Consider the following 288,358-nt stretch of genomic DNA (forward strand, 5'->3'; position numbering starts at 1 on the left):
GAACGTTGGGAGGCCAAGGCAGGCAGATCATTTGAGCTCACAAGTTCAAGAACAGCCTGCTCAACAAGGCGAAACCCCATCTCTACTAAAAATACAAAAATTAGCTGAGCATGGTGGCACATGATGGTAATCTCAGCTACTCAGGATATAAACACACTAAAATCAATCACATTTCTATACACTGATGATGAACAATCAGAAAAGAAAATTAAGAAACAATTCAATTTACAATAACATCTGTCTTAGTCTATTCCTGCTGCTATAACAAAATACCTGAGACTGGGTAATTTATAAAGAACATACATTCATTTTCTCATATTTCTGGAGCCTGAGAAGTCCTAGATCACACCAGAAAATTCAATGTCTAGTGAGGGCAGTTCTCTACTTCCAGGATGGTGCCTTTTGCTACATCTTCACATGGCAGAAGGGGCAAACAGCTCCATCACACCTCTTTTATAAGAGTGCTAAGTCATGAGGATGGCACTCATGACTTAATCATCTCCTAAGGACCCCACTCTTAATACTATCACATTGGCAAGTAAGTTTCAACATTAATATGTGTGTATGGGGGAGACACATTCAGACCACAGCAGCATTATAAATAATAAAATACTTGGGAATTAACCAATGAGATGAAAGATTTGTACAGTGAAAACTCTTTTTAAAAATTCTGAAATAAAGAAGACAAAAATAAATGGAAAGACATATTTTGTTCATGGACTGGAAGGCTTAGTATTGTTAAGATCTCAATGCTATGCAAAGCAATCTACATATTTAATTCAATCACTATCAAAATCCCAATGATCTTTTTTACAGAAATAAGAAAACCCGCCCTAAAACTCATATCTATATGAGTTAGTATCTCAAAGGACCCCAAATAGCCAAAACACTCCAGGAAAAGAAGAACAAAGCTAGAGGAATCATACCTCCTCATTTCAAAATTTATGACAATGCTACAGCAATCAAAGCAGTGTAGACCTGGCATAAAGACAGACATAGACTATTGGAATACAATACAGAGTCTAGATAACAAACCTTTACATGTATAGTCAAATTATTTTCAACAGAAATGTCAAGACCACTTAATGGAGAAAAGTCCATTTTTTCAACAAATGGTGTTGGCTAAACTAGATATCCTCATGCCAAAAAATGAAGTTGGACTCTTACCTAACACCATATAAAAAAAAAACTAAAAATGCATCCATGACTATATTAGCCTGTTCCCACATTACTATAAGGAAATACCTGAGACTGGGTAATTTATAACAAAAAGAGGTTTAATTGACCCACAGTTCTGCATGGCTGGGAAGGCCTCAGGAAACTTACAAACATGGCAGAAGGCACCTCTTCACAAGGTGGCAGGAGAGAAAATGAGTGGAGCAGGGGAAATGCCAGGTGCTTATAAAACCATGAGATCTCATGAGAACTCACTATCACCAGAGCAGCATGGGGGAAACTGCCCACATGATTCAATTTCATCTCACCAGTTTCCTCTCGCGACACATAGAGGTTATGGGGATTACAATTCAAGATGAGATTTGGGTGGGGACACAGCCAAACCATATCAATGATCTAAATGTGAGAACTAAAACTCTTAGAACAAAACATAGGGCAAATGCTTCATGACATTGAATTTGACAATTATTTCTTAGATATGACACCAAAGGCACAGGTTAGAAAAGAAAAAAAAAATGGGCATCATAAATTTAAAAATGTTTGTACACCAAAAGACATTATCAATAAAATAGAGTGTCAACCTACACAATGGGAGAAAATATTTGCAAGAAGACATTTGCAAATTGCATATCTTTTAAGGGATTAGTATCCAGAATACATAGAGAATTTCTTAAATTTAACAACAGAAAACTATCTGATTCAAAAATGGGCACAGGACTTCAATAGACATTTCTCCAAAGAAGATATACAAATAGCCAATAAGCACATGAAAAGATGCTCAATATCACTAGGAAAATTCAAATCAAAACTACAATAAGATATTACCTCACACCCATTAGTATGGATACTAACAGGAAAAAAAATAAGTGTTGGTAAAGATGTGGAGAAATTGGAACACTTGTGTACTGTTAGTGGGAACATAAACTAGTACAGCCACTGTGGGAAACAGTACAGCAATTTCTCAAAAAGTTAAAAATAGATTTACCATATGATCCAGCAATTCCAGTTCTGAATATGTACTTAAAATAACTGAAAACAAGGTTTCAAAGAGGTATTTGTATATCCATGTATATAGCGTTATTCACAATAGCTAAAATATGGTGTTAAAGCAAACTAAATATGGCCTGAGAAGGACTTTGTACTTCTATATTTGAGTCCTTGTGGACAAACTGCAACCTAACTTAGTGGGTAGACAAGATTGAAACCCTGACTTAGGAGTATGCACCCATAACAGTGGTTGAGTCTTGGCCAATCCTAACAGCCATACTTCAACCAGTAATACACTGCTGAGTGTTCAAACTGTGTTCAAATGAGGTAAATGGCAATCTGTAACCGATCCAGCTGTTTCTGTACCTCACCTCTGATTTCTGTACATCACTTCTCTTTTTTTGTCTATAAATTTGTTCTGACCACAAGGCATCCCTGGGGTCTCTCTGAATCTGCTGTGATTCTGGGGGCTGCCCAATTTGTGAATCGTTCATTGCTCAGTTAAACTTCTTTAAATTTAATTCAGCTGAAGTTTTTCTTTTAACAATGGAAGCAACCCAAGTATAATACACACACACATTATACACACACACGAATATTTCAACCTTAAAAAGGAAGGAAATTCTGGCATATGCTACAATGTGGATGAACCTTGAGGACATTATGCTAAATAAAATATGCCAGTTACTAAAACACAAATATTATATGATTCTACTTATCTGATGTATTTTGAATAGTCAAAATCATAAAAAAAAAACAGAAAGTAGAATGGTCGTTTCCAGGGCCTTGGAGTAAGAGGAAAACAAGAGTTATTGTTTAATGGGTACGTAATTTCAGTTTTGCAAGTTAAAAAGAGTTCTGGAGATAGATGCTGGTGATGACTGCACAACAATATGAACATACTTAATACTACTGCCCTGTATACTTAAAATGGTTAAGATGGTAAATTTTATGTTATGTGTATTTTATCACAATAAGCAAAATTGGGAGAAAAAGGAAGTTATGGAGAGGTTGATTTGAGATCAATAATACTTTCTAATACTTAAAGGTGATGTAAAGGAATGGATGACCTTTTAAGGTGGAATGATGAGATCTCACAAACTGAAAATATTATAGCAAAAACTGGAAAGCCATTTATTGAGGATTTTATGGTAGAGAGTAATCTTTTATTATTTAGAATATTGTATTAGATTACTTTTAACTTCTTGGATGTAAGAAGACATGATTTTCGATAACCATAGAGGTGAGCCAGAGTTCAACATACTTGGAGATAAAATAAATTAGATGCACTCTTATCCCACTGAGTAAATAATGCAACAAATATACTTTCACTATTAAGAGTTATAGTAGCAGCATGATTTATAGTCCTTTGGGTATATACCCAGTAATGGGATGGCTGGGTCAAATGGAATTTCTAGTTCTAGATCCCTGAGGAATCACCACACTGACTTCCACAATGATTGAACTAGTTTACAGTCCCACCAACAGTGTAAAAGTGTTCCTATTTCTCCACATCCTCTCCAGCACCTGTTGTTTCCTGACTTTTGAATGATTGCCATTCTAACTGGTGTGAGATGGTATCTCATTGTGGTTTTGATTTGCATTTCTCTGATGGCCAGTGATAGTGAGCATTTTTTCATGTGTTTTTTGGCTGCATAAATGTCTTCTTTTGAGAAGTGTCTGTTCATGTCCTTCGCCCACTTTTTGATGGGGTTGTTTGTTTTTTTCTTGTAAATTTGTTGGAGTTCATTGTAGATTCTGGATATTAGACCTTTGTCAGATGAGTAGGTTGTGAAAATTTTCTCCCATTTTGTAGGTTGCCTGTTCACTCTGATGGTAGTTGCTTTTGCTGTGCAGAAGCTCTTTAGTTTAATTAGATCCCATTTGTCAATTTTGGCTTTTGTTGCCATTGCTTTTGGTGTTTAAGACACCAAAAGTCCTTGCCCATGCCTATGTCCTGAATGGTAATGCCTAGGTTTTCTTCTAGGGTTCTTATGGTTTTAGGTCTAATGTTTAAGTCTTTAATCCATCTTGAATTGATTTTTGTATAAGGTGTAAGGAAGGGATCCAGTTTCAGCTTTCTACATATGGCTAGCCAGTTTTCCCAGCACCATTTATGAAATAGGGAATCCTTTCCCCATTGCTTGTTTTTCTCAGGTTTGTCAAAGATCAGATAGTTGTAGATATGCGGCGTTATTTCTGAGGGACATGCACACGTATGTTTATTGTGGCATTATTCACAATAGCAAAGACTTGGAACCAACCCAAATGTCCAACAATCATAGACAGGATTAAGAAAATGTGGCACATATACACCATGGAATACTATGCAGCCATAAAAAATGATGAGTTCATGTCCTTTGTAGGGATATGGATGAAATTGGAAACATCATTCTCAGTAAACTATCGCAAGAACAAAAAACCAAACATCGCATATTCTCACTCATAGGTGGGAATTGAACAATGAGAACACATGGACACAGGAAGGGGATCATAACACTCTGGGGACTGTTGTGGGGTGGGGGGAGGGGGGAGGGATAGCATTGGGAGATATACCTAATGCTAGAAGATGAGTTAGTGGGTGCAGCACACCAGCATGGCTCATGTATACATATGTAACTAACCTGCACATTGCGCACATGTACCCTAAAACCTAAAGTATAATAATAATAATAATGAATAAATAAATAAATAAACAAAAGAGTTATAGTAAGAGTCACATTGTTTAGATCATTAAGCCTTTATTTCACCAAAAAATATTACTTCTCCATTTAATATGAAGAGATTTTCCGATACCTTGAAGTACAAACCTTTTGATTTAGTTTTTACAGTATCACCTGAAAAAACTGCTATGCACAGCAATAATATTGTGGGCTCATGAAACCAAATTATAGGTAAAAACAACTTTAAAGAAGGGATCGGGTCTGTGTGATACTATTTTTCAGAGGCTCTGGAGGCCCCAGAATAGATTTTTCCAAGATTTTCATCATGAATAACAAAATATATATAAATACCTCTAATGTGAAAGAGACAGGGCTAGAATATCTGAGAAACTGGAAATGGACTGAGGGAGGATCTATGTAGACATGGGTGATTATTCTTTAACATTCCTGCTGTATCATTCATGTTCCTGGAAGGAAACAGAAGCCACACCCAAAAGGGCTTAGAGAAAGAAACTTAAATGAACGTCCTATTTATAGAGGTGTGAGTAGTGTGATTATTATATCTCCACGCTATTATCACCCTTAGTCCTGAAGCAGCAAAGAAGATGTGCCATCTGCCAGGAGCTGTGGCTGTCAAGTAATGCAGGACTGCCACACTATGCTTTAGTCATGGAGGGAGAGAGAGGAGAAAAGATCTCAACCTCTTTTTCCTTCCACCCTCTGATTACCAGCCAATGCTTGCAGAATCCAACTGGAAGCCATAGGACAGAGAACCCAGGTAATGGTCTATAGACATCAGCCTTCCAGGGTACAGAACCCAACACAGAACACAGAAACATTTCAGAGAATAAATTCAGGAGAGTGTGGTGGCAAATGGAGAAGAACCAAAACACTGGGACCTCAGAGAAGAATCCAGTAGCTGGAACAGGGAGGTTCATCCACATTGTAGCATATGCCTGTACTGACACATTAAGTAGGCACTATGCTTTGGCACTCATACACTCAGTTGTGAGTTACCCTTTCATACCTTTTTTCTCACATCCAGTTGTATTTACTTCATAGCATATCATTATATGAAATTACCATACTTTTTTGTTTGTTTAATGTTTATTACCTGTCATCTCTTCACTAAAGAGTATGCTCCATGAGACAAGAACTTTATTGGACACACTACTTTGTCTCTAGCACTCAAAACAATTGGCACATAGGAAATATTTAGTAGACACTTCTTTAAAGATCTTTTGCCTAAGTAGAAGTTTGAATGGCTGTCATTTTCTATCTGAACTTCTTGGAACAGGGAGGCTCCAAAACACTTTCCTATATGGAAAATTATTTAACAGCTAAATAAAGATTTATAAAGTAATAGCTAATGAGAACGACATTTAAACTGGATTAGAACAAAACACATAAAGGACCAAAATTCCTGGGCAAACGTTTGCTTAGAAATAGGCCTGGGGTTAAGCCAAAGAAAATCACTGGAATAATTCTTGATAAAAAGATTTGACCCATACCAGAACCACACAGTAAATCTCCCGAATAGATTTTCGTTCCAAACTAGTACAAGAAGCCAGAAAGCCTCAATACGAATAAACTTCCAAACAGCCCTTTGATGTGAGGCTTGCCAAAGAGCAGCAGTGAGGAATGAAGTCCAACAGCTCTTCAGATAGAATCTTCTTTGGCCAACTAAATTAATGTCAAACAAAATAAAAACCTAGGCAGGCATTTATATAACCCAGAGAGGAATACAGAACACTTTTCTTGCTTTATTTGGAAGTATCTACAAATTAAGACACTTATAAATTATATAGTTTTCATTTATTCAACATAAAAGTGACCCAAATGAAAAGTTCATTATTGTATTTAGCATAAGTGGTATTTATTTATCAAGTACATGCTGTTATAGTAACTGTGTCACCAAGCAGATGAAAATAAGTAAAGTATAATCCCAGCCTTCTTGAGGATTACAATCCATGGCAGAAAAGATAATAATCTTTTTATTATCTTTTCTTTTATTATCTTTTTTATTATCTTTCTTTTATTATCTTTTCAGAAAGCTAATAATCAGTTTCATGACAAAGGCTATAAGAAAGGTATAAACAAAGCATGATGAAAATACAGGAAAGGGAGGAGTAGGCACTGCCCAGAGATAAGGGCTTCGCAGAGGGAATGACATTTAAATTGAGTATTAAAGGGTATGTAGAAATATTTTTAGTTTAACAAGAGGATTTGGGAAGATATAACAAGCACACCATAACACTGCCAGTATTTGCAACTGTGCTTATTTGCAATTGTGCTCACAATTGTTGCTGCTAGCAGCTATTATAATTGTGATGAAATAAGGAGAAAAAAACAGGTAAATTTAATTCATAACAGATACAGTCATGCCACATGAAAAACAGATAAATACAGCTTGAGCCATATGTTTTACAAGAGTTCAAACAGAGAAAAGTAATAGGACAATAAAGTCATCACATGACAAAATGGGCATTTAAATCTCTAAGCTGCACTGAAGTCAGAACCGCGCTCAGGTTGCAAGTGATAAGAACTTCTGCCACATTGAATTGATGTTCTTAATCTGACCTCATCCAGTTTCATGACTCTAAGTACCATTTATAGGGTGTGTTGCCAAACATTGTATCACTGCCCTAGTTTTCTCCTCTGATCTCCTCTTTGGTATATGTGCAACAAGCATCTCAAACTAAACATTTCCAAATAATAACTCTTGTTCTCTCTACCTTCACTCTTCCAACCTGCCCTTCCCACAGACTTCTCCATCTCAGTAAATGACTTCAGCTATTACATTGCTCAGCTACTCAGTTACCCTTGAGTCCTCTCTTTTATACCCCTCATTCAATCCATCAGCAGATCTTCTATCTTCAAAATTTACCCAGAACTGGACCATATCTCACTACTTCCATTTTACCATGCTGGTCGAAGTCATTGTTACTCCTTGCCTCCTAATATGTCTCTCTGCTCGTCCCTTGCCACATCTATAGTTTATTATTCATGCACTCTTCAGAGTGATCAATGTAAAATGCATTGCCACATCTCCCCTCTATTCAAAACTCTCCAATAGTTTCCAGTCTGATTCAGATATATTTGTTTCAATGTGTCTGTGTGTTTGCCCCTGTCTCTGTGACTCTGTACATATGCCTCTGTATTTGTGTGTCCCTATTCTCTGTGTATCTCTGTGTGTGTGTGTGTCTCTGTCTGTGTCTGTGCCTATGACTGTACATATGTATCTGTGTGTGACTGTCTCTATTCTCTGAATTTGTCTCTGTGTCTCTGTTTATTATGTGTGTCTTTGTGTGACTCTGCATGTATGTGTGTGTCTCTGTGTATCTCTGTGTCTGTGTATACATACATATATGTATGTGTATATGTATGTACGCATGTATACCTATGTATAAAATTGCCCATCTGGCCCTGTGTGCTCTGCCCCCTCCTGTCCACACTCAGCTTTCTGGCCTATACCCTACTCTCCCTCTCAGTCACTCTGCTGCAGTGCGGCAGCCACACGGCCTCCTTGATGTTTCTCAAACATTCCAACAGGCTGTTGCCTCAGTGTTTGCTGTTCTCTTTGCCACTTCCTTCATGTGCTTTATATCTCAGGGAGGTCTTCCCTGGCCTTATCTAAAATTTAAATACCCCTTCCCCACTCCATATCTCCATTCCAAGCTATATTGCTTGTGTAATCTTGGATTTACCTTTTCCTGTTATGTATGTCTTGTATGTCTCCTCCTGACTGTTCAATGAGGGCACAGATTTTTGTCTGTTTCACTTACCGCTGTATCTGCAGTGCCTCGTATTTCTTCCACACAGGAACTTCTCAATAAATGGTACTTAATTTTCTAAATGCAGCTTTTCATTACACACTAGCATCTGGAAAGGCATGCAATTCTATTTCCAAAATTCATTAAACAAACGTGGTAAACATTCAGGCCAGAAGGCGGCAGCAAAGCTTCATCAGCCCAGCAACCGGCCATCATGCTGGGTCAGCAATTCAGAGGCACAACTAATGGAAAATTAGGCAGAACAGCTTTCACCAGGGTCTGAGCTGAAGGAGGTGAGGCCAGAGAACTGAGCTGGTTAGGACTGCGCCCTGGCCAAAGAGCAGGGAGACAGATAGGAAGAGAGAGAAAGGCAAGGCTTGTCCAGGAGAATGAGACCCACATTAGGGGTTCACAGAATGAACATTCAGGTTGTCAGGGAACTTAATCAGGTGCCAGAAAATTTGGCATATTATCTCAGCAAAGTCAGGTAAACCTTTTGGCAATGTCCACAGGGAGGTTCCCTTTCAGATAACAAGTCTATTTATCACTGTAGCTAGAATCTGGGAGCCAAAATACACCTACCCCTATTAAGACAGGAGAATTATGCCAGTCCCAACAAGTGTGTCACCAAGCCGACAAAAATAAGTAAAGTACAATCCCTATCCTCTTGAGGATTACAATCCATGGCAGAAAAGATATGAAAGCTAATAATTAGCTTTCCCTGAGGGCCCTGTTTCTTTTCATAACTGCAGTGCCACATCTCACACTTTGTTAAATAAAAATAAAGATGGCAAGTGCTTAGGTCTAGGTTGCTGCAGAAGAAAACCAGATGTAGGAGGAACTGTGACTCTGCCTACCATGCAGGCCTGAATCTGGAGTGTGGTCCTCCTGTGGAGTTGCACTTACCCTGGATTTTTCCAGAAAGACTGCCTATAGGTGCCTGCATGCTCTGTTCCTGTAAGGGAAGCCCCAGCTGTGTCTGGGTGGACCCCTTCTCTAAGCCCTTTCACCATCACAGAAGCTGCCTGCTTGTTGGGGTAGAGATGTAGACTTTCCCTACTACACCCGGCAACTGCAATTGTGTCTCTGCTGTCAGAAACTAACCACTAGTGGAAAGATCTGGAACTTGAGGCCTAATTTTCAGATTCTTTGTTTCCATGGGGTGATCCTTGACGTGCTGCTCTTCCCCTTCCCCTAGGGATGGGGCTTCCTGAGAGCTAGACTGCTGTGATCGTTATTGCTCTTCTGGGTCTAACCACTCAGTAGGGCCACCAGACTCCAGGCTGGTGCTAAGGAATGGCTGCAAAAAGTCCTGTGATGTGGTCTGTCTTTAGGTCTCCCAGCTGTGAATACCGGCACCTGCTCTGGTGGAGGTGGCAGGGCAGGAGAGTGAAGTAGATTCTGTGAGAGTCTTTGGTTGCAGATAGGCTTAGTGTGCTGGCTTTCTTGAATGCTGATTATGCTGGTGGTGAAGTTGTCATGTGGACATACTCAGGGCCTCTGGTTAGTCAGGATACTGCAGGTGGTGGTATTAACTGTTGTTTTCTCCTTCCTGGGAGCAGGGTCATTCTGTCATGAGTTGCTGTAAAGGCCTGAGTTGGTTGGCCTTCAGCCAGGAGGTGGTGCTTTCAGGAGAGCACCAGCTGTGATATTAGCAGTGGGATATAAGCCTCCCCTAAGTTGGCCAGAGGAGGTATTCTGGTTACTCAGGCAATGGATGGGACCATAAAGCTCCCATGAGTGTATGTCTTTTGTGTTCACCTACCAGGATGGGTAGAGAAATACCATCAGATGGGGACAGGGTTAGTAGGGTCTGCTCAGACTCTCCTTTGGTGGGCTTGCCATGCCACTGTGGGGATTGGGAGGGTGGTTCTCAGGCCAATGAGGTTATGTTCCAGAGAGGACTATGGCTGCCTCTGCTTAGCAGTATTTTTCGCCAGGTAAGTGGGGAATAGCTAGTAGCAAAAGGTCTCACCCACCTCCCACACAGTTGGCAAAGCTGGTCTCACTCCCACAGTGTCCTACTGAGAGATGACGGCGTGCTGGCAGCCCTCACAGCCCTCGCTCACTCTAGGTGCCTCCTCAGCCTCAGCACCCATTCTGGCCGCACTTGAGGAGCCCTTCAGCCTGCCGCCACACCGTGGGAGCCCTTCTCTGGGCTAGCCAAGGCCGGAGCCGGCTCCCTCGGCTTGCGGGGAGGTGTGGAGGGAGAGGCACGGGGTGGGAACCGGGGCTGCACGTGGTGCTTGTGGGCCAGCTAGAGTGCCGGGTGGGCGTGGGCTTGGCAGCCCCACACTCGGAGCAGCCAGCCAGCCCTGCCGGCCCCAGGCAATGAGGGGCTTAGCACCCAAGCCAGTAGCTGCAGAGGGTGTGCTGGGTCCCCCAGCAGTGCTGGCCCACCGGCGCTGTGCTCAATTTCTTGCCGGGCCTTAGCTGCCTCCCCACAGGGCAGGGCTCAGGACCTGCAGCCGCCCCCCACCCCCCGCCCCCCTGCCATGGGCTCCTGTGCGGCCTGAGCCTCCCCAACGAGCAACGCCCCCTGCTCCATGGCACCCAGACCCATCCACTGCCCAAGGGCTGAGGAGTGTGGGCACATGGAGGGGACTGGCAGGCAGCTCCACCTGCAGTCCCTGTGTGAGATCCACTGGGTGAGGCCAGCTGAGCTCCTGAGTCTAGTGGGGACTTGGAGAAACTTTGTGTCTAGCTAAGGGATTGTGAGTGCACCAATCAGCACTCTGTGTCTAGCTCAAGGTTTGTGAACACACCAATCAGCACCCTGTGACTAGTTCAGAGTTTGTGGATGCACCAATCAGCACTCTGTATGTAGCTAATCTGGTGGGGACTTGGAGAATCTCTATGTCTAGCTAAGGGATTGTGAATACACCAATCAGCACTCTGTATCTAGCTCAAGGTTTGTAAACACACCAATCAGCACTCTGTGTCTAGCTCAGGGTTTGTAAATACACCAATGGACACTCTGTATCTAGCTAATCTAGTGGGGAGGTGGAGAATTTTTGTATCTAGCTCAGGGATTGTAAATGCACCAATCAGCACCCTGTCAGAACGGACCAATCAGCTCTCTGTAAAACAGACCAATTTGCTCTCTGTAAAATGGACCAATCAGCAGGATGTGGGTGGGGCCATGGGTGGGGCCAGATAAGAGAATAAAAGCAGGCTGCCTGAGCCAGCAGTGGCAACCCGCTCAGGTCCCCTTCCACACTGTGGAAGCTTTGTTTTTTCACTCTTTGCAATAAATCTTGCTGCTGCTCACTCTTTAGGTCCACACTGCCTTTATGAGCTGTAACACTCACTGCAAAGGTCTACAGCTTCACTCCTGAAGCTAGTGAGACCATGAACCCACCAGAAGGAAGAAACTCCGAACACATCCATACATCAGATGGAACAAACACTGGACACGCCACCTTTAGGAACTGTAACACTCACTGTGAGGGTCTGAGGCTTCATTCTTGAAATCAGTGAGACAAAGAACCCACCAATTCTGGACACACTACTAACAGTGCCAAGTTTAGATCCAGGCAGCTTGCTCTCCTAAAACTCAGACCTTGCCTCAGGCCATAAACTACCCCACTTAGCAAGCAAGCACTGCTTTCAGGCCTTGCCCCTCCCCATCTGCCAACAAAGTTGGCTATGACTCCAGCTCTTGTATCTGCAGCAGTTCCCATTCACCCCCAGATCCTGTCAAAAAAGTTAGTGCCCAGTTAAAATTATTGCAAAATTCAGTTGGAAGTTTCTTATACCCTGTGACCCTTCCCTAATTCTGCTGAGTGCCTTCCCTCAGGGCTCCTATGAAATACAATCAGAAATGGCTTCCCTGTGTACAAGGTGAAGAATGGGAGTGCCTACAAGTCTCCTCCCACTGTTGCTTTTACTTTTATATTTTGCACAGCTCCCTAAATCCATTCCAGCTCTAGATAAGGTTAAATCCTTCTCTGGTGATCTGTATTTTCAGATTCCTCAGTGGGAATACGTGTTTGAAGGCAGGTTTTCCCCCTTTCAGACTATGGAAACTCATAGTTGTTCGTCTGTCTCATGGAATCTGCAGTGACTTGTGCTTCTTTCAAAGATCTGTGAATTCTTTAGGTTTTCCTGGTATGGTCCTGCAGCGGTTCTTGGAGCAAAAGTTCATGGTATGAATCTTCACATGCCATACTGTCCATCCAAGTAGGAGGTACATGTTAGCACAATCTCCTATCCAGTATCTTCCCCCTGTGAAGGGAAATTAAATTTTGACACCCCAAACTCATTTAGCCAAAGGGAAAAGTCAAGCTGGGAACTGGGTCATGCAAACCCGTCTCCACCTTTTGATTCCTAAATAAAATGGCTACAAGATGAAAAGCTACCCACTTTTCCCATGTTTTGCCAACAAGGAAATTCCTGGTGAGCTGTTACAACTTCACCATGGCAATGCTAATTGATAGCTTATCTTGACAGGTGCAGTCACCCAGCCTGCCAGACACAAATCCATATCAGATTGTCCCTCTACCCCATTTTGTCTGTATTATCTTATGTAAGATGCAGATTCCCCACATTTTTCCTTTCCCCCTTTTGTTTAAGTGAAAACTGTGTGCTTCTCAATATCCCACCCTTTCCCCTTTAAATTTGGAGCCCTCAAAATCATCTTCAGAGAAACGCATAGACCTGTCTCCTGTGAGCATCCTTAACTTTGGTGAATAAATCTCCAAAAATGATGGAGACTTTTCTCATCATTTTCTTTGACTGACACCCTCATCATGACTTTTCTACTGCAGGAACATCCAAATATGCAGGGATTACTTTTTCAATGTTTCTGTGGCCTTATTGCATCCCTGCCAGATCTGAGGCCCATGGATTGCCATTTCAGGTCTTCTTTCATGACACCTTTATTCCTTTTGCTCTTTGTCCTGTGACCATGCTCACTGTTCCAATCCTGAACTTCATGTAAATCACATCAATTTACTGTTTTTGTTCCTCCTCTTGGGCGGCTGATCATTTGGAAGAAAATCTCAAAACCTACATACACATTTCTGCCATCATTCAAGCCTCAGATGGCTCCCTCTGACATTTCATAATCTTTTATTTTGTTCTCAATTAACTACAAATTCACCACTTATACTGAACATTTTTTATTTTTGCCTGTGAAATGTCCATTTCCATTTGTTTTGATAACAGCACCCCAATATTCATTTGGGTAACTATGCCTATCTCACTTTCAACCTTTGTGGTCTGAGTAGGGGACTGATTCCCTTCTACCCATACATACAGTTTTATGGGTGAGCAAATGATACGCAAAGGACCAACTTGCTAGTTCTTTCTCTCTGTGGGAATGAGCATGTGGTCCAAGTCTCTACTGGAAGCTCAGTTCCAGAATTTTGCTGGAATTAAAGAGGCATTATTTTTGCATTGTGGTTGCTAAACTGGCTGCATTTAAGCCTGGAGCTACTAGTGGCCAATCTTGCCACTACATAAACTGATTCTGCCTAAAAAGGAAGCCAGCACAGAGAAATAGAGGGAAAACGGTGAAAATAAATTGCTGATGGCATCATATTTTGTGTTAAAAAGAAATAGCTCCTCTTCAAAGGGTTTCAATTCCTGGTTCTTTGTTCTATTCTAAAAGGTAATCTTACCCATTCATCTATCAGCCCTCCCTATCTCTGCCATGCCCAAACACCCCATGATGTACCATACCTGTCCTTCCCATCAAATGCCCACCCTTGCGTCCTTTGATGATGTCAACAGTAGCCTAGATTACCCTAGATTGAAATTAGCCTAGATTGTGTGGTCCGATCCCAGCCCACAGGGGGAGGACACAGGAACAGGGTCTGCATTACAGATAAAAATCTCCTACTCTCCTTTGTTTTGTGTGCTCTCCCTTGCCTCTGCCTTGCATGCAAGAGGCGCCCTTCTATAGAAGTAAATTGCCTTGCTGAGAAAACTTTTCCCTGAGTGCTAGTTTCACTTTGTGGCACCAAATATTTGTTTCTAACAATTTGGGGGCCTACCCAGGATTCCCATTTTCCTCTGGGGAAGGGGTCTCTGGTCATCTCCCAGGGGGAGATGCATCCCACTGCCTTGCTGCAGTGGTCTCAGGGGCTAAAGATCCAGCCACCACCCGCTGTGATGAATAAACCCAAACTCTCAGCAATGTGGGAAGGAAAGGCTTGCCTACAAATACCACAGTGACCAGGTAACTTCGTGCACAGACCAAGGTAAGAAAAGCCGCAGAGAGGGCAGCAAAGTATTTCCTTGGTTGTTGGGATATCTTGGAGGCTGAAAGTGTGTGTGAATGATCACTGCTTGTGGTGCTGCTTGTGTGAATGGTGATAAGCACTACTGCTGTGTGGGGTGAGTGGGTCCTATCTGCGGTTCCGTGGTCACCTCATACGGCTTAGGGCGGATCCTGCCATGGGGCTTATACCAGCACGCCAATACTAAGAGGGACCTAATTTCCCACAAGGGAAGTGGCCAGATAGGACGAAGTGAATGGAAAGGAGTGCAAGAAACCTCCAGTAAAGGGGGTGAGCCTCTAGAGAAAAGGGAAGGCAAGAGATCTCTAGTAAGAGAGGTTGGACCACACACACACTCAAGGGAGCATCCAAAACCTCCAAGATGGGAATCACTCCTAATACAACAGGGAAAGATAAGGATGGGGATAGTCAGATCGCCTCCAACAGTCCTTTAGGTCTCATGCTAAAATATTGGGAGGAGAAGGAGAGGACTAGGCACAAGAAAAAGCAACAGATGATAAAATATTGTTGTTTCATCTGGGCCAAGGAACCCATCCTCAAACCTGCCATCTTCTGGCCAAAATATGGATCAGATGAGGCTTGGGTCTGTCAACTTTTAATTCAGTATGTGAATGACAAAATTCCAGTCTCACAGGAAGAAACAGACTATGCTCTCTGCTGGAGAAAAGAACCTCTTCTCCTCTTTCCCCTAAAGAATGCAGGGGAAGGATCAGATTTCACACTCCCCCAAGTAGGCATAGTAAAACCAACCCCTAGGCGGAGGACTCCCAGTGCCTGGGACCCTCTTAAACCACCTTCCCCTGTTTCATTCCCCACCTCTTGACCTGCCCCCTTCCCAGGCAGCTGCTGCCGCCCCAGACCCAGTCCCAGATCCTTCTCCTACTCCTATTATTCCTCCCCCTTATAAATCTGACTCTTTGGAATTACCACCACCCCATGTGTCTGCTCCTTGTCAGCCTAAGTATCCTTCCCTAAAGGGACTACAATGTGAAGTAGAGCAATGTAAAAAAGATATTCAAAATCTTCCTTTCCCCTCTACCTCTAAGGAATCAGCTCCAACTATCTTCCCTTTGAGAGAGGTACCCCAGGGAGGAGGAGCTATTGGCTTTGTAAATGCTCCTTTGACTAGTTCAGAGGTTCGAGGTTTAAGGAAAGAACTTAAGCCACTGCTAGATGACCCATATGGGGTAGCAGACCAAATTGGTCAATTCCTAGGCCCCCAGTTATATATGTGGGCTGAATTAATGTCCATCCTGGGTATCTTCTTCTCAGGGAAAGAAAGGGCAATGATTCACAGGGCTGTTACAACAGCTTGAGAACGTGAACACCCTCCCAGCCCAAATGTTCCTGCAGCAGACCAGAAATTCCTGGCCCAAGATCCTCAATGGGAAAATAAAAAAGCAGTACACTGGGAAAACATGAAAGATCTCAGGTAAATGATAATTAAAGGAATTCAAGAGTCAGTGCCCCTCACTCTGAATCTTTCCTGACATACAACAAGAAAAAGATGAAGGCCCCATGAAATTTCTACAAAGACTAAGGGAACAAATAAGGAAATATGCAGATTTAGATCCAGAAGACCCTCTCAGGCAAGGAATGTTAAAGCTACATTTTGCCATAAATAGCTGGTCAGACATAGCAAAGAAGTTGCAGAAACTAGAAAACTGGAAAAACCAGTCCATAGAGAAACTCCTAGGAGAAGCCCAAAAAGTGTGTGAGGAGAGATGAAGAAAAGCAAAAACAAAAAATGAAACTTATGCTATCCACCTTCCAACAGACGGCTTCAAGCCCGTATGTTTTTAAACAGAGACTCCAGGTGGGGTGGGAATTATAAAGGGTCCAAATCCATGTTTGGAGGACCCAAGCCTCCAACTAGGGGACCTGGACCCTCAGTTACCAGGCCCTCTAAAGAGTATGGAGGAGCAAAGTCAAAGAATCCCAGAACTGACGGAGAGGAAAAATAGAATAGGTGCTTCCAATGTGGAAGAGCAGGCCACTTCAAAAGAGAATGCCCCCAGTGGGAAAAAGAAAAAGAAATTGTTCTGCTTATGGCATTCAAGGAGGAATAAGGAGGTCAGGGGTCTGTCTTTTCTATCTCAAGTCCCACCAAGAGCTCTTGATAAATTTAGAGGTGGGACCCAAACATGAGCTTATCACCTTTTTAATAGATGCAGGGGCTGCTGGTTCCTCTGTTTGCTATCGGCCCTCTAATATAAACTGCTCATTAGAAGAACTTCTTGTCTCAGGGGTGAAAGGGGAAGGATCTAAAGCCAAAGTTTTAGAAGAAACCAAAGTTAAATACAAAAATCAATCAGCTGGTATTAAATTCCTGCTAATCCCTGAAGCAGGAACAAACCTGTTAGGAAGAGACCTGATGTTAAAACTAGGCATAGGCCTGCATGCCTGCCCTGAAGGATTTTTCACTTCATTGAACCTTCTCACCACCATAGAAAAAAAAGTTACATTCATCCCAATGTGTGGTCAAAAGAAGGGAACCGAGGGAAACTAAGAATCTCCCCCAGTTCATATAAAGTTTAAAACCCCTGGGGAAATAGTAAGGGGAAGGCAATATCCAATTCCTCTAGAAGGCAGGCTAGGCCTGAAAACTGTGATTGAAGGTCTTATTCAGGATAAGTTACTTGAACCCTGTATGTCTCCATATAATACCCCTATATTATCTGTAAAGAAATCAGATGGGTCATATCAACTAGTAAAAGACCTCTGGACCATGAACCAAATAGTCCAAACCACTCACCCTATTGTCCCCAATCCATATACTATCCTCAGCAAGATTCCATATGACCATCAGTGGTTTACAGTAATAGATTTGAAGGATGCCTTTTGGGCATGTCCCTTAGCTGAAGACAGCCAAGACATATTTGCTTTTGAATGTGAAGATCCTCATTCAGGGCGGAAGCAACAGTACTGCTGGACGGTCCTACTCCAAGGATTTACAGACTCTCCTAACCTGTTTGGCTAAATTCTTGAACAAATTTTAGGGAAGATATCTGTCCCAGAGTCTGTATACATACTCCAATATGTAGATGACATACTTGTATCTGGGGAAACTCATAGAACAAGTATCTGATTTCTGCATCAGTCTTCTCAATCACCTGGAAGGGGAGGAATTACAGGTACTAAAGGGGAAGATCCAATTCGTATAGCCTGAAGTATTTAGGGCACTTGATAAGTGCAGGCAAGTGAAGAATAGGACCCGAAAGAGTTGAAGGAATTGTGTCCTTACCCCTGCCTAGTACAAAACAAGAGCTTAGAAAATGTTTAGGGCTAGTTGGATATTGCCACTTGTGGATTGATTCATATGCTCTAAAAGTCAAGTCTCTGTACTCCAAGCTTACCAAGAAAAACCCCACCCCCTCCTTGGGGCCCCAGAGGAAGTCAATGATTTTAAAGAATTGAAACATTTACCCATAACTGCCCCTGTTTTAGCTCTGCCTTCCCTCAAACAACCATTTCACCTGTTTGTCAATGTAAATAAGGGAGTAGCTTTAGGGGTGCTTACCCAAGAACATGGGGGCCACTGGCAGCCCGTGGCCTTTTTGTCAAAAATTCTAGACCCAGTAACCTGTGGATGGCCCAAATGTATTCAATCTATAGTGGCCACTGCTTTGTTGATTGAGGAAAGTAGAAAGCTAACCTTTGGGGGAAAATTAATTGTTAGCACACCTCATCAAGTTAGAACAATATTAAACCCAAAGGCAGGTAAATGGCTTACAGACTCAAGAATTTTAAAATAAGAAGCCATTCTATTAGAAAAAGATGACCTCACTCTCACCACTAACAGTGCCCTTAACCCTGCTGCTTTCCTAACTGGGAATCCAAACTCCAAAGATCCTGAACATGATTGTTTAGATCTCATTGACTACCATACTAAGGTTAGACCTGATTTAAGAGAAACCCCTTTTGAAACAGGACGTCATCTTTTTATAGATGGCTCCTCCTGGGTGGTTGAAGGAAAAAGACACAATGGATATTTTGTCATAGATGGAGTTCTTGCTGAAATAGAATCTGGAAGATTGCCAAATAATTGGTCTGCTCAAACTTGCAAATTGTTTGTGTTAAATCAGGCTCTAAAATATTTACAAAAGCAAGAAGGTACCATCTATACCTACTCCAAGTACGCCTTTGGGGGTAGTGCACACCTTCGGAAAAATTTGGACTGAGCAGGGTCTAATTAACAGCAAAGGGCAGGACCTTGTCCACAAAGGATTAATCACTCAAGTTTTAAAAAGCTTACAATTACCAGAAGAAATAGCTGTTGTGCATGTCCCAAGGCACCAGAAAAATTCTACCTTTGAAAGCTGAGGGAATAACCTTGCTGATCTAATTGCAAAACAAGCTGCCCTCTCTCAAAAAGCACCTATCTTCTACCTGACTCCCTGTCTCTCTCCCCTAATTGCAGTCCCTATCTTCTCTCCTGCTGAAAAGAAAAAGTTAGAGAAACTAGTAGCTAAAGAAAACTCAGAAGGGAAGTGGGTGTTACCAGACCAAAGGGAAATGCTTTCCAAACCACTTATGGGAGAAATCCTGTCCCAACTACATCAAGGGACTCACTGGAGACCTCAAGCTATGTGTGATGCAGTTCTCAGAGTCTGTGGATGTATAGGAATTTATACCTTAGTAAACCAAGTTGTGGACAGCTGCCTAATATGTAAGAAAACTAATAAACAGGCCCTAAGGAAACAACCTTTTGGGGGCAGAAGCCCCAGATTAAGGCCATTTCAAAGTATTCAAGTTGACTATGCTGAAATGCCCCCACTAAGTCACCTTAAATACCTAATAGTAATAGTAGACCACCTCACTCATTGGGTGGAAGCCATTCCCCTCCCCATTGCAACAGCTAATAATGTGGTTTAAGTATTACTAGAGAACACAATACCTTGGTTCAGGCTACCAGAAAATATTGACTCAGACAATGTGACTCATTTCACTGCAAATATCATTAAAGGGCTTACTCAAGCTTTAGGAATCAAATGGGAGTATCATACCCCCTGGCATCCATCCTTGTCAGGAAGAACAGACAGGATGAATCAGACTTTTAAGAATCATCTAACTAAGTTAATTTTAGAAACTCTATTACCCTGGACTAAGTGTCTCCCCATCGCTCTAATCAGGATTGGAACTGCCCCTCGAAAAGATGTTGGCCTATCCCCTTAGGAAATGCTCTATGGGTTACCATACTTAAGCTCCACTAGTGATATTCCCACTTTTGAGACCAAAGATCAAGTCCTTAGGAACTATACACTTGGTCTATCTTCTACTTTATCTTCCTTTAGGACTAAAGGTCTCTTAGCGCAAACCCCACCTCTTGAGTTTCCAGTCCATCAGCACTGGCCCGGAGACTACGTCCTCATTAAGAGCTGGAGAGAACAGAAACTTGAACCGTCTTGGGAGAGACCATATCTAGTGCTCCTAACAACTGAAACTGCAGTCTGAACCACTGAGAAAGGATGGACCCATCACACCTGAGTCAAGAAAGTGACCCCCCCCCCCCCATCCAGGGTCATGGGCTATAGTCCCAGGAGAAAATCCTACCAAACTAAAGCTAAGGAAAGTTTAACTCTCTTTCGTTTATTCTATTACTCCTTCTTTCCTTGTTCTGTTGCTAGCCACCTCATTATTAATGTAACTAGATCAGACTCACCCCAAACCATTACCTTTGATGCTTGTTTAGTTATTTCTTGTGGGGATCTCCAAAGCCAGAGACAGCTTGCAGCAGCAGAGAAATATCTCTGCCCCATCCACAGCAGATGCTTCTAAATTGTTTAAGTACCTGTTTTGTCATACTTGGGAATATGTCATTTGGACCACTCAATGTCAAGACTGGGTCCCCTCAGAGGATTTCCCACTAGCAGTTCTAAAGCCCTATAACCATTTTACTAGAGGAAGTGCCCCTCCCAATTGTCAACATAACCAATGTAACCCGGTGCAAATTTCCATCACCACCCCAATTCTCCAAGATTCCTCCCCTACCCTAAACTGTTTTTATGGTATGGGAGCAGATGTAACAGGAAAAGACCCTATAGGTTTCTTCAAGTTGCACCTCATTACATCCTCATCCCTCACATTTCCACCTCTATCCTCTTCTAAACCTGCTGACCAGACCACTGTCTCTTCTCCACCTAATGACAAAACCAACGTAGCTATTGTAGAGGTTAAAAATTTAAAACAAACACTGACAATTGAAAAAGGATACCACGATGCAAATGCCTGGATGGAATGGATTGAATATTCTGTTTGCACTCTAAATAAAAGCGACTGTTACGCTTGTGCGCATGGTAGCCAGAGGCCCAAGTTATCCCCTTTCCACTTGGATGGTTTTCTGACTAGCCGGGCATGAGCTGTAAGGTGGCATTTTTCCAAGACCCCACAGCCTGGGGTAATGAATTCTGTCGAATTCTCTCTCTGCTATTCCCTGAAGTTCAACATCCTGCAGGTCAGCTCCTGAGGGCCATCCAGCCTCCATCTCCAGACACCAATTTTACTTCATGTCTCTCACTACAGGGACAACATTTGGCATTTCTTGGAGACTTGAAGGGATGCAGTGAGTTTAAATCTTTCCAATAGTTTACAAATTAGTCCGCCCTTGTTCATCCCCATGCTGATGTATGGTGATATTTTGGTGGACCTCTACTGGACACTCTGCCAAGTAACCGGAGAGGCACTTGGGCTCTAACTCAATTGGCCATCCATTTCACCCTGGCATTTCATCAACCAGAAAAAGGGAAACCACACCACCATAAAACGAGAGAGGCCCCTCATGGATCTTTCAACTGTCATGTTTATATAGATGCAATTGGAGTCCCACAGCAGGTACCTGATAGATTCAAAGCCCAAGACCAAATAGCTGCAGGATTTGACTCATTATTTCCATGGCTATTAATAAAAATGTAGATTGGATAAATTACATCTATTATAACCAGCAGCGACTAATTAATTACACTAGGGATGCTGTCAAAGAATTAGCCAAACAATTAGGGCCTACTAGCCAGATGGCTTGAGAAAACAGAATGGGCCCTAGATATGATATTAACAGAAAAAGGTGGAGTTTGTGTTATAATAGGAACCCAATGCTGCACCTACATTTCCAACAATACAGTCCCTGATGGAAAAATTACCAAAGCTTTATAAGGTCTTACCTCCTTATCAAATGAATTAGCCACAAATTCTGGGATAAACAACCCTTTCACAGGATGGTTAGGGAAATGGTTTGGTAAATGGAAAGGATTCATGGCCTCTATTGTAACTTCTCTTACAATCGCAATAGCTGTGTTTATTCCTGTTGGATGCTGCATCATACCCTGCATTCGTGGACTAGTCCAAAGACTTATAGAAACAGCTGTTACCAGTAGCTTCCTTAGTTCTTCCCGATCTTATACTAATAGATTATTTCTCCTGGAAGAACAACAAAGCTGAGTCATGTTAGGTAAGTTTGAATAACAAAATGTGTAAATTCAAGACGGGGAAATTGCTGTTAAGAACAAACAGTTCCTCTTCAAAGGGTTTCAGTTCCTGGTTCTGTGTTCTATTCTAAAAGGTAATCGTAACCATTCATCTATCAGCCCTCCCTATCTCTGCTATGCCCAAACACCCCAAGATGTACCATACCTGTCCTTCCTGTCAAACACCCCTTGCCTCCTTTGATGATGTCAACAGTAGCCAATCGGAATTAGCCTAGATTGTGTGGTCTGACCCCAGTCCACAGCAGGAGAACACAGGAACAGGGCTTGCGTTAGGGATAAAAAAACTCCTGCTCTCCTTTGTTTTGTGTGCTCTTCCTTTCCTCTGCCTTGTATGCAAGAGGTGCCCTTCTATAGAAGTAAATTTCCTTGCTGAGAAAACTTTTGCCTGAGTGCTAGTTTCACTTTGTGGCACTGAATATTTGTTTCTAACAATAAGAACACTTAGATCCACACATGCCTGAAGCTATGATAGGCTTATCCATACAAACTAGTGAATATTTGCCTTGGGCCAACTTGAGTTAGGTTTCTGTCATTTCACTGAAATGAGTCCTAACTAATGCACTTCCGGATGGAATGGACTGAGCAGTGCGTTAGGCACTGATCTCCAGAAACTGTTTCTTAAAGATCATTAATACTAACAACAATAGCTGATATTTATTGAGTGCTTACTATATACCAGGTATCATTTTAAGCACTTTGCTTGGATAAAATCATTAAAACCTCACAATAACTCTACGATATTACTATTATTATCTCCTGTTTACAGATGAAAAAACTGAGGCACAGAGAGATTAAGAAACTTGTCCTCAGGTTATACACTTGTAAGTGGAAGATTTGAGACTCAAGCCGGGGAAGAGTTCCACACCTGTACTATTCTACACTGCCTCAAGAGTCAGCATATCCAGTGGCCTTTTCTCATTCTCTTTAGCCTCTTTGCCCAGTTCGACTATGCATTTGCTCTTCAAACTTGCATAGAAAGCTTTAGGTTTCCAGTCCTTCTATTAGGAACTTCTTTAGGTTTTCTTCTGCTCTGCCTCCTAAATCTAAGGTTTTCCTAATAATTCTCTGCTCTTTTCTTGGTAATTTCACATACCTTTGTGCATTAACTCAAACCTCTAATTTTGAACTTCCTGCTGTCTCCAAATCACCCAATGTCCTGCTAGGGCCTCAAATGGCATGAATTGCATCAATGTTGGGTTTGTAGGAAGAAATTAATTTTTTTTATTATTTCAGTCTTGTTGGAAATTATAATTTATGCTAGAGGTTATAAAATTCAACCGTTAGGTAATGAGATTATTGACACAGGTGCTTTGGGAGGACTAAGGATTCAGCTAGCCATTATATCCGGTGTGATGAGAGATAATGTTAGTTAATATTTAGATACTAATTACCTAGCAGTTAAAATAAATCTGTACTTATTTTGTATCTTATAATCATAAAGCTGAGTTTTTGTCCGTCTTTTTACTAAAATGTAAATGATCTTCCTGAAATATTGAAAATCATACTCTTCGTTTGTACCTTTGAGATGATGAATATTTGTTAAGATGTTTATTAAAGGAAAAAGTGTTTCTTCACTTCTGGTTGTAAAATGACTGGAGAGGTTGTTTTTAGTTTATCACACCTGTGCAAATTAATTCCTCTCTAGAGTCATGGGTTCTCATACTTGACTTTTCTTTAGAATCATCTGATATCCCACATCAAGAAATTCTGATTGAATTGTACCAGAGTAAGAACAGGGCATTGGTATTTTCACAAGCACTCCAGGTTATTCCAATGTGCTTCCAAGGTTGAGAATCATTGCTCAGAAGTTACACTTTTTAAGGTTGCTCAATAAATATGGGACACCCAGTTAAATTTTAATTTTTAGTAACCAAATATTTTTAGTGTGTTTTATACTAAGAATTAATTCACTGTTTATCCAAAATTCAATTTTAACTGGGCATCCTGTGTTTTTATTTGCCAAACTTGTCAACCTTATCATCTCTGAGTTCATCCTTGTGATTTCATCAGAAATAAGAGATTATATCACATTATTGAATCAGAAAGCATCAAGACTTTCATCTTGTCTTTCTTCTTTCAGTCCTGTTTGTAACAAATCTTATACCTCCAAAAGTTTATTTCTTTAAAAAGGAAGCACTGCAAATTCAGCCAGGAGGCCAATCTTTTCCTCTAGAAGTTGCCCACATTCTCCCTCTTGTGTGTTTCCAGGGTGGTTCCCTCCCAGAAAGGAAGGTCAAGTCTCTCTCAGGCTTCAAAGCTCTCTGACATTTCTTGCCATCTCATCTTTCTGATTCTAGCTGGGGAAAGTTTTCTGCTTTTAAAGGTTCATGTGATTAGGCTGGGCCTGCATAGGTAATCCGAAATAGTCTCCCTATTTGGGTCAGTCACTTTTATTACATCAGTAAAATCCCTTTTCTATATACTGTAACATCTTTACAGGATCCAGAGATTAGAATGTGGACATTTTGGGGGAGCCATTCTGCCTACCACAGTTGTTGTGGGTGTCACCTTCACTTCTCTCTTCTATCAGATTCTCTGTCTAACCACTTTGTTATAGAATACATCCTCCAATTGCTTCCTGAGAAAGAATGCATGAAAATAATATTTAAACCTTTGTATATTTGAAAATGTCTTTTTAAACCTCATACTTCATCAATTTCAAAATTGGAAATCATTTTTTTCTCATAATTTATCTTTTATTTATGCTTCTGTCGAGAATCCAATGCCATTCTGATTTCTAAATCTTCGTAAATCACCTCCTATTTTTTCCTCCATGAAAGTTAAGATCTCTCTGACTCATGTGGTTTGAAATTTCACAACTTTGTTATAGATAATTTTTATCCATTAAACTGAGAGCTCATGTGCTTCTGTCCTTTAGCTCTGAGAACTGTTGTCCTGGTTTTCTTTGGTAATTATCTTTCTTCTCTTTGCTCTACTAGCAGTTAGATATTCCACCTTTCCTTGCCTAACTGCCCTGGCTAGTGCCTCCACTATAATGTTGAATAGAAGTAGCAACAATTGACATCCTTGTCTTATTCCTGATCTTAGGTGAAAATGCTCATTCTTTCAAGATTAAGTATGATGTTAACTATGGATTTTTCATAGAGGCGCTTTATTAGGTTGAAGAAGTTTCCTTTTATTCCTAGTTGAAGTGTTTATATCAAGAAAGGGTGTTAGATTTTGTCAATTGCTTTTCCTTCATCTTTTGAGATGATCATGTGGTTTTTGTCATTTAGTCTATTAAAGTAGTGTGTCACATTAATTTTTTATGTCACACCAAACTTGCATTCCTGAGATAAATCCTACTTGGTCATGTTGTATAATTTTTTTTAATGTTGCTGGGTTTGGCTTGCTAGTATTTTGTTGAGGATTTTTATGTTACTGTGCATAAGGTATATTGGTCTGTAGTTTTTTCGTGATGTCTTTCATTTTGTTCTTTATTTCCTTGTATTTCCAGATGGGAAGTCACTGCATACAGCCCTAATCTTAGGACAAGTTTCCAAATAAGCCACTTCAGGCAAATAAAAATTTCTGTATGTAGCAGAGAAACAAAGCTGTATATTTTTTTTGAGGTTCCCTCCTAGCTTCCTTCCCTCTCCTCAAGCCAACTAATAAAACTTGCTTTTTATATTCCAAATCTTATTTATAGTCGTTTGATCATCTATGAGGCACCTTCAAGTCAACATTTACTGCAAGCGGCCCCCTCACTCCCTAAATAAGCACTTTTGATTTACCGCCAGTCATCAACTCACCTCCCAATTGCAATTTGTCAAGAGTAGTGTCAGGTGCACTTTAGTGGTTAATCTCCTTGCACATCGGTGGAACTTTAGGCACAAGAAGGTAAGCAACGAAGATAGTGATATACGAAGGGAAAACTAAACCCAGGTAGCGCTGCCAGCTTTAAAGTCCTACGCATGGGGATGGGTGGATGGGACGCCGGCCTAAGATTTTAGCAGGGAACAGACCCAGCAGTTGGCTTGGATCTCTGAACTCCAGAAAAGGCCGAGTGAGGACAAGGGAGACCACAAGGATAATTTCTGTGGCTCTGGTAAGGGGATGACAAGGGAGAAAAACTTTCCCACGGTTCTGTTTGGCCCGCGGCGCTTGTCCGCCTGCGCGAGGTCAAAGCCCGGCGCCGCCCACGCGCGGCTCGGGTGGGAACCCGCAGACGTGGGTGAGCAGGGCCGCTGGCTGCGGCGGGCGAGCGCCGGGGCGCCACGTCCGAGGCCGCGGGGTCGGGGCTGCAGGCACAGCTCGAGCGCTTTCCGCGGGGTTTGGCTCCTGTCGCTTCCCGTCTCGCCGAACCGGCATCGCCGCCGCCGGAGCCGTAGCGAGTCCTCAGAGCCTGCCTGCTGGCGGCCGGGAGCGCCGGGACGGGGCGCGAAGCCGGAGGCTCCCAGACGTGGACACAGGTAAAGGCCGGCGGGTCGGAGTCGGGCGGGGCGCGGCGGCGGCGCCTCTCGGAGGTACCCGGCCTCGGCCGGGCCCTGCCCAGCCCGCGGTGGCCCGGGCCCCCACATTGGCCCAGGCGGGGACGTGCCAAGGGGCTGGGCTAGGGCTGCCGCTGGCCTGGCCGCCTCTCGCCTGGGCTTCAGGTGACGCGGCGGCGGCTTAACTTTCGCACCTGAGGCTCTCGGAGCGGCCTCGGGGCGCGCCCGCCTGGAGGTTGGAATTACACAGGGTCGAAAAAGCTGAGCCCTGGAAGCGAGGCGCTGGAAGTGTGGCGGAGGAGGCCGGGGAAGGTGGGGTGGGTGCCAGGGGTCCAGTACTGAACACTCTCCAGGGCTGAGGTGGGGAACTGCGTCTTGTTTAATTTCGGAGCTTGTGGGGACCACACAACCCCTTCCACGGCCGGTTTCCTCTGCACGGTTCCACTTTCCTTTGTCTAGTCCATTTCAGTATCGGCGTCGCAGTCGCTTTTGTTGCAGCCTTGGGTCCAGAGTGTACGACTTTCTGCTAGGCAGAGGTCATAAGCTCTGAAATCCATCGGGGCGGAGGTGGGGAGATGGTCCTTTGGTGGGAAATTACTAGTGCTGTTATGAGCACTAACACATATATTCTACCTTGTTTTTTTTCCGAGATAGTGCTCATTATTTTCGTAGCATCTAACAGTTGTAAATGCACCTGTGAGAGCATTCATTAGTTAACTTCAAAGAAGCATTATGCGGACGGGTTACTATTATCCCATTTTATAGACCAGACAGCTGAGGCACCCAAGAGGAAAAGTGATTATATCAAAACTAAGCAGTCAATCCTTGTGGAATCTGTGAGTAGAACTTGTTTGACTAGAGTTGTCCTTGGTCCAGTTGATCTCTTAGCCTCAAACAAAATTTAGCTCTCAAAGATGGACGGTCTGATGCTCATTGTATTTTTAGTTACTCATTAATTGTTAAAACCTTTCTTAAAAAATAGAGTCTATTCCTTTCAGACTCCTGTTACAGTACCCCTAAAAGTGATACTTGAAAGATCATAAACACTTCAGTTTCAAATGAGTGGTATCATTTGAGTCGTAGAAAGAAGTAAAATTCCGTTGTCTTTTATCTGTCAAACTTTCATCTCTTGTATAAATGTAGTGCCACTGGCAGCCCGAAGATACTTGGTGACAATGGCAGAAACTCTAAATATTTATTTAATAAGTAGAATCGAGGAGGCGAGCTGTTAGGTTTCCCGGAATATTTGAGCAAGTTTTTTCTCATAAAGAATCAAAAATTTAGGAGAATAGTCATTTTAATTATTGTAATGAAAATTATCTCGTAATTGTGTGCGTGTTATGTTGTACTTTATCTCTCTGGAACCATCAACAATTTACCAGTTTCCCTAGGGTTTGCTCTTCGTTTTGTCAACAGTATTTTGTTACCCCATTTTTCTTCCTCTCTTTCATTTTTTGTGTGTTTGGTTTTTCAAAGTGAAGATTTTTTTCTTCGAAAATTCTAAAAATATTCAAAAAATCAACAAGATTTCTTTCGCGATAAAATAGACTTAATTAGCACTTTTTTGAGTGTGTCTGAGGACCGACACCAGCCTCTTTAATAAACACCTCATACATGAAGCAGGAATTCTTCCAGGCAAGAATGCAATAAATTAATCATTTTAATATATTTCTGTAATATTTTATGACATAGCTACCTGAATAATAATGCTTTTTACTCTTACAATGTCTTTTCATTAAGGAGCATAAAGATTAAAAATTTCGCTTCAATTTTGCTAACTACATAGTACAAGGGGACAGTGTGCTTAGACTTAATTGTTGCTTTTATGGAATAAAACGCAGTTCTCTCTCCCTTATACCACCTCCATTTGGCCATCTGAAAAAAGAATGGTGATCTGTCCTTTCCTTCATAGGGATATTTGGGGAATTAATGAAGTAATATCTCGAAGGTAGTTTGAACTCCACGGAAGAAAGCAACTTTGTAACTTTGAAATGTGATTGCAGAGTCTTGAAACATTTTCCCTCCTTAAACGTGCTGTCGTTTATATTTTTAGAGAGTGGTCATTGCAAGTAGTCACCTCAGGAGGCTAAAAACTTATTCCAGTAGTGCTGCTGCCATTCATAATTATTTTGTATTTTTTGAAATTTTCTAGTCAATTTATAAGCAAAATAAAAACATTTCATGATAACGTTCATAAACACTTGTTTTTGTTTCTATTTTTTAATCAAAAAACTAATTCAGCTTGAGTACCTATTTTCTTTGCTAAATTTGGCAGAATGATTTCTACATGGTTGTAAAACTCAGTTCTACCTTCAAGATTTTACCACTATTAAGGATATTTAAAGGATTGTCCTGATGGCTACGAAGGCAGTTTCAAAAGGGCAGTTTAAAAATAGTTTAAAATAATGACAGACATTATTAGAATAAATTTGCAACCTTCCCAGCAGTCTACTACAAAGGGGACAATGCTTACTTGTAGGCTGAAGTTCTGTGCGTATGTGCACATTTGCATGTAATCCCTGTTGTAACCTATCAATTATCTCTTTTCATCACATTGATTTCTTAGAAATTAGATATTTTACTTACATATTAAATAGAGTACATTAAGTAGGTCACATCATACTGGAACAGTGTTAGATTGGAAGTGTATTTCATAGAGAAGTTTGAATGTCACATAAATTTAAATTTAAATCTTCGTAACAATTTTGAATAATAAAATGTGGCTCCATATTGTATGTTTTGAGTGTAATACAGCCGAGGCAATGTAGCCTTAAAATATAAAATTGCTATTTCCAAAAAAAAAGTTATTAACAAGTTGTGTGTGCAGCAGACTTTCCTGACCACACCAATGTCGAAAGAAAAAATTTCGACAAATTTAGTTTAAATATCAAATTGGCTTTTATTAGCAATTCTGAAATTGGGTAGCATCTCATTCCATAAAATAGAATGCCATGCTCTAGGCATGGCAGAATAGTTGGTTTTTGTAAGGTGGGAACAAGGAAACAGAGTGTTTTTAAAAGTCTGTTGGTTAACATCAGATTACTTAAGGTTACTTTTAAGTGTTAAAGCAGAAGGGGCTACTTATGCCAGCTTAGGTTTACCAAGCCCTTTCTTGTTGCAGTGAATCTCCTGTTTTCAGGAAAAACTAGTTTGGTCTTTGAACTAGTTCCTTTCAGTTTCAGATTGATTATGTGGCACTGAGCATGAGTGACTCCCTTTTGGTTTGATCTGTTGGGGCCTAGTGGAGGAGCTCCGTCTAAAACAACGTCCTGTTGTAAATTTTATTTAACAATTCTGTCCTTTCAGTAAGCTTTCACCTAAGTGAGAGTGTGACCAAAACTTAGGGCACTAACGCTACTCTGAGTTACTATCATTCTGGGTTTTCAGTCTCAACATGTCATTAATAGGTTAGGTGTCCTCATTATCATAGGTTTCTTTGAGTTTTCATCATATCAGCTGGAGAGAGATCATTGACATTCAGCAGATTGCTGCGTGCAGTCATTTAAAACTTTTGAGCGAATGCAGCACACTAGGGAGACCACTATTATGACTATCAGAAAGATAATACCAAGAGTTTGGAATGTGCTTCTTAATCAAAGTTCCCATGAACCAAACCCACTGAAATTGAACAGATCAAAGAATGAGCTGGACAAAGAATCCACTCATTTTAACCAAGTAGCCTGTTCTTTAATTTTTTTTGCAACTGAGTCTCTATAATACCGGAATTTATGCATGTGCAACAATAAGTGTTACCAACTGCAAAGACTCCTCCCTCTTTGACCAGTAGAAATCTAGAGCAATTCTGTTAATATCTAGTATAACTTTAACAAGAGAATTCAAAGAAGTCTTGTGTAGCTATTGCATTGCAGTAGAATCTTCTATAGAGGCTATTGTGAGGGATAAATTCTAATCATTACTTCATTTGTATTACTCCAAGCCATAGGAAAAGGGACCTAACAAAGCCGATCCAAAAGGGTTAATGCCTCTTGGCAGTGTTCTCTTTAATCTATGACTTAGGTAAGGAGGAGTGAGCCAGTATTCCACTTCTGGATTATGGAGTGACAACTTACCATTTAGATTTTTAGCCCACATTGGCCCTTCATCCTCTACCTGTCAAGGCGTGAGGTTGCCTGTGTATAAGGTTGGCCACAGAATTATCCACAAATAATGATATACCCTGTGGGTGCACATAAGGACTGCTTTCCAGTTCTGTTGTTCATGGATATATTGCTTGGAATGGTGGATTTAGCAGTTTCTAGTCAAGAATCTGAAGCAGAGTTTACAGGTTAAAAAACTGTAATATGTTTGCACATAAGTCAGTTTGAAATAAACTCTATTCAGGCTTTTGGTACAATCCTGTCTTATGATACACTCATTTGGACTTGGTTCTTGTATCCCATGACTGGATTAAATTAAAACAGGGAGAGAGAACAAGTGGGTCTAGAAATCTGACTCTATAAAAGGGACCAGTAGTACAATTTGAACAAGCAGTTGTGTTCAGGGTGTTTTTAAGTTAGCCACTGAGTGGACTAAAAGATCTTTTAAGTTATGTAAAGATTTGGGTTTGGCAGGACAGATCCAACACTCTGTGAATTTACCTACAGAAGCAACTGGTTATGACAGTATTATCCTGCCAAGCGGAAAAGGCATAAAAAAGGAAAAATTAAGAGGGATAAGAGTCTTATTATGATGGAGGATCTTTTTCTGATGTCTTGGGAAAAGCCATCCACAGTGTGAAGTCATCAACTTCTTATCCTGGTTAAACTGATTTTTTAAGGTCTGTGGCTTAAGAACAGAAGCAGGTGGCATCAGGAGGTGGTCTTTTGTGAGGGAGATGTGAATCCAGGGGTCAGCATCTTTGAGTTTAGCTGCAATGCCTGTAGTCAGGAGCACTTGGTAGGGTCCTTTCCAGTGGGATTCAAGAGCAGTCTTTCTTTGATGACATTTCGAGAACACCCAATCACCAGGTTCCAACAAGCCTTTTTGGATCTGTGTCTTGAAAGTCTTCCTTTACCTGTTGGTGATAACTTTTGGCATAGTGCATTAAGAATGTACAGTATTGGGTCATTTCAACATGGGTCAATTAGGGATCTACATTTGGTGTAATAGCCAAAGATATAGAGTAACAAACAATAATTTCATAAGAAGTTAACTTGTGTTTTCCAGCACTGTTGCTCTGAAGAGTCATAAGAGCCAGAGACAGAATTTTAGGCCAAAGAAGGCTAGCGGTTTCAGAAAAGTTGGAAATTCTGAGGTTAAGTATCCCATTCGTTTTATCAACCTTACCAGAGGACTGAGGGGGATAACGACAATGATAATGCTAGACTGTTTGTAAAAATTTAAGTAGAGCATGAATTAACTGTCCAGTAAAATGAGTGGCTCAGTTACTTGAAATGGTATTCAGTATATACCCCAGGTGTGAAGTACTAATTTTGGCAGTTTTGTTTTACAGTAAGGGCATTGTCAACCTTTTGACATGGGAAGGCCTGAGCCTATCCAGAGAACATATAGACTTTAACAGGCACATACAGACTATTGCAAGTACATGCTTGGTGGGAGTGGATGAAGTCTCCTTGTACATGTTCAAGTGGGCCTAATGGTTGGAGTGAGGGGTGGTCATTCCAGGGGAACATAAAGAGACTTTCTTGGATTATGAGTTTGCCAGGTTAAATATTGATTTTAAATAGCTTTTATAACTTTATAACAATTTTCCCACCACAACTTTTTGATCATTTGATCTATCTTGTCAGTACCATTATGGATAAGGGAATGTAAGAAGCATAACAAATATCCCTTAAGTGACCTTTGGAGTACCAAGTGGCTGTCTTGGCCTTCCCAGAACTTGGAAAGGAAATTACAAGAACATCCTTCTCATTCCTAAAATTCGTTTTAATTTTTAGAGGCCTTCTCCACCCCCCTGCCCAATAACTAACAGCATCTGGGTATAAGGAGGCAAAATTAAGTAGCAGGGAGCATGTCTTACTGTTTCCAGCTGTTGGATTTAGGTAAAAGACTTCACAGAGTTGGGTAACATTTTTGACACGAAAATCAGTTGGAGTACTTACCTGATATTCAGCCTCAGTTCTCTTTGTTTGAGCCTCTTTTTTTAATAACAGTAATGTCTTTGGGCATCAGTATCCAGCAAGGAGCTTATCAACTTGTGGGCCACTTTTTATTGGTATGCCTGAAAAAGTGAGGAAACCTCTTTGCTTCCAAAGTGTTTCAAAATCACAAACCACTTCAAATGCATAGTGACTGTTAGTGTAAATGCTGACAGACTGATTGTTAGATAAAATGCAGGCACAGGTATGTGTGCGAGTATTCCCCAGTGCCTGCTTTAATGTACAAAAAGATTACAGGTTTTGAATCATTGGGCAATTCTAAAGCAGGGGGCTGGGGGTTGTTGTACTACCCTTTTTCATTCTACAAAAGCTGCCTCATGTCTCCCCCTACCCCCCACAAGGAATGGGTTTAGGAACTGAATTTTTAGTGAGTTCAATAAGTCGGAATGCTAAGAGTAAAGATTTAGGAACCTGTAGATGGCAATATCCAACTAACTCTACTAACATATTAAGTTGTCTCTTAGTTCTGGGCCTGGGAAAATCTTGGATAAGCCTAAGTTTATTAGGAGACTTGGATACTTGCAGCACTTAGATCATGTCTTAAACAGTAAATAGTATCTGATGATAAATGTAATTTTTCTATGGAGACCTTATGTCCTTTCTCTGTTAACTGTTAATATGTAGATGAAATACTCTTAGGATGCCTCCTCAGTGCACGAACAAAGAGGTCCTCCATGTATTGCAGGAGAGTTGACCCTTGATACTGGAGGGTGTGCTCAAGTCTTGATGGAGCACTTGAGAGAAGTAGGAGGGGGCTTCAGTGAACCCCTGAGGCATGACTGTCCAGGTACATTGTTGATTATTCTAGGTGAAAGCAAATAGATATTGACTATCATGGTCAGTGGGAATGCTAAAAAAGGCTGAACACAGTTCTACCACTGTCAACTGTTTAGAATTCAGGGGACCTGGGACAAAAGAGTATTTGGGTTTGGAACCACTGGGAAATGTTAAATAATTATCCTGGTAATGACTCTTAGATCCAGACAAATTGCCATCCTTGCCTGTTAGGTTTTTGTCCCTAGTATACAACAAACTGTACAAAAAATAGAATCATATTAACCAAAACCAAATATCCTTGATACAGTATATATTAACCATTTAATTAAGGTTTTTATTTTCTTTTACAGAGACAAATTTTAATTACTTGAATTCCCAGCCGAAGTAGAAACCACCCAATAACATTTAAATGAGAATCATTTTACATATTTCTTGAATGTATATACAATTTTTGTTGTCATATTTTTGTAAATAGCCATTTAATTTCGCTGTACTTTTATTTATAATTGACACATTTTTAACATATATTGTACATGTTTGGGGGTACAGTGTGATGTTCTGATACATGTGTATGTTGTATGATGATTAAATCAAGGTATTTATTACCTCAAAGATTTGTCATTTATGGTGAGAACATTCAAAATTCTCTCTTGGTATTTTGAAATATATACAATATAGTGTTGTTAACTATAGTCATCTTGCTATGCAGTAGATCACCAAAACTCATTCCTTGTGCGTAACTGCAAGTTTGTACCTATTGTACTCTCTCCCTCCTCCTTTCCCTTTCCCCTTTCCCTTTTCCCTCTCTCCCCTTTTCTACTTCCCAGATTCTGGTGACTGCTGTTCTCCTCTCTACTTCTATGACATCAACTTTTTTTTTTTTTTTGAGATGGAGTCTCATTCTGTCACCCAGGCTTGAGTGCAATGGCATGATCTTGGCTCACTGCAACCTCTGCCTCCCGGGTTCAAGAGATTCTCCTGCCTCAGCCTCCTGGAGTAGCTGGGATTATAGGCATGCACCACCATGCCCAGCTAATGTTTGTATTTTTAGTAGAGACAGGGTTTCACCATGTTGGTCAGGCTGTTCTCAAACACCTGACCTCATGATCCACCTGCCTTGGCCTCCCAAATTGCTGGGATTACAGGTGTGAACCACCACACCTGGCCTGACATCAACTGTTTTAGGTTGCACGTGAGTGAGATTTTGCAGATTTTGCCTTTCTGTGCTTGGTTTATTTCACTTAATATAATGCCTTCCAGACTCATCCATGTTGCCACAGATGACAGGACTTCATCCCTTTTTTTGGCTGAATAGTGTTCCATTGTGTATATATACCACATTTTCTTTATCCATTCATTCTTTGATGGACACTTAGATTGATTCCATATCTTGAGTATTGTGAATAGTACTGTGATAAACATGGGAGTGCTGATGTCTCTTCAGCATACTGATTTCTTTTCCTTTGGATATATACCCAGTAGTGGGATTGCTGGATCATGTTGAAGTTCATTATTAATTTTTTGAGGAACCTCCATACTGTCTTCAATAATGGCTGGACAAATTTACATTCCCACCAACAGTATGTAAGAATTCCTCGTCCCTCACATACATTCCAGCGTTTGTTATTTTTTTTGTCTTTTTGATAACAGCCATTCTAATTGGGGTGAGATTATATCTCATTGTGGTTTTAATTTACATTTATATTTCCCAAACGGTTAGTGATCGTTGAGCATTTTATCATATACCCGTTGGCCATTTATATGTCTTCTTTTGACGTCTGTTCAGGTCTTTTGCCCATTTTTGATCAGATTATTATTATTTTACTATTGAGTTAAGTTCCTTATATCTTCTGGATATTAACTCAGATGCATAGTTTGCAAATATTTTTACCATTCTATAGGTTCTGTTTATCGATTGTGTCCTTTGGTGTGCAGAAACTTTTTAGTTAAATATAATCCTGCTTGTCTGTTTTTGTTTCTGTTGCCTGTGTTTTTGAGATCTTATCCAAAAAATCATTGCTCAGACCAAGGTCATAAAGCATTTCCCTCATGTTTTCTTCTGGTAGTTTTATAGGTTCAGGTTTTACATTTAAGTCTTTAATCCAGTTCCTTTTTTTTTTGGATGGAGTTTCACTCTTGTTGCCCAGGTTGGAGTGCAGTGGCACAATCTCGGCTCATTGCAACTTCCATCTCCTGGGTTCAAGTGATTCTCCTGCCTCAGCCTCCCAAATAGCTGGGATTACAGGCATGTGCTACCACGCCCGGCTAATTTTGTATTTTTAGTAAAGACAGGGTTTCTCCATGTTGGTCAGGCTGGTCTTGAACTCCCAACCTCAGGTGATCTGCCTGCCTCAGACTCCCAAAGAGCTGGGATTACAGGCATGAGCCACTGTGCCTGGCCAATCCGTTTCTATTTTGAGGTGACTTTTTTTCATATGGTAGAAGACGGGGGTTTAGTTCGTTCTTCTACATGTGGATATTCAGTTTTTCCAGTATCATTTATTTAAGAGACAGTGCTTTTCCTAACATGTGCTTGTTATACCTTTATCAAAAATCAGTTGGTTGTAAGTGTGTGGATTTATTTCTGTGTTCTCAATTCTCTTCCATTGGCTTTTCTATTTTTATAGCAGTACCATACCATTTTGATTACTATAGTTTTGTAGTATATTTTGAAGCCAGATAATATGATCTCCAGCTTTATTCTTTTTGCTCAAGATTACTTTGGCTATTTGGGGTCTTTCGTGGTTCTGTATGAATTTTAGGATTTTTTTTTTCATTGCTTTGAAAAATGTCATTGGTATTTTTATAGGGATTGCATTAAATCTTTAGATTGCCTTGAGTAGTATGGACATTTTAACAATCTAATCTATGAACACAGAATATCTTTGTATATATTTGCATCCTGTTCAATATCTTTTATCGGTACTTTATAATTTTTACAATAGAGATCTTTCACATGCTTGGTTAAATCTAAGTTTTTGTAGTTATTGCAAATGAGATTGCATTCTTGGTTTCTTTTTCAGATAATTCTCTATTGGCACATAGAAATGCTACTGAATTTATATATTGATTTTGTATCTTGCAACTTTACTGAATTTGGTAATTAGTTCTAACAGTTTGGTGGAGTCTTTAGGATTTTATAAATCCTGGAAGATTTTGAGAAGAACTGGTATTAGTCTTGAAATGTTTGATAGAATTCAGCAGTGAAGCCAACAAATCCTGGGCCTTTACTTTGAAGTGAGACTTTTTATTACTGAGTCAGTCTCCTCATTTATTATTGGTCTTAATGTAAAGGTTTTCTATTTCTTCATAGTTCAATCTTGGTAGGTTGTATGTATCTAGGAATTTGTCAGTTTGTTTTCAGTTTTCCAATTTGTTGGCATATAGTTTTCATAATATTTTCCTTTGTGTTTCTGTAGTATCATTTGTAATATCCCCTTTTTCATTTCTAATTTTATTTGAGTCTCCTATCTTCTTTTTCTTAAAGTTCTGTCAATTTTGTTTATCTTTCCAGAAAACCAGCTCTGTTGTGCTGATCTTTTGTATTGTTCTTTTTAGTCTCTTCTCGAAAAAGTCCCTTTTTGTGGGGAATGCCAGGTACTTCTAGTCAGCCATCTTGGTGACATCACTATTAACAAGGTGTTTTCTTGCTTTCGTAGATTTTAGAAAATTTTTGAGAAATGATGGCTGAGTTTCATTAAAAAGCTGGCTGAGGAAATTGGAACTCCTGGGTTTTTTAATCTTGATAAATTTTTCCATAGCAAGCAGAAATACTGGAGAATATTCTGTTAGTAACTGAATTGTCCTTATGTTTTATAATCTCTTTACCTGATTAGTTCACTGATGGATTGATATCTGGAAAACCTTAGAAACAACCACAGCTGTTTAAAAGCAGCTTTAAAACATCCTTGGTAAAATTGCTGAAATAAACAGTGAGGCTTGTTCTGAATGAGAATGGCTTAGCCTATTCAGAAACCTGTTGAAAAAATGTATCCTAGAGGCCAAAATTGATGTATGGACACATATTTTGGGCAGCAAGGAATGAAGAGAATAGACGTGTGGGCCAATGGTATTATAGGTAAATTGGGGGCTGTCTACTCAAAGTTTGTTTAATAGAGTTAGAAGTTAACTGTATAAGGAGAACTTCTATCTTTCTGGCCAAATTTTGCTCAGATCTCTGGTTTCAAAGTGGAGTTTGTTATTTCTCAGACTGTTTTCTGATGATACGTGAAGTGTATAGTAGATATTTGTATAGCTACACGTGTCTGACTTAGAACTACTAAGGCTGTAGAGTCAGAAATAAAGCTTTCTCTGCTCAAGTCAAACATTACACTTACTGCTAGCCGAACAACCCTACACTTTTCCAACTTAGTGTTTTGGCTTATTTATTTTCTTTGTTTTAGATGTCCATACTCTTCATTCTACTTGACTAATGCTATTTAAATCCCCTCTGTACTTTAAGACCCAACTGGAAGACTACTGTCTTCACAAAGCTTTCCCTGACTCCCTAATTCTTGTTTCTTGCCCTTAGTTTATCTAATACTACTTAATTGCTAGTTATTTTCTGTGCTCTCAATTATTTTACTTATTTTGGCCATGAACTTGTTCTCTATCTAGATTTTTTTCAAAGGCATAAATTATGCCATATATATATATATATATATATATACACACACACATATATATGTATTTTTTTCTTTCCTGAATCATACATAATACCTAGAACAGTGGTTAATAGCGGTATATGTCAGCTTATAAGGTTAGATCTACAGAATAAATTTATTACTCTGATACTCTGGTTAAAGCATAACTTAGTAATGTAAGTCAGTGTTCTGGTAGAAAATAGATGACATACTCAAATGAGGTAACTGAGATGAGTTTAATTTAAATAGGTGTCTCTAAGTTAAAATAAACCAGCAATGGATGGTGAAGCACCCCAAGACTAGCAATAATGAGAGTCATTATCATCCCTAGCCCTGAAGAGGCAAGAGAAGGACCATTACTGAAACCCACATGGAAACTATGTAGAAAAGGCTGCCTGGGGCCGGACTTGGTGGCTCACGCCTGTAATCCCAGCACTTTGGGAGGCCAAGGTGGGCGGATAATGAGGTCAGGATATCGAGACCACCCTGACTGACATAGTGAAACCCCGTCTCTACTAAAAATACAAAAATTAGCTGGGCGTGGTGGTGTGTGCCTGTAATCCCAGGTACTCAGGAGGCTGAGGCAGGAGAATTGCTTGAACCAGGGAGTCGGAGGTTGCAGTGAGCTGAGATGGCGCCAGTGCACTCCAGCCTGGTGACAGAGCTAGACTCCGTCTCAAAAAAAAAAAAAGGCTGCCTGACAAGAACTCTAGCCTTTGAATATCTGACAGGGGAGCACCAGAGGGAATACATACCCCAGCCTCACGCTTTTCCAGTCCTTTGATCTCCACCTGATGCTTTCCACACTGGCAGACAATATTGGAAGCCAAAAGGCAAGAGAGCCTTGTTGTAGCAGTCCAAAAGTCAGCCTCCTAGGAATTAGAGCAAAGTTAAGAAGATAAAGAGTAGACTCTGGAATGTGGAGCAAAGAATATCCAGCACTGTAATCATACCAAGAGAGTGTTTCAGTTACAGTTAATGTTTTATGCCTTTTTGTGCTGTTTTTATTTCTTGAAAGGCACCTATGTTTTTCTAGTCTAATTCAGTTACTAACATCCAAGAACATTGTATGATTGATGCATTGCATATGAAATGCAGCTACTGTCCCCTTTTCTTGTGGTATTAACTTGTGTAGTATTGTTAAATGTGTCTTCTTAATTTATTTTTTTATATTTTTCTATTGCTTGTACAGTGCATAGGTAGAATACATGGAACTGTCCACATAGCCATTAGGAAAACTGTACCTTCACCATTCCAATTACGTGTTTTTTTCTAAATCAATCAGGGTTGCTCATTTTTCTTTTTGTGTCATTTTCATAGACAAGTGGTTTTCGGTCTTGTTGTGTATATGGTCCTCAATGCAGACATTTTGATTCAAGCAGGTTTAAGATGAGGCCTGAGCGTCTATTCTTTTAAAAAAAACCTTTCAGATATTTCAGATGCATAATAAATGAGAACTACTTGCACAGGTAATCATTTTGACCCAAGTGTTGTTGCTGCTCCTTCCCCACTCCCCAGTATATATCATACTTTTTAGTAACTAAGGCTTAAATGGAAATTGAATGCTACTTTATGTGCTCTTCAAAGCAAAATAAATGTTTTATATTTTTCATATTCACAGATACTTATGGGATAGAAAATATGTGGTTTGCAGATTCCTAATAAAACAAATTTAAATTTTTTTAAATAAAATATTTCAAATTTACAATATAGAGAATAATATACTGAACATCTGTGTTCTCACCACTTAGCATTAGAAAATATTAACATTTTACTATTTTTCGTTTTTTGTTTTAAAAATAAAAATGCAGGTAAAATTTAAGCCCCCTTTGGTTTCTTCCTAGAGGTTACTATTCTAAATTTGGTGTCTGTCATTCTTATGCATGTTCTTATGCTTTTGCTACACGTGCATGTATCAATAAACAAAATATTACTTTGTTTTACATGCTTTAAAACTTTTTATAAATCTTACTATGCTGTGTTATTCTTTAATGTGTATATTTCTGCAGCCTTTTTACCTAAAATAACTTTGATTTTTTTTCTAGATACATATAGCTTTATTACTTTTTATTGCTATATAGTATTCCATTGTATGAATGAACAAATATTTATCAAATCAATTGATGCACATTTGGGTTGTTTCCAGTTTTTTTATATTATTGCAAAGTGTTGCTAAAATGAACATTCCCATATGATATGTTTCCTTATTCATATACAAACCTAGAAGTAGAACTGCACATCCATGGATAGACATATTTTATTTTACCAGACCTTATCAAATTGCTTTCCAAAATGGTTGTGCCTAGTTATACCTCCCCGTAGCAGTTTTTGAGATTCTTCTTGTTGCTCCAGATCATTTTTATAGTTGGTATTGTAAGACTTTTTAATTTTTCCCAGTGTGATGGGTGTGAACGGGAATCTTGTTTTATTTTTCATTTTCCTGATTTCTGGTGAGGTTGAACACTTTTTATATAATTGTTGGCCATTTGGCTTTCCTCCTCTAGGAACTGCACTTCCATACTCTTTGTTCATTTTTCTGCTGGATAATTTTCTTTTAAAAAATTTGTTTTGTACAATTAATTGTAGCTATTAACCATTTGCTTATATTTGCAGATTTCTTCTTCCAGTCTGGGTTGTCATTAATTTTGTCTTTTCTTACATTGAAGTTAAAATTCTATCAATGTTTCACTTTGCCACTTTATTCTACTATGTTTTTTGAAACATGACCCAGCCTATAGTCACGAGTTTGAGCTCAAGGTTTGCAGCTTTCTATAATATCTTACTTTCAAAAATTGTTTGTAGATAAGGCAGGGCATAAATAAATAAATGAAGTAAACATGCCATACAGTTGCTCATTAAAATTTGTGTAAAATTATGAATTTTTTAAAAATTATGTGAAGGAGTCTACTGGTTCAGAAATGGCAGCTAGCAGCCTCCAGTGTACCATTTTCTCATTTTTCATTAAGTTCCTATGAAGATGTAGAATAAAATCAAAATTTACCACAAAACCAAACTTAAAAACTTCAAAAACACAGAAAGCAGGAGGAAGTACCTTAATTAAGAAGCATATGGTCTTAGGTTGAGAGGAATTTCTCTACTGTAGCGCCTGCATACCCCACCCTTGCCTCAAGATATAAGCAACCTGATAAATACAGGCTAAGAGGCATTATTCTTCCCCTGTAGTCAATTCCTTCATAGAACTTCTACCAACGGCAAAATGGAAAGACATCCCTTTTCGCCTCTCAGATTCTCAGATACTACTCTGTGAGGCAGAAACTGCTGTATTTCTTTCATTTCCTGTGTTCCCAGCAAATTCCAGGAAGCTACTAGGCAGAAGGGGAATTTGTCATGGTGTATTAGGGTTCTCTAGATGGGCAGAACTAACCAGTCTGGATCCCAAAACCTCAAAAGTAGGGAAGCCAACAATGCAGCCTTCAGTCTGTCGCTGAAGGCTTGAGAGCCCATGGCAAACCACTGGTATAGGTCCAAGAGTCCAAAAGCTGAAGAACTTGGAGTCTGATGTTTGAGGGTAGGAAGTACCCAGCACGCAAGAAAGATGAAGGCTGGATGACTCGGCAAGCCTGCTCCTTCCATGTTCTTCTGCCTGCTTTGTTCTAGCCTCGCTAGCAGCTGATTAGATGGTGCCACCCAAATTAAGGGTGAGTCTGTCTGTCTTTCCCAGTCTACTGACTCAAATGTTAATCTCCTTTGGTAACGCCCTCACAGACACACCCAGGAACAATACTTTGCATCCTACAATCCAATCAAGCTGACACTCAGTATTAACCATCACACGTGAGTACCACAAAGCATTTGCAGATCTGACACAAAAAGAACCCTGTTGATTATGTGTGGTAGCAGTGGCAATTACAGTTCTTTAAATGGGTTTCCTCTCCCAGAAAAACAGGTAGGCAATAAAGGGTACTGAAAAATGCCCTCTCTGGAGAATACTGAGCTAAAAATCAGGTGGTAAAGGCCTATTAAGGATAGGTGAACAGGACTGAGTGCTTTGTATGTCAGCAACCTTTGCCTAGATAGGAGCAGATGAGCAGAAAAGTGATCATAGGTAGTTTCCCTCAACTTGTCTGACACCAAAGTCTGGGCAGATCTCTCTGTAATCTCGCTGTGTGTATGAAGAAAAATAAAGCAGCCTGAAATGAAACCTCTGAAATACTATGGAACAAGGGAAGATTTATTATTGAAAATAATTGTAATAAAACATTAATTTCAATAATTTGATTGATAGTGGTTTATGAACACCATGTTTTATATCAGTAGTGCTCAATCTGTATTTCAGGGATTCTGCAAATAGTGAAATATTTAACCCCTTAATTGCTTTGGTCAGGTTAACATTTTGGGGTTCCTTATAAGATTTTGTATGAGGGAAAAGTGCAACTGCTACTTTCTTTTTTTTTTTTTTTTTTTGAGACAGAGTCTTGCTCTGTCTCCCAGGCTGGAGTACAGTGGCACATCTTAGCTCACTGCAAGCCCCGCCTTCCAGGTTCACACCATTCTCCTGCCTCAGCCTCCCGAGTAGCTGGGACTACAGGCACCTGCCACCACGCCTGGCTAATTTTTTTGTATTTTTAATAGAGACGGGGTTTTACTGTGTTAGCCAGGATGGTCTTGATCTCCTGACCTCATGATCCGCCTGCCTTGGCCTCCCAAAGTGCTGGGATTACAGCTACTTTCTTAAATAATGTGATTCACAAAAAATTTATTTTAAAGAAATTTCACAAAATGAATCAATCCAATTGCATTAGAGGATCTTCACTAATCACCATTAAATATTTTATTGTGAAACTAGGGGTGTTGAATTTACTAAGAGTCATGAGTAACTTCAGAATGTAGGAAACATTAGTGTCTGGAAACATTTAAAGAAAACAAGCTAAATTGCATACTTCAGGAGCCTCCAAGGGCCTCAGTGAATGAGAAGACAGAAGAGATAACTGGGACAGCTTGGCTGTTTTAGTATTATAAGCAAAATCTTTATCTTAGCGTAAGATCTAAGAGTATTACTGAATTTCAGGGAGATTCATGCTGAAGGACTATATAGAACAGCTGTCTCCAGAGGCATTTACTCCTAGATAGTAGTAAGTTTGTACGAGAATAAGTGATAGGAAATTGGGTGTGTCTTGATGCAGATTCCATACTCCTGAAGAAAGGGAGAAAAGTACACAAAAGCAAAGAAAAAGTTTAAAGTAAAGAAGGCCAGCAATATTCATATGGTAAGATAGTAATGTGTGCAGTTTTTGCAGACCCTGTCAATGTATTGGACCCTGTTTTATTTTTAGAATGGCTAAACGAGAGTACTTCCGATGTCACCTAAAAGGTGATCAAGACTGAATGTAGATCTTGACATTCTATCTCAGAGCTAGTTGCTGCTTCCATTCCTTACCTTCTGCTGCTGTAGCCAGCTAAGATGCCAGCAGGTTGGGGAGGACAACCAATGATGTTTGTTGCATCCTCCATTCCAGTATGTGACCATCAGCTTAGAATTCTCTGTCAAAACTTCAATGCATCTCACTCTTCTCATCCTTAGAAATCTCAAGACTAGAAAATAAGAACGTCTTCCTCACAAAGTGATGGGAATAATTTGAGAAGTCACTTAACTTCTAGGACTCAGTTTCCTCATCTATAAAATAGAATTAACAGTCCCTACCTCATAGGAATGTCTTGATGATTAAGGGAACTAATGCCACTTAATAAGTACTACACTAAAAAATTATAGCTAGTTTTAAAAATAATATTAATGCTTTGATTTCATGTTTTATATGTGGAAATTTTAGTTTCAAATATATGAAGGATATACCACTTTCTGGCCTATTGCCTATTAAAAAGGGAGAAAGTATACTTTTTTTTTTTTTTTTTGACACAGTCTCTCTCTATTGCCTAAGCTGGAGTGTTGTGGTGCTATCTTGTCTCCCTGCAACCTCCACCTCCCTGGTTCAAGCAATTGTCATGTCTCAACCTCTTGAGTAGCTGGGATTACAGGCGTATGCCACCACACCTGGCTAATTTTTGTATTTTTAGTAGAGATAAGGTTTCACCTTCTTGGCCAGGCTTGTCTTGAATTCTTGGCTTGAAGTGATCTGCCCACCTTGGCCTCTGAAAGTGCTGGGATTACAGGCGTGAGCCAACGTGCCCAGTCAGAAAGTATACATTTTTTGATGGATAGTTTCACAAACAGCATAGTAACATATAGTCATCAAACCACATATGATGTCCTGAAACTCAGACTGCGTTCTTTAATGGATTTTCTAAAACATCAATCTCTATAATAGCTTTATTAGGCTGCATTGGGCACCCCCAAATTCATGTGTTGAAGGCCTAATTCCTAGTACCTCCGAACATGACTGTATTTGGAGGATAGGGACTTTAAAGAGGTGATTAAGTTAAAATGAGTTTGTTAGTGTGGGCCCTAATCCAATCTGACTGGTGTCCTTATACATAGAACAGATTTGGACACATAAAGACCTACTGGTTATGTGTGCCTACAGAGGAAAGATCACGTGAGGACACATTGAGAAGACAGCCATCTGCAGCCCAAGGAGAGGGGTCACAGAAGAAACCAAACCTGCTGATGTCTTGATTTTTGGCTTCTAGTCTCCAGAACTGTGAGACAATAAGTTTCTGTTGTTTAAACTACCCAGTCTGTGGTACTTTGTTATGGTAGTCCTAGCAAACTCATACCATTGTCCTGTTTTTAGTGATTTTGGTTTGATCTTTGAGTGTAAGTGGGAAGAGCCTTATTTGCCAATTATAAGGTACTTTATTATCTTTTTTTCTAATTGTTTTAGCATCTATTGATGGTTTTATCTAGATCCATTATTTCATCAGGGGTCAAAAATGGTAATTTTAATATAATCACCCTTCATTGTTTAGCACTATGCTTCTATACTGAAGAATTTTTGCTCACCAACTATTTGGTTACCGTGAAATAGTCTGTATTGCAAAGGTACAATAACTGCTTGATTGGATTCTTTCTCTTTTTAAATTCATTTTTAGATTCTGACATCCTCCATATCACCTGAGAATCCTAAAATTTCAGGTTTGGGGATTTGAAGTTATACTATTAGGGTGAGCCAAAGACTTCCAAACTGAGAAATTTACATAAAGTATCCCTGGGCTGGTGATGCCTTTGGAACACCTGGCAGATACGGTGTGAAACTCTGTTTCCAGGAGGGGCAGTTTCTCAAGGTCACATGCTAGTCTCATGATAAAGATAAGTTCACTTCCCAAACTGCAGAATCCATGAGGAAATGAATGAGAGTTAATATATCCCCAGAAAATTTAGGTAAACCCAGGGCTCAGTCTTTGGTCTTTTCTCTGTCCATGCTCACAACCTTGTAGATATCACTTATTTTCATGGCTTTAGAGAACCATCCCACATTTAAATCTTTTGTTCAGAGATCTCATACCTAAATATATCACAAACCAAACTCCTGACTGTCCTTTCTCTTTCACTGGCAGCCTTTCCCTTACCCGTTGATGGCAGTTTCATCTTTACAGTTGCTTATGACAGAGAATTTGGAGATCCTTAGCTCCTCATAGACTCTACATCCAATCTGTCTGGAAATCATCTCTGCTTTACTTTCAGTATATATCTAGAATTTGATGATAACATAACACCTTCACTGCTATCACCTTAATCTAACTTTTGGCTATATTCCTGTAGCAGCATTTTTCGTCATAACAGTGTTTGTCTGGTAGAAGAGTTAGTTGGTACTTTTCATAAACATAGTCCTGTTTTACACTCAGAGAGTTTTATTTAAAAATAAATATAATAATTCATTTAAAAAGTACTGCTTTATCTCATTTTTCTTTTCTTACTTTGTGTAATTATGAGTAAATTAAGAGTTTACTAGGGAAAGAGCAGAAGCTTGTAGAAGCGTATTGTATACTAGGACAAGCATTTTGATTCAACCAGAAGCATATGAGTGTGTAAATCGTAATTTAGTTTCTAATTAGGTTTTTTCCCCATGTAATTCAACCTAATTTATTTAAACATTGGTTTGGCTCTTAGGTGAATTTAAATGAAATAAAGAATGTGGTTTATACCTGATATGTTTGGATTTCCTTTCAGTGCCCAAAGAGAGAACAGTAGCTCTAATTGCCACAAATTTATTTCAGCAACATATATAGTCACATACAAGGCAGCCTGTGGTATTGAGGGGGACTACAAAAACTTGAGCTGCTGCTTATGCCCTTTCTCTGGGAGTTTACAAGTAGAGGAAGAATCAGATGTACTCATTAGTGTGTTATCTGGTGATGCAAAGACATAAGTACAACATAAAGGCATAGGTAACAGATGAACAAAGGTATCAGATGAATAAAGGTAAAAGCTGTTTAGGAACAGAGCAAACAATAAAAGTGCTAGGAACGTAAAACTCTCTTTTGGGGAAGATGGTGGGATAAGTAAGTAAACAAGCCCAAGTCTCTCGGCTTCCCAGGCAGTGCTTTATTGGTCAGTGTTTTATCTGCTAGGAGATACCTGCTTTTTTTTTCTCCATTATCTGGCAGTTTTTTGGAGCTGTATCTTTTGAGGTAACCTAGTATAGTTGCCTCTGTATCAAACAAAATGCTTCTGTGTGTGACAATTCCTCTTGCCCTGAAGTAAAAAGGATTTTGAAGCCAAGTCCGTGTGCTTGTCTATGCAGCCGCCTTTCATCTGAATCCTTTCTTGATTACTGATACATCAAGAAGAATATATCTAGTAAGAGTATGGCAAATTAGACAAATACTTATTATCAACATTTGGTTAAAACAACGCTTTATGTCATATTAATATATTTAACATAAGGTAAATATGTTTTAGCCCATATTTCCCCTTCTAAGAAGTCAGCCTGAGAAGCACTTGGGGGGAAGAAGGCTCCATTTGACCTCAGGCTCAAGTCTTTATTTAGATGTTTTCCTTTGAGAACCCTGACAATTTTTGCCTGTTCTCTCCCAGTCAACTGGCTTAGAACCCCTCTCACCCTGTCATATGCTTTCATAGCACATGTCTTTGTTATTCTTTATGTTCTGGGACAAAATAATAGTTTCTCAGCAAATAATTATTGAATATTAACTGAAAAGAAATTTCCTGATTTTATTTTCTTCTTTACTGTATCTTTATGGTCCAATCAGAAATATTATTGGCACCTTTATTAAAATTATATTTAGATGTATCATGTCCTGGATTGCTCAAGAATCTCCAAAAATAATGAAAACTCTTCTTTGGAGCCAGAACTTGTATACTCATCATATGATGATTTCTGAGAGTCCCATGTAAATACCAGCATGCACACAACATTTTGAAAAGTGTATTTCAGCATTTTGTACAACTCTCTTAATTCTGCATGCAATTTCTACCTTTTCATTTATTTTTCCCATAAGAAAGTAGTGTGTTAGAAGTCAGTGAATATATGGGTCCTGCTTATTATTACTTTCATTCTTCTTTAAAATTCATTCTTTTATGAAAGAGAGGTAGCAATTAAAATGGACAAAACTAATCAGAACACATGTCTGCATTTCTTCAGTAATATTTTATAATTCTTAAAGATGTTACTTGGATTGAAAGACTGCTGTGGGCATTCAAGACTAAGTGCCTGAGATATATTTGTAAGAAAAAGAAAAGGGAAAATGAGTCAGTTTACAAGAATAAAGAAGTGCTATTCAACTTTAATTGAAGTATGTGACTTAAGAACCTATGGGACAGGATATGAAGTACTGGTAGCAAATACAATGACAAATTCATATTACTTTTTGTCATTAAGGTTGTTTATTATGCATTGCACTATGCCTAACTCAACAAACCCAGAGAAGGTAGAAGAAAAGTAGAAATAAGGAAGGTGAGAGGTGGCTAGATGGAGATAGGAAAAATACTTATAGATGTGAGCACCAAAGTATATGCAGAACCATTTAAACTGTTGAAGTTGACTTTATCATGTTCAAACACAGAAGTACATAACACCAACAATGATTTAAGAAGACTGTGGTCTCTCTCTCTGTAATTTGTGTTGGATGGTTTAAGTTCATAAATTAGCAATTTCAAATGCAGTTTTCATTACTGCAGCATATAATTATAAAATGACAGTTTAGAAATCACCTGACACTGTCTATTTGTGTAGATGAAGTATCTGATATCTTTCACAAAGATTGAACAGTAATATGAGAGGGATCCTGGATTACAAACTGTCTTTCACCAAATAATACAGGTACTTGAAATATTCATTGAACTAAGTAAGTAAGGCACATACATTCCATAGGCATCTGGCCATAACTGTGAGAAGCTGTTTTAATTTCTGCTTAACATAGGGTTACTTTTTGTGTCCTAAGGTGTTCTTAAATGATTCACAAAACAAATTAGGTGATTGTCTGTTGTTTTGCAAACTCAGCCATTTTACGTTTTTGCAGCATTTCACAGATCATTGACTGTAGTGTTGCTAGTATTTCTTTGCTGTGGCCTGCTTGGATTTGGACTCCTTTTATTTCAGTTCTTCCGTGCTCACAATAGACATCAAGAAGATTCAATATCAGTAGGGTGAGCTGACATGTAATCAGTTTTACAAAATAATTAATATCTGTGCAGCTCATCTGACAGAGTTATTATGTATGATGTTCTGCTCATGTTAACAGCCACGGATGCCAAAGCCCATTTCAACAAAGCAGTTATGGATTACTGTTGGGATTGCTGTGCCCTGTGTAACAATGAGATTTCCCTTACATTAAGGACATGCTATTTCTTTATGTCTACAAAAGGAATGTTCTTTCTCATTTTCTGGAGACATAAGGTCCTGAGCACTAACAGTATACAACCTTTAGGTGATTAATTATGCTAAACTTAATGGTTACAAATACATTATGGTTCTTGTAAACAAAAAAAAAATGTACATATTTTTAAGTGCCCAGGAGGTATGGATAGTTTTTTTTTAAAAAAAAAAACCACAAAATTTGGAAATATTATTTGCCCTGAGATGGCTTGAACTGGCTAAATTATTTAAGCATTTTATTTTCTAAGTTGGTATGCTTTGCTCCTTTCATAAATTTATCAATTTTACCTCACTTGAATTTTTATCTTAAGTTTTAAGAAAGATATTGATAATTGCTAAGGGAGTTCTAAATTCTTTGGTCATTTCTCTTCTTGATTTTTCTTTCTTGTTCACTAACAGGATTTTTACCCTTTGAGAAATATTTGGTGGGTTTTCTTTGTGCCATGACTTTATTCTATGCATGAAGTATAACAGAAAAGACATGTAATAAACATGAGCATTCTAATAATGACAAAATTGGGAGGACTGGCTTGGGTTCTATAGGTACTGTTATGGACTGAATTGTGTCCCTCACCCCCTGCCCCAAAATTCGTATGTTAAAGCCTTAACTCCCAATGTGACTATATTTGGACATGAGGTCATAAGAGGAAAGTTAAGGGTAAATGAGGTCACAGGGCAAAACCCCAATCTAATAGGACTAGTGTAATTGTAAGAAGAGGAAGAGACATCTGAAGTATACACAAACAGAGGAAAGGACATATGAGGACTCAGCAGGAAAGTGGCCATCTGCAGGCTAAGAAGAGAGGTCTTACCAGAAAGAAACCCTGCCATTAACTTGATCTTAGACTTTCAGCCTCCAGAACTATGAGACAATAAATTTCTTTGGTTTAAGCCACCCAGTCTGTGGTATTGTGTTATGGTAGCCCAAGCAGAATAGTGCATATTTTGGTACTGTGAATTGGTATTCTCCTGTAACAAACACATAAAAATGTAGAAACACTTTGGAATTAGGTAATATATGGAGGCTGGAAGAGTTTTGAGGCAGCCTAGATTAGAAAAAGCCTAGATTAACTTGAAGGAATCATTGGTAGGGATGTGGATGTTAAAGGTGATTCTGGTGAAGTCTCAGACAGAAATGAGGACTGTGTTATGGGAAATTGGAAGAAGGCAGTCCTTGTTATAAAGTGGCAAAAAAAAAACCTTGGCTGAATTGTATTCTAGTGCTTTATGGAAGGTAGAACTTGTGAGTGATGACCTTGAATATTTAGCAGAGATTTGTAAGCGAAGTGTTGAAGATGTGGCCCGGTTTCTCCTTACCGCTTACAGTCAACTCAAAAGGAGAAAGATGAATTATACAAGGAATTTTAAGCTAAAGGGAACCAGAAATTAAGATTCTGAAAATTCTCAGCCTGTTTATATTGCATAATAAATATTGGAAATCATGTTTTGGAGAGGACACTAACTGTATGGTTGGACAATCTTTCCATCCATAATACTATGATGGGATTATAGCAGCAGAGATACTGCCATTTCGGATTAAAGGAGACAAGACAGGACAAAATAAAGGAAGGCTTTCAGACTTCTGGGATTCTACAGAAAAGGACCATAGGCCTATCTGGCTATGAATATGCCTTATCCTTCAACAAAAAATAAGGACCCGAAGATGATACAGAGATGCCTCCACAGGCCCAGAGCGCACAGACTCACAGGGCTAAGGCTGTTTCTTCCTCAGTTTGAGTATAGGGCCATCTCTTCAGTTTTAGCAGTTGAATATTTGTATACTTGTGTCCATAGCCTTAGGGGCAAGGCTGCCACCCAGAGCCAAGGGATCAGGTCTGCCATCTCAGTGGGCCAAGAAAGCAAAGCCGCTGTTATGGTGGGCCTGTAGGTCAGACCATTAAGCCAGAAAGGATTATTATTGTGACTTAATTTGTTTTGCTAGGTTATGAACTTGCTTTCAACCTGTAACCCCTTTCTTTGTTCTGATTTCTCCCTTTTAGAATGGGAATGGCAACCCTATGCATGTGCCACCATTGTATTTTAGAAGCATATACGTTGCATGCTTTCAGTTTCACAGCTGGAGAGGAATTTTGCCTCATTATTAGTCATACCTTGAGTCTCATCCATACCTGATTTAGATGATATTTAGATGAGACTTTGGATTTGGAGTTGATGCTAACATGAGTTAGGGACATGGATGAAATTGGAAATCATCATTCTCAGTAAACTATCACAAGGACAAAAAACCAAACACCGCATGTTCTCACTCATAGGTGGGAACTGAACAATGAGAACACATGGACACAGGAAGGGGAACATCACACTCTGGGGACTGTTGTGGGGTGGGGGGAGAGGGGAGGGATAGCATTAGGAGATATACCTAATGCTAAATGACGAGTTAATGGGTGCAGCACACCAGCATGGCACATGTATACATATGTAACTAACCTGCACATTGTGCACATGTACCCTAAAACTTAAAGTGTAATAATAATAAAATAAAATAAAAAGACTTTTGGGAGCTGTTGGGATGGAGTGAATGTTTTTTGCATGTGAAGAGTACATGAATTTGGGGGTCCAGAGGGAGGAATGTTACAGATTGAATTGTGTCCTCTCCCCTAAATCCATATGTTGAAGTCCTAACCCCCAATTTGGAGATAAGGTTTTTAAGGAGGTAATTAATGTTAAATGAGGTCAAAAGGGTGGGGCTGTAACCCAGTAGGACTCCTGTTCCTAAGAGGAGGAGACACCAGAAGTACACATGCACAGAGGAAAGGCCATGTGAGGACACAGTAAGAATGTGGCTGTCTGCAAGCCAAAATGAGAAGCCTCACCAGAAAACAACCCTACCAACATCTTAATTTTGAATTTCCAGCATTCAGAGCTGTGAGAAAATAATTTTCTGTTATTTAAGCCCCCCAGTCTGTGGTATTCTGTTATTGAAACCCAAGCAGACTAGTACATATATCATACTGACAAAGTATAACTTTTCTTACATTTAGAAAAGCAATGTTGATATTAAATTTCAAAAGAAGGGTGTAAAAACCCAAGACAAAAGTAAACTTCTCCTTTTTTTGTTAATGAATACCAGTAACTTTGAGTAGATGGTATTGTTATTAGATGTCAAAATAATTAGTTTTTTAAATTCGTAGACTATTTTTAGAGCAGTCTGTTTATAGAAAAAATGAGCAGAAAGTTACAGAAAGTTCCCATTTATTTCTGTATGGAAGTACAGAACACTTCCTCTTACCCTGCAGTTTCTCCTATCATTAACGTTTTGTATTAATGTGGTACACTTGTTACAATTGATCAATGAATAGTAACTAAAATTAATAATTTACATTAGGATTCATGCTTGGAGTTGTATAGTTCTCTGGGTGTTGACAAATGTATAACATCATGTGTCCACCATTACAATATCATACAGTATTGTTTCACTGCCCTAAAATTCTCCTACATTTCACCTATTCATCCTTCTCCTCCCCCCAGATACTTAGATATTAATACAAGGTGATGAAACTGCTAGAAAGCACTAATTGGAAATTGTCTTTCTTTACTATTCTGATAGAAAATACAGACTATTTCACGAAGGTCAATGCATGAAATACAAACATATTTTTTCTGCTGTCTAATGACTTTAAAGACTAATATGTCAGTGTTTAATTGGCTTATGTTTTGCTATTGAATTTTAGAAGATTATTATATGTTTTTTATATTAGCACCTTATCTAAATGGTTTCCAAATATTTTTATCGCATTCCATAAGTTGCCTTTTCACTCTGTTGATTGTTTCCTTTCCTGTGAAGAACTTTTTGGTTTAATGTAGTTTTACTTGTCTATTTTTGGTTTTATTGCCTGTCCATTTTGTGTCAAATTCAAGAAATCCTTTCCAAGACTAATGCCAAAAAACTTTCTCTATTTTCTTCCGGGAGTTTTACAGGTTCAGATCTTATTGTTTAAGTGTTTAATTCATTTCAAGTTGATTTTTGCGTATGGTGTAAGATAGGGGTCCAATTTTATTTTTTTTTTGCATGTGGGTGTCCAGTTTTCTCAGCATCATTTGTTGAAGAAACTGTCCTATTCCCCCACTGTGGTCTTGACACCCTTGTCAAAGATCACTTGATCATATATGCCTGATTTTGAGATAGCAAACAAACAAAACAATTAAAAATGGGTAATAGACTTGAATAGACATTTTTGCTAAGAAGACATACAAATGGCCACTAGATATATGAAAGGGTTCTTAATATCAGTAATCATCAGGGAAAGGCAGTTCAGAATTACAGTGAGATATTCCCTCACACCTGTTAGGATATTATCAAATAAAAGGTAAGGGTTGGCCAGGATGTAGAGAAATTTTGTACACATTTGGTGGGAATATCGAATGGTGTAGTCACTATTAAAAACAGTATGGAGTTGCCGGGCGCAGTGCCTCACTCCTGTAATCCCAGCACTTTGGGAGGCTGAGGCTGGCGGATCATGAGGTCAGGAGTTCAAAGCCAGCTTGACCAACACAGTGAAACCCTGTCTCTAGTACAAATACAAAAATTACCCAGGCATGGTGGTGCATGCCTGTAATCCCAGCTACTCAGGAGACTGAGGCAGGAGAACCACTTGAACCCAGGAAGCGGAGGTTGCTGTGAGCCGAGATCGCGCCACTGCACTCCAGCCTGGGCGACAGAGCGAGACTCCATCTCAAAAAACAAACAAACAAACAAAAAACAGTATGGAGGTCTTCAGAAAATTAAAACTAGAACTACCACGTGATCCAGCAATCCTATGTCTGACGTATATACAGAATAATTGAAATAACAGTCTCAAAGAGATAATTGCATCCTCATGTTCATTTCAGCATTATTCAGAGTAGCCAAAATAAGGGGAGAAAAAACCAGGTGCCTATTGACAGATGAATGCATGCAGAAAGTGTGGCATGCATATATATATATATATAATGAAACATTCAGCATCGAAAAAGAAGGAAATCCTACCATTTGTAACATGGATGCACCTAGAGAACATTATGCCAAGTGAAATAAGGCAGTCACAGAAGGGCAAATACATTATTATACTTATGTGAGATTATCTAAGATAGTCAAACTCATAGACGCAGGGAATAGAATTGTGACTGTCGGGATGGGGGAAAGGAAATCAGTAACTGTTGCTTAATGGGTATACAGTTTTAGTTATGTAAGATGAGATGAGTAAGTTCTACAGATCTGATGTGCAACATGTTACCTATAGTTAACAGTAAAGTATCATGCACTTTAAAATATGTTAAGAGGATAGATTTCATTTTGAGTGTTCTTAACCAAAAGCAAACCGTACAAAGAACAAGGAAATTTTTGGAAGTGATGGATATATCGAGTACCTTGATTGCAGTGGCAGAATCTTGGGCATATACGTATGTCCAAACTCATCAAAATGTATATATTAAATATATGCAATTTTTGTATACCAATTATATCTTAATAAAGCTTTTTTTAAAAAAAAATTAACATCAGTCAATATAAAGGATAGCAAATCACAAAGTTATCTGTTTTGAGAGGTTCTCAGCATTACATTAGATCTTTCTATCTTGGCCCATTCCCAATTGTTTAGGATTCGGATTATGAAAGTCTTCTTTAGCATTTAACCAGTTCTTTGGTAGTGACAAGAGATGGTACTGTTTATCCACATATAAATTTATCTATTATATATCACTTTTATAATGAAAGATCAGCCTGGGTTCATTTCCACACTTTCTTGTTCTCCAGTTTTTCCTTGGTGATAGATAAGTAATCCCCATATGGGCAATGGTGGGAAAACACATCTGTGATTTCTTGTCTCATTGCAAGGGCTTGACTTTTACCTATCCAAAAACCTTGACCTTTTAACCAGGGCCCAATAATGAGTTGTCACTGTAGACATTGCCCCATATTGGGCATCCTTTACCTACTGTTATCAAACAGAGGCAAGCATGAGGTTATATTGATGAGAGGAAAAGAGGGAAAGGAAGAGAGACACACTTTAAAGTTACAAGTTTTTTTTTTTTATTATACTTTAAGTTTTAGGGTACATGTGCACAATGTGCAGGTTTGTTGCGTTTGTATACGTGTGCCATGTTGGTGTGCTGCACCCATTAACTCGTCATTTAACATTAGGTATATCTCCTAATGCTATCCCTCCCCCCTCCCCCCACTCCACAACAGGCCCTGGTGTGTGATGTTCCCCTTCCTGTGTCCATGTGTTCTCATTGTTCAGTTCCCACCTATGAGTGAGAACATGCGGTGTTTGGTTTTTTTTCCTTGCGATAGTTTGTTGAGAATGATGGTTTCCAGCTTCATCCATGTCCCTACAAAGGACATGAACTCATCATTTTTTATGGCTGCATAGTATTCCATGGTGTATATGTGCCACATTTTCTTAATCCAGTCTATCATTGTTGGACATTTGGGTTGGTTCCAAGTCTTTGCTATTGTGAATAGAGCCGCAATAAACATCCGTGTGCATGTGTCTTTATAGTAGCATGATTTATAATCCTTTGGGTATATACCCAGTAATGGGATGGCTGGGTCAAATGGTATTTCTAGTTCTAGATCCCTGAGGAATCGCCACACTGACTTCCACAATGGTTGAACTAGTTTACAGTCCCACCAACAGTGTAAAACTGTTCCAATTTCTCCACATCCTCTCCAGCACCTGTTGTTTCCTGACTTTTTAGTGATCACCATTCTAACTGGTGTGAGATGGTGTCTCATTGTGGTTTTGATTTGCATTTCTCTGATGGCCAGTGGTGGTGAGCATTTTTTCATGTGTCTTTTGGCTGCATAAATGTCTTCTTTTGAGAAGTGTCTGTTCATATCCTTCACCCACTTTTTGATGGGGTTGTTTGTTTTTTTCTTGTTTACAAGTTACAAGTTTTAAAAGAAATTTTCATATTGAAATATACATATAGAAAAATGAACACATCACAAGTATACAGCAAATGAATTTTCACAAACTGAACATGTATATATGTATGTAAAATACCAGTACCCAGAGTAGGAAAACTAGTAGTATGTTAGAAATTAGTATATTTCTAGTACCACAGAAGCTTATCAGGTATTATGTTAGCTTATTTATAAATTTAACATTGTATCCCAGGAGATTCTTTTTTTGAGTAGTACGGTTTCTCCTTCAAATAAGGAAAACTATACAGGAAAATATTTTCCATGATCTTATCCTCACCAGTTATCCTAGTGACAAATGTACGTATTGGGGGTAGAGTGTCTTCTAGCTGATTAGTAATACTGAAAGTATTTCATGTAAGTCCAAAAGTTGAATTTAAACATTTTTAAACCAAGCATATTTACTAATATAGGAAAGTTTTATATACCAAGTGTATGAAAGTGATGTAGTTAAAATCATCGTAGTAAGCAAATAATTATTAACCACCTCCTGTGTAGTTAGGAAATAAAGAAATACCATATGAAAGGGGTGGGTTCTCCCCAGTTCCTCAGCATTAGGGAACAAACTTGCTAACTGTTGTTATTTATGTGCAGTAAGTCCTCAGTTAATGTCATTGATAAGTTCTTGGAAACTGCAACTTTAATCGGAATTTAGTATAATGAAACCAATTTTACCATTGGCTAATTGATATAAATAAGAGTTAATTGCCTATGGCATATTTCTGGCCACAAAAACATCAAACTTTTAAGTAAAGACCAAAATGCTTCTAATATTAAACATTAAAGTAAATGTAAGCCATACAGACATTTAAGAAATCAAGACATTTAAGAAAATAAGATCAATATTCACCCAGTTATTCTAGTTTAGGGTTGCAGGTGGCAGAAACCTAATCTGTCAGCTCAGGGTGCAAGGTGGGAACCAGCCCTGGACAGGGCACCATTCCATCACAGGGTACACTCCCACCATCTCAGATTGGCACCATTAAGACATGCCAATTAATCTAACATGTACATCTTTGGGACATGGGAGGAAACTGCAGTGCCCACAGAAAACCCGCACAGATATGGGGAGAGCTTGCAAACTCCACACAGACAGTGACTGTGGTCAGGAATTGATTATTTTTCTCATCGATGTTACGATGGAAATTGACTTTCTTTTCCTTATCAATTTTATAACTGATATTGAATAAAACAATGTTATTCAAGGGCCTGCTGTATTTCTAACAAGATGGAAACACCTGTAACCTAAAAACCAAAAATGATGTCATGTATTAACAGGCGCTTAGGTTTTTTTTTTTTCCACTGTTAACGCTTTCTGATGTTAACGCATCAGAAAGCTAGTAAATAACTCTTATTTACTAGCATTAGCTAGGAGTCCTGCTACAAATTTGAGTAATAGGGCAGATAGCATCATTGTGTTCTCCCTGATTTTGATGGAATGATTTTAAAGTTTCACCATCAAGTATTATATAATTGCTAATGTTTTCTATAAACTCCCTTTCTCTCAGGTTAAGGAAGTTTCCTTCTATTGCTAGGGTGATGATTTTTGGTTTTGTTTTTCATTTCTCACTAAATGTTGAATTTCACCAAGAGTTATATTTTTTGCAGCTTTTAAGATGAGCATGTTTTTTCTTTTAATCTTTTATTTCAGTATATTGAATAGTTTTTCACCTAATTTTGACCATTCTTGAATTCCTGAAAGTGATCTTACTTGGTTAAAATGCATTATTATTTTAATTCATTGATGGATTCTGTTGGCTAATATTTTATTTAGAATTTTAGCATCTATGTTTATAAATAGTTTGGTTTTGGTTTATATTTTTCTCATATTCTCCTTGTCTAGTTTTGAATTTCCTTGTCTAGTTAATATATCAAACTTATATTACTCTTACAGAATTATTTGGAGGAGCTGTTTTTTCTTTTCTGTTTTCTGGACTACAGCTTACAGGTTATAAAGATTATTTCTTAAAAGACTGGTAAAATTTGGCAGTTACAGCATTTATGCTTATATCCGCCTTCCAACTTGCTTTGGAGAAGATATCTGAGTTCTGTTTCAATTTTAAAAATTGTTTTATTCGTATTTTCTAACTTTAGGTTAATTTTAATTTATAATTTTGTCCACCTCATCTCAAGTTTAAATTTATGAATAACAAATAAAAAGGTCAGCAAAGACTAGAGACCCAGGAACGTAGAATTATTACTGTGTCAAATGCTGGTATGTCACCATAAAGTGTAGCAAATAGCAAAGGATAGACAAAGAAATGCAACTTCGTTATGGAGGTTGTAATTCCAGTGCTTGGTATTATAAAAAATTTCAACCTAATCTATTATAAATATGTTTCTCCATAGGGACTCATCTTTCTTTCCTAAGTATTTTAAAGAATGTTATTGAGAAGTAAGATTTTCAAAAACAACATTTTTGAGATAGCTGTTTTGCATAAAGTAGCATTTCTCAAAATGTGGTTCATGCCCCTGGTGTCTGTGAGATCTTTTCAAAGAATCCGGTCAAAACTGTTTTCTTCGTAATATTAAGATGTTGTTTGCCTTTTTCACTGTGTTGATATTTGCACAAATAATACAAAAGCAATAGTGGGTAAAACTGCAGGTCCCTTAGCAAAATCAAGGCAATGGTGACAATCTATACTAGGAGTCCTTTTATTCTTTACCACCATACAGATGCAACAAACCTGTTTATCGAAGCAGTAAAAAATATTTTATTAAATCTTTACTTTTAAGTACATCTTTTTAAAAATATTCTTTGTGGGAAAAAATGAGAAGAACCCATAGAGCACTTGTGCAGTCTGCTGATGGCTGATGATGGTCTTGAGGAAAAACCCATGTTCAGTTGTTTTAGTTGAGAGTTGAAGTCAGTACCTTTTCATGGCACATTATTTTTTACTTGAATGATTGGCAAACTGTATATTCAGACATGGATATTTGGCAGTATTATAAGTAATAAATTTGAACTTTATACAAAGATTTATATCCTAGAAACATTGAATTAGAATCTCTTAGACTGTGGCCCACTGACTTGCATTTAAGTAAATTCAAGGTGTTCCTTATACTATATATTTGAGGAGGTGACATTGAACCGAGATCTAAATGATGAGAAAGGAGCCAACCATGCAGAGACCCAAGAGAGGTGAGGAGGTCTAGACAAAGGCGATCTGGTAGAAATACAATGCAAGCCTTATCTATAAAGCCACATAAACAAGTACAAAGAAACAGGTTAAATTAATTTTATAATACATTTTCCTTAACTCGATATATTAAAAGTATTATTTCAACATGTACTTAAAAATATTGAGATATTTTACATTCTTTTTTTTCTACCAAGACTTCAAAATCTGGACATCTCAATTTAGATAACTCACATTTCAAGCACTCAATAAACATGTCTGGCTAGTAGCTACTGTATAGAATAGCTCAGATCTATGAAGAGTGAACAGCCAGTACAAAGGCCCTGAAGGAGATTCATAGAGAGATGTGCATTGGCATTTGGAAATTGAAAATACTGGTTTAGAGCTTTGGAACAAGACCAAAACTAGATATATAGATGTAAAAATCATTGATACAGAAGCATTGTCACACAGAGTGAGTATAGTTTTCAGTGTTTAAATGAAGACTTACAAGAATCTCCTACAGGGTTTTTTCCTGCTACATAGTTGTACCCCAAGAAGGCATGGAAAAATTTCAGGGAGAAGAGGGCAGGTATTTCAGGGTTGGAGGGCACAGGCAGATGTGGAGTTTCTCCATACTTGATTCTGGTATGAATCCTCCCTGCAGTCCCTATCCTGGCTGAGGACCACTGGTTAAAAGGGAGATGAAGATAAAAGAGGCTAAGAAGGGTAAGAGAGGAAAGAATACTAAAGAGGTTAAGTGTGTTCATGCTTCAACAATGAAGAAAGGGGAGGGCAGAACATTTGCAAATTAAACAATTTTTTTTTTTTGAGATGGAGTTTCGCTCTTGTTGTCCAGGCTGGAGTGCAGTGGCAGGATCTCGGCCCACTGCAACCTCTGTCTACCGGGTTCAAGCAATTCTCCTGCCTCAGCCTCCTGAGTAGCTGGGATTACAGGCATGTGCCACCACACACGACTAAATTTTTGTATTTTTAGTAGAGACAGAGTTTCACCGTGTTGGCCAGGCTGGTTTCGAACTCCTGACCTCAGATGATCCACCCACCTCGGCCTCCCAAAGTGCTGGGATTACGGGCATGAGCCACCATGCCCTGCCAAATTAAACGATTTTTGTTGGTCATTGAGGACATAGTTAAAATGAAGTGGTCAACTGGGCTAAGATGCATTCTGAAGATGGGTCAGTAGAGACAGAACTGCAGCCTCTCTACTTGTTGAAGGTCTGAACTAGAGGGGCTTGCTGTGCCCTCTCAGTCGGAGTTCTTTAAGTCCTACCATTAAAGTTGATTACTGTCTGTTCATGTTCCCTCTCTTATAGTTGCATTTTACTTAACTGTTAATAGTACGCATGTCTCCGTGTTCTCCCTGACCATACTATAGATTCCCTCAGGTAATTTTTTTTGAATGTCCATTTCTACCTCCATCCTCATCTCAGAATCAGTAAAAATTTCTAGGAGTGGGTCCTAGGCATCACTGTTCTTTTAAAGCTTCCCAAGCGATTCTGTGTGCTACAGTTGAAAAACTATTGATCTGTAGCATAGTGAGCACCTCTGAGACAGAAAGTAAGTTTTACTCATTTTCATGTTCCCAGAGTTTGACTCATTGTCTGGCACATAGGTAGCTTTCAGTAAGTGTTGGACGAATGAGAACTGAATGAACAAATGAGGAAATGTGGCCAGGGAACTAGGCAGGTCCATGTGGGTAGCCTGATAAATTAATATTGCCTTTCTTTGTAGTGGATAATTACCAGACAAGTTATTTAACACCCTGTACCTATTTTGGAATTGTTATATATTAGTGTGAAACTATTATCCCAAATTGGCTTAAATGAAAGTATTGACATAAAATCTCAGGTGCAAAAATAGATTACAAATTTGGTGGGGCTGTCCTCTGAGTCTTGCTTGATTATATACAAGATGTAGTATATAGTTAACTGTTCCAATAAGTACAATATAGTGGAGACTTTGTTGCTTTCAGAATAAAGGATTTTTGCTATCAATTTAAGGTAGGCACTTCCAATTTTCACAGAATTAACAACTCAGTAAATCCTATTTTTAAAATTTACTGGTACGACTATTCAAAACATGCTACTTATAAGAATATTTAGTTCTTTGTCAAGACTCTTTCAAACCACTGTAGGCCAGATGCAGTGGTTCACGCCTGTAATCTCAGGACTTTAGGAGGCTGAGGCAGGGGGATTGCTTGGAAAGCCAGGAATTTGATACTAGCCTGTGCTACCAAGCAAGACCCTGTCTCTACAGAAAGTAAAAAAAAAAAAAAAAAAAAAAAAAATTAGCCAAGCGTGGTGGTTCACTCCTATAGTCCCTGGTACTCAGGAGACTGAGGCAAGAGGATTGCTTGAGCCCAGGAGTTCGAGGCTATAGTGAGCCATGATTGTGCCACAGTACCCCAGCCTGGGTGACAAGAGTGAGATCCTGTCTAAAAACAAACAAACAAAAAAAAAACTAGTGCAGTAACTTGTTGAATTGACTCTACAGATTGTGTTTACCACTTTTAGTGAGAGACAAATGAAAAGCAGTAGATACAAAACTCTGTGCACAAAGAAAATAAGCTGGTAGTCATTAACATAATGTATCATCATAATTAATTGGCATTTTCAATCTCAGGTGTAATGTATAGAGTGCCCCACACCTAAAACCTGATAACTAGTAGGTACCTTAATAAATTATAGTTCCCTGCTTTACTCTCCACTTGTAGCTAATGCCATGTTAAGGATTTAGAAAGTCCAGTTTATCTGACAGTTTAACATTCTAAAAATGCATTAATGTTTCCACAGATGAAAAGAAGCAAAGAATTGATAACTAAAAATCATAGTCAAGAGGAAACAAGTATTCTTCGTTGTTGGAAATGTAGAAAATGTATAGCAAGCTCTGGTTGTTTTATGGAGTATTTTGAGAATCAAGTGATTAAGGTGAGTATTGGTAACTCCAGTCTTCAGTTTCCTGGTAGAGGAGTGCTGTGGGCCTATCCACACACATGCACTTATTCTTCTCTACCTTATTAAGAATATTTATAGTTCTTTGTCATGACTCTTTGTCTCTTACCTTATTTCACCTGACCCACTGAAAACATTCTAAAGTATTCAAAAAGCATCCCCTTCCACAGTTAAAATTAATTTTGCCTTTAATTACTAATGTTAACATGACCTTAATGTTTTAAGTGCAATGTTATAGGCATAAGCTGAAGATAATAGTCAATGTTTTTTATTCTCACTATGAGTGAGCCTCAGTAATCACTGCACAATTAAATTCAGAATCCTAGTAAGAATTGGAAACTTGTTATATAGTTTTTTTTTTTTTTTTTTGTATTCACTATGGGCCTAGAAGAGAAAGTTCATGTATAATATAAAAGTAACCCATAGGAAAACCTGAATAATATTCAAGTGTGTATTTGGTCATCCTGATAAAAAATGAGTGTTTTTAAACAACAAAAATAAAAATTCCTTAACTTCTCTAAGAGCAGTATCAAAGAGGCATGAACTAGAAAGTAATTAATGGAGTTTGGAGGAAATTCTAAATTTAACAGACAGAGTAACTGTAATCACCTGTCATTGTTTTCTTCTGCTTCTTTGGGAGACATACTCAGCTTTTTAGTTTTTGTTTGTTTCGTTGTTTTACCTCAGTTATATTTGATCATGATGGTTTCCCTTCCACTTTAACAAATTAGCTAGTCTAAACTGATAATAGTAGATAACTTTGATTGGATACTTACTACATGCCAAATACTTATTTTTGAGATGGAGTCTTGCTCTGTCGCCCAGGGTGGAGTGCAATGGCGCGATCTTGGCTCACTGCAACCTCCACCTCCTGGGTTCAAGTGATTCTCCTGCCGCAGCCTCCTGAGTAGCTGGGATTACAGGCGCCTGCCACCATGCCTGGCTAATTTTTGTATTTTTTAGTAGAGATGGGGTTTCACCATATTGGTCAGGCCGGTCTCGAACCAAATACTTTTTAATGACTTGAAATAACATTTTAATTAGGAAAAAATCCAAAACTTTTTATGCTGAGAGTATTTTGTTGGATATAACTTATATGTAATACAAAAATTAAATGTACCACTTGATAAGTTTTATCAGCCCTGCCATGAATCAGATCAAGATACACATTTGTATCACCCCAGGAATTTTTGTCTTGCCCTTCTGCAGGCAGTGGTCTCCCTCTCACTGATGTCTTTCACCATAGTCTAGGTTTGCTTGTTCTTTACATTCCTTCAAATGGAATAATACAGCATGCACTCTTAACATACCTGACTTATTTGTGTCAGCATAGTGTTTTAGAGATTTATGTTTTGTATGTGTCAGTAGTGTGTTCCTTTTTTCTCCTGAGCTATGTGCCATTTATGAATATATCATAATATATAAATATTATGAATATTTGTCAGTTTTTTTCTGCTGAAGGACATTGGCATTTGTTCCAGTTTTAAGTTATGAATAAAACTGCTATCAAAATTTATAAATTTTGTGGTCATGTTTTATTATTTCTTTTTAATATATGCATAGGAATGGATTTTTGGGGTCATAGGGGTAGGTATAGTTTAATTTCTTAAGAAATTGTTAGTAGTTTTTCAAAGTTTATGTTTACTTTCGGTAGCAACATATGAGAATTCCAGTTACATCTTTGCCAATACTTAGTATTTTCCGTCTTTATAATTTTAGCCATTCTGATGGACGTATAGTGGTATATCATTATAGCTTTAATTTTCATTTCCTTGGTGACTAATGATGTAGAGTACTGTTTTATGTACTTGCTGGTTAGGAACTGTTTTAAATGCTTTTAAAATATTATTCCTTACAGTAACTCTTTGAGGAAGATAACCTATCATCTCCATTTGCTAGATAAGGAAACTGAGGCACAGAAGATTAGGTAATTTGCCCAGGTTCACACTGCTACTAAGAAGTGCAGCTGCAATTGGACTGGGCAGTGAGGCTCCAGAGCCAGTGCTCATAACCTCCACACTCTCTTTGCTGCCTTTGCTCTTCCTTTAGGATATCATATGGTGTCACTTCTTCTCACTAGAGTGGCTGGTCCTTTTATTTACCTGGAGAACTCCCACTTATTCATTCATTAAAATGTATTTAATGAGCAAGAACAATTCAAGCATTGCTGTAGGATGTATTGGGATGGATAGTGGAAGAGTGATACACAGTTGAGAAAATATACTCTGGTCCTTAGGATCTCTAAAGTCTTGTTGAAAATAGGCCAACAAGTGTAGCCTGATTTGAGGAGTACTCTAACAGAGGAATGCAAACAAAATTCTGCCTGGGCTGGTCACAGGAGACTTTGCAGAAAAGATAATATGTGAACATATATATGTTTGTTTCTTACAGATTTTAAAGTATAATTTGTAGACCATAAAATTCACCCATTGTTAGATAACAACTTAATGATTTTTAGTTGTGTAACCACCACTACATTGCAATTTTGAGCTATTTTCATTACCCCGTAAAGTTTCCTCAGGCCGATTTGTCCTGCTCCCATCCCCAGGCAACATACCAATCTTATTTCTGTCTCTGTAGATTTATGTGTAAAATAAAATGTATAAACATAATAAAAGATGTAAACCATTGAAAATACCTTATAAAATAAAAATACATTCATTTATATAAAATTGCATATGTAATTAAAAATATGTAAAAATTGTATACTAAATATATATAAAATACACACAAATTATTTTAAAATGAAGGGATAATTCAATATCATGGTTAAGTCTTAGCAGAAGGAGTAGTATGAAGCAGTGACTCTGAGGGGGGCTTCTAAAGTAATGTTAATGTTAAATTTCTTAATCTTGGTAGTGGGCATATTGGTATTTTCTTTAAATTCTCTTTATAAAACATATTTTATATTTTATAAATCTGTATACATTATCAAAATTAAAAATGAACATGAAAGGATCCTTTAAAGGAAACCACAAAATAATTGAACCCCGAAGTAATTTTATCAGTACTGTGCTGAAAGGTTGCTAAATTTATCACCTATTAAAGTAAATATACAGTTAAAAATAAGCTATATATATAATAAGTGTTTTGTTTCTGAACTTTCTGTAAATGAAATTACACTGTGATTATTCTGGAAATTGCTGTTTTTACTCAGTATCACCATGTCGAGTGTAGATTTAGTTCATTTTCACTTCTGGATAGTATTCCAGAATATACTCTGGTCCTTAGGATCTCTAAAGTCTTGTTGAAATTCTTGTTGAAAGATCTCTAAAGTCTTTGTTGATAGTCATTTGGGTTACATCTATTTGTCTTGCTCTTATAATCAATGCTACTGTGAACTTTCTTATGCATATCTTTGCACACACTGGCATTAGTATTATTAGAAATGGAGTTCCAGCATCATAGGGTATGTGCATGTTCAACTTTACTGGGCAATGCTGTTTTCAAATGACAGTCTCACCAGCAATAGTTCAGCATTGCTGTGATTTCACATCTTCACCAACATTTAACATCTCATTCTCAGAGGTCAATTGTGTTTTCTGCAAAATGTCTTTTTTTCTTGCCTATTTTTCTATTAGGATGTTTTGTTTTTGATATTTGGAGATTCTGTGTTCTAAATACTAATCTTTTTTGGTTATTGTATTGCAAATATTTTTTTCCCAGTTTATGTAACTTATATTTCATTCTTGTGGTGTCTTTGTTGAAAAGAAATTCATAATTTGATGAATGTATTTGTTCTGTCCTTTATGTGTTGTACTGTTTAAGAAAATCTATATTGTGCGGGAAAATGTTTTTTCCTCTCCTTCTACTGAATACCAAAGTTAGGCAAGTTTTCTTGTGTGCCCTCTGAGAAACAGGTTTCTCATTTACCCTCATACTGAGGTTATAACCAGCTTTATGTAGGGAGTTTCTCCTTAGGTTCTTTCCATCCCGAGGGTGCCCTGGGCTTTATCTCCTGTCTTCCACATGCAGACATGAAATGGCTCTCAGAACAACATAGAGAATAAGGAAACTGGGGAAACAACATCAATAGCTGTTGACTCCAGGACCAGTTGCCTTCTTTAGCCCTGACCATTGCCAGGAAATGGAAGTCTCACACTCTTTGTCTCAGCCCTCCCAAAGCTAGGAACCGGACACTAGAATTGCTGTGATGTTTGCTGCAGAATAATCATGTACCTCCAAAACCAAATTTGCCACAAGAAACAGTACAAATGCAGCCATCAGTTCTGCTTTTGTAATGTTGTGCGGGTGTATCAGGTTTGTCAAAGTTAGGTTAGTGTGGAATTTGAATTTTAAGGGAAACTGGGATATTTGAGCTTTAGTTATCTAGCCACTGGCATACGGTAAGACATGAGAAAGGGAATTTAGAATGGAGTTTTCAGACAATCTACAACGTCCACAAGGAGAAATGGGGACTTCGACCTTGCATTCAGGCCTGAGATAGATGAAATGTGGGCAAAAACCAAAAACAAAATAACAACAACAAAGACCCTAAAGATGTAGAAATAAAATAACAGAAATGGTCTCCACTTGTGCAATCTGTGTTAAGGAGTGGCGTCCTTAGTTTTAGTTTTGTTATGGTTTTGGACGTGTGAAGTTTATGTGGCCTGTAGAATATTCAAATATTTTAGGAGGCTGCTCGGTTCTGTGGATACGGGATTCAGAAGAGAGATCTGAACTAAAACTGTGGATCATCAGCATGTAAGTTTTAGGTGAAGCTGTGAGAGTAGATGAAATTACCATGCAGTGTATGAATGGAGTGAGATAAGTAGTTCCTATCATACAGGAACATTTATAGGATAGACAGAAAAAGAGAAGCTCTCACAAAGGAGAAAAAAAAGAGTGAAAAATATAGAACCGAAAATAGGAGAGAGCAATAGTTACTATCATATAGGAACATTTATAGGATAGACAGAAAAAGAGAAGCTCCACAAAGGAGAAAAAAAAGAGTGAAAAAATAGAACCGAAAATTAGGATACAATATTATGGAAGTCAAGGGACAAACATTTTCTAGGAAAAAAAAGTGTTGATTATTCGTGTTAAATGTTAAATGAGATCTAGAAGATCAGACATTTCCTTCAGTGTGCAGATTGTATACTGCACAATTCTAGAGGGAGCTAGTTTGTGAAAGGTTTGCCCTGGATTTGTGCAGAGTTAGCATACAAACTATATATCCATATATAAAGACTCTAAATGAGAGTGTCCATTGGTTTTAAAAGAAATCGTTGGTCAACATTCATTGCAGTTATGAAACTTTTAGGGGCAGTTACCAAATTCTACTGGGTTCAGGTAATTGGGAGCTGAGGGATGGTCAAACACTTAAAATAAAACACTTTAATTATTAGGTTATGACTTCTTCCATCACCAGGCTATGAAGTATTTCATCTGTATAACACCGTTGCCAATGCAGTGGCTGACATGAATAGGACTGATGAATGTTGAATTAATTATTAGAGTATATACCTCTCCCTCATGTTTTTTGGTTAGATAATTTGCTTGTTTTCTCTCTGGCTTTATTATTCTGATGGTATTTTTCCTTCAATGGCTGTAATATCGAAATAAATATTTTTATTGCTTATTACATTTTTAATGCTTTGTGTTCTCTTTTCTTAGTGATAGCATATATTTGTTCCATACTAGTCTTAGCACATGCTATGCTATGGACTGAATTGTATGCCCTCCAAGTGCATATTTTAAAGGTGCAGTGTGACTATATCTGGAGATAGGGTCTTTAGGAGTTAATGAAGGTTAAATGAGAGCATAAAGATGGGGCCTTAATTCAATAGGACTGTGGCTCTATAAAAGGAAGAAAAGAGAAAGAGATCCTATGAGGACACAGTGAGTAAACAGCCACTTGCAGGTTAGAAAGAGAGCCCTTGCCAGAGCCAGAACATGCCGGCACGCTGATCTCAAACCTTCATTCTCTAGAACTGAGAGAAAATAAGTTGCTATTGTTTAAGTCATTCAGTCTCTGGTATTTTGTGATGGCATCCCAAGCAGACTAAGACCACACACGTCCTGTAATAGGAACTGGAAATTCAAAGATGAGCAGAAGAGAAATGGTATGTCCTTGTGAAGTTTTCAGGATTTATCATTTAATCTTCTATTAATATTTTAACAATTATAAATGTATTCTGATTATATTATAATCATATTAAAAGTTTGATATTTATAACTTAATAGTAAAATAATTTAATATTTATAACATTGACCAGTTATATAAATATTAAATATTGATTACTCATGTAGATATAAATTATTAGCTGTTTAAGTGGCAAAAAGGAAAAGTATAGGAAGCCATAAGAGTAGGATATAGATGGAATGCTGGACCTAGCTGTAAAGCTTTTCTGAGGAAGTGACCTGTGTGGAGATATGATGGATAAGTGAGGACAGTACAGGTGGGAGAATATTCCAAGATTCAGGACCAGCGTGTTCAAAGGCCCTGTGGTGGATCCCCAGAACTAAAAGAGATTGCCACGATTGGAGTTCAGAGATGAAGAGGGAGTTTGGCAAGATCTGAGAGTAGAAAGTTGGGTATTGTTCAAATCATGTATGGTCTTGTAAGTCAAAGACTTTGATCTTTATTCTAGGAGCTGGGAAGTCAATGGGAGGAAGTAACATGACTTTTGAATTTTGAGATTATTTTGGTAATAGTGTGAAGAGTGAATTAGAAAGGTACCAAGAATTGAGGCAGGGAGCCTGTTTGTTTTTTAAGTGAGGCTTTCATTTTTTTCAATTCATTGTGACCTTTTGATTATAAAAAGTTTTTACCCTTCAGGTACCTTCTCAAAGTACAAATAGACAAACTAGGCAGTCCAATAGAATTGTGTTTCCTTTACATTTGTGACACTTTAGACAACTAATAATGTTAATTTAAATGACATTTTTGTTACATAGTCTTTTCCCTGTGGTATTAGCTGCAGTAGTCAAATAATATAGTTGGCTCACATTTAAAGAATTAGCTGAGGGAATGTTATTGCTTACGTTGGAAATGCCAAGGGTTAAACATCTTCCAAAATATTACGTAATAATATTATCAGCTTTTTGCATGTAACTTGTTACACTTAATTAAAAATATTAAAGATCACATAATGATAAAAAATAAGGCATCAAATTTGTAATTTTAAAATTAAGTGATATTTGTCTGTTATAGCAACTGAGAATATTCCCAACACTTAAAGAAAAAATTAAAATAACAATACATTGGCTCCCTCTGCTGCTTGAACAAATTATTTCATTTACAAACATAATGTTGTCAACATTTTTCTGACATTATTACATGAAATTGCTATTACTTTCTCCTCCTTTTCCTTCCTCCTTCCTCCGTGTGGGAAATTTGAGACATAAAGAAAATCTGTTTAATAATTTTTTTTAAATCCTAGTAAAACAGTTCTAATTTTCAGTCAGATTTTTCCCGAGGAGATAACTTGTTGTGCTAATACTTTGATGGCTTTAAATTCCTAAAATTGGGTTGCCTCCAGTTTCATCACTCATCTTAAAATATGTCCATCAAAACTTGTTTTATCGTTTATATATTTGTGTGATTTTAAAAAATTAACTGACTTAAAACTTAGAAACAATAGTTGATACATCCTCTTTACTTGTAGAATTACATTGGAAATAAATATTACAAATAAAAATGTATTTTTTCTAAGACTGTGTTGGTAAATACAGGTGAAAGTAGTTGGCAGTTTCATTTATAGTTGAGGTGTCTGTGTTTACCGTGGTCCATATGTAAAGTTTTCAGAAAATGAAACAATGCTATAAATTCAACCCAGCTTTTTATGCTTTCCTACCTGTATGAATTGCTATTCCTGTCTTTTTGGTTGTGAGGAGATGAAGGTATACTTTAAATTTTAGCTATTTAAAAGAAAACAATATATGCTGTTTTATATTATTTTTTCTCAAATGAAGGAGGTTGGGTTGAGGGGTACAAAGGAGAATCAGCTGTGGAATTTTTCCTAAACAAACCTCTCCCTACATAAATTTATCTTAGTTAATTTAAAAATAAGATATGCTTCAGTTTTAGTTTTATAAGTGTAGAGAAGAATAGCAGTATCATGCCTTAAAGCATACACAGGCTAGAGATAAGAAAGTTTATTGCCCTAAAAACTATAGTATTTTATATGGCATAAGAGGCAATGTGGAAGCTTGGGATCGCTTGTTTCAGTGTTCTTATCTGTAAGACAGTAAAAACTCTTAAAACGGTGCCTGCGCATAGTGAGCACAATATAAATATTTGTTATTTAGTGAAAATAAGAAGAATAAGTACATTGTAAAACTTTCTTCTACCTACAACTGTGACTCCAGTGTTTATTCTCATAGGAGTATTCATAAAGCATTTCCGAAATTTATAGTGGGTAGTGGTTTTTTAGTGTTATGATCAATGCTATGTGATTAAAAAATGATCAACTTATATGATTAAATGAAATAATGAAATGTACATAGTAAAATAAGACGTAGGACAGTGAAATATTAATACATTAATACAAATAATAGATGTACCTTTATGCAACACAATCCCTGGCATATTAATAAGTATGTCTCTACATGCTTTGTGTGGTCAACACTGTATTTAGTAATCACTGAATAAATATTGATAGGTTGAGTGCCATTAACTTATTTTGACATTGACAATCTATTATTCTACCAGTGTAGAAATTTCCTCCCTCCCTCTGTCACTGCCACCCTTCTTTCCTTCCTCTATATGTAGACATAATCTTGAAAAGTCAGAACAAAATTCTGGATCTGATAATGAAAAGATTACTTCATTTGTCAATTCCACTTTGTATTCTCTGTAAGATTGTTTTAAAGAATTCATTAGAGTTATACTAATCTTCATAATTGTCAGCTCCTAATGAAAGGAGCTAGTGTGTGTGAGTATGGATGTTTCGCAAAATTAATTCTACTTTTTCAAAAACTGTATCCATACCTTTATTTTGTTTCTGGGGCAAAATAGATAAAGCTATACTGTTTAGTTTTATTGAGTCACTTGCAATATGTTTCCCAAGTTTCTTTAAAAATTTTATATATGAGTTGGAGAGAAAAGCTAGTCATGACTGAACTGTTACTGTAAATTAATCACTATTAGAACGTAGAAAAGGCAGATGACAGAAGCACACAAAATCAAACACTAAAAAAAGATGTCTCTGGGTTCTTAACTTTAGTGTATATGAAGATCATAAGTAGGAATTTATTTATAGACACTCTTAGGTGTGGCCCAGGAGTATAAGTTTTTAGTAAGTAACCCAACTTATGTCTAATGCTAGTGATCTGGGGACCACATTTTGTGAAATACTCTTCTAAGGTGGTTCTTCACAGAGTTCATGATCTTGATGCAGGCCCTTTTCTTCAGTGCTAGTCAAAAGAGAACCTCGGACTTACCAGAGTGTTGATATTCTCTCTCAAACTCTCTGTAGAAATTGGCATCCACAGATGTCTTAGAATAATTAAAGTTTGGAACCCTAGGATTATCAATGATTGAACGTGCCAGAATTTCTCTTTTGAGGGGGAAAATCTGATAACATCTGTTTATATTTGTATTATGTTGTGAGTTTATGAAAAATAATTCTAGGGTGTTTGTTTTCATGCAGTTTGCTTGCTGCTGAACAGTGGAGATAGAATGTGACTTAAAGTTTCTCTTCTCTTGCTAAAATTGAAGATTTACCTTTCAAAAGACATATTAGTCTGTCATATGCTTATCCATATACAGACTTGCACTGAAGTACACCTCTTCCCACCCTGTTTATTAGTTGAATTGGTAAACTTATTTAGAGGGCCAATTTCAAATGCAGTTTTGAAGATACCTTTCTCCTGGTATAGGGGATGGCAGTGTTATAGGACTAATAGTTTCATATGCCCACCGTGTAGTAACAGATCAATACACTGAGATAGCAGGATTTGCAGCAGAGAAAGAATGTCATGATTGCAAGGTGTCCAGTGAGGAGATGGGAAGAGACCCTCAAATCCTTCATCTCCCTGAGGAGTTCTGGGCTGGGAGTTTTAAGGAAACCATGGAGAGTGAGGAGCTGGAAAATTGGGGTGGCTGATTGGTTGAGGAATGAGGGATGAAATCTTCAGGATGTGGAAACTACATTCTTTGGTGAGTCAGCTTCTGGTGGTATCCTTCATTCAGAGCAGCTGGCATCAATGGGGTTTTTCAGACCAGCTGGTGTTAATAGTTTCATTGGTATGCAGGACCTAGAGGAATATCTCAAAGGGAAAACTAGAGGAATATCTCAAAGGGAAAACTTTGAGTTTCATAATGTTCAAGTTGTTACCTACAGAGCAGTTAAGGGAAACTATAATCTAGGATCTATGGGATTTGGGGCAATAGGCACCAAACAGCCATGAGGAAGCAGGTCAGAGAGCAAGCAGACCTGGGGATTAATGCTCAATGTGCTGCAAGCTTGGTTTATTTTTGTTTGTCCCCCTCTTCTTCCTTGGCTAATTTATAAAGTTTATAAGGACAGTTTTAGCATCTCTTATGTAAGAGTCTTATGACATACTTTATGGGAGGTCAGAAAATCCTTCCTAGGTTATTGACCTGCTTCAGGGGAAAAGGGCAGGGGGAAGGTTAGTGAGACCTTCCTGCCTCTGCTGTTTTTCAGTATGCCAAGGAGGCCTATTTTGGGGTAGTGTGTCCTGAATCCCATCATTCTGCTCCCCCATCTTTCTGCACATTCATCCAGCATCTTGATAGAGAATAGAGCAACTTTATTCTGTCATTAATGGAATTCAGATAGAATAGAGATTTGAGGCTGGAGAAAGTTGCCCTGAAAGACACTATTTTGTCTCACATGCAGAAAAAGACACTAGATGTGTTCATTCAGTAACTAACTGCTAAATTGTAAATTTCATTTGATGACCTCAGTGAGATGGAAGGGCTTTGTCTTAAATCACAGGTAGTTATTCCCTGAAGAAATTTTTTAAAAATCTTTTTTTGTAGGCTTGTTTTTTTATTATGGGAGTTAGGAAGGGAAGGCAGTGTATATTTGCCTTCTAGCTAAAATAGAATTTGTATTTTTGAGTTTTACTTAAATATGAAACCTGTGAAATAAATTCTGAACTGGTAATTAGTAATATCATTTATTTTTATTTAACAGGATAAAGATGATTCAGTTGATGCTCAAAATATTTGTCATGTGTGGCACATGAATATAGAATCCCTTCCAGAATGGATAAGCTGCCTAATCCAAAAAGTAAGTTCTTAGTTTCTGAGTAAAATTAAGAATATACAACCTTCAGAATGTTTTTGTCCTCCTTTTAGAGCTATTTTTCTTAGATGCATTCCTTGGCCAGCCTCTTACTGCTCCTCACTCCCATTACCTCTCTTCACACTTCTTTTCTCCTTTCTCCGCTTTATATACCTATCTGTATTTTACGCACACACACACATGCACACGCACACGTAATATGTTACTTTTAAATATACAGAAGCATATATGTGACATATATATTATTATACACACACATATACATATTTACCTAAATACACATATAGCTTATTTAACTTGTTAATTGCCTAGCTCGCACCCTAGAATATAAGCACCATAAAGTCAGGGACTTTTATATTTTGTTCATTTGTATTTCCCAGCACCAAGAATAGGTCCTGTTGAATAAATGGAATATTCTGTATGTGTTATTCATATCTATACATATATACATAAATGCACAAACATACAAAATAAATAGGATAATTAATGACCCTCTTTGGTATAATCAAAATGAAAATTCTACACTTTAAAGGTTCCTTAAATTATATTATAAGAGCAAGAACTGACCTGGTATGTATAGTTATTTTTCACAATTCAAAACTCCTGTCTTAGAAAATTATAAGTAGTAGGACTTTGGAAATATATCATTACATTTCTCCACTGACCAGCTTAATTTTTTGTTAAAAAATAACATTTGATAGATATCCCTTCTCACACTGTAACAGTTTTCTAGGAGAATGCCAGTGCACTGTTTATAAGTGTCCTGAACTTAACAAAATATATTAGGACACTGCAGATATTTCACTATCTCAGTTGGAAAGATAATTTTAAGACAGTTCATTGTTAATTTCCAATCTAAGCATAGAAAATGCACTGTCTGATGTATGCAATCAATATCTTTTGGTTGTATGTAAAAAGCCAGGAAGAGCTTTATTGTGTTGGTTGGGTAACGTTCCCTCCCACAGTGCTTGGTATGCAAGAAGTGTATCAAAACAGATACTTTTCTGTGAGATTTTACTTGCAAATTAAGCTCTGTCCACTGATTTGCTTCCTGGTTCCATAGCGTATTTTTCTTTAGTTCATACTGTATCCATATTCAACCTATTGTTCAAGAGACTCTCATTTAGAATTCTTAGGAATATTGTTTGGATGGGCATGATTTGCAGTATGTTATCATTCTAGAACTTTGGCCCTGCTTATCTTTATTTCTTGGAAGGCTTGTTTTATTTGCTGTTCAGTCTACTAATCAGAAAACAGAAAGCTAGCCTTTTCTATGGCATGGAAAACTTTCATGTGGCTGGCTTTAAAGAAAAAAAAATTTCTCTTCGGTTACTTTATAATGAAAGCACTGTCTTTATCCTTCTTTATTACCTGTAGGCCCAGTGGACAGTTGGAAAACTGAATTGTCCTTTCTGTGGGGCCCGTTTAGGGGGCTTTAATTTTGTCAGCACTCCAAAATGTTCCTGTGGCCAGCTTGCAGCTGTACATCTCTCCAAGAGCCGGACTGATTATCAGCCAACACAGGCAGGCAGACTAATGAGACCATCAGTGAAATACTTGTCACATCCTAGAGTTCAGTCAGGTTGTGACAAGGAAGTTCTGCTGACAGGTGGTGGCTCTAAAAACAGAAATCACAGGCTTTTAAACATGGCCCGAAATAATAATGACCCTGGAAGATTAACAGAAGCACTCTGCCTGGAGGTGCGACCAACATATTTTGAGATGAAGAATGAAAAACTGCTCTCCAAAGCATCAGAACCAAAATACCAGCTTTTTGTTCCCCAGCTTGTGACTGGCAGATGCACTACAAGAGCTTTTCATAGAAAATCACATAGTTTGGATCTGAACATCAGTGAGAAACTGACTTTATTACCCACTTTATATGAAATACGTGGTAAGACTACTGCCTATTCCAGACTAAATGAAACACAGCCTATTGACCTTTCAGGCTTGCCTTTACAATCTAGTAAAAATAGCTGTTCCTTTCAGAATCCATCCAGTTTTGATCCTGGTATGCTGCTGCAAAGATTTTCAGTGGCCCCCCATGAGACCCAGACACAAAGAGGAGGAGAATTTCAGTGTGGTCTAGAAGCTGCTTCAGTGTACTCTGACCATACTAATACTAACAATCTGACTTTCCTGATGGACCTGCCCTCAGCTGGCAGGAGCATGCCGGAGGCCTCAGACCAGGAAGAGCACCTCTCCCCTCTGGACTTCCTGCACTCAGCCAATTTTTCATTGGGCAGCATTAATCAGAGGCTCAATAAGAGAGAAAGGAGCAAGTTGAAGAACCTAAGAAGGAAACAACGAAGGCGTGAAAGATGGCTACAGAAGCAGGTAATATTTTTCAAAAGAGTTTACTAAAAAATCTGTATTATAAATACTGGAATTTGGGGAGTGGAGCTAACTTTCAACATCTGTATAATAAAAACTTGGTTTTAATAATTCTGGAAATGCTGTTTCTCTGTAAGTGCACTCAGTAATCATGCAGCCATATTATAATTGGCGTGTATAACCCAGTCTCTATGCTTCATGCATGTTTAGAAAAAACCTCTTTTGTGCAATATTTCCCAATTCTGCTAATATTTTAGAGGGATATTAATCTCTAATTAACACTGGATTGTTTTTTACTATATTTTAAATGTATGACTTATTAGGATTGTTTTACAGTGGTTTTATTTGGGGTTAAAAAATGTTTTTTTTAAATTTTGGGTTGAATAAATGTTTCTCTAAGTAAATTCAATCAGGTGACAAAGTCATTCACTTTTCATCACATTTATAATAGCTTAAGTGGGTATTTCAAGGAGCCTTAATCATGGGTTCACATGATCTAGTTATGATTAACTGTGATAAATTGTGAAAATTATCTAAAGGGTAATTTACCCGTATTGTAATTTCATAGGAGACTATGCTTCTCTATGATTTGATCTACTTCAGTACCCATAGTAATATGCTCCAGAGTAGGATGTGCAAAGGAACTGAACAGTAAATGTTAGGTGCCGTGGAAAGAAAGCAATTAAAGCCAATGGATGAGATGCTCATGAACATTTGAAAGTTCGAACCAATATGTTTCTGAATAAACTTGTTTTTTTTTTTGCAAATTGACTTTATTATCTACTGATTCATAATAGTGTCCTTATTAATCAGTGTGTTGTATGTTAACAGAACTAAAATACAGAAAGCTGCAACTTGATACATTAGTTTTTTCTTTTAAAAATAGTTAAGTAAACTCATTATGGCTTATTCTAGTTTTGACTCAATAAAATAAAATTACTGCATTGAATGCTCCAGATTGAGTGTTTTTATCATCTTTAAGTTACATAGTATAATTATTTCTATAGGTAATTTTTTATTATATTTTTGGTTGCTAAAATGCATTTCAGTTTGGTTTGTTTACAAGTGATAGTGTAATGTGACATCAAAGTATATATTACAGAATGTAAAAAATGAATGTGTTTTAGCATCATTATAACATACTTCATAGTTTAACTTAAACTGTAAAATTCAAAATTTTCATTGAGACTTGAGCTATACATAGGTAAATTGGAAATGATCATATGTTAAGTGAATATTCAGAAAGAATATTTTTAAAATGATTAATGTAATGTGGAGGGCTCTAAAATAATTCTGTAGCAAATAGAAATGTAAAAGAAGTATGAAAATTATACTTTGTACTGTAAATATATGCAGATAACATCTTTGCAATTTAAAAATGTGTTTAATTCTTAGGCTAGGTGGTTTTGAAAACCTCAGCTACATGATTGATCATTTTCCATCATAGGAATACTCTTATATACACAGTTTAGAGCAAAGCAAGTACAAAGTTAATGTGTTTTTGTTGTATAGATGAAGTTATTTGTGTTCATTCACATACATATGATATAGCTTAATTGATCAGAATTAATGAGTCTTAGACCTGTTGTCACAGGTCAGTGTAGAGAGTGACATGGCAGGATCCTACTGAGTTTGACTGGTAGCACAGAAGCTACAGGCAAACAAATACCCAGTGTTCATTTAGCAAAGAAAATTTTAAAGTGTATAGCAGCACAGAAATTTTGTGTTAGTGATGTAAGTATACATCGCAGTTAGAACCAGAATAATTACAATTTTTAAGTCTGTTTTGCTAATTCAAGCAAAAAGACAAATCCTAGAAAGAGTAAATATCTGGGATAAATTAATGGCATAGCTGTGCAGTTCATTCCATATTTAATAAAGATTATGTAAACACTTATTAAATGCTTGTTTGGGATACTGTGTCTTTGAGTAATGACTTCAGTACAGATCGATCTTGCCCTTTTAAAAATGAGGATAAACATACAATATGTAAAGTAAAAGTTACTATTATTAATGATAGTTTTTTAAAAGTTTTAAATAATTGGTTGATATATCTGGATTTCTAACTTTCACTTGAGGTTTTTAATAAATGTTTGTAAGCTAGACATCTTTCAGTGATCTATGCCATGACAGAAAGTATTAATGACAGTACAGAAAGTTATTTAAATATTTGATATTTAATATTTAAATATCAAATATTTAAATATTTGAATCTTAGGGATGATATTGAAGCAGACATTACAGCCAATTTTCAGGGTTTTTGTTTAGCAAAAGTTAATTGAGCATCTACTTTGGGGAAAGACGTATCGCTGAGCCACATTTAACCAGCAAACCTCTTTTTTATCCAGCATAGTCCTTTTGTTTTTCATTTTTATTTTTTAAATTATCATGCAATAAAATTATTCTCTATATACAGCTTTATGACTTACACACATGTAAAGGTTTATATAATGACCAACACAATGGGCATACAGAACATTTTGATCACTCCCAAAACTCCCTTGTGCTATATACCTTTATAATCACATGCTCATCCTGTCCCTAATCCCTGAAAACCACTGATGTGTTCTCCATTATTTTAGTTTTGTCTTTTTGATAATGTTGTAAAATATTAATATACTGTTAAAATATAGAATCCTACAGTATACAACCTTGAGACTGGCCTCTTTTACTCAGTAAAATTGCCTATGAGATTCATGAAAGTTGTTGTGTATATTTATAGTTTGTTCTTTTTTATTGCTCAGTAGTATTCCATTGTATGAATGAACCACAGTTTATCCATTCAGCTGCTGAAGGACAAGTGGGTTGTTTTAGGTTTTGCAAATTATGAATAGAACTTTTATAGACATTCGTGTGCTTATTTCTGTGTGAACCTAATTTTTTATTTCTCTAGGGTAAATACTCAGGAGTGGGATTGCTGGATCATATGGTAAGTATATATTTACTTATATGAGAAATTTTCAAATTGTTTTCCAGAATGGCTGTACCATTTTGCATCCCAAGCAGCAAAGACTTCCATTTTCTGTGCATCCTTGAAAGCAAGCACTGGTATTCTCAATGTTTTAAAATTTTAGTCATTCAAATATATAGACAGTTGTATCACATCATGATTTTAATTTGCTTTTCCTTAAGGATGCTGAACATATATGTACTTATTTTCCATTTGTATATATTCTTTAGTTAAGTGTCTTCAAATCTTCCGGGCTGGTGTGGCAGCTTATGTCTATAATCCCAGCACTTTGAGAGGCCAAGGCAGGAGGATTGCTTGAGTTCAGGAGTTCAAGACGAGCCTGGGCAACATAGCAAAACCTTATCTCTACAAAAAAAAATTTTTTAAAAATTAGCTGAGCGTGGTGATGTGTGCCTGTAGTCCTAGCTACTTGGAGGCTGAGGTCAGAGGATTGCTTGAGCCCAGGAGACCAAGGCTATAGTGAGCTATGATTACACCACTGCACTCCAGCCTGTCTCAAAAAATACAAAAACAATCTTTTACTCACTTTTTAATTGGGTTATTTTCTTACTTTTGAGAGTTCTTTATATATTTTGGATACAAGTGTTTCGTTGGATATGTGATTTGTAAATATTTTCTCTCAGTCTGTAGCTTTTCTTTTTATTCTCTTAATTTTTTTCCTGTAGAGCCAACCTGTTTAATTTTTATGATGTCCTATTTCTCAAAAAGCATTTTAATAGATTATGCTTTTGGTGTTGTATCTAAGAACTCTGCCTCATACTAGGTTATGAAGATTTTCTTCTATGGTTTTTTCAAAAAGTTTTATAGTTTTAAGTTTTATGTAAAATTGAGAATTAGGATTCATTTAAAATTAATTTGTAATAAGTTGTGAGACTTAAGGGGTATATTATTTTACATAGAGATCCTCAGTTGTTTCAGCACCAGTTGTTGAAAACAATGTCCTTCCTTCATTGAAATGCATGTGCAGCTTTGTCAAAAATAAGTTGTCTGAAAATGTGTGGGTATATTTCTGGACTCTGTTCTGTACAGTTCATATTTATGTCTATGCTTTTGTTAGTACCCCTTTTTTCCTGTGACTTTATTATTCTTTTTCAAAATGGTTTAGCTATTTTAATTTTTTGACTTTCCATATAAAACTTAAAATCAGTCTGTTTATATTTATAAAACATCATGTTGGGATTTTGATTGGAATTATATTGAAGCTATAGATAAACTTGGGGAGAATTGAAATCTTTACTACGTTGACTCTTGTAATACGTGAACATGGTATATCTTTCTTTTTATTTAAGTCTTTGATTTCTTTCATCAGCATTTTGCAGTTTCCAGCATTCAGAACCTGTGCATGTTTATTTAGATTTATACCAAGTATTTTTTCTTTTGAGAGGAGTTATTGTTATTCAAAATTTTTTTGACTCACAATTATATATTGCTAATGTTTAAAAACACTATTTTTTTGACTTTGTATCTTGTGTTGTTAAGAGTATACATTCTTGACGTCTCTTGTCAGATTTATTCCTATTATTTTTAATGCTGTTGCTAATGTTTTATTAAATCTTAGTTTCCAATTCTTCATTATAGTATAATGCTGAATGAGGTGTTGAGCAGAAATCCTTGTCTTTTTCCTGATATTAGCAGGAAAGCATTCATTCACCAGTAAATATAGTGTCAGTTGTATGCTCTTTTTCAGGTTGAGGACATTTTCTTCCGTTTCTAGTTTGCTGATAGTATTCTCATGAATGGATGTTGAATTTTGTAGAATGCTTTTTCTGTATGAGTTGATATGATCATGTGTTTTCAATGTTAATAATGATTCACTATCAAATATTGAGACAGTCTTGCATTCCCGCCATAAACTACACTTTGTTATGCTATATTATTATGTGTATTACTAGATACTATTTGCTAATCATTTTTGAGGATTTTTTATGCCTCTGTCGTTGAAGAATATTAGTCTAAAATTGTCTCTGTTTTTGTAATGTCTTTGTCTGATTTTGGTACTAGGGTATGATGGCCTTATGAAATGAGTTAGTTGTCTTTTTTTTTGTTTTCTGGAAAATAATGAGGATAACATTTTTTTTTTAATTGAGATGGAGTCTCACTCTGTCGCCAGGCTGGAGTGCAGTAGCGTGATCTCAGCTCATTGCAACCTCTGCCTCCCAGGTTCAAGTGATTCTCCTGCCTCAGCCTCCTGAGTAGCTGGGACTACAAGCGCACGCTACCATGCTCAGCTAATTTTTTTTTTTTTTTTTTTTTGTATTTTTCGTAGAGATGGGGTTTCACCATGTTGGCCAGAATGGTCTCTATCTCCTGACCTCATGATCCGCCTGCCTCGGCCTCCCAAAGTGCTGGGATTACAGGCGTGAGCCACCGCGCCTGGCCGAGGATAACATTTTTTTACTTAAATCCCCAATGTTTCATAGTGAAACTACCTGAGCCTGGAGATGTGTTTGTTGAAAGGCATTTAACGATGAATGCAATTTCTTCAATAATTACAGGACAATCCAGGTTATCTACTTCATATGGGGTAAATTTTGATGTTGTTTTTGAAGAATTATCTAAGTTGTCAAAATTACATGTTTAACATTGTTCGTAGTATTCCCTATTTGTTATTTTAATGTCTATTGGGTCTGTAATGATAACCTCTTTTCAATCCTGATAATGATGGCTTCTCTCCTTTTTTTAGTCTTGCTGGAGGTTTATTAAGTTTATTGATATTTTCAAGGAAACAGCTTTAAGTTTCAATTGTTTTTATTGTTTTTAAAATTGTTTTACTGTTTTCAAAATTTGTTTATATATAAATATGTATATATTTACATATATTTCTTCTCTTTGTTTACTTTGCTTTGAATTTATTTGTCCTTCTTTTATAATATCTTTATGATAGAAACTTGTTACTGATTTGAGATTTTTTCTTACCTAATCATTTAATGCTATAAATTTCCTTTACTGTATTAGCTGTATACTATAAATTTTATTATGTGATATTTTTATTTTGATGCAGTTAAAACTTTTTCTAATTTGTTTTGCAACTTCATTTGGTCCATCTAGTTTATCTAAGTTATTAGTGTAATCAGGAAATTGCCAGTATATCAGCATTTTGAGGAAATTAATAAAAAATTTAATCCTAGAGCAAAACATTTTTTTTTGCTGAATTGAGAGAAACTGAAACTACCATTAGTATAGTTGCATAGTATTTCCTAATATTTCTAAATAATTCTATTTAAACAGCATTTCATTCTACTATATTTGTATTTCTTACCTTTGGGCCTATTTAATATGAATAAAAGAAAATGTTTCTTTAAGGCCACAGGAAGCTGTTGTGAAAAGAGGGAGTTTTGCCTTATGTGTCTGTGGAGTATTGTACTTGAAAATTAAAATAATTGACCATATATCATGGTTTGTAATAAATCACTGAGTCATCTACAATAATTCTGTTACATTATTTTCAGTGAGCTAAATGAATTACGATGACTTGTATTATTAAAAGGGTGTGATTTAGACACTACGCATAATAGAAGCTAATAAGTTATATTAAAGACCTGCTTATTTGGTTTTATCTAGCAAAGACCTATCTTCCACAAAGGCACTAAGTTTCATTTTCATGGATCTGCATATAGAGATCATTTTGAAATTTTTACAGTTTTTAAAGGAGCCCATTTAATATTTCATCTCTTGATTCATCGTCTTAAAATCTTGTACAAATCACACTCCAAATATATATTTGATTATGCAGTAGAATTATAATAGTGATCCAAATATTGGAGAATTATTCCCTATTCATTCTCCTCTTCCTCAAGCAGAAAATTAATGGTTATTGAAATGAAAAGCTTCAGTAATGAAAATGTGACAATTTTGAGTTTATAATACACATTTCTTATGGTTTTATTAAACATAGAAAGTCACAAAATAGTCGTTTAGTAAAGAAGACAATCAATAGATTAAAAGAGCATCATGACCTTTAGTCATATATTGAAACAGATCAGTATTTATTGCTCACTGTACTTTGTGTCAAATTATTATTTCAGTATAAGTTTGTTACTCTCTTTGTTTTATGAATGTAAAAATACCTAGGGCATGCTCAATAAGTTGATAATTCTAATTTTATTCTACCTTCTAGGAAGTCATCATCTACTAGAATAAGATATAAATGTGCAGTCAAGTTAAATAAATAAAACTAAATATCTTAATTTGGCCTTTCTGCTAACATACAGCTAAATGAGCAGGTGTGGAACAAAATAACGTATGATTGATAATGCCTTTACCTGAAGTATTTATATAGATCTAATTTTCTAATGCTTAGCACAGTACTTTGTACATAATAGATGGTCAAGTATTTTTTAAACGGTCTTTTTTATTTTAGGATAGTTTTGGATTTATAGAAAAGATTTGAAGATAGTACAGGGAGTTCCCAAATGCTCCACATGTAGTCTTCTGGATTGTTCATATCTTACATTAGTATGATACATTTGTCACATTTTATGAACCAATATCAATACATTATTAATAGTATTTATACTGTATTCAGATTTCTTTAGTTTTTACCTAATAGTCTTTTTTTCGTTGTTTCAGAATCTCATCTAGGATACCACATTACAATTAGTTGTCATGTCTCATTAGGTTCCTCTTGGCTGTGACAGTTTCTCAGACTTTGTTTTTGATGACCTTGACAGTTTTGAGGAGTACTGGTTAGGTATTTTGTAAAAGGCCCCTCAACTGAGATTTGCCTGATGTTTTCCCCATGATTAGACTGGGCTTATCGGTTGTGTCATGGGTTCCCAAAACTACTGTATTTGATGATTCACTAAGAGGACTCATAGAACTAAGCATAAAGTCATACTTCCAGCTATGTTTTTTTTATTATACTTTAAGTTTTAGGGTACATGTGCACAATGTGCAGGTTAGTTACATAGGTATACATGTGCCATGTTGGTGTGCTGCACCCATTAACTCATCTTACAATAAGAGGATATAAACCAACATCAGCAAAGGGAGGGGGTGCATGGGGTGAAATCTAGAGGAAACCAGGTGCAAGCTTCCAAGAGTTCTTGCCCCATGGAGTTACACAGAATGTGCTAAATTCCCTCAACAGTAAGTTATGACAACAGGTGTGAAATGCTGTGCACCAGGAAGGTCATTTATAGACCCCGTAGCTAAGGTTTTTACTGGAAGCTGGTCACATAGGTACCCTCTGTCTGGCACATACCAGAATTCCAAACTTCTGGAAGGAAAACAGGTGTTAAGCATAAATCACATTGTAGTTTGGGCACAGTGAGTCACTATTATCAATTAGGATGATGGGAGCTCTCCCAAAATTCAAGTTTCTGGATGACACAAGGGCCAGCCTTGTAAATGAAGACAAATATGCTATATTATCTCTTCTCTGCACATAAGTTTCGGGGAGGAAGACTACAGAGATAAAATGCCATTCTTTATTAGAAGAATACATACTATCAACATGAGTTATCACTGTTGATGTTAACTTGACAATGTTTTGTAACAGAGGAAAAATAATTGTCACACTTACATATCCCTTACATTAGTTTTCTATTGCTGCTATAACAAATCACTATAAACATGGGTTAAAATAACAGTTTTATCATCTTATAGTTCTGAAGGTCACAAATATGAAAAGGGCCTCGTGGGGCTGATATCAATATGTGGACAGGGCAGTATTTCTTCTGGAGGCTCTATAGTAGAATCTGTTCCTTTCTTTTTCCAGCTTCTAGAGTCTACCCTCATTTCTTGGCTTGTGGCCCCCTTCCAGCCATATGGCGTCACTACAACTCCTATTTTCTTTCATCACATCTCCTTTCTGACCCTTTAAGGACCCTTGTGATTACATTGGGTCTACCTGAATAATCCAAGGTAATTTTCCCATCTCAGGGTCCTTAACTTAATCATAGCTGCAAAGTCCCGTTTCCCATATAAGGTAGTACATTCACAGGATCTTAGATTAGGACATGGACATCTTTGGGGAGTCATTATTCTGCCTGCCTCACCTTTCTAGATGCCAGTTATTTTTCTGAGTGCATTATTTCATTTAATTTGACACAACTTTAGAGATAATTTCTATTATTATCCCTATTTTATAGATGGAGAAACTGAGTCTCAGAGTGGCTAAATAACTTCCCTAGGCCTACAAACCTAGTATGTGATAATAGACCTGTGTCCCAAAGTTTGTGCCCTTAACCATTATTCCACAGCCTTTCAAGAAAGAAAGTTTTTCTCCCACATATTTTATCTTTTTTTGATGATTCAGAAAACATTTTACTATCATAGGTCTTTATTCTTCATTCATCCTTTCCTTCATGTAACTAATGATCACTTGGTAGTTTACTTTTTGCCAGAAACTGTGTCAAGTATTGAGGATACAACAATGAATGAAATATCATCGCTTCCTGGAAATGGAAGTAGATGGGGGGAGACACATGAATTTCAGTAATCACTTTCTTGGGTATTTGCAGAAATGCCATATTGTAGAGAATTTTGGACAGCAATTTACTTAATATGGGATTGCTTTGGCCAAGACCTTGAGATGCAACTGAGAATTCTAAAGTAGTCACAAAGGAGCAAGCATGATTGGCTCTATAAGATTTTCTTCAGTTGGTCTAGGCTGGGGTGTGTGTGTGTGTGTGTGTGTGTGTGTATACATACATATTTATATCTCAAGTTATTCCAGGGTCAAAAACTATTGAAAGGAAGAGAGGTCAACAAAAAGGAATTTAAAGAGGTTTAGACTTGAGTTAATAGAGTCCTTGACAAAGGATGTATTAGCAGCAAAGAGAATTCTGATGGATGTTATAGAGGGAAAGACAGCTGATTTCAGTGGTTGCCAGGCCGACAAGGGTAGATAAAGAACCATACTGGGAGAGGAAAATATTTTGATCCTATGCTGTCCAACACCTAATATAGGCCCTGGCACGTAGTGAAATGGTATAAATATTTATGTCCAAGTAATGTTTAGTTCATTCATATAGCTTTTCTTACCCTGCTATGAGAGAATGAGAGTTTTGATTATGAGCAAGGGGGAAAGAGAGAATGGGAGGGAGAAGTTGTAGTGGTGAGGTGATGACAGCAGGTTAATATTTAATGAGCTTTACTGTATGCTAGGTACAGTGGGAGGTATTTTCCTTGCATTACCAGATTTATATTAGCTACTAGGTCACTGGAGTATAGGAAAGGTCTGAGAAAAGAGCACTGACCTCCTCAGGCACTGGGGGGAAATGTCAATTGGGAGGTAAGCAAAGATGCATGCATGCTGTCTTTCCCAAGTGCTGTGGTTTGAACGTGTCACCTCCAAAATGCATATGTTGCCTATGTGATAGTATTCAGAGATGGGGCCTTTAAAAGGTAATTAGGCCTGAGGACTCCTTCTTCATTAATGGAATTAAAGCCCTTTTGAAACAGGCTGTATACAGCGTTCGGCTAGCTTGCTCTCTTACCCTTCCACCTTCTGCTATGTGAGGATGCAGCAAGAAGGCCTTCACCACACCAAATGCTGGTCCCTTGACCTTGGGCTGCTGGCCTCCCAAACTGTGAGAAAATCATTTTTTTGTCTTAATAAATTACCCAGTCTTGGGCATTCTGTTACTAGTAACCAAAAAGGAATAAGATGCTAAGTTTTATGTAAAGCCAGCTTGTTAGGGGAAAAAATCAGAATCATCAGCTAGTCTCAGAGTAGTAACACACACAGAAAACTGGAACTAACCATTTTGGTCTGAGCTTAGTGCTAGCTGTGTTTGATGAATAGAACTAGGTGATGCCTTCAGCTCTTTTGGCCTTGTGCATAGGAAAGACTATCTTTTTTTCATTCTAAATCTGCACATTTGGTTTTATTTACCATGTCAACCAAGATATACACTGCCAACCTGTTTTTCTCTCTCATTGCTCCATGTCTGCCCTTACCCATTTTTAAAACCATAGTCACTTGCTGGCAGTGCTTCCTTGTCCTGCCTTGTCCCATGTGGAGATGCAAATCTCACCTACTCTTCTCACATGTGGAGACCTTACAACATCAGCCTCCATGTGCTCCCAAACTGGGGAGGTACCTGGAATCCTCTCCTTGGCTCAGCATACCAACTGTAATTATCACCGGGGATTCCTTTTTACAAAGTCATATTTTAAAGTTAATGTTTAATCTTAGAAGCAATATAATAGTGTCAGAGGGCTGAAAACTGAAAATATATGTAAGCATCAATCATTAGAAGGTCAAATTTGGTCAGGCACGGTGGCTCTTGCCTGAAATCCTAGCCTTTGGGAGGCTGATGCAAGAGGACTGACTGAGCCCAGGAGTTCAAGGCCAGCTGGAGCAACATAGTGAGACCCCCGTCTCTACAAAAAATGTATACTTAGCCGGGCATTGTTGTGCAAGCCTATAGTCCCAGCTACTGGAGAGGATGAGGTAGGAGGATCACTTGAGCCCAGGAGGTCGAGACTGCAGTAAGCCATGATGGTACCATTGCACCCCATCCTGGATGACAGAACAATAGAACAATACCCTGTCTCAAAAATAAAATAAAATGCCAAATTTGAGAGAGTTGTTATCTATGAAGGGGAAGGAGAATGTAATCTGGAATGCTATTAATTATCTTTTATTTCTTAAGCTAGGCAGTATTATCACAGATGCTATTTTCTGTTCTATTTTATGTCTCCAGTATTTTGTAAAACGTTAAAAAATCATTATAAGTCATTACCCTAATATTATACCCTTTTTATTCATTTCTTTGGTGCAGAATCTTAGATCACTCACCTTTGTTCTCCTTGTAAAGCTGGAGGGAAAATCTCCAGCAGATCATATAGCCAAGTGTTATTTTACCTAAGAGGCTCAATTTCAAAATAATGCTTGTAAGATAATCTATCAGAATAAAAATTGAATGATAATCCATGACCAAAACTTTCTATTATTCCTTTTTTTTTTTTTTTTTTTTTTTTTGGGACAAGGTCTCACTCTGTCACCCAGGTTGGAGTGCAGTGGCGTGATCTCGGCTCACTGCAACTGCTGCCTCCTTAGCTCAAGGGATCCTCTCACTTCAGCCCCCCAAGTAGGTGCGACTACAGGCACACATCACCAAGCCCAGCTAAGTTATTGTGTATTTTTTGTAGAGATGCGGTCTCACTGTATTGCCCAGGCTGGTCTTGAATTCCTGGACTCAAGCGACTCAGCCACCTCAGCCTCCCAAAGTGCTGGGATTACAGGCTTGAGGCACCGCACCTGGCCTAAAACTTTCTACTAAAAAATAATTACATATCTGTGCTGTCCTGAAATATGCTATTTAGCTCTTAAATTCTGTGCTTTTGTGACCCTCTCTGAAGTGCACGGTGAAATGGATCATCTTGTTTTTCAACACTAGAGGGCACCAAATTCTCTTCTGGAGCAAAACAATCAATGTTTTCCACCAAAGAACTTCATTTACTGGGGTAGAATATGGATTGGTATATTTTCAGTCGTTTGATAACCAGAAACGTAAGAGATTTTGTGCTTTATGAGAAATGGTTTAGAGAATCGTAGTAAGGCTTTCTCTTGCTATGAATCTGTCTCTAGCTAAGAATCTGTCAATGCTTTTGCTAAACTGCTTTTCAGGAACATTTGTTGTATGTTTGTCCAGAGGGAATAAAACAGCTACTCCGGGTTAATGCTTGGGATAACTTATTTTTAAGGGTTAGGGTTAGACACATCATTTATTCTGGTTTTAAGTTTCAGGTAGCGTGTGCAGTTTTCTGAAAATAGGCATTTCCCCTAAATTCAGGATAAAATCAATAGCTGGTATTGTGCTTCAGTGTGAATTGGGGTGCTGATACAGAGGAGTGAAATGATGTTAGCTAGTAGGTTACAGTGAGCCATTCATATACATTGATGTTTAGCAGAGTTTCTTAACTTGGGTTTGATAAATCATCCTTTTATTCTTCAATAAAAGTGATTGGAACAAGGTCACACCAGTCAATGACTTCTTGTCACTAATTATACCTTTTTTTGTCCAATTAAAACATTTAAAGATATTTTTGCATTGTACATTAAATTGTTTCTGGTTGCTGAATTTTTCTCCTTTTATCTCTAGCCACAACAATGGGTAGTCTATTTAGGTTGTCTAATCTGTAGGAAATACAAATGAGGCAACTTCTGTAAAGCAGCAGCATAATCCAGTGAGATAAATGCCAAGCATGTATTTTAAGGAAATGAAGGCACTAGCACTCTCTGTGTGCTTTGATACTATGTTCATTTGCTATTGCCACTGTCACAAATTACCACAAATTAAGTTGTTTAAAACACACACATTTATTACAGTTCTGTAAGTAAGAAGTCGGAAATGGTTGTCATTGGACTAAAATCAAGGTGTTAGCAGGATTGCATTTCTTTCTGCAGGCTCCAGGGGAAGAGTCTATTCTCTTGCCTTTTCTGGCATCTAGAGTCTGAACCTTGGCTCATACAAAACTTGCATATTCAAAGCCAGCAGTAGCTGGTTGCATCTTTCTCACAATGTCATCTCTTTGTTTCTGACTCTTCTGTCTTCTTTTTCCTCATTTAAGGACCCTGTGATTACACTTGGACCCACCCACTTCAATCATGATAATCTCCTTATTTTAATGTCAGCTAGTTAGCAGCCTTAATTCCATTTGCAATCTTAATTCCCCACTGCCATTTACAGGTTCCAGAGATTAGGATGTGGGCCTCTTTGAAGGGGGGAGGGAAGTATTATTCTGCTTACCACAGATAGTTTTGGTGGAATTCTTGAGTCAGGCCAACCTTGAAAGAGAAGAGGTAGCTACTACTTACAGGTCTTGACAGCTTCTAGAAAAATTAGTGTTTTCTCTAACTTTCTTTGGAATTTCCACATTATTCACTTCTCTAGTTTTTCTTGGGGTTCTGAAAGTGAGTATGGGTTCTAGGAGGTATAATTCATTAATTATGTATCCACCATTAGTATCATAATTTGACAGAAATGATCAGATTAGTCCATTGGGTCTTGCCTAAGTAGCATAAAGGGCAATTAAGTTTAGATGGCAGAGCTGGATCAAGAAAGGTAAAAGGCACAAGGCATTGTTTGAAAAGGTTCAGTGGACTCTGAAAAGAGAAAGCCATATGAAAGCAAGGGCTGCTTAGGTAAAAGGTATGGCACTAAAGATAATATTGACCTACCTCACAGTGTTGCCTGGATCCAATCTGAGTAAAGAAACATTAGACAATAAATCACATCTTCTTGGTACATAAATAACACATACGTAGCACAAAGCTATGACAAGACCTTCAGACTGCTAGGGTCCATTTCAGTCCATAGAAATAATGACAGTCACAGACTAGAGGTGTATTAATGACAAAGACAATAGATTTCATTTGGGATGCATGTGTGTGTGAGGTTTTTACACTTATTAATGAGCAAAGTGCCCTGAAAATCCAGTTTTCCTCATGTTATTTTGAATAAACTAAGTATATGTGCCACACACTCTTTTTTTATCCTCAAATGGTGCAAATTTAATGAAAACTGGATGCCACAAACTTGCTGAGTTTGATAAGAAGAGTTGTGCTCTCTTTCAGTTAATTCGTTAGTTATATACGTCCCAAATCATTATGCGAAATATTGAAGCCAGAAGTTTGAGTTAGCCTTTAAACTTTAATCAGTAATAGTTTGTGGAATAGTGTATGTTGTGACATGTTTAAGATTCTCTTCTAAAAAAAAAAAAAAAGATTCTCTTCTTACTCAGAAGCTAATTGCTGAATTTTGCTCTACCAGCGAGCTCTGGAGAATTCTGTGCCATCTCCTTGATGCAGTGCTATCATCTCACTTATATTAGGTGAATGCGTTTATTATTGGGGCTAAGCCTAAGGAAGAAAGAAAATAAAGCAGTGTTACAGAGCAAAAAGGCTTTGCAGCCACTACAGATACTTATGAGTCAAAGAGTAGTGCTCCTCTCAGCACACTTGAAATTATAGGAAAATGTTCCTTTATTTTAAGTGACCAGTCTTTGTGTTAGGATATTTTGCTTTTTAGTAACACTTAGATTTTATTACAGTTTGGGACTACACACTTGAAAACTCAAAAGTCTTTGACTGCTTGATTGGCACCTAATAGTAACTGTTGTCATACTAAGTGCCAGACATTTCCTGTCTATTAGATAGTAATAAATACTGAGAATGTAATGGCTTCACCTTTATAAGGGTCGCAGAGCATAGGGGTTTATATTTCTAGCCTTTTGAAAGAGATTTACCTTAGGAACATATTTAGGGAAGAGATGGATATTTTAATCTCTTTGGATTGGTTTCTTTATGCCTTAAAGAAATGTGTAGTACAGTGGTTCTCAAATGTTCATCTGTGGACCAGCTGCATCAGAATCACTAGGGGAGTTTTTTTTACAATTTCTGCAGACATTGTAAGTGTTATAAGTCTGGGATAGGCCCCAGACAGTTTTTTTGTTTGTTTGTTTGATTCGAGGCTGGAGTGCAGTGGTGTGATCAGAGTTCACTGCAGCCTTGATCTCCTGGACTCAAGTGACCAGACAATTTGTATAAGCACGCTGGTTAATCCAACTGTGTAGGCAGGCTTGGTAACTCTTACATGTTTGTTCAAAAGTTTAGGAGAATATTTTCTCCTTGATGTTATTAGACTAACGTCTGTCAAGTCATAAGATTGATATTGAAGAATGAAAATGAATAAACCTTCTTAAATGGTATGCCACCTCTAAAGGATTGACTTCAAAAATATTTTTATGTGGGAGACAAAAGAATGGCAATAATGATAGATAATAACAGCAGTAGTAACAAAAACAATAAACATTTACATAGTGTCTACTGTGTGCCAGGTACTGCTCCAATCCCTTTGGATATATTATTCACTCAATGTTCATGGCAGCCTGTAAGGTGTTGACTTTATTATTGCCATTTTACAGATGCAAGTTAGATATTTTGTCTGGGGTCACCAAACTAGTAAGTGGTGAAGCTTGAAATCAAACCTTGGCCAGGAGGCTTAAGAAGTTGTGCTCTTAACTAATATGCTCCATCCTCTGCCTATCTCATGATTTGGTTATGCTGTGGAGGTCCATAATGAGAAGCAACATAGTTAAGTTGGTTTAAACCATGGGCTTTTGAGGAAGACACTGCACAGCACTGGCAAAGGAATCATTTAGGTGAATTAATTACCCTTTCTGGGGCTTAGTTTTCTCATCCAAAAAAATGAAATGTAAAATATATTACTATAAGGTTGTTGGTAAGACTGAATTAAGAAATGTTTACAAAATGTTGAACACATGGATCTTACATAAGTACCCAATCATTGGTAGCTATAATTATTTTAAGTGTTAAAGCATTAGACAGTCAAGAAGCCTAAAAAATGAAAAATTATTGGCAAACAGGACTGTCTAGAATGCATTGGCAGGTTAGATTTCAGCAGTTATAGGGCTGTGTAGCAAATACAACAGCCAACATAAATAATTTTTAAGGAAGCTAGAAATGAAAGAAATTAAAAATTAACAAGAAATTAATTACCATTGAGAAACATAATTACAAATGACAAAAAGGGATGGCTTTTGCTTATGGACTATATATATACATTCTTTCCTAATTATCATGGGAATTGTGTGCAAGCCTCTGAGAAGAAACTATAGACCAATGTGTATTGAGTAATATAAGCCAAAATCTGTGAAGGAAACTGATAGGATTGGGAGCTGGAAGAAGACAAAAATTTGGCCACTGTGCCCATGGAGTAGCCATTGTTTTACTCCTTTACTTCCCTAACAAACTTGCTTTCGCTTACTCTAGGGACTTGCCCCAAATTCTTTCTTGTGCGAGGTCCATTTAAAAGAAAAAGAAAAATTCAGTAACCTTTCTGAAGATTGCAGAGTCACAGAATGTTAGAACTGGAAAGGAACACTATGCCTGGTTCTTCTTCACTGCCACTAGAATTGAGACCCACTGCCTTAAATAATTTCCTAGCATTCCAGATGAATGCCCTGGTCTGGTTCAGAAAACTTATCATACTACACGGCTTGTAATTGGAGAGAGGCAGTATAATATATTGGAAAGAAAATTAGAAATGTCAGTAGTTTGAGATTGGAGTCCTAACTCCCCTGGTGATTTAGCTGTATGCTCTTGTGCAACATGCTTAATTCAGCTGTCTTGGTTTCTTCTGTGTGTTTACTACCTTGTCCACAGAAACTAAGAAATAAAGCTCATTTTTTTTTCCTGTAAAAAACGAATTAAAGTTTACTAACCAAGCGCAGTGGCTCACGCCTGTAATCGCAGCACTTTGGATGCCGAGGTGGGCGCATCACTTGAGATCAGGAGTTCAAGATCAGCCTGGCCAACATGGCAAAACCCCGTCTCTACTAAAAAATACAAAAATTGGCTGGGTGTGGTGGCATGTGCCTGTAGTCCCAGCTACTCAGGACGTTGAGGCAGGAGAATCGCTTAAATCCAGGAGGCAGAGGCTGCAGTGAGCCAAGATCGCGTCAGTGCACTCCAGCATGGGCAACAGAATGAGACTCTGTCTCAAAAATAAAAATAAATAAAGTTTATGAACATGGTCAGTGACAATACCATGACCTTAGGCTTTCTAATTCATAGTCTTATGTAGCTGAGCTTTCCAAATAGCAGTTACCCCTTCCTTTTTTTTTTTTTTTTTTTTTTTTTTTTGAGAAGGAGTCTCACTCTGTCGCCCAGGCTGGAGTGCAGTGGCGCAATCTCGGCTCGCTGCAAGCTCCGCCTCCCGGGTTCACCCCATTCTCCGGCCTCAGCCTCCCAAGTAGCTGGGACTACAGGCGCCCGCCACCACGCCCGGCTAATTTTTTGTATTTTTAGTAGAGAGGGGTTTCACCATGTTAGCCAGGATGTTCTCGATCTCCTGACCTCATGATCCGCCCACCTCGGCCTCCCAAAGTGCTGGGATTACAGGCGTGAGCCACTGCGCCCGGCTACCCCTTCTTATTTTACCTTAATTCTACATAATGTTTTTGTTTAAGATATTCCTTTAAAGGGCTATGTCATAATGTTAAGCAAAAAACAAAGCAGGGGACGGGTGTGGTAGCTCACACTTGTAATCCCAGTACTTTGGGAGGCCAGGGCAGGAGGATCACTTTATCCCAGGAGTTTGAGACCAGCCCTGGCAATGTACCAAGACCCAGTCTCTACAAAAAACAAAAATAAAAAAATTAGCTAGGCATGTTGGCATGCACTGTAGTCCCAGCTACTCAGAAGTCTGAGGTGGGTGGGTCACTTGAGCCTGGGAGGTCAAGGCTGCAGTAAGCCATGGTTGTGCCACTGCACTCCAGCCTGAGCAACTGGGTGAGACCCTGTCTCAAACAAACAAACATAAAACACCAAAGCAGGCTATATGAGTATCTTTACAGATAATTAAATCATCGATTACAATCAAAAGAATTCCAAGAAAACATATCAAAGATTGACAAAGATCTTTTTTTCTACTAAATATTTAAAATAAGCATGAATGTCTTTTATTACAATAAATAAACAACACAGTTTCCCCTTAGGATAAATATACACATTTGCCAAGGTAGCCATACTCTCAGACAGGTTTTCACATTCATTTTGTGAAAATAGCTATTCTTATGGTGATACTGGATCCACCTACAATTCCAAAGTTTTCTAGGATAGACAACACCGTGTTGAAGTTCTTACCACTTTTCCTGAATTTCTATCTAAATCCCAAGTCTCATCTCAAATTGTAATCCCCATGTGGGAGGGGATTACAGGGAGGGACCTGGTGGGAGGTGATTGGATAGTGGGAGTGGATTTCCCTCTTGCTGTTCTCATGATAGTGAGTGAGTTCCCACAAGATCTGGTTGTTTGATGTGTCTGGAGCTTCTCCCTTCTTTCTCCTGTCGCCATGTAAGACATGCCTTGCTTCCCCTTTACCTTCCACCATGATTGCAAGTTTCCTGGGACCTCCCTAGCCGTGTGGAACTGTGAGTTAATTAAACATTCTTTCTTTACAGATTACCCAGTCTCAGGTAGTACATTTATAGCAGTGTAAGAAAAGACTAATACAGAGAATTGGTACGAGTAGAGTAAGGTACTGCTATAAAGATAGCCTGAAAATGTGGAAGCAACTTTGGAACTGGGTAATAGGCAGAGGTTGGAACAGTTTGGAGGGCTCAGAAGAAGACAGGAACATGTGGGAAAGTTTGAAACTTCCTAGAGCCTTGTTGAATGGTTTTAACCAACATGCTGATAGTTATATGGACAGTGAAGTCCAGGCTAAGGCTGAGATGGTCTCAGGTGGAGATAAGGAACTTACTGGGAACTGGAGTAAAGGTCACTTTTGCTATGCTTTAGCAAAGAGACTGGCAGCATTTTGCCCCTGCCTTAGAGATCTGTGGAACTTTGAACTTGTGAGAGATGATTTATGGTACCTGGCAGAAGAAATTTCTAAGCAGCAAAGCATTCAAGAGGTGACCTGGTTTATTCTGAAAGTGTTCAGTTATATGCATTCACAAAGAGATGGTTTGAAATGGGAACTTACGTTTAAAAGGGAAGCAAACTATAAAGATTTGGAAATTTTGCTGCCTGACCATGTGGTAGAAAAGAAAAACCCATTTTCTGAGGAGGAATTCAAGCCCACTGCAGAAATTTGCATAAGTAATGAGGAGATGAATATTAATAACCAAGACAATAAAGAAACTGTCTCCACGGCACGTCAGAGATCTTTGTGGCAGCCCCTCCCATCACAGGCCCAGAGGTCTAGGAGGGAAAAATGGCTTCGTGAGCCATTCCAGGCCCCCTGCTGCTCTGTGCAGCTTCAGGCCTTGATGCCCTGTGTCCCAGCTGCAGTAGCCCCAGATGTGGCTAAAAGGGGTCAAGGAACAGCTCAAGCTGTTGCTTCAGAGGGTTAAAGCCCCAAGCCTTGGCGGCTTCCACATGGTGTTGGGCCTGTGGGTGTGCAGAAAAGAATTGAGCTTCAAGAACCTCCGCCTAGATTTCAGAGTATATATGGAAACGCCTGGATGTCCAGGCAAAAGTCTGCTGCAGGAACATAGCCCCCATGGAGAACCTCTACACAGGCAATGCAGAAGGGAAATGTGGGGTTGGAGCCCCCACACAGAGTCTACACTGGGGCACTGCCTAGGGGAACTGAGAAGAGGGCCACTGTCCTCCAGACCCCAGAATGCTAGATCCACTGACAGCTTGCACCTTGAGCTTGGAAAAGCCACAGGCATTCAGTGCCAGCATGTGAAAACAGACACAGGGGCTGTACCCATTAGATCCACAGGAACAGAGCTGCCTAAGGCTGTGGGAGCCCACTCATTGCATAAGCATGCCCTGTATGTGAGACATGGAGTCAAAGGAGATGTTGGAGCTTTAAGATTTATTGACTGCCCGGCCAGGTTTCAGGCTTGTATAGGGCCTGTGTCCTCTTTTTTTTTATTTTTATTTTTGGCCAATTTCTCCCATTTGGAATGGGAACATTTACCCAATGCTTGTATCCCAGTTGTATCTTGGAAGGAACAAACTTGTTTTTGATTTTACAGGCTCATAGGTGGGAGGGACTTGCCTTGTCTCAGATGAGATTTTGGAATTGGACTTTTGAGTTAATGCTGGAATGATTTAAGACTTTGGGGGATGGCTGGGAAGGCATGATTGGTTTTGAAATGTGAAAGGGACATGAGATTTGGGAAGGGCCAGAGGCAGAATGATATGGTTTGGCTGTGTGTCCCCACCAAAATCTCATCTCAAATTGTAATCCCCGCGTAATGAGAAAGAGACCTAGTGGGAGGTGATTGGATCATGGGGGTGGATTTCTCCCTCACTGTTTTTGTGATAGTGAGTTCTCTTGAGATCTGATTGTTTGATAAATGTCTGGCACTTCTCTCTCTCTCTCTCTGTCTCTCTTTCTCTTCCCCACCAACCCCACTTTCACTCTCCTGCTGCCATGTACAATGTACCTTTCTTCCCCTTTACCTTCCTCCATGATTGCAAGTTTCCTGGGGCCTCCCTAGCTATGTGGAACTGTGAGTTAATTAGTTCTCCTTTCTTTACAAATTATCCAGTCTCAGGTAGTATCTTTATAGCAGTGTGAGAACAGACTAATACCGTCTGTAAACTTGATGAGTTTTAGATACCTCATATAAGTGGAACCATACAGTATATGACTTTCCATGACTGGCTTATTCACTTAGCATAGTGTTTCAGTGTTCAACCATGTTTTTGCATATTGCAGCATTTCCTTCTTTTTTTAAGGCTGTATAGTACCCACTATATGTATATCCCACATTTTCTTTATGCATTAACCTGTTAATGGACATTGTTTCCACAACTCGCCTGGTGTGAATAGTGCTACAGTGAACATAGGAATTCTAATATCTATTTGAGATCCTGATTTTAATTCTTTTGGACAAATACTCAAGTAGGATCACTGGATCATATGGCAGTTCTATTTTTATTATTTAAGGACCCTTTATATTCTTCTCTATAGTGGCTCTACCATTTTTCATTATCATCAACAGTATGCAAGGGTTCCCTTTTCTCCACACCCTCACTAACATTTGTTGTCTTTTGGTTTCTTTTGGTAATAGCCATTCTGATAGGTGTGAGGTGATATCTCACTCTGGTTTTAATTTACATTTCTCTGGTCATTAGTGACATTCAAAATTTTTATATACCTGTTGTTGATTTGTACGTCTTCTTTGGAAAAATGTCTATTCAGTCCTTAGCCCATTTTTAAATTGGGTTATTTTTTACTACTGAGTTGTAGGAGCTCCTTATATATTTTGGAGATTAACCCCTTATCAGAGATATGGTTTGCAAATATGTTCTCCCTTTCTATAGATTACCTTTACACGCTGTTGATTGTTTTCTTTGCTGTATAGAAGTTGTTTGAATTTGATTATTCCCACTTATTTATTTTTGTTTCTGTTGCCCATGCTTTTGTTGTCATATTCATGAAATCATTCCTAAGGAGACCCTGAAGTTCTTAACGGTCAATAATCTCATTTCATCATTCTGAGATATTAGTTTAACCATTAGGTGGATGAAATGGCTAATAATTTTGAGGAATAATTTTATAATGATGATTCATGCTTTATGGGTGTTTTGTCTGATTTTGCTTTTGGAAAATTTATCATTTCTTCTTCTAGTTAAATATAATTTTTAAGGAAAGTATTTGAGTATTATTTTGGCCCATGTATATGGTTCTCCCAACAGCACCTTAGATGTAGGTACTTTATAAATAGTATACTTCAGGGCTTGCTACTCAAGGTGGGATTCATAGACAAGTGGCATCGGCATCACCTGAAAACTTGTTAAAAACATACATACCTACTGAATTAGAATCTGCATGTTAATACATTCCCCAGGTGACTCATATGCTCTTTAATATTTGAGAATCATTGCTTTCAGCTATTTTGTTCTCAGCTTATTTCAGTTTTATAGACAGCTTACTTTGCTCCTAGTAGTAATTGCTTTTGCTGCCCGTTACATTTTCCTGTCTGCTAGTAGATAATGCCCTTTTTTTGGAAGAGCTTGCTTTTTAAAATGTGTCTGGTTTGAAACAAGAATGGAGTAGTCTATTTCATAAGGCAATTGTCTTTTGAAATAACGTTTCTCAGTTGAGCTCAAAGCTGTTGTATTGATTATGGCATTTTATAGGTAGCTGAATTATTAATTTGGCTTCATTTGGCAGATAGAACAGTTTAAAATTAGCAATTTTGTGAAACATGGTGTTTTATGTCATGAGTCTGTTATCATTGTCTTAAATATATGCTAGTGCTAATAAATATATCTCCTTGGATATAAATAACGATCATCTTAAAAAATAAGCATTACCTTCATCTGAAAATGCTTACTTTGCAAATTCATTATTTCAGGGGAACAGATCTGTACTTTAAATGAGAAATGTCATAAAAGTTCTACTTGGCATTACAATTGTTTGCTAAATATAACAAAATATATTTTTAGATGTTACCTTCCCAAATCTTTAATTAAATGTCTAATGTACTGCTCACCTATATACAGGTATTCCTCACTATTTAAACTCAGGAACCAAATGGGTTTGAACATATTTTCAGAAATACACATTTGCCCTATGTATTCTTGCTCTTCACTCTCTGAACTCATTAACTGAGGAACCAAATAGATTTGAATAGGAAGGGTTCCCCATGTCCTTCTTCTGCACAAACTATCAGCATAATAAATATCCATAGACTATAATATATAACAGCATTTCATTGTTTGCTTTTCTCAAAATCTTAACAAAATGTTCTCATAGTATATTAAATATAGAAATGCCCTATTAACCATATCTTCTTTTTGAAGACTAAAAGTGCAGATCAGTATAATAAAGGCTCCAGTAGGTCCTGTATGAATTAAATCTGATAAAATTTGCTTTATCCAGCATTTTTCACACAACTATATGACAAGGATTAGCAGGCTATATGCCTAAATGAGGAGGACATAATATATTTATAATAGAGTCTATGAAAGCCTTACCTAATATGAACCTCAGGTTCCTTAAAATCATTACTAAACTTTGTTATTGCAGTTAAACATGCTAACATGTGTACCTGATATGCAGTCATTGGTTTTAGCTTCACAGTGGAAATTGGGTGACAGAGTTCCTTCAGCACTTTTAACCGTGATGATTCCCTAAAAGTGTAGTTTTACAGTATCCTGTGATATGCCCTCTTAGATGGCATCACTGATTACTTACCCTCTCATTCACTCTCCTATACCTATAATCGTCTTCCCACCATCTTCCTAGCATATCAAGCACTTACTGTTTCTTCTGCCTGGAAGGCTCTGCCCTGAGGTATCCACATAAGTCCCTTACCTCATTCACGTCTCTACTCAAATGTCACTTCCTTAGAAAGACCCTTATTAGACTACCCTTTCTGAAGTAGTGACCTACCTACCTTATATCTACATTCTTAATTTCTCTACTTAGTGCAGTTTATTTTTCTTCATAGTACTTATTGCCACCTAATACATATTTTAATCTTTTTCTACCCTACTAGACTTTAAACCTCACAAGAAAAAGGTGTTTTGGGTTGTATTTACTACTGTACAAATAATAATTCAATGTTATTGAATGAATGACATTTTATTAAGTATATATAAATGAGATTCATATATTGGTCTCTCCCAGTTGTATTTTTAACATTAGATACATGATTTTGGAACTATGCAAATATAATACAAATACAATAGTGGTAGACATTGTTAGTTCACTAACTTAGCACCTATTTCCAGCCTCCTTCTTTGCCTGCCTTTACTGTAGAAGACCCCTTCCCAAAAAACAAAGACACAAATTCTAAATGTTTTACTCATTTTGCCAGTCTCCTTGTAGCTAGGATTGACTGTGTGTCATTATTCAGATCAGTGAGAAATAAGCAGACATCTGCTGGGGCCTTCTGGGAAAGCTTTCTCTTATGTACAAAAGGGACAGATGTGGCTGATCCAGACACCTTTTCTTTCTGTCTTAAACAAGAACCCAATGCCTAAACTTGTGGAAGCCAATCTTGCAGCCTACAAGTTCAGACATTTTAGTACATAAGGAAATGAACCACTATTTATTTGAGCTACATATGATAACTTATTCTATTTATTGCATTTGACAGCTTTCTTAACTAATACAAAAGTCTTCGGGAGGAGGGTATGCTCAGTATTTGGCACACAGCAGATGAGTCTTATACATCAATTTGAACAACTATCTGTGTACTAAAATATCTTCATAAGAGCTAAGGAAACCAGGTGAAAAGCCGTAGTACTTGGTTGTAGCACAATAATAATATTAATTTAAAAAAGACTCATTGAAGAGGGTAGGAAGGACAGTTTTTCATTACCCACATTACTCCTCCCCAAACCCTAGGTAGCACAACACAAAGAGAGATACTGTTTTCCTGGGGGAAAAAGAGGGAAGTGAGCACAAGACTTTGCCATGGATGCTAACACCAGGCCCACCACAGCATTCAGCAGAACCCCACAGCCCCATGTTCCAGGCCGGTACTCACTGACAGATCCTCTAAAACCACCCTCAAGCTTACATGGTTGACTTAGTCTCTAGTCCCCCCACCCTCCCACACCGGGCTGACTCCATTGGCCTCAGGTTCCAGAAAGCCCTCAGTGGCAGGCAGCTCTCAGAGGCCCCAGCCTTCTGACACAATCCAGTGCTATGCTGTTTACATCTGTCCTGGACTTCGGGCCTGCCCTACTGCCATGTCTGCCATATTGGGCTCTGGGCTTCTGTCAGCCCTGCACTGATTGTGGCTGCTTCTGGCACCCCAGCACCACCTACATCTGCCACAGAGCTTTCCCAGACAAAGCCAGTCTGTGAAGACTGGAATAAGTACCTCCTACTTCAACTGTGCAGAGATCAGTGCATGAGAACAGCGATCAAGAACAATCAGAGAAATGTAATATAACCAGATGGACAACATAAGGTGTCAGTGACCCTAATGAAATGGATGTATGAAGTGCCTGACAACTCAAAATCACTGTTTTTAAGAAGCTCACTGAACCTCAGAAAATACAGAGAAACAATTAAAAAAACTGAAGGAAACTATAAGTGACCAGGATGAGAAATGTAATAAGGTGAAGTAATAATGCTATAATCAAAACAGATATTTTGGAGCTGAAAAGTTTGGGCATCATCAAAAGAGCAAATCTTCAAGTTATAGGAGTTCAAGAATGAGAAGAGAAAGATAAAGGGAAAGAAAGCTTATCTAAATAAATATTAACAGAAGCCTTTCAACCTGGAAAAAGATGTAAATATCCAGTTAAAGGAAAGACAAAGGTCTCGAATCAGATTCAATCCAAGTAAGACTGCCTCAAGACATATAATAATCACATTATTGGGATCCCAGATTGAAGATGGCCGAATAGGAACAGCTCCAGTCTGCAGCTCCCAATAAGATCAACACAGAAGGTGGGTGATTTCTGCATTTCCAACTGAGTTACCCAGTTCATCTCACTGGGACTGGTTAGACAGTGGGGGCAGCCCACAGAGGGGGAGCTGAAGCAGGGTGGGGCATCACCTCACCTGAGAAGCACAAAGTGTCGGGGAACTCCCTCCCCTAGCCAAGGGAAGCCTGAGGGACTGTGACTTGAGGAACAGTGCACTCCAGCCGAGATACTATACTTTTCCCACAGTCTTTGCAACCTGCTGACCAGGAGATTCCCTCAGGTGCCTACGCTGACAGAGCCCTGGGTTTCAAGTACAAAACTGGGTGGCCATTTGGGCAGACATTGAGCTACCTGCAGGAGATTTTTTTTCATACCACAGTGGCACCTGGAATGCCAGTGAGACAGAACCGTTCACTCCCCTGGAAAGGGGGCTGAAGTCAGGGAGCCAAGTGGTCTAGCTCAGTGGATCCCACCCCCATGGAGCCAGCTAAGATTCACTGGCTCAAAATTATTGCTGCAGCACAGCAGTCTGAAGTTGACCTGGGACGCTCAAGCTTGGTCAGGAGAGGGGTATCTGCCATTACTGAGGCTTGAGTAGGCGGTTTTCCCCTCATAGGGTAAACAAAGCCGCCTGGAAGTTTGAACTGGGTGGAGCCCACTGCAGCTCAGCAAAGCTGCTGTAGCCAGACTGCCTCTCTAGATTCCTTCTCACTGGACACCGCATCTCTGAAAGAAAGGCAGCAGCCCCAGTCATGGGCTTATAGATAAAACTCCCATTGCCCTGGGACAGAGCAGCTGGGGGAAGGGGTGGCTGTGGGCACAGCTTCAGCAGACTGAAACGTTCCTGCCTGCCAGCTCTGAAGAGAGCAGCGGATCTCCCATCACAGTGCTCAAGCTCTGCTGAGGGACAGACTGCCTCCTCAAGTGGGTCCCTGACCCCCGAGTCTCCTGACTGGAACAGCCGTCCCAGCAGGGTGGACAGATACCTCATACAGGACAGCTCTGGCTAGCATCTGGTGGGTGCCCCTCTGGGACAAAGCTTCCAGAGAAAGGAACAGGCAGCAATCTTTGCTGTTCTGCAGTCTTTGCTGGTGATACCCAGGCAAACAGGGTCTGTAGTGGACCTCCAGCAAACTCCAGCAGACCTGCAGCAGAGGGGCCTGACTGTTAGAAAGAAAACTAACAAGCAGACAGGAATAGCATCAACATCAAAAAAAGGACGTTCACATAGAAACCCCATCCAAAGGTCACCAACATCAAAGACCAAAGGTAGATAAATCCATGAAGATGAGGAAAAAACAGGACAAAAAGGCTGAAAATTCCAAAAACCAGAATGCCTCTTCTCCTCCAAAGGATCACAACTCCTCGCCAGCAAGGGAACAAAACTGGATGGAGAATGAGTTTGACGAATTGACAGAAGTAGGCTTCAGATGGTGGGTAATAACAAACTCCTCCAAGCTAAAGGAGCATATTCTAACCCAACGCAAGGAAGCTAAGAACCTTGAAAAAAAAGAGAAATTGCTAACTATAATAACAAGTTTGGAGAAGAACATAAATGACCTGATGGAGCTGGAAAAAACAGCATGAAAACTTCGTGAAGCATACACAAGTATCAATAGCCAAATCGATCAAGTGGAAGAAAGGATATCAGAGATTGAAGATCAACTTAATGAAATAAGGTATGAAGACAAGATTAGAGAAAAAAGAATGAAAAGGAACAAACAAAGACTCCAAGAAATGGGACTGTGTGAAAAGACCAAACCTACATTTGATTGGTGTACCTGAAAGTGACGGGGAGAATGGAACCAAGTTGAAGAACACTCTTCCAGATATTATCCAGGAGAACTTCCCCAACCTAGCAAGACAGGCCAACATTCAAATTCAGGAAATACAGAGAGCACCACAAAGATATTCCTCAAGAAGAGCAACCCCAAGACACATAATCCTCAGATTCACCAAGGTTGAAATGAAGGAAAAAACGTTAAGGGCAGCCAGAGAGAAAAGTCGGGTTACCCACAAAGGGAAGCCCATCAGACTAACAGTGGATTTCTCTGCAGAAAGCCTACAAGCCAGAAGAGAGTGAGGGCAAATATTCAACATTCTTAAAGAAAAGAATTTTCAACCCAGAATTTCATATTCAGCCAAACTAAGCTTCATAAGCAAAGGAGAAATAAAATCCTTTACAGACAAGAAAATGCTGAGAGATTTTGTCACCACCAGGCCTGCCTTACAAGTGCTCCTGAAGGAAGCACTAAATATCGAATGGAAAAACTGGTACCAGCCACTGCAAAAACATACCAAATTGTAAAGGCCATCAACACTATGAAGAAACTGCAACAACTAACGACACTGTTTAGAAACCACATCAACTAACAGGCAAAATAACCAGCTAGCATAATAATGACAGGATCAAATTCACACATAACAATATTAACCTTAAATATAAATGAGCTAAATGCCCTAATTAAAAGACACAGACTGGCAAATTGGATAAAGAGTCTAGACTCATCAGTGTGCTGTATTCAGGAGACCAATCTCACATGCAAAGACACACATAAGCTCAAAACAAAGCTTTGTTTTGAGGAGGAATTTTTTTTTTTAATAAAATTTAATTTTTTTAAAAAAAATTTTTTGTTAAATGGAGGAATATTTAACAAGCACATGGAAAGCAAAAAAAATCAGGGGTTGCAGTCCTAGTCTCTGATAAAACAGACTTTAAACCAACAGAGATCAAAAAAGACAAAGAAGGGCATTACATAATCGTAAAGGATTAATGCAACAAGAAGAGCTAACTATCCTAAATATATATGCACCCAATATGGGAGCACCAAGATTCATAAAGCAAGTTCTTAGAGACCTACAAAGAGACTTAGACTCCCACACAATAATAGAGGGAGACTTTAACACCCCACTATCAATATTACACAGATCAACGAGACAGGAAATTTACAAGGATATTCAGGACTTGAACCCAGCTGTGGACCAAGTGGACCTAATAGACATCTACAGAACTCTCCACCCCAAATCAACAGAATATACATTCTTCTGAACACCACATAGCACTTATTCTAAAATCGACCACATAATTGGAAGTAAAACACTCCTCACCAAATGCAAAATAATGGAAATCATAATGAACAGTCTCTCAGATGACAGTGCAATCAAATTAGAACTCAAGAAACTCACTCAAAATCACACAACTACGTGGAAACTGAACATCCTGTTCCTGAATGACTACTGGATAAATAACGAAATTAAGGCAGAAATAAGTAAGTTTTTTGAAACCAATGAGAAAAAAGACACAATGTCAACATACCAGAATTTCTGGGATGCAGCTAAAGCAGTGTTTAGAGGTAAATTTATAGCACTAAATGTCCACAGGAGAAAGTGGAAAAGATCTAAAATCGACACCCTAACATCACAATTAAAAGTACTAGAGAAACGAGCAAAGAAATTCAAAAGCTAGCAGAAGACAAGTAATAACTAAGACTAGAGCAGAATTGAAGGAGAAGAGACACGAAAAACCCTTCAAGAAATCAAGGAATCCAGGAGTTGGTTTTGTGAAAAGATTAACAAAATAGACTGCTAGCCAGACTAATGAAGAAAAGACAGAAGAATCAAATAGACACTATAAAAAATGATAAAGGGGATATCACTAGTAATCCCACAGAAATACAAACTACTATCAGAGAATACTATAAACACGTCTACGCAAATAAACTAGAAAATCTAGAAGAAATGGATAAATTCCTGGACACATACACCCTCCCCAGACTAAACCAGGAAGATATCAAATCCCTGAATAGACCAATAACAAGTTCTGAAATTGAGGCAATAATTAATAGCCTACCAACCAAAAAAAGCCCAGGACCAGATGGATTCACAGCTGAATCCTACCAGAGGTATAAAGAGGAGCTAGTACCATTCCTTCTGAAACTATTCCAAACAATAGAAAAAGAGGGATTCCTCCCAAACTCATTTTATGGGGCCAGCATCATCCTGATATCAAAACCTGACAGAGACACAAGAAAAAAAAGAAAAGTTCAGGCCAATATCTTGATGAACATCTATGAGAAAATCCTCAATAATATACTGGTAAACCGAATTCAGCAGCACATCAAAAAGCCTACCCACCACAATCAAGTCAGCTTCATCCCTGGGATGCAAGGCTGGTTCAACATATGCAAATTAATAAATCTAATCCATCACATAAACAGAACCAGTGACAAAAACTACATGATTATCTCAATAGATGCAGAAAAGGCCTTCAGTAAAATTCATCACCACCACTTCATGCTAAAAACTCTCAATAAACTGAGTATTGATGGAACATATCTCAAAATAATAAGAGCTATTTATGACAGACCCACAGCCAATATCATATTGAATGGGCAAAAGCTGGAAGCATTCCCTTTGAAAACCAGCACAAGACAAGAATGCCCTCTCTCACCACTCCTATTCAGCACAGTATTGGAAGTTGTGGCCAGGGTAATCAGGCAAGAGAAAGAAATAAAGAGTGTTCAGATAGGAAGAGAGGAAGTCAAATTGTCTCTGTCTGCAGACGACATGATTGTATATGTAGAAAACCCCATCATCTCAGCCCAAAATCTCCTTAAGCTTATAAGCAACTTCAGCAAAATCTCAGGATACAAAATCAATGTGCAGAAATCACAAGCATTCCTATACACCAATAGTAGAAAAACAGCCAAATCATGAGTGAACTCCCATTCACAATTGCTTCAAAGAGAATAAAATACCTAGGAATCCAACTTACAAGGGATGTGAAGGACCTCTTCAAGGAGAACTACAAACCACTGCTCACAGAAATAAGAGAGGACACAAACAAATGGAAGAACATTCCACGCTTGTGAATAGGAAGAATCAATATCATGAAAATGGCCATAGTGCACAAAGTAATTTGTAGATTCAATGCTATCCTCATCAAGCTACCATTGACTTTCTTCACAGAATTAATAAAACTACTTTAAATTTCGTATGGAACCAAGATGGAGCCTGAATTATCCAAGACAATCCTAAGCGAAAACAACAAAGCTGGAACTATCACGCTACCTGACTTCAAACCATACTACAATGCTACAGTAACCAAAACAGCATGGTACTTGTACCAAAACAGATATATAGACCAATGGAACAGAACAGAGGCCTCAGTAATAATGCCACACATCTACAACCATCTGATCTTTGACAAACCTGACAAAAACAAGGAATGGGGAAAGAATACCCTATTTAATAAATGTTTTTGGGAAACTGGCTAGCCATCTGCAGAAAACTGAAACTGGACCCAATCCTTACACCTTATACAAAAATTAACTCAAGATGGATTAAAGACCTAAACATAAGACCTAAAACCATAAAAACTCTAGAAGAAAACATAGGCAATACCATCCAGGACATAGGCATGGGCAAAGACTTCATGACTAAAACACCAAAAGCCATGGCAACAAAAGCCAAAATAGACAAATGGGATCTAATTAAACTAAAGAGCTTCTGCTCAGCAAAGGAAACTATGATCAGAGTGAACAGGCAACCTACAGAATGGAAGAAAATTTTTGCAATCTATCCATCTGACAAAGGGCTAATACCCAGAATCTACAAAGAACTTAAAACAAATTAACAAGAAAAAAACAACCTCATCAAAAAGTGGGCAAAGGATTTGAACAGACACTTCTCAAAAGAAGACAACAAATATGCAGCCAACAAATATATGAAAAAATGCTTATCATCACGGTCGTTAGAGAAATGCAAATCAAAAGCACAATGAGGTACCATCTCACACCAGTTAGAATGGCGATCATTAAAAAGTCGGGAATCAACAGGTGCTGGAGAGGTTGTGGAGAAATAGGAATGCTTTTACACTGTTGGTGGGAGTATAAATTAGTTCAACCATTGTGGAAGACAGTGTGGTGATTCCTTAAGGATCTAAAACCAGAAATACCATTTGACCCAGCAGTCTCATTACTATGTATATACTCAAAGGATTATAAATCATTCTATAAAGACACATGCACACATGTTTATTTGTGGCACTATTCACTAGAGCAAAGACTTGGAACCAACCCAAATACCCTTCTAGACTGGATAAAAAAAATGTGGCACATATACATCATGGAATACTATGCAGTCATAAAAAAGAGTGAATTCATTTCCTCTCCAGGGACGAGGATGAAGCTGGAAACCATCATTCTTAGCAGACTAACACAGGAATAGAAAACCAAACACTGCATGTTTTCACTCATAAGTAGGAGTTGAACAATGAGAACACATGGACACAGGGAGGGTAACATCACACACCGGGGCCTGTCAGGGGAGGGTGGCTAATGGAGGGATAGCGTTAGGAGAAATACCTAATGTAGATGACGGGTTAATTGGTGCAGCAAATGACCGTGGCATGTGTATAGCTATGTAACAATCCTGCACGTTCTGCACATGTATTCTAGAACTTAAAGTGTAATAAAAAAAGAAAAAATAAGCTCACTGTCAAAACTCAAAGACAGAGAGGATTCTAAAAGCAGCAAGAGAAAGAAGCAAATAACATATAAGGGAGTTTCCATAAGGCTAGCAGCAGGCTTCTCAGCCGAAACCTTACAGGCCAGGAGAGAGTGGGATGATTTAGTCAAAGTGTTAAAGGAAAATACACTATCGTGAATACTATACTTAGAAAAGCTGTCCTTCACAAATGAAGGAGAGAGGAGGCTTTCCCAGACAAACAGAATCTAATGGAATTACCACCAAATCTGCCTTATAAGAAATGCTAAAGGGAAATTCTGCCAACAGGAGACTAACTTGACTTCTAAAGACACATGTAGGCTGAAAGTGAAGGGATAGAAAATGATATTCCATGCAAAGGGAAACCAGAAGTGAGCAGGAGTAGCTATACTTATATCAGATAAAATAGACTTTAATTCAAAAATTGTAAAAAGAGAAAAACATGGTCATTATGTAATGGCAAAGGGGTCAATTTAGCAATCCTTATAATAGTTGTACATATATTTGCACCCGATATCTTAACACCTAAGTATATAAAGTAAATATTAACAGATCAAGTGGGAGAGATGAACTGCAATACAATAATAGTATGGAACTTCCACACTTGCTTTTCAGCAATGGACGGATCATCCATCAATAAGGAAACATAAAACTTAAACTACTCTAGATCAAATGGACTTAACAGGCATATAGGAAACATTTTATTCAATAGGTGCAGAATACACATTTTTTCTCAACTGCGCATGGAACATTCTCCAGGATAGTATAAATGTTAGGCCACACAACAAGTCTCAACACATTTTTAAAAATTGAAATACTATTAAATGTCTTCTCTGTCCACATAGTATAAAACCAGAAACCAATAATATGCCGAACTTTAGAAAATTTACAAATACATGGAAGTTAAACAATGTGCTCCTGAACAACCAATGGGTTAGTGAAAAAATTAAAAGGGAAATTTTAAAAATTGTTGTGGGATACACCAAAAGCCATCATAAGAGGGAAGTTTGTAGCAACAAATGTCTACTTCATAAAAAAGAACAGAAATCTCAACCTAGCATTAAACCTCAAGGAACTAGAAACAAGAACAAACTAAGCCCAAAGTTAGTAGAAGGAAGGAAATAATATCAGGGCAGAAATCAATGAAATGTATACTAGGAAAATAATAGAAAAGATCAATAATACCAAATATTGGGGTTTTTTTAAAGAGAAAATCAACAAACCATTAGCTGGGCTAACAGCAGAAAATGAGAAGACTCAAATAAATTTAATCAGAAATGAAAAAGGAGATATTACAACTGATAAAACAAATACAGAGGATCATAAGACACTATTATGAGCAATTATACACCAACAAATTGGATAACCTACAAGATATGGATAAATTCCTTTATGCGTACAACCTACCAAGCCTAAATCAGAAATAAAAAGTGTCCCATCAAAGAAAAGCCTAGGACCTGATGGCTTCACTGCTGAATGCTACCAAATATTAAATGAAGAACTAATACCAAATCTTCTCAAAGTGATTCAAGAAATTCAAGAGGAGGGAATACTTTCAAACTCATTTATAATGCCACAATCACCCTGACATCAAAGCCAGACAGACACACTACAATAAAAAGAGAAAAGTACAGTCCAGTAAACCTGATGAACATAGATGCAAAAATCCTCAATAAAATACTAGCAAACTGAAGTCAACATCACATTAAAAAGATCATTCACTATGATCAAATGGTATTCATCCCAGGGAGGCAAGTATATTTCAACATACATAAATAAATAAATGTGATACATCACATTAACAGAATGACAGAAAAAAACATATTCTTTTGATATAGAAAAAAACATTTGAGAAAATTCAACATTTTGTGATAATAGCTCAACAAATTAGGTATACAAGGAATTTATCTCAACACAACACAGACCATATTTGACGAGCCCACAACTAACATCATACACAATGGGGAAAAAGTGAAAGCTTTTGCTCTAAGATTTGCAACAAGACAAGAATGCCAGTGTCACCACTTTTTATCGTTATCATACTGGCGACCCTAGCCATAGCAATTAGGCAAGAAAAAGAAATGAAAGGAATTCAAATTGTCCCTGTTTGCAGATGACATGCTTTTTGAAATTAATTAGTTAGCTAGTTAATTAATTAATTTTTAGAGGTAGGGTCTCATTCTGTTACCCAGGCTGGTGCCATCATTAGCTCACTGCAGCCTGAAACTCCTGGGCTCAAGCAAGCCTCCTGCCTCAGCCTTCTGAGTAGGTAGGACTACAAGCATGTACCACCACACCTGGCTAATTTTTTAAATTTTTTATATTGTAGGCATAGGATACTTGTTACCCAGGATGGTCTGGCCTCAGGCAATCTTCTCACCTTGGCCTCCCTAGTGACACTGCTTTATACACAGAAAATCTTAAAGACACCATAAAAAACTTTTGAACTAATAAAAGAATTCAGTAACGATACAGAATACAAAATCAACATTTAAAAGGCAGCATTTCTACACACAGTAAACTATCTGAAAAACCAGTAAAAACAGCCCCATTTACACTTGCTACAGAAAAAAATACCTAGAAATAAGTTGAATCAAGGAGGTGAAAGATCTGCACACTGAAAACTATAAAATATTGATGAAGGAAATTGGAGAAAAAGACAAATAAATGGAAAATATCTCATATACATGGGTTGGAATGATTTTAAGTGTCCATACTATACAGAGTGTTCTATAGATTTCACAAAAATACAAAAAAAAATCCATAATATTTATATGAAACTAGAAAAGATCCCAAACAACCAAAACAATCTGGAGCAAAAAGAACAAAACTACCTTTCTTCAAAATATACTACAGATCTATAGCAACCAAAACCACATAGTACTAGCATAAAAACAAACACATACACCAATGGATTAGTATAGAGAGCTCAGAAATAAATCAATGCATGTACAGCCAGCTGATTTTCAACAAAGGTGCCAAGAACACACAACAGGGAAAGCCCAGTTGGGGGAGGGGAAAGTTGAGGAGATATTGGTCAAAGGATACAAAATTTCAGTTAGGAGAAATTAGTTTAAAAGATACATCATATGACATGGTGGCCATAGTTAATATATTGTATTTTTGAAAAATGTCAGGAGAGTGGACGTAAAGTGTTCTCACCACAAAAATGATAACTATGTGAGGTAATGCATATATTATCTAGATTTAGTCATTTCATAATTATATATACTACAAAACATCATATTTTGCATGGGGAATACATACAAGGTTTTTTGTCAGTTATAAATAAAAAGAAACCAGAGCCTGGGAAGATGGCAGGTCTCATAGAAATGCCATCTTTCAGTTCCAGCTGTTAAGTATACAGATGGATGGGCATGAGGACAGCTGCCCAGAGTGTAGTGGTCCTGAGCATGGAAAACTAAACTTCCGGTGCCTCAAAGAGATCAAGGACATATCTGAGAAGAAAACAGTGGATCTAAAGAGTCTTCATGCTATGGTGATTTGATAGACATGGGGGTTGGAAGCCTTGTGGAACACAGGTTTTAGTAGTAGATGCTGGGGCACAGTGATGAGGACAACGAAGGGCAGGTTAGATCTCAGCAGAGCCAGTATTAACAGAAGACATTCATGAACCATTCACCACCATCACCACCCCCCGCCCCAGCACACACACACCTCAGATGACCTCATTCATGTAAGCTCTGTACCTCCCCGAGAGTGATCAAGGACGGGAGAAAGGAAGGAAAAGATACAAGGAGAGGATCTTGAAACTATTTACCACTAAAAAACTGAGTTTTAAACTGTAAGCCAATGATTTGCCTTGAAGATTGTTGTCCTAGTCTACACAGAGAAAATCAGAGCTAAATAAACAAATTAGGTCCCCTTGCTAAGAAATCATTACATTTCTGAGTTTGTCAGCTTTGAAATTCACACTTGTAGACTTAAACATTTATGAAGCTATAAACGTTCATTCTATGAGTTTTTCTTAATTCCAAAAACTAAGGCGTGTCAATGAAGTGTCTATCTCCTGTAAAATGTAAGAAATTTGTTAGCTGAGTTTTCAATTTCTATGAATTTTTCACATCATTTATATCCCTCTTGTCATTTAACTGTCACAACTAGTGTTCTCTGTAAATTATTTCAATACTAATATTTATTTTTCTTCAAAGGCCAAATAAATTCAAAACTTTAAATTTTCACAGGTTTCCCATTTTGGAGAAATAAAATTTGATCCCCTGTAGTTTAATATTTTGCTACCAAAATATCACTGAGATTGAAATTTTTCAATCTGTAAAAATCTGATTTAGTTTCTCTGGTTCCTCGTTTTTTGTGCTTCATTCCATTAAACTGTTAAAGGCAATAGAGTCTCAGGAGCTTTATGCACAGGCAAAACTGAAATCAGTAAGATGTTGAGGTAAATAATATAGTTAGTACTAGAATAACTTTCATTTTTTTCTTGAGTCTTTATCCTGAAAGTGCTTGTAATAAGTGGAGTTCCTTCATTATAACCCCATGGTCACCTATAAAAGCTCTGAATTAAAATAATATGGGCATATTAAACTTTTAATCAAACCTGATATGTAGTAGTCTAAGAGGTCAAGCAGCTTAGGATAGCCATTTTAGAACATTATCTTGCATATAGTAGGCATTTAATAAATACTAGCTATTTTATTAAAAGTGAACTTATTTTTTATGTTAAATTTACCCTTACCACTAAAGGGTGGACCCTCTCTTCTCTAACTTCACATATATGTGATGATCACCTAAACATTTGGATATCCTGAGCTTGAAAACTAGGCCTTAATTTCGCTATTTCAACTCTGATAAACAGAAATTATTTAAAAATTCTGTTCATTTACATAAAAGGTTGAAAAATCAAGATTATGAAGGCAAGTCGTTTTTAAGGTTAAAGACAGCTAAAATCTCTAGGAAGCTAAACCTTTCAAGTCCACCTTTAGCTGTTTTAAGATGGTAGTTAAGAAGCAATGTTGGAATGCTGACAAATGGGGCCTGATGATAGGATGAAAATGAAGGTTGTGGAAGTGATGTTTCATCTAATAATTCCTCTTCCTCAGAGACTGGCAGAACCATATTGGTGCCTTATTTCTGGTAATGTATGGCTCTTCAAACAAGAATTGTTTATTTCTTCTTTTGTTTAAATAACAAAAAAGTATTTTATGCCTTGGGGAGATCAGAAAATCTCTGGCATTTTGCAACATGCTTTTTATAGAATATTATGTTTAAAAATTTAGGAGATTAGGGCTGGAGAAAAATGAATTTATAAATGGACATAAAATAAATTGAGTTTTGTGATGAAGCAATCATAAAGCAAGCCATACTATTAATAAAAATATAGGGACAGTCTGTTAAGATTATCCATTCTTTTTATATAATCTTTTTATTTGGATATTGTGTATCAAAATGGATTTAGCTAATTATAGAGTATGCGAAGCTTATTCTATCTTTGCATAAAATAATATGCCTAAGGAAATGTATACAACAACAATGCAGGAGACTTTCATTCCTGTTTTTCTCCAGCCATTAATACTTAAAGGTAACTTTCTAGATTCACAGGTTTATGAGGGTGCTTAGAAAGACATTTGGTCAATACATCTGAGCCATTTGAAATGATATCTGATATCTTTATCTTTGGGGGAGGAGAGCCCCATTTTCTTAGAAGAACAACCTCCAGTTGTTCCTTACTACATTTTCCCCACAAGCAAATCATATTCTCCATATTTCTAAAGAAATATCACAATTGTTTTGAACTAACTTTCTTAAAAAACATTTTTTAAGATAGTAGCCATGAGGTAAATTCTGAATCTTAATTTTTTTAAAAAAATTATTAAACCATTATCTAAAAAATGTTGACATTGGTTAAAGCTTCACAATTCTTGGTATATTTTATTTATCCAGCATTTCTGAACAGTTTCTTTTTTTATTATTATTATACTTTAAGTTCTAGGGTACATGTGCCAGACATGCAGGTTTGTTACTTATGTATACATATGCCATGTTGGTGTGCTGCACCCATTAACTCATCATTTGCATTAGGTATATCTCCAAATGCTATCCCCCCCTCCCCAACCCCACAACAGGCCCTGGTGTGTGATGTTCCCCTTCCTGTGTCCAAGTGTTCTCCTGGTTCAATTCCCACCTATGAGTGAGGACATGCGGTGTTTGGTTTTTTGTCCTTGCGATAGTTTGCTGAGAATGATGGTTTCCAGCTTCATCCATGTCCCTACTAAGGACATGAACTCATAATTTTTTATGGCTGTGTAGTATTCCATGGTGTATATGTGCCACATTTTCTTAATACAGTCTATCATTGATGGACATTTGGGTTGGTTTCAAGTCTTTGCTATTGTGAATAGTGCCGCAATAAACATACATGTGCATGTGTCTTTATAGCAGCATGATTTATAATCCTTTGGGTATATACCTAGTAATGGAATGGCTGGGTCAAATGGTATTTCTAGTTCTAGATCCCTGAGGAATCGCCACACTGTCTTCCACAATGGTTGAACTAGTTTACATTCCCACCAACAGTGTAAAAGTGTTCCTATTTCTCCACATCCTCTCCAGCACCTGTTGTTTCCTGACTTTTTAATGATTGCCATTCAAACTGGTGTGAGATGGAATCTCATTGTGGTTTTGATTTGCATTTCTCTGATGGCCAGTGATGATGAGCATTTTTTCATGTGTCTTTTGGCTGCATAAATGTCTTCTTTTGAGAAGTGTCTGTTCATATCCTTCGCCCACTTGTTGATGGGGTTGTCTGTTTTTTTCTTGTAAATTTGTTTGAGTTATTTGTAGATTCTTGATATTAGCCCTTTGTCAGATGAGTAGATTGCAAAAATGTTCTCCCATTCTGTAGGTTGCCTGTTCACTCTGGTGGTGGTTTCTTTTGCTGTGCAGAAGCTCTTTAGTTTAATTAGATCCCATTTGTCAATTTTGGCTTTTGTTTCCATTGCTTTTGGTGTTTTAGACATGAAGTCCTTGCCCATGCCTATGTCCTGAATGGTGTTGCCTAGGTTTTCTTCTTGGGTTTTTATGGTTTTAGGTCTAACATTTAAGTCTTTAATCCATCTTGAATTAATTTTTGTATAAGGTGTAAGGAAGGGATCCAGTTTTAGCTTTCTACATATGGCTAGCCAATTTTCCCAGCACCATTTATTAAATAGGGAATCCTTTCCCCATTTCTTGTTTTTGTCAGGTTTGTCAAAGATCAGATGGTTGTAGATGTGTGGTATTATTTCTGAGGGCTCTGTTGTGTTCCATTGGTCTGTATCTTTGTTTTGCTACCAGTACCATGCTGTTTTGGTTACTGTAGCCTTGTAGTATAGTTTGAAGTCAGGTAGCGTGATGCCTCCAGCTTTGTTCTTTTGGCTTAGGATTGACTTGGCAATGCGGGCTCTTTTTTGGTTCCATATGAAATTTAAAGTAGTGTTTTCCAGTTCTGTGAAGAAAGCCATTGGTAGCTTGATGGGGATGGCATTGAATCTGTAAATTACCTTGGGCAGTGTGGCCATTTTCATGATATTGGTTCTTCCTATCCATGAGCATGGAATGTTCTTCCATTTGTTTGTGTCCTCTTTTATTTCATTGAACAGTGGTTTATAGTTCTCTTTGAAGAGGTCCTTCACATCCCTTGTAAGTTGGATTCCTAGGTATTGTATTCTCTTTGAAGCAATTGTGAATGGGAGTTCACTCCTGATTCGGCTCTCTGTTTGTCTGTTGTTTGTGTATAAGAATGCTTGTGATTTTTGTACATTGATTTTGTATCCTGAGACTTTGCTGAAGTTGCTTATCAGCTTAAGGAGATTTTGGGCTGAGGTGATGGGGTTTTTTAGGTATACAGTCATGTCATCTGCAAACAGGGACAATTTGACTTCCTCTTTTCCTAATTGAATACCCTTTATTTCGTTCTCCTGCCTGATTGCCCTGGCCAGAACTTCCAACACTATGTTGAATAGGAGTGGTGAGAGAGGGCATCCCTGTCTTGTGCCAGTTTTCAAAGGGAATGCTTCCAGTTTTTGCCCATTCAGTATGATATTGGCTGTGGGTTTGTCATAAATAGCTCTTATTTTTTGAGATACATCCCATCAATACCTAATTTATTGAGAGTTTTTAGCATGAAGCGTTGTTGAATTTTGTCAAAGGCCTTTTCTGCATCTATTGAGATAATCATGTGTTTTTTGTCTTTGGTTCTGTTTATATGCTGGATTACATTTATTGATTTGCGTATGTTGAACCAGCCTTGCATCCCAGGGATGAAGCCCACTTGATCATGGTGGATAAGCTTTTTGATGTGCTGCTGAATTCAGTTTGCCAGTGTTTTATTGAGGATTTTTACATCGATCTTCATCAGGGATATTGGTCTAAAATTCTCTTTTTTGTGTGTGTGTCTCTGCCAGGCTTTGGTATCAGGATGATGCTGGCCTCATAAAATGAGTTAGGGAGGATTCCCTCTTTTTCTGTTGGTTGGAATAGTTTCAGAACCCACACAATAATAATGGGAAACTTTAACACCCCACAGTCAACATTAGAGAGATCAACGAGACAGAAAGTTAACAAGGATATCCAGGAACTGAACTCAGCTCTGAACACTTTCTGTGTGTCAGATACTCTTCTCAGGGCCACGGAAACAAAGAAAAGGACATAGTGCTTGCTGCCTAGGAAAGCTGAGAAGGAGATAAAGGAAGTGATGACATCCTAATTTGGCCAGTGCCATAAAAGAAGTAATAACAGCAAACTTTGCATGGGAAAGGCAGAGGGTCAGAAGGGATTTCTTCCTCAGAGTCCTTACGTGAAATCTTGTGGGACAGTCAGGAGTTGACAAGTGAGGCTGAGAAGAGAGAAAGGAGAGTGTATGGCCTTTCAGGGACTACATGTTCTTATAACATTAGTAGAATGAATTTGGGGACACTTATGACTGGATATCAAGGTAGGAAGTATGTAGAGACCAAAACTAAAACACCATTTTGTGCCTTACAAGGAAATTTAAAATAAGATTAAGAAAGACCTAATAAGGTTGTGTTTTGAGTTCAGTCTGGCAGAAGTATGGAGGATGAATGTGGGAAGGGAGGTGGATAAGGTCAGAGAAACTAGTCAAAAGTTATTCTGGTAAGAGAGGTTGAGTTACTGAACCAGTAAAAGGATATGATGCATTGACAAATTTGAGAGAGACTGAGTCCCAGCAGGACTTGGCAACTAGTTAGATATAATGGTTGAGAGTGAGAGAGAATAATTAAGGTTTTTTTTCTTTTAGATGAATGGGGGTGCTATTCCCTTGGATTGTAAAAGAACAGTTTTGGGAGGGCAGTGAAGCAAGGAATTCTAGACATATTGAGATTGACATGCCTGTGGGGTGTGAGATATATAGGTAGATATATTGAACAGTTGGCTTTATACATATGTATGTTTAGAGTTTAGAAGATATCTTTGGGCTGAGATATACTTTGAAAAACATTTTCTCTTAGATAATAACTGATTAGTCATGGGTGACAAGTGAGTAGTTTAATGGAAGGAGAGTGGGTAATGTGAAAAATGAAAAGACTTGTAGATACAGCTTGTGGAACACCATCATTAAGGGATGGAATAAAGAAACAAGAGGTGTTAGGCTAGGCAGTGCTTGTCAGAGAGTGGGTTGTTTGAACTTGAAAGCCAAATAGGTAGGATATTTTTAAGTGATAGCAGACAAGAGGACAGCAGTGGGTAGGAGAAGAAGCTTATATAGCCACATGTGAGTGTATTGTTTGTTTGTTTGTTTGTTTGTTTGTTTTTGTCCTCAGAGGTAGAAGAGCACTAATCTGAAAGAGGAATTAATGGGGCGGGGGTGGGTGGAATACTAACCACCTCCTTTCTCTTGAGGAACATGCTGTTGGAGGAGCCATCTTTCATAAGAAGGCTGTATAAGTGATGTGCTAGGGAGGAAAAGGTTTCATGCAAGGCAAGGAAATATCTGCATGTCTGAAGAGGCTGAGAATCCCAACAGTAAGGGGATTCCCAGGGCATGTTGGAAAGGGTTTTGGGGGAACAGTGAAAGAATGATTTGGAAAGAGCGAAGTATGAGGGTGATTTTTTGGAAGAGATCAGTGTCTAGAGAAGCAGAATACTCTGCTCTAAGCCTGTTCTGATTTAGAGAGATTTCCGTAGTCATCAGACTTGATCCTGGGAAAACTAGTCAAGTATAGACGTTGTGATGTTCAACTCACACAGCTTAGCTCTGTATCTACTCACCAAGACTTCTTAGAGACTTACCCCTATTGTCTGAACTTTAATACAGACATAACTTGTTTTTTCAAATTTAAGTTAGCATTTTGTTTTATGATTATAAGAGTACTATATGCTCATTATAAAAATTCAGGCCGGGCGCGGTGGCTCACGCCTGTAATCCCAGCACTTTGGGAGGCTGAGGTGGGTGGCTCACCTGAGGTCAGGAGTTCGAAACCAGCCTGACTAACATGGAGAAGCCCCATCTCTACTAAAAATACAAAATTAGCCGGGCATGGTGGCGCATGCCTATAATCCCAGCTACTTGGGAGGCTGAGGCAGGAGAATCACTTGAACCCGGGAGGCGGAGGTTGTGGTGAGCCAAGATCGCGCCATTGAACTCCACCCTGGGCAACAAGAACAAAACTCCGTCTCAACAACAACAAAAAAAAATTAAAAAATTCAAACACTATGAAAAGAATAAAAATCTTTGACTATGCTAATCCTAGCATCAAAAAAGCAATTATTATTAACATTTTAGGATGTCCTCATTTCTTATTGACTTTATACATACACAATTTTATATACTCACAAATAAATGTACAGATATAATAGTACGTATCTATAGGCACATATTATGTAATTTACATATTTATACATATTTATGCATATAGATATTTTACCCAACAGACGTAATGTGACATAGTCTTGTGAACTGTTTTCCCCCTCAAATTAAAGGACCCTCGTGGCGGTTTTTCTAGGTCTGTGATTTACATCATCATTTTCAGTAGCTACACAATATTTTATTTTATGGTTACGCAGTAGTCTCTGTAATTATCCTTCTATTATTGAATTTTAAAAATTGCTTCCAGTTTTTTATTGTAACTGATTTTAGAGTTATTTGTAAAAGAATAGTCTTTCTTTTGAAGTAAATTATTTCATATTTAAGAAAGAAATTAATTTCTTCAATGTTGGGTTAAAAGTCTTGGATTTCATGACAGGTGCTATCTGAGTAGGTCGTGTCACTTCTCTGTCTTCAGTTTCCTCATCTGTGAAATTATCTATTAATTTAGAAAAACCAATCCCTCAGTTCCTTTCAGCATTGACACTTATGTGGACTTGTCTGTTTCTCTCTGTTGATGACTACTTCTAGAGAAGTAATTAAACATATTTGCACAGAGCAAAGGCCTTGGAATCAAATCGATTTAGGGTTGAACCATGGTTCTGCAACTAACTGGCTGTATGACATGGTCAGCTTTGTTTAACATCTCATCTCTGAGCCTCAGTTTTCTCATATGTAAAATGGGAATGTTAATCCCTGTCTTAAAAGACTGTGGTAAGGTATTATGTACAATTTTCTTAGCACAATGCTTTCCATATAGTAAGTACTATTGTTTATATTGTTGTATGTTCCTTCCATCATGATCAAATCATCTAGCTTAGTTCAGTTTCCTCTTTTTTTTTGGCTGTATTTTGGGTTGGATTTAATTCAACAGTCATGCTCATACTGAATGCAAACAAGTATTCTAATGCTCCAAATAGGAAAAAAACTAGAGAAGATATATTTCTTTGATGTCATACAGATTTATTTAAGCACATGCAGAAATAGTAGATTTAACAATTTTGGCTTTCTAGTTCTGTTGTAAATCAGAAATCATTCACTGATCATTTGGCATATCATATCTACGTACAACAGCAGCCTTGGAGAGAAGTGACTCTTCATTTGTCAGTTTTATCCTTTTGGATTCAGATTAGCCAATATTTTCGTTCAGGAAAAAGAGATTATAAATGGTGGCTATACCATTTTTGCAAATTCATGTCAACCTAACAAGGCTTAATTTCATTTTCTAGCATCCACCTTTCAACACACAAAATCCTCAAGCCTGGGTAATCCTGATGAGACAATCTTAGCCTTGCTTTGATAAAGCACCTGTGAAATTGGACTGGGTTAAAGAATGGTATTGCTACTTCTTTCAAAAAAAATTTTTAAGTGTCCTTTTACATATTCCTAGTACCAATGCCTTTCATTCACTGGGTTTCAGAATATTTTAAATATTTCCTGTGAGGTTATAGGATGTTATTTATTTTTGAAAAAATCTCTCTTATCACACACAGTGAACTCACAGACCCTCTCCCTACCTTCGTTGTGTTTCTTTCTGAAAATGCTATTATCTGGTTGAATGTTACAAACATATGTTTTAAGTAGTAATTTCTTTTGAGTCTCTTATAAATCAATATCAGGTGGAAAGAAACAAAGCTGCTCAAGTGAGAACAGCCAAAGGCTATTTATTCAGAATTTGCTGTAGCTAAGGAGTCATCCACCATCACTTGCGTTTGGTGTTTGGCAGACCCTCAAAGGCAGGCAGATGAATGAGAACGTTTTATAGTGGAAAAAAGTGAAAGCTGTAGGTGTACCTCGATTGGATTCTGTTGGCATGGGGAAGCTTTAGGAGTTAATACAACTTCAGAGTCTTATTGACCAGAAACAAAGCTATATTGTTACTGACTTCATGGCCAGTATTATCCCTGTTCTCAAGAACTTCTTGTGAAGTATCATTTTATTGTTATACTTACCAAATAATTTTTTGCATTTAGATGACTTTGGGCAGCTTTTACATCTGAGGTAGTATTCCCCCTGTGATCTTCCTTTGCAGTGGTAACTTACTAAGGGGATACAAATTGGTTTAATCAAATAGGAAGATTAAAGGGGTAAATAATATATATATTTCAAAGCTAGATATAAATCTTGAATTATCCATTCTTTAAGATTACCTTCTTCCCTTTGTTATGTACATAAATAAGTAAAAGCAGTTTGGGGGAATCAGGAGAATGACAAGACCATCAATTAATGCATCTATGTGTCATCTATGCACTGGGCACTGTGCTGGATGCCTTTCATATACCAACTTGTACGTTGCTCATTTCATGTTTCAAAATCGAACAGCTTTAGCACCACTCTTTGAATCTAAGGAATTTTTAGAAATTGATCACCCATCTCTTTTACCGTGGCATAGAGTCCAAACTACCAATGAGTGTGAATTTGAAATATGTGTGATTTACCAGTAACAGGCTGTTAAATAATGAACAAATCCCCAGTTAATTGTTTCATGTTACCTAAATAGGGAAAATTGAGACTGTTAATTTTCAGAAACACAGTGCCACTGATGAATGAGAAACATGCACTCATTCAAGAGACTTTTCCATGAGTTGCGGAGGATTTTTGGTTTTTTATAATTCTCATGTAGAAAATTCATTTTGGCCTTATTTACTTTGAGCATTAAAGTCCTCAAAAGGGGCTCCCAAACATTTTTGTGAGCCACAGGTACTTTTTATTTTCCCTCTAACTTTCCCTACGTTCTCCAAAGGAATATTTGTGGTATACTGACAGTGATGTCTCTGTCTAACCAAAAACTCCCACTGCAAAATATATACTTCTGTAGAAGATGCTGGTTCAAATATCCTGTTCTCTAGGAGTCCCAACAAGATGTAAAATAGAAGTGAATACAATGACCACAAATATGGTGTAGCATTATAGTCAGACAGATTTAGAAATAAGTCCTGGCCCTAAAACTTCTATCTCTGTGATACTGAATAAGTCACTTGTTGGAGAATCAGTTTCCTTGGAGGGAGCATGATAAGGATATTCAGGGAATTAATAAAATTCTGTTTATTTATTCACCTGGATGGTGGTTAGTCTGGTGTTTTCAGTTTGTTAGAATTCATTGTGCATTTGTGAATTTTCTCTATGTAAGTAACACTTCAATTAAAACAGCAGTGTGCTGGTGAATATTTCTCCAGCGAGAAGCCCCAGTTTGTAACACTTGCCAATGTCCATGGTGTAAATATTCTCGCCACACCTGAATTCATTAATATGAAATCACTGAATGAAGAGTTGGGAAGAGATGTGCACATTTAGCTCTTTTGAGTTAGTATGAGTTGTCTCTAGCACATCCCTAGATAAAATAGGTTTAAAAGAAAATTAACTATTTAATGAACCTTTTAACTGTCGTATTTTTTAACTTCCTTCAAATTTTGCTTAGCTGTTATGAAGTGAAAAAGCAATTGACAGAATGGCTCCATGAAAACCTGTTAAGTTTTTTAATGTAAAATACTTGTTTCCTTAGCTGCACAAAATTGAATTTTTCATAATCCATAATTCATGACAAAACATCATTGATCCACATATTAATTTTATTTTACCTATTTTACTTAGTTTTTAAAATTTATTATTTGATGAAGTCTTGTGAACCCACTGCCCAACTCAAAAACTAGAACAGCCTCAGTCACATCTATTTTTTATTTTGTTTAGTTACTATAGTTACATCACATACAAACTTCCATACAGATGTGCAATCAGTATGTTTAGTCTTGTCTATTTTTGACTTTTACATGAACAGCTTACTGTTTTGGGCTAATGTTTTGATTTAACCTTGTGTTGCTAAGATTCACCTATATTGTTAGTTTTCAAATTTAGTTTATTCATTTCCATGGCATAATTCTACTGGCCTTTTACCTAGTGTTTGCTATGGCCTGATTTACTTCAGTCTGCATATAGTAGTCTAACTTTCCTCAAAAGCAGGTATGTTGTGCTTTGTTTTGGTTCCCTTTTTCACAATTTGATGGATTATGAAATCTCTCTCCTCTCTTTTCCCTTATTGCCTTCTATCCAGTATACATGTTCTTTGGCAGATGAATATGTTTTCCCCAAAATAGGTCATAAGAAACATCTTTTTTTTATTTCTTTAATTATACTTTAAGTTCTGGGATACATGTGCAGAATGTGCAAATTTGTTACATAGGTATACATAAGCCATGGCGGTATTCTGCACCCATCAACCCATCATCTAGGTTGTAAGCCCCACATGCATTAGGTATTTGTTCTAATGCTATCCCTCCCCTTGCCTCCCACCCCCGACAGGCGCCAGTGTGTGATATTCCCCTCCCGGTGTCCATGTGTTCTCATTGTTCAGTTCCCACTTATGAGTGAGAACATGCAGTGTTTTGTTTTCTGTTCCTGTGTTAGTTTGCTGAGAATGATGGCTTCTGGCTTCATCCATGTCCCTGCAAAGAACATGAACTGATTCTTTTTTGTGGCTGTATAATATTCCATGGTGTATATGTGCCACATTTACTTTATCCAGTCTATCATTGATGGGCATTTGGGTTGGTTCCACGTCTTTGCTATTGTAAATAGTGCTGCAGTAAACATACATGTGCATGTGTCTTTATAGTAGAATGATTTATAATCCTTTGGGTATATACCCAATAACGGGATTGCTGGGTCAAATGGTATTTCTGGTTCTAGATCCTTGAGGAATTGCCACACTGTCTTCCACAATGGTTGAACTAATTTACACTCCCACCAACAATGTAAAAGGGTTCCTACTTCACATCCTCTCCAGCATCTGTTATTTCCTGACTTTTTAATGATCACCATTCTAACTGGCTTGAGATGGTATCTCATTGTGGTTTTGATTTGCATTTCTCTAATGACTAGTGATGATGAGCTTTTTTCATATGTTGGTTGGCTGCATAAGTGTCTTCTTTTGTAAAGTTTCTATTCATGTCCTTCGCCTACTTTTTGATGAGGTTATTTGTTTTTTCTTGTAAATTTGTTTAAGTTCCTTGTAAATTCTGGATATTAGCCCTCTGTCAGATGGGTAGATTGCAAAAATTTTCTTCCATTCTGTAGGTTGCCTGTTCACTCTGATCATAGTTTCCTTTAATGTGCAGAAGCTCTTTAGTTTAATTAGATCCCATTTATCAATTCTAGCTTTTGTTGCGATGGCTTTTGGTGTTTTAGTCATGAAGTCTTTGCCCATGCCTCTGTCCTGGATGGTATTGTCTATGTTTTCTTGTATGGTTTTTATGGTTTTCAGTCTTATGTTTAGGTCTTTAATCCATCTTGAATTAATTTTTGTATAAGGTATAAGTAAGGGATCCAGTTTCAGCTTTCTACATATGTGAATAGTTCACTCATGATTTGGCTCACTGTTTGTCTATTATTGGTGTATAAGAATGCTTATGATTTTTGCACATTGATTTAGTATTCTGAGACTTTGCCGAAGTTGCTTATCAGCTTAAAGAGTTTTTGGGCTGAAACGATGGGGTTTTCCAGATATACAATCATGTTATCTGCAAACAGAGACAATTTGACTTCCTCTCTTCCTATTTGAATACCCTTTATTTATTTCTTTTGCCTGATTGCCCTAGCCAGGGCAATCTTAATATGTGTCAATGCCACATAGAAAAGAAATGTGTGTGGGATTCTATGAGGGTTGCCAAGGAAGTTCTGTTAATAGCAAAACTGAGAGTTGAAAGTGACACCAGGTTCACATTTAAATATTTAATTCGTTTATTGGTTATAACTATAATAGTTATAATATACAGGCTTCTGCTTTTATAAAGTTATTACCATTATAGTGTATATCTGTTGTATGTAATTGAATGGAAAATTGTTGCTAAGGGAATGACCCCAGAATATTATAGGCTACTAGTAGCCAGAAACATGTGTTTGCACTAAAAGGGATATTGCTCACTCAAGATAATTACCTGTTATCAAAATTTCATCACTGCATTTCTTCGAATTGTAGGAAAAGACGTAAGGTGGCTTTATGCTACAAGTTTAACTGCTCTAACCTGCCTGATTTTAAAAGAAAGTCTTGCAATTAACAATCAAAATTTAAATAATGCAGAGTAAAAAAACTATTAATTCAAAATTAAGGGGAGGGAGTAGAGAGTAGGTGTAAATCGAGAAAAGGACAAGACAGATAGATGTGTATTTATTTATATATAAAACAATAAGACCTCAGTCCCTTATTAAAGTTCCAAAATTCAAAAACTACTGAAAGCCAAAAGTTCAGGAGTTTTCATAATTCACTTATTTGCAAAACCTGTACTGTTCTGAATGTATTTGGCAGCAAAACCTGACTTGAACTATTTGTTGCTTGGATTTATTCTACTTAGCGTGTATTTTCATATTTTTGCTGAAGAAATATTAGTATGTTTAATTTTAGGATGCTGCATCAGACTGTGCTGAGACATTATATCATATTCAGCTTCTCTACCTGTCTGAAATTTTAAAATTTCTGAATTCTAAAACATCTCTGATCCTAAGGGTTCTATTAACAGATTATAAACTGTAGTTAGGAAATTTTTCGCCCAGACCATGGTTTCTTAACCTGTTTTGTACCATCAGTCTCTTTGGCAGGCTGTTAAAGCCTATAGATAGTTTCTTTAAAACAAGGTTTTAAATGCATAAAATAAACTACAGGCATAATAAAGTAATTACACTGAAAAAGTTTTTAAAATATTAAAACTCGTGATATAGTAATATATGTGCTTCTTTATTAAGGCATTAAATAGAAGTATCTAGTCATGGCTCTAATTGTTACTGTAAAGTCTTTGCAATGATTAGTGCAAGTAATATTGGGGGATATCTGCAGTCACTGGAAGTATCTTTAATTTCTGGTGACAGTGTCACAGGTAGTGCTGATACTGCTGTGATTTGTCTCCTACATTTATCATTGAAGGATATGATGCAAATTAAATAGAGATTAGGTAGATAATGATGTTTGTAATTATTTTTCCTATCCAAGTTCATAGAACACCTCTCCCCTCACATTTTATCCATGGGTTACAGTTTAAGAAACCTTGATTTCTTGAAACATGATTACAAATCTATTGACCATAAATATATCTGTCTTCTCTATTAGTTTCCAATGTTAATTCATTTAGGTTCACAAGGTGGTGATGGTGAAGTTCAAATTATGCCTTTACTTTTAGCTAGCATTATTTTAGACAGTTCCTACCTTATTTTGAGTTTTACTTTACAATGGACACAGCAGCAGAGAGTGTGAATTTATAGGCTGAATTATAGTAACTACATTACTACAGTTTAAGTGTATTCTCTTCCAGCCAGATTATAAATTAAGAAGCAATGAAATATTTTCATTTGTCTTTTCTCCTTTTTTTAGTGTCCATGACATTTCATTTCAAATAAATGAACAAGAGAGATACTTTTTTTCCCTTTTCTATTATAAATTTCCCTAGTATCTTAGGTAGAGAGAATTTGCATAGAGGGGCAAGAACCTACTTGTGTATGTATCCTCTGCTGACATTTCAACATTGACATTTCTAATACTACCAGCTAAGTGATTCCTTAACTTTTAAAATCAAAATACCCCTTATACATGGAGGAGAAGAACATACCAAAGTAAGATTTTGAATCTTTGAACTTTTAAGAACCATCTGATTAATTCCAAAGGAACCAAGGCATTCTAATTTCCTTCAAATGCAAAATTTAATCTCTGTTGTTGCTCTTCTACAGTGCTGCAGCCAAAAACCTAGTCCATCACCGTGTCATATTTGGACTGCTGCATCAACCTTGGGGAACATGTCCTGACTTCAGTCCCTCTTAACTTCTGTTAGTTTTATGCAGAGCTGCCAGCTCTTCCTTGAACATGCCTTTTTATCACAAGAGCCCTTCTCTGAAACCTATATTGATTCATAGCACAGCATAAAAATCCTCTATCAGGAAACCCCCAACCCACTTACTTATTACTTCTAATGTCTCTACCTTTTGTTGCATACCTACATCCAGATTGCTAGTTCCCATGTCCATAGCCTTGCTCATACCATCCTTACCTCTCTTATATTCTTTCTTTCCCATCTTTAATAGTCTAAATCTGTCCCTTCCTTTGAGGAATGATTTCAAACAGTCCATCCAATGATACATTGTTAAATTAACTCCAGCCTGCTCTAGTCACTTTTTTGGAAGTGCCTTTAATATTTTATACTGTCTTCATTTATGTATTCTCCCATGGAAAATTATCACACCTCTCTTATTTTGAGACAGGGTCTCACTCTGTCACCTGGACTGGAATGCAGTGCAGCGGCACGGTCATTGCTCACTGCAGCCTCGAACTCCTGGGCTCACGCAATCTGTTGTAATTTTAAAAGAGGAAGTGTGTGATAGTTTTGCTGTCCCTAACATTTCCCATGATAGCTTTGTCATTGCCAGCAACAGCACACTTGCAGCAAATTTGAGGTACTTCTGTGTTTCCATGTGCCTCATAGAATACTACAGTCTCTTTTTTTGGTATCCCTGTGTGCCCAAGTAAAAGCCTGAAAATTATTTATTCCTTTCCATGTAGAAGTGGAAATGATTTTCAAAAAATCTTACTGAAGGCCCTGATATGTTTGTCTGAGATAAATTACTCTTATAATAAGCCACATTTAAGCTAAGCTGTGGGACATCAGAGTAAATCACATGACTTTGGAAATTGTGATTAGGACCACATTTATTCAACTCTGATATTATCTTCAAACTTCAAAGTTTATTTTTGAAGTAAAGCTGATTTTCAATGGAGTACCAAACATTTTGTCATGTATTTGAAACAATGTATTTTGGCATATATTTGGCATGTATTTGAAATTTTGGCATGTATTTAAAACTTTAGTTTGGAACTTAAAGGTAGCCATCAATTTTCAGGCACTCACTACAGGAAATGCTGCAGGCATTCACTGCCTGGCTAAAATCCATGGGCCAGGTCAACCCAGGTCTCCATAATGCCATTCTGATATGAGTTACCTATTCTGTCTCTTCCTCCTTTCCAATAACAATAACACACACACACAAACAAAAAAGCCTTTAGTGGATCGTAAATTAGTGTATTTCACAGAAATACATGAAAAGATTCTAATATCTTTTCATAGAATATTTCATGGAATAAGTAGGTAAACCATTGTATTAATATTTGCCTTGTCTATTTTTATTACATTTTTAGAGGAGACTACCGTAATTGATAACTAGTGCCACCCAAGTGAAGAGAAGTTAAATGGTAGGCTTCACGGATACCAGATTTTACATTACCAAAGCTGTGTGGTCTATATCCTTCTCTCTTCAAATTGACAGTAAATTGCTGGACCAGGAAAAGGGAAATTAATTGAGTAAATGCATTATTTATTTCCCTGTATAGTCATCTAAACAATAAGCAAACCACTGCAAAATGTTCTTACCTTCCTTCCCCAGGAATTTCAGGGATTCTGGATTATATTTGCTGAATGTGCTCATGGCCTTAAGCACATTTATTTTATGTGCTCATGTCATGCTCTTTATATATATAGTCTCATTTAATTCTTACAACAGTTCTGTGAGGGAAGTGGCATTCTTCCCATTGTGCTGATAAGGACATTGAGACTCAGAGAGGTTAAGTCATTTGTCTAAGATCACAAAATCTAGTAAGTGGAAAAGTTGAGAATTCACACCTTTCTGAAGCAGTAATTTTTTAAGGATTTAAAAATTTATTTCTGTATATTACCTGTAATTGCTAGCTGTTTGACTATTTTGCTTCTCTCAATTAGCTTTTCAGTTACTGAGGAAAGGATATAATTTCAAAATCAGTTGCTCTTATTAAATTGTATCTGAAAGGAAATTCAAATAATTTTAATGAAAATAAGGAAGTGACTAAGATATAATCACAAAATACCTGATGTGTTTGTTTATCCTGCACCATTGAAATATCAGCTTATAATCATATAAATATTTGAAATTGACTTCTTTAAATGTAATTCTTAGTCATTGATTCCTACTAGAGTTGAAGAAAACAAAACAGAATAAAATACTTGATTTGAAGGAAACAATATTTCATTTGCTTCGTAATATTTCATGTGCTTGGTAATGATTGATTTTCTGTATCTGTGTATCTGAACTAAAAGTAAATAGCTAAATTAGTGAATGTAGAAAGTAAATAAAAAACTACAACTAAGTGTGAACCAGACTATTGTATTAAATAAAAATCACAAAGTGTACATTGTATGAATACCTACTGTTAGTATTTTCTGGTATTTTAATTAAGCTGAACCCTCTTTAATGTGGAACATTTGACAGGTATATATTGCTGTTGAATATTTAATTAATACATGTTATCACTTTCATTTTTTATATTTTCTTTGATTTTCATGACCAAAATATGAAAAGTAATTATAGTATATGTCGTATAACAACACTGCATTCAGTAATGGACCACATATAAAAGTCATCCCATAAGACAGTAACATTCTGTATAGGTTTGTAGCCTAGGAGCAATAGGCTATATCATATATCCTAGGTGTGTAGTAGGATATACCATCTAAGTTTGTGTAAGAACACTCTATGACTTTCACACAATGACAAAATTGCCTAATGACACGTTTCTCAGAACATACTCCATGGTTCATATGTTCCATGCATACAGTATTATGCTGGGTATTAATATTATTCATTTAATAAATATTAAATACTGTGTGTAAGGCCTTATGCTAAAGAACATAAGGATGAGAAAAGATATGGTCCTTGCCCTTGTGGAAATTATAATTTAGTGGAAGATACACATTTCAATATAAAATTACATTGTGATAAATTATAGGAAGAGAGGTACATGGTGTTATGAAAGAATGTAATACTGAGTTAAGAATTACATTTTTCACAACTGAATGTTTAGGGACTGGATGTCAGGATTTTTCATTGCTTTTCAAAAGCTATTCAATAGGAATAAATCACAGAGAATTTTAGGAATATTAAAAGGGACTTTATGCATCCTTATATAAAAGTACAGTAGAGATCTAATACCAGATCTTCATAAATTAATGACAATGCAGTGTGAGGTTTAATTTCACCTTCCATTTATTGAAGCATTATTGTACAGTACACAATGCGCTGCTTACTGTACACTAATATAGGGTTTCTTAACCTTGTCACTGTTGACATTTTTGACTGGATAATTTTGTTATAGAGGCCACTGTGCATTATACTATATGTGGCAGCATCACTGGCCTCTACGCACAAGGTGCCAGTAGTATTCCCACATCCCCAGTCATAACAATAAACAATGCTTCTAGACATTGCCAAATGTCCCCGTCAGGCAGAATTTTCCTGGTTAAAAATCACTGCTCTAATATTTTTCACCTATTATGAAGAATAGGAAACAATAAAGATGTGCAGAATGTTAACAAGGGGAAAATACATAAACCATAATACTATTTTTGTAAAAAAAAATCACATGCACACTGAAAGAAAACTCAAATGGCATGTAAAATATTAATAATGGGTATCTTGGTCATAAGAATAAAATGTGATTTGGGGTTTTATCCTGTTTTTGTTTTTCTTCCAATTATTACCTTTTTAATCAGAAAAAGAATGTATTCTATATACTATTCAGTCATTTAAATGGAAGATATAAATTTTCATAGATAGGGCTATATTTTTAAATTACTTTAGAATATTATACACTGTATCATGCTGGAAAGGCAAAAGTCAATATTATATATCTGAATTTAATTTTTGATCTCCATGTAACTAAAGCATGTACCTAATAGTCTTTCTTTTTTTTAAAGTAACTATCAGTATAAGGAATATCCCCTAAACTTGAGGCATTATTTTGGAGAAATGGATTGTTCTGCTTTCTGCCTATTATAGTTACTTATCAAAAAAGCTTGTTTATTCCTGGAGGGAAGATTAAAACTAGGACACCCCACAGTGGATACAATGGAGTGAATAAAATGTGACTTATCTTAGTAACATGTTGCTGACTAGCCTAAAGAGCCATAATATGTCTCAGGATTATTTGTGCTGTTCTAGGAATTTTAGTTTTATTTAAAGAAACAAACAATTAGTTGGAAATCTAGAGTAGCAGTTATGAGTTTTTTGGTTTTTATTTTTTGTTTTCTCACTGTGACACAAATGAAGGAGGATTTCACATACATTCTCAGGAACATTCCCAGGTTTATGCACGTTTCCCACCTCACCAGCAATAACCCTTCCACTTCTTTCCCAGTCGAAGAAGAAAATCAGAATGCAATAAATTTAGAATATATAAAATACAATAGACTAGGAATAAGGAATTTTAAAACTAACTATTAAACACATATTGTAACATCTCTTTCATTCAACAAATATCAAGTGAATGGCTACTACATAATAGATAATGTATCAGACATAGAGCTTAAGGTGTAGTGAGAGTGGCACACATTAATGAAGCCCTCTTTCACAAATATGTAAAATTCAAACTATGATAAATGCTATGAAGAAGGATATGTTTCTATGAGGACATTTAAGTAGGGGACCTATTTTAGTTTGAGGAGTCAGGGAAGGCTTTCCAAATTGAAAAAGTGTCTTTTTGGCCAAGATCTAATAAATGAGTAGGAGTTAACTAGGTAAAGAAGTATGAGGGCGAAACATTACAGACAAACAGATCAATGTGTGCCAAGGTCTATATCCCAGAGAAGAATGGTACATTTAAGGAAGTAAAAGAAGGACATGCTGAGGCTCAGAGGGCAATGGTATGGGTGGTGAGAGATGAAATAGATGAGGTTAGAGTGGAGTAGGAGGGACCATGATACAGATGTTGGTCTTTAGCCTAAGAACAGTAGGAAGATATTGAAGGTTTTTAAACTATGGAGTGGCGTGATAAGAATGACAGTTTGAAAAAAAGCATTTTGACACAGTATGCAAAAATTATTAGATGCAAGAAAGGATGGTAATGAAAATTAATAGCTTATTGAAGTAGTCTAAGTGAGAGAGAGTGGTGGTTATAAACGTAGAAAGATAGGAATGGAGAAATTCAGAGACTAGGATGAAAAGGATTTACTGATAAGTTGAGAAGAAATGTCAAGGATAATACCTAGGGTACTAGCTTGTGGAGCTGGATGAATTGAATTAGTTAAAGAAAATTAGAAGTAGTTTGGTTAGGGAGAGAAGATTGTGAGTTCAGTATGGGTGTGTTGAATTGAGGTGCCTTTAAGACATCACAATGAAAATATCCAAAAGACACCTAAATGTCTAGTTTTGGAGGTCAAAGAAGAGGTCAAGGCTGGAGTACTAAATCTGAAGTTTATCTGTATACAAATATTGACAGAAGCTGTAGGTCCATTGCCTAGGGTAAAGAAGCTGGCCAAAACCCACCAAAACCAAGATGGTAATGAAAGTGACCTCAGGTTGTCCTCACTCCTCATGATGCACTAATTATAATATATTAGCATGCTAAAAGACACTCTCACCAACACCATGACACTTTACAGATGTCAAGGCAATGTCAGGAAGTTACTCTATGTGGTCTAAAAAGGGAAGGAACCCTCAGTTCTGGGGGGAATTGCCCACCCTTTTCCTGGAAAACTCATGAATAATCCACCCCTTGTTTAGCATATAATCAAGAAATAACCATAAAAATAGCCAACCAGCAGCCCTCAGGACTGCTCTAGCCGTGAAATAGCCATTCTTTTATTCCTTTACTTCCTTAATAAACTTGCTTTCACTTAAAAAAGAAGAGAAAAAAAGAGAAGGCAGCTTAAGACCAAGCGTTAAGGAACTCCAACTTTATGGAAGGATAAACAAAGACATACTTGAAGAATGAGCGAGGAGTTAGGAGAAAAGAATGTTGTATCATAAAGATGAAAAAAAGTAACACCTATTTCAAGATATTTGAAAAAGAGGTCAAGAAAGATAAAAACTGAAAAATATCTGTTGGCTCTAGTAACAGCAGAAAGTGGGTTGAAGAACGTTTGAAGAAGTAAGAAAACTAAGAAAAAAAGTACAGGCAATTCATTTGATAAGTTTGGCTGTGACAGGAAGAAGAAAGAGGGAGGTCACTGAAAGAAAAGGCACAGGACTAAGAAAATTTTATTTTATTTTTTGTATTTATTTTTTAAATGTGAGAAGGCACTAGAGACAAATTGTAGATCCAGGAAGAATTTGAAAGGAATGGTGAAGGTTTCAAAAGAGTCATATCAGAGAGCAGCTAAGTGACTTTAATAAGGTGGCCAGAAAAAAACACTGGAATTGTTCCCACAGATTTGACACTAGAGTTGAGAACTGCCAATCTAAAAGAGTTCAATATAGTTTAATTATTAGGATATTGCACAGAGCATTATGTGAAAGAGATTTTCAGAGAAGCCCTGATTTTAGTGCTGAATTGGATGATTTTTTAAAATTATTTATAGCCCTCTACCATTCTTAGGCGGTTTCAAGGAGTCTTTACCTTGTCTCTCTAAAATTAACTGAGAATCTTAATGGTTAATCATTCCATACATTTTTTTTAGTTTTCCAGTTTACTAATTTTGTCTTCTTTAACCCAGCTTTTCATATGTAAAATCTCCATTTGGGTACTTTTTTTCAAATTCACTTACTCTTTTTTATTATGTCCTGTTCTTGCCTTATCAACTATATTTCTTTTTTTAAATCTCTTAACACGCTCATTTTTAAAAGTTCCTTATATATTTCTCAGTTATATGTAGTCTTCAAAAGTGAATTCTTCTATTTATACATCTGCTTATACTTGTTCATTGGCAGTTGATTTTCTGGCATGCTTCGTAATTTATAATTGTGAGTTTATCTTTAGTGGGCATTGTTTCTGTATGTCTTGGCTGTTCTGAATTATGGAAGCAACTCTGTGGAGCCAGTTTTGTGTTTGATTTTCTGTGATCTTATGGCTTTTACCAGTGAAAGACTTGTTTTAATGTTATTTTGTCTGTTCAGGGTTTCCAAGCTCCTTGAGAAGTGCTAATTCAGCCTCACAGCCACAAATAGTGCAGATTTGGAGTGCTATCCTTTGTCCAGAGTGGCTGGCTTCTTCTGTACTGTATTTCTCAGACCAAACAGCCTTCCTAGCTTGCTGCTATACATAGAGTGTAGAATTTTGACTCCCACCCTGTATCTCTACCATACACATCAGGGTTTTAAACCTTTTATCTAGCATTTTAATCTAATTAGCACTGGAGAAATACTTCCTGCATCAGCATGGTCCTCCATATTGACCAAAGAATTTGTGGGCTATATAAAAACTTTTCTAGTTGTTTCTTAAAATATATGGTTTGATGACTGATATGGAAGTTAGCATATGTTAGAAATCCAAAACTGTCAAATTTGGAATGTGTATAAATGCACATTTGAAGCCATATTCTGAGACTAGAATTACAAATTCTTTTGACACAACAATGACATTTATAAAAATTTACGTTTAAGAATTAGAAATTAAAAGAATTCTGTAACATACATGTCTGTATATTTAAAGTAACTTCCATATGCTATCTCTTAATCACTGGTGTTTTCTGATAACCTTAATATCCAAACTTTTCCCATGACATAATGTGGACTTTGTGTCAGGCATATGAAAAATAAGAATAAGATTTAGAGAATAAGATATAGAATTCTCTATATTTTATTCTTATTTTTCATATACCTGACACAAAGTCCACATTAGTCCATAGTAGAATAAGATTTAGAGAGAGGTAGGCATCCTTCAAGTCTGTATGTGAAGAGGTTAAATGATATAATGAAAAGAGAGGAAAGGAAATAATTTAAGAATGAATGACAGTCCACAAAGTCATATATTTAGAAAATATACTTTTTATTACTTTTAATTAAAAGTTATTTGTACATAATACAGTGAATATAATGGGTACTTGCTGAATTAATTAATTTCTATGTTAAGCCCAGTTTCTATGAGGAGGTAGAAACTAAGTCTTAATAAATACAGGGCCGTCTTCTCTCTTTTCTCCCTGGGTCTGGGTCCTAAGATTGTAGTGCCTTTGAGTGCCAGTATGTTGGCAAGGATGAATATTTGGCTTGTCTGATGCTTTCTGAGCTATAGCCCTCCAGGTCACTGTACTTTCTTCATTCTACTAACTAAAAGATGTTTACTATTTACTCAGTACTAAATCAGTGACATCCTCTGCTACTCCCCTACCACCCTAAGCATGAGAAAATTCTGAGACCTTGCTTTCTCTTTAGAGTGTATTCTGGAAGTGGGATGAAGTGGGCTTCCCTGCTGACAAAACTCCAAACCTTACGGAATGTTCTATCCTGTCACTCTCCCACCAATTATAAGCTGAGGCAAATATGTTGCAGAGTACCTTCCCAGAGATCCATCAGCATCTTGCCCCAACCCCGTAGAATCTTCGTCTACTATGTGTTGAGCATAAGGGAATGGGGAAAAGAGGAGCAGGAAAAAGACCTTCCAAATCTATTATTTATGCTCAGAATCATGGGCTTCTGAAAATCATAGGCCAAAAATTTAATAATTTAATTTCTTTGTTATCCACATACTGTTGTGTCAGCCATTCCTTGAGCATTTTCTGCTTCTGCCTGAATGGAGAAGAACGGTCATGGATAACCAGAACTGGGAACAAAAACCACATTGGGGTATGTGTGTGTGTGTGTGTGTGTGTGTGTGTGTGTGTGTATTTATTTATTTTCTCCGCAAAGAAAGGAGAAAGGAATAAAGCAGGAAAAGAGGCCAAAGAGATTTAGTAAAGGAGAGAAAATACTAAATGACCTCTTTACTCTTTAAAGTAATGTATGACATGCCTGTGACTGAAGATTTAACGGGTCTAGAACCAGTGGACAAGTATATGGATTGTTCCTGGGGAGGCTGAAAAATGAATTTTGTTGTGGAGCCATGTTCTCTCTCAGTGATAGCTCAATGGGATTTCTCACCTACCTAGAAATCAGAAACTAAGAACTTTGATTTATTAAAAAATTTAAAAATAAATGAGGGAATACAAATCAAAATAATGTAAACTCAGGGGATATGATTATTTTAAGTCTTATAAGGAAAGAAATCAAAATTATTCTTTATAAAACTAGTGTGTCTTATTTCACTCAAATGAAAATTACCTTCTGATTATTTTGCTTTCAAAATGTCTTATATTACCAACACAAGCACCTGGTTCAGGCCCTTGATATCCATGCCTTAATAACCCTCCTTCTGCCATTTAGCACTCACAATCTTGAAAATATCTTCTCTTCATGTTTTTCTCCCTTTTTAAAGAATTAATTCATAGGTCCTACTTGCTCAGCATGTTCGCTGTAGCATCCCTAGTGCCTTGGGTATTCTTGCTATGGATGGAATTACATGTTCCCAGAATTCATATGTTTAAACCCTAATCCCCAATGTGATATTTGGAGATAGAGCTTTTAAGGTTAAATGAAGTTAGGGTCCTAATCCAATAGGATGGGTGGTCTTGTTAAAAAAAAAAAAGCAGTCTCTCCTCTACCCCTTTCTTTCTTGCCACTCCCCCCACCCCCCTCACTGATGCAGCTCTGATGACTGGAGGAACATCAGGGTCCTTGGTCTCACGCCGATAGGATTAATGACACTGACACACATGGAGTGGTTTTAAGGAATGAAAAGTTTAATAGGCAAGGAAGAAGAAAACAGCTCCTGGTACAGAGACAGATGGAGGGGAGATATGAACAAAGAGAAAACCCCATGTGTGGCAGAGAAGTGGCTGCTTATATTGGGATCCTGGAAGAGGAAGTGTTTGGTTTCCATAGGGCCCAGGGGATTGGTTTGACCAGATGTGTCATTTACGTAGACCACAAAAAAAAAAAAAAAAGCCCTGGTCCTCCCACCCTAGGGCCTTTTAATATGCAAATGCAGGGCTCCATAATATTCTACACGTGGGGATATGTGGGGGCAGCCATGTTGCCAGGCAAATGTTGGGGCAAGAGCAAGAGGAAGATAGTAGGAATCGCCATGTTTGGATGGACCTAGTTTCTAATGGCCATATCAAAGCTTGCCAGTGGGCTCTAAGAGCCGGGGCTTTCCTGCTAGACAAGAAATATTTCTTGAGCTGCTTTAAAAGAAAAACTTCCCAAGGACCCCATTTCCTCTCTATCTGCCTAAAATAATTTTTAATGACTCTTATAACACCACCATCCCCCACCGTCCCCCCCACACACACATGTGAACACACAGTCAGAAGGTGGATATCTGCAAGTCAAGAAGAGAGCCTTCACCAGAACCTGACCATGCTGACTCCCTGATCTCAGACTTCCAGACTCCAGAACTGTGAGAAATAAATTTCTGTTGCTTAAGCCACCCAGTCTATACTACCTTGTTTTGGCAGCCCAAGCAGATTAAAATAATCCCCAAGGCCTAGAATAATGCTTAGCCCATTCAATAAATATTTGCTGACTGCCATGGACATTAGCTGGACTACATTGCATTCAGGAACATAATGAAACTTCCCAGCTGACAAGTAATGACGTCTACTCTAGGCTTTGTTGACCATACAGTCTTTGTCACAACTATCAATGGTCCCTGACTTACAATGGTTGCATTTATGATTTTTTTTTAAATTGACCACATAGTTGGAAGTAAAACACTCCTCAGCAAATGTAAAAGAAAAGAAATTATGACAAACTGTCTCTCAGACCACAGTGCAATCAAACTAGAACTCAGGATTAAGAAACTCACTCAGAACTGCTCAACTACATGGAAACTGAACAACCTGCTCCTGAATGACTACTGGGTACATAACGAAATGAAGACAGAAATAAAGATGTTCTTTGAAACCAACGAGAACAAAGACACAACATACCAGAATCTCTGGGACACATTCAAGGCAGTGTGTAGAGGGAAATTTATAGCACTAAATGCCCACAAGAGAAAGCAGGAAAGATCTAAAATTGACACCCTAACATCACAATCAAAAGAACTAGAGAAGCAAGAGCAAACACATTCAAAAGCTAGCAGAAGGCAAGAAATAACTAAGATGAGAGCAGAACTGAAGGAAATAGAGACACAAAAAACCCTTCAAAAAATCAATGAATCCATGAGCTGGTTTTTTGAAAAGATCAACAAAATTGGTGGACCGCTAGCAAAACTAATAAAGAAGAAAAGAGAGAAGAATCAAATAGACACAATAAAAAATGATAAAGGGGATATCACCACCGATCCCACAGAAATACAAACTACCATCAGAGAGTACTGTAAACACCTCTGTGCAAATCAACTAGAAAATCTAGAAGAAATGCATAAATTGCTCAACACATACACCCTCCCAAGATTAAACCAGGAAGAAGTTGAATCTCTGAATAGACCAGTAACAGGCTCTGAAATTAGGCAATAATTAATATCTTACCAACCAAAAAAAGTCCAGGACCAGATGGATTCACAGCTGAATTCTACCAGAGGTACAAGGAGGAGCTGGTACCATTCCTTCTGAAACTATTCCAATCAATAGAAAAAGAGGGAATCCTCCCTAACTCATTTTATGAGGTCAGCTTCATCCTGATATGAAAGCCTGGGAGACACAACAAAAAAAGAGAATTTTAGACTAATATCCCTGATGAACATCGATGCAAAAATCCTCAATAAAATACTGGCAAACCGAATGCAGCAGCACATCAAAAAGCTTATCCACCATGATCAAGTGAGCTTCATCCCTGGGATGCAAGGCTGGTTCAACATACACAAATCAATAAACGTAAGCCAGCATATAAACAGAACCAATGACAAAAACCATATGGTTATCTCAATAGATGCAGAAAAGGCCTTTGACAAAATTCAACAACCCTTCATGCTAAAAACTCTCAATAAATTAGGTATTGATGGGACATATCTCAAAATAATAAGAGCTATCTATGACAGATGCACAGCCAATATCATACTGAATGGGCAAAAACTGGAAGCATTCCCTTTGAAAACTGGCACAAGACAGGGATGCCCTCTCTCACCATTTGTATTCAGGGTAGTGTTGGAAGTTCTGGCGAGGGCAATCAGGCAGGAGAAGGAAATAAAGGGCATTCAATTAGGAAAAGAGGAAGTCAAATTGTCCCTGTTTGCAGATGACATGACTGTATACCTAAAAAACCGCATCATCTCAGCCCAAAATCTCCTTAAGCTGATAGGCAACTTCAGCAAAGTCTCAGGATACAAAATCAATGTACAAAAATCACAAGCATTCTTATACACCAATAACAGACAAACAGAGAGCCAAATCATGAGTGAACTCCATTCACAATTGCTTCAAAGAGAATAAAATACCTAGGAATCCAACTTACAAGGGATGTGAAGGACCTCTTCAAGGAGAACTACAAACCACTGCTCAATGAAATAAAAGAGGATACAAACAAATGGAAGAACATTCCACACTCTTGAGTAGGACGAATCAATATCATGAAAATGGCCATACTGCCCAAGGTAATTTATAGATTCAATGCCATCTCCATCAAGCTACCAATGACTTTCTTCACAGAATTGGAAAAAACTACTTTAAAGTTCATATGGAACCAAAAAAGAGCCTGCATTGCCAAGACAATCCTAAGCCAAAAGAACAAAGCTGGAGGCATCACGCTACCTGACTTCAAACTATACCACAAGGCTATAGTAACCAAAACAGCATGGTACTGGCACCAAAACAGAGATATAGACCAATGGAACAGAACAGAGCCCTCAGAAATAATGCCGCATATCTACAACTATCTGATCTTTGACAAACCTGACAAAAACAAGCAATGGGGAAAGGATTCCCTATTGAATAAATGGTGCTGGGAAAACTGGCTAGCCATATGTAGAAAGCTGAAACTGGATCCCTTCCTTACACCTTATACAAAAATTAATCCAAGATGGATTAAAGACTTAAATGTCAGACCTTAAAAACCCAAGAAGAAAACCTAGGCAATACTATTCAGGACATAGGCTTGGGCAAGGACTTCATGTCTAAAACAGCAAAAGCAATGGCAACAGAAGCCAAAATTGACAAATGGGATCTCATTAAACTAAAGAGCTTCTGCACAGCAAAAGAAACTACCATCAGAGTGAACACGCAACCTACAGAATGGGAGAACATTTTTGCAATCTACTCATCTGACAAAGGGCTAATATCCAGAATCTACAATGAACTCAAACAAATTTACATGATTTTTAAAGTTTATAGTGGGTTTATCAGGGTTTATGCATTTTTGACTTATATTTTTGACTTATATGTATCATGATTTAGCCCTGTCATAAGACAAGAAGCATCTGTACTTAGCTCTACCATAGTAGCACAAAAGCAACCATCCATAATACATACACAAATGAGCATGGCTGTCTTCCAGTTAAATTTTATTTGCAAAAACCAGCAGCAGGCTGGATTTAGCCCACGACTTTACAGTTTGATCCACCTTAGCTGTCCAAGGAGTATTGCCTACTACTTCTTAACAGAAAAGCTCTCATCCAGTCATACTGACAAGTGCCTCTTCCACACACTGCATGTTGTTCACCCTGCCTCAAAATTCCTCCACTAATTGTGGAAAGAAAATTGATTCCAATTTCCATTCCTTCCATGTCCAGGAATTAAGGAAAAATAAATAAAACACAGTCCATGCCCATAGGGTCTTGTAATAGAGGGGAATATATGTAGCTAATCAATACAGGTATTGTAGGAGGTGTAAAAGGAATAGTAGGGACATAAGGGAAGAGGTGGAACATTTTACATAGGGTAGAATAGTAAAAGGCCTCAAAGGAAATGAAAAGGTACAAGATAGAACTAGTGAAGCAGCATCACAAGATGGAACTAGTGAAGCAGCGGCCGGGTGCAGTGGTTCACTCCTGTAATCCCAGCACTTTGGGAGGCCAAGGCAGGCAGATCACGAGGTCAGGAGATCAAGACCATCCTGGCCAACATATTGAAACCCTTCTCTATTAAAAATTAGCTGGGTGTGGTGGTGCATACCTGTAATCCCAGCTACTTGGGAGGCTGAGGCAGGAGAATTGCTTGAACCAGGGAGTCAGAGGTTGCAGTGAGCCAAGATCGCACCACTGCACTCCAGACTGGTGACAGAGAGAGACTCCGTCTCAAAAAAAAAAAAAAAAAAAAAAAGAAAAAAAAAGAGACCATGGAGAGTGGAAGGAGGAACAAGTCTAAGACAGTAGGGAAGGGGAAAGGCAAGCAAAATGGAAAGAAGTAAAAGCTGAAATATAAAAAGCAGGAATGAGGTCATCCTGTTTATGTAAAATATGTATCTAAGTTAAAAACAAGTGGAAAAGATTGATCAATATATGCTGACTTACAAAGATATTCATGGTATGTTGGTAAGGGAAAAATAAATAAGCAGTGTACTTATGGGAACCCATGCTTTTGTATTTTGTGTGAGCCAAGGAAAGGTATGAGAGGAGTTACCAATGTTGCCTCAAGGATGGTTGTCTCTGGAAGGTAGGGGCTGGGCAGGTGGGATGGAGGTGGTTATAGTGATTTTTAGCTGTAAATAACAAAAACATGATTGACAGGGGCTTGGCAAGTTGATGTTTATTTTTCTCATATGATAAGTGTGGTGGTTTCTGCAGTCAGGGATACAGACTAATTTTGTGTCTCCATTCCTTCTGTTCTCATGCAATGTTGCCTCATTTTGCAAGATGACTGACACAGATGGAAATACCAGGGACAAATCTTGTTCGAGGAAGGGAAAAGGAATAGTGTCAGCTCCTTCTTCTCCTTTCATCAGGAAATCAAAAGCTTTCACAGAAACTTTGAGCATACTTTTCCTTTGGTCTCACTGGCCAAAGCTGGGCCAACTCTAGCTGAAGAATGCCTAGGTAAACAACTATTTAGGCTTTCTGCATTCTATAATGGAGAATATGTTTATAAAGAAGAAGAAGGCTGGGGAAAGTATTGGTTTATCCAACCAAGAGTATCTGTGACAGTTTGTTTTGCCTTAATAAGTATTATATTTCATTGTTTCATTGTTTGCTATAATGTGTTCATTTTACAGTTAGAAAATAAACGTCTAATTTAGAACTTGCCGTCACTCGACTAGTTGACCTCTCAGCCTAAAAATGTGAAATTGCTGAGTGTCGAAATGGCATGTGAAAAAGAGGAAGGAAGAAGGTGGTGGAAGACAATGGCAGGGCCTGTACTTTTAATGTAATGATCTCATCCACCAGTTAGTAATCATGTTTTGGTCAGTTACCTGTAAACTGATTTACCTGATGTGTAAATCCTTTCCCAGAGACTAGATGGCAGTTTCTCTGGACTGAGAAAGAGTGGAGATTTTTAATAGTCTCAAGAGACACAGACAGCAAGCTCTTCCAGATTCTATTTTAAAAGATCTGTCTTGCAGTAGTAGAGAGCATAAGTTGTACAAATTGTGAGAGAGGAGGAAATGCTAAGTCCAGACAAGAGATTATGAGAGCTGAACTGAGGTGGTAACAGTGGCAAAAGAGAAAGGGAGTAAAGTATAAGAAAAGTTAAGTAAAATTTACATGAACTGATGGCTAGTGAAATGTAGAAAGAGATGATAATGGAAGAATCTAAAATGATTACTAAATTTCCTTCTTAGATGAATAATAATTGGATTGTGGTAACAGTAATTAAGATTTTGGGTGAGGTATAGGTTTAAAGGAAAAGTTAACTTACCTTTGAACATGTTATGCCTGCCTTTGCCTGTGTGGCGAATCTACAGAGAGATGGATATATATTTATTTAAATTTTTGTAGGGATGGGGGTTTCATTGTGTTGTTGCCTAGGCTGGTCTCAAACTCCTGGCCTCAAACTGTCTTCCTGCCTTGACCTCCCAAAGTGCTGGGATTGCAGGTGTGAGCTACTGTACCTGGTATGATGCATATCTAATAGATAGATTAATGGTTTGGGGGTTTAGGAGAGTGGTCCCAGCCAAAGCTAGAGATTGAATCATTAGATTAACAGGTAGTGGTTGAAACCATAGTAATTAAAGATATGACTACTCAAGGAGAATGTATACTGTTAGAAATGAAAAGATCCAAGGCTGGGCCCTATAACATACCAACATTTAATGGTTTGCCAGGGGAAAAGCCAGAAAAAGAAAGAGTTAGAAGCTAAAAGGAAACTCTATTCAAGTGGCATCCTTGAACTGGATAAGTTTAAGAGATTGGCCAACAATATTAAATGCTGCAGAATTATTGAGTACAATGAGAACTAAAAATAGAGTATTGGATATGGCAATTGGGTCACAGATTTTTGGCTATAGCAATTTTATTTTAATAGTGGGTAGTGGGAAAGAATAGACAGAAGTGATCAGGAACTCTACTCTGAAGGGAAGGGAAGAAGTGACTATGGCTAGATGAAAATGTAGCATCCAGAGAGGGGTTTTTCTGTTGTTGTTTTTTGTTTTTTGAATAGGAGGGATTTGTACCTGTGTGTCTCGTTTAGGGAAGGCCATGTCAAGAGAGAAATGATGATCTTATTTTAAAAAACTATTTAAAAGTATGCTTATACATAGGAAAAATCTCTAGGAAGATATATACTTAAATATTAGTAATTCTGGCTAATGGGTGGCTTTTATTTTTTCTATTTTTTTATATCACTTAATTTTGCACAATGAATATTTATTGAGAATCTAAACACATTTTAGACTATTTAGAGTTATCTTTAATCCTACTACATCCTGTGATGAGTTAATGAAGAGTTGACTGGGTGCTTTTATTACCAATATGTCCTCAAAAATATAGTCCACTTTCGGCCAGACATGGTGGCTCACATCTTTAATCCCAGCACTTTGGAAGGCCAAGGCATGTGGATCACTTGAGGTCAGGAGTTCAAGACCAGCCTGGCCAACATGGTGAAACCCCATCTCTGCTAAAAATACAAAAATTAGCCGGGCGTGGTGGTGCACGCCTGTAGTCCCAGATACATAGGAGGCTGAGGCAGGAGAATCACTTGAATCCTATGTACATATGAGATGGTATGTCAGTGTGGTTTTTGATTTGTACTTAATGATTAGTGATGTTGAACATTTTTTTCATATGCTAGTTGGCCATGTGTATGTCTTCTTTTGACAAGTGTCTGTTCATGACCTTTGCCCATTTTTTAATGGAGCTTTTTTTTCCTTGTTAAGTTTCTTTCAGATTCTGGATAATAGACCTTTGTTGGATGCATAGTTTGCAAATATTTTCTTCCATTCTATAGATTGTCTGATTAGTCTGTTGATTGTTTCTTTTGCTGTGCAGAAGTTCTTTAGTTTAATTACATCATATTTGTCAATTTTTGTTTTTGCTGCAGTTGCTTTGTCTTTGTAATGAAATCTTTGCCAGGGCCTATGACCAGAATGGTATTTCCTAAGTTTTCTTCTAGGGTTTTATAGTTTTAAGTTTTATATTTAAGTCTTGAATCCATCTTGAGTTGATTTTTATATTGTAAATAAGGTGTCCAGTGTTAATCTTCTGCTATGGCTAGCCAGTTGTCCCAGTATGATTTATTGAATAGGGAGTCTTTTCCTCATTGTTTGTTTTTGTCGACTTTGTTGAAGGTCAGATGGTTTTAGGTGTGCAACTTTTTTCTGGGCTCTCTATACTGTTACATTGGTCTGCGTGTCTGTTTTTGTACCAGTACCATGCTGTTTTGGTTACTGTAGCCTTGTAGTATAGTTTAAAGTAGTGTGATACCTCCAGCTTTGTACCCTTTGCTTAGGTTTGCTTTGGGTATTCTAACTCTTTTTGGTTCCATATGCATTTTAGAATAGTTTTTCCTAATTCTGTGGAAAATGTCATTGGTAGTTTGATAGTAATAGCATTAAATCTCTAAATTGCTTTGGGCTGTATGGCCATTTTAATAACATTGATTTTTTGTATCCCCTGTCCATGAGCATGGGATGTTTTTCCATTTGTATTTGTCATGTCTGATTTCTTTCAGCAGTGTTTTGTAATTTTCATTGTAGAGATCTTTCACCTCCCTGGTTAGCTGTATTCCTAGGTATTTTTGTGTGTATGGTTATTCTGAATGGGATTGCATCCTTGATTTCATACTACACTTGGACAGTGTTGGAATATAGAAATGCTACTGATTTTTGTACATTAATTTTATATCCTGAAACTTTGCTGAAGTTGTTTATCAGATCTAGGAGCTTTTGGGCAGAGACTGTGGGGTTTTCTGTATATAAAATCATATCATCCATGAAGATAGTTTGACTTCTTCTCTTATTATTTTGATGCCTTTTGTTTTTCTCTCTTACCTGATTGCTCTGGCTAGGACTTCCAGTACTATGTTGACTAGGCATGATGAGAATGGGAATCCTTGTCTTATTCCAGTTCTTAAGGAGAATGCTTCCAGCTTTTGCCTATTCAGGGTGATGTTGGCTGTGGGTTTGTCATAGATGACTCCTATTATTTTGAGGTATGTTCCTTCAGTGCCTAGTTGCCTAGTTTGTTGAGGACTTTTTTTTTTGAGACGGAGTCTTGTTCTGTTGCCCAGGCTGGAGCGAAGTGGCATGATGTCAGCTCACTGTAACCTCTGCCTCCCAGGTTCAAGCAATTCTCCTGCCTCAGCCTCCTGAGTAGCTGGGATTACAAGCATGTGCCACCATGCCTGGCTAATTTTGTATTTTTAGTAGAGACAAGGTTTCACCATGTTGGCCAGGCTGGTCTCGAACTCCTGACCTCATGATCCACCCGCCTTGGCATCCCAAAGTGCTGGGATTACAGGTGTAAGCCACCGTGCCTTGCTGAGGATTTTTAACATGAAGGGATGTTAAATTTTATCAAAAGCCTTTTCTGCATCTATTCAGATGATCATGTGGTTTTCCCTTTTAGTTCTGTTTGTGTGATGAATCACATTTATTGATTTGCATATGTTGGACCTACCTTGCATCCCAGGAATAAAGCCTACTTGATCATGGTGGATTAGCTTTTTGATGTACTACTGAATTTGGTTTGCAAATATTTTGTTGAAGATTTTTGCATCCGTGTTCATCAAGGATATTGGCCTGAACTTTTCTTTTTTTGTTATCTCCTCTTCAATTTTTTGGAATAGTTTCATTAGGAATGGTACCAGCTTCTCTTCATATGTCTGATAGACTTCAGCTGTGAACTTCTCTGGTCTGGTACTTTTTCTGGTTGGTAGGCTTTTTATTACTGATTCAATTTCAGAACTCATTATTGGTCTTTTCAGAGTTTTAATTTCTTCCTAGTTCATTCTTGGGAGGTTGTATGTTTCCAGCAATTTATCTATTTTTAGATTTTCTAGTTTGTGTGCATAGAGGTATTTGTAATAGTCTTTGAGGGTTATTTGTATTTGTGTGTGTCTGTAGTAATGTCCCATTTGTTGATTCTAATTGTGTTTATTGGATCTTCTCCTTTTATACTAATGTAACTAGTGGTCTGTTAATCTTCCTTATTCTTTCAAAGATCAAACTTCTTGTTTTGTTGGTCTTTTGTATGGTTTTCACATCTCAGTTTCATTCAGTTCAGCTCTGATTTTGATTATTTATTGTCTTCTAGCTTTGGAGTTGTTTTGCTCTTATTTCTCTAGTTCCTCTAGGTGTGATGTTAGGTTGTTAATTTGAGATCTGATTTTTTTATGTGGGTGTTTAGCATTATGAACTTTCCTCTTAACACTGTTTTAGTTGTTTTCCTGAGATTCTGGTATGTTATATCTTTATCCTCATTTGTTTTAAATAATTTCTTGATTTCTGCCTTATTCAGAAGCAGGTTGTTTAATTTGCATGTGACTGTATGCTTTTCATTGACTTTAGTATTGATTTCTATATTGTGCTGTGGTTCAAGAGTGTGGTTGTTATGATTTCAGTTTCTTCAATTTGAGAATTGTTTTGTGGTTGATCATGTGGTTATTTTAGAGTATGTGCCATATGCAGATGTGAAAACTGCATGTTCTGTTGTTTTGGGGTGGAGAGTTCTGTAGATGCCTGTTAGGTTCATTTGGTCATGTGTTAAGTTCAAGTTCAGATATCTTTGAGTTTTCCACCTCAGTCATTTGTCTAATATTACTAGCACAATGTTGAAGCCACCTTGTATTATTGTGTGGTTATCTAAGGTTCTTTGTAGGTCTCTAAGAACTTGTTTTATGAATCTGGGTGCTCCAGTATTGGGTGCATGTGTATTTAGGATAGATACATCTTGTTGTTGAATTGAACTCTTTACTGTCTTGTAATGCCTTGTCTTTTTTTATTGTTGTTGGTTTAAAGTTTGTTTTGTCTGCTATTTTGTGTTTTCTGTTTACTTGGTAGATTTTTCTTCATCCCTTTCCTTTAAGCTTGTGGGTGTTACTGGATATAAGAAGAGTCTTTTGAAGACAGCATACAGTTGGATCTTGCTTCTTTATCCAGTTTGTCACTCTGTGCCTTCTTATTAGGGCATTTAGCTTGTTTACTGATATGGTTTGGCTCCGTGTCCCCAAATTTCACCTTGAATTATAATCCTCATAATCTGCATGTGTCAAGGTCAGGACCAGGTGGAGGTAATTGAATCATGGGGGCAGTTTCCCCCATGATGTTCTCATGATATGAATGAGTTCTCATGAGATCTGATGGTTTTATAAGTGTCTGGCATTTCCCATGCTTGCGCTTCTCCTTCCTACCACCTTGTGATGAAGGTGCCTTGCTTCCCCTTTGCCTTCTGCCATGATTGTAAATTTTCTGAGGCCTCCCCAACCATGCGGAACTGTAAGTTAATTAAACCTCTTCCCTTTATAAATTACACAGTCTTCGGTATTTCTTTATTAGCAATATGAGAACAGACTAATATGTTTGTGTTCAGTTTTAAAATTGGTATGTGCACATTTGATCCTATCATTGTGTGTTGTTAGCTGGTTATTATGCAAGCTTGATTCTGTAGTTGCTTCATAATATCAATGGTTTATGTACTTAAGTATTTTGTGGTAGCCGGTAGTTATCTTTCATTTTCATATTTAGCACTCCCTTCAGGACATCTTGTAAGGCAGATCTGGTGGTAACAAAATCTCTTGACATTTGCTTGCTTGAAAAGGATCTTATTTCTCCTTCACTTTTGAAGCTTTATTTGGCTGGATATGAAATTCTACATTGGAATTTCTTTTCTTTAGGAATGTTGAATATAAGCCCCCAATCTCTTCTGGCTTGTAGGGTTTCTACTGAAAGGTCCACTGTTGGCCTGATGGGATTCCCTTTGTAGGTGACCTCCATCTTCTCTCTAGCTGCCTGTAATATTTTTTCTTTCATGTTGACCTTGAAGAATCCGATGACTATGTATCTTCAGAATGGTTATCTTGTATACTGTCTTGCAGAGATTCCCTGCATTTTTGTGAATATGAATGTTGACCTCTCATGAGGTTAGGGAATTTTCTTGGATGATATGCTCAAATATAGTTTCCAAGTTGCTTGATGTCTCCATTTCACCAATGCCAACGAGTTGTGGATTTAGTCTCTTTTCATAATCCCACATATCTCAGAGGTTTTGTTCATTATTTTTTCTTTATTTTGTCTGATTGATTTAATTCAGAGAACCAGTCTGAGATTCTTTCCTGAACCTTATCTATTCTGCTGTTAAAACTTGGAATTGTATTATGAAATTCTTGTAGTGAGTTTTTAATCCCTATCAGATCAGTTTGGTTCTTTCTTAAAAGGGCCATTTTGTCTTTACTATTTTATTGTATTTCTTAGATTCCTTGGATTGGACTTCCACTCTCTTCTGAATCTTGATGATCATCATTCCTATCTATATGGTGAATTCTGTGTCTGTCATTTCAGCCAATTCAGCCTGCTTAAGAATCATTGCTGGGAAACTAGTGCAGTCATTTGGAGGTAAGAAGACAGTCCGGCTTCTTGAGTTGCGAGAGTTCTTGCACTATTTCTTTCTCATCTGTGTGAGCTGATGTTTAATCTTTGAAGCTGTTGTCCTTTGTATGGGGATTTTTGCTTTTATTTTCTTTGATGCCTTTGAGGGTCTGATCATGGCATATGGTGGGTTCACCTGAGTGGCTTCCTTTCTGGAAGATTTCACAGAACCAAGGCTCAGCTCAGCACTCCTGGGCTACGTGCTCTAACTCTGGGGGCCTGGTACCAGGCTGCTGCTTTGTTTGCTGGCCCCTAGTGTTTAAGAACCCACTGCACTGGAGAGACCAAGATGTTCCCAATCCACTGGTCATTATACTTTGTTTGGGGGTGCTGGCCAAAGTGCTTCATCTGGTCAATGACACCAGAACCTGTGCTCACTCACTTGCATGCCGTTGTCACTAGCAGCAGCAGCAGGTTGTACACATATCAGCTGGGGTGGGTAGCAGCACTGGGATCAAGTTGGCAGCATCCTTGCACAGATGCCAGCGGGGGAGAGGAGGCAAGGTCTACCCATGCTCATGTGCCAGCAAAGCAATGAGTTTGGCTGCAGGCAAGTGCATGCCAGCAAAGTGGTGGGAGTAGGTTGCAGTGGGGGTAGACCACAGGTGGACAGGTGTGCATCATGTGGGTCAAGTCAGCTGGAGCTCTCTGATGGTTAGGTGCACTCTGCCAGTGAAAGAGCTATGATGAGGGACTCCAGGGAGCACCATGGTTGGGCATCAGAGACTATGTTGGAGGCAGACGCAGCTAGGCTGGGGCCCCCACAGAGGCCAGGAGATAGAGGGTGCTCAGACTGGACTATCTCTGTCCTACAGTCAAGACCTACCCTGCTCTGTCTAGGTCCGACAGTCACCCAAAGGCTAAAGCCACCTTGAAGAGCATGGTGAACCTTGGGGAAGGGGCATCCCTGGCCCTGCTCCACTGTAGCTGTTCCTGTGCCAGACTCTCTGTGCTCCTCACAGGCTGGAGTCTTGCCCCTACCGTCTCTCTAAGTAGCTCTTTCTGCCAGCTACAGTGTCTGTGGGGGTCGTAGGGTCTCCTGCAGCCAGGAATCCAAATGTCCATAGCAAGCGTGGGCCACTCCCACCTGCTTAACCCACCCCTTCCCCAGGAACTGCTGGAAATCAGGAACAAGTCCCAGTATGGGTTCCCATCTCCCTCCCACTTCATCCCAGCATCTGCCTCCTCCCTCCATACGCTTACCCTCAATGCCTTAGGAATTTTCTAATCTAGAAGGTTTTGTATGATGACTTGCAACCTCAGAAATAGTTTTTAATAATATGGTGTCATTTAGATTAACAAGTATGTATTTAAGGAAACATCATTTATTTGATGTTTTTGTAACCAGAACTGTGGAGAGCCTTGAAGGTCCCAGGCTGAAACCATAGAACCACTGCTCTATGACATAAGCTATATAAAGACATAAGTTTCAAGAAAAAAGCACATAGTTACCAGAAGACGTGAAGATTAAATTTCTGTGATCAATGCACTAGCAGGCTATAAAAGCCCAAACCCTTAACTCCAATACCCTAACAATACAGAAAAGGAGTGTAATCAAATAATAGATAAGGGGGAAAAATTATGAAGTATTATAAAGATGAGAAGGCAGAAGAAGCAGTATTGGACCTGAAAAACTGAATCACTCCTGAATTACTGAGTTGACTCTTTATCACTTTTTTCAAGCAAATTAAATCGTTCAATCAGTTCTAAGAATATTAATCTTTTCTATTGTGCAAAGCACTCTATTCTAGAGGCTTAAAATGAATACAGAAGTACCAAAAGCGTGGCTTCTTCAGTTTACAATCCAGTAAAGGTATTAACTATATATGTGAGAATATGAATATGAATTTCACAAGAAATACAGCAGAGAACCACAGGAGTTCTGGAAGAGGAAGAGTGGTGGCAAGGAAAGTTACAGAGGCTTGAAAACAAGACCTGTTCATCACAGAGGAAATCACCTGTGGCAGAATATAAAGGGACAACTGGAAGGGGAAATTAGGGCAAGAAGATAATAGAAGACGTCAAATGCTAATCTTAAAAAAGTCCAGATTTATTTATTTATTTCTGAAATGAAGTTTTGCTCTGTTGCCCAGGCTAGAGTGCAGTGGTGTGATCTCAGCCCACTGCAACCTCTGCCTCCCAGGTTCAAGCAGTTCTCCTGCCTCAGCCTCCTGAGTAGCTAGAATTACAGGCACCTGCCACCACGTCTGGCTGATTTTTGTATTTTTAGTAGAGCCGGGGTTTCACCATCTTGGCCGGGCTGGTCTCGAACTCCTGACCTCATGATCCACCCACCTCGGCCTCCCAAAGTGCTGGGATTACAGGCATGAGCCACCGTGCCTGGGCTGGATTTATTTTTACATTGTTAAATCTACTACTTGAAAAAGCAGGTTATCATAGTCAAATGAAGGAAGGAAAACCCAGCACAAATATAAAGTAGTTATTATTAATGGTTTACTAAATTCCATTGCCGATTAATTCTCAGAATGAGTGCACATCCAGAATATCTAGTTGACCCACCATTGCCTATGGAGGATTCTCTTAAGTTTCTGGGTTATCCAGGAACACAGATGTCCTCTGGTAAATGTGCCTGCCTCTCAGTATCTGCAATTAATTTACACTCCCATCAACAGTGTAAAAGCATTCCTCTTTCTCCACAACCTTGCCAGCATATATTGTTTCTGGACTTTTTAATAATTGCCATTCTGACTGGCGTGCAATGGTATCTCATTGTGGTTTTGATTTATATTTTTCTAACAGTGACGTTGAGCTTTTTTTCATATGTTTGTTGGTCACGTGAATGTCTTCTTTTGAGAAGTGTCTGTTTATGTCCTTTGCTCACTTTTTGATGGTACTATTCTTTTCTTGTAAATTTAAGTTCCTTGTAGACTCTGGATATTAGATAGATTGCAAAAATTTTCTCCCATTCTTTAGGTTGTCTGTTCACTCTGATGATAGCTTCTTTTTGTGTGCAGAAGCTCCTTAGTTTAATTAAATCACATTTGTCAATTTTTTGCTTTTTTTGCAATTGCTATTGGCATTTTCATCATGAAATCTTTACCCGTGCCTATGTCCTGAATGGTATTGCCTAGATTTTCTTCCAGGGTTTTTATAGTTTTGAGTTATACATTTAAATATTTAATCCATGTTGTGTTAATTTTTGTATAAAGTGTAAGGAAGGGGTCCAGTTTCAGTTTTCTGCATATGGCTAGCCAGTTCTCCCAGCACCATTTATTAAGTAGGGAATCCTTTCCCCATTGTTTGTTTTTGTCAGGGTTGTTGAAGATCACATGGTTGAAGGTGTGTGGTCTTACTTCTGAGTTCATTATTCTGTTCCATTGGTCTATGTGTGTGCTTTTGTACCAGTACCATGCTTTTTTGGTTACTGTGGCCTTGTAGTATAGTTTGAAGTTGGGTAGTGTGATGCCTCCAGCTTTGTTCTTTTTGCTTAGGATTGCCTTGGCTATTTGGGCTCTTTTTTAGTTACATATGAATTTTTAAATAGGTTCTTCTAATTCAGTGAAGAATGCCACTGATAAGTGGGAATAGCAATGAATCTATAAATTACTTGGAGCAGTATGGCCATTTTCACGATATGGTTCTTCCTATCCATGAGGATGAAATGTTTTTCCTTTAGTTTATTTCCTCTTATTTCATTGAGCAGTGGTTTGTAGTTCTCCTTGAAGAAGTCCTTCACGTCCCTTGTTAGCTGTATTCCTAGGTATTTTATTCTCTTTGTAGCAATTGTGAATGGGAGTTCATTCATGATTTGGCTCTCTGCCCACCTGTTGTTGGTTTATAGGAATGCTAGTGATTTTTGCACAGTGATTTTGTATCCTGAGACTTAGCTGAAGTTGTTTATCAGCTTCAGATTTTGGCCTGAGACGACGGAGTTTTCTAGGATCATGTCATCTGCAAACAAAGATAATTTGACTTCTCTCCGTATGTGAATACCTTTTATTTCTTTCTCTTGCCTGATTGCCCTGACCAGAACTTCTAATACTATGTTGAATAGGAGTGGTGAGAGAGGGCATCCTTATCTTGTGCCGGCTTTCAAGGGGAATGCTTCCAGCTTTTGCCCATTCAGTATGATACTGGCTGTGGGTTTGTCATATATCGCTCTTATTAGTTTGAGGTATGTTCCTTCCATACCTAGTGTGTTGAGAATTTTTAACATAAAGGGATGTTGAATTTTATCGAAGGCCTTTTTTGCATCTATTGAGATAATCATGTGGTTTTTGTCTTTAGTTCTGGTTATGTGAGAAATCACATTTATTGATCTGAATATGTTGAACCACCCAAGAATCCTAGGGATAAAGCCTACTTGATTGTAGTGTATTAGCTTTTTGATGTGCTGCTGGATTCTGTTTGCCAGTATTTTGTTAGGGATTTTTGCATTAATGTTCATCAGAGATATTGGCCTGAAGTTTCCTGTTTTTGTTGTATCTCTGCCCGATTTTGGTATCAGGATGATACTGGTCTCATAAAATGAGTTAGGGAGGAGTTCCCATTTTTCAATTGTTCTGAATAGTTTTAGTATAAATAGTACTAACTCTTCTTTGTACCTCTGGTAATATTCAGCTGTAATCCGCCTGGTCCTGGGCTTTTATTGGTTGGTAGGCTCTTTATTACTGCCTCAATTTCAGAACTCATTATTATTGGTCTATTCAGGGATTCAGTTTCTTCCTGGTTTAGTCTTGGGAGGGTGTATGTGTCTAGGAACGTATTCATGTCTTCTATATTTTCTAGTTTATGTGCATAGAGGTATTTATAGTATTCTCTGTTGGTTGGTTGTATTTCTGTGGGGTCAGTGGTCATATCTCTCTTATCATTTCTGATTGTGTTTCTTTGATTGTTCTCTCTTCTATTCTTTATTAGTGTAGCTAGTGGTCTATTTTATTAATTTTTTCAAAAAACCATCCCCTGGATTTGTTGATTTTTTTGAAAGGTTTTTTTTTATGTCTCTGTCTCCTTCAGCTCTGATTTTGGTTATTTCTTGTCTTCTGCTAGCTTTAGGGTTTGTTTGCTCTTGGTTCTCTAGTTCTTTTACTTGTGATGTTAGGTTGTTAATTTGAGGTTTTTCTAGCTTTTGATGTGGGCATTTAGTTGTATAATTTTCCCTCTTTACACGGCTTTATCTGCACCCTTGAGATTCTGGTATGTTGTCTCTTTGTTCTTATTAGTTTCAAAGAACTTTTTGATTTCTGCCTTAATTTCATTATTTACCCAGGAGACATTCAGGAACAGATAGTTCCATTTCCATGTAGTTGTGTGGTTTTGAGTGAATGTCTTAGTCTTGAGTTCTAAGATTTTGCTGTGGTCTGAGAGACTGTTATGATTTCAGTTATTTTGCGTTTGCTGAGGAGTGTTTTACTTCTGATTATCTGATCAATTTTAGAGTAAGTGCCATGTGGTGATGAGAATAATGTATGTGCTGTTGGTTTTGGGTGGAGAGTTTTGTAGGTATCTATCAGGTCTGCTTGATCCAGAGCTGAGTTTAGGTCCTGAATATATTTGTTAATTTTCTGTCTCAGTGATCTGTGTAATATTGTCAGTGAGGTGTTAAAGTCACTTACTGTTACGTTGTGGAAGTCTAAGTCTCTGTGTAGGTCTCTAAGAACTTGCTTTATAAATCTCAGTGTTCCTTTATTGGGTACATATATATTTAGGATAGTTAGCTCTTTTTGTTGAATTGAACCATTTACTATTATGTAATGCCCTTCCTTGTCTTTTTTTTAATCTTTGTTTAAAGTCCATTTTATCAGAAACTAGGACTGCAACCCCTGCCTTTTTCAGTTTTCCACTGTCTTGGTAAAATTTCCTCCATCCCTTTAGTTTGAGCCTATGTGTGTCTTTGCATGTGAGATGGGTTTCTTGAAGACAGCATACTGATATGTCTTCACTCTTTATCCAGCTTGCCATTCTGTGTCTTTTAATTGGGGCATTTAGCTCATTTACGTCTAAAGTTAATATTGTTATTTTGCAGACTTGTTTATGTGGTTGCTTCATAGTGTCACTAGTCTGTGTACTTCAGTGTGTTTTGTAGTGGCCCATAATGGTTTTTCTTTCCACATTTAGTGCTTCCTTCAGGAGCTCTTGCAAGGCAGGCCTGGTGGTGACAAATTCCCTCAGCATTTGCTTGTCTGAAAAGGACTTATTTCTCATTCACTTATGAATCTTAGTTTGGCCAAATATGGAATTCTAGGTTGGGAATTCTTTTCTTTATGTATGTTGAATATTGGCCTCAAATATTTTCTGACTTGTAGAGTTCCACTGAAGGGTCTGCTGTTACCCTGATGGGTTTCCCTTTGTAGATGACCTGGCCTCCTCTCTGGCTGCCCTTAACATTTTTTCTTTAATTTCAGCCTTAGATAATCTGATGATTGTGTGTCTTGGGTTGATCTTATCAAGGAGTGTTTTACTGGGGTTCTCTGGATTTCCTGAATTGGAATGTTGGCCTTCTTGCTAGGGAAGTTCTCCTGGATGAAATTCTGAAGTATGTTTTCTTTTTTTTTTTTTCTGAGGCGGAGTCTCGATCTGTCACCCAGGCTGGAGTGCAGTGGTGCAATCTTGGTTCACTGCAAGCTCCGTCTGCCGGGTTCACACCATTCTCCTGTCTCAGCCTCCTGAGTAGCTGGGACAACAGGCGCCCACCACACCCGGCTAATTTCTTTTTGTATTTTTAGTACAGACGGGGTTTCACCATGTTAGCCAGAATGGTCTTGATCTCCTGACCTCGTGATCCACCCGCCTCAGCCTCCCAAAGTGCTGGGATTACAGGCGTGAGCCACCGTGCCTGGCCCTGAAGTATGTTTTCTAATATGGTTCCATTCTCCTTGTCTCTTTCAGGTACCCAAATCAGCTGTAGGTTTGGTCTTTTTACATAGTTTCATATTTCTTGAAGGTTTTATTCATTCCTTTTCATTCTTCTCTATTCTTGTCTGCCTGTCTTATTTCAGAAAGACAGTCTTCAAGCTCTGAGATTCTGTCCTTCGCTTGATCTCTTCTGCTATCGTGATTGTATTGTGAATTTCTTGTGTTACGTTTTTTTAGCTCCATCAGGTCAGTTATGCTTCTCTCTAAGCTGGTTTTTCTGGTTATCAACTCCTGTATTATTTTATCGTGATTCTTATCTTCTTTGCATTGGGTGAGAACATGCTCCTTTAGCTTAGCAAAGTTCATTATTACCACCTTGTGAAGCCTGCTTCCATCAATTCAGCCATCTCTGCCTCAGCCCAGTTCGTGCCCTTGCTGGTAAGGTGTTGCGGTCATTTGGAGTAGAAAAGGCACTCTGGCCTTTTGAGTTTTCAGCGTTTTTGCATTGATTCTGTCTCATTTTTGTGGGCTTGTCTACCTTTGATTTTTAAGGTTGCTGACCTCTGAATGGGGTTTTTGGGGTCTTTTTTCTTGATGTTGTTGCTGCCTTATTTTCTTTTAACAGCCAGGCCATTATTTTATAGGGCTGCTGTGGCTTGCTGGGGGATTGCTCAGCAATCCTAGTTGCGTTGGTTTTCCCCTTACCTGGAGGTATCATCAGTGAAGGCTGCAAAACAGCGAAAGTGGCAGCCTGCTTCTTCCTCTGGGAGCTCCATCCCTGGCGGGGGTGCTAACCTGTTTGTGGCTTGGATGCTCCTGTAGGAGGTGTCTGGATACCTCTGTTGGGAGGTCTCACCCAGTCAGGAGGGATGGGATCAGGGACCCACTTAAAGAAATAGGCTGGCTGATTTTGAGAACAGCAGCTGTGCTGCACTGGGAAACCCTTCCTTGTCCAGACCACTTAGACTCTGCAGAGCCAGCATGCTGGAAAGGCTGAGTCAACTAAACCACAGAGACATCAGCAGCCCCTCCCCCATGGGGCTTCATTCCATAGGGAGATCAGAGTTCTGTCCATATAACCCTGGCTGGAGTTGCTGAAATTCCCACAGTGAGGCCCCACCCAGTGAGGAGGGATGCATTTGGGGTCCCACTCAAAGAAGCAGTCTGGCCACAATCTGGCACAGCAGATGTGCTACATTGTGGGCACTGTTCCTTGTCCAGACTGCCTGGATTCCCCAGAGCCAGCAGGCTGGAACAGCAGAGTCCACCTAACCACAGAAATGGTGGTCCCTCCTCACCCTGTCTACTCTGTCTCAGGCAGTTTCCAGCCTGTTGCGCTGGTTGGCTGGAATTCCAAACCAGTGGGTCTTAACTTGTGAGGGGAGCTCCTGATCTGTGGGTTGCAAAGATCCATGGGAGGAGTGTGGTTTCCCAGGTGGGTTTGCACAATCACTCACTGATTCCCTTGGCTTGGGGTAGGTGTGCCTTTGGCTCTGTGTTGCTCCTGCTCCTGGGGGGCTGTTGTCCCACTCTGCTTTTCTTCATTCTTCATGGGTTGAGTTGTCTGCCTAGTCAGTCCAAATGCAAGAACCTGGATATTTCAGTTGAAGGTGAAGAATTCACTCGCCATTTTCATTCCTCTCTGTGAGAGCCGCGGACCGCAGCTGCTTCTAATCGGCCACCTTGGCCCCTCCTATGATTGAAACTCTTCTTACAACATATTAAAACATAGCTCCTGCTTTTCATTTTTTATGAGAATATTTATTTTATTTTAAATCTAAATTTGCAGTATTATGTAATCATTATACTATTCTGAGAGGAAGATTCTTAATCTACCATAGTAGCTGAGAATGTAGAATAATTTTAACTACTGTATAATTACAAATATTATTTTAAATTAAAAATATATATTAAAATATTTGCAATGTATTATTTGGAAAGTTGGGTAATAGGTGATTTATTGGTGATCTACTTAGTATTACTTCCAGAGTTATGCACTTTATTTCTCTGTCATATCAAAGAAAGCACTCTTTCTTTTGCCAGAAACAGCATTATCCTAAATTGTGAACTTCAGTTAAATCTTAGTGTATATACCGTATTTTTTCTGAGAAGTGAAATATTTTGAAAGTTAAAGTAGAATGTTGCTACTAAACAATCATGCAGTACATCCTTTTTAAAAAGACTTCTTATCATGCATAGTCATATTCACTTTATAATGTAAACATATTCTTTAAAAATGCATGTTTATAGCTATGTATGCATGATGCATGGGCCTACATACTTCAAAATGACCTGCAGGAATCAAGTAGAACGATCTCCAACAATTGTAGACTTCTTTTCTAACCACCTGCCTACAGTTTTGATTTAGGGGTTTTTTTTTGAATGACATTTTAAAAATCAATAATAACTGAATGGTACATTTAAAAATAATTTTAAGAGTATAATTGGATTGTTTATAACTCAAAGGATTAAAAAAGTTTAAAAAGTTTGTAACTCAAACTTTGCAAAAGGGTAAATGCTTGAGAGGATGGATACCCCATTCTCCATGATGTGCATATTTCACATTAAATGCCTGTATCAAAACATCTCATTTGCCCCATAAACATATACACCTGCTATATACACACAAAAGTTAAAAATAAAATTCTATATTTCAAAGAAGAAAAATATCTGGGGGGTGGCAAATAGCCACATGCTAAGAGCATTTTAATCTATTTAAACTTTAATTTTAAAGTTATAGCAACCATGTATTACTTTTTTTGTAAATGATTAATATGTATACTGCATTAGTATATTTTTCTACCTTAAAAATTACATTATTAAAACAAAAACTTTGAAAAAGCTAAAGACCCTTTAACCAGTGCTTCCAATTTAGATCCTCTCCCACTTCCCACAGAATATATATGTATTCATAAAAACATATAACATTGTTCTTTCTGCATTATTTTATAAAAATGGTATCATACTGTATTAAATTGTGCTGTCATAGTTCATTACTGATGAATTATATTGTATGACTGTCTCTTTTTTTGCTGTAAACTTTACCTACAATGAAATCCATAAATCTTAGATGTTCATTCACTGAATTGTAACAAATGCAGACACCTGTGTAACCCAATCCTCACCAAGACATAAAACATATTACTCTGGAAAGTTTCTTTATTCCTCTCTCATTCAATTTTTGTCCCATCTTTCAGAGGCAACCACTATTCTGATTTTTTAATCACAGATTAATCTCACTTGTCCTGTAACAAAAATAGAATCATATGCTATGTAATCTTTGTGTAAGGTTTTTAAATGTAAGTGTTATGTTTTAGGGTTTCATCCATGATGTTGAGTATATAAGTTTTTTCCTGGTTATTGCTGAGTAGCATTTCATTATGTGAATATACTACAGTATGTTTATTTGTGCTTCCAGAAATCCTCCTAGTCTCAACTATCTCTAGCCCTTTGGCCACTTGTTCTGGCCTAGCAACCACCTCAAAAAACAATTCAGCCTGGGCTCTGCCCAGCTGCTACTCCAGCAAGCAGAATAATAGCACTTGCCACCTGGGGCTTCTCTGTTGCCACTGAAGCATAAGATGCAATGAGACCTAGTTGGTTCTCGTGTGTGTGTAACCTGTCAGTGATGTGGTATTAATGCTCTATGGGGAAAGCCTTGGACCATGAGGAGATGGGCCTCAGAGGATAAATTATTCTCCTTTCATTCTTCAGTGGCCTGTAGCTCATAATGCATAAGGTTGGAACATAATCGTTCATGGGGCCTTTCAAAAGATTGTACTTGATACTAATTAAAGGCCTACTCAGAAATCCATGTCCTGATACTTGTTCTCTCTCCCTAACTCCCTTTTTTACCCACCCCTGTGCTTCCTAATAAAGTAGTATCAGGTAAACTTTTGCCTCAGTTCTATTTCCTGGGGAACCCCAGGTAATGCATCTTATATGCAGACATTTAGGTTAGTTTTTGTCTTTTTTCTCTCACTTACCTGAAGTGTTTCTCTAGAGTCTTGCTAGTTTTTAAAGTATGTTGAAGTATGATTTTCTCCTTTATCAGTCCTCAAAGTTTAGTCTTACATACTGAGCATCTTCTATGTGTCAAGCACTCTTCTAAGTTATAGGAACACATTGGTTAAACATAATATTCATGATTCCTGCTTGATGGGCAGAAGTTATATAGGAATGTTATAGGGTTATCGATTAGCCATTTCTAGTCACTTCTGTCTGCTTGCTTCCATTGTTTTGCTCTGCCAGTAGCAGAAATTAAGAGTATTTCTAGAAACATTAATATTGGTGTATGTGTAGTAGGTTTAGATTTAAAGACCTTTATTCCTAACATGACTACAGGCTACTTCAGACAACTATGACAGGGACTTGAAAATGGACAGTAGACTTCCTATAGAGAGGATCTGGAGGGCACTTAGGTCCACAGAAATTTCTAAAGTATGACTACTAACATACCATGATTAGCCCCTGATATTTACCCTATCTTACTTGCTCCACTGCTTTGTTGCCGAATGAAAAAATAGACAACAGGAAGTGGGAAATAGGTTTTGAACAGTTTAGTTCAAAATAAAGTGTGGATGAACATGGTTAAGTCATGGGAATATTCTTAAATATGCTCAATTTGACACTGGTGTCTTTAGGTAGTTAAATGTTGCAAATTTTATTGACTCAAGACAAAAATTCCATCCAAATGTTAAACAAGAAGTTTTTATCTGCTCCATGATCAAGCTTTAAGAAGTACGTGGACTCCCTGAAATTTTGTGCAATATAGCATATATAGAAACTATGTGCATTTTTCTAGGGAGAGGATCCATAGCTTTCAGAAGAATCTCAGTAGGATTCTTTTGGGGTGAGGGGGAAGCAAGCAAAAGGTTGGATTTGCTTCATTTCCTAGGGTGGAAAAAAAAAGGAAAATGATTAAGAGTTAATGAGTCAAATGTGCTGCTGCACAGATAATTAGAATTTTGTTTTGCAACCTGTGCTTTCCTGTCCCAGGCTTTGGAGGGAAATGCATAGTTGGAGCTGCTGCTACCTCCTTTCCAAGACTTGTACTGTCTGCCTGGATGTCAGGAGGTACCATTTTCTCTATTTCTCTTGAAATGGAGGTTTGATTTTGTATGAGAAAGGCCTTTCCACTATTTGTGGAACTCTCATACTTCATTCATCTGGTTTTTTGGTAGGAAAAGAGTGACTTTTATAACTGTTTCTTATAAACTTACACAAAGAAAACTATAGCCAGACATTAAATTATATGATAAAACATAGCCAGATGTTATGAAGATAGTAATGTGTATATAAAATAAATATTATAGAATTCCAGTCAGTAACTACTAGATATAAATAACAGTTCAGGACAGGAACCACTGAAAATAAAGTAATAAATTTAAATTACTCTGATTATTAGTCTCATTAAATGGTCATATATGCTATTCTTTTAATGTTTTGTACAGTGGTTGAGATAGCTTGGTTTCCCTTCATGGTTACTTTTTGTTTTTAAATTTGTGGACAGATATTCTGGTAAATTTCTCACAAAAGGCCTGGTTTCTTACATTTTTCAGTGCTTTATAGAAAGTGCCAAGGCCTGTATGTCCCATCTATTCTGTCTATAAACTGATTATTTTATAGTTGTTAAATTTTATTTCTAATTTTTATAAATCCCTCAAAATTTGGCTCGAGTTTCAATTTATTAGAAGAAGGGCTTCTTTTTTTTTTTGGTATTTTGTTGATTTTTATTTTAAATTTTTAAATTCTTTCATTTATATAAATTCATGGGGTACAATTGCGGTTTTGTTGTATACATAGACTCAGACTACAATTACCATGATACCAACTATAGTCTCAAGTGTGTTCTTTCACCAAGGTTAGTTCACAACATGTTTAATTATCTCATAATATTTAGGGCTTCTTAAAAGCGTTTGAGAGCAATAAAAAAAAGTTTCCAGTTTTTAACTGCAGCGGAAGAAATAGACCTGACTTCGAAGTTGAGTTCACTGTCTAGTTTCTTAAGGGACTTCAGGAGAAAGCTTCCAAACTTGGTTACTTGAAATGACAGGAAAATTGAAAAGATATTTAAATAGTACATTTGTTTTATGGTAATGAAATTGTATTTAGTCCATTTCAAAACATTATTATATAAAAGGATATTTTCTCTTTTTAACTTTTAACTTCAGGGGTACATGTGCAGGATATGCAGGTTTGTTACATAGGAAATGTGTGTCACGGGGGTTTGTTGTACAGATTATTTCATCAGCCAGGTATAAAGTCTAGTACCCGTTAGTTATTTTTCCTGATCCTCTCCCTCCTCCCACCCACCATGTATCCATGTGTTCTCATGATGTAGCTCCCACTTATAATTGAGAACATGTAGTATTTGGTTTTCTACTCCTGCATTAGTTGGCTGAGGATAATGGCCTCCAGCTCCATCAATATCCCTGCAAAGGACATGATCTCATTCGTTTTTATGGCTGCATAGTATTCCATGGTGTAAATGTACCACATTTTCTTTATCCAATCTATCATTTAGATCGAGTCCATGTCTGCTATTATGAATAGTGCTGCAGTAAACGTGCCCATGCCTATGTACAGGATGGCATTGCCTAGGTTGTCTTCCAGGGTTTTTATAGTTTTTGTGTTTTATATTTAACTCTTCACTCCATCTTGAGTTAATTTTTATATATGGTAAGGGGTCCAGTTTCAATTTTCTGCATATGGCTAGCCATAAAAGGATATTTTCTTATAGCTACGTCTTACTCCTTTATGCAGTGAAACTTTCTTTTTTTTATTTTATTATTATTATACTTTAAGTTTTAGGGTACATGTGCACAATGTGCAGGTTAGTTACATATATATACATGTGCCATGTTGGTGTGCTGCACCCATTAACTCGTCATTTAGCATTAGGTATATATTTCCAGATATTTCCAGAAAGCTAAATTCCAGATTGTTGAAGGTCTTTTGTCTCTTTGTCTCTTTCTTACAAAACAATTCTTCTGTCACAGTACTGTATATACACGGTAAAACAGTAAAGATTCATTGCTGAGTAGGAATAAATAATAGAATTCCCGAGTGTACTATTTCTCTTAGCCCTTCCTACTGAACAACAGCAATAAGAACAAATGGTAAATGAACAAACCCAAGTATGACAATTAAATTTATTCAATATGTTGTATTTACAAAAATAAACTCAAAACTGTATTAGTATTTTAATCCTCATAGTCATTATGAACCTTAATCTCAAAGGATTTGACCTGCAAACGTCAAAATTTCAGGTTTGGGTTTATTTATGGGTCTTCCAATGATCTTACTTTCAATGTTTTTATACTTACTTCTGAAAATTAAATTAACCAAATAACTAAAAAGATGATTTTAAATTTTATTTTATGAAATGACAGATGGTTTCTGGTTAACTGTGTTTTATTTTTTGTTGCATGTTTGTTAAAAAGAGAGTGGTTAGATCTGGAAAATGCTGCTAAACATTCCTTCTTTTAGTTTTATGTTCAGACATTTATTATTCAGCAGTGAGTATGATGGCTTTTTAAATAACCAAATCAGTTGGAAATTAATAAAAAATTCTTGTAACCAGCTAACATCATAATGACAGGATCAAATTCACACATAACAATATTAACTTTAAATGTAAATGGACTAAATGCTCCCATTAAAAGACACAGACTGGCAAATTGGATAAAGACTCAATACCCATCAGTGTGCTGTATTCAGGAAACCCATCTCACATGCAGAGACACACATAGGCTCAAAATAAAAGGATGGAGGAAGATCTACCAAGCAAATGGAAAACAAAAAAAGGCAAGGGTTGCAATCCTAGTCTCTGATAAAACAGACTTTAAACCAACAAAGATCAAAAGAGACAAAGAAGGCCATTACATAATGGTAAAGGGATCAATTCAACAAGAAGAGCTAACTATCCTAAATATATATGCACCCAATACAGGAGCACCCAGATTCATAAAGCAAGTCCTGAGTGACCTACAAAGAGACTTAGACTCCCACACATTAATAATGGGAGACTTTAACACCCCACTGTCAACATTAGACAGATCAACGAGACAGAAAGTCAGATACCCACGAATTGAACTCAGCTCTGCACCAAGCCGACCTAATAGACATCTACAGAACTCTCTACCCCAAATCAACATAATATACATTTTTTTCAGCACCACACCACACCTATTCCAAAATTGACCACATACTTGGAAGTAAAGCTCTCCTCAGTAAATGTAAAAGAACAGAAATTATAACAAACTATCTCTCAGATCACAGTGCAATCAAGCTAGAACTCAGGATTAAGAATCTCACTCAAAACCGCTCAACTACATGGAAACTGAACAACCTGCTCCTGAATGACTACTGGGTACATAATGAAATGAAGGCAGAAATAAAGATGTTCTTTGAAACCAACGAGAACCAAGACACAACATACGAGAATCTCTGGGATGCATTCAAAGCAGTGTGTAGAGGGAAATTTATAGCACTAAATGCCCACAAGAGAAAGCAGGAAAGATCCAAAATTGACACCCTAACATCACAATTAAAAGAACTAGAAAAGCAGGAGCAAACACATTCAAAAACTAGCAGAAGGCAAGAAATAACTAAAATCAGAGCAGAACTGAAGGAAATAGAGATACAAAAAACCCTTCAAAAAATTAATGAATCCAGGAGCTGGTTTTTTGAAAGGATCAACAAAATTGATAGACTGCTAGCAAGATTAATAAAGAAAAAAAGAGAGAAGAATCAAATAGATGCAATAAAAAATGATAAAGGGGATATCACCACCGATCCCACAGAAATACAAACTACCATCAGAGAATACTACAAACACCTCTACGCAAATAAACTAGAAAATCTAGAAGAAATGGATAATTTCCTCAACACATACACCCTCCCAAGACTAAACCAGGAAGAAGTTGAATCTCTGAATAGACCAATAACAGGAGCTGAAATTGTGGCAATAATCAATAGCTTACCAACCAAAAAAAGTCCAGGACCAGATGGATTCACAGCCGAATTCTACCAGAGGTACAAGGAGGAACTGGTACCATTCCTTCTGAAACTATTCCAATCAATAGAAAAAGAGGGAATCCTCCCTAACTCATTTTATGAGGCCAGCATCATCCTGATACCAAAGCTGGGCAGAGACACAACCAAAAAAGAGAATTTTAGACCAATATCCTTGATGAACATTGGTGCAAAAATCCTCAATAAAATACTGGCAAACCAAATCCAGCAGCACATCAAAAAGCTTATCCACCATGATCAAGTGGGCTTCATCCCTGGGATGCAAGGCTGGTTCAATATACGCAAATCAATAAATGTAATCCAGCATATAAACAGAACCAAAGACAAAAACCACATGATTATCTCAATAGATGCAGAAAAGGCCTTTGACAAAATTCAACAACCCTTCATGCTAAAAACTCTCAATAAATTAGGTATTGATGGGACATATCTCAAAATAATAAGAGCTATCTATGACAAACCCACAGCCAATATCATACTGAATGGGCAAAAACTGGAAGCATTCCCTTTGAAAACTGGCACAAGACAGGGATGCCCTCTCTCACCACTTCTATTCAACATAGTGTTGGAAGTTCTGGCCAGGGCAATTAGGCAGGAGAAGGAAATAAAGGGTATTCAATTAGGAAAAGAGGAAGTCAAATTGTCCCTGTTTGCAGATGACATGATTGTATATCTAGAAAACCCCATCATCTCAGCCCAAAATCTCCTTAAGCTGATGATAAGCAACTTCAGCAAAGTCTCAGGATACAAAATCAATGTACAAAAATCACAAGCATTCTTATACACCAATAACAGACAAACAGCCAAATCAGGAGTGAACTCCCATTCACAATTGCTTCAAAGAGAATAAAATACCTAGGAATCCAACTTACAAGGTATGTGAAGGACCTCTTCAAGGAGAACTACAAACCACTGCTCAAGGAAATAAAAGAGGATACAAACAAATGGAAGAACATTCCATGCTCATGGGTAGGAAGAATCAATATCATGAAAATGGCCATACTGCCCAAGGTAATTTACAGATTCAATGCCATCCCCATCAAGCTACCAATGACTTTCTTCACAGAATTGGAAAAAACTACTTTAAAGTTCATATGGAACCAAAAAAGAGCCCGCATCGCCAAGTCAATCCTAAGCCAAAAGAACAAAGCTGGAGGCATCACACTACCTGACTTCAAACTATACTACAAGGCTACAGTAACCAAAACAGCATGGTACTGGTACCAAAACAGAGATATAGATCAATGGAACAGAACAGAGCCCTCAGAAATAACGCCGCATATCTACAACTATCTGATCTTTGACAAACCTGAGAAAAACAAGCAATGGGGAAAGGATTCCCTATTGAATAAATGGTGCTGGGAAAACTGGCTAGCCATATGTAGAAAGCTGAAACTGGATCCCTTCCTTACACCTTATACAAAAATCAATTCAAGATGGATTAAAGACTTAAAGGTTAGACCTAAAACCATAAAAACCCAAGAAGAAAACCTAGGCATTACCATTCAGGACATAGGCATGGGCGAGGACTTCATGTCTAAAACACCAAAAGCAATGGCAACAGAAGCCAAAATTGACAAATGGGATCTCATTAAACTAAAGAGCTTCTGCACAGCAAAAGAAACTACCATCAGAGTGAACAGGCAACCTACAAAATGGGAGAAAATTTTCGCAACCTACTCATCTGACAAAGGGCTAATATCCAGAATCTACAATGAACTCCAACAAATTTACAAGAAAATAACAAACAACCCCATCAAAAAGTGGACAAAGGACATGAACAGACACTTCTCAAAAGAAGACATTTATGCAGCCAAAAAACACATGAAAAAATGCTCACCATCACTGGCCATCAGAGAAATGCAAATTAAAACCATAATGAGATACCATCTCACACCAGTTAGAATGGCAATCATTAAAAAGTCAGGAAACAACGGGTGCTGGAGAGGATGTGGAGAAATAGGAACACTTTTACACTGTTGGTGGGACTGTAAACTAGTTCAACCCTTGTGGAAGTCAGTGTGGCGGTTCCTCAGGGATCTAGAACTAGAAATTCCATTTGACCCAGCCATCCCATTACTGGGTATATACCCAAAAGACTATAAATCATGCTGCTATAAAGACACATGCACACGTATGTTTATTGCGGCATTATTCACAATAGCAAAGACTTGGAACCAACCCAGATGTCCAACAATGATAGACTGGATTAAGAAAATGTGGCACATATACACCATGGAATACTATGCAGCCATAAAAAATGATGAGTTCATGTCCTTTGTAGGGACATGGATGAAATTGGAAATCATCATTCTCAGTAAACTATCGCAAGAACAAAAAACCAAACACCGCATATTCTCACTCATAGGTGGGAATTGAACAATGAGAACACATGGACACAGGAAGGGGAACATCACACTTTGGGGACTGTTGTGGGGTGGAGGGAGGGGGGAGGGATAGCATTGGGAGATATACCTAATGCTAGATGACGAGTTGGTGGATGCAGCACACCAGCATGGCACATGTATACATATGTAACTAACCTGCACATTGTGCACATGTACCATAAAACCTAAAGTATAATAATAATAAATAAATAATTAATTAATTAAAAATTCTTGTCATATATTTGTTGTATGCCACATCAGAATGTGTGTGTGTGTGTGTATAGTTTTCAGTCTGGTTATTATAAGTCTCTTGGTAGGGGTAAAAGTCATGGGAGCACCAAATGATGACTCTTAAACCTTCTGTTTAGGAATGGCACATACCACTTCTACATACATTCCATTGCCCAAAATAAGTCAGATGGCCCAGCTTGAAGGTTAATAGGGCAGCAAAGTGTGATTCTTTTACCAGGGAATGAGAACAAATAATTGGAAGCAATAATACAACTTAACACATATACACTCTTAATATGTTTTTGACCCTCTTGGTCAAAAATATTTCTCTTTTTTACACATGTAAAATACTTACCCACTCCACAAGGTATATAGTCATAAGTCCCATCCCAGACTCAAAGTGCAGAATTTAATGACAGCTGTTGTATCAAGTCTCCATATGGCCCTTCTTGATCCAGTGAGCTAAGAACTAAAAAGACAGATTTTCTTCCCCACATATACCCAATATACACTGCTGGAGCAGGAACAGGATAATCACAATAACTCCAATTTAGAAAGGGAAAATTGGAAGCACACAAGAGTCGCTGGTCAATAGCAATTTTGAAATCCCACTGGTATATGTTGCGAAGGAATCCTACATTGTGGTAGGGATATTTATTTATTTATTTTTAGCTCAGATTCTGTTCTCTACCATTATATCCCTAGTCTATTGTCTGTATGGTTTTTAAACTCTGAATTTTATGTGGCTCATTATTTTCCAGTATCTTCCTTGGCCACATCAGAAGGTATTGAAGTATATATGTCTTTTTAGGGCTGAGAAACTTTTTCAGGCTACTTCATTGCCATAGAGGACTGGGGACAAAGGGTTATTATAAATCTCAGATAATCCAAGTCTCTTAGTCCATGCAAGAAGCTGTCATGGTAGAACTGTCTAAACCTTAGCTTTTTATGTATTTTATTCAAGGTGTTTACATGTGTCAGTAGCTATTTTGAAGATAGTTATTTTGATGACATGTTCATCTTTCTTTAGACTTAATTGCTGGCCTGTTAAGCTTATAAGATTTCCATGAGAAAACATACATAGCCTCTTTCCTCTGATCTGCTTTTGTCCAAGGATTTGTAGGGGCTACACTTAATCTAGAAAGAACTTGTTGAGTGCCACTTTTAATTTATGAAGAGAATATAACAAAGGACATCACAGTTATATGCAGTCAAACCTTGCATTTTTGCGCTTTGCTTTATTTCACTTTGTAGATACTGTGTTTTTAACAAACAGAAGGTTTGTGACAACCCTGCATTGAGCGAGTCCATTGGCATCATTTTTCCAATAGAATGTTCTCTTTTTGTTTCTCTGTCACATTTTGGCAATTGTTGCAATATTTTAAACATTTTTGTTATAATATTTCTTATGGTAATCTGTGGCCAATGAACTTTGATATTACTATTGTAATTGTTTTGGGGGCATCACAAACTGTGCCCGTGTAAGATGGTGAACTTAATCCATAACTGTTGCATGTGTTTAGACTGCTCTACTGACCAGCCATTCCCCCATCTCTCCCTTTCCTTGGGCCTCCCTGAGACACAATAGTATTTAATTTAGACTAATTAATAACCCTACAATGGTCTCTAAGTATTCATGTGAAAGGAAGAGTCACATATGTCTCACTTTAAAACAAAAGCTATAGATTAGTAAGCTTAGTGAGGAAGGCATGTGGAAAGTCAGGATATCCTAGTACTCTTGCACCAAATAGTTAGCTAAGTTGTGAAAGCAAAGAAAAAGTTCTTGAAAGAAATTGAAAGTGCTACCCCAGTGAACACACAAAAATAAGGGAAAAACAGCCTCATTGCTGATATGAAGACGGTTCAAATGGTCTATGTAGAAGATGAAACCAGCCACAATATTCCCTTACGCCAAAGCCTAATCCAGAGCAAGTTCCTATCGTTAATTCTTTGAGAGCTGAGAGAGCACAGGAAGCTTCAGAAGAAAAGTTTGAAGCTAGCAGAGATGGGTTCATGAGGTTTAAGGAAAGAAGCTGTCTCTATAACAAAAAAAGTGCAAGGGGAAGCAGTAAGTACTGGTGTAGAAGCTGCACCGTTATCCAGAAGGTCTATCTGAGATCACTGATGAAGGCAACTAACTAAACAACACATTTTCAATGCAGACATAACAGCCTTCTGTTGGAAGAAGATGCCCTCTAGGACTTCATAGCCAGAGAGAAGTCAATGCCTGACTTCAAAGGATAGGCTTACTCTCTTGCTAGGGGCTAATGCAGCTGGTGACTTTAAGTAGAAGCCAGTGCTCAATTTACCTGTTTCATAAATCATAGGGCCCTTAAGAGTTATGCTAAATCTACTCTGCCTGTGTTCTATAAATGGAAGAACAAAGTCTGGATGATAGCACATCTGCTTACAGCATGGCATACGGAATATTTTAAGCCCACTATTGAGATCTCCTTCCCAAAAAAAAAAAAAGGCTTTTCAAAATATCAGTGCTTGTTGACAGTGTGCCTAGTCACCAAAGAGCTCTGCTGGAGGTGTACAAGGAGATTAATGTTGTTTGTATGCCTGCTAATAAAACATACATTCTGCAGTCCATGGATCAAGGAGTAATTCTGACTTTGAAGTCTTATATTTTAAGAAATACATTTACTAAGGCTATAGCTGTCATAGATACTGATGCCTGTGATAGATCTGGGCAAAGCACATGGAAAACCTTCTGGAAAGGATTCACCATTCTAGATGCCATAAAGACCATTCGTGAGTCATATGAGAGGGTGCAAATAACATTAACAGGAGTTTGAGAAAAGTTAATTGCAGCCCTTATGGATGACTTTAAGGGGTTCAAAACCTCAGTGGAGGAAGTAACTGCAGATATGGTGGAAATCACAAGAGACCTAGAATTAGAAGAGGAGCCTGAAGATATGACTGAATTGCTACAATCTCATGATACAATTTGAAAAATGAGAAGTTGCTTCTTATGGATAAGCAATGAAAGTGGTGGTGTCTTGAGATGGAATCTATTCCTGGTGAAGATGCTGTGAACATGGTTGAAATGACAAAGAATTTAGGATATTCCATAAACTTAATCGATAAAGCAGCAGCAGGATTTAAGAGGATTGACTTCAATTTTGAGTGAAGTTTTACTGTGGATAATATGCTATAAAACAGCATTGCGTGCTACAGATAAATGTTTGTGAAGAGTCTAACAATGCAGCAAGCTTCATTGTTGTCACAGGCACTCCTTCCTCCAGCAACCACCACCCTAATCAGTCAGTAGCCATCAATATCAAGACAAGACCCTTCACCTTCCAAAAGGATTATGACTTACTGAAGGCTCAGATGATCGTTAGTATTTTTTAGCAGTAATGTGGGTTTTAATTAAGCATGTACATTAGTTTTGTAAACACAAAGCTATTACACACTTAATAGACTACACCATAGTGTAAACATAACTTTTGTATGCACTGGGAAACCAAACAATGTGTGTGTCTTGCTTTATTGCAATATTCACTTTAATGAAATGGTTTATTACTAAACCTGCAGTATCTCCAAGGTGTAGGTATACTTGATTTGGTCTTTGACTCTGGGTCAGCCTTTGTTTCTCAGAGCTTATTTAACTTTTATCTTTCACTGGTTGAGCATGAGAAAAACTATTATCTTTAACTCTGGGGGTCCTATAATTTCTAAATTCTTCTCTTTCTTCCTTTGTTGATGTTTGAAACCAGATCATTTCCTTCTGAGCTTATCTTTTTCTTGTTGTACCATGTTAAATGCAGCCAGTAGCAACCAAGGCATGTTACTGAATTCTCTTTTCTAAGCTCATTTTGCTCTATATCGCCTGCCAGTTTACTACAGGTGACAGTTTTACCATATGTGTCACCAGTGTATGAGTTCTATTTTTTATTTATATCTTTCAACCTCTAATAACAGTTTCCTAAGTCACTGCCCGTATTTTAGACTATGTTACATAAGTACCTCTATTCCTGATACCAGTTTTTGTATTAGTCACTACATTAATTACTACATGTTAATGTAGTAACAATCTGCCCCTAAATCTCAGTGGCTTATAAGCAACAGAGTTTTATTTATTTCTCATGTTTCATGTTGGCTGCTGCTCTGATTTAGTGACTTTCTTAACTAAGGATCTAGTCAAGAGATCTAGAATGATGGAGCATCCACTATAACAGACATGTCATTATTAAGACCAAGGTAAAAGTGCCATGGCAGAACCATGCAATGACTCTTTAAGGAAATCTGTTTATACATGGTTTTAATTGCTTCCACTCACATTCCTTTCGACAAAATAAGTCAGATAGCCTAGCTTGATGTCAATGGGGTGGACATATTTTATCCTAATCCTTACAGGGATTAAAAGTAGCTAATTCGCTGTAGAAAAATCTAATCTCTCACAGCTGTATTGTATTTTTATACTTTTTAAAAATATAACTTGCAGTTATTGCATTTGAAAAGAGCTAAGCTAAATAAAAAGGTAGATTTCTTGAAACCCAATTGCATAAGAATTGTTTTCTGTGAGATTGTTTATTCACAAAATAATATGTTTATAATTCAATCTGAGAATCGAAAACAACTGTTTGAAAGAGTATGTATTATACTGTTGATGATATCACAGTGGGAAGGCAGGTTCCAATCATAAATAATATATGTAAAAAACTGGAAGCTATAACAAAAACAACATTAATTTAGGTGTCTGTTTTTGAATGAAAGGGTAAAATACATAGTCTAGCCAGCATAGCAGGTGGGACATTTTGAAAAGGGAGGTAAACTTAAACTAAAACCAGAAAGATTATATGACCTATATATAAGAAGGAAATACGTACTTTTTAGTTTCCTCTAAAAAGATGTGACCATGCAATAGCAAAGACTTGGAACCAACCCAAATGTCCAACAATGATAGACTGGAGTAAGAAAATGTGGCACATATACACCATGGAATACTATGCAGCCATAAAAAATGATGAGTTCATGTCCTTTGTAGGGACATGGATGAAGCTGGAAACCATCATTCTCAGCAAACTATTGCAAGGACAAAAAACCAAACACCGCGTGTTCTCACTCATAGGTGGGAATTGAACAATGAGAACACATGGACACAGGAAGGTGAACGTCACACACCGGGGACTGTTGTGGGGTGGGGGGAGCGGGGAGGGATAGCATTAGGAGATATACCTAATGCTAAATGATGAGTTAATGGGTGCAGCACACCAACATGGTACATGTATACATATGTAACAAACCCGCACGTTGTGCACATGTACCCTAGAACTTAAAGTATAATAATAATAAAATAAAAATAAAAATAAAAAAAAGATGTGACCATAAAATGGTTACTGTAATCCAAAATATCCCCCCAAATTATTGTAAAAAGCATAACTGTGAGCCAAAGGATAGCAAATCTCTTCATGCTTTCTGTCATTTCACCTTCCGTACCCTTTGCAGGCGTTAATAACCAATTACGGCTCTTTCCCATCTAGTATAAGACAAGCCCTCAGGAAAGCTCAACACAATACTCTCAATATATTGGGTAGTCATTATTCGTTTAATAATATCAGTATTGATTTAATTAGTTTGGCTTAGGACATGAAACTTATTTGCTATTTCTGACACTTAAGACTTGGTTAAACTGCATTTAAAAATTAGTGTTAATATTTAGACATCTATTCTTTGATTCCAAATGTAAGAAAGACAAAATGAAGATTAATTAAAAGACATGGTTGAAATCCTTATTCTCTAACTGGGAAAACAAAATATTTTAAGGCATCCAGAGAAGACTTAAAAAGCTAAGTATGAGTAAGTGTGTTGTTTAGTATAAATCTGAGTGATATACATATAGCCCTCAAAATATAGATGTTCCTCAACTTACAGTGGGGTTACATCCTGATAAACTCATAAGTTGAAAATATCATAAGTCAAAAATTTATTTAATACACCTTACCTATCAAACAACATAGCTTAGCCTAGTCTACCTTAAACGTGCTCAGAATGCGTCCATTAGCAAAATCATCTAAGATAAAGCCTATTTTATAATAAAGTGTTGACAATTTCACGTAATGTGTTGAATCCTGCACAGAATGTGAAAAATGGAATGGTTGCATGGGGACTTGAAGTATGGTTTCTGCAGAACATGTATCACTTTTGCAGCAGTGAGAAGTCAAAAAATTTCAAGTCAAACCATTATAAGTTGGGGACCATCTGTAATCTGCTAAATTGCAGGAAGCAGTATGGCTGAAGCAGGTAGTTTTCTCAGAAATGAATTTTTAGTTGGACTCTGGAAAAAATTTTTAAATTTGCGGGAAATGATTAGAAAGAGCATTTTAGAAGAGCTTAATAGTATGAATCAAGATACAAATTTCACCTGTTCTAAGAAGCCAAGGCTATTTTGATTGCAGTGCAGTTATGCATAGGAAGAATGAAAGGTGAAAGTTGGAAGGTGAAGAGAGTCTAGTTTATGGAGAGCTTTGAATAACTGATTGATTCAGTCAATCCTCATTATTTGTGGGTTCCACATTTGTGAATTTGCATAGTCACTAAAATTTATTTGTAACTCCAAAATCAGTACTCACAGTGCTTTTGTAATCATTCATTGACATGCACAGAACAGCAAAAAACTGTAATCTTATGTGCATTTTCCCAGCTGAGGTCAAACAAGGCAACAGTCTGCCTTCTTGTTTCAGTTCTATTACTATAGACAAGTGTCATTTTGTAGTCTGTTTAGTGTCAGGTCACAGTTTTTGCGTTTAAATGAGGTGTCTTTAAACAGCAACAAACATTAAACAAAGTTATATATTGATTATTTGACAAAAATGTGGCCAGGGGCTTGGAGGAACCTAATTCTATGTTTTTCCAACCAACAACAATGGTTCAGTGTTTCTGAGGAGTAAGTTTTGGTGGGAGTTGGTAGTGTTTCCTGTCATCTCTTATTCCAAAATACGGCACTTTGCCACCCAAGACTGGTTTCCTATTTTACTCCCACCTTGCTCAGAGTAAAAAATATAAAGGGGTATTTTTCTGTATTCTTCAGTTACCAGTAACTTAAACTTGGAATATGCAACAACCTTTTACTAAAGTCTTAGAGATAACGACTAAGCTGAGTAATTAATCTGCAGAATTAGAAACATCTTAGAATTGAATATTAAACTTCACTTTTCTTAAAAGTTCTTCAGCTGACTCCCCCATAGGCAAATGCATTCTTCTCCTAGTCCTGTTCTAGCTTGTGTTTCTGCTCTCCTCCTCCTTCTGTAACTCTCTCTTATCTGTTGTTTTATAAAGCAGAATAATTTGCCCTCTTCTTGTCTCATCCTTGCTGTCCTTAACCCTCCTTCCAGCCTAATCCAGATGCCAGTTTCCACATAATCAAAAAGTATATTAATGTATTTCCTTGAACATTAATAGATGTATTTCCATATTTTGGTGAAAATGTCATTTAACAGTCATAGGAACAAAGGCGAGGAATGTAAAAGGCCTAAAGAATTCATGAAACTTTGACTACCTGAAAGTTAAAAGAGCAGTTATATACCTTCAATGTTAGGGACTCTGGCTCAGCCAGCAGTTTTCAAAATAGGAAAATAATTTTCCACCTACTATATTAGCATAATTTATATGATTGTATTTAATTGGTAAGAAAGTATTTCTTGAATTCAGCAGAAAACATACTCACTCAGACTACATAATGAAAGCTGTGATCCCATCAACCATTAAGAATTGATTTAGATTTGTTTTGTATATATAAAGGAGCCAAAACAATATTTTCTTTTCCATTTGTTCCTATATTGAAAATAGTTTGTCAGACTGTTTTTGCCTCCATGATGTAAATTTTTTTTTAATATTTTGGTAGAAAATACTAATATTGGACTTTTTCACCAAATGTGGTTCTAACATTGTGGTGTGTTTTAATTATTAATAATTAATACTGGGAGATCTCCTGAACTTTTTAATATTTTCTTTAATATATTGAAGTGATTTGTTTAATGTTATAATCTATCTGATTTATACCTGTTTATAGGTTCTTTATAAACAAAATGGGGATTTAGTTGCTTCTGTTTTAGTAATATATATAAATAAATTCAGCAACCACTCAAACCTTTATATTTTAAAAAATCATTCATTTTATTCTTTACCAACTCTTACCAGTATCAAATTGACTGGCTTTTATATTTATATTAATTTTTCCATTCATCTTTTGGTGAAAATGTCATTTAACAGTCAAAGGAACAAAGGCCTAGAGAATTCATAAAACTTTGACTACATGAGAGTTTCTTATAATTGACACTTAATAAGATCCTGCCAGATTTGTTGTAGTGCCCTTTCTCAGATGGGTATCTATGATGGGAATATTTTCAAACTCATTATATGAGACCAGCATTACCCTCATATCAAAAAACTTACAAGAAAACCACTAGTCGGTATCATTCATGAAGATAGATGTAAAAATCCTCAACAAAGTATTAGCAAACCATATTCAACACATATAAAAAGAATTATTTATATACCACAACCACATAGGATTTAGTCCAGGGATGCAAGGCTGGATCCACATTCAGAAATTAATATAATTTGTCATATGGTTTAAACTAATAAAAGTAAATGTTCACAATTACTTTCATTTCAGCCACTTCCCCTAGAGATCTAGGCTACAGGAGCACACATAGTCTGCCTACCATGTTATTGTAGATGACATTTTACCAAATGCTTTGTCATTGCTTAATATATGTCTCAATCTTTTAGCCTCTGAGTATCAGTCTCCTCACTGCTAAACCAGTGCCTCATATTTTAGGTTTTTGTTATGACCGCAAAATATTTTTGCAAAAAAAAAAACAAAAAACAAAAAAAAACCCTGTTACTGATATAACAGTTTTTGTAGTAGTTGATAACACTAGCTGCTATAACTGATAAATACCAGATCTCAATTGTTTTATGTGATAAATTTTTATTTCTCACTCAAGTGAAGTCCTAATTAGCACATAGTTCTTTTGTAAATGGCAATCCAGAGATCCAGTTTCCCTCCATCTTGTAGCTCTATCGTATTTCAGTATCTGACTTCTACTGCCACTCATCTGCCTCAATCTGGAAGGGGAAAGAGTGCGGAAGACCACTAATGAAAGGATTTATTGTCTATGGGCTAACCCTGGAAGTGGCACATCTCACTTCTGCTTACATTCCTTTGGTTAAAACTCAGTCACATCAGTAATTCATTTCTTCTGCCACACCTAATTCACAGGAACTCTGGATATATAATCTAGCTAAGGACCTGGGAAGAATAATGGGCTTAGTGAACAACTATAAGTAAATGGATAGTAATACACTTTTTATCACTTTCAGACTTAAAAATACCAAGAAGAATTTCATGGTAGAAATTACAGATTATTTGGGTGGGGCACAGTGGCTTACTATAATCCCAACTCTTTGGGAGGCCTAGGAGGGAGGACCACTTAATGCCAGGAATTCAAGACCAGGTTGGGCAATAAAGTGACACCCCATCTCTACCAAAAAAAAAGAAAAGAAATTACAGATACTTTGATCTGAAGTATGCTAGCTGTTAGCCTGGCTCTTTGGGATAGAGGAAGTAAGTTATGGTTGATATAGTTCAAACTAAATACTAACCAAACTGTAGAAGCATAGATCTGCATCACACATTGGAATTTAAGTCACTAAGTACTTGTTGCTTTGTGTCCAATATGGCATGTACTAAAGTATAGTACCCAGTCCTTGAGACACAAAGGCCTATGGTTTCCTGCCTCCAGGTAGGAAAAAAAAAATAGATGGAGATGTACATGTACATGAACTAGAGTGTGGGTCCAAAATTCTGAAAGGAGCCTGCAAGTTCTCTCTTCTTTCCTGTTTTATCTTTATGTAACCAAACTACCTTCCTGTTTCTCAATTGCTCCAAAGTCCTTACTGTTTTTGAAGATTTTTTCATAAACTATTCCTTTTGCCCAAAATGTTCTTTCTCTTCTATTCTTTTCCTGGTTAATTTGTAAATACCATTCAGATCTGACATGGTCTGGTTTAGTGGACATTTTTGGGAAACGTCTTCGGTATCGATTCCTACCATCTTCTACCAATAATCTCCTGATTTTCCATTAGAAAATTCACCTTTCCCCCATTTATAGCCATAACCATGTGCTCTGATTAGATTAAATGATTCAGTGTCAATTGTCTCCCTGAGGATAGGGTTTTTCCTAAGGATAGGTAAACAAACCCTCTTCAGGCCAGTGAAAGAGAATGGATATCCGAGATTATGCAAGAGCCACTGGAAAAGACCCTCTTTATTTCTCTGGATAGTATGATGGTACAAGTATGTGAGAGTTGCAGCTGCCAGAGCCATTAGAGGGTGCAAGGGAGAGAGAATGAAACTGCTAGGCATTAGGAAAAAATTGTCATCACAGATAGCAGAACAAGAAAATTCAGGTTCTTAGAGATGTCCTTTAGGCTACTGAGTCAGTTCTTACCTGAAACTAGATATACTTCTGGATTTTTTCAGTGTCTTATACCAAAAAATTCCATTTTAATTGTTGAGCCACATTGAGTTCCATTTTTGGCCACTTGTAACAAAAAGATTTCTAACAAGATCTCCACTTAAATAGCACATCCTCACAGATGCCTTTCTGGACTGGAGACTAATTAGAGTTTCTCAGTTTCATAGTTTCTTAGAACCCTCTTATTCTCCTCCATTAGCCTAAAAGTTCTATGCTATATTGTCGGAGCCTGGGACAGTACCTGGTATGTATACACACTCAAATATTTGTTAAGCATATATAAAGATAAGAACCTGAATTAGGAAGTAGCAATGAAAATAAGAGAAAGCATCAAACCACAGGGAAGTGGAAGGGAGCATCTCTGTTCAATCAGACCTGTAGCATCAAAAACTGTGTCGGTGGGGTTCATTGCAACTTGTTACTTTGCAGTGTTGTCAATCGTTCAGCATCAGTAAGGCAACATAGCTTGGAGTGGTTCCGTTTCACTGATTGTTGGTAATTATCTCTACTTTTCTGTGCTGGAAAACACCTACACAGGAACAGGAGTAGGTGGTACCAAAATCACAATACCAACTGCAGGTCCCTTAGACGTGGTTGCATGTGTGTAGGTCTGGCTCAGATTGCAAAGAAAACACAGGAACCTCAAAAGCTGGTGCCGTGTTCAGTGAAACCTTACATCTGGGGTCTTCTAGTAGCTCTTCTCATTTTAAATGAAGTTATTTATCATCTAATGTGCTGTAAATAAAAGCTGATTGATCTATAAAATGGTACTATATCTGTGTGTGGCTTTTTGAAGTAAATTCAGGTTGAGTATCCCTTATCTAAAATGCTTGAGATCAGAAGTCTTTCAGACTTTGGGTATTTTCAGAATTTTGAATATTTGTATGTACATAGTAAGATATCTTGGAGATAGGACCCAAGTCTAAACATGAAATTTGTTTATGATTCATATACATATTATACATATAGCCTGAAGGTAATTTTATTTTTAACATTTTTTTAACTTTTAGGTTCAGGGATACATGTGTAGGTTTGTTAAATAGGTAAACTGTTTGTCATGAGGTTTTGTTGTATAGATTAATTAATCACCCAGATAATGAACATGGCACCCAATAGGTAGTTTTTTTATCCTCACCTTCCTCTCTCCCTTTACCCATAAATAGGCTCCCATGTCTGTTGTTCCCTTCTTTGTGTCCATATGTACTCAATGCTTAGCTCCCATTTTTAAGTGAGAACATGTGGTATCTCATTTTCTGTTCTGTGTTAGTTTGCTTAGAATAATGACCTCCAGCTCCGTCCACATTGCTGAAAAGGACATGATCTCATTCTTTTTATGGCTGCATAGTATTCCATGGTGTATGTGTACATTTCCTTTATCCAGTCTACTATTGATGGGCATTTGGGTTGATTCCATGTCTTTGCTATTGTGAATAGTGCTGCAGTGAACATAACATGTGCATGTGTCTTCATGGTAGAACAATTTATATTCCTTTGCGTATATACTCAGTAATGGGATTACTGGGTTGAATTCAGTTTTGAGTTCTTTGAGAAGTCACCAAACTGCTTTCCACAGTAGCTGAACTTGTTTACATTCCCACCAACAGTGTGTAAGTGTTCCCTTTTCTGTGCTACCTCGCTAGCATCTATGATTTTTTGACTTTTTAATAATAGCCATTCTGACTGGCGTGAAATGGTATCTTGTTGTGGCTTTGATTTGCATTTATCTAATGATTAGTGATGTTGAGCATTTTTTCAAATGCTTTTTGGCCATGTGTATGTCTTCTTTGGAAAAGTGTTCATGTCCTTTGCTCACTTTTTAATGGGGTTGTTTTTTGCTTGTTGATTTAAGTTCCTTATAGAGTCTGCATATTAAACCTTTGCTGGATGCATAGTTTGAAAATACTTTCTCCCATTCTATAGGTTGTCTGTTTACTCTGTTTAACAAAGTTTTTGTACATTGAACCATCAGTAAGTAAAGGTGTCAGGTGTGAAATTTTCCACTTGTGGTGTCTTAGCACTCAAAAAGCTTCAGATTTTGGGTTTTTGGATTAGGGATGCTCAACCTGTACTAAATATTTTTTCTCTGTCCTAAAATCTACAGCATGCCGACATTTTTTTTACTACTTCTTTGAGCTTTTATTTATTTGGGTCTCAGATAGATAGAATTTATCATTATTTAGATCCTAAGTTGAATTTTTACCCTAAATAATCTTATTTACTATTATCATTGATATTGACAATATTGCCAATTAAGTACGTATAAACTCTAATATAGTACCTAACAGATGTCTAGTGCTCAAATCTTCTTTGCTTTCCGTTTCCTAATGTGTCAGTTCTTATTACACCTTTTGGTCTTAAGATCCATTTACAATCTTAAAATTTTTTGAGAGCCCAGCAAACTTTTGTGTACATGGATTATAAATATTTACCTCATTAGAAATTAAAACTAAGAAAAATTTAAGATATTTATGCATTCATATAAAGATAAACTATTGCATGTTGTATAACTACTCGAGAAGAATGCCATTGTTTTACATTTTTGCAAATCTTTTTAGAATTTGGCTTAACAGAAGACACATGTATTCTCATATCTGCTTCTGCATGCAGTCTGTTGCCACTTGTTTTAGTTGAATTATGTGAAGAAAATCTAGCTAGACATGCAGTCAGAAAAAGGAAATAGTAGTATAATAGCTTTTCAGAATAATTGTGGATATTTGTCTTTGATAATTACAGCAAAACTTGACAAGTACTAGATTTTAAAGGCTAGTTGCAATGTAGTCTTGACACCTGATACTAACTTTAAATACTCTATTACATTAAAATCCATGGGTCTGTCTTTGCCCTTTGAGTAGTTCATTTACCCATGCGTGATTTTTGTAACATCATGCATTAGACATTTGGAAGATATTCGTTTACTGAATTATCTAACTCTTCTAAATGTTGACATATTTTATTATGCAGTGTCAAAAAGTATTTGTTAATATCATCACCAGTCTCTTAACAAAAGTCATTAAGTATTGGGAAGCTGTAAGTAAAAACAAATTTTACAAACTTCTGACTTTTGCTTGAAAGTTCAAATTTTATCATTTTGATTGGCAGCAAATACTGTCAGTTGTTTCCCTTGGAGTGACAGATTTACTTTGTTCTTTTTTGTGAAAATGTCTACCAAATAACCAAATCTGAATAATCAGCTTGTCTGACACTTAGTTTAAGTAAAAACGATGTTCTATGAAAAAAGAAGCTAATGCAGCTCACAATTCAAATAATAACAAAGATGCTTTTACTCGGCCAGGCATGGTGGCTCACGCCTGTAATCTCAGCACTTTGAGAGGCTGGGGTGGGTGGATCACCTGAGGTCAGGAGTTTGAGACCAGCATGACCAACATGGTGAAACACCTTCTCTACTAAAAATACAAAATTAGCCAGGCATAGTGGTGCATGCCTGTAATCCCAGCTATTTGGGAGGCTGAGGTTGCTTGAACCTGGGAGGTGGAGGTTGCAGTGAGCCGAAATCGTGCCATTGCACTCCAGTCTGGGCAACAAGAGCGTAACTGTCTCAAACAAAAAAAAGATTTTTTACTTAAAATAACCATTATGCTTTGGTATACAGCTGAAATGCTTTATGGATACATCCCATTTCTGTCACACGCATTATTAAAAGGGCAAAAACAATAAAAATAAAAATCAATATTTTTCCAGATTGATTAAGGATATTCTTAATAGCAATGAGCTTTTCTTTTTTTTCCCATAAGTGAGTATAATGACTCAGTAAAGTTTGGCCCGCTGCCTTGATTCACACTAAAGCACTAGCAATTTAACCCACTATTACTTCTACACCATCAGTACAATTGCCAACACAGTGAAAAGGGCAAATGACATCTCAGTATATTATTTTGTTGTTTTTATTTTGTTTTTTGTTAGAGACAAGGTCTTGCTATGTTGTCTAGGCTGGAATCAAATTTCTGAGCTCATAGCCTCAGCCTCCAGAATAGCTGAGATTGCAGGCACGTGTCAATGTCCCCAGCTTTTAGTATTATTATGAGAATACTTTTGCCCTCATTAATACTCTGAAAGGGACTTTTTGCTCTCAGGAATCTGTGAATCACACTTAAGAATTGTTATCCTAAAGGACCCATTAAATATTTATCTCCTACAAATACCCTATCATTTTATTTTGCTAGAGAGGAATGTGATTTAATAAACTCACACCAAGATACTGCAGAAAGTGAGATGTCCCTTTCTGGAAATGTTTGTACTGCACAAGAGGCTTAATTGCAGAGGACAATGAGTGATCTGAGTGATATTTATTCATCCATGCGTAATTTGTTGAGAACTTACTATGGTGTTGTAATGCACTCTGATATTTAGGGTTTAAGGTAGTGACATTTTTGTGAAATTGTCCCTGCATTCTTCAGATTGCAGCAGATACAAGACTTTGGATATGCTATAGCTTAGGTCACTTATTTTTAACCATTAAACTAGAAATAAAAATATATAAATCAAACACATTTAGTACTTGACCTAATAATAATCTTTAAGAGTCTTGAATATATGAAATATAATTGTGTTGATGGAGAGGGCAATTTGAATGCTTATCCTTTACTTCTGTGGTATATTTCTGTAATCCAAGAGAATATTGTTAAGGTTATTAATTTTGCACTGAAATACAGGTATGTCCCTCAATGTCCAAGGGGGATGCGTCCAGCGACCCTTCACACCCCCTGGCAAATACTAAAATCCACACATACTCAAGTCCTACAGTAGGCCCTGTTGGGACCCAGATATATGAAAAGTCAGCCCTTCATATCCACAGGTTTTACTTCTCACAAATACTGCATTTTAGATTCATGTTTGATGGCAGATGCAGAACCTGCAGACATGGAGGGCCAACTATATTTATTGAAAAAAAATCCACATATAAGTGGACCCACCCAGTTCAAACCCATGTCAACTATATATATGTGTGTGTGTGTATGTGTGTGTGTACACACACATATACAGGCATACCTCAGAGCTATTGGTTTGGTTCCAGACCATCACAATAAAGCAAATATCACAATAAAATGAGTTGCATGAGTTTTTTTGTTTCTTAGTGCATATAAAAAGTTATGTTTATACTGTTCTGTAGTCTATTAAGTGTGCAATAGTGTTATGTGTAAAAAATGTATGTCTTAGTTTAAAAATACTTTATTGCTAAAAAAATACTGATAGATATTAAATGAGCACATGCTATTAGGAGAAGTGATGCCAACAGACTTGTTTGTCACAGGGTTGCTACAAAACTATAATTTGGTTTTTTTTGTTTTTTTTTTAAAGTTTTTATTCTCTTATTTTATTTTATGATTAGATCAGTTAGATTTTCTTTAAAGTTTTCTGCTTAATACATTTTAAGATAACCTCATTTTTCTAAGAGAGCTAGTACATGGACACATTTATGGCTTATTTCCAATGAGCATTGTTTATTTGGTTAGCATTTAGGGACATTTAGTAGACTGTAAGCCAGTGGATGTTTTTGTAAACGTGATTCATTGAGAAAAACCTTCATTTGAGAGTCAGATAACCTGCTTTGGACTAGCAAAGTCTCTGGATATGTTTCTGGTATCTGTTGAGGTAGTCACACAAAACTGAAATACTCCAACAGAAAGACTTCAGAAGACTTTCATTTTGGTGTAAAAACAGTGAAATTAGCTGTTTGACTTAAAATATAGGAGTTGTAAGACATTTCATTGATGCTACTTCTGTTTTATCCTCTGTGAAATGTAGATACTGTGTGTCTCCCACTTGCTTTTTAGGGTTGTTGGGAGGATAAATGAAACTGTGTGACAGACACACTGGGAACTCAGAAGAAAGGTGCTTTAGAAACTGAACCTCATCCTATGGCTGTGCTGTTGGCAGGCATAACCGGTGTGCTGAGAGGCAGTGGTAGTGAACCCTGTGGTGAAAGGCCAGGACCATGGGCTCTGGAGCCAGGCTGCCTTGGTTCGAATCCCACCTCGACCTCTTGCAAGTGGTCTGACCACAGCGAATCGCCCAACCTCTCTGTGCCTGAGTTTCCCCCTCTTTAAATTGGGGATGATAATAATAGTACCCACTAAAGGATCCTGGTGAGTTTTAGCTGAGCACATGTCCACAAAGTGCTTAGGGCAGTGCCTGCCATGTAGTGTGGCTGATCCTCACACCCAGAAAACCCCAGCAGGGGGACTCACACCTTACAGAAAATCAGATTTGAAACCATTCCCCAGTAGTCTTCTAACATTGACTTAGAGACCCTTATATGTTTAGAGAGAGGAACTGAATAGTTTATGGTAATTAAGCACCATTAAAACGGAAGAAAGGGTATCAGCCCTGGAAGACGAAATGAATGAAATGAAGCGAGAAGGGAAGTTTAGAGAAAAAAGAATAAAAAGAAACGAGCAAAGCCTCCAAGAAATGTGGGACTATGTGAAAAGACCAAATCTACGTCTGATTGGTGTACCTGAAAGTGACGGGGAGAATGGAAACAAGTTGGAAAACACTCTGCAGGATATTATCCAGGAGAACTTCCCCAATCTAGCAAGGCAGGCCAACATTCAGATTCAGGAAATACAGAGAACGCCACAAAGATACTCCTCGAGAAGAGCAACTCCAAGACACATAATTGTCAGATTCACCAAAGTTGAAATGAAGGAAAAAATGTTAAGGGCAGCCAGAGAGAAAGGTCGGGTTACCATCAAAGGGAAGCCCATCAGACTAACAGCGGATCTCTCGGCAGAAACCCTACAAGCCAGAAGAGAGTGGGGGCCAATATTCAACATTCTTAAAGAAAAGAATTTTCAACCGAGAATTTCATATCCTGCCAAACTAAGCTTCATAAGTGAAGGAGAAATAAAATCCTTTAAAGACAAGCAAATGCTGAGAGATTTTGTCACCACCAGGCCTGCCCTAAAAGAGCTCCTGAAGGAAGCGCTAAACATGGAAAGGCACAACCGGTACCAGACACTGCAAAATCATACCGAAATGTAAAGACCATCGAGACTAGGAAGAGACTGCATCAACTAACGAGCAAAATATCCAGCTAACATCATAATGACAGGATCAGATTCACACATAACAATATTAACTTTAAATGTAAATGGACTAAATGCTCCAATTAAAAGACACAGACTGGCAAATTGGATAAAGACTCAAGACCCATCAGTGTGCTGTATTCAGGAAACCCATCTCACGTGCAGAGACACACATAGGCTCAAAATAAAAGGATGGAGGAAGATCTACCAAGCAAATGGAAAACAAAAAAAGGCAAGGGTTGCAATCCTAGTCTCTGATAAAACAGACTTTAAACCAACAAAGATCAAAAGAGACAAAGAAGGCCATTACATAATGGTAAAGGGATTAATTCAACAAGAAGAGCTAACTATCCTAAATATATATGCACCCAATACAGGAGCACCCAGATTCATAAAGCAAGTCCTGAGTGACCTACAAAGAGACTTAGACTCCCACACATTAATAATGGGAGACTTTAACACCCCACTGTCAACATTAGACAGATCAATGAGACAGAAAGTCAACAAGGATACCCAGGAATTGAACTCAGTTCTGCACCAAGCGGACCTAATAGACATCTACAGAACTCTCCACCCCAAATCAACAGAATATACATTTTTTTCAGCACCACACCACACCTATTCCAAAATTGGCCATATACTTGGAAGTAAAGCTCTCCTCAATAAATGTAAAAGAACAGAAATTGTAACAAACTGTCTCTCAGATAACAGTGCAATCAAGCTAGAACTCAGGAGTAAGAATCTCACTCAAAACCGCTCAACTACGTGGAAACTGAACAACCTGCTCCTGAATGACTACTGGGTACATAACGAAATGAAGGCAGAAATAAAGATGTTCTTTGAAACCAACGAGAACCAAGACACAACATACGAGAATCTCTGGGATGCATTCAAAGCAGTGTGTAGAGGGAAATTTATAGCACTAAATGCCCACAAGAGAAAGCAGGAAAGATCCAAAATTGACACCCTAACATCACAATTAAAAGAACTAGAAAAGCAAGAGCAAACACATTCAAAAGCTAGCAGAAGGCAAGAAATAACTAAAATCAGAGCAGAACTGAAGGAAATAATTTGTTTTTTTTTAAAGCAATATCTGCAAAATGCAATAAAGCCAAGCATGAACAAGTGAGGTATATATATATACACACACACACACACAGTAGTCCTGCCTTATCCACAGAGGATATGGTCCAAGACCCCCAGTGGATGCCTGAAGTAGCAGGTAGTACCAAACCCTATATATATATGTCTACACACATATGCTTCTCAATTTTCTATGGGTTTATGTCCTGATAAACCCATTTTAAATTGAAAATATAAGTTAAAAATGCATTTAATACACCTAACTTACCAAAAAATTGTTGCTTAGCCTAGCTTACCTTAAATGTGCTCAGAACGTTTCCATTAATACATTTGCCCACAGTTGGGCAAAATCATCTAACACAAAGCCTATTTTATAATAAAATATTGACTATCTCATTTAATTTATTAAACACCACTGAAAGTAAAAAACAGAATGGATCAATGGGTGCTCAAAGTATGGTTTCTACTGAATGCATATAATTTTCACACCATCCTAAGTTGAACCATTTTAAAATGGGCACCATCTGTGCTGTGTGTACTGTATGTGTACTACATGTTTTTTCTATATATACAACCTGTGATAAAATTTAACTTATAAATTAGGCACAGTAAGAGATTAACAATAAAAAATAGAACGATTAACTATATTCTGTAATAAAAGTTATGTGAATGTGTTCTCCCTCTTCTCTCTCAAAATATTTTATTATACCATACTCGCCCTTCTTCTTGTGATTTGTCATTATAACTGAGACATGTATGAAATAACTAACAGGTGGTCGTGTATACAAAGTGGATATACTGGACAAAGAAATGATTCACATCCTGTGTAGGATGGCAAAAGATTTCATCATGCTACCTAGAATGGCACACAATTTAAAACTTAAGAATTGCTTATTTCTGGAGTTTTCCATTTAATATTTTCAGGTAAATGGTAAATGAAACTACAGAAAGTGAAACCACAAATAAGGGGGAACTATTGTATATACACACATACATACATATATAAAATAAGACTAGGTGAAAATTTTCATTTACTTTATACATACTTTTTTAGACAATTTTTAGTGAAAGCAAAGTGATACTTATTCTGTTTCTTTTCAGCTGATAGTTAAAAGTGGGATTATCGAAAAGGGTATATTTTAAAAATAATAAATGTATCATACTGCTTGAAAACAGCAATATACCATCAGTTGAACAGACTCAGGAATTTCTAGGCAGTAAAAAAAATTGGATTTACATTTATTTAGAAAATGAAGCAAATTGATTTTTTAAATGCCCAGGAAGAAACAAACTGATGTAGAATTGAGAGTTCTCATCAGAGACCTGGAATAATTTCAAGATCAAAAATCAATTAAGATGCATGACATCATGCATTTGACAAAACTCATAGAATTGTACAACAAAAAGAGTGAGCCCTAATGTAAACTGTGGACTTCAGTTGTCAATAATGTATTAAAGTTCGTTCATCATTTGTAGCAAATGTACCACACTAATGCGAGATGTTAATAACAGGCAAAACTCTGTGTGTGTGCATGTGCGTGTGTAGAGAAAGTATATGGAAATTCTCTGTACTTTCTGCACAATTTTTCTGTGAACCTAAAACTGTTGTTTGAAAAAAAAAAAAAAACCTCTGTATCTATAAAAAGTTTACCTTGAGGTTGAGTCCTCAGCCACATGCTTGTGAAGCATATACCACAATAAAGGATCCTAACCACATTTTTGACAATAAAGATTATTCTTTATTCATTTAAAAAAATAATTACTATAAAAGACACCACTGGGAAAATTGGTAAAATTTGATGTACTATACATTATACTATTGTGTTAATGTTTAATTTGCTGATTTTGATTATTGTGATGTGCAGTGTGATTATATGAAATAATATGAGAAAGAGAATATGATAAAGGCAAATGTTAACAATTGATGAACCTGAGTCTAAGATAGAGTTCTTTATACTATTCTTTGTGCCTTTTCTATAAACTTGAAATTATTTGGAAATACACTTTTTAAAAAATTTAAAATACAAATGTTTTTCAAAGTCTAGAGCTTTCCTGCTCCCATTGGGTGGGCTGGCTGAGGTCATAAGTACATCATGTACCCTGTGAGCAATGCAGAATATATGATTTAAGCTCCTGAGAGTATTATCCGGCTGAGGAAGAAGTGTTTCCTTTTAATAGGTGAGTGAGGAGTGGCATACAAGTTATAGGGATGCCTGCGGCCTTTTATTATGAAAACAAACTAGCAGCAGTCAAAACAAAACAAATATTATGTACAGTTGAATCTTTATTTTTACAAGATTTGGCAGGTGCCATAAGATCTAGAACATGGAATGTTCTTCCATTTGTTTGTATCCTCTTTTATTTCCTTGAGCAGTGGTTTGTAGTTCTCCTTGAAGAGGTCTTTCACATCCCTTGTAAGTTGGATTCCTAGGTATTTTATTCTCTTTGAAGCAATTGTGAATGGGAGTTCACTCATGATTTGGCTCTCTGTTTGTCTGTTATTGATGTATAAGAATGCTTGTGATTTTTGCACATTGATTTTGTATCCTGAGACTTTGCTGAAGTTGCTTATCAGCTTAAGGAGATTTTGGGCTGAGACAATGGGGTTTCCTAGATATACTATCATGTCATCTGCAAACAGGGACAATTTGACTTCCTCTTTTCCTAATTGAATACCCTTGATTTCCTTCTCCTGCCTAATTGCCCTGGCCAGAACTTCCAACACTATGTTGAATAGAAGTGGTGAGAGAGGGCATCCCTGTCTTGTGCCAGTTTTCAAAGGGAATGCTTCCAGTTTTTGCCCATTCAGTATGATATTGGCTGTGGGTTTGTCATAAATAGCTCTTATTATTTTGAGATACGTCCCATCAATTCCTAATTTATTGAGAGTTTTTAGCATGAAGGGTTGTTGAATTTTGTCAAAGGCCTTTTCTGCATCTATTGAGATAATCATGTGGTTTTTGTCTTTGGTTCTGTTTATATGCTGGATTACGTTTATTGATTTGCGTATATTCCATGCTCATGGGTAGGAAGAATCAATATCATGAAAATGGCCATCCTTCCCAAGGTAATTTACAGATTCAATGCCATCCCCATCAAGCTACCAATGACTTTCTTCACAGAATTGGAAAAAACTACTTTAAAGTTCATATGGAACCAAAAAAGAGCCCGCATCGCCAAGTCAATCCTAAGCCAAAAGAACAAAGCTGGAGGCATCACACTACCTGACTTCAAACTATACTACAAGGCTACAGTAACCAAAACAGCATGGTACTGGTACCAAAACAGAGATATAGATCAATGGAACAGAACAGAGCCGTCAGAAATAATGCCACATATCTACAACTATCTGATCTTTGACAAACCTGACAAAAACAAGAAATGGGGAAAGGATTCCCTATTTAATAAATGGTGCTGGGAAAACTGGTTAGCCATATGTAGAAAGCTGAAACTGGATCCCTTCCTTACACCTTATACAAAAATCAATTCAAGATGGATTAAAGACTTAAATGTTAGACCTAAAACCATAAAAACCCTAGAAGAAAACCTAGGCATTACCATTCAGGACATAGGCATGGGCAAGGACTTCATGTCTAAAACACCAAAAGCAATGGCAACAAAAGCCAAAATTGACAAATGGGATCTAATTAAACTCAAGAGCTTCTGCACAGCAAAAGAAACTACCATCAGAGTGAACAGGCAACCTACAAAATGGGAGAAAATTTTCGCAACCTACTCATCTGACAAAGGGCTAATATCCAGAATCTACAATGAACTCCAACAAATTTACAAGAAAAAAACAAACAACCCCATCAAAAAGTGGGCGAAGGACATGAACAGACACTTCTCAAAAGAAGACATCTATGCAGCCAAAAAACACATGAAAAAATGCTCACCATCACTGGCCATCAGAGAAATGCAAATCAAAACCACAATGAGATACCATCTCATACCAGTTAGAATGGCAATCATTCAAAAGTCAGGAAACAACAGGTGCTGGAGAGGATGTGGAGAAATAGGAACACTTTTACACTGTTGGTGGGACTGTAAACTAGTTCAACCCTTGTGGAAGTCAGTGTGGCGATTCCTCAGGGATCTAGAACTAGAAATTCCATTCGACCCAGCCATCCCATTACTGGGTATATACCCAAAGGACTATAAATCATGCTGCTATAAAGACACATGCACACGTATGTTTATTGTGGCATTATTCACAATAGCAAAGACTTGGAACCAACCCAAATGTCCAACAATGATAGACTGGATTAAGAAAATGTGGCACATATACACCATGGAATACTATGCAGCCATAAAAAATGATGAGTTCATGTCCTTTGTAGGGACATGGATGAAATTGGAAATCATCATTCTCAGTAAACTGTCGCAAGAACAAAAAACCAAACACCGCATATTCTCACTCATAGGTGGGAATTGAACAATGAGAACACATGGACACAGGAAGGGGAACATCACACTTCAGGGACTGTTGTGGGGTGGGGGGAGTGGGGAGGGATAGCATTGGGAGATATACCTAATGCTAGATGACAAGTTGGTGGGTGCAGCGCACCAGCATGGCACATGTGTACATATGTAACTTACCTGCACGTTGCACACATGTACCATAAAACCTAAAGTATAATAATAATAATAATAATAATAATAATAATAATAAAAGAAAAAAAAACCCAAAAAAAAAAAAAGATCTAGAACAGTGGGACTTTGGGGGAACTTTGTATTCATTAAAATGATCTGAACATTGTTTAAAAAAATCAGCAGGAATATAGGTCATGATATGAATCAGTTTTCAAAGTGTGAACCAACAGCATCAGCATTACCTGGGAACCTACTAAAAATGCAAATTATCAGGCCCCATCCCAGATCTACTGAAGCAGAAACTCTAGGGATGGGCCCAGCATTAGTTTAACAAGCTTTCCAGCTGATTTTGATAAGCAGTAAAGGTTTAGAGCCACAGGTGTGAACATTATAATTGTTACTACATAACCTGTTGAGTAGTTGGCCTAGTCTTGATCCTGCCCTTCCACTTCCCATGTGAAGAATAGCTAGCTTTGATGTTTACACTCTGACAACACCGTGGGAACTCCTTCCTAAATTCAAGGACATGCCTGGTTCTTGGAGCTGGAGGGAGAAGCAGAGTCTGGAAATAGATTGATGGTGGGCATGGAAAGGCAGTTCTCATGAGTGAAGTAAGTCCTTCACTCCCTAGGAAAACATTCTGTATTTTAGCAATTGTGAGAATTCTCAGCCTGTATGCTTGCTTCCCACTATATACACAAAAGGTACATTTTTATTGACATATTTCGTTCATTTAGGATTTGCAGTCAATTCCTCTATTCAGAGTAGTGATCTCTTGCAGAAAAAGACCTACACAAGTGAGGGAATCTGTGTCAGCTAACTATACTAATAAACCTAATCCCTTGTATATAAAAATAAAGCAAATATTGTCAGACTTTTGAGGACTATCAATAATGTAAAAGAAGAAACAAAAAACCTGACACAAGGAAAAACAGATCCAGAAAACAAAAGGGATATTATAAATGCTTTAATTAAGGCTGGGTGCAATGGCTCACGCCTGTAATCCCAGAACTTTGGGAGGCCGAGGAGGGCAGATCATGAGGTCAGGAGTTCAAGACCATCCTGGCTAATATGGTGAAACCCCGTCCCTACTAAAAATACAAAAAATTAGCCAGGCATGGTGGCGGGCACCTGTAGTCCCAGCCACTCAGGAGGTTGAGGCAGGAGAATGGCGTGAACCCGGGAGGCGGAGCTTGCAGTGAGCCGAGATCGTGCCACTGCACTCTAGTCTGGGGAACAGAGCGAGACTCTGTCTCAAAAAAAAAATACATATATATATAAATGGGCAAAAGCTGGAAGCATTCCATTTGAAAACCGGCACAAGACAAGGATGCCCTCCTCTCACCACTCCTATTCAACATAGTATTGGAAGTTCTGGCCAGGGCAATCAGGCAAGAGGAAAAAAAAAAGGGGGTATGCAGATAGGAAGAGAGGAAATCAAATCATCGCTGTTGCAAATGACATGATTCTATATTTAGAAATCCCCATAGTCTCAGCCCAAAACCTCCTTAAGCTGATAAGCAACTTCAGCAAACTCTCAGTATACAAAATCAATGTGCAAAAATCACAAGCATTCCTATACACCAACAATAGACAAACAGCCAAATCATGAACAAACCCCCATTCACAGTTGCTATAAAGAGAATAAAATACCTAGGAATACAGCTAACAAGGGATGTGAAGGACCTCTTCAAGGAGAACTACAAACCACTGCTCAAGGAAATAAGAGGACACAAACAAGTAGAAAAACATTTCATCCTCATGGATAGGAAGAATCAGTATCATGAAAATGGCCATACTGCCCAAAGTAATTTACAGATTCAATGCTATACTCAAACTACCATGGACATTTTTCACAGAATTAGAAAAAACTACTTTAAATTTCATAAGGAACCAAAAAAGAGCCCGTATAGCCAAGACAATCCTAAGCAAAAAGAAGGCTGGAGGCATCATGCTACTTGACTTCAAACTATACTACAAGGCTGCAGTAACCAAAACAGCATGATACTAGTACCCAAACAGACATATAGACCAATGAAACAGAGACCTCAGAAATAACGCCACACATCTGCAACCATCTGATCTTCGACAAACCTGACAAAAATAAGCAATGGGGAAAGGATTCCCTATTTAATAAATGGTGCTTCGAAAACCAGCTAGCCATATGCAGAAAACAAACTGGACTCCTTCCTTACACCTTATATAAAAATTAACTCAAGGTAGATTAAAGACTTAAATGTAAAACCCAAAACCACAAAAACCCTAGAAGAAAACCTAGGCAATACCATTCAGAACATAGGCATGGGCAAAGCTTTAATTATGAAAACGCCAAAAGCAATTGCAACAAAGGCTAAAATTGATAAATAGGATCTAATTAAGCTAACAAGCTTCTGTACAGCAAAAGAAACTATAATCAGAGCAAACAGGCAAGCTACAAAATGGGAGAAAATTTTTGCAATCTACCCATCTGACAATGGTCTAGTATCCAGAATCTATAAGAAACTTAAAGAAAAAAACAACCCCGTCAAAAAGTGGGCAAAGCATATGAACAGATCTCACAATTTTATGCAGCCAACAAACGTATGAAAAAAAGCTCAACATCACTGGTCATTAGAGAAATGCAAATCAAAACTACAATGAGATACCATCTCATGCCAGTCAGAATGGCAATTATTAAAAAGTCAAGAAACAATAGATGCTGGTGAGGCTGTGGAGAAATAGGAATGCTTTTACACTGTTGGTGATATATATATATATATCGGAATACTATTCAGCCAATAAAAGGAATGAAATAATGGCATTCTCAGCAACCTGGATGGAACTAGAGACCATTATTCTAAGTGAAGTAACTCAGGAATGGAAAACCAAACATTGTATATTCTCACTCATAAGTGGGAGCTAAGCTATGAGGATGCAAAGGCATAAGAATGACACAATGGACTTTGGGGACCCAGGGGGAAAGGGGGAAGGGAGTGAGGGATAAAACTGGGTTCAGTGTATACTGCTCAGGTGATGGGTGCACCAAAATCTCACAGATCACCACTAAACAACTTATTCATGTAACCAAAACCACCTGTTCCCCCAAAACCTATGAAAATAAAGAACAAAATAAAAACAAAGAGGACAATAAGGAATATGAAAAAGCATTGTTAAATAAGCCAAAGAATGAAAATAAGCAGAAGAATAAAATGTAGTTAAAATGCATAGATTATCAGTTTTAAAGAACATGCTCCTGACAAGTAGAGGCAGAAGGCAGTCTTTGTGTTTGGAGTTGAGAATATAATGTCTTGTTTAGAAGGGGGAGATTACAGATACTGAACTTCGACTATTTTTGTTAACACTTAAGATTAATCTTAAGAATACAAATAGGATATAGGCTGGGTGTGGTGGCTCACGCCTGTAATCCCAGCACTTTGCGGGCCAAGGCGGGTGGATCACTTGAGCCCAGGAGTTCAAGACCAGCCTGGCCAACATGGTGAAACCCTGTCTCTACTAAAAATACAAAGAATAGTCGGGTACCATGCCACATGCTTGTAATCCTAACTACTTAGGAGGCTAAGGCAGGACAATCACTTGAACCCAGGAAGCAGAGGCTCAGTGTGCAGAGATCACACCACTGTACTCCAGCCTGGGCGACAAAGTAAGACTCAGTGTCAAAATAATAATAATAATAATAATAATACAAATAGAATATAATAACAGTAAACACTTATAGTATGTTTTATATTATAAGCACTGTTTTAAATGCTTGGTTTGAGAAAAACGTTCTCAAGGCTTTAGCAAAAACTACAGAACCTGTAGAGAAAGAGCAGAAGGGATGGGGGAGGGTAGAGAAGTATGGCCGTGGCTAACATTTTTTGATAATTAATTACTATGTGCCAGGTATCATACTGAATGTATTAAGTGGATTACCTCATTTAATCCTCACAGCAATTTCACAAATGAGGAAGTTGTGAGTTACAGGAATTCTGCTAACAAACCTTCTACTATTAATACTTACCTCTGAGCTGCCTCGTTCCTAACTACAGTAAATCCTCATTTATTTTGCTTAAAGTCACCATTTCCAAGAACCTACTGGTGATGTTTTAGGTGGATGCAAAGGTAATTGCAGTTTAGTAGCAAAAACCACAATTACTTTTGCACCAATCTACTATCAGTGACTTTAAGCGAAATAACACCACCAATTTTACCATAGGCTAATTGATATAAAGAGTTCAATTTTTACAGCCTATTTCTGATCACAAAAGCATCACCAAACTTCTAAAGACCAAAACACTTCTAATATTAAACACTGAAATAAATGTGAGCTACACATACATTAACAACAGATGAATAAAACAAGATAATTACTGGAGCTTGTCCTGGCAGCTCAGGGTACAAGGCAGGAACCAGGCCTGGATGGGACCCCATCCCATCACAGGGCACACTCACACACAGCAACACTCACCCCAACTGGGACCATTTAGACACACCAGTGCACCTAACATGCACATCTTTGGGATATGAGAGGAAACTGGATTACCCAGAGAAAACCCACACAAACGTGGGGACAACATGCAAACTCCACACAGACAGAAACTCCACACAGACAGCAGCCCCAGCTGGAAATCAGTTTTTTTTTTTCATCATCGTTATAACAAGACAATGTTGAATGAAATGACATTATTCAAGAACCTGATGTATCTTTTTCCTAACAATTCCATTTGGGAGGGGAAAGAGGCTCATCATGTTTCCCCATAGCAAGGCTAATCCCATAATTACTCTCAGCTTCTTTGCTTTGCTTTCCTCCTGACACCCCTTAGGCTTTGGCTCTCTCTTTGAGGTCCAGGAAGACACAAAATATAGAATAGAGAATGTTCCACACACAGTATGAGAATGAAGTATGACACCTTCTGCCTTCACTTTTCATCATGCATGGATGCTCATATTAAAACTTTATAACCTTGTGACAACCAGTTTATTTGCTGTGGTAGGAATGGGTTAGATAGAGAATCCACATAACTCTGGGACTGGTACACCTAACACCTATCTAGTGTTGATTAAGCCAAAATACAGGTATACTTAATAGGTTTAGGTATATTTTAGCACTTAGCACTATGTCACAATACTAAAAAGAAAAATAGGCTTCTGGGTTTTCATGTATATTTTTAGTTTCTTGACTTTGAAAGGTAGCATTTCTGTCACTTTGAATATGCCACAAGCAGTTTATATGCTTCTCAAATATTTTTGTTCATTTTAACAAAATATAATAGGCTATCTTAAGGAAACCAGTCTCATACTAAATTAAGAAAAATGTTTTCTTATGTTTTGCAGACTTTGAATAATGAGATGAGTACAGATGAAGACAATGAATATGCAGAAGAAAAGGATAGCTACATCTGTGCAGTGTGTCTGGACGTTTATTTCAACCCTTATATGTGTTACCCTTGCCGCCACATCTTCTGTGAGCCCTGCTTACGGACTCTGGCCAAAGACAATCCTTCAAGCACTCCATGCCCTTTGTGTCGGACAATTATTTCTAGAGTCTTTTTCCAAACAGGTAACAATTCTCTTTCATTAACATGACTGTCTGATTATTCTACCTCTTTGTTATAGTTCTAAAGGTACTTTATAAATTATTAAAAAGTTACTGAAAATCACATATACCATAATTTGTTATTCTCCAGTTTATAAAACAGTACTGACCCAACTCATAAAACTGTTAGAATCATAGATGAGAATGGATCCTCATCTCGAATTCCCTACTGTATGCTCAGATCCTTTCTAAAACACTGTAACTAGTAGTTGTTCAGTCTTGGACATTTCTAGTGTTAAGGAAGTTCCATTTGAAGCAATGCTGTTGATTATTTATTCCTCATATCTGCCTTCCACTACCCCTTATTCTTTGGTTCTTGTTATTTCCTTTGGAGTCACAGAGAATAAATCCATAAATATCTAAATACAGTTATTACATCTTTCCCCCAAACTCAAAATTTTCTCAACCTTCTTAATGTTCTTAAGGTTAAGATCTTTCTCCTTGGACAGGAAAAAAGTCAAATTGGAGCAAGGATTTGTTGACCTAATTTTCATATAAAGATGTAATATAACACAATATTTAAAATATTAATGAAGAGATAATAATGAATGTGGAACATAGAGAATGACTAAGGGTAGAATGATAGAATACACTACTGGGTGCTAAATGTTAGGTGGGAAATTTTCTATCTTCACATTCTCCTTTCAACCATAAAGGAGCCAAATGAGGACCTGAGTATGTACTACATTAATAGTAAAACTGAAGAGAATAAATATATGGTGCATCTTTCTTCCCTCAGGGAAATCCAAGGACCCACCTGCTACAGATTTCTCTTAGGGGAAAGGGTTTAAAATCATTGCAACAGCTTTTTATTCTGGTAAAAAAACATACTCAATTATGAGTACCAAATATTGTACTACCAAAAACTAAATGGAATTATTAATACGGACAAATCTTAACTAAATCTTACTTAATAGAAACTCCTAAATATTAACATTTGCTAAGCATACATTGCTTACTATAATGACTCACGTATTGTAAAATCTATAACTCCATTTTGACAAAGTGTCAGGTAAAGAAATTTTGTTTTTTGTTTGTCTATTTTATATGCCTCTGTCATCAGGCTGCATATTCAGCTGGAGATTGGGACTTCTCAGACTAGATTGTAACCTTTTAACAGTTCACTAGGAAAAGATGAAAATCAGATTCAAATCTACTTTGTTTCATCCATGTTTCCATGAATTTGTCAAACCATCCTTGCATTTGTTGGATAAATCCCACTTGGTTATGATATATCATCTTCTTGATGTGTTGTTTGATTCCATTTGCTAGTATTTTGTTGAGGATTTTTGTATATATTTTCATCAGGGCTATTGGCCTGAAAACTTTTTTTTGTTATTGTCTGGTTTTGGTATCAGAGTTATGTTGGCCTTGTAGAATGAGTTAGGAAGACTTCCCTCTGCTTCAATTTTTTGGAATGGTTTGAGAAGAATTGGTAATAATTCTTCAAAGATTCGGTAGATTTGGGCAGTGAAGGCCTCCAGAGCTGGACTTTTCTATGTTGGAAGACTTTTTGTTACTAATTCAATCTCATTACCTGTGATTGGGATTTGGTTTTCTATTTCCTCTTTGTTCAATCTTGGTAGGTTGTATGTGTCTAGGAATTTATACATTTCCTCTAAGTTTTGAAATTTACTGGTATATATTTTGTTGTTCATAGTAGTCTTTAATGGTCCTTTGTATTTGTTTGGTATGCGTTGTGACATCTTTTCTGTTTCTGATTTTATTTGGGTCTTTTTTTCTTAGTCTAACTAATAGTTTGTCAATTTGGTTTATCTTTCCAAAAAACCAGATTTTTGTTTTGTTAATTTTGTTGTTGTTTTCTTAGTCTCAATTTCATTTATTTCTACTCTGGTCTTTATTATTTCTTTCCTTCTAATTTGGGGTTTGGTTTGTTCTTGCTTTTCTAGTTTCTTGAGGTACATCATTAGGTCATTTATTTGAAATCTTTCTAATGCTTTGATGTATGCATTTATTGCTATGAACTTGCCTCTTAATACTGCTTCTGCTGTGTCCTGTAGCTTTTGGCATATTATGTTTCTATTTTCACTTGTTTCACATACTTTTTAAATTTAAATTTCTTTCTTCATACGTTTGTCATTCAGGAGTATATTGTTTAATGTCCACATATTTGTATAGTTTCTGATGTTCCTCTTTTTGATGTGCAGTTTTATTCCATTGTGACCAAATAAGCTGTTTGACATAACTTCAAGTTTTAAAATTTTGTTATACTTCTTTTGTTCTAACACATGGTCAACCCTAGAGAATGGTCCATGTGCTGATAAAAGGAGTATGTAATCTACTGCTGTTGGGTGACATGTTCTGTAAATGTCTGCTAAATCCATTGGGTCTGTAGTGCAGCTTAAATCCAATGTTTGTTAATTTTCTGTCTAGATCTGTGCAATGCTGGGAATGAGTTATTAAAGTCTCCAACTGTTATGTATTGGAATCTATCTCTCTCTCTTTAGATCTAATAATATTTGCTTTTATCTGGGTGTTCCAGTGTTTGGGTACATTTTTATAATATTTATCATTATTATATTCTCTTACTGAACTGATTCCTTTATTGTAATTTTCCAGGAGGAGGAGGAAGAGGGAGAGGAAAAGGAAGGGAAGGGAAAGAATAATAAGAATCCTTAAGTTGCAAACTCTTCACCTTCGTTTGTGTTATCTGCCATGTGACACACCACATGGGTCTCATTTCCAAGGACATTTAGAAAGTTGTGAGTCAATTTTCCCAAGAGTTAATACAATACCACTTTTTTGGGGGGATTTTTAACCTCTCAGAAAATACCCTGAATCATAGTTATCAGTTCTTAAGTCCTACGAAAAAGACCAGTATTACTGTAAATGAATATGTTATTTGATAACTTCTTTCATTTTCTTCATCAATATGAATGACACTGACAAGCCCCTTCAACCAAGTGATAGTGTCATAACAATCTTACACTAAAGGGCTATTAATGGGCAGGGGGAAAAGTGGACTTTAATAAAACAGCTATGCATTGCTGCAGAAACCCTTGAGAGAATATCTAACTTGAAATGATTAACTTTTAATAATAAAAGAAAGAAAAAAAAAAAAGAAATGATTAACTTTTAAACATATGAAGGATTTTTAAATGCACTGTAGTCATATCAACCCCCTAGCATACATGATGAGCATGAAAATACCTTTTCTCTAACTTGTATGCTGGTTCGTGGGTGTGCAATTGGGAAGGGAGTTAGAGTTGCAGGTTTAATAGATAACTTCAGTTGCCTAGAGTAGTGTATTTTTTACATTTGTCCTTTTGTTTTTCATTGTAAACTTTGTGAATCCGTTTTCCCTTTAAATTTCTTAGGTAAAAATCAACCCAAGGCAGTGATTAAGAAAAATTGAGAAAATTTAATTCAAATCACTTGAGCCAAAGCTCAAGGCAGTGAAGTAGGATGGAAACTGAGGAAATGCTACAGGTGATCATTGCGGGATGAAAGTAAGAGGGGATGGTTGATGGAAAGCCTAGTTTACTTCTCAGGTTAGTAACTAGCTCTGCACCAGCCTAAGAGGTTGTTCTCCATTAAACAGTCCAACTCAGATCATGGTTTGCTTTCTATGGCTCAGATATAAAGAGTTTCTACCATTTAAAGTGAATACCATCATATGTGTTCTCCAGTTGGTCTGTGTGTACTTCAAATGACTATTTCCTTTTTAACTCATTAGTAAGCTTCTGAATGGTTAATTTCACATTTTTAAAATTACCTCAAGTATATAGCAATAGACTCAGGTGGTCAATCCATCACATATAGAATGAAATAGATTATAAAATTTAAAGTTCTACAAGTGTTTTTCCTTTTCACTATCACTCCTGAGCCCAGATTACACTCCAGCTATTCTATTGTTACACTCATAACACATTATTCTCCTTTTTTGTCTACCTGTTTATTTCTTTTAAACCACCAGTCCTCAACCTTTTTGGCATCAGGGACCGGTTTTGTGGAAGACAGTTTTTCCAAGGACTTAAGCGGGGGATGGTTTCAGGATGAAACTTTTCCACTTCAGATTATTGTGCATTAGTTAGATTCCCCCCCTCCCCGCCCCCGAGACGGAGTCTCACTTCTTCACCCAAGCTGGAGTGCAGTGGTGCCATCTCAGCTCACTGCAACCTCTGCTTCCCAGGTTCAAGCAATTCTCCTGCCTCAGCCTCCCAAGTAGCTGGGACTACAGGTGCCTGCCACCACGCCCAGCTAATTTTTGTATTTTTAGTAGAGACGGGGTTCCACCATGTTGGCCAGGCTGGTCTTGAACTCCTGACCTCAAGTGATCCACCTGCCTCAACATCCCAAAGTTCTGGGATTACAGGCACATTAGTTAGATTCTTACAAGGAGTGTGCAACCTGTATTCCTTGCATGCGCAGTTCACAATAGGGTTCACTTCCTATGAGAATCTAATGCTGCCACTGATCTGACAGGAGGCAGAGCTCAGGCAGCAATGCTTACTTGCCCATGGCTCACCTCCTGCTGTGTGGCCCAGTTCCTAACAGGCCATGGACTGCTACCCATTTGTGACCCAGGGCTTGGGGACCACTGTTTTAGACTACAGTTGTTTTAAGGTGAGGGACGATGTCTTATTTATCATTATATACTCTATACTACTTGACATAGGAGCTACTCAGTAGATCCGTGTTCTATGTGTAGGCATGTCAAAGTTGCACCAAATGTGAACTTGGGGAAGTTGTATTTGCTTGAGTAAATAAAAAAATGTTGTATCTACTTTTGTCTCACTGACTTAAAGAGGTCTGAATTGTATCAAATAGTATCAAAATACTACAGTATTCAATTGTCATTTTCTTGCCATTTTACTCAAATTAATTTCAAAATCCTATTTTCTTTTGCTTTATTCTAGAATTGAACAATGCCACAAAAACATTCTTTACTAAAGAATATTTGAAAATAAAACAAAGCTTTCAGAAATCCAACTCTGCAAAATGGCCCCTACCAAGCTGCAGAAAAGCATTTCATCTTTTTGGAGGTAAGGAAATCTAATGCCAAAAAAAAGTCTGGTAATTTTGTCTAAGGTCTCTTCTTAAAAGTAACTTCCTCCTGTCTCAGAAATATTAGGGGAAACATATTTCTGTATTAATCAATTTTAAATAAGGATTTTGCTAAGTATCTCCTTGCTGAAAACTACAGATGTACAAATGAAGAAAATGAAGATTATATAATAAGAGCAAATCCGAAGACTCACGACTAAATTGACTTTGCCATGCTATCACTGTTTAGTACATAGATAATGAAAATATGTCTCAAAAGTATCAGATTTGACAAAGTCATATTTATGGCAGCGGCAGCCCATCTGGAACAGCTGCTACTATGAAGCCAACTGCAGTCGGGGAGGCACAGCCAGGGCTGCACACTCCACAGAGCTGGCAGGAGCCAGGAACAGGCAGGAGCCCTGCCCCTTTCCAAGTTAGCGGGGTGGGAGCCCTGCCCACCCAGGCAAAGTTGCAGCCGCCCAGCCATGGCTGCGGACCCGGACATCCCTGTACTCTCGGGGACTGGGGAAGCCCCCTTGCCCCTGCAGGCTCAGAAATGCCTACTCCTGCTGCCTGGCCTCTCCATGCTCCTGGCACCCACTCCAATTTCACAGCAAAGTTGAGGCCAAGCCCAGGCACTGTCGCAACCCAGCCAAGTGTGCACACTCTCAGGGCAGTCCTGACATGCCAGCCCCCTGCTGCCTTGGCCCACTTCAAACTTTGGGTGCTGACAAGCCTGGGAGGAAGGCTGAGGGGGGCTGAGGGCAGCTCAGTGCAACATACATGCACCCCTTGGCAAGAATAGCTTGGGCACTGTGGATGGCAGGTTGATGGTGGCAGGAGGCAGACAGGCTCCTGGGCAGAAAGGGGACAGGTCCCTGGTAAAGCCCCACCTTCTTCAAACCTGAAGACTGGGGGCTGGGCTGTCAGTTCTGTGGACCAGAGTGAGAACTTACAGTGCTTTTTCCAGGCCTGCCTATGGCCACCCATGAACCAGTCAGCATGTACTTCCTCCCCTCTTTAGCCCATAAAAACCCTGGACTCAGCCAGACTCAGGCAGACAGTGGGACAACCTACCTGCCAGTACGACCTGTGAGTCTCCTCTCCACTGAGGGCTTTAGAGACAGCGGGACAACCTGCCTGTGGATAGGAGATACCCACTGCAGGTCTCCTGAGAACTGTTCTGCCACTCAATGAAGCTCCTCTCCACCTTGCTTACCCTCCAGTTGTCTGCGTACCTCATTCCTCCTGAATGTGGGACAAGAACTCGGGACCTGCTGAGTGGCAGGACTAAAAGAACTGTAACACAATAAGGGCTGAAACACACCCCCGCCCCATGCGGGCGACAAGACAAGAAGAGCTGCAGCCCTTTGCAGAGCCCAGATGTAGAGATCCCTGAGCCAGGGCTGTGACAACCCTCCTTGGGGTTCTGCAGTTCCTGGAGTCTCCAAGCTTCCAGGCACCACTGCATTTACCTCGTCCTGACTCGGGTGCCCACAGCAGAAGCCACATGAAGTATATCTTATCCAGCCACAGCCTCACACAGAGCCAGCACCTGGAGCTCCCTGCCCCGTCACAGCAGCCAGCATGCCTGGCTGTGCACAGTGGCTGGACTTCACGCTTGCTCAACCACACACCCCTTGCCATTCTGCACCTGGCTTGCACTTGGCAGATGTGGGATCTGAGCCAGTAGTAAGAGCCAAGCACAGCCTGCCAGGCCAAGTGGGTGGAACTAGCCCAGCAGGCACAAGCAATACTGAGGCAGAAGATGCCGTCAGCTACAGAGGTTTCTGGCTGAAGTGACACCCTAGGGATCCTGTGACAATAGTTAACAGAAGCACTAGTACTCTGTATAAAGATTTCTAATAATGCATTCATTAGCAGAAGCTAAATTTAGTTTTAATATTCTAGATTCCTAATAATGCATTCATTAGCAGAAGCTAAATTTATTTAGTTTTAATATTTTATAGTTGTCCCACAAGTTTAAAACAAATAGAAAGTAACAGAGCCTTGGTGTCAGGGTGTCTTAGAGATGTGCGGTGGTCAAGGAATACCAATTTCTGGCTTTAGGTCTAAGTATCAACATGACTTCAGAGGTATCATAGGATCTCTTTTTTGATCTGTAAAATAGGAATAATTATGTCTTCCCCACCTAATACAGTAGTAAAGATTAAATGGGCTAATGTGAAAGTACATTGTAAATTATAACTAATTTGACTATAAAAATATAAGGAATGAAGGTAATGCAATATCTAATACCTTTTTCTGCTTTGGGAATTTGTTACTGTATGAACATACAATATGGACATAAAATATAATTTCATCTTTTATGAAACCATAGTTTATCAGAGCATGAACTACTGTGCAGTTTTCATTATTTAACAATTATGACATTACGGGACCTGGTAGAAAAGTCCAGATATGAGGAACTGTGATCTTCACGGAACAGGAGGAACTTCTGCATAAGACCAACAAAATCAGTACAGCTACTACCTACACCAAAAGGAGGTTGGTCTTCTGCGTAAGACCAACAAGATCAGTACAGTACTACCTACACCAAAAGGAGATAGAAGCAGAGCCCCTATGATTGTGGCAAAAGAGAAATTGGTGCATGAAATTGGTACTCTCAAAGTAACATAAGAATATGACTTTACACAGTGATTTGAATGAAGAAAATAGTTTAAGGGCATTATATAAGCACATACTACTTTATAGAAGTGGTCAGTAACTAAAAATTTAGTATCTAGAGATTTGGTATAGATAGGTTTTATTTTTTATTTTTTACTCATTTATTTTATTTTTTTGAGACAAAGTCTGGCTCTGTCACCCAGGCTGGAGTGTAGTGACGCAATCTCAGCTCAATACAACCTCTGCCTCCTGGGTTCAAGCAGTTCTCCTGCCTCAGCCTCCCAAGTAGCTGGGATTACAGGTGCGTGCTACCATGCCAAGCTTTTTAGTAGAGAAGGAGTTTCGTCATGTTGGCCAGGCTGGTCTTGAATAATGAATGACCTCAGGTGATCCACCCACATTGGCCTCCCAAAGTGCTGGGATTATAGGCGTGAGCCACTGTTCCCGGCCATAGATAGGTTTTAAATAGGTCACATTTAGCCCCCAAAATATGAAATCAAATATAAGAAAATGAGTCTTAAAGGATTTCATACCAAAGAAAAGTAAGTTTATTATTTTAAGAGTGTTCTTCAAAACAGTCCCTTGTATTCTACCTTCTGTGCTATACCCAAAGTTCTAAGAGAATGGAGTACCTTCTGGATAACTCCACACTTTCCCTTGTCTTTTTGTATTCTGAGGTAGTACAGAAGCTAGAATTTAAAGCAGTTGCTTCTTTATGATTTCATCTTACTTGTCTTCCCCATAGGAGTTCCAAATAACTTAATTTTTTCAGTGTGTGTTTATGGAGGAGGTTCAAAGTAGCATTATTACACCACCCAACATAAGAAATATATATATTCTATCAGGAGCTCAGCTGAGCTGGGAAAGAGCTGAGTTATCAGGTGTCTGGAGTAGCCGATTAAAGTATAAAGCCAAAAATGAAGGAGTTAAGCCTTTAATCATTTACTGCAATAGTATAACCAAGAGTCTAAAACCAGAGGAAATGCTGTCTCCTCCTGTTCAATTATCTCATGCAATAGTGCACACTGGTCCAGGGCCACATAGAGCAGGGCAGAAGTAAGAATTCGCTCACTGTTGAGAATGTCCCAAACAAAAGGCTCCAGCAGTTTTTCAGACCCTGAGGTCAGGAAGAGTGGCAAAGAGGAAAGGCTAGGAGTGGGAAAGCAATGGGCACTGAGTCAGAGTGGAGAAAAGTGTTTCCCCCTCCAACCTCCATAAGAAAGCCTTTGTAGAGGCACAGAAGGACCTCTGCCCAAGCCCTCAGATAGATATACGTAGTAATGAAGGTGCTGGGAATATGAATATAAATATATGAAAGTATATATGCAGCCAGGGGAGCCAGAGAACTTGACTGCAGCTCCCTTCAGAGATTGTAATGCACTGGTTGTACAACAAATCTGGCTTTTTCCCATGAATCTTGCCAGATAAAGCCTTTGTAATGGTCTGTTGAGGCCTGAAAAAAAAATCACACGTAGGATTTTAATCAGGAACTGTACTCCTCAATTACCAATATTATTGAAGCACCTTCTGTAGTTCTACTTTGTTTACCCTGATTCCCCTGAATTTTGTATTTATCATTTCTTTGTATAAGTATACATATGTATACTTAATCATGTTACTTAATTTTGCTTGTCTTTTGACTTTTATAATGGTAGCAATGTATATATTCTGCTTTGCTTTGTCATTCAATATGTTTCTCAAATCCATTTCAGTAAGTGTGGCCACATTCTTTTTACTACTACACTGTAGCCAATTATGTGAAAATGCCTTAACCCAACTTATCCATTCTCTTGTTGATGAACAATTGAGTGGTCCAATTTTTATTATAAACAGTGTTTCTATAAACACTCCTGTGATGTCTCCTGGAGCATAAGAGTTACTCTAGAATAAATGCCAGGTAGAAACTGGCTGGGTCATAGGAAAAGCACATCTTTAACTTCATAACCTACCCAAAACCGTTTTCCTAAATGGCTGTGATGATTTATCACCAGCTTTGTCTACCACATTTGGTATTTTCAGTCTTTTAGACTTTACTGATTTGATAGGTATAAAATGATATCTCATTGGGGTTTTAATTTCCATTACTGTGATTATTGATGGGGGTTGAACATAGCTTTATATGTGTATTGATCATTAAATTTCTTCATCTGTGAAATGCTTTTTAACGATTTCCTGTTGGTTGTATTTTTTTGTTGTTTGACAGTGTTAAAATATTTTCTAGTGACTTTTTTTCTGTTGGTTATATGAATGGCAGCTATTGTCTCCCAGTTTGTGGGTTCTTTTTACTTTGATATATTTTAATGAATTGTAATTCTTCAATTTCTTCACCATCTTTCTGGTGTGTACTTGCTTAAGAAATTCTTCTCTTTCCCCAAGGTCATAAAGATATTTTCTTATGTATTTTTCAAATAATTTTAAAGATCTTTGAAACTGATTTGTGTTAATATTTTTTTTATTGATTTCTTTCTTTGTTGTAGGTAGAGACCCAGTTTCTTTGGATTTTTTTTCCTACCACCATTTGTTGAAAATAATGTATTATTTCCTCACTGATCTACAGTACTAATCTGTCATATTTTAATTTCCACACTTGAGTCTGTTTTGAGGTCTTTGAGTCCATTGATATAATTTTTTATTCCTATAGCAATACCATACTGTTTCAGTCACTAAAAACTTAATAAGTTTTGATATCCCCCCTTCCAATTTGTTTTGCTGCAAGAGTGTCTTGGCCATTTTTTGGCCCTTTGCTCTTCCATATAAATTTGTAAATCATCTGGTCAAGCTGCATGAAAATCAATTTGGGGAGTATTGATACCTTAGAGTAAAAGTTCTTCTATCAATGTGGTTTATCTCTTCATTTGTTTAGATCTCCTTTGATGTCCTATAATAAAGTTTTATAATGTTTTTATAAATATCTTGCACATCTTTTGGCTAGATTTATTCCCATGCACTTGCTATGTTGTCCTCTTCTCTCCTTTTTTGAAACTTCCGTGCAGAAAAATTGTCCCAGTCACACTTAATTTATGGCATACCATCATCACTGTTTCACATACTCATTTGTTTTCTTTTTATCCCCTTATCCTTCTACTTCACTCTCATCCCATAGCCAACCATTATATTGGGTTTACTTAATGTGTGTCATTTTGTGTTCTTACAGAATGTATATTGTTTCTGTGCATATATTTTTAATTTATGAAAATGGTCTTATATATTGCATTGTTTCTTTTTCACCTAGCACTGGCCTTTAGATCCATCCAAGTGGCTATGCGTACCTCTAATCTGTGACTTCTAATTAATGCTCTACTAAGGTGTGCATTTACCATATTTTATCTATCTATTCACTGTCTAGAATACTTCCAACTCTCTGCCACAATAAATAACACTCTAATGAATATCCTACTGTGGACTGTGAATATCTATTTGGTATATAGGCTCCAAAGCAGAATGTCTGGGTCATAGGATATGAGTATGCTTGATTAAATATTGCCAACAGTTCTCCCAAATGACTAGCCTAGACACCTACTATCAGTGTGTAAGGTTGGGAAAAATTAGCACTATGGAAAATGTTGACAGGGAATGAGAATTAGAAACCCTCGTTTTAATTTACATTCATCTGATAATAGTTTAAGGTCATTTTAAATACTTATTAGCCTTTCAGATGTCTCTTTTGTAATTACTTTGATTATTTTACTATGGAGGTTTCTGCCCTTATTGGTTTTGTAAAATTTCTTTTATATTCTAGATATAATTTTTCATTTACTTTAGACATTACAAATTTCTTCTGCCATTTTTATCATCTACATATTGTTTGTCCATGGTATCTTTCATTGTAAGGAATTCTTAACTTTGATATAATTAAATGTTTTTCGCTTTGTGTCTTAAATTTTTATTTAGGTTCTTCCCTATTCCCAGACCACAGAGGTTTTCACTTTGAATTTTTTTTTTTTTTTTTTCTGAGACAAGGTCTCACTCCGCTATCCAGGCTGGAGTGCAGTGGTATGATCTGCAGCCTCAACCTTCCAGTTCAGGCAATTCTCCCACCTCAGACTCCTGAATAGCTGGGACTACAGGAGCACACCACCATGCCTGGCTGATTTTGTATTTTTTTGTATACACAGGGTCTCACTATGTTGCCTAGGCTGGTCTTGAACTCTTAGCTCAAGCAATCCTCCTCCCTCAGCCTCCCAAAGTGCTAGGATTACAGGCATGAGCCACCATGCCAAGCCTCACTTAGATTTTTTTAAACATTTATTTTGTAGTTTTACTTTTTCGGTCTTTATCTAGAATCTTCCCCTTATATTTTGTTACAAAGGGTTCAACATCTGTCTTTTTTCATATAATAGCCTACTTTTCTGAATATTATACAATCTTGCTGAGATTTTTATATGGTTTCCTATTGTTGTCTAGAAATATATTGATATTGGTATGTTGATATCATATTTAACAACCTTATGAAATTGTCTTATTAAGTCTAATTATTTATAAGGTTTTTGTGGCTTTCAGTGAAGACAATATTAAATAAGGACAGTTTTATATCTTTCAATTTAATCCATATGCTTTTTTCTCTTTGCACTTGCCAGACTTTCTGAGCTAGGACTTCTATTTGATTTTGAATGGAAAAAGTAATCATAGCATCCCTGATTTTAAAAGGAATGCTTTTGGCCGGGTGCGGTGGCTCACACCTGTAATCCCAACACTTTGGGAGGCCGAGGCAGGCGGATCACGAGGTCAGGAGATCGAGACCATCCTGGCTAACACGGTGAAACCCCGTCTCTACTAAAAATACAAAAAAATTAGCCTGGCATGGTGGCGGGTGACGGGTGCCTGTAGTCCCAGCTACTCAGGAGGCTGAGGCAGGAGAATGGCATGAATCCGGGAGGCAGAGCTTGCAGTGAGTGGAGATCGCGCCACTGCACTCCAGCCTGGGCAACAAGGCGAGACTCCGTCTCAAAAAAAAAGAAAAGTAATGCTTTTAATATTTACAAATAGGCATAATTGTTGCTCTGTATTCTTGGTAAGTACCCTTCATCAGGTTTTAAGAATGTTCTCATCTGTTCCTAATTTCTAATACCTGTAGTTTTTCTTGGAGTTTAATTTTGTGAATGTTTTTTCAGCATTTCTTGAAATGATCATATGGCTTTACTTTCTCAATTTGTTAATGCACTGAATCATATTAATAGATTGTAATTGATGTTCTAATGTTAGGACATTAGAACACTGCTAGATTTGGTTTGCTAATATTTTGTTTCAGAATTTTACTTATTTATGAGTAAAATTGTATTTATTTTTTATACTGTTTTGTCAATTTCTTCCTAAGTTTATATATCATTTTGCTGAGAATTTTTTTTGTTACAAATTTGTTGGCCTTTGTTTATAATATTTTAATCTCTCTTGTTTATCTAGTTATGCTGTTTGAATTCTGATTATCTACTCATTTTTCTGTGATGTTGCTGAGTATTTGTCAATTTTATTATTCCATTTAAATTACCAAATTTGAGAATTGACTATTGTATCTTTGTTTTTATACATTCATTTCTGCTCTTTATTAAATCCTTTCTGTTACTGTGTTTGGATTTATTTTGTTATTTTTATACCATATTAAGGTGACTTTCTAAGTCAATTTGCATCCTTTTTACTTTCTTTAAATTATTACTTAAGGCTATAAATTTCCCTTTCATCACCTGTAGTATTTTTTATTCTTCATTTCTAATTTTTTTTTATAATAAACCACACAAACACATACTGGTTGGATCATCTTGATTAAAAATAACAATTGTACAAAATCAGGGTTGTATTGGAAAATTAGCATCTGTGATTTCAAGTTATACCACACTATTTCGTATAAGATGCCATCTATGCAACATTAATAGGTTCCCTAAGAAATTTACTTCTCAGCTTGGTTTTCATGGTTGGTAGATGGAAGTAAGGTGGAAAGGGGGATCTTATGGGAAAAAAATAGACATTCCCATAAATGCCTTTGGCTCCACAAAATTAGTGGGTTTTTTTTCACACACACACAAAATTGCGAAGACAAACAGTTATAGATTTTCCAACCAAAGAAGCTTGTATAAAAGCTTGAACTCAGGCATAAAACTAGCTAATACTTGTCCTTTTCACCCTGTGAAGTGTCTTAGATAATTAATAAGTAAGCAGACATGTTTTAAATTTTTTTCTTACAAATACATATTTCATGTATTAATACATAAAATGGGTAATAAGAAAAGGAATGGAAATAATCTAGATAAATGTGAGCTAGCACTTTTTAATCTCTTATCAGATACTAGTTGCACTGATGACTCTGTCAATTGTAATTCCTTTCCCTGAAATACCTACCATTTCCAGGCATTTAATCCTCAGTTTATTTGAACAGTATCTAACTAATATATGGTTTCCATCTATGCTATGTTAATTTATTCCCTGAGAAACCATTCATATATATAATTACATGCATATGTATACGCACATACATACACAAAGCAATGTAGCAAAGAGGTTTCACTAAAACATTTTTGCAAAAAGTTCTACATTGTTGAGTTTCTTTTCTAAACATACTCAAGTCAAAGGAATTTTTAACAAGAATTAAAAATTCCATGTCTTAATTTTACTCACTGTAAAACATGCAGCTGAAATGTAGGTGTCTGATATATATTTATGACAATCCATCCATTTTTCATGAAAGCCTGGAGAATTATTTTATTTGGTCATTAGTTTGCCTGAAGGTGTTAGATTGGTGCTGCAAGTTTAAACGTGCTCAGTATAAATCAAAGAACTCCACATGGAAAAGAATGATTATCTCTAATAGGAAACAAAACAGTACATGCTCACACAGCATGAGTGTGAATATAACCCAGAAATCCACCTTCTCAGAAAGTTGGAGGTAAGTCAGAGAAAATTTAAAGTATGCTGTAGACCTGGGGCTGCCTTGGAGCCAAAAGGTACATTAACCCTTACATTTCCTCTGAAACTGGAACGATTTTGTTCACAAGATAATTTTTTGAAAAGGCCTGCAAATTCTGAACTTATCCTTTTTAGTTTGGCAGAATCAGGTTCTATTTTTGTTACACGGTTTACTTATGAGTTTAGAATTTCAGAAGCCTTTTGCTTCTATATTAAGTTTATGACCCAAATGACTTATAATGCAAATTGTACATTTTGTTCAACTATCACCACCTCATAACTTATTTTTAAAATTATGAGCAGTGTTTCATTCTCTCCTTTCCTCCCTCCCTCTTCCTTTACCTCCTTCCCTCTCCCTTTACCTACTCTTTCCCTCTGACTCTTCCTTTTGCGCACACACTCAGCAATTTTTATTCTTTTCATTATTTCACATATATAGAACTTGCTTGTTAATTCCATATGAAATTGGTTGTTGGTGGGATATGATGCCTTCATTTTAAAACACTTGCATTTCTAAAAGTGCACATGTATGCTTGTGCATTAAAAATTCAACCAGTCAACCACAAGACTTCTGAAATTAGCACAAGAAATAAATTCTCCTGGTGTGAAAGGGTGGTGGCCACGTAGTCCTGACCTTGGCCCAGAGCTCACAGTTGTAATAATGTGTCCCAAAATAATGCTTTACCTAACTACCCTGCAGAATAAATGACACCAAGTAAAAGTGTTCAAAGATAAGATGACTGATACTGGATTATTTTAACCTTTGAGAAGAAAGGGCAGAAAGGAAGTGAAGGAGCTCAGCATAGCTCTTAACTCAAACTGGACTGTCGATATCAATAAATGGTATCATTTAATTAAAAAAAAGATTTCAGAAATGTTCAAGTGTTCTAAACTTTGATCACTGTGTGACTACCTTGTTGGGGCCATGGGCAATATATGTACTTATTGTGAATCATTCTGGGAAACTGTGGTCAGTCTGGTATAGAATATGAAGATTCAGTATGTAGGCCTTAAGTGAGATGATGGAAAACCTACTCCATTTCCGCGAGACCCCATGGTAGGTTTAGGTTTATCCTATTCTACAATCATGAAGAGTAGAGTACTCTTGGGGGTGATGGTGGATACTCACTCCTGGGACACAGAGGTGAGCAAGGAGTACAAAGGTATCCTGAGGATGAATCCATGTCTGTGCAATGGCTGCAGGTTATTCTTGATGTTGCGTCATACCTTTTATCCCGAATGATCAAAAATGTTACAAAAAGTTATAGCAGATCTGATCTATACAACATTTGAGACACAGTGGCAAAAGGGAGCTCAGGGCTGTCCTCTTCTGCTTCAACACTAGAAGAGTAGAAATCTCATTTGATCAACAGCAGCAAAGATGGAAATGGCAGATCAGGAGGCCAGATTAGAGGGATAAATGTGACCTGATTCTGAGTACAACGAGAAAACAACCACAGAACCCTGAGAAAGAGCAGGGACAGATATAAGTCAAGTATATTATTTCTGGCAACAACAGGAGTGGGAATTTCTGCTTCTGAGTAGGATATAGTAAGTGGTGGCAAGCCATTACTCTCAGTGTTAATAACTGGGGGGAAATTATAAGTTACAAAAATCATATTTACAAATAAATTTGAGATATATGGAATTGAAGACTAGGTGAATTAAAACTCCAGTATGATCAGAGCCCCCTAGGAAAGCTAATATTGCCAGCTCTTTGCTTTACTGGGAGTATTTTCTGAGTCTGAGGATTAGTCTAGCCATGGGCAGAGGACTCTATGAGGGGGAATAGAAATCAGAAGTTTTGATAACCGTAGAGACTGACATGTCAGATTGGAAGAGTAGTCCAAACATACAGCCGATTTTCTACATGAGACATTTGCTGAGAGCTTTGGGAGTAAAAAAGGCTTAAAAAGTTGGCTTAAAAAGACAGAATGAAATCTCTTGTAGTCTCAGAGTTTAGGAATCAAGTTATCCTACAGGGAGGGACCTATAACAGATACATAGTAAGAATCCTCCTTAAGATATATCTCATATTTTAAACCTATATAGGATGGATGGCTAAAGAGCAACATCCACAACCTCAGAAAAGCACAGCTTTCAGATTAGAAGAGCTAGGGACCTTATAAACTGTTAAGCAAAAAATGCACAGAACCATGCTCTAGTAGGGGGTCCAGACCTGAAAAACAACACACTAAACGCTAAAAATTTTCTGCAGTCCCATTGTGAACTCCATAGTGCTTTGGAGATAAAGTCCCATAGAAATGAGGCAGCAATAAACACAGCATAGGTCATGTGTCCTTAAGACGTTTGAAATTAGATTGAGTATAATGAAAGTACAACCTAACTTCAAACCCAACCCTGCTTATTAATTGTTAGACTGAGGGGATGAGTCTGTCACTCTATCTGCCTGACAAAAGAAAGGTCCTGTCCTCTCTGGAGGGAGATATCAACTTCAGTCTCCATGGATCTTTCATACAATAAAAAATTATGATATATGCAGAGGGTTAGGAAAATGTGACCAATAATCAAAAAAGAAAGTACAAAATAGAAACACATCTCTTTGATCTAGATGTTGGGGTTAGCAGACTTTAAAATATACAGTAGAAAAAAATGTTAATGAAAATAGAGAAAAAGAATAGATAAAAAGGTAAAAAACTGCCAATAGAAAATAGAAGCTATAAAAAAAAATAAAACAGTCTGGGACTACGAAGTGCAATAGCTGAATTAAGAATGCATGATACGGGTTTAACAGCAGACTATGTGGGATATAATCTGTTGAATATGTGTAATTGGAGACCTGAAGTAACAAGAAGGGAATAGAAAAATATATCTGAAGAGCTAATTGTCAAGAATTTTCCAAAACTGAAGACAGACATCAGTACATATTGATAAATCTCAGCATAGCCTAATTAGGATAAATAGAAAGAAAACCATATCTAGAGACATCATCTAGAGCAGCCAAACTGCTGAAACCCAAATATAAAGAAAAAATCTTAAAAACATGTAGAAAAAAAAGTTACCTTCCAAGAAGCAAGGATGACTGACTTGAACAGAAACACCACAGGACCAAATGGTGGAATAACATCTTTAATGTGCTCATGGAACATTAAAGATGCTATTTAATGGCTTACTGCTAACCAAGAATTCTTTATCCAGCAAAAATATCCTTAAGAAATGAAGGTGAAATAAAGACATTTCAGGTATCCAGTAGACCTACAATACAAGAAAAACTAAAGGTAGCTCTTTAGGGCAAAAGAAAAGGATCCTAGCTGGAAGCACAGAACTTCAGCAAGGAAGAACACCAGAAAGGATAATTATATGGGTAAATATGAATAAGTGTTATTTGTTTATAACAATAATATCTGGTGAGTTTAAACACAGAAAATGAAATATATGACAGTTATTGCAAAAATGGTGAAAGTGGCAAATGGAGTTAAAATGTTGTAAGGTTCTTACATTGTGATAAAAATACTAATTTAGAGTATACAGTCACAAATAAAAGTTGCATACTCACTGGAGTAAACTACTCAAGGAAAAATGAATAAATGTATAAAAAGCTAATAAGGACACTACCTCTCTGGACTTCCTCCCAAAAACCCATAATCCCAGTTGACTCATGGGGAATGTATAATGACTCTAATAATAATGTATTAATATTGGCTAACTAGTTGTGACATGTACTATATTAATGTATTATATTAAGGCAAACTGAGTGTGAAGTATACAGGAACTCTGTACTATCTTTGTAACTTTTCTGTGAATATAAAATTATTCTAAAATAAAACATTTATCAAAAACAGCTAATAAAGAATAGAATAATATAAAAATATTTGGTTGATCCATAAGAAAGCAATAAAAGAAATACAAAAGAATAAAGATCAGATACAACAAATAAAAATTGTAAACATTAAAAATTCATACTAAAATAGATTGGCAGATGGGTTAAGAAAAACAAGAACCAATTATATGTTGTATATGAGAGACGGCATTTAAATATAAAGGCAAAGAAAGGTTGGAAGTATAGAAAATTATATATATGTAAACAGTAATCAAAAGAAAGCAGCTGTGGCTATGTTAATATTAAAAAAATAGACTTTAAGTGAACAGGAATTATTGGAGAAAAAAGGAACATTTCATGGTAATAAAAGAGGCAGTTCCATAGGAAAACATAAAACCATGAATTTGTATGCAACTTAAAGTTTCAAAATATGTAAAACAAAAGTTGATAGAATTAAAACAAGAAATAGAAATAAATCTACTATCACACTTGCAGATTTCAACACATCTATCTCAGGAACTGCTAGAAAAAAAGAAGAAAAACACACTTACACAATGATGGTGTACAGGATCCTTCACCTGTGAAGAATAGTGGCTAATCTGAAAGGTTGGGGCTTGTGTTATTAGCAGCGGTCTCTGTGTTCAAAGTCAGTGCTTTGGAGTAGAATTGCCTATTCTTTTCCCCTTCAGTTCTACTTCCTGTACTGTAGCACAGTGGTTGCCTTTCACTTTCTGGACCCAGGAAAGGCCTCTTTTAGCCAATTCACTGTTCTCATTCTCTTCTGCTTGTTACAGGTTAAATAATAGTAACCTGTCATACATTTCTGAATTCTACTTCATCTGTGCAGCTGAGTTGATTGAATAAATGGACTGAGACTTCCAGTCTGTAGGCTTAGTTCTGTGTCTTTATTTATATGGATCCCAAGATGAAGAGTAGAGAAGGGAACAAGAAGCCCCTCCTTCTTCAAGCCAGTTTACCAATAAGCCTTGCATTTGGGGGATTACTAGTGATTGCCTATATTAATAAAATCAGTGTTTTGTTTCTCATTTGGCTAGTGATCCATTCATCAGAATCTAGATAATGCAGTTTGCAAGGTATAACTTAAAAACATAGCCCCCTAAAGGGCTTCTAGCCCACCTCATCATAGAGAATTATCCACCTGAGTTTATGCACCTCCAGCACTCTTCTAATTTAAGAAAGCAATGAGAGCTTTGAAATCAGGGATCCCATACTGCCCAACTCCAGGAAGCACCTTTGGCTTAGTTATGTATGAAGAGTGCCCTCTGGAGCTCTGCAGTGCACAGCAGAAGTGTCCGTATATGGCACTCTATGTCTTATCCTCTTTCCTGGTAAATGGTTTCTACTTAGTTTTGGCTTCTTGATCCTGAGGAAGGCCTCTCCACTGGGAAAGATAACTATCCATAGGGGTATTTCTTGGTCTGTAGGCATAACTTTATCAGGAAATACCATAATAACCCCAACACTGATATAAGAGAAAAATAATGGAGAGATACCCAGTAAATAAAATATATTTAAAATGTATTAATTAAAGATGGATTGAAGAGATGCAGTCTATAGTCTAAGCAATTTCTTAGTGAAATTTTCCACAATGTTCAGATCTAACTGATTTGAAAGCTAGGATTTATCTTTAAACGCTGGGCCACTTCCAATCAACCACACTCATAGCACCTGTCATGACAGATGCAAAAAGGAACACATTATAAACAATTTGCTATTCTTCATGTAAGTTAAGGATTGGATAATTATCTAATATAACTCACATTACTGACCAAAACCTTACTATTATGCCTGAGCCATTATTCTGAATACATGTAAATCTTATAAATTTATTTTAGATCCAAAAAAAATCCTTAAATTTGGAAGGAATTTTTGTTCTGATTTTTTATGTGTGTGAAGTACAATTATATTGGCAGTTAAAATGTTTTTCAAAATGACGTAAAATAACCAGCTTCTAGGAAATTACAGTTTGCAATCATTGATCTTTTTTTTAGGGAAAGTAAAATTTGAATTTCTCAGATTAATTTCAAATCAATCAAATGAGCATTTAGTTTGATGATACTAATAAAGAGGTAAAGAACTTCCAGGAGAGATAACCATCAGCATTCATAATCTTAATCTAAAATTTCAGGAATTGGGCTTCCCCAGATAGAGCAACTACAAAATAAGACCATTATTATGAAACAGAACTTTTCATCTTATCTTGGAAAATTCCGAGGTCCTCAACTCACATTGGCAGACGGAAAAAAATATTCATGAGGTGAGGGAAGATAAGAGCTAAGGTTTGGTTTTGTTTTTTGAAACAAAAATAATTCTGGCTACTAGTTTCTATTCTTCTTTTTTTTTTCTGAGAGAGTTTTGCTCTTGTCACCCAGGCTGTAGTGCAGTAGCACAATCTCGGCTCACTGCAACCTCCGCCTCCCAGGTTCAAGTAATTCTCCTGCCTCAGGCTCCTGAATAGCTGGGATTACAGGTGCCTGCCACCATGCCGAGCTAATTTTTGTATTTCTAGTAGAGACGGTTTCATCATGTTGGCCAGGCCAGTCTCAAAGTCCTGACCTCAAGTGATCCACCCACCTCGGCCTCCCAAAGTGCTGGGATTACGAGCATGAGCCACTGTCCCTGGCCTAGTTTCTGTTCTTTCATATTTATGACCTTGACTAACTCCCAATGCCCAGGCCATATCCCAGACCAATTAATTCAATATCTCTGGAGATGGTTCTCAAACATCAGTATTATTTAAAGCTCCCCGGATGATAACTATGTGCATCCAAAAAGTCAAGGTTACAATTACACTGCTCTAAAAGGTGATAGGACTTGGGAACATAAGAATAGAATTATGGACTCAGAATGGAAAGGTACCTTGAAAGATTATTTTGTTTATTCTCTGACTTGTTTATTTTCTGCATATCTGAACTATGATGAAGAATGAATTAGTCAGAAGAAATGCAATGTTATAAATAAAAGAGACGAACAGTGTTTGCCTTATACCGAAATAAAGTTAACTCTGGCATATAATGATACTTTAATAGTGCATGGCTATTGTCCATGCACTATTTGTATAGCATATGCAAGTTTGGTTGGAAACTACAGTGCAAATTTAAGAAATCTAAGTAATTGTTCAAACTGGAGTTTAGCCAATATGCTGAGAACAACAGCACCCTGGGGAAATGACAATGGGATCTGTGAGACCACAAAGTGTTTATAGTACTTCAGTACTGTATTCAAGGCATTAAATTTATTTGCCTTTTTCTTCCATCTATAAAAAATTACATTCAAAAAAATCTGTAAAAAAAAGAGGAGTGGTTTAAAATGGATGTCAAGGTAGTCCCAGAAGAGGAAAAGAAATTCCAAAAAGTAAGGTTACAACTATCTGGAGAAGAGGGAAGGGGCAGTTCCAACTTCTTTCTTTTGGGTACTTGAGGAGTATGTTAATGATCTGAAGATAGGCTTAAAAGTATCAGACCTTTTTTGCCAGCTGGTGGAGCTACTACCATGATTTACCATCCCATAACTGTAGCTGCATTTTTCATTGTTGCAGTGCACATGAAGTAGGACTTATTTATTATGACTTAAAATAGATTAATATTAAATGAGATATATACTCATAAATTTCAGCAGCTATTAGAGCATTCATTAAAATAGGATAATATGAAATGTTTTAATATTTACAGATTTATAATTTGCAGTTAAAACCTTGCAAACAACTGAACAGTTTAGAAGTTGAAATCTTTGCCTTTACCAGTATCAGGACTGTGTTATTATTAACAAGAGCAGCTTCAAATGTTATTCACTCAAAAATAAAGTGTTGCAGAAAAACTTCATAACTATGCTGGCAATAAAGTGGTTTTTGTTGGCAAAATCTTACTCTACATACATGTTTTAACTTTGCTAAGATTACATTGTAATAATTCAAGATTTTGTTGAGAAATAATAGATACTACTATTTTATGAACAAGATCATTATTTTGTTAACAATAAAGGTGCTACTCCATTATAGTATCACTTAAAATATGTATCTTATGCATTTCTGGTGCACTGAAATATTGTATAGGTAGCTGGATATAATGCAAGGTTATATATAAATAATAGATTTTATAACATAAATCTAAAAATATTTCATTTTGTTCTATTAGGTTTTTCTTCAATACTACATATAAATATCCTTTTTTTCTAATAGCAAAGAGAGAAAACAATAATACATGCCACAGGTACTGTGTGTTCTTTCGTTACTTTTTTCTGGCCTGAGAAAATTAAAAGCCATAGGATAATTTCTAAAAATATTTCAAAGAGAACTTAGAATTTCAATGACTTGAAAAAACCTTGAGTTCACTGTGAAACTTATTCTTTCAAGTTACTTTATTCTGCATTCCTTAGAGTCCTAAGAATTCACACATAAAGGATAAGTTAATACTCACTTTTAAAAGAGATTATACAAACAACTGGTGGCCATATAGGAGATTTTTCAAGCTAAATCTGATAATACAACTTCCTTTCAAATGAGCACAGATTTTGTTGGAAACACAAGCAGCAGAGCTTTGAAAAGATAAGACATAGTTGAAGCAATAGTGATTTTTTTTTAATCCTCAAGAGAAAATCTCTCAACCAGATAAAATATTTTTCTAAATCGAATTGTCATTAAATTAATGGAATCTGATGTTTCTGAACAATATTTCCTGTTGGGATGATATTTAAAATATTAAGTACTAGTAACAAAATCTATATGTAAGTCTAAAATTATAAAATAGATTTTTTTATTCTCTAAATATTTATGAAACTGATTACCAAGTGATATAACTTATTATTCACCATGTCAAGGAATTTTTACTTGTAGATTTAGAAAGTATAGCATTATTTTGATATTAATATTGCTACTTAAATGATACCTTGTCTGAGACATGATCCAACAAGCAAGGTTCATCCAATAAGCTTGAGTTAAGATTTTAACTACCTGTGAGTCATTTTCTCCTTAATTCCTTGTTTTGTTTCAAAAAGATTGCTAAATAACCTCTAAAGTGTTTCCTAAAAGGACACTTCTTGGTCAATTCTAACCCAACACTGCTTGCTATAGAACTAAACACTGCTGAACATTTAGCATACCTAACCAGAAGTAAATCCCCCCATTTATTACATCAAAAAAGTCCCCTTGTATTTCCAAATGTCTGCCACCACCCTTCCTTGAGAAAAACTGAGGTTACAAATAGACATAAACATTAATTAGGGTTGCTTATTCTTTTAATGCCAAAGAAAGGATTTTGTTGTTGTTGTTAACTTCATTTTTTTTGTATTTTATTGATACTTCTGTTTTAATAAAGTTTTTAATTGCCATTGTAATAATAATAAGACAAGTTCTGACAGGCCAGTCTTCTTTTTTTTTTGAGTATTACTTTTTTTTTATTATACTTTAAGTTCTAGGGTACATGTGCACAACGTGCAGGTTTGTTACATATGTATACATGTGCCATGTTGGTGAGCTACACCCATTAACTCGTCATTTACATTAGGTATATCTCCTAATATGCTATCCCTCCCCCTTTGTCCCCTACCACACCATGACAAGCCCCAGTGTGTGATGCTCCCCTTCCTGTGTCCACGTGTTCTCATTGTTCAATTGCCACCTATGAGTGAGAACATGCAGTGTTTGGTTTTTTCTCCTTGCGGTAGTTTGCTGAGACTGATGGTTTCCAGCTTCATCCATGTCCCTACAAAGGACATGAACTCATCCTTTTTTATGGCTGCATAGTATTCCATGGTGTATATGTGCCACATTTTCTTAATTCAGTCTATCATTGTTGGACATTTGGGTTGGTTCTAAGTCTTTGCTATTGTGAATAGTGCTGCAATAAACATCCGTGTGCATGTGTCTTTATAGCAGCATGATTTATAATCCTTTGGGTATATACTCAGTAATAGGATGGCTGGGTCAAATGGTATTTCTAATTCTAGATCCTTGAGGAATCACCACACTGTCTTCCACAAGGGTTGAACTAGTTTACAGTCCCACCAACAGTGTAAAAGTGTTCCTATTTCTCCACATCCTCTCCAGCACCTGTTGTTTCCTGACTTTTTATGATCACCATTCTAACTGGTGTGAGATGGTATCTCATTGTGGTTTTGATTTGCATTTCTCTGATGGCCAGTGATGATGAGCATTTTTTCATGTGTCTTTTGGCTGCATAAATGTCTTCTTTTGAGAAGTGTCCATATCCTTCGCCCACTTTGTGATGGGGTTGTTTTTTTCTTGTAAATTTGTTTGAGTTCTTTGTAGATTCTTAATATTAGCCCTTTGTCAGATGAGTAGATTGCAAAAATTTTCTCCCATTCTGTAGGTTGCCTGTTCACTCTGATGGTACTTTCTTCTGCTGTGCAGAAGCTCTTTAGTTTAATTAGATCCCATTTGTCAATTTTGGCTTTTGTTGCCATTGCTTTTGGTGTTTTAGACATGAAGTCCTTGCCCATGCCTGTGTCCTCAATGGTATTGCCTAGATTTTCCTCTAGGGTTTTTATGGTTTTAGGTCTAACATTTAAGTCTTTAATCCATCTTGAATGAATTTTTGTATAAGGTGTAAGGAAGGGATCCAGTTTCAGCTTTCTACATATGGCTAGCCAGTTTTCCCAGCGCAATTTATTAAATAGAGAATCTTTCCCCATGTCTTGTTTTTGTCAGGTTTGTCAAAGATCAGATGGTTGTAGATGTGTGGTATTATTTCTGAGGGCTCTGTTCTGTTCCATTCGTCTATATCTCTGTTTTGGTACCAGTACCATGCTGTTTTGGTTACTATAGCCTTGTAGTATAGTTTGAAGTCAGGTAGCGTGATGCCTCCAGCTTTGTTCTTTTGGCTTAGGATTGACTTGGCAGTGCAGGCTCTTTTTTAGTTCCATATGAACCTTAAAGTAGTTTTTTCCAATTCTGTGAAGAAAGTCATTGATAGCTTGATGGGGATGGCATTGAATCTGTAAATTACCTTGGGCAGTATGGCCATTTTCACGATATTGATTCTTCCTATCCATGAGCGTGGAATGTTTTCCAATTTGTTTGTGTCCTCTTTTATTTCATTGAGCAGTGGTTTGTAGTTCTCCTTGAAGAGGTCCTTCACATTCCTTATAAGTTGGATTCCTAGGTATTTTATTCTCTTTGAAGCAATTGTGAATGGAGTTCACTCATGATTTGGCTCTCTGTTTGTCTGTTATTGGTGTATAAGAATGCTTGTGATTTTTGCACATTGATTTTGTATCCTGAGACTTTGCTGAAGTTGCTTATCAGCTTAGGGAGATTTTGGGCTGAGATGATGGGGTTTTCTAAATATGCAGTCATGTCATCTGCAAACAGGGACAATTTGACTTCCTCTTTTTCTAATTGAATACCCTTTATTTCTTTCTCCTGCCTGATTGCCCTGGCCAGAACTTCCAACACTATGTTGAATAGGAGTGGTGAGAGAGGGCATCCCTGTCTTGTGCCATTTTTCAAAGGGAATGCTTCCAGCTTTTGCCCATTCAGTATGACATTGGCTGTGGGTTTGTCATAAATAGCTCTTATTATTTTGAGATATGTCCCATCAATACGTAATTTATTGAGAGTTTTTAGCATGAAGGGCTGTTGAATTTTGTCAAAGGCCTTTTCTGCATCTATTGAGATAATCATGTGGTTTTTGTCTTTGGTTCTGTTTATATGCTGGATTACGTTTATTGATTTGTGTATGTTGAACCAGCCTTGCATCCCAGGAATGAAGCCCACTTGATCATAGTGGATAAGCTTTTTGATGTGCTGCTGGAATCAGTTTGCTAGTATTTTATTGAGGATTTTTGCACCAATGCTCATCAGGGATATTGGTCTAAAATTATCTTTTTTTGTGTCTCTGTCAGGCTTTGATATGAGGATGATGCTGTCCTCATAAAATGAATTAGGAGGATTCCCTCTTTTTCTATTGATTGGAATAGTTTCAGAAGGAATTGTACCAGCTCCTCCTTGTACCTCTGGTAGAATTCTGCTGTGAATCCATCTGGTCCTGGACTTTTTTTTGTTTGTAGGCTATTAATTATTGCCTCAATTTCAGAGCCTGTTATTGGTTCAGTTCAGGGATTCAACTTCTTCCTGGTTTAGTCTTGGGAGGGTGTATGTGTAGAGGAATTTATCCATTTCTTCTAGATTTTCTAGTTTATTTGCAGAGAGGTGTTTATAGTATTCTCTGATGGTAGTTTGTATTTTTGTGGGATCAGTGGTGATATCCCCTTTGTCATTTTTTATTGCATCTATTTGATTCTTCTCTTTTCTTCTTTATTAGTCTTGCTAGTGGTCTATCAATTTTGTTGATCTTTTCAAAAAACCTGCTCCTGGATTCATTAATTTTTTGAAGTGTTTTTTCTGTCACTATTTCCTTCAGTTCTGCTCTCATAGTTATTTTTTGCTTTCTGCTAGCTTTTGATATGTTTGCTCTTGCTTCTGTAGTTCTTTTAATTGTGATGTTAGGGTGTCAATTTTAGATCTTTCCTGCTTTCTCTTGTGGGCATTTAGTGCTATAAATTTCCCTCTACAGACTGCTTTAAATGTGTCCCAGAGATTCTGGTATGTCGTGTCTTTGTACTCATTGGTTTCAAAGAACATCTTTATTTCTGCCTTCAAAGAAAGAATTTTAAAGTAAGATATATTTGTGTATTTAGAAAGAATAGATAAAATGATTTTTAAAATAGCTGTCTTCTCAAAAAGCAATTTGTTTGGAATTTTTTGATATAAAATATCAGGCTACTGAAGGAAGATTTTTGAATTTTCTTGAAGTTTGAAATATCTGCAATTCACAGTACTATCATAAATACATAAACAGAAACTGGCTGAAGACTCAGCTCCATCACATATGTAACACATGGCAAATCAACTACACTCAAAGCTAGAGCCTTCTTTTTTTATTTTTAATCTGTAAAATGGGGGAACATATCTATCCTAAATGACTGTTAGTTATGATCTAATACAGTCTGTTCCACAACCTAAATGAGACTCTTTGATGTATTTCCTGACAAAATATAAATTTGTAATATATTACACATTAGGTTAAATTTTAAAGTTAAAATCTCTAGGCTATATTTGCTGTTAAAACTTTACCAATGAATTTAAGTTTTTAATATATAGATATATAGTTATAAATAGACTAATTGGTAATATCTAGTTTATTCTGTATTCCATATTAACAGAAGAAAAAACATTTTCTGTTTATTACAGAAAAACTAAGTTTTGCTTCATTCATGTTGAAAAAGTCCTCAATTTTGAATATAAAATGACTATTAGAAAATGTAATTGAACATAAACTGAATGCTATTAAAGTAAAACAAATAAACAAAAATTAGAGATTGTATTTACCTCAATCTTGGAAAGCAACCATTCAATCAAAACTAATATCACTAATTGATTGCATAAGTGCTGTTTGCTTATCTTTTTAATAGAAAAATTGCCTTCTGGTATTTATTATATTAATATATGTATTCTGGAAACAAAATAAAAAATAAGTCGTGTTTAGCCTAATTGTGTCCAATTTGAAATCGTATAACATAAACCCAGAATTCATGAATATAAATATAAATGTATGTTATATAACCTAATGACAAGTATTATAGCCCCCATTAACTAAGGAAAAAATTAAAATATGTAAATCTGTGTTTACTTTTGGTATTTAAAGTCATACAAGTTAAAAAGACATCGTATTACCACAAAGTAAGTCTTGATACATTTTAAAAGATTGAAATGATACAAAGTATCTTCTCTGACCGCATGGAATGAAGCTAGAAATCCATATAGAAAGAAAACTGAAAAATTCACTAATATGTGGAAATTAAAAACACACTCAAACAACCAATTGGGTCAAAGAAGAAAGCAAAGCACGAGGGAAATTAGAAAATACACTGATATGAATGAAAACAAAAATATGGCACACCGAAAATTTACAGGATCCAGCAACAGTAGTGCTAAAAGGGAATTTTATAGCAGTAAATGCCTCCATTAAAAAAAGAAGAAACTCTCAAGTCAACATAATTTTATACTTTGAACGAGAAAAATGAGCACTCTAAACCCAAAGCTAGCAGAAGGAAGGAAATAATACATGATTAGAATAGGGATTAATGAAATACAGAATAGAAAAATAGAATCAACAAAACCAAAATTTGGTCAGGAAAACATCAAAAAACTGGGCAAGCTTTTACCTACACTGACAAAGATAAGAGAGGATGCTTAATAAATAAAAAATGAGAGTGGAGACATTACTACCAATTTTACAGAAATAAGGATTATAAGAGAATAAGCAATTTTATACCAAAACTTAGAGGACTTAAGTAAATGCGTGAATTTATAAAAACATACAAATTATCTGAACTGAATCTAGAAGAAATAGAAAATCTCAACAGAACTATAACAACTAAAAAGATTGAATCAGTAATCACAAACTTCCCAAGAAAGAAAAGTCCAGGACCAAATAGCTTCACTGATGAACTCTGCCAAATATTTAAAGAAGCAACATCAATCCTTCTCAAACTGTTCAAAAAAAAATTGAAGAAGAAATACTTAATGATTCATTCTATGAGGACAGCACTACCTCAGTATGAAAGCCAAAGTTATCACAAGAAAAGAATTATAGACCACTATCCCTTTGGAATATAAATGCAAAAATTCTCTGCAAAATACTAACAAACTGATTCTAACAGCATATTAAAAGGATTATACATTATTACCAAATGGGATTTATCTAGGAATGCAGGAATGGTTCAACATAAGAAAATCAATGTAATGTACCACATTAATAAAGGGGGGAAGGGATTGTTTTACTTGATACAGAAAAGCATTTGACAAAATCTAGCACCCTGTCATGATAAACACACTCAGAAGACTAGGAGTAGAAGAAGACTGCTTCAACATGACACTGGGCACTTATGAAAACCTCATAGCTAACACCACACATTTGTGAAAAACTGAAAGCTTTCCCCCTAAAATTAGGAACAAAATGAGGATGTCCACTTTAACCACTGCTATTCAACATTGTGCTGGAAACTCTAGCTGGAACAATTTGATTTAAAAATAAATAAATAAATAAATAAAAGGCATCCAAATTGAAAAAGTAGTAGTAAAACTATCTGTATTCAGATGTCCGAATCCTGTATACAGAAAATCCCAAAGAATTCAAAAGAAAGCTACTAGAGCTAATTAATTTAGCAACATGGCAGGTTATAAGATCAGCACAGAAAAATCAATTGTGTTTCTGTACGCTAGGGATGAACAATCCAGAAAGGACACTAAAAGCAATTCGATTTACAATAGCATCTAAAAGAATAAAATACCTAGGAATAATTTTAAGCATGGATGTTAAAAACTTGCACACTGAAAACTAAGATGTTGCTGAAGGAAATTAAAGAAGATCCAAATAAATAGAAAGACATCCTGTGTTGATGCATTAGATTTAATATTGTTAAGATATCAGTACTACCCAAGGCCATCTACAGATTTAACACAATTTCTATCAAAATTTCAACAGCGCTTTTGTAGAAATGAAAAGGATGATCTTCAAATTCATACAGAATTTCAAGGGGTCCTGCATAACCAAAAAAAGTCCTGAAAAGAAGTAGTGTTCATAATATCAAAACTTACTACAAAGCTACAGTAATCAAAACAGTGTAGTACTGCCATAAGAATAAACATATAGACCAAGGGAATAGAAAGTGCAGAAATAAATTCATATATCTATGACCAGCGGATTTTTGACAAGTCTACTAATGAAGTCCATTCATCTGGGAAAGAATAGTCTCTTTGATAAATAGTGCTAGGATAGCTGATTTACATATGCAAAAGAATGAAGTTGGACCCCTTAACTCCAAGTTAATCAATGACCTAAATATAAAAACTAAAAAACATAAATATTGTAAAATAAAGAGGGGTAAATATTTATGAACAGTGGAGTCTTAGATATGACATCAAAATCACAAGCAACAAAAGTAAATTGAACTTGATCAAAATTAAAAATTTTGAAAGGAATCACTTGAGGCCAGGAGTTCAAGACCAACCTGGACAACATAACAAGACCCTGTCTCTAAAAAAAAAAATAATAATAATAATAATAATTGTAATTAGCTGAGCATGGTGGTGCATGCCTGTAGTCCTAGCTACTTGGGAGGCTGACGTCTGGGAGCATTTTTTGAGCCCAGGAGGTTGAGGCTGAAGTGAGCTATTGCTGTGCCACTGCACTACAGCCTGGCTGACAGAGTGAGACCATCTCAAAAAAAAATTAAATGTGGTGTAAGGGACATTATCAAGAAAGTAAAAAGACAACATGGCTACCTACAGAATGGAAGAAAAGGGTTGCAAATCATTTCTGATAATGGCTTAATATCCAGACTATATACTATATATATAAAATGTTAGCAAGGAGAAATTGGAACTCTGATACATTTCTGTTAGAAATGTAAATTCCTCGAAAAGCTAATCATAGAATTACCGTATGACTCTACAGTTCTGTGTATACCCAAAAGAATTGAAAACAGGGACTCAAAAAGATATTTGTATGCCAATGTTCATTGCAACATTATTCACAATAGCCAAAGGTAGAAACAACCTAAATTTCCATTAGCAATTGAATGGATGAAAATGTGGTATATACATACAATAGGTAAAAAGGAGTAAAAGCCATAAAGAGGAATGATATTCTGATACGTACTGCAATATGGATGAACCTTGAAGACATTATACTCAGTAAAGTAAGCCAAACACAAAAGGCCAAGATTGAGTGATTCCACAAATTCATATAGACAGAAAGCAGAATAGAGATTACCAGTGGCTGGGGAAAGGGACTCATGAGTTATTGCTTAATGGCTACAGTTTCTGTTTGGGATAATGAAAAAACTTGAAAATAAATAGTGGTGATGGTTGTACAACACTGTGAATGTAGTTATTGCCACTGAGTTGTACACTTAAAATTGGTTAAAATGACAAACATTATGTTATATATATCTTACCCAATAAAAACTATTTTTTTAAAAAAGTGATATTCAATTCTTACCTGGTTATTGAACCAAAACAAAAAAATTTGTAATGTAGCCTGATAACTTTATAAACTATATTGAAATTTAAGCAGATGTTATAAGTAATGTACAATAAATTTTAACTTATTCAATATAAAGGGTTAACTTTCAGAATTAATACTTTTTACTCTAGGAGCCTAAGGGTATAGGAGAAAAGATGAAATTTAAAATCTATTTTGCATTAACTTTTTAAGTATATTAACAGTAACTCTATACCTAGTTGTGACTATAAATATATCTTCCACCTCTGCTAAGACCTACTTATATCAATCAACTTTTGACACAACAAAATTCTTATGTAATATAAAGCAGTAAAATATTGTGCTTTAACCTTTTATCTGTCCCATCATATGTGAAAGATAGGACATTTCTCCTTTTTAATACTAATTTCAAGGCTCTCTGAATTAGCCTCTAAAGAACCTACAAAATGTCTTTCAAATATATTCATATTAATTTTCAATTCCTGCTGAAAATATATTTGAAAGGCTTGATTTAGGACAGTCTCAAAAATATGCTAATTATTCATTTTATTCTCTAAAGTCTGTCCTTTTATGCAGGTACTCATCCATCCAAAAACATATATTGAATGCCTACTATTAGCCCAACACAATCTACCAAAATTACAAAAATTAGTGAGATAACTGTTCAGAGATAGTTTTTCTATCTCTGAAACAAGCTTCAAAATAATAGAGTTCACTTTATGGTCTTTGATGGTGAATACAAATTTGAATCATATTCTGTAGCGAAAAAAAGTCATAGCCTTGTTTTCTAGGATATGAGAGAGAACTCACTCCGACGTAAAATTATTTCTACAAAATAGAATTGAAGAAAAGACAAGAGTAACTTTGTAATTTTTATAATCTAAACCTGATAGCAACTTGTAGATTTTCTTCACGGGTCCTTCTTGGTCTTTGATTTCACCACAATGAATTTCTCTAAGAGTTTGTTTTTCCATGTGGGAAAACAGGTCAGATTCAACTTCCATTTTTATCACCTGTTTCTTCAGCAGTTTTATTAGTTACTTCATTGTTTTCAGTAAGAATTCATAGTGAGATTAAAATTTTCCCTGAACTGCCGGGTGCTCCACCCCACATCATCCTAAACCTTGGAACCCAACCTAAAACACGATGACAGAGCAGCCCTTGTCTGGTATATTGATGGTTATTGTGGCAGAGGAAAAGAGACTGCTGCAAAGCAACTTAAACTGATAAATGCCTCTATCCAGAAACAATACACATAACTTTCACTGCACAATCATTTTCATTGGTCAAGTCTCATGGCCTTCCTAACTTCCAGGGGACAGGGAAGCACAAACCAACCATGTAATCAGAGACTAGAGTATTTCTGAAGAGCTTTAAGGGAACAATTATGAAAGTTTTACTCCAATTTATTTGAAAACTTGGATGTAATGGATAATCTTTTATAAAAGTTATTAGAAATGGCTCAAGAAGAACTAGAAGACATGAAGAGACCAACAAATATTAAAGAAATGGGTAGGTATTTTTAAATCTGCCCATAGACCTGAAAAAACTACAGGCCCAAGTGGTTTTATAGGCTAGATTTATCAAACCTTTAAGAATTCTATTTTTATGCAAACTGTTTAAGATACTAAAAGAGATTACCAGATTACCAATGTCTAGAACTGTTAATGGCCTGAGATTTTACCCTATTTGTAAGCTAACAAGTTATTTGGCCACTGTCATAGATGGTGGCAGAAGACACAAGACTTACGTGTTAGAGACAAAGGATGGTTTGTTACTCACAGCGGTAGCCAGAGTAGCAGCATTTGTGATGGATACCTGAGCCTCATTTCCCATAGGGTATCATGATATTCATATATGCAGTGGGGTGTGTTACATGGGAGATCTCTAAGCTTACAAAACTCAAATCTTTTACAATAGGCATTAAATATGCTATATTCTAAGAATACAAACAAACCTATACTCTGCTCCAAAGGGAGACACTGTCTTCCAAGACAGTTTGCTATACAAATATCTTTCAAAAATAGTCCAGAACAAAGGCAGTTAGTACTTCTGCTTGCAAGATGTGCAGACACACATTGATCCATGGAAAATTGTCACCTAACAGCCAACATGTTTTATGAAGCCAATAAAATCATGATACACAAACCAGGTAAAAGTATCATAAAACAGAATACTATAGACCAATCTCCCTTTTAGCATATGGATTAAAATGCCATATAAAATAATAACAAGCTGAATTCTTCAGTATTTAAAAACCAGTATTAAGGACATATGGAATTTATCCATATGAAGGAATGGTATATATGAGGGAAGAAAATCAATTTAATAAATTTAATATTATTCAACTGTAGAAACATTCACAAGTTGAATTTATCACATTAACAGGTTAAAGGAGAAAACCATATAAACATCTTCAGAGATACAGAGAAATTATTTTGACTTGTGAATAATGAGTATGTGGAATATTGTTACAAGAATTCAATTCTTCAGATTCCTTGAAGAGTACAATTTTCACTGCAGTGTGCCTTTTTTTCACTGGATTATATGGCAAAAAGTGTTTGAAGTATGTGTCCTTATTATGTCTCTTACTTTAAAATAGCATAGTTAAAATGAACTATAGCATAGTTAAAATGAACTAAGAATACTGGGTACTCTTTGAACCGTGTCTTAATACCAAAATAATTCACAGCTTATCACAAAGAATAAGTTATGATTATGCCTGTAAAAGTGAATTCCTGATGCAGAAGCTTCTGTTACTATTAACTCCAATCCAAATCCTTTTTTAGAATGAAGTGGTTGTGTATATTAAAATATATACATTGACTATTATGTTATCATAATAGTTCTAAGTGTATTGTCTCTTGTACCATGCATTTTAAATGGGGACAAAAATTGATACTTGGTGGACAAAAAAAATCTTGGATATTAGAGTGATTTGTGATCCTCATAAGCTCAACCCTACCAGACAAAATCTTATGCTTATTTAATTCATCCTATTAGAAAGAAATTAGAAATTTAAATTTAATTTAATAAATTTATTTTTAATTTATTTAAACAATTTAAATTTAAATTGATTAAAATAATTTTTTAGCTTTTAGGTTCATGGGTACATGTGCAAGTTTGTTATATAGGTAAACTCATGTCACAGGGATTTGATATACAGATTATTTCATCACTGAGGTACTAAGCCTAGGACCCAACAGTTATTTTTCTGTTCCTCTCCCTCCTCTCACCCTTCACCTTCTGATAGGCCCTGGTGTCTACTGTTCCCCTCTTTGTGTCCATGTGTTCTCATCATTTAGCTCTCACTTATAAATGAGAACATGTGGTATTTGGTTTTATGTTTCTACATTAACTTGCTAAGGATAATGGCCTCCAGCCCCATCCATGTTCCTGCAAAGGCCATGATCTCCTTCTTTTTTATGGCTGCATAGTAATCCGTAGTGTATAGATACCACATTTTCTTTATCCAGTTTACCATTATTGGGCATTTAGGTTGATTCCATGTCTTTGCTATTGTGAATAGTGCTGCAAAGAACATACACGTGCATGTGTCTTTATGATAGAATGATTTATATTCCTTTGGGTATATACCCAGTAATGGGATTGCTGGGGTCGAATGGTAGTTCTGTTTTTAGGACTTAGGAATCACCACACAGCTTTCCACAATGGCTGAAGTAATTTACACTCCCATCAACAGTGTATAAGCATTTCTTTTTCTCTGCAATCTCACCAGCATCTTTTATTTTTGGACTTTTCAATAATAGCCATTCTGACTGGTGTGAGATGGTATCTCATTGTGGTTTTGATTTGCATTTCTCTAATGATCAGTGATATTGAGCTTTTTTGCTGTTTCTTGGCCATATGTATGTCTTATTTTCAAGAATGTCTGTTCATGTCCTTTGCCCACTTTTTAAAGGGGTGTTCTTTTCTTGTAAATTTAAGTGCTTTATAGAGTCTGGATATTAGACCTTTGTCAGATGCAGTTTGCAAAAATTTTCTCTCATTCTGTAGGTTGTCATTCTGTAGGTTGTCTGTTTATTCTGTTAATAGTTTCTTTCGCTGTGCAGAAGCTCTTTAGTTTAATTAGATCCCAGTTATCAGTTTTTGCTTTTGTTGCAAAATTGCTTTTGGCATCTTCATCATGAAATCTTTGCCCATTTCTATGTCCAGAATGGTATTGCATATATTGTCTTCCAGTGTTTTTATGGTTTTGGGTTTTACATTTAAGTCTTTAACCCATCTTGAATTGATTTTTATATACGGTGTAAGTAAGGGGTCCACTTCAGTCTTCTACGTGTAGCAAGCCAGTTATCCGAGCACCATTTATTGAAGAGAGAATACTTTCCCCATTGTTTGTTCATGTCAGCTTTGTTGAAAATCAGATGGTTGTAGATGTGCGGCCTTATTTTTGGGCTCTTTATTCTGTTCCATTGATCTCTGTCTATTTTTGTACTAATACCATGCTGTTTTGGTTGCTATCGCCCTGTAGTATAATTTGAAGGCAGCTAGCATGATGCCTCCAGCTGTGTTCTTATTGCTTAGGATTTCCTTGGCTATTCAGGCTCTTTTTTGGTTCCATGTGAACTTTAAAGTAGTTTTCTCTAGTTCTGTGAAGAATGTCATTGGTAATTTCCTAGGAACAGCATTGAATCTGTAAATTGCTTTGGACAGTATGGCAATTTTAATGATATTGATTATTCCTATCCATCACATGGAATGTTTTTCCATTTGTCTGTATCATCCCTGATTTCTTTGAGCAGTGGTTTGTAGTTTTCCTTGTAGATATCTTTCACCTTCTTGGTTAGCTGTATTCCTGGGTATTTTATTCTTTTTGTGGCAACTGTGAATGGGAGTTTGTTCTTAATTTGGCTTTCTGCTCACCTGTTGTTGGTGTATAGGGATGCTAGTGAGTTTTGCATATTGAGTTTCTATCTTGAGAATCTGATGAATTTGCTTATCAGCTTAAGAACTTTTAGACTGAGACTATGGGGCTATCTAGATATAGAATCATGTTGTCTGCAAACAGGGATAGTTTGAGTTCCTCTCTTCCTATTTGGATGCTCTTTCTTTCTTTCTCCTGCCTGATTGCTCTGTCCAGGACTTCCAATGCTTGTCAAATAAGAGTGGTTACAGAAGGCATCCTTGTCTTATGTTTTTCAAGGGGAATGCTTCCAGCTTTTGCTGATTCAGTATGATGTTGGCTGTGGTGTTGTCATAGATGGCCCTTATTATTAAGGTGTATTCCTTCAATACCTAGTTTGTCGAGAGTTAACGTGAAACAATGTTGAATTTTATTGAAAGCCTTTTCTGCATCTATTGAGATGGTTATTGTCTTTAGTTCTGTTTATGTGACAAATCACATTTATTGATCCGCATACATTGAGCCACACTTGAATCCCAGGGATAAAGCCTGCTTGTTTGTGGTGGACTCGCTTTTTGACGTGCTGATAAATTCAACTTGCCAGTATTATGTTGCGGATTTTTGTGTCAATGTTTGTCAAGGACATTGGCCTGAAGTTTTATTTTTTTGTTCTTGTGTCTCTGCAAGGCTTTGCTATCAGGATGACGTTGGCCTCATAGAATGCATTGGGGAGGAGTCTCTCCTCAATTTTTTTGGAATAGTTTCAGTGGGAATGGTACCAGCATTCTTTGTATATCTTATAGAATTTGGCTGTGAATCAGTCTGGTCCTGGAATTTTTTTGGTTGATAGGCTATTACTGATTCAATTTCAGAGCCCATTATTGTTTTCTTTAGGGATTCCATTTCTTTCTGATTCAGTCTTGGGAGGGTATATATGTCCAGGAGTTTGTCCATTTGTTGTAGATTTTCTAGTTTGTATGCATAGAAGTGTCCATAATATTCTGTAATGGTTACTTGTGTTTCTGTGGAGTCAGTGGTGTAATATCCCCTTTGTTGTTTCTGATTGTGTTTACTTGGATCTTCTCTTTTATTGTTTATTAGTCTAGCTAGTGGCCTATCTTAATTTTTTCAAAAAAAAAAAACCAGCTTTTGGTTTTGTTGATCTTTTGAATGCTTTTTGTGTCTGTCTCCTTCAGTTCAGCTTTGATTTTGATTATTTCTTGTCTTCTAGCTTTGGGGTTGGTTTGCTCTTGCTTCTCTAGTTGTAATGTTAGGCTGTTAATTTCAGATCTTTCTAACTTTTTGATGTGGGTGTTTAGTGCTGTAAGTTTCCCTTTTAACTCTTCTCATTAGTTTCAAAGAGCTTCTTGATTTTTGCCTTAATTTCATTATTTGACCAAAAGTCATTCAGAAGCAGGTTGTTTAATTTCCATGTAAATATATAGTTTTGGGACATATTCTTCTTATTGGATTCTGTTTTTATTGCACTGTGGTCCAGGGGTGTGGATGTTTTGATTTCAGTTTTAATTTTCTGGGGACTGTTTTCTGTTCAATTGTGTGGTCAATTTTAGAGTATGTGCCATGTGGCAATGACAAAAATGTATAATCTGTTGTTCGGGGGTTGAGAGTTCTGTCCATTTGGTCAAGTGTCAAGTTCAGGTCCCGAATATCTTTGTTAATTTACCTCCTCAGTGATCTAGTACTTTCAGTGGGGTGTTGATGGCTCCCACTATTAGTGTGAGGGAGTCTATGTCTCTTTGAAGGTCTCTAAGAACTTGCTGTATGAATCTGGGTGCTCCTGTGTTGGGTGCATATATATTTAGGTTAAGTATTCTTATAGAATTGAACCCTTTACCATTATGTAATGCCCCTCCTTGTCTTTTTTTATCTTTGTTGGTTTAAAGTCTTTGTGAAACTATGATTGCAACCCCTGCTTTTTTATGCTTTCCATTTGCTTGATAGATTTTTCTCCATCCCTTTACTTTGAGTCTATAGGTGTCACTGCATGTAAGATGAGTCTCTTGAAGACAGCATACCATTGGATCTTGGTTCTTTATACAGCTTGCCAAGCTGTGCCTTTTTTTAACTGGTATTTAGCATATTTACATTCAAGGTTAATATTGATATATGTGGATTTGATCCTGTTATGTTGTTAGTTGTTTATTATGCCAACCTGTTTGTATGGTTGCTTTATAGTGTCACTGGTCTGTGAACTTAGAGTTTTTGCAGTGGGTGGTAACAGTCTTTCCTTTCCATATTTGATGCATCTTTCAGGAGCTCTTGTAAGGCTGGTATAGTGGTGACAAATTCCCTCAGTATTTGCTTGTCTGAAAAGGATATTATTTCTCCTTTGCTTATGAAGTTTAGTTTGGCCATATATTAAATTCTTGGTTGAATTTCTTTTAAGAATGTTGAATATAGACCCCCAATCTCTTCTGGCTTGTAAGGTTTCTGCTGAGAGGTCTGCTGTTACTCTGATGGACTACCCTTTGTAGGTGATCTTTCTCTCTAGCTGCCTTTAACATTTTTTCTTTCATTTCTACCCTGGAGAATGTTATGATTATGTGCCTTGGGGATAACCTTCTTACTAAATATTTTGCATTCACTGGATTTGAATGTTGGCGTCTATAGCTAGGTTGGGGGAGTTCTTGTGGATGATCTCCTGTAATATGTTTTCCAAGTTGCTTCTCTCCCCATCTCTTTCAGTAAATGAAATACAAAATATATTTAAGCACTTCAATAATAGTTTAGATAAAGCAGAAGAAAAAATGTCAGAACTTGAAGACAGGTCTCTTGAAATAACCCAGTCAGACAAAAATAAAGAAAAAAAGAATTTTAAAAAGGATGAACAAAGCCTGTGTGATATATGGGACACCATAAAGTCATCAAATATTCAAATTTTTGGTGTCCCAGAGATGAAGTGAAAATGAAAGGGATAGGAAACATATTTAATGAAATAATAGATGAGAACTTTGCAAGGCTAGAAATTTATTTACATATCAAGATACAGGAAGCTCAGAAATCCCCAAATAGACATACTGCAAGAAGGTTTTCTCCATGGTACATATAGCCAAACTATCAAGAGTCAAAGATAGAATTTTTAGAACAGGAAAAGTATCTAGTCACTTACAAGAGAACCCCAATCAGAAAACATTGGATTTCTCAGTAGAAACCTTACAGGCCAGAGAATGGAATGACATATTCAAAGTGCTGAAGAAAAAAATGGCAGCCAAGGATATTATACCTGACAAAGTTTTCCTTCAGTAATGAAGGATAAATAATGCCTTTTCCAGACAAGGAAATGCTGATGGAATTCATCACCACTAGACTGGCTCTGTAAGAAATGCTTAGGGGAGTCCTATACCTGGAAGCAAAAGAATGATATCATGAAAACACGTGAAAGTAAACCCAAATGGTAGAACAAACATACAAATAAGAGAAAAAATACAAAGGATACCACTATAGAAAACCACCAGACTACAAAGATAAACAATAAAATATTACATATACTCCATTAAAATGTACAAATATTGTGTAGCAGTAAAAAAAGTTTTTAAATCAAATCAGATATGATAGAAAGTCAGCCAAGATCAATTAGAAATTATTTAAAAACCTATTTGAAATGTGCTCTACAAATTTTTAAATATCACTTATTTCATGTTTATCTTTTTAAATTTCATGTTTTGAACCTACATAAGTAAAAATAATTTCCAAATAAACTTAATACATAAAAAATAGGATAGTTCTTGATTAAAGAGATTTGATTTTAAATGAGCATACTAATACCCAGGTAAATGCAACCTTGCCATCAGAATAAGCAGCCTGACCTAGAGAATATTTAACATTACTCAGTTGTTATAATGAGTGAACCAGAATTTGCTTCAGGCTAGAGATTCACAGAACTTTTATCACCAGAGTTGCTAGCAAGTACCAGAATTACATTTTTCTGCCTAGTTTATTATGCTGTCCCTGTTCCCTAACAGGAATAAACACAAAAATACTTAAAGTAGAAAGTAGATAAGTAAAAAGCAAAAGATTAATAGGTTATCAGTCCTCAGAAAATTGAATTTTGTTTTTTAAATGACTTTGAGTTTATATATTGGTCAACCAAAAAAAACAAGTTGCTATTGAGCAGGTTTTTTCTCAAGCTCTAATTAGCATGTAAATATACAAAAGAAAATTGTTATTTCATGATGTAATATTTCTCAGAAATGTCATATTCATTTAGTAATAAGTAGACTATAGTTTACTTTTAAGATTTGCTTTTGCTGTACCAACAAATCCCCATGCTTTGAACTCTATGGAAATTAAAGCTAAATTTCTTTAAAGGAGTATCATTATGTCTGTCCAGTTTATTCTATGCTAAAATAAGATATTCTTCTTAGAACTTTGCTCAAAGAACTAAACTGAATGAAATTCTCAAAGTATAAGATACAGGGTTAAGTTGGTGATCAAAAGTTATAAAAGCAGTTGTAAAAATAAAACATGATAAATTTAGAAAATATTCTCTTGAAAATAATTACATTTGATCCCCACAAATTTTTGAAGAAATCAGATAGTATAGATGAGAAATTCATGACCAAAAGAGTTAAATGACTTGCCCCAGCCAAGTGGCAGATCTAGGCAAATCTCCTGACTTCATATCTTGTGTTCTTTGCTACCCTGCCTTTAATGCCCTGAACTAGAAGAGGCTTCTAATAGTTGCTTATCATTGAAAAAACTGTCAGGAATACAACATAACTCCACTCAGTGAAATCAAGATATGCTTTGTTTAATTGTACTTGTGTTCATATTGCAGCTTCTTTTCTGAGCACTAGCTTGAATTTAATGGGCTTTAATATGTTCATACATCTTCTAGGTTTCCACAGACATGCAGCTCCAGTTACAAGAAGGCAGTTCCCACATGGTGCACACAGGATGGATTACCTGCACTTTGAGGATGATAGCCGTGGTTGGTGGTTTGACATGGATATGGTGATCATATATATTTATTCAGTGAACTGGGTCATTGGATTCATTGTTTTCTGCTTTCTTTGCTATTTTTTCTTTCCGTTTTAGGAATTTTCATACCTTATTATAACTGACCAATCATAAATGATGTAAATAACAATTGCTTAAACAATTTTTAAATGTGCTTTGAAGTTTTTTTAATGTTGCATTATACAAGTTGTTGGTGTTTATAGAAAGCCTGAGAATAATGAATTTATTTATTAATGTTTTTCATGTAACAAACTAAACTTTATTCAAGAGCTAACCTACCCAGCACTTAGCAACAATGCACTATTAATTTCATAGTTGTTCTTGGGTTAGGATTTGGGGCTCTGATTTTATCACTTTAATACTTATTTTGATTGTAAAAAACTGAAGTTTTCTCTCCACTTAAAAATAGTAAAAATACAAAAAGAAATGATAATCTAGGTAGATATTATCTTTACTGATAAAATATTTAGTCAATCACCACTTATTCTCAGGCAAATTATATGTATTAAAGACAAACCATATTCTCTGGGAACTAATCTAGCAGGGTATATTCAGTTTTGGTTTCTAATTGTCACTACTTATATCCCTTTCTATTACCAAGAAAACTGACTATGCTTTTTGTACAGATCTAATTAGTACAACATTTTAAATTATTATAAACAGAATAGTAAATACAAATCATGAGACTAATCCCTACCAATAGACACTTTAGAGAGCTATATTAACACTTTCCAGATTGAAGGATTAATCACCAGAAGACATGAAAAATTTACTGACTTTTAGTAGTCTAAAAGAGAAATGCATGTCCAAAATGTAATTTAGTTATTCATTTAAGTAAGAGATGGTTAAATATATTGTAAATGTGCAATAAAGAGTGGCTTTTAATTTTTTTTAATGTCTGAATAAAGAATTGTTAGAAATAGGCTTATCGATTTTAGAAAGAAAACCTGACATTTTTAATTACAGTAATCATTAATTTTTTTCATTATTAAAATTTAAAAATAAGAGACCTGAATCATTAGAACGTGGGATAGAATTGGGGCAGGTAACCCAATTTGAAAAATGAAAAACTGGAGCAGAGACTTAAGCTTATTTATTCAGTTATTCTGGTGGTCTTTGTGAAACCTGGGACAAGGTTTTTATTATGAATTACTAATCCAATATTACTATACTATGATGTCATATATCTGGTAATTCAATAAGCAAACTTTTACATTAATAGGTGACTCTCTCATGGCACTGAAAATACTACCACTATCCAAAAACACTGGGATCAACTGGGCTTTAACAGTTTCAATCTATGAAAAGCCAAAATTTAAGCTAATTGCTACTAACTGTATTTCAATGAAAGCACTTGACTGTCGGTATGTGATGTTCTAAGAAATCTAGAAGAATGGTACTGATTTCTATTCTAATGCTGTTCTTATTATTGTGTTTTAAATTATATCTATTACAGAAAATAGAATATACTAGACATCAAATCCAGAAATCAGAACACTAAATACAATTTAGAAACAGATAAATTTATACTCATAAATGGATATTTATAATTACTAATTGCTCAAAGTAAACATAAGGGAAAATATCAGCTCTCTTAAAATCTATAACAAGATTGAAAACACACATATGAGTAGTTGCATTATTTTAAGAACTTTAAATTGCAGCCATTTCCTAGGCAACTTCTGGTTTATACACTCTAGAAAATATATCTTGATTCATTCCTAAATTACAATAAAAGTTTTAATTATGTATAAACTAAGTAAGTATTATTACAGATACAGATCTCTCATAGGAACAAGTTGATTCCCAATATATATTTGTTAGGTCAGTCATACATATCAGTTTATAGATCTCAATGTACTAAATATTTATGATACCCTTAAATAAATATGAACATTTAAATGAAGAAAACATAATCTGGAAAAGCATTCAAAATGGATTGAGTATATTTATCTTGACTAATAACTTGATCTGAAAATTATAGAATATTAAAAGAAGTAAATTCATAAAATTATAAATTACTAATCTTTAAAATATTCTTAAATTTTATACAAGTGGAGATAAAAACTGCTAAATATTAAGAAGTATAGCATTTCCTAGATCTACCAGCTTATAAGAAGCCAGATAAAATCTCAGATGGAAAGAAACCAGTTTCTTCTGGTATGTAGCACACAGTAGCCATTCAAAATAAAATACATGGATGAGCTTTAGAGTAAAACAAAAAATTATAATGCTCTTCCTTAGCATCTCTCACAGTAAAAACTCATTGTCCAATGAAGAGCCAAAGAAAGGAAAAGAAGAAAAATGTTAAAGTTAATGAAATATAGTACTTGTCCCAAGTAATATTATTTAATAAGCTTAATTTTATGAGTTATCATTATCAATAATTTCTATTTCTACCAAGCTTAATTATGGTAAAGGTTAATTTTAAACATGTTCACACATTCCTTTTTTAAAAAAATGCCCTAATTGAGGTACATTTCTGAATAGTTTCAGCAGGTTATTTTTTAATTTTAAAAAAGCAAATTCATAAACCTAGACCCATTTATTTTATACTCAGCAGAAGATAGGGGAATTTAAATTAGACAAAGTTGAAAAAGAATCAGAATTTATGTTACAAAGCTTCTACCACTCTGAATCAACAAAATCAGGAATGGGAAAAATTTCTGTATCTGCTGTATTATTAATGCCACTATGGTATTATATGCTAAATATGAAAGCAGTGCTGCCATCAGTTTCACTTCTGCCTTGGAATCTTGCTCCTAAGTTAGCTCTGTGGCATAACAAAATTCCAGTTAATAAAATTTTCATTTAAGTGTCTTTTGTATGGCTAAATGAATATACAGATTCTTAAACATCTAATTTTTATATGGATTTCTCAAAGAATGCCTTATAGAAGAGCATTCTCTGATTAAATGCAATTACAGTTGGAGTCTTTGATTCTTCACAGAATTCTGTAGTTGAAGCCAGAGAACACTGTCATTTAGGAAAGTGTTCCTAAAGGTTTGAATGCTTTAACGTGCTCAACTCTTACTTCTTGAAGTGTTTGATTGTCAGTAAATTTTCAAAGAACATTAAAGTTCTACCAATGTATACTTTTTTCCCCAGAATGCATTTATTTTTCTTATGCTTTTTCTTGAAGACAACACCTATAACAATTACTTTACACATTTCAGTTTTTACTTTTTCTTGCATAGATCCTGGGAGAACCATCATCAAGAAGTATCTTTAGACCATGGTATTAACATATTACAGTAATAAGCATCTACTAAAATATGTACTTATCTTACATTCATGTTTCTATTGTAGGGTCAGGAAAACAAATACTTTACCATACCCACTGTCGCTGAGGATCTCTCATATGATACAATAGATATATACTTTGATCATTATTTTTCTTATTTCAGTACTTCTAAAAATAGTTTTTGGACTAGTATCACAAGTTTTATGGTTATTTCTCTTTCTGCATGTTACTATTAAGTACTGTAAAACACAATCCTTCTAAACTTCCCTCACTCTTTTCACATATTAAGTCTAAGAACCTCATCTAGAGCATATCCAGTAAACAGTATAGTTAAGTAACTGCCCACTACAGTGAATTTTTATTACTGATAACAGCCTTGCAAGAGACAAATACTGTTCTTCTAGAACCTGGTAAATATTTTACTTGCTTTACAAGAGTCACCTTGTCTACCAATAAAACTATTTAGAGGAAAAGGGAAGTGAGAGAAGACAGCAGCTAACATTTATATAACTTCTGTATCTTACTTTGCTGGTTACATTAATGTGTTATCTAATTTAATCTTTTCAATACTCTGAATCAGATGATATCCTCACATTACAGATAAGGAAGAGAAGTAATGTAACCAGCGTCACACAGGAACGATTAGGAGGTGATTAACTTCATTTCTGTCATATTCTAAGACCTTTACTCTTTTCACTATACTGTCAGTAATATCTGATAACCTGATGAAGTTCAATATTCACTGAGGAAGTTTTGGTAATACTGCTAGAGAAGCATGAGGAATAAAAGATGGTCTGGATCAAGAATGCAGGAATATGATACTTGTACTTTGTTTTTGACAATTTTCATTGCTTATAACAATGAAAAACTTTAATATTTTTAATATTTGCAGGAGACTAATATGAAATGCTACATTTGATAACTTTTATTCTGCATGGCAACTTTGATTTGTGGTGGCTGCCTAGAACGCTTTATTGAGAAGGATTCTGAGGTTACATCCAGGATCCAGGGGGAAAAAGTTTTCTGGATCCACTGGCATTGCCCCTCATATATAGGGGAAAGAGGGTCTTAAGGGAAAATTAGCCATCTCAGATATTTGCCATCCTTGGATAAGGGCACAAAAAATCATTCATGTTTTAGAAACTGCTATCACCATTTGTTGAGGGGAACAAAATGTAGTTTCTTGACTGTAATTAATAATACTATGATATAGTCCAATTTAGCTATGATATAATTAATAATAAACTACTTTCTAGTCTTACACTTCTCATTTTGCCTTAAAACAGAAGCTTAATAGGAACCTAATTGTGAATTACATCGATTTTTAAATCATAATGATGTAGCTACAGTGTAGTTTAATTTTCTCATTTCAGAAAAATGTGAACTGTCATTCAAAAAATTATAAGTAGAGTTCTGATTTGCAAATTCTACAGAACTAAATGGACACTACTGGCTATTCTGATTCCAATATTGCAAGTAAATCGGGCAGACAGGAATATAGTACAGAAGTCAACCTAGATCAGAAGTCAACAGCAATGCCTTTTAAACCTTTATATGCCTACATTAAATCTTGGTAAAATGTATATTTTTATTCAGAAAGTATAGGGTAGACCTGAGATTCTGCATTGCTAATAAGCAGTCTGTGATACTGATCTGCTGCCCCATGGACCACACCTGGGATAGCAAGAAACTAAAGGAAGCACATCTGAAAAGGTGGCCATGAATCTTGCTTTCTTATCATTAACTGTCCCCAAAAGACAAATTTCACATTGTTTTTGCATTTGAGATTTACACAATACTGGTTATCCAATATAAAGGAAGAATAATGAATTATGCTATAAATAATTTTATATAAATCTGTTGAATAAGTTTTTGACATTATCTGGCACATATTAAAGTCTAGGTATCAATATATAAGTATTTTATTTAAAATCTGTAATTCAAACTTTTCTTTAAACAAAAAAAAAAATTATTTTCCTACTTTTTCCCTATTCTCTCTCATTACTCATTCTTTCTTTGGCTATCTCTATCTAGACTCTATTCATATAGAACAAATGTGAGATAATATATAGTCACTTATAATACCACATCTGGAAATAGAAAACAAAATATACTCTGGCACTTCTGCTCACTTCTAAATTTTAGTACACATTATAACTGCAAAATCAAGAGACCTTATCATCATCCTGGGTTATATGACTAAAATTCACTTTATCTTTCTTTCCTCATTTCCTCACCTTGTACATAACACAAACCTTCCCATAATTCTGCTGCAATAAAATTCAATTTACAAGAAGATTGTGAATTGAAACACCTATTATCCATATATTTTCATGGTGACTCTTTATAATAAGGAGGAGGAGCTGCAGTTGTTCAATGCTAAATATATGCCAGGTACTATACAGTGCTTTGCACACAGTAGTATCTCATTTCATATAACAACCCTAAAATACTTTTGTTACCACATCCATTTTATAGACAAGAAAATTGGAGCTCAAAGAGGTTAACTAGCTTTCTTAAAGTCCTGTAGCTACGAGTGGTACAGCTAGGAGTCAAACCCGCGTCTGACTAGTTCTTGAGGCTATATTCTTGTCACTACATACACCTACAAAGTTCAATTCCTAATTTAGTTTTTCTTTAACAGTAACGAAGTAAAACAAAAATTCTACCTTAGTGAAACTTCTAGGGGTCCAGTGATCTATCATATGTCAAGATACCCCTTCCAGGGTAAAAGATAAAGTGCTGCATCTAATCCTCCTACCACTAAAATAGAGGCACAATGCCCAGGGGATCCTCTTTAGATTTTAGATATAAAATACACCTTATTGGGGTGGCTATTCTGACCTCTTTGCCAGATGATGCAAAGAGCTGCCAGTGTAGAATATGGCCCAGACAAAAGAAGGCTCTTCAATACGTTCGTGTTGCCATACAAACTGCTCTGTCAATTGGGTCACATAATCTAGCAGATCCAATGGTGCTTAAAGTATCAGTGATAGATGAGGTTGATATTTGGAGCCTTTGGCAAGCTTCATTAGGTAAATCACAGCATAGACCTTTAGGATTTTGGTGCAAAGCTACACCATCCTCTGTGGGTAACTACTCTCCTTTTGAGAAACAGCTTTTGGCCTATTACTGGGCCTTAGTAGAGACAAACACTTGATCATGGGCCACTAAGTTACCCTGCTACCTGAACTTCCCATCATGAACTGGGTGTTGTCTGACAAGACATAATGTTGAGTGTGCACAACAGTACTCTGTTATCAGAGGGAGGCAGTATATATGAGATCAGACTTGAGGAGGCCCTTAAGGCACAAGGAAGTTACATGAGGGATTTGCCAGTATGTCCATGGTCCCTATTCCCCCTACATTACCTTCTCTCTTTCAATCTGTACCTAAGTCTTCCTGCCTAAGACAAGTTGACTAAGGGAAAAACAAAAGAAAAAAAAAACCTCAGGTCTGATTAACAAATGGTTCTGCATTGTATGCAAGTACCACTCAAAAGTGGACAGCTGAAACTCTGCAGCCTTACTCCAGGCATCCCTGAAAGACTATAGTAAAGGAGAATCCTCCCAGTGGGCAGAACTTCAAGCAGTGCCCTTGCTTGGTTATTTTTCCCAAGAGAATAAAATAGCCAGAGATACCAGTCTGTAATGGATTGACTCTGACAGATGGTTTGGCTGAAGAGTCAGGGATTTAGAAGGAACATACTTGAAAAATTGTTGGCAAGGTTTGGGAAAGAGGAATCTGGATGGACCTCTTCTAGAATGACACCCAGAAATATTTGTGTCAATATGAATTCTCACTAGAGAGTTATGTCAATGGAGGAGAATTTAAACAATAAAATGGAAAGAGTGACCTGTTCTGTAGACACCAGTCAGCCTCTTTCCCCAGCTACTCTAGTTATTACCAAAACACTTTGTTCAATGGGCTCATGAACAAAGTGGCCATGGTGGCAGGGACGGAGGCTATGCATGGGCTCAGCAACATGAATTTCTACTCACCATAACAGACACTGTTGAGGACCTAAACTGCCAGCAGCAGGGACCAACAACAAGTCCCTGATATAGTATCATTTCCTGGGGTAACAGGCTGGTGGCAGGTTTATTATGCACTGGACTGCTTTCTCATGGAAGGGAAAGCATTTTGTTCTTAGAGGAATAAACTTTTACACTGAATATGATTTTTTCTTCTGTGCATATGATTCTTCTGCTAAAATGACCAAGTACAGACCTACACAATGCTTTGTCCTCTGTCATGTATCCCACTGAATATCAATTTTAATCAAGAACTCATTTCACAACTGATGGAAGTTACTGGTCTCCTCATTTTCCCCATAATCCCAAAGCAGCTGGTTTGACAATTGTACAAAGGCCTTTGAAGACCCAGCTAAGGTAACAGGTGGTGTTACTTTGCAGGGCTGGGGCAATGTCCTCCAGAATGTGGTATGTGGTCTAAATTAGCATCTAGTATACAGTGCTATTTTTCCCATTACCAGGATTCACACATCCAAGAATCAAGAGGTGGAAACAGGAGAGGTCTCTTTACTACTCCTAGGGATCCACCACCAAAATTTATTCTTCCTGTCCTCATAACTTTAAAATGTGCTGGTTTAGAAGTCCTAGTTCCAGAGAGAGGAATGCTTCTACTAGAGGAACAATGATTCCACTAAACTGAAAGTTGAGACTGCCACCTGGTCACTCTGGATTTTTTATGCCTCTGAATGAACAGACAAACAAGGGGGTTACTGTAATAGCTGAGGTAACTGCTCCCATCAAGAGGGGATTGAGTTGCTACTACACAATGGAGGTAAGGAAAAATATGCCTGGAATACAGAAGATCTTCTAACATGCTTCCTAATATTCACATCCTGTGATTCATATCAATAGAAAACTACAAAAAAACAATTCAGGCAGGACTGATAATGGCCCAGACCCTTCAAGAATAAGGGTTTGATCCCAGCTAAGGTGATTGCTGAGGGCAAAGAATATGGAATGGATAGAAGGTGGCTGTTAAAAATGCCAGTTACAACTACATGACCAGTTGAAGACTGCATTCGTTTTACGAGTTTTCTCTTGATGTGAATGTTTGTATAATAAGTATTTTTGTTTTCTTCTCTCCCTTGTCCTCTTATCTAACACAAGATGTGTTAATAATAGCTAACTTTACATCACAAGATGTTTTTATGGTAGTTAAACTTAGTATTTAAATTTCAAAAGAGAAGAGGAACATTACCTGAGGATTTTGTATCCTCTTTTGAGGAAAAGGTTGGCATGTTTGCAGTTGTATATGGGCTAGTTGTATCATATAGGCAGTATGTTTTAAGGAGATATGTATGGGTACCAAGTTGACAAGGGGTGGTCTGTGATGGCTTTGTGATGTGTCAGCCTGGCTAGGCTAAACTCCCTTCCCCAGAATTTCCTTTCCCCAGTGCACAGTCAACATGGTAAAGAGCCATAAGTCCCTTTGGGGAAATACTGAAAGAAAAGTTAACAGTATGAATTTTTGACAGTGGAGTGGATTTCTTTCTCAAGGGGTTCTGAGTCTGTTAACTGACTCAAATTTGGAAATGAAGGAATTAACTCTATGTTTTGGAAATTCAAGCCAGACTTCTATTTACTAGACCCAGAACTCCTCTGCTTATACAGATCAAAAAAGAATTTAATAGGTTAACTGTCTATTTCCACTCTTGGGACATCATGAGAATTTCAATCATCATGAGAACCAACAGCATAATCTCTTTGAGTCAAACTATTCTGGTTTTTTGTTGTTGTTGTTGTTTTTTTTTTTTTCTGGAGACAAAGCCTCACTCTGTAGCTCAGGCTGGAGTGCAGTGGCATGATCTCAGCTCACTGCAAACTCCGCCCCCTGAGTTCAAGTGATTCTCCTGCCTCAGCCTCCCAAAGTGCTGGGATTACAGGCATGAGCCACTAAGCCCGGCCTCTGGTTACTATTTTAACTCTGCTGTCCATTATGGTAACCCTGCCTATCTTATCTTTGGCAATTAAGTGTCGCCATTTGACCCTTAACATCCCAGGATCTATTATCTCTATTGCATTTAGGTATCCTCATTCAATGGTAGCAGTTTACTTTATGATTTCTGACCTACAGAGAAGAGAGACTACAGAGCTTTTCAAGGATGCTGATGCTCCCTCACAAATTTATTTTTCACAGCTGTGGTGAAAGGCATGTTTTTCCAGGACTGGAGAGCAATCTTGCATGGTAAATACACTCATACATTGCAATCTGAAGGCTTTAGCTACCTTCCTCTATAATATAACAAGGCATTTCAACCTCATTTAGTGTAGGCCACCATTTTGTTCCTGGCAACCAGCCAACCAACCATCTAATTAAGCCCTTCCTAACTCCTTGAGCTAAAACATTGAGTCTCTGAATAGTGAGCCTACAAATTAAGCCTGATTACTTTATATTCCTTACACCTTGATTACACACCAATATCCATTCTCACACGTAACTCCTAGATTTCTATTTATATAAATTGAAAAAAAAAAGCCATGCAGTTCTTTTGGTGTGTATCACACCTCTTCATCAGTCATACATTGTACCTCATTTTCTGAGGGCTGCTTCAAGTTGAGTCTAGTTACAGAAACAAAAAGGGGTGTTGGGGAGTAGGTCCTGTGGAGCATCAGGAGTACCTTGTAAGCAACTTCTTGAGGAGTAAGCTCTCATTTTTTTTTTTTATCTTGCCCAAATTCCTATCTAAGGGCTGTGGGGAGTCATGCCCTACAAACCATGAATTCTCATCAGATGGGTTTTATTTAACCCTGTATATTGTGACTTGCTTTCCAATCTGACTCTGGCATAACAAGGAAGAAAATCAAAATATTTTACCCCAAAACGTGTTTCTCTGCCATATCTTGAAACGGTCCTGCAAAGCCATCCCTTGTGGGAAAAACCCACGTTCTATCAAGAATCCCCTTTCCCCTTGTTTTCCTTCCTTCCTTTCCAGATCCAGGAGATAATCAACTAAGAGCCAGGCACCCTTTTAGGTCCGATAAGAAACATTTTACCACCTGTTGTTTCTGAAGTCTGCTATCTGAGAGCTTCCTCCACACAATAAAATTTGATCTCCACAATCCTTTATCATAACCTGAACACTTCCTTTCTACTGATCCCAGGTCTTCAGATAAACTCAACCAATTGTCAACCAGAAAATGTTTAAATTTACCTATAGCCTGGAAGCCCCCTGCTTTGAATTGTCCCCCCTTTCTGAACCAAACCAGTGTATTTCTTAAATGTATTTGATAAATGTCTCATGCCTCCCTAAAATACATAAAACCAGCTGTACCCCCTACCACCTTGGGCACATGTTCTCAGGACCTCCACGGACCATGGTCACTCATAGTTGGCTCAAAATAAATCTCTAAAAATATTTTACAGAGTTTGACACTTTTTATCAACAATCCTCAGGGGAGGCCATTCCAGGTTATTCAGGTAAAGGAGGACTATCTTCCCATATTAATTAGAGTTCTCCAGAAAAACAAAATATATACTTATATTTATGATTTATAAATATATTGTTTAAATGTATATATTTATGATATATATTATAAATATATAATTTATAAGGAAATGGCTAACATAATTCTGGAAGCTGGCAAGTCTAAAATCTGCAGAGCTGATGTCCTAGTTCTAGTGCAAAGGTCAGAAGCTGCTGTAGTACCAGAAAAAAGAGCCAATGTCCCAGTTAAAGTCTGAGGCTGGCAGGCTGTTGCAGAACCAGGAACAGTTGATTTCCCAGTTCAAAGGCTGTCAAGCAGGAAAATTATCCTTCTCATGGGAGCGTCAGCCTTTTGCTCTGTTTAAGCCTTCAGCCGAGGATTGTAGCCCACCCACATTATGGAAGGCAATCTACTTTCCTCAGTCTACTGATTTAAATGTTAATTATCCAAAAATGCCCTCATATAACAGAAAAATGTTAAACCAAATATCTGGGCACCATGTGGCCTAGTCAAGTTGACACATTACACTTCCTCAAGCACAGCTGAAAAGACTGGTTCTATGGGAAAAGATTCAATTTCATATGGGAAGCCAAGATCCCCAGCTTTATCAGAATCTACCCATATTTCCCCACTCCCATTTGTAGAAGCCCATTCCTTCCCAATCACTGGCCAAACTTTAACAGAAGTGGTTGGGAATTCAGTTTGCCATTCACAGGAGGAAACTGTGGCTTTCATTTTCAGAAACCCCAGCCTTATAGCTACAGGATAGAGTTTCTCTGAGGGCAAATGTAGAAGTTTTCAGAACATTTAGCTAGAAATTTAGAGCCCTAAGTTCATTTTTCTATGGTCACTTTCTCTAGAGCAGTTAGAATAACCAACCAACTCCATTCCACTCCTTGTTCTGACTAAAATGTTCTCAAGTGATTCATGCTTAGACATCTTGAATCTCACCTTCTATAGGTATTTAATTATAGTATCCAAAGGTGATAATTTGAGCAACTCTTTCACCACATCATGCCATGGACTACCAATGTCTTTTAAACAACTAGAAACAGGCTTATTAGTGCCTTAAGTTTTATCAGATTAGAAAAACAATTCCAGAAAATCCGAACCAATTCAGAGAACCCATCCTTAAGATCTGTGCCTCTGCATCCACTTTTGACACAAAAATCTGTGTCAGAGTCCAAACAGACAAGCAGAGCCAGTAGGAGATATCTATCTATCTATGCATATATGTGTGAATATACACATACATATAACAAGGAATTGGCTTACACAGTTTCGGAGGCTGGATAGGCAAATCCAGAGTCCGTAGGGCAGAGAAGATCACAAGAAGGCTGAAGCCTCACAGACACTGCTGAAGCTGTTGTCCACAGGTTTAACTCTTTTTCCAGGAGAGGTCAACATTATCTTTTAAGTACTTTCAACTGATTAAATGAGGCCTGCTCAGGATAATCTTCTTGACTGATTAGGAACTTTAATTATACTCGCACAAATCTCTTCACAGCAGCAGCTAAATTAGTGTTTGATTCAGTAATTAGGAGAAGGTGTGTAGAGATCTCAAAACTGCTGGTGCTATCTTCTATCTTCCAAATCTTGAGGGAATGAATGTATCTTATAGATCACTTATCCAGAAACTTACTGAAAAAGAAATTCAAAGGAATGTAGTTTTTTTAGCCTAGCCAAGACAGCATACCACATAGCCATCACATATGCTATGCTCAACTAACTGCCCTTTCACTTAATTTTATCCTTGGCCTATTGATACAAAATTAACAACCTGTAATTTAAAAATTATAGCATAACTTGTAATGATTATTCTCCAGTACCATAAAAGTGTTTAGATGTCCTGTGTAGGTGGTTTGATTATCTATTGCTGAGTAACAAACCACCCCAAATTTAATGGCTTAAAAAACATTTTATTATATCTAACAATTTTGTGGGCCAAAGAATCAGGGCTCAGTTGGATGATTCTTCTCTTTCAACAGAAGTTAGCTGGTGGAATCAACAGAAGTTAACTGGTGGTATTCAGCTAACAGACAAACTAATCTGGAGAGTCCAAGACAACTTCACTCACGTAACTGGTGTCTTATTAGGGATGGCTAAAAACTAGGCCCAGCTGAGAGGATCAAATAAAGCTCCTAATACATGATCCCTCTCACATGGCAGTCTCAGTTACTTGTTCAGAATTAATATCCAAAAATCAAATTTTTTAAAGAGATGAGGTCTCACTCCATCACCCAGGCTGAAGTAGAGTGGCACAATCATAGCTCCCTGCACCCTTGAACTCCTGGGCTCAAGGGATCCTTCCACCTCAGCCTCCAAATATCAATAAACTATTAAAGCTCATTGTAAATTATAGTGTAACCAACTAATAGCCTATTTTTATACATGCTATCTTCTCTTTATCTTTGCTGATGCTCTTTAGTTTTCCTTTATGAAATAAAGGAATTAGCTCCCTTTATGGTTTTAACTTCCTTAATAATATTTCTATCTACTCTAAAGGTTTCATATAAAACAGTACTTCTGAACCCAGTAAAACTCAGCAATAACACATACTTACAAGGCCCCGTAATTCATTTTTGCATTCAGCAAACAAAAACAGTACATAGTCAATAAATATTCATTGAATAAATGAATGCATGTTTATAAATCATCCTCAATTGAAATTTTCTCCATGATCTAAAGCCCACTTAAACGCCAGCCACATATCCTGAGGATTTCAGAATGAAGTTCTTATGAAGTAAGATTTCAGAATGAAGTTCTTATGAAGTAAGATTTCAGAATGAAGTTCTTTTGACCTAGGAGTTTATATACTCCTTCTAATTTAAAAATAGTGTTCAGAAATCTACCTGATATCTGATTATTCAAATAAAAGCTAACACTGCTGCTGGAAACAAAGTTTTCTACTGATCTGCTTTCTATTGTCATGGATTTCAGAGATAATTGGTATATATGTATGTGAGCACATCCATTTCTACTTATGGCTAATAGAAGGCTAAAAGCAGAGGAGAAACTAAATGAAACTAGCACCACCACAATTCTTTCTACCACATAAACCTGCACTTATGGTTCTGTTAATTATTACTTCCAATCTAGACCCTAATTGGCTGTGTCCTTTTCTTTCTATGATAGGAAAAGGCACGCATGGCCTCCACAGAAATGTACCTTTGCCCTAATTATTATATGTAGATCTTTAACTAAGAAAAGACAGGAAGACTTAAAGGATGATGTGTTTTACTTCCAAAAATTAGAAACTTAAAACTGTCAGAGATGAGGTATAATTAGGAAAGACCATTATTTTATCAAGCAATTAACCAATTATAAATTCATTATGAATTTGGTCCCATCTGGTTTTAAATTATTGTGAAGTGAATTTTTATCATAGTTTATTGATAAATGCTACAATATACTCTCATTTATTTCTATTAAGACTAAAGACTGCTATAATTGAAATAACAGGTAAGCAAAGTACGTAAGTTCACATTATCTGTTTCATTAAGATGAAAAACTCAGGACTTCTAAAAAGAAAGTATTTAATATCCCTTTGTATACCTTACAACTTCATCATCATCTTTACTGGAACAAAGAATAGTAATGATCAGTGTTATATACACATTTATCTTATTTTCCCCTATTCTGAATCAAGTATGAGTGACAATAGAGAGTGAAATTAAGTGGCTTTAAACCAATGGAAGGAAAAGGACATGTATTTCATTCAGACAGAAAAAAAAAGATTAAAAGCAAAAATGGATAATGTATAAATAAGTACTTTGAAAAGGTTAGCATGGAAGTCATTTAATCTGGAAACAGTATGCAGCATGTATATGTCAATCACAAACATGTTCATAAGTGTACATAAATTGTTTCCTGTATAACACACTACTTGTTTTAATCTTAAAGAAATACCAAAAATCAAAATACTCAAAGCCTCAGGCTTCCAGTGTGTCTCCAGATAACTAATATAGTATCCACAAATATACATACAAACACTACAACGGGTTCTGATTAAAGAGAAACAACACAGAGACAAAGAAAAAAAATACATCTGATTTTTTCACTATAATTGGTACATTGGTAGAATAGAAAAACTGGACGGATGTGGGATTTTGCATAAAAGCAGAGAAATATGAGAAAAGGAATAATCAGAAAATACAAAAAAGACTGGGGCAGGGGGTGGGGAGTGAATGAGAAGCACATATGACTGACCATGAGCAGATCTTCTAGCAGTGATGACATGGCAATCAGGGCAATCAGTAATGATGACAGAGATGGCAAGGAGAAGACTCGGCCAATGGAAAGGTGCCAACAATGAAAAGAAATAAAATGGTTTTGCAATAGGAGAGAAGAAAGAAACAAAGCCATATGTACTTTTCTATTTTCCCTCTACCAGTTTATGTAAAAGACCAAAAGCAACCAGATTCTAGAAGGAAGGGAGGTAAGGAGGAAAGGAGAAATGGAGGGAGGGAAGGAGACAGGAAGAGAGGGAGGGAGGGAGAGAGAGAGGGAGAGAAAGAAAGGAGAAAGAGAGGGAGGAATGAAAGCAAGCAAGAGAGAAAGAGACTTGGATGGCCTAATACTTTAGATTGACCAAAGATGGTCACACAATCACAATCTGCAATCTAAGGGAGGAGGTTCCAATTCTAGGTTAGAGATAAGCATACCCCACCCTGTATATCCTAATGAATACATCAGTAAAACCTGAACAGAACAGATGGAACAGATATATGAGAGATTTTGAGTAGTAAACTGCTGCAGTTGGATTCTGGAAAAAGGACAGAATTTGAAATGTCGCTGAACTGACAGTGAGTTTACTAATTTTTTTTCCTCCAGTAACTCTGAGCCTAACTTTAACATACCAGAAGTGGGCAGCAACATGTAGGCCGAGAGAGCTCCAAGAGAAGCCCACTAGCTCTGACTGCAAGCAGAGAAAAAGAACTACAAAAGCTCAGAGAGACTGCTGCTTTCCACCACATCAAGCCCCCAAGCAATACAATGGTGGTGTCAACAGGCAGAGGAAACAGGAGACTGCAAGAACCAAAACTCTAAAAGAGAGGAGCTATTGTTCAAAGAGTGTATGAAAACTCCCCGTTGCCTTTTTCTCCCTTAGTTCCCCCTCCCCACTACCACTTGACCCTTGATGTGGAGTACTTGAAGAAGTATATAGCAATGTGTGGTAACTAGAGTCTTGGCTTTCTGGCTGAACAACTAAAAAGAGGAATCTTGAGGAACCAGAAAGTTTGAGGGAGATGGTGGAGAGGTGAAAGCTCAGGAAAGCAAACCCACAAAGTCATTTATGAACTCCTAAGCTCACCCCAGAGCTGCATAAGTGTGGACCTGATCCTATTCAGCATAATGGTGACTGAAAACTGAACAGACCATAGCCAAGGTCCAAGACTGACCACTGGGTGGCACATATCCAGGAAAGATACATCATACTATAAAGACTTTGAAAATGGAACTGACATTGAAACCACAGCCTACAGAGGAGGGCTGGAACCAGTGGCCTGAATCTAAGCAGGTTGACTGCCTGCTAAAACAAATCTATTTAACATTCTCCATAGAAATGAAATAAGATCAGATTCTTATAAGATCAGATTCAAAATGTCTAGCATAGCCTAGTAATTTGGGGTAATAAATTACTAGGTAACTAGAATTACCTCGTTCTTTGCTGGGTAACCTGAAATTACCTGGCAAATAACTAGGAAAATGCCAAACCACCAGGTAAAAGATAATCAAAGAACGCCAGTGGTAAAATAACACAGATGTTGAACTTTTCAAAGATTTTAAAGCAGCCGTTATAAAAATGCTCCAGCAAGCAATCAAAAGAATTCTTGAAACCAATGAGAAAATAGTAAATCTTTGCACTGAAACTGATAATATGAAAAAAAATCAAAAGAAAAGTTTGACCTGAAAATAAAATAATCAAAATTTAAAATTCATTGGATAGCAAGGAAGGGAGGCAAGGAGGGAAGGAGAGTGGGAGAGAGGGAGACATTTAATAGCAGAATGTCAATAACAGAAAAAAAATCAGTGAACTAGCAAATATGTTTGTTCTGAATCAGTCTGAACAAAGAGGAAAAAATGATTTTTTAAAATAACTGAACAGAGCCTCATGGACCTATAAGACTATAACAAAAAGTCTAATTTTGTGTTATCACAGTCTCAGAAATACAGAAGAAACAGGGTGATGCTAAAAAAAATTTTAAGGAAATAATGACAGAAAACTTTGCAAATTTGATGACAGACAAACATATAGATTTAAAAGCACAGCAAACCCAAAAAGGAGAAATCCAAAGAAATTAGGCCTAGGCACATCAAAATCAAACTGCTGAAAATAAAAGACAACCAGAGAAAAACAATGCTGTACACATAAAGGAAAAATAATTTTAAAGACTAAAAATTTTCATCAGAAATCCTGGAGTTTAAAAAGGAGCAGAACAAGAGATTTAAAGAGCTGAAAGAAAAGAACTGTCCACCAAGAACTCCATGTCCAGCAAAAATATTCTTCAGGAATGGAGGCATTCTCAGATAAAGAAAAACTAAGATAATTAATTGTCAGCAGTCATGCTTTCAAAGAAATTCTGAAGCAACTTCTTCAGACAAAAGGGAAATGAGATCAGAAAATAAATTTGGAATATCATAAATGAAGAAAAAGCAATAGAAATGGAAAATATCTGGGTAAATAGGAAACTATGTTTCTTTTAAGTTGTCTAAAATATGTTTAAACAGTTGAAAGAAAAATTATAATACCTTGTGATGAGATTTACGATGTAACTACATGTAATGTATAAGAACACTACAACATAAAGAGGAGAGAATACATAGTACTACATAGTGGGAAAGTTTCTGTATTCCACTTTAAGTAACAAGAATATTGATTCTAAATAGTCTGTGAAAAGTTAAATACGCATATAGGAAGCCCTAGAGCAACTACTTTAAAAAATATAAAAACACTATACATTAAAGCTGGACACTAAAAATATTCAAATAACCCCAAAGAAGGCAGGAAAAGTAAAACAAAGGAATGGAAAACAAAGAGAATAAACAAAAAATACTAAAATTTTAGAAATACTCCAAACATTGAAATAATTAGAGGCAAATTCAACCTACAAAAGGCAAGACAGAAATTGTGGAATGGATCTTTTTTAAACACGTGAACCAACTATACACAGTCTATAAGTAACTAACTTCAAATATATAATGACATGGTTCAGTTAAAAGTTAAAGGATAAAAAAGATATACCATAGAAACACTAGTCAAAAGAAAGCTAGACTGGATATACTTATACCAGCCAAAGTATACTACAGAGCAAAGTGAATTACCAGTGATAAAGAGAGATATTATATCAGAGAACAATAAACTTTTTCTATAAAAGCCCAGATAAATATTTTAGTCTTGGCAAGCCATCTAGTCTCTATTCCAAAAGTATAATTCTGACACTGTGGTACAAAACAAACCATAAAAAATACATAAATGAATAGGCTTGAATGTAGTCTAATAAAATTTTATTTACAGTAACAGATGGCAGGCTGGATTTTGGCCTGCCATAGTTTGAGTCAGAGTTTACAGAGCCCAATACTTTATATAAAAGTAAAATGGTCAACTGGTCAACAAGATACAACATTGCATATGTATGTACCTATCAACAGAGCTACAAATACATGTAGCAAAACCTGACAGAACTAAAAGAAGAAACAAAACCACAATTCTTCATTCAGACAGACAGAAGTAGTTAACAGAAAATTTTTAAGGATAGAGAAGAACTGAACCCAATTGATTTAATTGACATTTACAGAATATTTCACCTACAACAGTGGGATAAATAATATATTCTATCTAAGTATACATGGAACGTTAATCAAGGCAGACCATATCCAGGGTCATAAAAATCTTTCAATATCAAAGAACTGAAATCCTACAACATATATTTTCTAACTATAATAAAATTAAACTAGAAATCAGTAGTAAAGGTAACAAGAAAATCTTAGAAATTAAATTACATACTTCTAAATAATCCATAGTTCAAAGGAAATCTCAAGGAAAATTTAAAAATATTCTAAACAAAAATAAGAATATAGCATATCAAAATCTGTGTGATACAGCTAAAGTAGTCCTTACAGTGAAACTTACAGCATGAAATGCTCATATTAAAATAGAAGAATGATCTCAAATCAACAAGTTAAGCTTCCACCACAAGAAACAAGAAAAAGAGAAAAATAAACCCAAAGCAATGTAAAGAAGATAGTGATATAAATAAGAGCAGAAATCAGTGAAACTGAAAACTGAAATCATTATGGAAATCAATGAAATAAAAAACTGATTCTCTAAAAAGATCAATAAATTATTGTTAATTATCAAGAAAGACTGACCAAGACTAAAAGAAAGAAGATACAAGTTACCAATATCAGATGTAAAAAAGGGCTTTTACTACATACCCTACAGACATTATAAAATATAATAAAGTAATACTATGAAAAACTCTACATAAGGAAATTCAACAACTTAAATGAACCAATTCCTCAAAAACCGCAACCTGCCCAAACTCACCCAAAATGAACTAAACAGTACTACTATATTAAGAAATTTTGGCCGGGTGCAGTGACTCACGCCTGTAATCCCAGCACTTCGGGAGGCCGAGGCGGGTGGATCATGAGGTCAGGAGATCGAGACCATCCTGGCTAACACGGTGAAATCCCGTCTCTACTAAAAATACAAAAAATTAGCCGGGCGCGGTGGCGGGCGCCTATAGTTCCAGCTACTCGGGAGGCTGAGGCAGGAGAATGGTGTGAACCCTGGAGGCGGAGCTTGCAGTGAACTGAGATAGCACCACTGCACTCCGGCCTGGGTGAAAGAGTGAGACTCCGTCTCAAAAAAAAAAAAAAGAAAGAAAGAAAGAAATTTTATCTGTAGTCAAAAAAGAAATCCTTCCAAAAAAGAAATCTCTAGACTCAAATGGTTTCACTGGTGAATTATACCAAACATTTTATTTATTTTTTGAGACAGAGTCTCACTCTGTCACCCAGGCTGGAGTGCAGTGGCATCATCTCACCTCACTGCAATCTCCACCTCCCGGTTTCAAGCGATTCTCCTGCACCAGCCTCCTAAGTAGCTGGTATTACAGGCACCTGCCATCATGCCTGGCTAATTTTTGTATTTTTGCAGAGACAGGGTTTCACTATGTTGGCCAGGCTGATCTTGAACTCCTGAGTTCAAGTGATCCGCCCACTTCAGGCTTTCTAAAGTGCTGGGATTACAGGTGTGAGCCACCACATGTGGCCTCCAAACATTTTAAAAAGAAATAATATCACTACTGTATTACAGAAAACAGAAGAGAAAGAAACACTACCTATTTTATGGGACCAGCATTACCTTCATATTCGACCAGACAAAGACAGTATAGAAAAAGAAAACTACACAACAATATTCTTCATATAGAAGTGGAAAAAAAAAACCTTAACAATATCCATTCAAATCCAACAATACACCAAAAAATGAATACACCGTGATTAGGGTTTATTCTAAAAATGTAAGCCTGGTTCAACATTAAGAAACCAATCAATGCCCACCATATCAACATTCTAAAGAAGAAAAAAATACATGATCGTTCAATTAATACAAAAAAAGCTTTCGACAAGATTCAAAATTCATTCATGATTTTTTAAAGACTCTCAGTGACTAGGAATAGAAAGGGACTTCCTCAGCTCCCTATAATTTGGTAGATGATAAAGTTCATCATTTTTAAAAATCCCATAAATAAAATCATAACAGTGAAAGACTGAATGTTTTCCTCCTGTAATGGGAAAACAAAGCAAGGACAAACACATTCACCAAATTATTCATCATCATACTGGAAGTCCTAGCTAATTTAATAAAGCAAGAAAAAGAGATAGGAAGAAACTAAATTATCTCTGTTTGCAGATGGCATGATTGTCCATGAGGAAAATCCCAAGAAATCTACACCAAACTGCTACAATATCTGAATATAGCATGAGGTCACGATACAACCCACATGGAAAATTGACCATATTTCAATATACTATGAATCTACAATTGGAAAGCAAACTTTTTAAAGAAGTACCAAGCATCTCCAGAAAACACTGAGATGCTAATTATTTTAAAATGGTAAAGTGAATTCAGATCTCACCAATTACATGAACTAATTTATGTGTCTGTGTATTCTATGCAATTTTATTACATGTGCAAATTCATATTACCACCACAGCAGTAAAAATACAGAACAGTTCCATTACAAGGACCTTTAGTGCTAGCTTTTCATAGGGACAGTCTTCCCCACCTGTTGGCAACCACTAATCTGTTCCCCATCACTATAATTTTGACATTTCAAAAATGTTATAAACATTGAATTATATAGTATATAACCTTTTGAGATTGGCTGTTTCCACTCAGCATACTGCCCTTGAGATCCATTCAAATTATTGTGTGAATAAGTTATTTGTTTTTTTATATTAGAGTACTATATCAATAACCTGAATGACTCTTAAAGATATTATACTGAGTGAAAGTCTACTTTCAAAAGGTTATATACTGTATTATGACATTTATGGGGCATTATCAAAAAGAAAAAAATACATATATAGTGATTGAGAATAGATCAGTGGCGGCAAAAGGGAGGAAGATATGACTACGTAGAATAGCATGACAGAGTTCTTTGAGGGGTGATAGGAGGTACTACAGTTTCTTTAACCATTCACCTATCAAAGGACAATTAGGTTGTTTCTAGTTTTTGCTTATTATGAAAAAAGCTGCTATGAACATTTTGGCATACGCTTTTGTGTGAACACAACTTTTCATTTCTCTGAGATAAATGCCTAAACATGCAACAGCTGGGTCATATAATAAGGAGTAATTTTCTGGGGAAAAATAAATTTGCCCTATTCTATTCCAGAGAGGCTATATGTTCCTACCAGCAACATGGTGTCTTCCATCATCAGCAGCATTTGGTGTTACCACTATTTTTTTTTTATTTTTAGCTATTCTAATAGGTATCTAGTGATATACATTGTAATGTTGTCATTCCCTAATGGCTAATGATATTAAACATCTTTTCATGTGATTATCTTTCATCTGACTATTCTCTTTGATAAACCGTCTGTACATGTCTTTTGCCTACATTTTAATTGGGCAATTTTTTTCATCACTGTTGAGTTTTGAGAGGCATTTATATATTCTAGATACAAGTTCTTTGTTAAATATTTGTTTTGTGAATATTTCCCCCAAAGTTTGTAGCTTGTTTTCATCCTCTTTACAATGTTTTTCAGATCATGAAAGTTCTCAAATTTGATAAAGTCCAATTTATAATTTTTTCCTTTTTTGGATCATGCTTTTTCCAAGTCTGAGGACTCTGCCTAGTCCTTGGTCCCAAAGATTTTCTCCTATGTATTTTTCTAAAAGTTGTAGTTTTATGTTTTAAATTTAAGTATTTAATCTATTTTTAGTTAATTTTTACATAAGGCATGAAGCTTAAGTCAAAATCTATTGAGCATATGTGTGTGGTTTATTTTGGGGTTCTCTATTCTGTTCCATTTATCCATGTATTTATTCTTCCATTAAATACCACAGTCTTTATTACTGTAGTTATGTAAAGCCTGAGCATCAGTTATTCACCACATTTTACACTTCTTTACCAAAATTATGTGAGTCTAGATTTTTTGCATTTCCATATAAATTTTAGAGTAAACTTTTTTATATCTACAAAAACCTTTCTAGGATTCTGAAAGATACTGAATTAAACCTACAGATCAATTTGGAGAGAAATGACATCTTTACTATGTTGAGTCTCCCAATCCATGAACATGGTACATCTTGCTACTTAGTTAAGTTTCCTTTGATTTCTTTCATCAATACTTTGTAATTTTCAGCATACATATTCTATATATACTTTGTTAGATTTGTACTAAGGCATTTCATTCTTTGAATAATTTGTAAGTAACATTGTGTTTTTAATTTTGGTTTCCACTTGTGCCTTGTTAATATATGGAACTGTGATTGATTTTTGTAGCCTGCAACCTTGCTGAGCTCATTTATTAGTTCTAGAGATATTTTTTGTAGATTTCTTGGGAACTTTTTATGTAGACCTTCATGTCATCTGCAAATAAGTATAATTTTATTTCTTCCTACCTAATCTGTATGCCTTTTTTTTCTTGCATATTGCACTGGCTAGGACCTCTGGTGTTGTATTGAATAAGAGAGGTGATAGCAGATTATCTTTGGTTTATTTCCAATATTGGGGAAGAAGATTCAGAAGTATGATGTTAGCTTTAGGTTTCTATAGATGTTCTTTATTAAGTTGTGGAAGTTTTCCTCTTCTTCAAATTTGCTAAGAATTTTTACCAAAAATAAGCAATTTGTAAAATGTCTTTTCTGCATCAATTAATGCAATTTTTCTTCTTTAGCCTGTTGATATAGTGAATTTTATTGATTGATTTTCAAATATTGAACCAGCCTTGCATACCTGGAATAACCATGATTGATCATGTTTTATAATTATTTTTATACATTATGAGATTAAATCTGCTAACATTTTGTTGAGGATATCAGTGCCCAAGTTCATAAGATATTGGTCTATAACTGTATCGTTTTGCACTATCTTTGTCTGGTTTTTGTATTGATGTAATAATACCCTCATACAATGATTTGGAAATGTTCCCTCCTCTTCTATTTTGTGGAAGAGATTGTACAAAGTTGGTGTTAATTTTAAATTCAATGTTCATTAGAATTCCCCAGAGAAATTATGTTGGCCTAAAGATTTCTTTTGGCTTTTAAATCATGAATTCCATTTATTTAAAGGTTATTGGATTAATATTGTATTTCGTCTTGGATGAATTTTGTATTTTGTAGTTTTCTAGGAATTGATTCATTTATTCTAAGTTGTCAAATCAGATTTATCTATGTAGACATATTTGCTGTATTCCCTTACTATTCTGTTAATGGCTACAGAATTTATAGTAATATCTTGTTTCATTCCTGATACTGGTATTTTGTGTCTTCTCCTTCTTTTATCTTTGTCTGTCTTGGCCACTGGTTTTTAACAGTGATGCAAAAGGAATTCATTAGGGAAAGGTTAGTCTATACAACAGATAGTATTGGAACAATGGGACATCCATATGGAAAATAAAATGAATTTCAACATATACAAAAATATCTCAGAATGAATCTCACAACTTATACAAAAATATCTCAAAATAAATCTCAGATCTAAATGATATAAAACTTTTAGAAAAAATAGGATATTTTTGTTAACTGAAGTCAGACAAATAATTCTTATACATGATACCAAAAGCGAGATCCATAAAGGAAAAAAGCAATTTAATTTTATTAAAATTAAAATAATTTGTTTACAAAAGATATTGAAAAGATTACAAAAGAATGAAAAGCTTCAGACTGATAGACATATCTATAAATAACTTGGAATGAATTTCCTGTGTTCAGAACATTCCAAAAAATATCAATACTCAACAGTAAGAAAATAAAAAATATATATATAAAAATGGGCAAAAGATTTAAATGTTTCACCAAAGAGGATATTTGGATAGAAAATAAATACATAAAAAGATGCTCAACATCATTAGTCATAAGAGAAATGCAAATTAAAACAACAATGAGATACTACTACTGACCTATTAGAATACATAAAATAAAAATACTGATAAGAACAGCAGTCAAAACTCTCATATAATGCTGGTGAAAATGTAAAAATACTACAGCTCTTCTGGAAAAAGTTAGTAGTTTGTTGTAAAAACAAATATACACTTACTATGTTACAAGGCAATCCCACTCCTGGCCACCTATTCTAGAAAAAAAATGAAAATTTATATTCACATAGACATCTGTACAAAATGTTTATAGCAGTTGTATTCATAATTGTCAAAACCTGGAAATAACGTAAAGGTCTTTCAGTGGGCAAACAGATAAACAAACTGGGATACGTCCATACAATGGAATGCTACTCAACAGTAAAAGGTAACAAACTTTTAACATACATTCAACATCTTGAATGAATGTCAAAGGTATTATGCTGAGTGAAAGAAGCCTACTTTCAAAAAGTTATGTGCTGTATAATTACATTTCCATAACATTATCAAAAAGAAAAACACTACTATAGTGATTGAGACTTGATCAGTAGTTGTAGAGCTTAAGAAGGGAGGAATATAGGACTGCATTATAAAGAATACCATGCATGAGTTTTTTGGGAGATGATGGAACTTTTCTATAACCTGATTGAGGCAATGGTTACAGAAACCTATGCATGTACTGTTAAGCTTCACTGACATGTATAACAAAAAAAATCAATTTTATTGATGATTTTTTGAATAAATAAATAAATAAAACATGGGAGGAAAGAGAAGGCAATCATTGCATGTGATGACAAAGATCACTCATAACATGATAGAGTATTGGCTCTCAGCTAGTGTTGGTATTTAAAGCTATAGCTCAGTAGAGAACAAAAAAGAGTTAAAGCAAGTGCTCTAGGAACTATACCTAAATTCTCAGTCCATCTTTTTTATACAGAAGCCCATACTGGAATAATTCTTAATGAAATTGGAAAAAATTAAAGCATCTGAAAATACCAAATGAGAAAATTTGAACCTTATACACTGCAGATGGGAGTGTTAATTTTTGTGACCCTTTACAGGGTCATGAAATTTTGTAAAAGTCAATGTGTACATGCCCAGCAATTCCATTTCTATGTGTAGATCCTACAGAAAGTTGGTGCTTCTACAGACAATATTGTGTGTGAGAGGATATACCCATCAATGCTGTTTATAAAAGGAGAAAATTGGAAACAACTCATATGTCCACAATTAGGTGAATGGATAAATGAATTGCAGTATATACCTACAATGAAGTAAGTTTCCAAAAAAGGACATCCGGCCCCAAGGGTTTTAATGAAGACTTTCATGAAATGCTTAAAAAAGAATTAACACTATTTCTACACAATCTTACCAAAAAACAGATGAGGAAGAACGCTTACCAATTCATGTTATGCAGCCAATATTTCCCTAATATCAAAACCAGAAAAAGATGATTAAAACAATACCTACAGACTATTATCCCTTCTGAATATTAAATATGGACACACAGATCTTTAACAAAATATTAAAAATAGAACTCAGTAATATATAAAAAAATGTACACCTTCATCAAGTTAAGTTTATTTCAGGGATGTAGGATGGTTCCCATTAACAACCTAAAGAAGCAAAATTACATGATCTTATGAATTGATGCAAAATATGCATTTGAAAAAATTCAACACTCAATCCTGATTAAACACTCTCCAAAAATTTAGAATAGAGCAGAATCTCCTTAACTTAATAAAGAGCATCTACAAGAAATCTACAGCTAACATCACACTTAATGGTGAAAGCATGAGTGTTTTTCCCCCTTAAATTAGGAGAAGGGAAGCATGTCTGCTCTCACCAAGCTTATTCTACAGTGTTGGAAGTGCCAGCCAGTGCAATAAGTCAAGAAAAGGAAATAAAAGGCATACAGACTATAAAGGAAAAAATTTTTGCATATTTACAGATGGCACATGGTTTAAATCTGAAGAAATATACAAATAAACTCCTGGAATTAACTAGCAAGATTACAGGATACAAGATCAACATTCAAAAATCAATGATATTTCTCCCATCCAAGTACTAACCAGGCCCAACCCTGCTTAGCTTCTGAGATCAGACAGGATCAGGTGCATTCAGGGTGGAATGGCCATAGACAAAAATCAGTGATATTTCTATATAAATGTCACAACCTATGATGTTTTGACTTCCAATTGTGGAAATGATACGCATTCCCTATGCTCATTGACCTACAATGGGGTTATATCTGGATAAACCCATTTTCATCATAAGTTAAAAATACCTTAAGTAGAAAATGCACTTTCAGCTTACAGCATTTTCAACTTATGATGGGTTTATCAAAACAAAACCACATCATAAATTGAGGAGCGTCTGTATAACAAAGAGCACATAGAAACAAAATTAAAAATATAAGACCACTCACATTTGCACATAACAATGAAATATTTAAGTATAAACCTTAAAAAAATATACAGGACTTATATGCTGAAAACTACAACATACTGATTAAAGAAATCAAAGAAATATATAAATAAAGTGGAGTGGCTCACCACATTCATAGATTGGGAGATTCAACATAGTGAAGAGTCAGTTCTTCCCAGATTGATACACAGGTTTAACATAATTCGTATTAAAATTCAGCAAGATTTTCTACTGTAGACAAGCTTATTCTAAAATTAATATGGAAAGGCAAAGGAACTAAAATAACTAAAACAATTTTGAAAAAGAAGAAAAAAGTGGTCTCAAGACATGTAAAATATAATAATCAAGACTAAGTAGTATTGTTGGAAAAGAACATAAACCAATGAAACAGAATAGCAAACCCAAAAATAGACCCACATTATTATGGCTAACTGATTTTTTTACAAGGGTACACAAGTAATTCAATGAAGGAAGGATAGCAAATTAAGTTGGAGGAATCAGATATTCGTTGGCAAAAAAAAAAAAAAAAAAAAAAAAAAAGATCTTCAACCTAACCCTCATGCCTTATACAGGATTTAACTCAAAATGAATTGAATTGCAGATTTAAATATAACACATAAAACTATAAAACTTTTGGAAGAAAACATATGAGAAAATCTTCAGGTTGGTGAAGAGTTCCTAAACATGACACCAAAAGCATAATACATGAAAGAAAAAAAATCAATAAGTAGGGCTTAGTTAAAGGTAAACACTTGTTCTCTGTGAAAGACCCTATTAAGAAGATGAAAAAGCAAGTTAAAAACTGGAAGAAAACATTTGCAAACCACATATCTGACAGAGGACTGATATCTAGAATGTATGAAGAAGTCTTGAAACTCAACAGTAAAAAAAAATACACTTTAAAAATGACCAAGAAAAACATGAACAGACATTTCACCAAAGAGGAGATACAGATGGTAAATTAGCACTGTAAAAAATTTTCAACATCACTACACTACTTGTGGGAATAGTACAGGCACATTAGAAAAGAGTTTGTTCGTTCATTCTTTTTCTTTCTTCTTTCTTTCTCTTTCTTTCTTCTTTGTTTCTTTTTTCTTTCCTTCTTTCTCTTTCTTTCTTCTTTCTTTTTTTTTTTTTTTTTTTTTTACAGTTTCGCTCTTGTTGCCCACACTGGAGTGCAATGGTGTAATCTCAGCTCACTGCAACCTCCGCCTCCCGGGTTCAAATGATTCACCTGCCTCACCTTCCCTAGTAGCTGGGACTACAGGCATGCACCACCACGCCCGGCTAGTTTTTTGTATTTAGTAGAGATGGCATTTCACCATGTTGGTCAGGCTGGTCTCGAACTCCTGACCTCAGGTGATCCACCCGCCTCGGCCTCCGAAACTGCTGGGATTACACTTTCTTAAGGAATAAAATATGTATTTACCATATGCTCCAGAAATTGCACTCCTGGGCATTTATTACAGAGAAGTGAAATTTTACATTCACACAAACACATACACAAAATTCTCATAGCAGGTTTATTTATAATAGCCAAAAACTAGAAATAAGAAACAATCAAAATGTTCTTCAATAAGGAAATGGTTAAACTGGTGTACAGTAGTCCCCCCTCATCCACGGTTTTACTTTCCACAGTTTCAGTTACCTGCAGTCAATTGTGGTTTGAAAATATTAAATGGAAAATTCCAGAAATAAAAAATTCACAGGTTTTAAATTACACAATGTTCTCAGTAGCATGGTGAAATCTTGCCTGTCAGTCACTTAATTATCAGATTGATTGCTGCAGTATCACAGTGCTTGTAACACAGGCACCCTTATTTTAACCTTTACTTTTATTTGCTATTAGTACCCCTACAGTAAACGATCAACCCTTATTTTACTTAGTAGCCCAAAAGCACAAGGGTGCTACACCTAATTTGTAATTTATCATCAATCTGTATGTATAGGAAAAAACATAGTATATATAGGGTTTTGTACTATCTGTGGCTTCTCAGTCATCCACTGGGGATCTTGGAATGTATCCCAGTTGGATAAGAGGGGGACTACTAACCATACCATGCAATATTACTTAGTAATGAAAATAAATGAACTGCTGACACATGCAATAACTTGGATAAATCTCAAGGGCATTATACTGAGTGAAAAAAAGCCAATCACAAAACATCACATTACTTATAATTCCATTTATCTCATATTCTCAAAATGAAAAAAAATGATAAAGATGGAGAACAGGGTAGTGGTTGCCAGGTATTAGAAATGGTGAGAGGGAAAGTGATGGGTGTGACCATACAGAGTAGGTAACATGAGGGAGGTCTTTGTGATGATTGAACAAACACTTCTCAAAAGAAGACATTTGTGCAGCCAATAAACATATTTTAAAAAGCTCAACATCACTGATCATTAGAAAAATGCAAATCAAAACCACAAATGAGATACCATCTCATGTCAGTCAGAATGACGATTATTAAATTGTCCAGAAACAACAGATGATGATGAGGTTGCTTTTACACTGTTGGTGGGAGTGTAAATTAGTTCAACCATTGTGGAAGACAGCATGGTGATTCCTCAAAGATCTAGAAGCAGAAACCCCATTTGAACCAGCAATCCCATTACTGGATGATATGGTTTAGCTGTGTCTCCATCTGGAGCTCATCCTGAATTGTGGTTCCCATAATCCCCACATGTCATGGGAGGGACCTGGTAGGAGGTAACTGAATCATGGGGATGGTTGCCTCCATGCTAATCTCATATACGTGAGTTCTCATGAAATCTGCCGATTTTATAAGGGGCCTTTGCCCCTGCTCTACACTTCTTGCTGCCACCATGTGAAGAAGGACATGTTTGCTTCACCTTCCACCATGATCGTAAATTTCCTGAGGCCTCCCCACCCATGCTGAACTGTGAGTCAATTAAGCCTCTTTCTTTTATAAATTACCCAGACTTGGGTATGTCTTTATTAGCAGCATGAGAGCAGACCAATACACTGGGTATATACCCAAAGGAAGGTAAATCATTCTGTTATAAAGATCCATGAACGCTTATGTTCACTGCAGCTCTATTCACAATAGCAAAGACATGGAATCAACCCAAATGCCCATCAATGATAGACTGGATAAAGAAAATGTGGTACATATACACCATGGAATACTATGCACCCATAAAAAAGAATGTGATCATGTCCATAAAAAAGAATGCAGGATGGAGCTGCAGGCCATTATCCTCAGCAAACTAACACAGGAAAAGAAAACCAAACACCACATGTTCTCTCTTGTAAGTGGGAGTTGAACGATGAGAACATGTGGACACATGGTGGGGAACAACACACACTGGGGCGTGTTGAGGAGGGTAGGGGGAGGGAGAGCATCAGGAAAAATAGCTAATGGATGCTGAGCTTAATACCTAGGTGATGGGTTGATCTGTGCAGCAAATCACCATGCCACACATTTGTCTATGTAACAAACCTGCACATCTTGCACATGTACCCTGGAACTTAAAAGTTGAAAAAATATATATATAACAAAACGAAGATGAATGAAATGTTATTCAGGGATCTGCTGTACCATTATTCTTGGGAGAGATATGTATGCATATGTATATGTACATAGATACAGATAGATATAAAATCTACTACATGATAAGCTCCTCGTGGGCATAAACCATGCCCTATTTATTTTTTTTAATCTTCAGAACCAATTATAGTGCCTAGTATACAGCAGGGATTCAATAAATTTTTGATGAATAAAATAATAAATAATAAACTAAGATAATATTTTATCAGTGATTCTATTGGCTTTTCTGAAATAATAATCTTTTCAGACTCATAAGCTTATCAAAGAATATCAAAGCTATTGTTTTATAACATAATTCTAGAATTTACTCCCAAAGCATTGTTAGTGACTAGGAATATTTTTTCCATTCTCCTGCCCTTCAGTGTTACCACAGTAATTCAACCGATGCAAAATGATACTATTCAAACTATAAAGACACTACATGAGATAATGGGTTCATCATGCACATACTGTCCAGGACTTTCAATCTTACAATATTTCTTATAATATTTAGATGATTTTTTAAATGGTGCTAACAAGTGAAAAATACACAACAGTAAAAAAAAAAAAAAAAAGATGGTAACGTTCTAGAGGGAAATCCACTTATGAAAAACTTCAGTCTTTGATCTGCTAATCAATTTTACAGAAAGGCAGCCATTCTACATTTTACACTGCCTAAGATAAGATGTCTTACCAATGTACATGCATTAACTCCACCTTTGTGAGAAACAAAAAGCAAATAATCAAAAAAATAATAAAAGCTACTCCTACACTCCTAGGTAAATACCCAAAAGAAATGAAAACACGGACCCACACAAAAACTTGTACATTAATTTTATTACACCATTATCTATAATAGAATAAAAGCAAAAATAATCAAATGTCCATCAGCTGATGAATAAATGAAATGTGGTTTATACATATAACGGACTATAATTCATCAATAAAAAATAATGAATTACTGATACATGCTACGACATGGATAAACCTGAAAATATTTGGTGAGTGAAAGAAGACAATCACAAACATTACATATTATGTTATTCCATTTACATGAAATGTGCAGAGTAAATAAATCTATACAGAAAGAGTAGACTGGCAGTTGCCTAGGACTGAAGGTGTTTTGTGAAAATATGAGGCAATTGTTGATAAGTACAAAGTTTCTTCTTGAGATGATGAAAATATTCTAAAATGAACTATGGTGATAGTTCAGAACTCTGTGAATATATGATAAATCATTTAATTGTATACTTTAAATGGGTGAACTATGTGAATTATATGTCAGTAGAGCTGTTAAGTTTTTTAAGTGATATTTGGAACTTTTTCAAGAGAGCAAAATCCAAGTAAATTATCTCTGTGAGGACTTACATCACTGATGTTTGCATATAACTATATCTTCAGGACATTATAGTACCTACAGTCAATGATGACAACTTTGTGTCATTAAACAGGATAAACTTTAGTGATACATTTGAAGGCAGAAGACAAGATAGTATATTATAGTAAGTTTTCACCCAAAAGGATAAAATTTAAGTTCTGGTATGAAAGAGTTAACCCTATCTGGAAAACTCAGGCTTTTCCTAAAGGCAGACTTGGAGTCTAAATCACTGATGATTTTCCTGCAAATATATGAGTAGTTAACACTAAATAATACAATAATTTATATACACAGCAGTTTCATGATTACCTGAGACAGGGCACATGCGAATGCTTGGCCAATAGCTATTCACTAAGAAAAGCTGACAAAGTACTTCTACAGGTCTGAAGCTGGTTGATTTTGGCATTTTATCAGTTTCTTCTTCCAAGCCCAGTTAATTCTGACAGCCAGAATGATGCCTGTTTCAGTGAGCCCATCTCCAGGCAAACAGCAACACCTGTCAACTAGTTCAGGTTAGTTTTAATCCTAGAAAGCGCATTAGCCATACTGATAAGAAAGAACTAGAAAGCACTTCTATATCTGACATTATCTCTTTGCAACTGCTTCAACCTTCCTAACACCATCTTAACCATACCAAACTAACATTTTACAATTTGGCTTAAACTCAGTCAACCAAGACAAAGTCTGAAATAGTATAACATAATCTTTTAAAATGTTTTACTTTTGACTCCAAAAAATCTATCCTGCTCCTGCTATGCCTACCCCTCAGCCTTTATTCCAGCAAAACAGGTGAAAATATTATTATTGCCTGTAATTCCATATTATCATGTAAAATCAGTTAAGAATTTATGAAATGCCTTACTGTGTGCAAGATACTATTTTGATACTGTAAATATTCAAAAATGAAAACGACATAGAATAATTTTACACCAGAAAGACTGCAAGAGAAAAAAAAACTGCTTCCAGGATCAGAATGTATGCAGTCCTCATAAAATCCATTTCTACCTGTGTTTGTAATTGTCCTGAAGGAAATGACCAATACTGGAAAGGACGACATAGGATAAAGAGCTATAAAGTCAAGTAATATAACTAAAGGTTGAAGAAAAACCAAAAATCTAAATAAAACTGGTCTAAAATCTAGGCTAAATTAAAATCATGTTGGAAATCCCTTTGCAATACATGCCAATAATGAATATCAAGAAATTGACTACTTGTGAAAAAAAACACTACTGGCTATAGCTTACTTTTCTTTTTTTTTTTATTTTTTGTTAGCACTTTTTTTTGTAATTATTATTATACTTTAAGTTTTAGGGTACATGTGCACAATGTGCAGGTTAGTTACATATGTATACATGGGCCATGCTGGTGTGCTGCACCCATTAACTCGTCATTTAGCATTAGGTATATCTCCTAATGCTATCCCTCCCCCCTCCCCCACCCCACAACAGTCCCCAGAGTGTGATGTTCCCCTTCCTGTGTCCATGTGTTCTCATTGTTCAATTCCCATCTATAAGTGAGAAGATGCAGTGTTTGGTTTTTCGTCCTTGCCATAGTTTGCTAAGAATGATGATTTCCAATTTCATCCATGTCCCTACAAAGGACATGAACTCATCATTTTTTATGGCTGCATAGTATTCCATGGTGTATATGTGCCACATTTTTTTAATCGAGTCTATCATTGTTGGACATTTGGGTTGGTTCCAAGTCTTTGCTATTGTGAATAGTGCCGCCATAAACATACGTGTGCATGTGTCTTTATAGCAGCATGATTTATAGTCCTTTGGGTATATACCCACTAATGGGATGGCTGGGTCAAACGGTATTTCTAGTTCTAGATCCCTGAGGAATTGCCACACTGACTTCCACAATGGTTGAACTAGTTTACAGTCCCACCAACAGTGTAAAAGTGTTCCTATTTCTCCACACCCTCTCCAGCACCTGTTGTTTCCTGACTTTTTAATGATCGCCATTCTAACTGGTGTGAGATGGTATCTCATTGTGGTTTTGATTTGCATTTCTCTGATGGCCAGTGATGAGCATTTTTTCATGTGTCTTTTGGCTGCATAAATGTCTTCTTTTGAGAAGTGTCTGTTCATATCCTTCGCCCACTTTTTGATGGGGTTGTTTTTTTTTTTCTTGTAAGTTTGTTGGAGTTCATTGTAGATTCTGGATATTAGCCCTTTGTCAGATGAGTAGGTTGCAAAAATTTTCTCCCATTTTGTAGGTTGCCTGTTCACTCTGATGGTAGTTTCTTTTGCTGTGCAGAAGCTCTTTAGTTTAATTAGATCCCATTTGTCAATTTTGGCTTTTGTTGCCATTGCTTTTGGTGTTTTAGACATGAAGTCCTTGCCCATGCCTATGTCCTGAATGGTAATGCCTAGGTTTTCTTCTAGGGTTTTTATGGTTTTAGGTCTAACATTTAAGTCTTTAATCCATCTTGAATTAATTTTTGTATAAGGTGTAAGGAAGAGCTGATAAGCAACTTCAGCAAAGTCTCAGGATACAAAATCAATGTGCAAAAATCACAAGCATTCTTATACACCAATAACACACAGAGAGCCAAATTATGAGTGAACTCCCATTCACAATTGCTTCAAAGAGAATAAAATACTTAGGAATCCAACTTATAAGGGATGTGAAGGACCTCTTCAAGGAGAACTACAAACCACTGCTCAATGAAATAAAAGAGGATACAAACAAATGGAAGAATATTCCATGCTCATGGGTAGGAAGAATCAATATCGTGAAAATGGCCATACTGCCCAAGGTAATTGATAGATTCAATGCCATCCCCATCAAGCTACCAATGACTTTCTTCACAGAATTGGAAAAAACTACTTTAAAGTTCATACGGAACCAAAAAAGAGCCCACATCACCAAGTCAATCCTAAGCCAAAAGAACAAAGCTGGAGGCATCATGCTACCTGACTTCAAAGTATGCTACAAGACTACAGTAACCAAAACAGCATGGTACTGGTACCAAAACAGAGATATAGATCAATAGAACAGAACAGAGCCCTCAGAAATAATGCCGCATATCTACAACCATCTGATCTTTGACAAACCTGAGAAAAACAAGCAATGGGGAAAGGATTCCCTATTTAATAAATGGTGCTGGGAAAACTGGCTAGCCATATGTAGAAAGCTGAAACTGGATCCCTTCCTTACACCTTATATAGCTTACTTTTCTTAACTGCACTTATTATGTGAAATTAACATTTCTACTTTTGAAAAAGAAGGTACTTATAGATCTTCCTAAGCACTTCACTTTAAACTACATACACAGAAAGCCAGTTACACTATTGTAAATTTCTCCTTGAGTTTCTTCTCTACATTAGTGTTAAGTTGGTTTGATGTTAAGACATAATTGACTCAATATATAAAACTCAATTGTATTTCTATATATTAACAATGAACAGTTAAAAAATTAAGAAAACAATTCCATTTATAATACCATCCAAAATAAAAAAATATTTAGGAATAAATGTAATAAAAGAAGTGTAAAACTTCTTAAAACTATAAAATATTGTTTAAAGAAATTAAAGAACTAAATAAATGGTAAGACATTCTGCGCTGTTGCAGTAAAAGACTTAATATTGTTAAGATGGCAAAACTCCCAAATTTACATATTGAATGCAATTCATATCCAATCCCAGCTGCCTTTTTTTGCAAAAATTGACAAGCTGATTCTAAAATTCACGTGGAAATACAAGGGACCCTCTATAGCTAAAACAATCTTGAAAGAAAAAAATCAAAGTTGGAGGACTCACATTTCCAGATTTCAAAACTTACTACAAAGGTTGAATAATCAAGATAATGTGGTACTGCCATTAAGAAAAGACATGCATAGGTCAATGGAGCACTCTTGAGAGGCTAGAAATAAACCCTTACACTTATGGTAAATTGATTTTTGACCAGAGTACCAGGATAATTCTATGGGTGGCGGGGGTGAGGTCGGTAGCCTTTTCAACAAATGGGCTGAAATAACCGGATATCCACAGGCAAAAGAATGCAGTTGAACTATCTTGTTACGCCTTATGCAAAATTTATCTCAAAATGGATCAGAGGCCCAAAAGTAAGAGCTAAAATTATAAAACTCTTGGAAGAAACATAGGCATCTCTGTGATATTGCATTAAGCGATGGTTTCTTACTATTACAACAAAAGCACATTCAACGAAAGAAAAACATAAATCAATTTGATACTAAAAATTAAAAACTTTTGTGCTTCAAAGACCACCATCAACAGAGTAAAATGGCAAACTACAGAAAGGGATAAAATGTTTGCAAATCATATATGACTGATAAGAGACTTCTATCTAAAAATACCAAGAGGTCCTATAACTCTATAATTTTTTTTAAAAAAAAGTTTTTAAAAGAGAAAAATATATGAATAGACATTTCTCCAAAGGGGATATACATATGGCCAATAAGCACAAGAAAAGATGCTCAATATCAACAAACATCAGAGAAATGCAAATCAAAACCAAAATGAAATACTACTTTTCATCTATTAGAATGCTATTAGCAAAACAACAAATAAACAGAAAATGTTGGCAAGGAAGTAGAGAAACTGAAACCTGCATGCACTGCTGGGAGGAATTTAAAATGGTGCAGCCACTTTGGAAAACAGTCTGTCAGTTTCTCAAAAGATTAAACTTAAGAGTTACCATATGACCCAGCAAATCTGTTCATAAGATATAACCCAAGACATAAAATATATGTCCACATAAACATTTTTATATGAATTTTCATAGCTGCATTATTCATAATAGCCAAAAAGGGGGAACAATCCAAATGTCCACCAACTCATGAATGAAAAATGTGTTATATAATGAATGTTATTCAACAATAAAAAATGTGATACATGCTACAACATGGATGAACCTCAAAAACATGCTAAGTGAAAGAAGCCAGTTAAAAGGCCACATACTGTATGATTCTATTTGTATGAAACTTACAGAATAGGCAAACCCAGAGACAGAACATAGATTAGTGGTTGCCTAGGGCTGGGGGCTTTGGGAGGAAATGGTGACTGATTGGTAATGGATACAGGGTTCCTTTCGGAGTGAGGAAAATGTTCTAAAACTGATTGTGGTACTAACTGCACAAGTCTGTGAACATACTAAAAACCACTGAATTGTATACTATAAATGACTGAATTGTATGGTATGTAAATATCTCAATAAAATGTTTTAAACAAAACTTGGTGTAATATTTTATAAAAGCAAAAGATTTTTCTTTAAGCTTTCTTGCCAGATGGTTGGTCTCATTCTTTTTTCAGCGTCTTTACTATTGTCACTTTAATACTCTAATATATACAGTATAATGATACCATAGATTACAATATTGAATTACTGGTTCATCATATATTTTTGTTTAAGAGTTAGACGAAGGGAGAGAAGTACCTTAACCCTTTAAATCTACTAGTTTTGCACCATTTACCTAAGAATTCTGCAGTGGGATTTGGATATAAATCCAGCCAACAAGGTAGTATCTTATTTCTTAAACAATGAAAAAAAAGAAAAAAAAAGTTATGTACTTAAATATTGAAATTAAGGACTCACCCCAAAATAACCATATACATCTAAAAATAATCCCAATTTTTAATAGAAAGTATAATTTTTATAGACCAACACTTTGCCAATTTCACACTATTTTAAAAAGGATTTAAAAAGAATTTAAAAATTTATAAAAGAATTTTAAAAATCACCCTTATGTACTAAAATTTTAAAGTTTTATATACTTAAAATTTTTAAATCTTAACTCACATTTAAATAGAGTTTTCTTTCAGTTCCATGATACAAAAAAAAAATAGTTGATGAGTACATCAATTAGTATATATACATACCTCACATCTGGAGAGGGTACTTATAAACTCCATTTTCCAGTGCTTCAAGCAGCTAAGCACCTTGTCACTCTGACAACTAAACCTGTATCCACTATGGGAAGAATAGCCAAAAGATCATGCAAAGTGAAATTCCGCACTGGATGTATTCGATCTGATCTGAGAATTCCTATAGCAATTTGAGAGAAAAAAATACATACTTTAATATTTTCCATAAAATATCACCTTTATGACTCAATATTATGTTCAAAACTACAGTTATACACTACGTTGACAAAATTTCCTAATTATTTCTCCAATCCTTTCTCCACATTTACTTCCATCTTAATAATGTGATTATATCTAACCTACTCCTTTTTAGAAGATGTGATTTTATGTTAGCTACCATTTTCTCTTTACAGAATATTCCACCTGAAAAACTACTATTTCTACTCTGGCTTTCAGACAGGATCATGCCAAAGCAAAGACGTTCTATTTTTAAAGATCTCCAAAGAAAGGAATTCCAGAAACTTCCTAAGTAAACAATACTAAAGCTTTACAAATTTCACTCTTAGGAAATTTTTCCATAAACTAACTTAATTATCCATGCGGAAGATTAAGATCACTTGTATTTTCAGTGAAACTGGCATTGTAAGAAGTTTGTTATTAGGATGTTACATGATGAAACATTCCACATTTTTTAAATAATCAGTAACCTTGTCACAGCATCTAAAGCTCTGGATTATGGCACATGAATCAAGGTTGCTTTCAACAAAAGACTTGGTTTTAATTTTCTATTCTTAATACTTTATAACCCTAGCTAGGACAACTTCAGATAATTACAGTAGTACACAAAAATACTAAGATTAAGGAGGAGTCTCCCCATTCACCCTACAAGATTTCTCTTATCGCTTCCTCTTATTGCACAAGTAAGAAAAGAAAACTGAGAACACATGGACACAGGAAGGGGAACATCACACTTCGGGGACTGTTGTGGGGTGGGGGGAGGGGGGAGGGATAGCATTGGGAGATATACCTAATGCTAGATGACGAGTTAGTGGGTGCAGCACACCAGCATAGCACATGCATACATATGTAACTTACCTGCACCTTGCGCACATATACCATAAAACCTAAAGTATAATAATAATAATAAATAAAAATATTTAAAAAAAAAGAATAGAGAAGAAAAAAAAAAAAGAAAACTGGTAAAAGAGCAAAAACCTAAATAAAAGATTTTGAGGCAATATAGGGAAGAGACTCAGTCCTGGAAGAGAAGTGACATGGTAACCAAGGGCCTGATGGGCCTTACATGTCCAAGCATATTCCCTCCCCTACCTTTTTTCCTCCCTTAACAAGCTTATTCAAGTCACATACCAGGAAAGGGGACCTTGTCTAACTTAGCTGACCAGGCTGAATTCCTAATTATAAAAGGAAGAACCTAACAATTTATCTCTTTTAGTCATGCCCTCCAAGGTCACTGAAACAAGACTGTGGCATTCCTGATGAGAACCTGACCAGATCCAGTGGCTGAAGACAAGATGGACTCCAGCACTGACATTTTACTGACTTTTTCCTCATTATAATCTCATTGTAATACTAAAATCTCTGCTCAAGATTTGGGCATATCCAACATTTTCTGGTCATGTGATGTATGTTAAAGCATGATGTCCCACTACACAAGCATGGAAAAGACCCTGCCTAAACATGCCTGTATATCATTGCTTTTCCCATCTCAACTTCCTTAAAATGACAACAGCCTAGCCCCTTGGGGAGCTAGCACCAGGATCCCCTTCCTATATGCTGTTCCCTTGCGATTGTTTAAGCTGCAAGCCTATTAAACATTGCCTGAAGAAAGTTTATATTTGGCCTGGTATTAATTTCTATTTACATGAGGGCGAAGAACTCGAGGTCCAAGCTGCAGTAACAATTTCAGTCCATTGCTTCCTATATAATCAAGAATTCACTGCACACCAAGTTTAAAATGAATAACAAGGCTACATCTTCATTCAAAATCTCACTGAACACAAAAGTCAGAATTTTTAAAACCTGCTGCTTTAATTTTCAAATAAACAACTAATTGTGTATACTGTACCAGAGAAAAACAGAAAATGAAGAACTAATCTCATGAAGTTGATGGAATGGATTTCTAAACAGGACTTTGCATGTAATAAAAACAGTCTACTGCAACTATAAGTTTTAAAAACTAGTTTTGTCTTTTTAAAAGTATAACTGTTTATTTTTAACAAACTGCATAACGAAATCACCTAAATTAAGTAGTGCTACATCTGCACGAGTAGCTTCTAACATTGCCTTAGTTACCAAATTTCCAAGATTACTCTCAGATTTTCTTACTGTAATTTCACAGCCATCTAATTGCATATCAATTGGGCACAGAACTTCTTCTAACATATACTAAAAGAAAAAAAGGGGGTGGGGGGAGATTCAAGGTGGCCAAATAGGAAGAGCACCAGTCTGCAGCTCCCAGTCAGATCAAAGCAGAAGGTGGGTGATTTCTGCATTTCCAAATAAGGTACCCAGTTCATCTCATTGGGACTGGTTGGACAGTAGGTGTAGTCCACGGAGGGTAAGCCGAAGCAGGGTGGGGTGTTGCCTGACCTGGGAAGCAGAAGGAGTCAGGGAATTTTCTCCCCTACCTAAGGGAAGCCTTGAGGGTCTGAGCCTGAGGAACTCTGGAACAGATACTGTGCTTGTCCCATGGTCTTCGCAACCGCAAACCAGGAGATTCCCTCTGGTGCCTGGTCCACCAGGGCCCTGGGTTTCAAGCACAAAACTGGGCCGCCAATTGGGCAGACACCGAACTAGCTGCAGGAGCTCTTCTTTTTTTTTTTTTTTTCCATACCCCAGTGGCGCCTGGAATGCCAACAGGACAAAACCATTCACTCCCCTGGAAAGGGGTGCTGAAGCCAGGGAGCCAAGGGGTCTGGCTTGGCGGGTCCCACCCCCATGGAGCCCAGGAAACTAAGATCCACTGGCTTGAAATTCTCACTGACAGCAGAGCAGCAATCTGAGCTCCACCTGGGACATTCCAGCTTGGTGGGGGGAGGGGTGTCCACCATTGCTGAGGCTTGAGTAGGTGTATTTACCTTCACAGTGTAAACAAAGCCACTAGGAAGTTCAAACTGGGCAGAGCCCACTGCAGTTCAGCAAGACTGCTGTGGCCAGACTGCTAGATTTCTTCTCTCTGGACAGGACATCTCTGTAAAAAAGGCAGCAGCCCCAGTCAGGGGCTTATAGCAGACTTAAATGTCCCTGCCTGACAGCTCTGAAGAGAGCAGCGGACCTCTGAGCACAGCATTCGAGCTCTGCTAAGGGTCAGACTGCCTCCTCAAGTGGGTCCCTGACCCCCGTGTATACTGACTGGGAGAAGCCTCCCAGTAGAGGCTGACAGACACCTCATACAGGAGAGCTCTGGCTGGCATCTGGCAGGTGCCCCTTTGGGTCAAAGTTTCCAGAGGAAAGAACAGCAGCAATCTTTGCTGCTCTGCAGCCTCCACTGGTGATACCCAGGTAAACAGGGTTGGGAGTGGACCTCCAGCAAACTCAAACAGACAGGCAGCAAAGGGGCCTGACTTTTAGAAGGAAAAGAAACAAACAGAAAGGATTAGCACATCCACTCAAAGACCCCAGCTGAAGGTCACTAACATCAAAGACCAAAGGTAGATAAATCCACAAAGATGGGGAGAAACTAGTGCGAAAAGGCTGAAAATTCCAAAACCAGAACGCCTCTCCTCCTCCAAAGGATCACAACTCCTCAGCAGCAAGGGAACAAAACTGGACAGAGAATGAGTTTGACAAATTGACAGAAGTAGGCTTCAGAAGGTTGGTAATAACAAACTCCTCCAAGCTAAAGGAGCATGTTCTAACCCAATGCAAGAAAGCTAAGAACGTTGAAAAAAGGTTAGTTGAATTCCTAACTAGAATAACCAATGTAGAGAAAAACATAAATGACCTGACCACAGCACAAGAACTTCATGAAGAATACACAAGTATCAATAGCCGAATCGATCAAGTGGAAGAAAGGATATCAGTGATTGAAGATCAACTTAATGAAATAAAGAGAGAAGACAAGATTAGAGAAAAAAAAAAAAAAAAGAAATGAACAAAGCCTCCAAGAAATATGGGACTATGTGAAAAGACCAAACCTATGTTTGATTGGTGTACCTGAAAGTGATGGGGAGAATGGAACCAAGTTGGAAAACACTCTTCAGGGTATTATCCAGGAGAACCTCCCCAACCTAGCAAGAGAGGCCAACATTCAAATTCAAGAAATACAGAGAACACCACAAAGATACTCCTCAAAAAGAGCAACCCTAAGACACAAAATCGTCAGATTCACCAAGGTTGAAATGAAGGAAAAAAGGTTAAGGGCAGTCAGAGAGAAATGTCAGGTTACCCACAAAGGGAAGCCCATCAGAGTAACAGCAGATCTCTCTGCAGAAATCCTACAAGCCAGAAGAGAGTGGGGGCCAATATTTAACCTTCTGAAAGAAAAGAATTTTCAACCCAGAATTTCATATCCAGCCAAACTAAGCTTCAAAAGTGAAGAAGAAATAAAATCCTTTACAGACAAGCAAACGCTAAGGGATTTTTGTCACCACCAGACCTGCCTTACAAGAGCTCTTGAAGGAAGCACTAAACATGGAAAGGAACAACTGGTACCAGCCACTGCACAAACATACCAAATTGTAAAGACCATTGACACTATGAAAAAACTGCATCAACTAATGACAAAATAACCAGCTAGCATTGTAATGACAGGATCAAACTCACACACTACAATATTAACCTTAAATGTAAATGGGCTAAATGCCCCCAATTAAAAGACACAGACTGGCAAGTTGGATAAAGAGTCAAGACCCATTGGTGTGCTGTATTCAGGAGACCCATCTCACATGCAGAGACACACACGGGCTCAAAAGAAAGGGATGAAGGAATATTTACCAAGTAAATGGAAAGCGAAAAGAAGCAGGAGTTGCAATCCTAATCACTGGTAAAACAGACTTTAAACCAACAAAGATCAAAAGAGACAAAGAAGGGCATTGCATAATGGTAAAGGGAACAATGCAGCAAGAAGCGCTAACTATCCTAAATATATATGTACCCAATACCGGAGCACCCAGATTCATAAAGCAAGTTCTTAGAGACATACAAAGAGACTTATACTCCCACACAATAATAGTGTGATCAGACAGATCAACAAGACAGAAAATTAACAAGGATATTCAGGACTTGAACTCAGCTCTGGACCAATCAGACCTAACAGACATCTACAGAACTCTCCACCCCAAATCAATAGAATATACAGTCTTCTCAACACCTCATCACACTTATTCTAAAATTGACCACATAATTGGAAGTAAAACACACCTCAGTAAATGCAAAAGAAGAGAAATCATAACAGTCTCTCAGACCACAGTGCAATCAAATTAGAACTCAGGATTAAGAAACACTCAAAACCACACAACTACATGGAAACTGAACAACCTGCCCCTGAACGACTACTGGGTAAATAATGAAATGAAGACATAAATAAAAATGCTCTTTGAAATCAATGAGAATGAAGACACAACGTACCAGAATCTCTGGGACACATTTAAAGCAGTATGTGAGGGAAATTTGTAGCACTAAATGCCTACAAGAGAAAGCAGGAAATATCTAAAACTGATACCTTAACAACAACATTAAAAGAACTGGAGAAGCAACAGCAAACAAATTCAAAAGCTAGAAGAAGACATGAAATAACTAAGATCAGAGCAGAACTGAAGGGGATAGAGACACAAAAAACCCTTCAAAAAATCAATGAATCCAGGAGCTGATTTTTTGAAAACATCAACAAAATAGATAGACCACTAGCTAGACTAATAAAGAAGAAAAAATAGAAGAATCAAATAGATGCAAAAAAATGATAAAGGGGATATCACCACCAATCCCACAGAAATACAAACTACCATTAGAGAATACTAGAAACACCTCTATGCAAATAAACTCCCACGTGTGAGTGAACTCCCATTCACAATTGCTTCAAAGAGAATAACATACCTAAGAATACAACTTACAACGGATGTGAAGGACCTCTTCAAGGAGAACTACAAACCACTGCTCAAGCACACAAGAGAGGACACAAACAAATAGAAAAACATCCCATGCTCATGGATAGGAAGAATCAATATCATGAAATGCCCATACTGTCCAAAGTAATTTATAGATTCAATGCTATCCCCATCAAGCTACCAATGACTTTCTTCACAGAATTGGAAAAAACTACTTTAAACTTCATATGGAAACAATAAAGAGCCTGGATAGCCAATACAATCATGAGCAAGAAGAACAAAGCTGGAGGCATCACGCTACCTGACTTTAAACTATACTACAAGGCTACAGTAACAAAAACAGCATGGTACTGGTACAAAAACAGATATACAGACCAATGGAACAAATGGAGGCCTCTGAAATAACATCACACATCTACAACCATCTGATCTCTGACAAACCTGATGCACACAAGCAATGGGGAAAAGATTCCCTATTTAATAAATTGTGTGGGGAAAACTGGCTAGCATATGTAGAAAACTGTAGCTGGACCCCTTCCTTACACCTTATACAAAAATCATCTCAAGATGGATCAAAGACTTAAATGTAAGACCTAGGACCATAAAAATCCTAGAAGAAAACCTTGGCAACATCATTCAGGACATAGGCATGGGCAAAGACTTCATGTCTAAAACGCCAAAAGCAATGGCAACAAAAGTCAAAATTGACAAATGGGATCTAATTAAACTAAAGAGCCTCTGCAGAGCAAAAGAAACTATCAGCAGAGTGTACAGGCAACATACAGAATGGGAGAAAATGTTTGCAATCCATCCATCTGACGAAGGGTTAGTATCCAGAATTTACAAAGAACTTAAACAAATTTACAAGAGAAAAGCAAACAACCCCATCAAAAAGTGGGCAAAGGATATGAACAGACGCTCCTCAAAAGAAGACATTTATGCAGCCAACAAACTTATGAAAAAATGCTCATCATCACTGCTCATTAGAGACATGCAAATCAAAACCACAATGAGATACCATCTCATGCCAGTTAGAATGGTGATCATTAAAAAGTCAGGAAACAACAGATGCTGGAGAGGATATGGAGAAATAGGAATGCTTTTACACTGTTGGTGGGAGTGTAAATTAGTTCAACCATTGTGGAAGACAGTGTGGTGATTCCTCAAGGATCTAGAACTAGAAATACCACTTGACCCAGCAATCCCATTACTGGGTATATACCCAAAGGACTATAAATCACGCTGCTATAAAGACACATGCACACATTATGTTTATTGTGGCACTATTCACACTTTGCTATCAAAGACTTGGAACCAACCCAAATGTCCATCAATGATAGACTTGATTAAGAAAATGTGGCACATATACACCATGGAATACTATGCAGCCATAAAAAAGGATGAGTTCATGTCCTTTGCAGGGACACGGATGAAGCTGGAAACCATCATTCTCAGCAAACTATCACAAGATCAGAAAACCAAACACTGCGTGTTCTCACTCATAAGTGGGAGTTGAACAATGAGAACACATGGACACAGGGAGAGGAACATCACACACTGGGGCCTGTCGGGGGGTGGGGGGCTGGGGGAGGGATAACATTAAGAGAAATATCTAAGGTAGGTGAGGGGTTGATGGGTGCAGCAAAACCATCATGGCACGTATATACCTACGTAACAAAACTGCACATTCTACACATGTACCACAGAACTTAAAGTATAATAAAAATAAAATAAAATAAAAACAAAAATAAAAAATAAATTAAAAAAGAAAAAAGTTATCTAAAAACCAACATTTCTCATTTTTTAATTATTTTTTCTCCTCTTGATCATTTATTCACCTCCACCTCAAAATCAGATAAATTTATTGCAATTCTTCCTCTCCAAATATGAAAGTACGAAAGGGATACCAAAATACTGCATATTTCAACAATCATTTACTTTTCAGAGCCATTTAATGAGCCAGGTTATCATAAATTTTAGGAGCCCCCATCTATACTTTCAGGAACCAGAAAACTGTTATAAAATATCTAATATTCATGATACCAAGCTGATCCAAACATGAAGCCATCCATTAATACTTAGACCCTAATCAAAACAGAGTGCTCCATTCCCACAGAACTAACTGAGACACCAGAAGTTATATGAGATAATGCATGAATAAATATAAATAGAACCTGGCTCATATTGCCCATCAGTTCTTAAAAATGTCACACACACACACATACACATGCACGCACATGCACACACACACACACACACACATTGATTTTCCAATGTGTAGGGACGCCTGGAAAAAAGACAAACCTCAAGGCTTCAAATGCATATAAAATTTAAGTGGCATGATTACAAATCATGCCACTACTCAACATTTTCAGGTAGTTAAGGAGAGAAGGCAAGAAAAAGTACAATTTCTCATTACAAGCTGATGTAAAATTCACCTTTTCCATTGATAACCCAGTACTTCTTAAATTTGAGTACTAATCCCTTTATTCAAGAAATAAATAATTGCAGAGTTTGAATGTTTAAAAATATTTTCATAATGATAGTTAATGTAAGTTCAAACATTAAAGTAGATCTAAATTCATTACTTATAAAGCCAAAATGAAGTATAAATTGAATATGAAAATTAAAATCCAATAAATCTAAAACTAGCAATAATTTATTGTGATTAAATATGCCTTCTCCAGTGTTTAGTCATTAATCATATGCCACCATGTTAATGTATTGTCCAATAAATGTGAACGTGATCAATCTGTACTTTGCTAAATAATACAAGCAATATTCATGTACCTGTATGTTTTGAGTAAAATTGTTTTACTATTGCTTGAATATATGAATCTTCTTCCAAATAATTCAAAATGTCCACTTTCTCAAATACATATTGGAAATACGCACCAAATAGTCTTATATTTATTTTTGTTAAGTTTTTAAAATCGGATCCACTTTTGACAATCCAAGTTTCATTCACCTTACTGATTCCATAATCATGGTCTTGGCCTCCAGGAATCAAACTGACCCCTTCTGCTCTTTGGGCAAGCCTTGTATCATTTCCCCATTTCATATGAGTTATTGCAATAACCAGATCTGCTCCTTCTTCTTTAAGTTCTACTTCCCTTCCTTTTATTAGCAACTTCAACATAATCTTTATAGTTTACTTTTGACTTATTAACTGTAGCCAGTGTATCTGGCCAGTCTTCCTCAATTAATCCCATTAAGCCAACTTTTATATTGTTCCAATTAACTGTTTTTTTTTTTTACTGCACCATGTCCAAGAGGTTCAGAAGTAAATCTGTCATAGACATTACTGAGAAACCATGTAAAATGCATTTGTTTCATGTACCTTCCAAAATATCTACACCAAAATCAGACTCACGGTTTCCTAAAAATAAACACAAAAAGTTTTAAAATTAATTCATGAGAATGTTATTCCATTTTCATATTTAAATATTGTTCTCCGAGTAGTAAAGTTTCCTATACTTGCAAGACTATATGTTAGAATGCATTTTATCATACACTGCATTTACTTATGCCAGTATTTACTTACAAATGATAAAAAATTTTAGAAGCTTTTATTACCCAAAATTTCTCTGTAATCCAGGTAGCACTACATTCTAAAAAAAAATTCTGAAGTAGGATGGAAAAAATGCCTTACAATATGGGGGAAATGCAATGATATGATGAATCTTAGGTAAATAACATGCTAACTTAAATATTGTTTTTAGCTGGTGTAGGCACACTGGCCTACTTTATAAAAATACATATTGTTATTCCTAACTGAAATAATTTTTTAATTCATTCATAGTCACTGCAAAGGACTAAAAAGAAATCCTGATGTTTTTCTCCTGCATTTTCTGAAATAGCTTTATTCCTTATAAGGGTAAATAAGTACCTATTTTGAAAATCAAAATCAGTGATGTTTTGAAATCACTAATATGAATTATTACTAAAAATTAATCCTGTGGTAGGGTCCTTTGTAAATTTTTTAAAGACCAATAATATTCATCATTTTCCATTGATTGATTTTTTTATCATTTAATATTTTAAAGCATCAGATTTACATGGAGTAGGACGCTTGAACAATAGAGTAAAAAAAGTATATGCATTTTTAAATTAATCAGCATGATATAGAAAACCAACTATTCTGAGTAAAAGAAAAATAAAACATTAAAACAAATGATATGAATGTATGTGCACTTTCTTTTAAAAAGCAGAGAGCTTTATGAATTATATTTGCCTTTTTACACCCTTAGGGAATTCTGTAATCATTAAGTTAGTTCCAATCTTTTATCACTGATACCTCTGGCATATATTTTCCCCACAGAACTTCTTGGGAAAACACTTCAGTGGGACAATTAGAGATTATGAAGTAGGAGTTGAAGAACTACTGACAGTTACCTATAATAACACTTTTGATGTTCACAAATCTTATGAAGATATGAGTGTAAATAATGAGTGAGAGTGGAAATAATTATAGTAAGGTTGTAAGGTTAACATATGAAAGTCAATCACTTGTCTATACACAGTAGTCCCCCTTTATCTGTGGGGAATACATTCTAAGAGTACTAGTGGATGCCTAAAACCATTGTACTAAAACCTATATGTACTGTTTTTTTCCTATATATACACATCTATGAGAGAGTTTAATTTATAAATAAGGTGTAGTAAAAAATTAACAACAATAACCAATAATAAAATAGAACAATTGTAACACTATGCTGAAATAAAAGTTATATGGGGTACATGTGGTATCTCTATCTCAAAATATCTCATTGTCTGTACTCACCCTTCTTCTTCCTATGATGATACAAGATAATAAAATGCCTACAGGATGAGATGAAGTGATGTGAATGATATAGGTATTGTGATATAGCATTAGGCTACTACTGACCTTCTGACAAGATATCAGAATGAGGATCATCTGCTTCATGTGATCCTAGATCATCAAGCCATGACAGTGTTGATGTGCTTGGAAGTCAGAACCAGACTATGTCCATGACGAAAGGGCAGGGAGCGTATATAGTGTGAATACGCTGGACAAAGGGATGATTCACATCCCAGAAGGGATGGAGTGGGATGGTGCAAAATTTCATTATGCTACTTAGAACACTTCACAATTTAAAACTTAAGAATTATTTATTTCTGGAATTTTCCATTTAATATTTACAGTCCATAGTTGGCTACAGGTAACTGTAGCCACAGAAAGTGAAACTGTAGATAAGAGGAGACTACAGTGCTAGCAATGAAGAACTGGAATTTGAAATTAGAAACACATTGCCATGTACTGAAATAGGTATAAAACTAACAAAATGTGTATAAGATGTATAAGATCTATATGAGGAAAACTACAAAACTCTGATGAGAGGAAAAAAGAACTAAATAACTGGAGAGATATTCCATGTCTATGGATAGGAAGACAATATTGTCAAGCTGTTAATTCCAGGCATTTAATAACATCCAATTCCAATGACAATATAGAAGCAAACTGGCTTCAGTCTCCCCCACCCCCTCCCAGAAAACCAAAAACAAATGTATAGCACAAGATTATAACTAGCAATATCACAGAACTCAAATATAAGGATAAGACAAGTCCCACAGTTACAGAAAAGTGAAAAAATTCTGAGCAGACAGTGAGAGAATCAGACTCCCACATCCACAGTGCTCCTACCCCCAATCTGCTGACACCAAGTGTGCAAAAAATGTCCTCCCCAATTCTATTTCTACACTGGAAAAATGATACTGAGTTAGACAACCAGCTTCCCCACCATCTTGGGTTGCCTAGCAAGAGTTCTGTCTTCACCTTAACTCGTGGGAAGCATCAGGAGTGCCTGAAAGGAGAAATATCCCTGAGAATAATCAAAGCAGGGAGACAGAACTACCATCCTCTAGCCCTAGAAACTCTGCTCTGTAACTCAATCAAAGGAGATGCCAGATCAGAGTGACTGTTCAGTAGCACCACACTATAGGAGGCTTGTTACACAAGTCCCTGGACACAAACTTCTAGCCAGCCTTCCCACACTACTGGGATATCACAATTAGAACCTCTTCCATTTGGGACAGGAAGTACTCTGATTATTAACTATACTAGAACCAAGACAAACCTGGGCATAAAGTGCCATCTGTGCTAAGAAGAAGGAAGTGACCAAGCAGAAAGTAAAAACAATCAACAGATAAATTACAAAAAAAATCTCAAGGCAAACATAGTCAATAAAAAACAAACCAAGCCAAACAGAGAAAACTGGAATCACTAATCTTTCAATGAATACACAAATGTTCATCCACAAGAAACAATGGCAAACAAAACCAAGACCTCCCAAAACAGACAAAGCAAGAAACCAGTAACTGATCCTAAGAAGACAGTGACATGTGAACTCTGACCAAGAATTCAAAAAAAAAAACAGTTTTAATGAAACTTATTGATCTCTAACATAATACAGAAAAGCAATTCAGAAATTGGTCAGAGAAATTTAACAGAGATTAAAATAATGGGCTGGGTGCAGTGGCTCATGCCTGTAATCCCAGCACTTTGGGAGGCCGAGGTGGGAGGATCACCTGAGGTCAGAAGTTCAAGACCAGCCTGGCCAACATGGTGAAACCCCATCTCTACTAAAAACACAAAAATTAGCCAGGCTTGATGGCAGGCACCTATAATCCCAGCTACTCGGGAGGCTGAGGCAGGAGAATCGCTTGAATCTGGGAGGCAGAGGATGCAGTTAGCCAAGATTGTGCCACTGGACTCCAGCCTGGGTGACAGAGCAAGACTCCATCTCAAATAATAATAATAATAATAATAATAATGTAAAAAAATCAAACAGAAATCTTGGAACTGAGAAATCCATTTGTTTAACTGAAAAGCTCATTAGGGGCACTCAGCAGCAGAATAAATCAAGCAGAGGAAAGAATCAGTGAACTAGAAAACAAGCTATTGAGGAGGACAGAGCAAGATAGCCTAATAGAAGGCTCCACTGATCAGAAACACAAAATTTATCAAATATCTACATGCACAAAAAAAGTACCTTCATAAGTACCAAAAATGAAGTCAGCACTTGCAGTACCTGGTTTTAACATATAGCTGAAAGAGGCACTTAAGAGGGTAGAAAAACAATCTTGAATTGCTGATGCCACCCCGCCCCCATTTCCTGGCAGCAGCCATTTGGCGTGGAGAGAGAATCTGTGCACTTGGGAGAGGGAGAGTGCAGAAATTGTGAGACACTGTGTTGAACTCAGTGCTGCCCTATCAGAGCAGAAAGCAACACTGGACTGAACTCAGATGATACCCACCCACAGAGGGCATATTAAAACCAGCCCTAGCCAGAAGGGAATCACCCATCCCAATGGTCCGAATGTGAGTTCTGGCAAGCCTCACCACCACAGGCTAAAGTGCTGTAGGGCTCTAAATAAACTTAAAAGGTAGCCTAGGCAACAAAGACTGTAACTTCTACATGAGTCCTCCTCTTGAACTGGACTCAGAGCCAGTGGACGTGGGGGGGACACACAACCTACTAAGATACCAGCTGAGGTGGTTAAGGGAGTGCTTGTGCCACCTCTCTCCCAACCCCAGGCTGTATAGCCCACAGCCCCCAAAAAAAGACCCTTTTCTTCCACTTGAGGAGAGGAGAAGGAAAACTAAGAAGACTTTGTCTTGCTTATTGGATATCACCTCACCACAGTAGGATAGGGCACCAGTCAGAGTTGTGAGGCCCCCTTTCCAGGCCCTAGCTCACAGACAACATTTCTAGACACACTATGAGCCAGAAGGGAACCCATTGCCTTGAAAGAAAGGAACAATCACCTGCCGACTAAAGAGCCCTTGGTCCCTGAATAACCAGCAGTAATATCCACATAATACATTGTAGGCC

General features: G+C 36.8%; 2 protein-coding genes across 6 annotated transcripts; both read left to right on the forward strand.

Moving 5' to 3' along the window:
- Nucleotides 1-20,312: 20,312 nt before the first annotated feature.
- LOC129036635 (uncharacterized) lies at nucleotides 20,313-22,302 on the forward strand. Its single transcript, XM_054488034.1, is given in 6 exon segments — nucleotides 20,313-20,342; nucleotides 20,344-20,598; nucleotides 20,600-21,140; nucleotides 21,143-21,733; nucleotides 21,736-21,875; nucleotides 21,877-22,302. Coding segments are annotated over 6 exon segments (1,983 nt in total).
- Nucleotides 22,303-26,564: 4,262 nt separating this feature from the next.
- RNF180 (ring finger protein 180) lies at nucleotides 26,565-240,036 on the forward strand. Of its 5 annotated transcripts, none has more exons than XR_008502707.1 (8): nucleotides 26,565-26,737; nucleotides 61,909-62,043; nucleotides 73,176-73,271; nucleotides 74,664-75,623; nucleotides 78,514-78,549; nucleotides 195,480-195,705; nucleotides 199,080-199,191; nucleotides 200,622-200,690. XR_008502707.1 is itself a non-coding variant. In XM_054488711.2 (8 exons), exons 2-8 carry the CDS (start codon nucleotides 61,909-61,911, stop codon nucleotides 237,023-237,025), a joined length of 1,779 nt encoding a protein of 592 aa, XP_054344686.1. In that variant the 5' UTR covers nucleotides 26,565-26,737; the 3' UTR covers nucleotides 237,026-240,036. The 5 variants fall into 5 exon arrangements, 4 of the variants coding, with proteins under 4 accessions (XP_054344686.1, XP_063520915.1, XP_054344687.1 ...); XM_054488711.2 differs by lacking the exon at nucleotides 199,080-199,191 and adding an exon at nucleotides 236,826-240,036 and having other exon boundaries at nucleotides 200,622-200,747; XM_063664845.1 differs by lacking the exon at nucleotides 199,080-199,191 and adding an exon at nucleotides 229,489-229,565 and having other exon boundaries at nucleotides 200,622-200,747.
- The last annotated feature ends 48,322 nt before the right edge of the window (nucleotides 240,037-288,358 follow it).

The sequence above is a fragment of the Pongo pygmaeus genome, chromosome 4 (genome assembly GCF_028885625.2).
Source record: "Pongo pygmaeus isolate AG05252 chromosome 4, NHGRI_mPonPyg2-v2.0_pri, whole genome shotgun sequence".
NCBI lineage: Eukaryota > Metazoa > Chordata > Mammalia > Primates > Hominidae > Pongo > Pongo pygmaeus.

What these genes read in the sequence shown, in the direction of transcription:
- RNF180 (XM_054488711.2), top strand. Translation starts at nt 61,909, where the DNA reads ATGAAAAGAAGCAAAGAATTGATAACTAAAAATCATAGTCAAGAGGAA. An exon ending in AAAGATGGCTACAGAAGCAG is followed by an intron (nt 75,624 to 78,513) that starts GTAATATTTTTC and finishes TTATTTCTCTAG; the next exon opens with GGTAAATACTCAGGAGTGGG. An exon ending in TGGGATTGCTGGATCATATG is followed by an intron (nt 78,550 to 195,479) that starts GTAAGTATATAT and finishes TATGTTTTGCAG; the next exon opens with ACTTTGAATAATGAGATGAG.